This window comes from Euprymna scolopes, chromosome 18 (genome assembly GCF_053919585.1).
Source record: "Euprymna scolopes isolate OS-2025 chromosome 18, ASM5391958v1, whole genome shotgun sequence".
Classification (NCBI taxonomy): domain Eukaryota; kingdom Metazoa; phylum Mollusca; class Cephalopoda; order Sepiida; family Sepiolidae; genus Euprymna; species Euprymna scolopes.
In genome coordinates, this window is record NC_136499.1 from 104,449,946 (window position 1) to 104,682,445 (window position 232,500).

General features: G+C 33.8%; 2 protein-coding genes across 4 annotated transcripts; one reads left to right on the top strand and one right to left on the bottom strand.

The window, feature by feature from the left end:
- Window positions 1–16,526: 16,526 nt before the first annotated feature.
- On the bottom strand, window positions 16,527–218,956 carry LOC145297730 (uncharacterized). Its single transcript, XM_080143947.1, has 25 exons — window positions 218,707–218,956; window positions 199,018–199,076; window positions 188,585–188,620; window positions 183,741–183,800; window positions 182,307–182,367; window positions 177,311–177,391; window positions 176,001–176,110; window positions 170,852–170,889; window positions 91,672–91,754; window positions 82,716–82,755; window positions 81,203–81,283; window positions 73,843–73,994; window positions 64,172–71,142; window positions 58,396–58,750; window positions 48,766–48,817; window positions 45,899–46,029; window positions 44,249–44,386; window positions 43,562–43,653; window positions 40,743–40,774; window positions 39,050–39,175; window positions 31,005–31,081; window positions 27,011–27,131; window positions 21,595–21,777; window positions 20,135–20,224; window positions 16,527–16,900 (listed from the first exon to the last, which is right to left on the bottom strand). Exons 1-25 carry the CDS (start codon window positions 218,818–218,820, stop codon window positions 16,713–16,715), a joined length of 9,471 nt encoding a protein of 3,156 aa, XP_080000073.1. The 5' UTR covers window positions 218,821–218,956; the 3' UTR covers window positions 16,527–16,712.
- Window positions 98,182–144,368, top strand: LOC145297728 (uncharacterized). 3 transcript variants are annotated; one of them, XM_080143944.1, is made up of 2 exons: window positions 98,182–98,337; window positions 142,256–144,368. In XM_080143944.1, the coding sequence occupies exons 1-2, from the start codon at window positions 98,247–98,249 to the stop codon at window positions 142,798–142,800; spliced, it is 636 nt and encodes a 211-aa protein (XP_080000070.1). In that variant the 5' UTR covers window positions 98,182–98,246; the 3' UTR covers window positions 142,801–144,368. The 3 variants fall into 3 exon arrangements, with proteins under 3 accessions (XP_080000070.1, XP_080000071.1, XP_080000072.1); XM_080143945.1 differs by lacking the exon at window positions 98,182–98,337 and adding an exon at window positions 118,713–119,623; XM_080143946.1 differs by lacking the exon at window positions 98,182–98,337 and adding an exon at window positions 118,713–119,186.
- Window positions 218,957–232,500: the final 13,544 nt, after the last annotated feature.

The window sequence follows — 232,500 nt, forward strand, 5'->3', positions numbered from 1 at the left end:
GATTTTTAGCAATAAATAACTCTTTAAATTATACGAAATCGAGTTTCATTTTGGCAAAACCTCCAAAATAAACTCTGTAGTAGAATAAACTTGAAGGAAAAATAATTGCACACACACACAGACGCGCGCACACATAACTCCCACACACACAAACCCATACCCTCCCACACCAACACATATAGTTGCACGCACACTTGCGCACACACACACACGCAAACACACACGCAAACAAAGACACGCACACACTCCCGCGTACACACGCAAACACACACACAAGCAAGGAAACACATAAGTATAAAAAAACAGTCGTATTAAATACACACACACACACACACACACACACAAACACCAAAAACAAACAAAAAAAACACCGTCTAAAAAAAACAAAATTCCCCTAATTTAAAAAATGGGGTCACCCAAAAAGAACTGAAAGTAGCAAATAACCGTTTTGGCAAGTGTCAAAGGCTAAATAATTTACTCTTCTACCTACCTGGATTAAAATTTACCAAAATGATCCAAGATGGTAAAATTAAAGTATATTATAAATATTACAGAATTAATATTTATAAAGTTATCTCAACCAGATGTAAAAGCTCAATAAAACCAAATAGGAGATAGAGCTTATAATATATGTGAATTATGTGAATTTTTCCGTGGATTTCTGCCTTGGGATTATTATGGACCATCTTCTTCCAATTACGGGATTTTTGGATTTTACTTGTGCAAATGGAAATTCAATTAACTTTATTGTTAATTTTAGCATCACTGGATTATTTATCTTCCACCAGACTATCCATTCATGTGTAATCACCTTTTTTTTTTCACTATATTCCCTCTGCTTCATGTTTTTTGTTTTCGAGTAAGATCTTTGATTTACTTATAGTTTCATCAAATACTTTTGCATGCAAAATCCGATCCCGCTTTTTGCTAATTCCTACCCTCTGATAATAAGGAAAGTATTTCTTCGAAACTCCGCGGATTAAGGACTATCCACTTATCTAGTGTTTCCTTTTCAGATTAAATATGTTTTTAACTCATTTCAAAGTGTTTTTTAACATGTTTTATTAAGTGTTTGCTCGTATATATATATATATATATATATATATATATATATATATATATATATATATATATATATGTGTGTGTGTGTGTGTGTGTGTGTGTGTGTGTGTGTGTGTGTGTGTGTTTCCTTTCTGAAAAATAAATGTGCGTTTAACTCTTGCTAAAGTGTTTCTCAACATATTTCATTAAACCTATGTACTTGCAGTTCAGCCCGGCTTTGCTCGGGCCCTATGCACTGTTAATAACTTTATGTTCATATGTATATATATTAAAATGTGTGCATATGTATGATAATCCCTTCCTGTATAAATAATAGGCTTCCTTAACTACAATAGAGAAAAGTTGCTAGAGACCGCAGAAGTCCAACTTTTTTTAACTTATATCCTAATTTTGACACCTTAACATTTATTGTTTTGGGCTCAAATCAAATTAAAATGTCCGACCTTTATCCACGTAACCTACATCTAAAATTTCAAGTATTTAGACCAAAAACTGTCGGGGGAGTTTGGTAGAATCTGCAAAGATCATCTCTTTCAACTTTGACCTCTTGGCAGCCAAATTTTCGCCCAAAATCTGATTAAAAAGTTTGCTGCATGTCTAAATACTCTTTATGTAAAATTTCAAATGTTTAGACCCAAAATTGGCTAGAAACCGCAAAGGTCAAATCTTTTTAACTTTGACCCCTTAGAAGTCAAATTTTCAGAAAAAAAAACGATTAAGAAGCTTGCCCTATGTCTGAATACTTTTTATGTAAAATTTCAAATGTTTAGACCAAAAAATGGCTGACTTATTTGGTAGAGACCGCTGAAATCCAATTTTTTTTTTTAATTTTGACCCCAATTATGGCTCCTTAGCATTTATTGTTTGGGGCCCAAATCAAATTATTAAGTTAGATCCATGTCCGAGTAACCTATATCTAAAATTTCAAGTGTTTAGACCCCAAATTGTCGGAGGAGTTTAGTAGAGTTCTCAAAGGTTAAATCGTTATACTTTGACCCATTAACAGTGAAATTTATGGTCGAACCCCGATAAAAAAGATTTTCTCAAATCTCAATATGCCGTATGTCAAGTTTCGAGTCTATGCTATTACGACCACCGCCAAACCGGAAGTGACATTTTTTTAAAATTAAGGCTGGACAATCGAAAAGAGAGGATGACTTTCAAAAATATCGGCGAAAAAAGCGAGCCCCCCCCCCTTGTAGAAAAGTGTCCAGTTTAAGGTGAAGATATTGATGTTTTTAGCAAATTTTTCGGTATTTGTCGTCTGAAAGGTCGAACTTCAAAACGATACTGATCTTGAGAAAATCCGTTGTCCCAGTCGAAAATGTTGGGCAGACATGCAAACATACATACATACATTTATATATTGGTAACTAAAAAGTTTTCGACCCAAACCGATTAAAAAGCTTGCCCTTTCTCTGAATACCCTTTATGTAAAATTTCAAATGTTTAGACCGGAAATTGTCTGACTAATTTGGTAGAGACCGCAGGGGTCAAAGTTTTTTAATTTATTCTTTTAGGCTTAAATCAAGTTATTAAGTTACATCCATGTCCAAGGAACCTATATCTAAAATTTAAAGTGTTTAGACCCAAAATTGTCGGAGGAGTTTAGTACAAGAAAAAGGCAATTAAAATTCAAAATTGAAACTCCCCCTCCTCTCCTTACCCCCTCCCCTTTTTTCTTTTTTTACCATCCTCTCTCCACCCCCCTCCCTATAACCATATATCTCTACGCACGCCTACCTGAATCTGCCACCCTCCCCCCACACACTAATGTATCTTAACCCTCAAAACTGAAATATTGTCAATACTCGTCTCCCTCCCTCCTTATTATCCCCTACCTCAACCCCACCCTCTTTCTCTCTCTCTCTCTCTCTCTCTCTTTTTTCTTTTTCGTATTTCTTCTAAAACACTTCTTCCTGATACTAACATCCACTTCTGTAAGGTCCTACGAGGCTGTTAGATCGTAAACATGGCCCAACATCTGAAACATATGTAACCAAACAGATAAAACGGTAACAAAAAATAAAACACATATTTGCTCTGCAGTAGTATTAAGCACTCTCTTCAAATTTTTACGAATTACCAGTTTAACTATATACATATATATATATATATGTGTGTATGTGTGTGTGTGAGAGAGAGAAAGAAAAGGGAGAGTTTAGAAAGAAGACGGTTTAGACTTTTCTAAAATCATCTTATCAGTCGAAAAATGAATAGGATCATAAATAATCGTTTTACTTTTCATCGATTTCTTTTTTTAACATAAAAAGATGAAAAACGTAAGAAAAGTGAAGATTTATTAAGAATAAATGGAAGTAGAATTAAATTCGTATCCAACCACCCACACCCATCCTCTCATTTATTCTGGCTTTTCGCTTCGATTATTTAAACCTCGATCGATTTGTCTCCTGAAATGTTCGACTTAATTAAAATCAATGAAACAAATTATAGATGATGATATATGATGTACGTGCCAGTCATGTAACGAAGATGAAATTATAGATGGCTGGCAGTTCAGCCTTGTTTTGCTTGGGCCTATGTACTGTTCATAAGTTTATGTGCATATATATATATATATATATATATATATATATATATATATATATATATATATATATATATATATTAAAAAGTTGGACTCATGTCCAGGTAACCTGCATCTAAAATTTCAAGTGTTTAGACCAAAAATTGACGGAGAAATTTGGTAGAGTCTGCTAAGTTCAGCACTTTAAACTTTGACCTCTTTGCAGCCGAATTTTCGCCCAAAAACTGATTAAAAAGCTTGCTGCATGTCTGAATACGCTTTATGTAAAATTTCAAATGTTTAGACTCAAAATTGGCTTAATAGTTTGCTAGATACTGCGAAGGTCAAATCTTGTGAACTTTAACCCCTTGGCGGCCAAATTTCGGTCAAAACCCGATTAAAAAGCTTGTCTTATGTAAAATTTCAAATGTTTAGACCAAAAGAGTAATTTAGTAGAGAACGCAGAGGTCAAATGTTTTTATTAAGTTTGACCCAAATTTTGACCCCATTAACATTTATTTTTGGGAGCTCAAATCAAATTAAAATGTTTGATCCATGTCCAAGTAACCTACATCTAAAATTTCAAGTGTTTAGACCCAAAAATGTCGGAGGAGTTTGGTAGAGTTTTTAAAGGTCAAATCGTTTAACTTTGACAGCCAAATTTCTGGCTGAAAAACGATTAAAAAGATTTTCCGAAATCTCAATACCTCTTATGTCAAATCTCGAGTCTGTAGACTGAAAATTGACAGAGTAGTTTGTTAATGTACACACACACACACACACATACTCTCTCTCTCTCTCTCTCTCTCTCTCTCTCTCTCTCTCTCTCTCTCTCTCTCTCTCAGTCACACAATTTCACTTTTATAGATATATAGATAATGTATGATGTACGCACTAGTCATGTCAAGAAGATGAAATTATAGATGATAATATAGGCTGATTTAACTCCTTCTGCCACGCCAATAATCACTCGGATAAACTTGTGAATATTGTATTCAGTAAGATTGGTTTATATTCAGAATTGCACTGTTGACGGCAATTAAAAGTAAAGAAAATACAGAAAACTGTATGATATCCGTACCAGTCATGTAACGAAGATGAAATATTTACAAAAAGCACGTAATTTGATCAAGTATTTTTTTTATTCAATCACATTGTACGACTAAGCGAATCATAGTGTTTTCGTCAGCCATGATGAAATAAAGAAGTGATATACAACTCAATTCGAAGTGTCGAAGTCAAAATCAGCTCTCTCCAATAGGCATTCAAGCTTTATATATATATATATATATATATATATATATATATATATAAAAGAGCAGAAATGTACACCCTCTAATCACATATTTTGGTTTGTATACATGATAAATCAACATATATTACATTACTCCCCCTCAAAGGAGAAGTTAATGCATGGGAAAATGGTCCCGTGATTAACAAGCATATTATACTCAAAGGCAGAGATAATACATAAAAGGATAATCCCATGACAACAGAACAGAAACTACACTTTTTTCCAAAAAGAGGGGGTAATGCTTGTGAAAATGGTTTCATGACAGCAGAACAGATACAGAACACTACCCTAAAAAAATGAGAAAATAATGGTGAAAAATATCCTATTAGAACATAGCACATTCGAGGTGCCTTTGATCTTTGATAACTTTCCAGACCTTTAAAAATTCCCAGACTCTTCAAAATTCAGTATATTATTGCTAAACATCTTATGAGATGACTGACCAATTTTCATGATTTCAGATTCAAATGAACAGCTACAGCAGGAATTGGAATACTCCCTACTAAAACCTGATTGTCACAGCTGGTGAATTTCTGAAATAGAATCTGGACGTGAGGACACTTTAGAAGAACGATATGGAATAAAAGGAAAAAATGCCATAGGAAACGTATGGAATGCTTCAGACTGCTTTTGGACCATCTTGCATGAAGCCAGCATCAGTTTTTGAGTGGCATAAGGGATTCAAGGAAGACAGGAAATCTGTGAGAAATGATAAGAGGAGTGGGAGGAGTAAAGAAGTCAGAACACCAGATTTGATTGGCCAAATAAAGAATTTCATGGACAAGGACAGTCGTGTGTCTATAGAGACAATAAAAAAACAGTTTGATGTCAGTGTAGGAACTGTACAAACAATTATTCATGAGGAACTGAAGATGCGGAAGATTTGCGTGAAGTTTGTCCCAAGAATGTTCCATCCCTGTTACAGACTATTTGACCAAGATGGGCATCAAGACAGTTCCTCACCCTCCCTATTGCCCAGACCTTGCTTCCTGTGACTTTTGATTATTCCCTTAACTTAAGGAAAACTTTAGAGGCTGCCATTATGAGACAGTTGAGGAGATAAAAAAGGCTGTAACAAGGAACATTGACATATGGAGGACTTTCATGGGACTTTCCAGAAATTGTTTGAACGGTACAAGTGCATTGCAGCCGGAGGAAATTACTTCAAAGGGGACTAGAGTTTTATGTGTGTGCTATCAATGAAAGTGCCCATATGAAAAAAAAAAAGTCTTAAAACTTATTTAAGGCACCTCATAATTCTGAAATAGTATAGTAAACTGAACAGTAAAAAGTAGTATAGTTTCGGCTTCAGACAAACAGGTATCCCTAATAATAATAGATGTTTTTAACACATAAATCTATCCAATGAGATTATAAAAGTTGAACCAGAATAGTATTTAAGCTGACGTATCAAACTTTGATTCTGACTAGCCAAGTTTGTTTTTGTTGCTGTATCATATTGCAATAGTTTTTTTTTTTTAAATATGTAGCCCTGTCTGGGCAACTACTAATATGGGAACATTTTTTTAATTGTAGTTAAAATTAGAGTCAGGCCGCAGAATAGCTCATATTTTAATTTTAAGAATATAAAAGCAGTTGTCTCCCTTACAACTGCAATATTATTTCTTTTTCTGTATACGTTTTAATAATGTGCAAATAAATAAAACCTGAAATATATATATAAGAGCCAAGTACGTCCAAGGATGGAATACTGTTGCCACATCTTGGTAGGAGCAGCTAGAAAGAACTTATCCTGCTTTGATAAAGTTCAAAATAGACTTCGTAGCCTCGTAGGAGATGTCCTTTTCTCTTCCCTGCAACCTCTTTCTCACAGAAGAGATGTTGCGAGCTTGTCTCTGATGTATCATTATTTTCATAGAAAGTGTTCGACTGAGCTTCAGTCTATGGTCCCCCCTCGCAAAACTTTCACAAGAAACATTCGTCTAGCTGAAAACACTATCACTAATTTCCCCCACTCTTCATCTGTGCCTAAACCTAAACGTAGATTCCATGAACAAAGCTTCTTTCTTAGAACTGCACGCCTGTGGAATTGTCTTCCGTTTTCCTGCTTTCCAATATGGTTGTCTTCAAGTCTAATGTAAACAAGTTATTGATGAGCCGTTCCATATAAGTTAACAAATTTACCGAATTTTCATTACTAATGATTACTATATTTTCCAATTTCTACTGTACACTCTTTAACTCTTATCCTTGAGTGGCCTCTGGCCTAGATAATGTGGTGATGCCTGTGTAAAAAAAAAAAAGTAAAATGGCTTTATTGTATCACGAGCAATGCTGGGTGAGTATAACTAATGTATAAGAGCTTGTCGTAAATTTTTGATAAACCTTAATAATCTATAATTGTGCTTATTATCTTCAACCGTTACAAGAATTTGAACCGTTTGCTTGAGGGTGGGTCCATAGATCATAAAGAAGGTTCAATCATCAGGAGTCACTAAGATATTTGTTAAACGTTTTTTATGGCTCAATTTTTCGGGATATTTATACTAATTGTTAATATTAGTGAAAAAAAAAGGTGTTTTACGAAACAGAGGATCGATACCCATGTGTATTTTTTGTTTTTTAAAAAAACACGATGTAAGGGAGGCAACTCTAAGAAAAAAAAGAGTTGTTGTAATGCAGAGCCAACCCTCTTTTTCTTAATAGGAAAAGAATCATGTTCTCAACACCTGAAAAAGGTCGCAGGTTGCAGCGATCGAAACGTTGCGCTAATAACACCCAAGATGAGAATAATAGTCCGATTAATCAACACAACACAAAAATTCAGAATTGCCTTAATATATATATATATATATTAAAATATATATATGGCGCATAAGCCTGAAGAATCCTAGAGTGGGTGAAATGTGGAATATTCAGTGTAGATTAAGTGCTATATATATTTTATAAATTACTAACTAGCTCTACCTATATATTGAGCACTTTTGACGTAAATAAAGTTTACGCATAAATATGAGTAAATAAATTAGTTATATATATATATATATATATAGTAAGTTATAAAATATATATGGCGATTAAGCTACACTGAATATTCCACGTTTCATCCACTCTAGGACTCTTCAGGCTTATGCACGAATTTTGTGGTTGTCTGTCGTTTTTATATACGCACCTTCTATTGAGATTTTTGTTAGCCCATCAGCTTTCTCGTATCCACCGCGCCCTTCCTATTAGTGTAGCTTAATCGTTATATATATTTTATAACTTACTAACTAGATCTACATACGTATTGAGCACTTTTGAAGTAAATACTTAAAGTTTACGCATAAATTTATACTTTCGTGTATTAATTTTATGTGAGTAAATGAAGTAGTTATATATATATATATATATATATATATATATATGAAATAAAATGGAGGTGGAAGGACCTCAATACTCAACGTTTCGCCCGATTTATGCGGGCTTCTTCAAGAGGGATGGTCAATGACCATCCCTGACCATTCCTCTTGTAGAAGCCCACAAATATCGGGCGGAACGTTGAGTATTCAGGTCCTTCGACCTCCATTTTATTTCATATCGTCGGATTTAATCCAGCTCAACAATCATATATATATATATATATATATATATATATATATATATATATATATATATATATATATATATATATATGATTGTTAATAATCATAATAATAATATATATATATATATATATATATATATATATAATTATTATTATTATTATTATTATTATTATTATTATCATCATCATCATCATCATCTTTGATCCTGGACATCCCTTAGAATGAAAATGGAATATTCCAAGTGGCCAGTATAAATTACAAGAAAAATATTTAATGCCACTAATGATGAAAACTCCACCCACATTTTGATCGGTGAGAAAAACGCCTGTCACATTCTCATTGAATAAAAGCAATCTCGCTAACCAACAAAAAATTAAAAACAATATGGCGGTTTTAGCTTTCAGAGCAAACGTATTTTTTCATAAAAATTATCACCGTCAAATTTACTGATAAAATAGTGGTTTTACAATTTATATAAACTTTATTTTAAGCTTTAAATTTTTATGTTAAATTTAAAGAATAAATTCCTTTATATACCCTCTGAATACAAATGGACTATTCTCGCTCAGTTAATCAAGATTTAACTTGTTAATATTAATTCATATTGTCACATTTTGCGTTTGGTTGTTGGTATTGCTGATACTAATAGGTGAAGCATAAGAAATGACCATAGGCTATAAGCATCTTTTTCCAGTCTTTTAGCACTTTCTGCAAGAGTCTAGCGATTCTGTAGTTTGATATTCATTTATTTGCATATCAATAAATTAGCTGCCCTAAAAGACATTATAAAAAGAGCATAGGCGAGGGATGGGAGATTGGTTAGCAGCAAATAGAAAAAGACAAATGTAAAATGGTGTGCGCATACTGTCAATCATTTTTATTTTTTTCTAATAAGATTACAACTTAATTTCAGCAGAAATGTAAAGTTGATACAACCAATGCGAAAGTCAGATTTTGTGAAAATCCATCGTGAAATGTAGAGATTAAAATAAGATTTATGAACAGATGTGCGTCATTAAGTTATGGAGAGGATTAAGTTGCAATTCGAGCTGAGCTTTTTTCAGAATTGGTGTGGTTGTGTTGTGTGAGCTAGTTTTGTTTAGCCATGTAGTATGAGCTATGAGCTAGTTGTCTTTAGCCATGTAGTATGAGCTAGCTTTGTTTAGCCATGTAGTATGAGGTAGTTTTGTTTAGCCATGTAGTATGAGCTAGCTTTGTTTAGCCATGTAGTATGAGGTAGTTTTGTTTAGCCATGTAGTATGAGCTAGTTTTTTTAGCCATGGAGAATGAGCTAGTTGTGTTTAGCCATGGAGAATGAGCTAGTCGTGTTTAGCCATGTAGTAGGAGCTAGTTGTGTTTAACCATGAAGTGTGAGCTAGTTTTGTTTAACCATGTTGTGTGAGTTAGTTGTCTAGCTGTGTAGTGAGTGCTAGCTGTGTCTAGCCGTGTTCAAAGGGCTAGTTTTGCCTAGAAGCCCTGGAGATCTGAGTACCGATCTGTGCACAGGTTTATGTGAAATGATCTTTAAGGATCATGGGGGCATATAGTTTGATGTTCATTGATTTGCATAGCTATAAAGACATTATAAAAAGACCGTGGGCGAGAGAATGGGGGAGTGGTTGGCAGCAAATAGAACAAGATGAATCCACTTGTCACGCTCCTCAGGCCTCCCATCACAATAGATACAACCCCCAGAATTTGTTATCTCCTTTTTAAATCTTGATACTTTTTGACCTTCTCTTTTTCTTTTTTCAACACGGCAAAATCTGGTCTCCTTGTTTCAATCATGTTATTAAAACAATATTCCATTATCATTTCTGGAACATGCTTGTATCATTTTTCATTGTATTCCAACCCTCTTTTCTTGCATATATCCTACAGACCTTTCTCGCAAAATTGTCATGGCGTCTCTTGTACTCTTTTTGAGCTGACTTCTCACAACTACTGATGAGATGTTGTAATTCTCACCTTTCTACACACACGGTCCTCATATGGGACTTTCAGTCATTTTATCAATGTGATACCACATATCAGGGTTTTTCTCCCAACCTTCAAGTCCAATCTGACAACCATAACAAGGGTATTTTTTTTATCTTATTCACTGTCTATGGAATTGTCCATGCATTTTCTTCTCAATCCATGTCTTTCGTTTTTTGTTCATTTATTGCCTTAAATTCCTTGATTCTTACTAGTTCACTCTCTTACAATTTTTCAAATTTTGCAACGTCCCTTACAAGCTTTTTTGGACAAAACTAAATCTGATTACCTTGCTTCAAGCACATTATCACATTGGATATTCATATCCTACAATAATTTCACATTATCATATTTTTCACTGCATTCCATTCTTTTCTTGCATATATCCCAATGGGCCTATCTTGCAAAATTGTCATGCCGTCTCTTGTATTCCTTTTGAACTAACTTCTCACAACTACTGATGAGACGTTGTAGATTCTCATTTTCTGTCCACACAGTCGACATATGGGACTTTCAGCTGTTTTATCAATGTGATACCTCACCCAATTTGTCCTGAACACATGCTCCTACGTGGTACATATAAGAGCTTCTGTCCCAACCTTCAAGTCACATTTTGGCAAGCATCGCCAGGGTTTTCCCTTATCGGCTGCCTTTGATAGATCTTTACCAAACTGGCTTGCATTTTCTTCTCAACCCATTTCTTTTTCTTTTTTTTTTTTGTTCATTTATTGTCTTAAATTCCTTGCTTCTTACTAGTTCGCTCTCTTGCAATTTTTCAAATTTTGCAACGTCCTTTACAAGCTTTTCCTTACAGTTGGAGATGTAAACTTCCATACTATTTTCTTCTTCTTTTACACATTGTTCTACACCTATTAGTCCTCGTCTTCCCTCTTTTTCTTTTCACATATAATCTATAGCCATTATTCTTTGGTTGAAGAGCTCCATTCATTGTCATCGTTTTCCTTGTCTTCCTGTCCATATCTTTCAGCTCATTTTCTTTCCATTAAATAATACCCGCCCCCATATCAAAATATAGCAACTGCCTATGTGTTTACTGCGGATATTTTGTTTCTCCCATTCAATCTTGACCTAAGGACCAACCGTAGTCTTTTCTTATATTCTTTTCCTATTATTTCCTTCATTTTAGCTTCTTTAATTTTATCTAATTCCACAAATTCCTAAGTAGGTGTATTCTTCTTCGTTAACCTCTTCTATTATTTTCTCATTCAAAAGCTTTATTCCTTTACTTTCAACAATTTTTCCCCTTTTTAATTCGAGCACCATATTCCATACCTATGTTATGGATGAACATTTGAACAGTCCTCACAAGCTGGTCTTTGCATACAACTTTGTCATTCATAAATAATAAATGGCTTACCCGGTACTCCTTCTTTCCTTACTCATAACACACATTTACCTTTCGTAATATGAATGACAAGAGTACCATACTCAACACAAACAACAATGGCGACAAGCTGTCCTCCTGGAAAAATCTCTCTTCATATGAAGATCCTCAAGATCTTCTTCATTTAATATTAATGACATGTTCCATTGTTTCACACTTCTTTCCAAGAAATCTCGCATATTCAATGATATTCCAAATATTTCCATGCATTACTTAGACCAGCTATGTGGAACCAGATCATATACTTTGTGGTCATCTATGTCATGTGGATCTTTTCTTGCAACCTGAAAGTATTGTCCTATAAATAAGCACCAGATCCTTAGTCCCTCTATCTCTTTTACATCCTTACTGTTCCAAATATTGGTGAATCTCATCTGCCAAAATGGCAGTTTACACATCAGTGGAAGGCAGATGATAGTTATGTATCCATGTATGGCAGAGAACTGTTCTTCCACGTGTGCTCTATTCAGGAATTACATCTCCTGTCAACATTCCATCAATTTGGGATGAACTCCTTCCATGCAAGGTGGTAAAGTTTTTTAACCAATACCGCCATACAGTATCTGGTCCGGGAGCTTTCCAATTTGTAATTTTCTTACATTGTTTGTTCGCTTTCTCCTTGTTCACTTTTACGACATCTTAGGTTTAATTTACTTTGTATTTCATTCCTCAAAGCATTTCCATTATATTTATTTTTTACACTCCAGAACTTTGTGCACTCTTTTGACTTTGGTATTTCATTTACCTAATGTGATCGTTTATTAAGTCCTTTATAGAACTTCTTCTGGTCCAGACTAAATAATCTTTTCTCTCTGAACTGAGTAGTTCTCTCTTCTTATTTCTTCATTTCCACACTTTTTGCTAAGATTCTTTGTTTGATTTTTTAATTGTCTTTCTTTTCACTCTATACTTTCCATTCAGTTGTTTGAATTTCTCTGTCTTCCCTGCACCCAATTGTCCTTTCTTTAATTTTTTATGCCATTTTTTATTCTTCTTTTCCACCTGGGTTCATTTCTATTCTGGCGTTTACCACTTTTTAATCAAAATTTTTCTGAAACTCAAACACTTCCTTCCATGATCAAATTATTTGTTTCTTCGATAGTCTTGCATTTGACATATTTCATTGCTTCATTTACATTGTCTACCTGCACCTTTAGAGTTTTTCTGTCTAGTTTGTCAAATATAATTCCATCACCTTTTTTCCTTCTACTATAAACTGTTGTAGTCTTTCAATGATCCCTATCACTGCCTCAGTTTCTTCCAGCACCTCATCATCAGTTTCCCCATTATTACCAATTACCACGTCCTTTGTTTCCTCTCCATTTCCAGCCACTTCATCCACATCTTCCACTTCTAAAGTTTTCTTTTCTTTTTGTTTTTTTAAGACACCAGCTATAATGGGTTGAAATCAGAGTTTTCCTTCTATATTTTCGAGCACCACTTATCCACAGCTACTGGTTTTAAGGCGCCAGATGCCTGATGCACCCCTGCCTGTCACTAACACAGTTCGCCAGGCTTAGACACTAAACCAAATGTGAAAGGCAGGAGGAGGACTAAACTGTCAGAGGCTATAGATTTGAGCATGCCTTGGCAGTATTTTATAGGAGAGTGGGAACTCGTCCCCACTTCCACCTCTGGCAATTCGACCTATTATTATTATTATGATTTACAGCAGCAATAACAAAAGCATCCACAGCAGATACCACACAAAATAGTCATGAGGGGTTAAGGAGGATAGAAGGACCGAGGAGAAAGAACATTATTCATTAGAAAAGTGTAGAACCTTAGGGAGGCTTTTGCCACCTAAATTCAAGTGAAGACGAATGGCCATTGCCAGAGAGAAATCTATGATAAGTGGCTGTTACAATAACAGCCATTTGCAAAGGTTAGGCATGGTTCCAAATAATAGCCCCTTATGTCCAGCTGGCGATATGCCTTGTTAGGGGTGAATGTAAGTAAAAAAAAATAAAAAACACGATCGGTAATCTCTGGTGACGATCTGCATGAGAACTCCTAGTGAGTACAAATAATAATACAACAGAAATACAAGAAAATATTGAGGAGTACTAAATGAACCGGAGGGAACTAAAACTGAAAAAAAGAATCCCCCCCCTTCCCAAAAAAAGTCTGAGAAAAGACCGATGGACATTGCTAGTGAAAAATCAATGGTAACCTGCTGTTGGAATAATGCAAAATCACTTGCAATGGTTATCAAAAAGAAGTACAGAGCACTTTTGGAATAAGTTCTTTCGAACATCTCAGGTAAATTGATTTTTGAGAATCTCTATGACATTTTTTAACTTATAAATTCATTGATCTATTTACTTTACTATTAACACACACACACACATATATATATAACAAAAGATATATATATATAACATATATATATATAACAAAAGATATAACATATATATATATATACATAACAAAAGATATATATATAACATATATATATATATATAACAAAAAGATATATATAACATATATATATATATATATATATATATATAACAAAAAGATATATATAACATATATATATATATATATATATAACAAAAAGATATATATAACATATATATAACAAAAAACACCAAGGGCAAGTTTACTTTTTAATAGTTTAACTGTATTCCAATATTTGTACGGAAAACATAGATAATGGACAATCATTATGATGTATAATATGTGATGGGGCTATAATATATATATAAATAAACTTCCAAAATTGTGAATGTATTGGAGGTTTAGTGTTGAAAGCCATGTTCCGCTCTTTCTGATTGGCTGACATCTGCCATTCTCATATTCCAGAATTAAACTAATTCCTAAATAAACGAACACTTCTAAAAGTTTACAAAAATGGCGTCGTTTTCCTCATGAGACACTAGCACTAAAAAAAATTAAAAAAATAAAAATAAAAATAAATTAAAAAAAAAGAAGAAATACAAAACATATTAACCGCTCCTAAACACCTTATTTACTGGATCAAACGTGTAAAAAAAAAACTTAACATACATAACGTCTTCTGTCTTTGCTTACATGTCTGGAAAACTTAAAAAAAAATGTAAATATAGCAATTTCATTTCATTTCATATATGCATCCAACATTTTGAATTCTACCGACTATATCTATTCCAAAAAGAAACATATCTTTTTAAATTGTAATGGCTATATGTCATGTTTTGCAAAAATAAGTCTTTTTCACTCCATGCCATGAATGTTATACATACTTTGAATGCTAACAACTATTTTTTTTTTTCATTTGGAAATAGAACAAAAACATCTTTTTCACATTACATGCACAACAAATCTATTTTCAAATATTGTACTGGTATTTTATTTCTTCAAATCGCTCATCCCAAGGAAGTCTTGAAATAAAGATGAAACGTTGATGAACATATAATTTTGGTTTGTTTACTTTATATCTATCACGTTGGAATATTATTTTCTATAATTTTCATCAAAATAGATTTCGTAGCCTAGCAGGGGATGCCCTTTTCTCTTCCTTGCAACCTCTTTGTCACAGAAGAGATGAGAGCCTGTCTCTGCTTTATTATTATTTTCATGGCAAGTGCTTGTCTGAGCTCCAATCTATGGTCCCCTCCCTCGCCAAACTTTCACAAGAAACCCTTGTCTAGCTGAAAACACTATCAATAATTTTCCCCACACTTTATCTGTGCTTAAACCTAAATGTAGATTCCATGAACAAAGCTTCTTTCTTAGAACTGCACACCTGTGCAACTGTCTTCTGTTTTCCTGCTTTCCAGCTGACTACAATATGGTTGTCTTCAAGTCCAATGTAAACAAGTTCTTGATGAGCCGTTCCCCTTAAGTAATCCAATTTACCAAAGTTACACTACTAACGATTGCAATATTGCCCCCTTAACTACTGTACACTCTTTAACCCTTATCCTTGAGTGGCCTCTGGGCTTTGATAAGTAGTTATTCCTTTGTAAAAAAAAAAAAAAAAAATGGTTTGAGAATGTAAATGTGTACAAAATACCGACACAGCACTATCCCTCCCTCCAAATAAAAACCTGTCCTGAAAAAAAAAAAAAAAGAAAGGGTTTTCCTTTGCTTTTTTTCTTTTTTGACATTCAATATTCCGGTTGACGATTAGATTTTTTACACCAATCACCTACGCTACAGTTTTAGCATAAATTTCATTGCATGCGGAAACACTTATTTGTGTTTTCACTGATTTTGAAAGGGGATTGTCTACTCTGAAAGCCGCTCTTTAAATGGGTATATTGGGGGTGTCTATTATGATCGCTGTTCCTAAGATGGGGAGGTTGGTGATGTCTATTCCGAAAGCCGTTCTTAACATGGGAAGTTTGGGATGTCTATTTCGAAAGCCATTCTTCTTAACATGACAATACTCAAAGAAGTGCAGTGAAAAATTTGTAATCGTTTTGTGTTACACGTTAAAAAAAGATGACATAAAACTGGAATTTAATTTAATAAAAATTGGTGGAAGATTATAAAAGATGAGGAAGACTTGAACAACAAACAGAAACAACTAGGACTGCTATCACAAGTGCTATAAGTTCATCAGAGCACATTCCATTAAAGTATGTGTAAAACCCCTAAACTTCTTTCTTAGGAATGCAAACAATCCCATCTGCCTTGGGTTCGATTTCGACAAGATCTGAAGATACAATATGGCTATGATTGTAGACCAAGGAATCAGAATTTCAGAAAGAAAACAAACACAGATTTTTTTTTTTTTAGACAAAACAAATTTTCCTGCTTTTTTTACAAATTTATTTAGAATTGACAAATTTCTTTTCTTTTTTTTTTTTCCAAATAAAAAAGTATAAAAAAAATTTTGATAAATAAAATTAGTTTAGCAAAAAAATAGAAACAATTTGTATTTGAAGATAATTAAAGTTTCTGTTAAAGTCAAGTCACTCCTGTTTCTTTGTTTAAATGACTCTTCAGAAGAATCCATTCATTCCTCAATTTTGATGACGCTTCTGATGTCTGCGTTTCCTGGAACCACAATTCCAACATTGGATAGACAGCAATCGGCTCAAATGGATACAACTTCATCAAGACTTGTGCGCAACACAAATGAACGTCAGAAGAAACTGAAATGAAGAATAAAAAATAAATAAGCATTAAAATTTACAAACGTAAAAATAAGGAATGCCGGTCTCAAACATATAGGCAGTGTGCTCTATTTGGCCAGCAGACGATCTCTCTGCAGTCAACAGGAAATGAATTATGCGGCCAATAGTCTAAATTTTTTCTATTATTATACTAAAGCTAAATTTATCAATGTTTATTTTAGGTTTTATTTTGCCAAATATTTAATCAAACAAAACACATGTTAAAATATTTCTTAATTTTGGGATTGAGTTATGCTGGAAAAAAAAAATCAATTTTAATTGTGTCGCTATACTATGGACGCTCAGCCCCCAGTGTTAGGAAGTGATTTAAAAAGAGGAAAAACATGTTGAAAGTATAAAAAAAAAAAAAAAAAAAAAAAACAGCTATGATAATGGTTGCAAATGCTTCACCCTAGACTGTATTTCTGCGGCCAACAAGAAATGAATCAGGAGATCAATACTCTTCTCAAATTTTTATATTATTATACTAGAACTAAGTTCATTAAGTCCAAAGGTACTAACATTTTTTTTTTTACTATTGAGTTGAAACCTTTGGTAATGACTAAAACGTGGGTTAGAGTATGCAAATTGAAAAGAAAAATCATTTATTTTATTTAGAAAGTGAAATATCAACCCTGCTAAAAAAATAAGACACTGAGTGCATGTGATACATACTTTAGAAATGAAGAAACTATACATTCAAGATAAAATTTACACATTATGGTTAGGAATAAAGCAGTACACATGAAGAGTTATATTGCACTTTTGGTAATAAGTTACTGTTTGAACATTCCACAAGAATTTTTAAGAAGATTCCAACAATTCTCAGAAAGAAGTTGATGAATACAGATAAATTTTATCCTTTCTTCAAAGTAATTATGCAGTAAGCAAGTACTATTATTATAGATTTTTAAAATAAATTATTTGGTGTTTTATCTATAAGCTGGTGGAATCTACTGGGTGAAAAAAAAATATATATGGCTTTACATTGCGAGTGAAACAGTCGCATTTGTGAGTGATTTTTCAAAGTGGCAACTAGAAATAATGAAACGCTTATCTTTTGGCGATTGTATTTCTTTCACTGACAATCTTCCAAAGCTCACTTACTGAGTGAAAAATATCTTTTCAACTTTTTTTTTTAATAAAATGAGTGAAGTCAAATTATTTAAATAATAAAAGGTTTAAAAAAAACAATATACATTTTTTTTTTCAAAACAAAGGCTGTTTAAAAAACATCTGAAGAAATTCGAATGTTTATAACTTCCAGTATTAACATAAAATTTGGTGTATATTTAGAATTACACTTATTTAATACAAAAATATCTTTCTGATGTACATACTCGTCATAAAACGAAGATGTCATATTCTAAAAATCATGTAGGTTTGGCTAGTAAACGAAAATATTTAGTTGTCAAAGGTCAACTAAAGATAAATTTGTCCGTAGAGCCCTGTATATATATATATATATATATGCACACACACACACACACACACACACACCACCACCACCACCACCCCCTCCTTCTCCTTTGCGTAAAACTAATAATTTTTTGAACAAATCTTGTATATTTTCTTTAAAGATTTTAAGTGATTTACATTGCTTTCCTTTTTTATATTAATTCTATGATCAGTTTGCGTGTTTCTGCGTATGCGTGTTTCTTGCCTATGCATAACTTACACACTTTTAATAAAATTTTACTTCTAATTTAAATTTTATTGGGTTTTAAATAGAATTTGAATTGAACAAAAAACGACTTTTGCTAAACTAAATCTAAAACTTAAAGTTAGGTTAGCATTAGTTTATGGTTATGTTAGAGCAAAAAAACCAAAAAAAAAACCCAGCTCTAATTCTGTAAAAGTACCTTTTTATTTAGTGGGACCTAATACGTTAATCAAAATTTGTTTCCTTTAGGTTTTATTTTCTCATATTTTAACCACCAAATATTGTTTGCCCCCCCCCATCCCAATCTTATTTAACCCTTAGGCTATGCTGGTTGTTAATTTTTTAACACCTAGTTTTTACTATTACAAACAACTGCAACAATGTCTTCAAGGACTATGGAATTCTTCTTTGCCCTAACTGCATTAATCAATGAATGAAACCCATGCTTGAAGCCTATGTTTAAATATTTGTATTGACAAAAAAAATTCTTTTTCAAAGACCCTAGTCTTGATTTTATGTGATGTGAAAAAATTCACACCTATCATAGGAAATGTGTGTAAAAATACCATTGTCACCCAAGGGTTAATACAATATTAACCACTCTCAATTAAGTCTCTTTCTCTCTTTATTAATAGTCGAATGTAATGAAACTATGAACCAGAAAATTGGAATAATCTGATATTCAGAAAGAAACAATAGAGAATATCACCACAAGTACTAATATTAATTAACCCATAGCTGTAGAAATAAAGAAATAGCAGGCATAAATTTTAGATTTTATTTTTTTATATTTTTAAACTTAACTGACTTTGTAAATTCACTTTTTCTTGATTTAAACATTCTAAACAGAACTTATTAAGTGACTCAACTGATCATATTTATTCTAGTATATATGTGTATATATATATATATATATATATATATATATATATATATATATAACATAACATGCGGTCGAAGCCGAGATTGAATTCTTACATGAGTTTGTAGTGAAATTCAAATCTTCTCCATAGCTGAATATTTGATGCTTCGCCAGAGGTATCAAGGGTATTTTTTTATCATGACACCATCACTAGTTGGGTTGCTTACCACGGCTTAAGAGAGGCCTATCAACCTTCGAGAGAAGGATAGCCCACACCAGTTTCCCAACCTGGTATTATTTTTACCTTGCGGTACATACAGCGCCTCGCCTTCCCAAATGGTCATCCATCTGGTACTGGCCAGGCTCGATGGGTGATCCAACTGTTCTTATTTATTTTAGTATATGTGTGTGTGTGTGTGTGTGTAAACAAGCAACTGTTGTGGCAACGTAAAATCATTTGAAATGTTTGTTGAACAAGATGAAAAGTACTAGAGATCTGGTGAGACTTGTTGTTATTCAGATTCCAGGGAACACCACCGGTTATTGTCAGCTAGCAATTACTGATGACAACCTTTGTGCAAATGCCTAGTGAATATAAAAATAGCACTATTATTAGCAATACTATGAATAATCATGCAAATCCTTCCTGTGATAAAATAGAAATAAAAATGAGACGGTCTACACTTACATTTGTTAGAATTCAGGAATGGTTTGAGTAACGAGTTCACCACAAAAGAAATTATTTTGTGCCTCTTTTTGCTTCGCATACACAAATTACCTGTGAAATAAATAAAAAAAATCAATAGATGTCATAAAATTTGTCCAACAAGATATTTTCTGAATTTTTGAGATAAGGATTGACAATTTGTATTATTTGAACTATTATTCTCATTTTTCAGTGTTATTCTCACAATGTTTCGGCTGACGTAACCTCAGACCTTCTTCAAGTGTATCTTGTTGAACTCAAGAATCTTTCTGTTGAACTCAGGAATCTGCACAGAATTTCAAACTGAACCCTTTATTTAATCCACAGGGGTAGCATACTCTCGTTCTGTCAGCCATGACTGAGTAGAAGTCCTAATTCACAATTGTATTTTGAGTCTCTGAGAATTGGTTTAACTGATAAAGCACTGAGCATTGAGTTCTAAGCAACACTCTCCTGGGGGTCGAAAGTTCAATCCTCAGTATGGACAATATGCAGAGTGCAATTGTGGATTACTTAAGACTTCTACTTGATCATGGCTGTGGATTAAATAAAGGATTCTGTTCGAAATTCTGAAGTTCAACAGAAAGATTCCAGAGTTCAACAAGATACACCTGAATAAGGTAGAAGGTTACATTGGCTGAAACATTGGCTGAAATAACACTCAAAATGAGAACAGTAGTCCAAAGAGTTTTTTTATGTTTCAGAATTTTGGATTATGTGAACTAACATTTTCATCTTGGCTGTTATTTTCACAATGTGGCAACCAATGTAACCTCCAACACGTAGAGCAATTTATAAACAATCAGTGATTGAACCGTCATTCTTTAGATAACTATCTTTATTACAGGAATTTGCTACTAATGCAGAATGAGATTTTATATAAATGCATTTTAGATAAAAACACTATCATGTACTTACGTGTCATGTCAAGGTTAGTAAAAAAAATTTTTAAATATGAAAAATGATAGAGTAGAAAAATAATTATAAGTAAAAATAAAATTCATTGAATTATAGTTTTATTGCATTGGGTAATGTTGAAGAGTTCTTAAAAGTGAAAGAAGGTAACTGTAGTTGATGATTTTGACAAAATAATTGTAATCCATTTCAAAATAGAAAATAGCAGACCAATAATCTGTTGTTTTTTTGTTTTTTTTTGTAAAAAATAGTTCTTGCAGACCTTTTACGCAATTATTTTTTTCATAATCTTTGGAATTTTGACACAATAGGTAAGTAGGTAATACTGTTTTCATCTAAAATGCATTTTTTAAAAATTCTATTATACTGCGCAAGCACGTAAATGTTCTATTTTTTGTGAAATCAGTGCGTATATAAAAAATGAAAAATGAAGATCCTTTGTAATACGATAATGCTGATGGGGAAGATGATGAAGAGGAAAAAGATTAAAAAAAAAGAAAAAGAAGACAAAGAAGCAGACGACTTACCTAACATTTGAAAGACATAATGTAAAAGCCAGTTGAATTCCTGATGTCTGTCTTCAGGAGGTTCAAGTTGTAAACATTTTTTCAGCAAGTTATTTATTCGGCTGCGAATCAAACTCACAGTCCACAGCCATTTTTCCTGAAAGCTCAAAAGCTCGATTCCTTTCACATAGCAAAAAATCTCATCTGGAATTAGTTAAAAAATTAATTAAAAAAATACTTTACATGAAAAAAAAAAATTAGTTATAAAATGAATAAAAAATATTTTACAGTAAAAAAAGACTTTGTATAAATGTAGTCAAGATTGGTACCATATGGTAATACATTTTATGATGATAAATATAGTAAAACTGTATTAAAGGTAAATACAATTTTTTTCTTATTATATAAAGCTTCAACTATTCATCCAATTCATGAAAAGTGGGTACTTTAGGATGAAATTATGATTGGATACACACACATACTAGTAGGCTGCTCGGCATTGCCCGATCGTAAAATATGCTTACGTATGATATTCTGATTAATGCAGATTTTGTATTTATTATTCTATCATACTGGAACCAATATATAGTAATGATTTAAAAAGTTAAATAAAAAAAAAAAGACTTGTGCGTCACCACCAAGAATCGAAACCAAAACATTTACTTTTTCCTTTGATGTTAATGCCTGACCTATGAAGGCATGCTTGCTGCAAGGCTACAAATCAAAACATGAACCAATGGCTATTATGTTATTCATGCATATTTGTAATTCCGTCATTCAACCTTCACCTGGAAAATTCCATTTTTTTAATTTTAACACTTTTGCGCCGATTTTCTCCAGCTAAAACGCAAATGTAAAGTTCCGCATGCATCTGATTACCTTATATATTAAGTTTCATGTCTGTAGACCAAAAACTAACAGAAGAGTTTGGAAGACAAACTTTTTTAAACATATATATATATATATATATATATATACACACACACACACACGCATACATAAATATATATAGAAAGATGTTTGTGTTTACTATAAGATTTTTACGCAAATATTAGTCAAGTATAAATCATGTAGAATATTTGCATGAATATAATTACACGTAATAGTTAACTAAAGATGATTATCCCATAAAAAAACCGAAAAAACTAATAGGGAATTAAAATGAATGTTTAAAATATGCAAATTAGCTAGATCTTTTGCAAATGAATGCAATTCTACGACTCATATATAACAAAATTGTATTTTCTTTTTAAATATATAGAAAAAAGGGTTTTTAATATGAATATCAATGCAGAAAAAAAAAAATTATAAGAGTACTAGCTGTATCTTGCCATGCGTTACTGCAGCTCAAATTGGCGCAATGGAAAAGTTCCAAAATGAGAAAATGCATGTTTCTTATAGGTTTAATTTCCCATTTCATTTGGGTACACAGTTTTTGTTGTTCCATTTTCTTAGCTGATATAGAGATTTTCTGGTTTGGTAACTCTTAAACACGTAACATAAATTGTCCATCTGAAAAAACAGTCAGTGTGTAACTGTAAGCCACACAATTGTAAAGATTAATCCGAAAGCCATTTTTAACATGGGGAGGTTAGGGAGTTTATAATACGCTGGGGCAAGTCGTAAAAATAGACCAGCAACTTTCTTGTTAAAGTATTTTTTTATAGTTTAGAAAAAGTGAAACAAACTTTTGAGAATTTTTTCAGAATCGTTATTTTTCGTCATTTCAAAATAGTCGACCGAAAAAAAAAAACGATGTTGAATAAAAAATGTTTTTTTTAATATGGTAATATTTTTTACTTTTTCATATTTAAAAACACAGTTAGATTAGATACAATCACTGTTGCAAAATATGACAAAAAACGGGCCTATAGTGTTCTAGTTTATTTAAGCCAAACAAAGCAGACGTTTCATTTTTATATATATAGATAGATAAATATATTATAACTAGAAGAATACTCATCCCAAATTAATTCCCAACACAGAAAAGTTTTGTGCCACTTTTATGTTTCCTTATGAATATACTTATGATACTGAGCCTTATGCTTTGTATCCTTATTCCAATTATGATACAAATCCATTAGATTTTGATTCTAGAAAATGTTTAAAATTTCAAGTTAAAAGCTGAAGGAGCCATAAGAAGAAACTGGAATTCAGGGAACCTTGCTTAATTGGTTTTAAATCACTAGATCAAATTCAATACAAATCGGAAATATTTGAAATGGGAGATTGTGCCCATATTATAACCCCACCCCCACCCCAATAACCGAAAATTTGGGCAATATTTATTAACTGATGTCTAATAATTATTGTTAAAATTTTGCAAAAAGCAGAGATATCTTTATTTTCATAAATAGTTTCATTTCTTTGCATGCAAAGTTTAGAAAAATGGAACTTATACAGGACTAGTCTGGGTGCCCAGCGTTGCCCGAGTGTTTTGAGGTGTGTGTGTGTTGAGTAAAAAAAAAAATAAAATAAAAGTGGTAGTAGGCAGGCAGGCTCGAACCTGTACCATAAAGGAGAAAAAGAGTGTGAAAGAAAACAATGTGACATCTTTGCTGTTGCGTCCACCATAAAACCAGAAGTGACTAGTCAATCAAAAAGAGGGGATGACTTTTGAAAATATCAATGAAAAAAAGCAACCCCTCCCTGTAGAAAAGTACCCAGTTGAGGGTGAAGGAATTCATGTTTTTAGCCAATTTTTCTACATTTGTCATCTGAAGGGTCGAACTTAAAAACAATACCAACCTCGTGAAAATCTGTTGCTTCTGTCGAAAGTTTTAGCCAGACATGCAAACATACATTTAAACAGAAGATGAGATTTATTATATTAGAGTACCTTTTCACTTGATGACTTTCTTTGTTTATTTATTTTATTTTTTACAAGGTGGTAACCACTTATCAAGGCCCGGAAGCCACTCATCGATAAGGGTTATTGTAAGTACAGTACGTTAGTGTGGATATTTTAGAGTGTCTACTTAAGGGGGCGGTTCATCAGGAATTTGTTTACGTTGGACTTCAAGACATCCAAATTATTTCCAGCCCTGTGGACTAAATCAATCCTTTATTTAATGGTATTACCTCTACAACACACAAGTGTAAACAAAAAAGTAGTGTGATACAAAATATATTGTTAGAAATAAATTTAATATATTCACAACTAGACAATTCCAAAGAGATCACAGCTACATTGCTAGTAAAAACTTGAACAAAAATTTATCGTAGAGCTTGAAGGAAGAGTTATTCATAAAAATTCATCTTTCTCGTTATCACTGCAGCTCAATCGTCAATGGCATTTGAGATGACACCCACTATTTTAGAGACAAAGGTTCAAATTCTGTAACAGCTTCATTTTTCATTCTAATAAACATGTGTAATGCCATATTTTGTTTTTCCTCTCCTTTTTTTTTTTTTTTTTTTTTTAAGTGTCTATGATCCTGCTGTAGCATCACGCTCATCACACAGCTTTGTAATTTGCATACATATCAGTGGCTAAGGAAATCTTCCTCCAAATAAAACAAGCTGAAAAACAATTAATCTGGCATTCGGGCCAAGATCTCAGTATACACACACACATGCACACATATACATAACTTTTACAAAAACGCTGGGGAATTTATTAAGCAGGTTTAACTCCATGGTGTGAATGCGGTATTGTGGTAAATGGTGCCAGTCAAGAGTAATCTCCAAAGTTTTTAAGAATTTTTAGAAAGATCCTGCACCCATCGCTCTGCCCCAAATTTCTTATAGGGCTTCATACCTATATTTTTTGTTTGTAACTTTTCATTTTTCTTTCAAAATCCAAATTGTAATTTTACAGTCAATAAACTATATAAACAAGATCACAGTGTAGTATCTGTTCTGATGCTACACTTCACATTTTCTGTCCTCCGTTAGTGAAGGGAAAATCCTTTATGAGTGAGACATTTTTTTTAGTTTTGTTTCTATTCAGAGTGCCCCTTTTTGGGGGAGCTGGATTTTCCCCACATTGAAAACCGACCTTGTGTCTAACTGTGCCCTCATTGGGAGGTAAGTAAATAGGAACAATTAACAAATGTTTGTTTCGGCATTTACAAAATGTATGCATTTTCTTCAGTTGAATAGCAGACTTGAAAAATGAGATTTTTTCCCAACCCAATCAGAACACAAATCCCTTAATTTAGAGTTCACTTGTCTTTGAGAGGCACAGAAACCTTTTCAATTTCATCTGTGCCCCACCCCCATCCTTCTCTCACCCTTAGGAAATCTTCTATTCACATGCATTGCCACTGTACATGCTACCAAATATATGGATAACATTTTCAGATCACAGTGTAGTATCTGTTCTGATGCTACACATCACCTTTTCTGTCCTTGATCAGTGAGGAGAAATCCTTCATGACTGAGACAATCTTTATTTTTGTTCCTATCCAGAGTGTCCATAGTTGTGTTTCTCTACAATTTTAAAGAATTCAACCTAGAATCTCATTCATAATGCTCATTATGTCTATCTGTCTATCTCCATATTTTCAAACTCTATCTCTTCCGAAACTAAAAGTCACAAAGTCTCAAATGATTGGAATTTTTACGGACCGTTCTTTTATAGGTCTTTAGCCGGTTAAAATCGTTTTGAATGGGTCTAAAATGGGTGAAATTTGAAAAAAATCGTTATACATTTTGTCTATTCATGTTAGTTTATTTTAAATTTTTAATCGGTTCATATACGTGTCACGTTGGTACGGTGGTAACGTCACCAGTTTGGAAGCTACAGTTTTGCTTGTGGTTTCAATTCCAGCTGATGACACTCAAATACTTTTTTTATTTTTTTATTTTTTACTTTTGAAATCACGAATCTATAATATATACAAAATCTGGAAAAATTAAAATATCTTATTTAAGCGTATTTTATGACGACCACTCCCCCCCCCCCCAATCCCCACTAGTATATATGAAATCTGGACAAATTAAAATATATTTAAGCATAGTTTACGACCGGGCACCCCCCCTCCCCCAAGTAAAACGATAAAATTTGGACAACTTCAAATTGAATATAATTTTTCCATATTAAAGTTCTTTACAGTCTTCATTGTCTTACATTTATTGCACACCTATAAGTTTATCAGCAGAACAATGGAGAGGAAGTTGTTCAACAATAATAACAAAAAGGAAGCTGACATAGAATTGCTAATCAAGGTGTGACTGGAACAAAGGACTCAATTTAGAGCACAATGAGTTTTGCAACGACAATTGGAAATGGTTTATGGACAGTTTTGTGACGTTTGCCGACAGAGTTCAAAACAGTCGAATGCAGGTGTGATTCAGACCAGATCGAGATAGCTTTAGTAGATAGAGATGAGCGGACATCAACTGACGAACATGGCCTCAACAAGGAAATGAAAATAATTTATTTAACAAAATGATTGATATTTTTTTTTAGAAAAAGAAAACGGTTCCCAACCTTTTGTTGCTCCTTCCTCAATGCAGTCATGAAGATGATTGAATAAGGATCTTTGAATGTCGTTGTTCTTGCTGCTGCCAGACGGCTTCCATTTACAATGTTTCACCAAACATTCAAGATACTAGTGAAAAAAAAAATAAATAAATAGATTTTTATCATTATAACATTTCCGTACTACTGAGATCCTCCCCCACCCCAAAGTGTTAGAAACAAAAAAATTAAAAAAAGGGGAAAGAATATAACAAAAAAAGAGGAGATAAGTTTATCAACAAAACATTGGAGAGGAAGTTGTTCACAAAGGAACACAAAAGGGAGCTAACATGGGATTGTTAATCAACATTTTTTTTTTTTTTTTTTTTTCTTGGACTTGAATTTATTTTTTCTACTTAAACCAGTGATAAATTAAAATTATTTTAAAAATTGAAAAATTAATGTACACATTAGCATTCTAACCACATTTGAAGAATATTTTTGTTTTAATTTTAATCGTACATCCTCTAGAAGTTTTTAAGAGATGAGGGAGTTTGTTATTTTTCTTAGAAATCAAGAATTACTTATAAAAAAGTAAATAATTTCACTATGAATCCTTTTTCTCCCGTGCACCTGCGTGCCTACAGATTTGATTGAGGTCATGATCTTACAAGTAATGATTAAAATAACGATAAAAAAAAAACATCATGCTATATCTCTCAGTCATTTTTAATGAAATAGAATTTTATATTTGGATGTTAAAAACAGTAAAAAAAAATAAATAGCAAGTGATTTCAACCATTGGAGGGAGATTTCCCATCATGCATCAGTCGCTTGTTTTTTTTCAGCATTCACTCTTAATTATTTTTGCTGTGTTTGCTATTGTTTTATCAAACTGTTTGCCATTTGTTTGGAGAATGATGCTGATGTTTAAGGAAAGAAGATGCTATGGAAATAAAGCTGGAGATGATTAAGAAATATGAGGACGGCATGCAGTTGAGTGCTATTGCAAAGGAGTATGGATTAAATCCGTCTACAATTAGTACCGTCTTGAAGCAGAAGGAAGCCGTCAAAACAGCAACATATTCTAAGGGCATGAATGCATTTTCAATTAAGAGGATCGATGTCCATGATATGTAGGAGAGACTACTTCTCATCTGTGAGATACTATCATTGAGACGATAATTTCTCAGAAAGCTATTGCTATTTTGAAAATTTATTATGCATTATGTTCTAATATCTACCTCATTTGCAGGTATTAACAGTCATATAAGGTACTATTTGTCTCTTATTTCATTCTGGTTTCACCCTTATTATGAAATTTAAGAAGTGATTTCATATGGATTGGAATGGATTAAATAATTTACATGTAAAACGCCTTTCAAGATGTGAATATTTCAAGATACAAAAGCCAAACCAGAACCAATTGATTTTGTATCTAAAGGTTTCTGTTCAGTGTAGAGACATTATGTTGAACAAAGATGGCAGCAGTAAATCAAATCAGCGAAGAATCAATGCAGTCACAATTTTGAGTGTTTCTTGAATCGTTTTGAGACAGCCACGACGGCGAACTGATTGAATCCAAAATTCGACATTTTTTATAATAACTTTTGAAGTTTCTGATTGGTTCATTATTATAACCATGGTTATAAAAATAATCGTCAAAATCACTGGAGTCATACTCTCATTATGAGTCAAAAACATTTTAACAATTCCAATATATGTCAAGGATGAGAGTTCAAATAGAAACGTTGTTTTAATTTGAATAAAATAAAATATGCATCAAGTGCACTTGTAAAGTTGGAGAAAGAAGTCTGTTTGTAAAGAGCCGCGCGTTGTATCTGGCAGTTGTATTTTGAAATGACATTATTCTCGCGTTGCCTACGCACAGTTCAAACACTTCAAAATACAGCTGCTAGATACAACTATACAGACATTTTTCTCCAACGTTATAACATGGCAAGGAAGAAGAAAAGGAAAAAAAGAAACAAAACAAAACACTGAAGATGGAGTATACCTCTGAAATATATGTGATAAATTTTCAAACAAGTAAAATATTTGTTTTATATTCTTAATATTACGTTGTGATTTGGCTTTCAAGCGCACTTGATACATATTTTATTTTAGTTCCAATATATATATATATATATATATATATATATATATATATTTCTGTAGAAATATATTTTCTTATTATATATCAATCCTTATATAAGAAGCTCAATGTAATTACAGAGTAATATAGAGAATAAATGACAAAAATATATATTCCAAAATTCATGATGTTGGTCATTTTATAATTTATTCCTTTAATTCAGTTGACTTGTATAAGTCAACTGAAAGGAATAAATTATAAGATCGTCAACATCATGAATTTTGGAATATAACTTTTTTGTCATTTATTCTCTCTCACTCTCTCTCTCTCTCTCTCTCTATATATATATATATATATATATGTTCAATACTCAGGAGCTTTTCAGTAGTATATAATATACACTTATCCCAAGTGTTTCATTCCATCAAAAGAAATTGATCAGATTGGCAAATTCTCTTAGTAAAAACAACAAAAAGTTTCAATATTTCACTTGTTATAATTATGTATTGTCATACTATCACATATATACATACAAATGTTTATATATTTACAGAATATTATGCTTTGTTCTTAAAACGGTATTTTTATGTGAAAAAAATTAACGTCTATTTTATTAAGAAAAATGTTAACATGCTTTATTTGTTTGTTTTAACAAAAAAAATATGGTTTTAAGATTGAAGGAGATTATAAAAAATTTAAATGCATATTTTTTTTACATTTATAAAAATAATTTATGAAATTTGAAGAAAGATCAATTTTTATAAAACGAAAAAATCAGAAATGCGACTGAATGCAATGTAATTATGTAAGCAGTAACTAAAAATCTGTAAAAATTCAGTAAAAATCTTTTATTATCAACAGTCTGACTTGGTAGGACTTCAGATATGACGTCATTTTTCAGTGCTAAGGTCTGAATTTATATTTATAATGGCCATAGTTGTACAGAAATGAAAGCAGATTATGGCTCTGAGCAAATTGGGAAAGGACTTGCTCAATCAACTGAAAACACAGCCTCGGCAGATGACTAAGAAGTGGACATTGGCACTTAGAGGGTCAATGGTGTCACACATACACACTCAGAGTGCAACTGATATTTGCATAATGTGTTGGAGATTGTATTTTGTTTTATTTTATTTTTTTATACTTATGAACCTGTGCATGCCATTTTTGGCAGCCACTAATGTGAGAGATGAGGGACAACCAGAAATGAACGCAAAGGAGAAAAAGATCAGAGAAACAATACTGGGGTCAGCAATGTTGTCGAGCGGGGACCATGTGGTCCTATCACATGTAATTGAATAAAATTTATTGATTTCTTTCTATTAAATTTGATAGAGTGAAAAGTTGTCTCCCTTGAACAAGGATTATCTGATAGGACAAAAGAGCTATTGTGATTTATAGAACCAGATTTATAGGGGGACATCTCGAGTGGGAAGTTGCACAGGAAGACGTTTGTTCACATTACATTTAAATTTCTGCGTGTTGGTACAGTCAAGGAAAGAGAGAGCAGGGAGAGAATTGCAAAGGCAAGCAGTTGGAGGAAAGAAGCTATTAGAGTAAAAGATTTTCCAGCATCTAGGGACTTCTCCAGTGAAGAGGAAGGATTTTGCTGCATCAGGTTGGTCAGGGGTATTTACATTATTTACAGTAAGTTTGTTGAAACACATTCCATGGAAGTACTTGATACAACACTGTGATGATGGGATAGGAGTTGGAGCTTGGTAGACAGTAGGTTAGGGATTCTTTTTGGAAGGAGGGAGAGACAAGTGGTCGATACACCATCATAACTAGAAATCTCCTCTGACTCATTCAGATAGAATAAAAAAAAAAAAAGGAGGCATTACTTTTGGACGGCCTTCATATTTTTGTTAGTAACAGTTTGTCATTTCAGAGTTTAAAGACAACAGAACTATAAAATCTATGACTTACTTTCATATTGTGCCGTTTTTCGTTGACAGATTTCAAAACTGCATATTCAATAACACGGAAGAGAGAAATGCGTCCATCTGAAGAAATAGAAACAAAAGAGGTGTATATTTTATTGTAAAAACATTTAGGACTAATACACATTTTTTTTTTTTTAAATTTACTAATAGGTCAGCACCTATCAAGGCTAAGAGCCACTCGAGGATAAGGGTTAATAAGACGGAGAGTGCCAAGTGAACTTTCCATGAATGAAACGCATTTGCAGGGGCTTCGTGTCTTAAACACCTCAATGTGGAGTGGCTTCCCTGCAGGTTACAACATGGTCATCTTTAAATCGAATGCCAACATATACTTGTCATAAGTGATGTTGTATTTTGATTTTTAAGAAAATAAAAATATGGCATGCTCTCGTTAGATCACTGAAGTTAAGCAATGTCGAGCCTGATCAGAACCAGATGGGTGACCATTTGGGAATATCAGGCATTGTATGTAGGAGGACATTGATACCTTTCTGCAAGAGCTGCTAAAATCAGTCATAGTCAGCTAATGAACTTCCTAAGTACCGGCATAGTGTTACCGGAAGTAATGACAAGGCAAATCAGTTCCTTCGCATTTTTTTCTCTCACGCTTATATTTCCCCTGTTCATATACTCTTTTTTATTACGTTTTTACGATATTTTTATATTTTCATTAACATATACTTATTATGCATATAATATATGTATAAATTCAAATAAAAAACTTTTATTTTTTTAAATTTAAAAAAAAAAAAGAAAAAAAAAATTATTTTTATAATTTCATAAACATATTTCTAATAAAAGATTTCAAATAAAATACTTTTTTTTAAATTTTTGTTATTAAAAGTGCAAATAAAGACTGCGTTATTTTATCTTTTTATAATTTTGTTAATTTTTATTGTATATTTTTCAATAATGTCCATTTCTAATATTTCATTTCAATAAATCGTTTCACAATAGAAATACTGAAGAACAATAAAAGTGAAGGAACTGATTTGTCTTGTCACTGCTTCCGGTAGCGTTATGCTGGAAATTAGGAAGTATGTCAGCTGACTATAACCCAAAACCCCAACATTGACATCGTCACTGATGATGATATACATGCAACTGGGGACTGCTTGTGAATTTCGTACTCCCATGAAACTTCCTCTTTCAGAGGAAGCCAGTTCATACCATTGATTGTTCCTCATCTTCTAGCTGATGATCTTTTCATCACATTAACTTTTATCTTCATGTGGTTTTCTTGGTCTTGATAAATTGGTAAATTAAAAAAAAAATAAAATGTAAACAAGAAGCAGATGACAACTGATTTTTTTTTTTTCTAAATTCATTTAATTATAGAAATTTTAACTAAGAAAGTTATTTCTCTGGTATGTTTGGTTAACCAAATTTAATGCTATCCACTTATCTAATTATTAATATAATTCTCAATTCTTTCTACAATCCAAATATATTTGGTACAAATAAACTTTAGTTTATAATTGACTTGTCCACCAATTTTCAATCTTGTCTGTCCAACAGTCTTTGTTTTAGAAACTACTAACACAGGTGATGGATTTTCACAAGATTGGTATCATTTTGAAGCTTGACCCTTCAGACGACAAATATAAAAAAAATTGGCCAAAAACATTAATTCCTTCACCTTCAACTGGGCAGTTTTCTACAAGGAAGGTCGTTATTTTTCGCCGACATTTTTGCAAGTCATTCAAACCTTGCATCGCATAAAAGACGTTATTTCGACTGCCCGTGATGTCACAATTGTGGTAGGCGCATCGATAAGACTGTTTGAGTTTTTTTTTTTTCACCTCTTTTTCCTCTAGCGCGTTTTATTTATTTATTTTTTTTTATTTATTTATTTTTTTTGCTCAACACACAACTACAAACACCTGGGCAATGCTGGGCACCCAGGCTAGTTTGACACTAAAAGTCAATTGAGGGCTCTAAATATCAACCCATTCACTACCCTGTGACTCATTTTTTTTTTATTATTGAGCCCTCTACACAATGAATATCACAAAAAAGAAAAAAAAAGCGTGTTTTCCATATGTAATCCGATGCAATGCTGAAAAATGTCAGATTTTTGTGTCTGGTATAGTTTATGACTTTGAAGTGGACAGACACACAGACATCTGCTTTATATACAATAGATTCCTGCTGTTTTTTTTTTAATGCATAGTGAGGACGGATGTAGGTAAGGGATCAATTCCTTTTCTCCTAAGTTTTACGATTTACATAAATAATTATTTCAATATTAAATGAATAATTTAAACAAATAATTAAATAATAATTTCATTATCAAAGATCTGAACTCTTCTTCATAATCTGTTAATAGTCATTATGTCTCTTCTATGCTCCAAAAATTATAACAGAACTAAGCAATTTCTATCCTTATATCACATATTCTAGTTTGTATGTAAAAAAAATGTCTTTATCTATACATCTCTCTCTCTCTCTCTCTCTCTAGTGTGTATATATATATTTTTAAAAGAGAGAGAGAGAGAGGCACTTTTCAATAAAATAAAAGTAACTTGCCCGTAAAACGATTTTTCTTATAGAGAGCAATCCAAATAATACACATATAATTTAGTAATGTGATTGATAAATTAAAATTAAAAATTAAAAGTCTGTTTCATAAGAAGGAACACAACAAAGTCAATTTGTACAATCGTTTCTTGCGATAGACATTAAGTCATGGACAATAATTTTGACATTGTTTTAAAAAAACTATGTCTCCTCATCAGCAAAGGTATTGGGTGTTTTTTTTTATATATATAAAAGACACCATAAATAAACCTAGCATTGTTTAAGTAAGGCAGATGTATCTGGAAAATATTAAAATACAAAGGAAAATAGTTACTTATTAATGTTGATAAGCAAAGTAATATTGGTTGAGAATAAAAATTAGAATAAAATTATAAATCTGAGTGGTTTAAATATAAGGTTATAATGATATGTTTTTAATAAAAGATAAACAATTATATATATATATATATATATATATATATATATATATATATATATATATACCTTTTAATTGTTCACCTTTTGAAAACCGTAATTATCGTCAAAGCACTCATTTGGATGTTGATTGTAGCTTATAAATGCACAAAATGTTCAATTTTCAAAGCGAACGCCAATGGAACATTTTTAGCGGTTAGAATATGTTAGTAAAGATTTTAAAAACATAAGGGGGGATAATCTTATTTGTCTAATAAAATGATCAAAGGGAGATAATTAGCGTTTATTCTTTTTATATTATATGATATAAGAGGATCTTATTGAACTTATAATATTTTAATAATTTATTTACTTATTTATTGAAATTAATAAATATAGTATAGGTTAAACTTAAATAGATATTTAAATAAGATATACAATAATGGTAAATATATCGGATAAACTAATATTAATAATAATGATGATGATCCAAATTTTGTTAATATGGATATTAAGTTATAAATTAAAATTCCAAGATAGATTATTAATAAGCAACATTTTTAATGACTTATGGTGGTTTATATTTGTTAAATTTAAACCAACGTTTATGATTGCATGCAGATGTAAGCTCATCTCTTGAATTTAGGAGAATGTTTTTATTTTTGATATCGTCGTATTTTAAAATCTTAAGGGTCTCAAACATACAAAATGCACAGAATCTGTCCCTCGGCGTTTTATATATATATATATATATATATATATATATATATATATATATATATATATATATATATATATATATATATATATTTGTTTATTGTTATATAAACATGCTCACATCCCGCTGCTACAAACAGCCACTTGTTTCAATCAAACAACAGATATCATCAGGCAGCGACTTGACTATTCAAATGTTCAATGAATAATGGATTTTTATTTTAGGTAGGAACTCTTTAAAAGTTGGAGTTAAAAAACCTTAAAACACAGAACTTTAATTATAAGATGTAAAGAGGGAGGGGCAATCTAAATAAAATTATAATGGAGAGAGAATGATTAAGAGGAGAAAAAAAGAAATAGAGAAAGAAAATAAATAGAGAAAGAAAATAGAGAAAAAAAATATAATATGGAGAAGAAAAAGAAAAAAATATAAAGGGTTATTATAAAGAAAACAAGGGCTAGAAGAGAAAAGAAAGAATGATGAAATATAGAGAAAGAGGGAAAGAGAGAAAGTAAGAATTAATAGGAAGGGAAGCTTAAAATGTTGAGAGGATATAGAAAAAGAAAAAGATCTGCGTGTCAACCAATTTATGAACAATTATACATTTCAGTAACGAGACAACGTTATTACAACACAAACAGAAAATACAATCTTAGCGTTAGAAGTGTACATGTCAAAAGTGACAGCGAATGTAACCAACCAACATATATATCATCTCACATACGTCCACGTTGAATTCACTAGTCCATTACTTTTGAATTAAAAAAAAAAAAGACGAGTATGTATGTATATATATATATATATATATACTCTTCATTCGTTTTTCCATAAGCTACACATGAGCATGTTTCTGTGAGCTAGCTACTAGTAACTAGAGACCTTTTCAGGTGATATAGATTATACAAAAGCAGAGTTTGCAACCTTTCCTTTCATATAAGCTGTATCAACTGAAGAGGTCTCTAGTTAGTATTGCTTATGTAAAAACAAATAAAGAATATATGCTGCTCTACTTTGGTGTTGGGCACTCTTGCATTAACCTCATTACACTTCATTGGTTACTTAACCTCTGGAAAACAATAACCTCATATATATATATATATGTATAGTAATTTATAAGATATATATGGCGATTAAGCTACACTGAATATTCCGCGTTTCATCCACTCTAAGACTCCTCAGGCTTATGCGCATAAGCCTGAGGAGTCCTAGAGTGGATGAAACGCCGAATATTCAGTGTAGCTTAATCGCCATATATATTTTATAAATTACTAACTAGCTCTACCTACGTTTACGCATAAATCTATACTTTCGTATATTAATTTTATGCGAGTAAATTAAGTAGTTTTATATATATATATATATATATATATATATATATATATAAAAGTGAAAGTATCTGTGTGTCTGTGTACATTTCCCTTCGCAATAACTCAATTTTTAGTCTACAGACTCGAAATTTGATATACAGATTACTGAGATTTGGGAAAATCTATGTGATTGTTTTTTGGCCAGAAATTTGGCAATTAAGGGATCAAAGTTCAACGATTTGACCTTTGAGAACTCTACCAAACTCCTCCGACAATTTTGGGTCTATGCACTTGAAATTTTAGATATAGGTTCCTTGGACATGGATCTAACTTAATAACTTAATTTGAGCCCAAAACAATAAATTTTAAGGGGTCATAATAGGAGTCAAAGTTTTAAAAAATTGACCTCTGCGGTCTTTTCCAAATTACTCAGACAATTTCTGGTCTAAATATTTGAAATTTTACATAAAGTGTATTCAGAGATAGGGCAGGCTTTTTCATCAGTTTGGGTCGAAAATTTTTAGTTACCAATATATAAATGTATGTATAAATGTCTGTTTGTATGTCTGCCTTAAAATTTCAATAGAGGCGACAGATTTTACCAAGATCAGTATCGTTTTAAAGTTCAACCTTTCATACGACAAATATTGAAAAATTGGCTAAAAATATTAATATCTCCCCCTTCAACTAGGCACTTTTCTACAGGGAGGGAGGGGGGTTCACTTTTTTCGCCGATATTTTTTAAAGTTATCCCCTCCTTTAGATTTTCTAGCCTTAATTTTAAAAAATGTCGCTTCCGGTTTGGCGGTGGTCGTAACAGCATTAACGTTAGGTTTTACCCCGTTCTTTTCCTCCTTTGCAATACGGGTTCGAGCCTGCCTTCCTACTACCACTTTTTTTTCTTTTTTTTTTTGCTCAACATACACATCCAAACACCCGGGCAACGCCGGGCGCCCATGCTTGTATATATACATATATACGTACGGCATAATCATGTTGACACACCGGCTCTCGTCAGATCACCGAAGTTAAGCAACATTGAGCCTGGCTAGTACGAGATGGGTGACCATTTGGAACTTCGAGGCGCTGTATGTGCGTTTTGCTTATCTCTGCATCGTTTCCAGTCGTCCTGAACCTCCATTTACTACTGGTATTTAACAATGTCGACTCAGTGTGGTTGCCACAAAAAAAAATTTCACACGCAAGCACCCTTACCATGGGTATTCTTAGTCTGTCAAGACTGAAGGAAGCCTTTTCATATGTATATATATATATATATATATATATATATATATATATATATATGCACATACACACACAGAACTATATTATATATATCATTTTATTTGAACTAGGTTTCAGATTATATCATTTTAATTTTTCTATGGGACTACTTTTTTTCAAATTTTAGCTTGCAAGGAAGCACTACAAATGGCAAGGACTTTATTTATATATTGATTTTCTATGAATGCTTTTGATATTTTTCGGTCACACATTTTATTATTAACTGATTTCAGATTCTGTCATTTGAAATAACTACAATGATCAATTTAACTCCATTTTTCTGTTTGATCTTTTCGATTTTTATTTTGATTGATTGGTTGGTTATTTTGTTTTACGGCATATCAACCCTTTTCGGTTATTTAATGCCGACTCCAGTGATTGGGGAGAGGGGGGTTATTTTGTAGATAGATGTTTGCTATACTTGGTTTGTATAGTTTTATTATATGTTGATGATTTGTATGCTGTGTGTGTTTAGATATTTTCACATTTGTTGTAATAAGTGTTTAGATTTTGTCGTATATTCCGGGGGGGGGGGGGCAGGGGGGGGGTTATAGGAAGTCCATGATTTTCTTTTTGGTTTCAACTTCTTTGAATATTTTTTCTAATTTTCTTTTGTTGAAATATTTTCCTATTATAATTTTTTATATTTTTACAATCCTCAAATAAATGTTTTATAGTCAGTAAGTATCCACATTGGCACTTTGGTTGTTGTTTTTGTTTTAATAAATAATTGTGGTTAGATGTGTATGTCTTATGTGGAGTCAGTTCTTTAAGATTGGGTGTTATTTTGAAGAGTTTGTTTTCTTTATTCAGTTTCCATGATTGTTGCCATTTCTCTTTTAAATGTTTATTTATTGTTGGTTTCATGCCTGTATAAGGAATTTTGAGGTTTTTATCTATGGTCATTTTTAGGGGTGACTTTGCTGCTAGGTCAGCTTTGTCTCCTCCTTTTATACCTATGTGGCTTGGTATCCAGCAAAATATGATTTCTTTTCTTTTTTCTAGATTGTTTATTTTAATCATTATATTTATTATTAGGGGGTTTTCTATTTTTTTCCCTTTTAAAGCTATTAATACAGATAATGAGTCGGAGAAGATGATAAATTTTTGGTTGTGGTCTTCTGTTATGATGTCAAGTGCCATATCTATGGCAGTTACTTCGGCACTAAAGATAGATGCTTTGTTTGGTAGTCTTTTTCTTTCGGTAGTTCGGTAGTCTGCTCCCCATTTTGTGTGAGCCACCACACATAGTAGTTGTAGAGCCTGATTGCATTTTGCCCGGAGCTTTTGAATATGTGGTATAAAAGTTAGTTTCTTGCCAAATGTTATGCCAAGAAATTTATATTCTTCTACAACTGGTATTTCATCATTATATTGCTTCAAATATGGGTTTAGATGTAGCTTGCGTTGTTGGTTTTATTTTGACAAAAAATATATTTTTATATACATTTTCAAATTCATGCTTATCCGTAAAACATTTTTTACTGATCTTTATTCTCTGTTGAAAAAAAGAGTTTATCTTTGAAAATGCATGTATTAAAAAAAAAAGAATTTTCTATTCCTTTTTTTTGATGAATTAATAAATATTGTAATTTACTCAATTTTTATTTTCATCATTCATTTTCTTACATATTAACCTGATGATTCCCTATGGGAATGAAACATGGAAGCTCGTATGTAGCTTACTTGCCATAAACGGATTTTCATAACTTACTACCTATCTTTACTCTGTTGAAGTAAATACTGAAAATCAATACATGAAATAATAATAAAAATTTTTCTTACCATTTCTTTCATAAGACAAAACCAATGGCCAAGTACAAGCAGTGATGACCGCTAATGTGATGTACTGTTCACACGGAAGTTGACAAAGGCTTGTATAGAAAAACACCCGTGCTTCACTGAGTAAACCTGTCCAATACAAAAAATACACACATTTATGCACAGTGAGCGAAGCATAAAAAAAATGACATTTTCAACATTTGCCCCCACACACACACTTTTAGCTCCCAAAAGTCCCCAAGGCCTTATCATATTTAAATTTGAGTTCAGCACCATGCAAAACTGCTAAATTGACATACACAGAAAATTTTGGACAAATATGGTAAAATAGTCCCAAAAATGGAGTGTTTTTATTAGCCTTAAAATTTTTATTAATCGCCAAAAGATAATCGTTTTATTACTTTTAGTCATCACTTTGAAAAAATACAATCACAAATGTGACTGTTTTACTCACAACGTAAAGCCCTGTGATAGTTAAAAATAAAAGAAGTATTTTCTGAATCTCCATCCACCATCATAATATCCAGTTTAACATCTGTTTTATATAATTATTGGACAATTTTTAGAAAATAGACTTCCAAATTAACATATCTCTGATCAGGTTTTTATTTATCTTTTTCAGAAATAATTCATCTTTCAATGTTTTATTCTTAAAAAGCTCTTTCTCTTTCTTTCTATTTCTTTTTGAAATAAGAATGAAATCAATTTGGTTCTCGGTAACTGAAAGCATATGATCATGATCATCACTACATTAAGTGGTTAAGCAACGTTGAGTATAACCAGTACTTAGATGGGTGACCATTCGAGAACACCAGGTGCTATAAGTTTGAAAGTTAAAGTAGCTGTCACTTTTTCAAATTGTCTTGCGAATAGTATAGACTCATCCGTCCTCCCTTTACAATGGCTGAAATGCAAGACTCAATCCTTGATAAACTAACCTATCTAAGAGAAGGAAAAATGTCGAAATAACACCAGTCTTCATGTTTATTTGAGCACCCATCTGTAGTTATACCTGCCGTGCATCTCATATCTTGTCAGTAATGATGAGAAATAAATTCCTAGCATATAAAAAATACATAAAGTTTCTTTTTATGTTTACTCACTCTAATTGCGTTTTCCTTTTCGTTTTTTGAGAATGATGACAATGATGATCATCATTATCGTCGTCGTCATATCCGATTTAATTCTGTTTTATACACTATCTAGTGTAGGATAGCTTTAAAAATAGACTTCTCAAAGTAGCCTATCTCTGACCAGGTCTTAATCCCTCCTTCTCTTAAACTCATCCTTATCAATGTTTCCTTTGGTTCTCCCCTGCCAACTGACCCTGCTATCTCAACTGTTCTACGTCTAGTAAACTAAGAACTTGTGTAAGTGAAAAATAAATTTTTCAAAAATATATATACATTGTTCGTCAATCTGTAATTATTGGTCAGTGAAGGGAAAATTATTCCCAACTAGCATTGAGGTAAAAATGCTCTTTCATACAGATAATTGAATTTGTTTAAAAGGTACTATAAACAAATAAATGACATCAATAAAAGTGTGGTACATTCCAGCACTAGAGGGGATTATCAATTTTTTTTTAATTTATTTTTAATTAAAATTTCAAATTATGTCATTTGAAATAAATATGAAAAGAGAAAAATTTTGAAAAAATAAAAAAAATAAATAAAAAGCAAGAAAAACAGCTCACCTTCCAACCTGCACATTGCGAGAAACATCCGACTGAAATTTTAAAAAGAATTTGCTTTATAATAAATGGAGACATTTGTTGATTCCAATAATAATAATAGTAATGATAATGATAATAATAATGACAACGACAACAACAGTCACAAATAATTGGAAATGGTGGAAAAACACAAAAAGGGAGGATCAATAAAAACTCTACTGGAAGAACACAATCCTATTTCATTTTAAAGTTAAATTCATTAATTTTTGGTAATGTTAATGAGTGTTTTTTTTTTTTTTCTTATTCTTATTTAAATCCAGTAATAATGTTCAATCAGAAAAACATGTTTTCTGTTGTATAATTTGCAAAAAAAAAAAAATTGAATAATTGGCACTTGTTCGACATGCATTTTGTACAAAATTTCTGAAAAGAGGCACCAGAAAATAAGTCGATATTAAAATGGCATAGTAAATTCATGATGGATGGGTGCTCATACTCAATTAAGAGAACTGGCTACTCTTCAAGTTTAAATGACATGGGTGAATGAGTCTGAACTGCCTTCAAATGGAGAGCCCATAAATAAATTTGATAGATTGTCTACAGTTTTTCTCCAAGAATTAATCCCTATTTTAGCCACATAAATTTGTTCAACATACAAGTCATGTTCAATGAAACGTTTGTTGTCAAAAAAAAAAAAAAAAGAGTTAAAAAAGGGTAGGATTTGGAATTCTTAACAATCAGCCTTCTATTTCTTCTCCAACCCTCCTTGCTGCCGTTGTAATTTTCTTTTCATCCTCTTCCCAACTGACACCAACCTCATGTGCACAAGATAATCTGGCACTTTCATAGAACAAAAATATAACATCTTTTTATATTGCCACCTCAAACCACGATAGCGCCTAAATTTGCATTTATCTTCTTATTTTTCGTATCGGACAGGTTTCAGGTTCGAATGCCAGCGCTTCTCTACAGAAGGCACATGCCAACCATTATCGCTTATTCCTGTGGTTCTTGACACCACCATTACACGAGTAGAAAACGTCATGCAACAACTTAAGACAACTGTACACGACACATTGCAAAATACGTTTAGCTTAATGGTTACATGACACTGTGCCCAAGACTTCTAGAACACTAGAAAGTGTTAGTGTATTTTCTTCATTTTCATTTATATACATAATTTTGCAATTATTCTCAATTTAAAAATCAAACATGTTTTTGCATTTTTTTTTTGTTCTGTGCACAAAACTAATTTAAATATATATAAAATAATTGTGATTTTTCCTTTGCCACTAGTTCCAAAACAAATATTTCACACTTTCAGCAGTTACTAGCAGGTTTTATAAAACTATGCATACATTACATCCTCATTTAAAAATTATTACATTTATTCCTAACAAGATGACTTTCTCAAATACATATTCCCACAAAGACAATATCAAACACTTCCAAGCTCTATCCATTAAGTCCTCCCACTTGTCTCATGTCACTACCAGAATTTTATTTAAAAAAAAACATTATTTCTACAGCACCACTTTTTCAATAAACTTAGATACTATAATTGTTGGATTTAATTAAACTATTACCAATTTGCAACAGCAAAGACATCAGACTTTATTTTCACGTTCTTTGCCAACTTCGCGGTATGGGTTCAAGCCTTCCTGCCTACTACAACTTTTTTTTTTTTTTTGCTCAACACACACCTCCAAACACCCAGGCATCCAGGCTAATATAAATACAAAATCTGCATTAATCAAAATACCATATTTAAAAACTGAGATTGGATTTCATTAAACTATTACCATACAAACATTTACTGCATTAAACAGGCAATTGAGATTAATTACATGGATTTCATTCAGCCTACTAGAAAACCATTTGTCTGTAGAAATTTCTAAATATACTAAAACATTACACTAAAACGTTTGCATACATTTATTATTACAGCTCCGATCTACTGTCATGGTAGCAGGGAGAGATGAAAAATAGATGAAGAAGAGAAGGAAGGGCGTAAATCTGTTGGGCATTCCTGTGTCAGAAAGGCAGATCCTCACATATTAGAACCAGTAAACATAGCAAGAAGTTAGAACAACAATGTGTATTTGAGAATTATGGATTGAATTCTAATGGGAGGGAGGTGAAGTCATCCCCCAACTAATACTCCATATAAATGAGCTTCAAAGACAGCTTTGATCCCGGCTAATAACATGCCGTTAAGAGACTGACCCTCGAACCTAGTGTTGAAATCACTAAACTCGAAAACCATCAAGACTTTAACAAAGAGTGTCACGAATATTAAGAGTCTAAGTTAAGACTTGTGAAGAATCGGAGTGTATAATATTTTGACGAATAATTATTGTTATTTTATGAAAAAAGACCAGTTGTCTAAGTATTATTCTTTCTTCTTTTGGCTTGAAATGACCTTTGCTCCCCAGTGATACAGACTTTGGTGACTAGTGTCAGATGATTTGCTTTTTCAATCTTTTCACAATGTAGGAGAAGTAGTGATTCATTAGACAGAGTGACTGCTAGATACTGAATGACCAACCAGCACCAGGAACGGATGAATTGGTAACGTCACTTACTGGACATTGTTGTAGGGGAGAAGGGGTGCATATTTGCTAAAAACGTAAATACCAGTATCTTCAGATTACGTTATTGAAATTGCTAATGCAGGGGGAAAGGAAGTGACTTTATTTTATGAATATCGTAGATTTAACAGAAGTTTTTTTTTTTTTCTGTTGCATTAATTTGCAATATATTTTGTACAATAATTATTTTAAGGACTAAAAATGAAAATACCCAAAGATATATAACAAATAAAAACAAATAATATTTACCAAAGTGACCATTTTCCCAAACTTGTGGAATCCCAGTTCTCTTTTGTTAGAGCCTCTTTCAAGCAATTTCGAAATGTCGTAAAAATATTCACCTTGAAAAGAAAAAAAAAAATGAACATCAACAAACGGTACTGGTGTAGTTCAAAACTTGTACTGAAACTAATGTTTTGCCGACATCTTTTGCCAGCAGATGTAAACCACCGGAAGATTCCAAAATGCTTAGCCAATCAAATTGTCAATCATGAATTGAATATAGTGTAAAAAACTCAACAAATTAAGAAAAGTGATTTAAAAAAAAAAAATCAGTTAAAAATAATGCATAAAACTTTTCACTCTAAACCTACAAAAAAAAACAAAAAAACACCCTAACCTAGTTGGTAAGGTTCAAAATAAAAAAGAATTTATCAAGCAGAAATAAAAATAAAATGATTCCATATTTTCTTTGAAAAATTTATTTTCATTAAAACTAATATACATTTCTTACAAAGACTTGATAAACTGCCTTAGTATTCAGTTAAGTGATAAATGAGAACAAGCACAAAAAATGCAATAAGATTAACTTTTTCCTGGTAATGTGAGAACATTATGATCTAACCCAAAGTCGTGAACTGTTACTTTATAAAGATCAACTTATTGGGAAAGAACGCATCAAAAATCGCAAGCCAAAACATTGTCACTTTCACTTACCATTTCTTTCCGTTTTTTAAAAAGGCAGAGAAGTCGGAGAAGATGTTTTTCCTTGTCAGAGAAATATGGTGTCACAATGTTGGATTTACACTGGGTGATGTACCATGGTAACATGTTCTCTGTCGTTGAGGACAACAGCTTGAAAATATAAGAATTTTGGAAAATTAACAAGACGGTTAAAAAGTAGGTATAAAAGTACTAGACCAAGATTCAATAAATTGGACAGCAGATGACAATATCACCAGGCAATTTTAAGAGTACTCAATATATTTTAATTGTTCAAATGAATGAACACAAGTTGTTTTTTTTTGTTTTTCATCAATATTACCAACACAGGGCTTTATGTTGTGAGTGATTTTTTTTTCCCCCAAGTGGTGTCTAGAAATGATAAAATGCTTATTTTTTGGCGATTGTGTTTTTGTCACCAATTATCTTCCAAAGCTCATTACTGAATGAAAAATGTAATTTCAATCTTTAATTTTTTTTTTTAATATAATGAGTAAAGTCAAATTATTTAAACGATATACTTACGTTACATCATCCAAGATCTAAGTAAGTTGCAATTGTTACATTGACCGAAACATGAAAATGGCACTCAAGATGAGAACAGTAGTCCAAAAAGTCCAAATAATACAAATAATCATTCCTCATCTTTAAAATCAGAAACATTTTATATATATATATATATATATATATATATATATATATATATATATGATTAGTTACAAGATAGACGAATATTGGCTGAAGAGAGCTTGATAAGGATACCTTAAACGGGCCTTATTATCGGGCTTGAAACCGACGGTACCAATGATCTGTCTCAACTAACAACTTTCTGTACACAAAATATATATATATATATATATGACACCCTGCACTAAAGATTCCTGAAAGGATGAAACACTAGTGTCTGTAGGTATTTAATTATTATAGTAAAAAATAATTATATATATATATATATATATATATATATATATATATATATATATATATATATATGTATGTATTTTCAATAAAATGTTATTTTAATGATGCAACATTTGGATCTAAAAACGCATCATCAGCAATTCCTGGGACTAACTCCATAACAAGTAGTACCCACCCACCCCAAAAGAAAGAAAGGTATTTTTTTTACGATGTGAATCAGCATCATTTAACCCCTAAAATAAAAATAAATAACATTTGTCTAATATGTTTAAATGGCATTTAAAAATAATTTAAAAGAAATTTAGAAAAAAATAAAAAATAAAATTTAACATTTTAGAGTGGGAGCTCACTTTCCTATATAAATTTTTAATAATGAATCCTCATCAAAAAAATTCAGAAACATTTTATTTTATTTGAATAAAAGTTTTATTATTTTTATGTAGCAACATTTTTTTTATTTAAATAAAAGTTTATTTTTTTTGATGCAACATTTTTTATTTCAATAAAAGTTTATTTTTATAATGCAACATTTTTTTTATTTCAATAAAAGCTTTTTTTGATGCAACATTTTTTATTTCAATAAAAGTTTATTATTTATTATAATACAACATTTGAATAAAAAAAAATGCTAATGTATATTTTTTGTGTTCACTTTGTTATTGTTCTTGCTAAAATACAGCATTTAAAAAACATTTCTAATAAAAATGAAAAAATGTTGTTTACCTTCACTGCTTGTTTTGCAGCAACTTCGACAATTAACCCGGCTTCTCGATTTGTCTGTAACAGTTTCTGTAACACTTGACTCCCAGATGTGCTCACATATTTCCAATAGTTCTGAAATTCCCGGCCCGCCACTAAAAACATAAAATTGTATTTAATGAATAAAAGAATGTAAAAACAAAATACATAAATATAATAATTATATATAGATACTAGCAAAAGTACCCGTCGTTGACTGGGTTCAAAAACAGCCTACAGAAAATGGACTCTGATTTATGAAAGTACTAGCGAGGGGTACCCGGCGTTGCCCGGGTGTTTTTCGGGGTATGTGAAAAAAACCCGAAAATGTGAAAAAAAACCGAAGCCTTCACGACGCGCAGTTGGAAACTAGTAAAGTGTTAAAAAAAAAACAGGTGCGCGTTTTTGATTGACGTGACGGCGATAGGTATTCAGCAGTTAGCATTTTCAGCAGGACAGTTTTGAATGAGGTGAATAAATCGGTTTGTTTGTTTTTAAAAACCTGCTCCCTGTTTATTAGGAGGAGCGAAATGAAAGCTACAGTCTGATATGATGAAGTTGGCATTGAACAAAAGTTACTTAGCTCTCTTGAGACAACTGGCTTTCGGCCTGTGATTAGAGTCGAGTTTCGCTTTTTTTTATACCGAAAACCGAATGTAACGCGTGCCGATGCGGGAAATGTCGAAAAACTAACGTTTGAAAGTCAATAAAATTAAATAGACAGGCGAGCTCCGTGGGTAACTCTGAGATATTACAATTTATAGATGATATAAAAAGTTTTAAGAAGTTGTGAACCGAGCAAGCGCTTCTCTGAAAGAAGCCTTTTGTGGACATCGAGGAAAAGCGCACATACATACATACATACATACATACATACATACATACATTTTCGCTTTTATATATATATAGATGATAGGTAATGAAAAGGAGGGGTTGTAAAGAGATAGCTTCGAATTTGGGGGTATCAAAACCAAAGCAAAATATGACGAAAGTAAAAATAAAATAGATAAACCCCATAATTTATTATACCATACCTGTTCTCACTGAAACACTTATCACAATATTCTGTGGATCTATATTAAAAAACCTTGTTAAACTTTGTGGCATATTTCCATTCTATGGAGGTCAGGTGCGAACGAACACCATAATTTTATTATACCATATTTCTTCAAACTGAAACATAATTATCAAAGTATACTTACGCAGATAGATATGAAAAGTCTTTATTAAAGTTTGTGCCTATTTCCATTCTATAGAGGCCAGGCGCGAACGCAGACCCCACAATTTTATTATACCATCCCTATTTAAGTTAAAACATACTTACCAAAGTATTCTTATGTGCATCTATATCAAAAACACTTGTAAACGTTTTTTTATTAAATTTAAAATTTTTATTTCCATACTCTTGTGGACCAGGCACGAACGCAGACTCCACAATTTTAATGAACCACCGTGCTGCCAGATCAAACATACCCATTCCTGTGTCTTGATACATCTTCTATCATTATATGTAATCAGTTTTTTTTTAAATAGTCAACCATATAGGAGCCTATTCGTGACCAGACACACACACACAGAAATTCAGCTTTATATTAGAGATATAAAACCATTTTTATGTTATTTAATGCTGAATACAGTAATTTTTTTTTATAGAGGAAAATTGTTGTTTTTGACTTTGCAGAACATGATTGAGTTTTGTAAAAGGAAAAGAAAAAAAGCATTGATTAACATCAATGTTTGGTTCATTTTAGGCCAGCAAAATAGTTGGCATAAACCCAAATAAAGAAAACAGTCAAAAAGAAAAGAAAATATATATATAATAAATGACAAAAAAACTATATTCCAAAATTCATAATATTGACTATCTTATAATTTATTCCTTTAATTCAGTTGACATTTATAATTCTTGACAGTATCTGTTTCATAGAGCAGAATCAATCACTTAATTATCATATCAATGTTTATATCAATAATTAAGTGATTGATTTTGCACTACGAAACAGATAATGTCAACTGAATTAAAAGAATTAATTATAAGATGGTAAACATCATGAATTTTATGAATATAGTTTTTTGTCATTTATTCACTATATTGCTCTGTAATTACATTGAGCTTCTAAAATAAGGATTGGTATATATTATAACAAAATATATTTCTACAGAAATATATATATATATATATATATATATATATATATATATAGAGAGAGAGAGAGAGAGAGAGAGAGAGGGGAGGGAGAATAAATAACAAAAAGTTATATTCCAAAATTCATGATGTTGACCATCTTATAATTTATTCCTTTAATTCAGTTGACTTATACAATTATTGTTAGTATCTGTTTTGTAGCACAAAATCAATCACTTAATTATTATCAATCAGTGAATCTATTATGCCTTTAACTCATCAGAAGAAATAGCAACAATCTATACATATATATATATGGTGAAACTGGTAATTAGTAAAAAACTGAACAGAGTGCTCAATACTATTGCGGAGCAAATATGCGTTTTATTTTTTTTATTACCGTTTTATCTGTTTGGTTACATATGCTTCGGATGTTGGACCATGTTTACGATCCAACAGCCTCGTCAGACCTTACAGAAATGGTTGTTCTTTCTTACACTAACAACCATTTCTGTAAGGTCTGACGAGGCTGTTGGATCGTAAACATGGTCCAACATCCGAAACATATGTAACCAAACAGATAAAACGGTAATAAAAAAATAAAACATATATATATATGTATATCAAAACTCATACATAAATTAAAAGTTTAATGCAATTCAATTTCAGAGGTTAATTAATTAAAAAAGATTCTAGTTGTTATTTAAAACTTGTTCATTCTTCTTACCTTTCATTAGTGACGCCCGAGCACGACTCAGAATAGCATCGTTTTTCAGGCACTAGAAAAAAAGAAAGTGAAATAAAGACATTAAAATAAGATAATAAATAATAAAAAATAGTGGAAAGAAATTAAACATAAGATATATCCTAAGTTCGGAGAAATTATATAGAAGTAAGGTATGTCCTAAGTTATAAGAAATTAGATAGGAATAAGATATGCCCTAAGTTGGGAAAAATTAGATAGGAATAATATACGATAACTATAGTACCTGGTCTCGTCTAAGGGAGATAACTTGCATTTTTTAAATTTAAACTGAGTTATTCCCCTTGCTAATTTGGGCAAGTTGGGAGAAATTAGAAATAAAACTGTTACAACATCTGGGAGAAGGTGGGATGGATGCTTAGAGTAAAAAATCAACTTCACAAACTTCTCTAACAACTCTTTTCTCACAGAAGAAACATTGCTAGTTTTATGATTGTAAAAAAGTATAAAATCTTTAATATTTTTCAATGTCTTTTAAAATGATACTTTATAAGGAGAGTAGATAATGCACTGTGAATGTGTTATCGGCAACTCCAGTAACTCTCGCTTCTCCTTATTTGTCCCTCAGTCCTCATTTCCAATGAGTGATTCTTCTGACAAAGGGTGAAGAAAAAGCTGATTTTCAAGTCGGCAGTACTTCATGAACAGTAGCCTGGGATGTCGAAAATTTTCTGTTTCTATGTCTATCCTCATGACCATGTCACTAGTAAGCGTGCCGGAGGTAAACGTTTCATCTGGGCTGACGTTACCCACCTGATAGTCAGGGACCCGAACCTTGGATTAACCACTAAAGAGGCTGTCCTATGAGCAGGTGCAAAGTAGTGGGGCTACTGTATTGCCATTTGGTAAATGGATTCTGGACCATGCAGTAGTTTCTGGTGGGGCCTTTCTATGCCATACTAGTGGGTGATTGTTACGGCTTTACCTTATCATGGGCTACAAAAAAAAAAATTTGTCTTTTTCTCTCTTACTTTCCCTCTCTGTCCTGCTCTAACCAAGTCTGTCGACCTGTTCCACAAATCCCAAAACCTCAAGATGAAATATCTCCAGAAAAAAAAAAACACAAATAAACCTAGAACCCCATCCTCCAACAGAGACCCCTACTACCATGTCTCCTTCTCCAACATCAGGGGTCTACGTTCCAAGCTTCCAGAGGTTGAAACCCAATTACAGGAGACGAAACCAGACATATTCTTCCTAAGCAAAACTGGCACAGGGCCGACCACTTCCCTAGATGAGTTCATAATTAAAGGATACTCTAACTTAACATCTGAATCTGACCCTAAGATCACCATGGGCATGGAATATGTGCCTACATTAAAGATGGCTTTCCATGTGGTAGGGATATCTCCAGAGAAGACTCTAATTTACCTTATACGTGCTTCTGGGTTGCACTTGCTTACACCACCGCATTCATATTTGCCCTTTATCACCCCCACAACAGCAGGGTTACTATCTTTAAGAGTATATCTGAGAAAATTGACCACATCCTGTTTGCTCATCCTTCGGTTAACATTCACATTTGCGGTGACTTCAATGTCCATAATGTGGAATGGCTGACCCACTCAAATAAGACAGATTATGAGGGGAGGTTCTGTCATGATTTTGCCATTGCCTATAACCTCACTCAGATTGTTCACAAACCCACCCGTGTGCCGGATACTACCCGTCAGTATGCAAGCCTTTTAGACCTTTTTCTCACTACTTCCCCTGAACTATGTTCATGTTCCGTTCTATCTCCTCTGGGATCCTCCGATCACTCAGTTGTATCAGTTAAGATAAAAATGAAATGTAATAAGTCTTCAGACGTACCCCTCCACTGTACTGTATATCAATATGGCTGACTGGGATACCTTCCGTGCATTTATATCTGATCTACCTCTGCATTCCATGTTTAAAAAGGAAGTGTCCTCTATAGTATCAAACCTTAATTGTAGGCATAGACCGATTCATACCATCCAAAATATTCCAACAAAAACCTAACAGCCAGCCATGGTTCTTCCCAGAAGTGCTGCTACCATCATGCACAGAAATCACTTTTTCCATAGCTACCAACATAATAGATGCACTGAGACTAAAGCAACGACTGTAAAAGAGTAATAAAAAATGCAAGAGAGCTATATGCTCATCCAAAGTAGCTGAGCAGCGGCTTGGTTTTCACCAGTTTTGGCAAATAACGAACAGGATCCTGAACAGAAGCGTGCATTCTATCCTAGCCATCATTAATGGACCTGACGTCATCTCGTCAGCAACAGACAAGGCCAAACTATTTGCAAAGAACTTTGCAGCTAATTCTACCCTATGCGATGAAGACCATTAACTCCCCGTATTTCCTCCTATAACAGACAACATACAAATATCTGTGCATGAGGTCGCCAAGCTAATCAAGAACCTTGATTCCAGTAAAGCAACTGGCCCTGATGGCATACCAATTATAGTGTTGAAACAACTTCAACCAGAACTTGCCCCCATACTTACAAAACTGTTTAGGCATTGCCTTAAGGAGAAGTGCTTCCCAACACCCTGGAAAACCTCATCAGTATGCCCTGTATTTAAGAACTCAGGTGATAAGTCATCTCTGTCTCAGTACAGACCAATAAGTCTCCTGTGTGTCATGAGTAAGCTGCTGGAATCCATATTAAATAGAGAAGTAGTCAACCACCTCAGCAAAAATAACTTTCTTAGTGACATGCAATATGGTTTCCCTTCTGCTAGATCTACCGCAGATGTGCTAACGGTTATATCTCATAGGATTAGTGAATCTCTTGACAAAGGCTTCCTTTCTAGGGCAATTGCTCTTGACATATCAAAGGCCTTTGATAAGGTATTGCATAAAGGCCTACTTCACAAGATTTCCAGCTACGGTATAACTGGAAATGTTTTCTCTATTATTAAATCATTTGTCTCTGATAGGCTCATAAGAGTAGTGGTTGATGGGCAGAAATCGGAGGCGCAGAGTATTAATGCTGGAGTCCCTCAGGGGTCCATCCTGGACCCAACTCTCTTCCTGATCTACATCAATGATCTCCCAAAAAACATACTTAAATCATTCATTGACGTCTATGCTGATGACACGACCATCTATGGCAACACATCAAAGGCCGTAAATGACAAAGTTCTCTCTAAATCTCTCTCCTCTGATCTTGAGCGCATGGTACAATGGGGGAAGAGTGACTGGTAACTTTTAATGCATCTAAAACCAAGCTTCTATCTTTACATCATCAATGCTCTGATCCCCATCTGGCATCAATTGAAATGGATGGCTCTTGTCTTGGGGAGGCTCCATGTTTTGACAAGCTTTTGGCTTTGACTTTAACTCCTGATCTGAAATGAAACACGTACATCAAGTCTGTTGCCAAGGTTGCTTGAAAAATGATGGGATTCTTCTACCGCTCCAGAAGATATCTCACTACGGATGCAATTCTCTATCTATATAAAAGCCAAGTACGTCCAAGGATGGAGTACTTCTGCCACATCTGGGCAAGAGCTGCTAAAAACAGCATATCCTGCCTTGACAGAGTACAAAATAGACTTTGTGGCTTAGTGGGGGATGTCCTTTTCTCTTCCCTACAACCTCTCTCCCACAGAAGAGACGTTGCGAGCCTGTCTTTGTTTTATCGTTACTTCCATGGCAAGTGCTCGTCTGAGCTCCAATCTCTGGTTCCTCCTTGCCAATCTTTCACAATAAACACCAGTCTAGCTAAAACCACTGTCAATAATTTTCTTCACTCTTTATCTGTCCTAAATCAAAATGTAGATTCCATAAACAAAGCTTCTTTCTTAGAAGTGCATGCTTGTGGAACTCTCTTCCGTTTGGATGTTTCTCACCTGACTACAACTTGGATGTCTTCAAGTCCAGCATAAACAAGTTTATGATGAACCGCCCCCTTAAGTAAGACACTTTATCAAATACTAACGATTACTACGATACTATCCCATTGATTACTGTACACGCATAAATCCTTATCCCCGAGTGGCTTCCGGGCCTTGATAAGTGGTGACCACCATGTAAAAAAAAAAAAAAAAAAAAAAGTGCTCGACTGAGCTTCAATCTCTGGTTCTCTTCTGTAAAACGTTCACATCCAAAAATTGCAACACCACAAACAAAATTTTTTTTTTGTGTGCCTTACATCAAACAGACTTTCCATGAACAGAGTTTCTTTCCAAGCAGTTTGCAGTTATAGAACATTTCCTGCTGACTAACACAAGTGTAATAGCAACAAATATTTGTTGAGTCATTCTCTTAAATCAAATTCTGTTCTTTGCACCTATTGTCTGCAATCTCCATAGCTCTTATCCTTGAGTGGCCTTTGTGCCTTGGTAAGTGGCGATTCATGAGTACAAAATTTAAAAGAAACTCCATCAGTTGTTCAAAATCTCAGAACTCTGATTCCTGTATACACTTTGCAGACATCAATTATTAAACCGAAATCTTCTTTTCATCTCTTTGTCATATTTCCTCTTCGTTTTTATTATTTCCTCTTTTACCACCTTCCCTAGGAAGTTCCCTAAATTTAATAAATTATGTAGTCTCGCTCAGACAACTACTAATATGAAAATATTTATAATTTATTATCTTTAAAAAAAAAAATTAAAATCAGCAAGGGGAATAACTCAATTCAACTTGAAAAATATAAGAGTTATCTCCCTTAGACAAGACCGGGTATGTATAGCTAAATGCCATGGCATTAATGATTAAAATAAAACAAACAAAATAAAGCTGAAAGAAACAATAAAATGGCGTAGAAAGATTGAGAAGCAAAGAGTAGTATCTGTTCTGATACGACACTTAGTTCAATGAATGAGAAATCCTTGTAGACTTGAGGCACTTTCGGTTATCAGTGGTGTGGAAGAAAACATGAACTGGAACAAATATACATTGAGGACATTGCCAAGGTTGCTGCCAAGAAGGTGGGCTCTCTCTACCATATCAGAAAAATACTCATACTTGACATAATTCTATATCTTAAAGCATCATTCCCTGAATTCCTTCCCTGTTTCCTGCTTCCCTAACTGTACTAAAATGCAGAAGTTTAAATGTAATGTGCTGAGCAGACATGTTGCTGCTTTACCTAGACATGATCCTTAATTCACAGTAAGTCTTAGTGGTAATGTGTTTTTTGGGGGATGGGTGTGTATATATATATATATATATATATATATATCCAATTATATAAATGCAACTTTGTGTTTGTGTGTATGTATGTGTGAGTTTGTTCCTTATAACTCCGAAACGACTGACTAGATTTTCTTTAAAATTTACAGAACTTTAGTGTATAAGTCTGGGGGTGATCTTAGTTAACTTTTATTTCAGAATACCCCCGATTACCAATAATCGAAACCATTATTTTAATTTATCTTTCATTGGTAAAGCTATTTTTTCGATGTTGTCGCTTAGCAACAAGGATAGACCAACAGGCCGTGAAAATTCTACTGTGAGTAAGTTGATAGCTTGTTTTTTTTTTGGAGGGGGGTCATGATGCGGTCTGTAGGTTCAAACTCTGCACATAAATTTCTTAATTTGTTTTTTTTTTTTTCATAAACTGCAAAGAGTTTCATAAGACTTGAAAATTGACATGCTTTTTTTAGTTGTTTTTTTTTTTTTTTTTTGGCATGATGTGGTCTGTAGGTTCCAACCCCACACGTAAATTTCTTAATTTTTTTTTTTGTTTACTTGAAAGAAGTTTATATAAAATAATTTTATAAAAGAAACAGTAGGTTCTCTAGAGTGCAATGTAGAATAACATATTTTGGACAAAGTTACTGCATGGAGGCATGTGAAGCTTCCTCCCAAGCAATTTCATGGTTCTTGAAGACAATAAAAATATAGGAGTGTGAAATATTCATTGACCATCATTCAATGCTAGGCAACATCGGGTTTCCCTGCTAGTATATATATATATATATATATATATATATATATATATATATATATATATATATTCAAAATTTACCTGTTTAAAAAATCAGACAAGTATTGTTTTCTTTATTTGTTAATATTTATTTATTAAAATTTAATTCAAATTTTCGAACTACAAAAGGGTCTTCTTTAGGAAAGTCCAGATATATTTTTTTTCTTTCTTGTACGTGCCATGCTGATAAACATGCCTGATACGTCTTCAAATGTTGATGAAGATTGATAAATAAATGTTTGTTAAAAAAAAAAATCTAGCACTTGTCTGTTGAATTTTGAATTCCAATATCAACAGTGCTTTTTAAACAATGAATTTTTGTAAAACATATATATTACAAAATCCATACAATGCCTCTGTTCAGTCTTGAAAGACAAAGGATACCCCCTGCAGGGACAGCTGCACGTGTAATTGTGAGACAAGGGTTGTGCAATCCACAACTACACCTCTCCTGAATCGGCACTGTTTGAGACCAGTGTCAAGAAGTCCAGGACGACTGGAAACAATGTTGAGATAAACAGAGAGCACATACAGCACCTGGAAGTTCCAAATGGTCACCCATTTAGTATTGACCAGATTCAACGTTGCTTAACTTTGGTGAGCTAGCAGGAACCAGTGTGTCAATGTGATTATGCCATATATCCATATAAAAATCCATATATATATATATATATATATATATATATATATATATATATATATATATATACTAGCAGAAGTATCCGTCATTGACTGGGTTCAAAAACAGCCTACAGAAAATGGACTGTGATTGATGAAAGTATGATAGGTTATGAAAACGAGGCGGTTGTAAAGAGATAGGTTTTGATACTCAAAAATTTTACCCTAAGCAAAATATGATGAAAGTAAAGATAATTTTTGCGAAAATATATTGTTTTACATCAACTTTGTTTCCATTCATAGTCAAGAGTGACCAACAAAATGATGTTTCCTTACAAAGAGAAAATGTTATATATATAATGATATAAATATACAAGAAATAAATGTTACCATAGTCAATAAAAGTTACTTTTATGGTAGAAAAGTTCATTGGTTTGTATTTTGAAGTAGTTTGTAAAAAAAAAATTATTTTTTTTTTAATTCACGAACCGGTTTTAAAAAAATCAAAATGGCAGCGACTTTGAAATGGAGAGCCCCATTTTCGATTTGAAGGAGGGGCACCTGAGCATTCTGTGTTAACAATTTAAGAGAGTTCCGTCAACGTAAAGAATATTTATAAACATATTTTAATGTTTTCCGTTATTCTGTGCTTAAACAGATAGATGAATAAAAAGGTTATGTAAATGTTTTTAAAAAGACACATAATCCCGTGAGCAGGATATTTTCCTTCTTTTGACACGATAACAAGTAACGTTCTTATTTTTTCTTGTTTATCTATTTATCTACTTTCAAAAGAGTGCCACGTGCAAGTGGAGAAGGAAAAAAACAGAGTTATGCAAAATTTGTGTCGAGAACTGTCTAAAGTTCCGCCTTTTTTGGGGGGCTTTCACTTTAATAAGAACGTGAATTTATTCGACACAATATGATTCAAATCAAAAAAATAAATAAAAGCTAACGTGAATTAAGATTAAAATTAAGGTGTTATTGTGGCCCCTCACCCCTTTTAAAAAACCTTGTTAAACTTTGTGACATATTTACATTCTATGGAGGTCAAGCACAAACGAACACCCCGTAATTTTATTATACCATATTTATTCAACCTGAATCATAATTATCAAAGTATACTTACGCAAATAGATACGAAAAGTCTTTGTTAAAGTTTGTGCCATATTTCCATGGAGAATAGGTGCGAATGCAGACCCCACAATTTTATTATACCATCCCTATTTAAGTTAAAACATACTTATCAAAGTATTCTTATGTACATCTATATCAAAAACACATGTAAACGTTTTTTTTTTTCATTTTTTATTTCCATACTTTGTGGACCAGGCGCGAACGCAGACCCCACAATTTTTATGAACCACCATTCTGCCAGCTCAAACATACCCATTCCTGATCCTCGATACATCTTCTATCATTATATGTAATCAGTTTTTTAAAATAGTCAATCATATCGGAGCCTATTCATGACCAGACACAGACTCACACGCGTTCAGCTTTATATTATATATATATATATATATATATATATATATATATATATATATATTACACACACATACATATATATATATATATCTATAATATAAAGCTGAATGTCTGTGTGTGCATGTCTGGTCACGAATAGGCTCCTATATGGTTGACTATTTAAAAAAACTGATTACATATAATGATAGAAGATGTATCGAGACACAGGAATGGGTATGTTTGATCTGTTAGAACGGTAGTTCATTAAAATTGTGGGGTCTGCATTCGCGCCTGGTCTACAAAGTATGGCAACAAAAAATTTAAAAATCAAAAAAAAAAACGTTTACAAGTGTTTTTGATATAGATGTACATAAGAATATTTTGATAAGTATGTTTCAACTTAAATAGGGATGGTTTAATAAAATTATGGGGCCTGCGTTTGCACCTGGCCTCCATAGAATGGAAATAGGCACAAACTTTAATAAAGACTTTTCATATCTATCTGCGTAAGTATACTTTGGTAATTCTGTTTCAGTTTGAAGAAATATGGTATAATAAAATTATGGGGTGTTCGTTCGCACCTGACCTCCCTAGAATGGAAATGTGTCACAAAGTTTAACAAGGTTTTTTTTAATATAGATCCACAGAATATTGTGATAAGTGTTTCAGTGAGAACAGGTATGGTATAATAAATTATGGGGTTTATCTATTTTATTTTTACTTTCATCATATTTTGCTTTGGTTTTGATACCCCCAAATTCGAAGCTATCTCTTTACAACCCTTCCTTTTCATAACCTATCATGCTTTCATAAATCAGAGTCCATTTTCTGTAGGTTGTTTTTGAACCCAGTCAACGACGGGTACTTTTGCTAGTATACGGGTACTTTTGCTAGTATATATATATATATATATATATATATATATATATATATATATATATATATATATATATATATACCCAGTGTCAACATCGGCAACCAAGATTCTTGATCACCATTTGACACTGATATTTATTATTCAAAAAAGAACAGTCACAAAGGAACTAAAGGAAAAAATCGTTGTTTTAAAGTGACGGATTCCTTGTGCACGCATGAGAGGAGAGAAAGTGAGATAACTAGCTGGTCTCGTTATACCTAGATATATTGTTCCTCTACTCTCCATTGGACATGGTGCTTTTTTATAAAGTGCTACCAGGAAAAAAGAAGAAGACACCCCTCTCCCAGAAAATCATGTGATTTCCCTGACTTCTTTTTTACTGGGGTCACCTCTGACCCCTAGGTGTCATAACGTCTTTTACTTTTGTAACAGCAATCCGTTAAATAAATTTAGATTTATTATTCAAAAAAGAACAGTCACAAAGAACAAATACCCTTCATTGGACACGGTGCTTTTGTATGAAGTGTTACCAGGAAAGATTACTAGCAATTTTTTTTTTATATATAATCCAGAGTGACCTTTTGTGGGAGGTTGGATTTTTTTCTCCTTACATTAAAAACTGACCTTGTGTCAAGCTCTGCCTTCGTGGAGAGGCAAGTAAATAGTAACCTGAATAGGCACATCTTGAATATGCAAAAAAGATAAACAAAAACTTACCTGCTTTTTGTCATCTCTATCAGCGGAATCCTCCGTCACATCCAATTTCCGTTTCCGGACCGATTTCACTCTCTTCTTGCCGTCATCAGAATTGTCAATGCTTGACATTTTCTCCGGTTTTAATGGATCCGAAATTTCCTTTGCTGGTCCACCTAATTCTTCTCCAACCGCGTTTGAATTTGCCTCCCAAGGACGATCTACCATTTTAGGTTTGGAAGACGACGAAGATAGTTGAGCGGCTGTCAAAATCTTTGGAAGCTCTTTCTGTTCTGTTTTGTTGGTTTCTGTTGTTGAATCCAACCTAGGATTCTTTGCATGGGGGGTGGCGGTTGGGGGAAGTATACGCCGTAATGATCTGAAATTTGAAGATAGGTACCATCAAGATATTCACAAAAAAAAGAAGAAAAACAGGAAAGAAAAAAAAAAAGGAAAGAGGAAAAAAGGGATGTTTGTATTGAAAAAACCCTAGAAAATATTGTGAAATCTAAATATTAAAACCAAAAGTGTGAACTGGTTCGTTTGGTTCCACAGTGCTGTTTCATTCCAATTTTGTCCGATAAGAAATGAGGTTTTCATCGACCTCAACATGAAGACATGTAGAAGCTGCAAAAAAGTGGGCTCCCTCTACTGTGCTAGAAAATTATTCACACCAGAGAGCATATCTGGGCTGGTGCATCTACCCTTTCTTTCTTGCTTTTAGACAAGATCCAAAAAGTCTCAAATCTAATAAGTCTGACCAAGCTGCAACCTCTGTCGCATCACTGCAGTGTTGCAACCTTGTGCTTGTTTCACAAGTGCTTTAATGGAATGTGCTCTGATGAATTCATAGCACTTGTACCTCCTCAATGTAAAAAATCCTGACTAACCCGACAAGCAGCAAAACCCCACCCCCTCACTGTTGAGGTCCCCAGATGACAGAAAGCCTTCTACTCTTATAGGTTCTTTCCTCAGATTGCTAGACTCTGGAATTTCCGCCTTGTTTCCTGCTTCCCTGACTGTACTAACCCACATAATTTTCGATATAATGTGAACAGACATGCCGTTGCTCCAATTATTTTAAAGCAATTTTATGGCGACAGCGTATCAAGGATTCCTTTTGTTTTGTCTATATCATGGTATATCAACCTCCTTTCTCTTATTTTACCTTTTTTAATTTTGTTTAACCCCCAAATAAGGAATACTGCCATTGAGACATAGGGGGTTACTGTGATGTAGGCCAGATTTATAGGATGCATCAAAAGTGAGGAGTTGAATCTGTGGTATTTTTTTCTTTTTTTTTTAATTATTTTTGTTTCCCCCTGACAAGACATATTGTCTACTGAGGCATAAAGAGCTACTTTTATAGGGGCCAGATTTGTAGAATAGAATTTGTTAAAACTGAATTTTACCTAGTACTTTAGGTAAGTATCTTATTACTTGGATGTAGTAAGAATTCATATAAAAAAAAAAATAGATTTAAAGCTTCAAAAATGCATACTAAGGGTTCATAGACATTTTCAAGGCTTTTCAAAGCCATCTCCAGACAAAATTCATGTTTTCACAACAAAATTTGTTATGTAAACAATGAAAAAAAAAAAAAAATTTACAACAGGAAAAATCATTTTCATATAAAACAATATGTCTGTTGACAATCATGGTTACATTCCCTGACCCACTTAAATTTGGCCAACCAAGTTATTTCCCCTTGTAGATTTGTCTACCCTGTGTTCGTTTTACTTTTAAGTTTTGAATTGTTATTGTACTATGGAAAACATAAGATAGTTTCATGAAAAAGGGATGTAACCCTTGTATTCTCAATAATACAATGTAATTTCAGAACAATGTATTTCGATTATATTTTCACTATTTAAAAATATATTTTAATGGTATTTTTATTAATGCTTAAAAAATAGTTTAATAGTATTTATTTACGTTTTATTTTTTAATATTTTGACGCAAATTTTTATTGGACATAAAGAATAAGAATTTCAAGGTCTTTTCAAGGTAATCTATTATATAAATCTCACCTGTCTGTTCAAATGTATGTATGTAGGTATGCATATATGTAGGTTTGTATGTCTAGCTAAAACTTTCGACAGTGGCAACGGATTTTCACAAATTTGGTATCATTTTGAAGTCCGACATCTTAGACAAAAAATTTGCCATAAACATTAATTCCTTCACCCATAACCGGTCAATTTTCTACAAGGAGGGGTCGATATTTTGCAAACCATTTTTGCAAGCCGTCGTTCAATTGGATTGACTTTGCCTACTTTTAATGTTCCAAACTTCTGGTCGCGTCATGGAGTAGCGGTAAGACGTCAGATTTTCTTTCACTTTCTTTTCCACCTTCGCATTACGGGTTCAAGCCTGCCTGCCTACTACCACTTTTTATTTTGTTTTGCTCAACGCACACATCCAAACACCCGGGCAACGCCAGGCAACCAGGCTATTAATAGGAATAAGGCTTTTTTTTAAGGTAAAGGTAAAAATTTAAGGACTTGTGCAAACCCTGATACTAGAATTGTATGGGCCAACATTAAGAATACAATTACAAATTACTTATGACTTCTATCCAGTTATAGCTGACAGAACAAGAACATGCTACCTCAATGGATTAAAAAAAGGGTTCTGTTCGAAATTCTGGAAAGATTCCCAAGTTTTACAAGATACAGCTGAATATGGTCAGAGGTTAAATCAGCCAAAATATTGTGAAGATAACTTTCAAGGTGAGAACAATAATCCAAATAACACAAATTATCAACCATGATCTCAAACAGAAACATAAAATCGAATTTTGCTACTCAATAGCCAATTTTCATTTCTACTAGTCGTTCCATGTTATTGACAATGCAATAACATACTCTGCTACAATTCATTTTAAAAAGTTACTTAGCACAGATGGTGGACACATTTTTAAATAACCGTGTTAAAATAAGGTCTGATACAAAAGATAACTTATATTTGTAATTGAAGAATATTAATAGGAGTTGTCTGCCTTACAACTAAATTTTAATTTCTTTTTCTGTATAAGTTAAAAAAATATGCAAACAAAAATTAAAAAGATATAATGCATTCTGTGTGTGTGTGTGTGTGTGTGTGTGTGTGTGTGTGTGTGTGTGTGTGTGTATATATATATATATATAATATAAAGCTGTACGTCTGCGTGTGTGTGTGTGTGTCTGGGCACGAATAGACTCCTATATGGTTGACTATTTTAAAAAACTGATTACATATAATGATAGAAGATGTATCGAGACACAGGAATGGGTATGTTTGATCTGGCAGAAAGGTGGTTCATTAAAATTTTGGGGTCTGCATTCGCGCCTGGTCTACAAAGTATGGAAATAAAAAATTTAAAAATTAAAAAAAAACATTTACAAGTGTTTTTGATATAGATGTACATAAGAATACTTTGATAAGTATGTTCTAACTTAAATGGGGATGGTATAATAAAATTGTGGGGTCTGCGTTCGCGCATGACCTCCATGGAATGGAAATAGGGACACACTTTAATAAAGACTTTTCATATCTATCTGCGTAAGTATACTTTGATAATTATGTTTCAGTTTGAAGAAATATGGTATAATAAAATTATGGGGTGTTCGTTCGCACCTGACCTCCATAGATTGGAAATATGTCACAAAGTTTAACAAGGTTTTTTAATATAGATCCACAGAATATTGGGATAAGTGTTTCAGTGTGAACAGGTATGGTATAATAAATTATGGGGTTTATCTATTTTATTTTTACTTTCATCATATTTTGCTTTGGTTTTGATACCCCCAAATTCGAAGCTATCTCTTTACAACCCTTCCTTTTCATAACCTATCATCTATATATATATAAAATTGAAAATGTGTGTATGTTTGTGTGCCTGCTAAAAACTTTCAACAGACACGACGAAAATTCACAAACTCGGTATTATATTGAAGCCCCATCCTTCGCTTGAAAAATAGGCCAAAAACGTTCATTTTTTCACCCCGAAATCGACAATTTTCGACAGGGGGGGGGGGGTCAACAAAAACGGTCTTCTCGTGACGACAAGCGGTTCTACACATGCGCCAGATGACATCATGACCTGATTTACTTTAAATAGTTGAAAAACTGAACAAATTTCATATACGTTGCGTTAGCTCAGTTGATTAGCACGTTGGTTCATTATCTAAACGTTTTGGGTTCGAATCGTGGTGTGAGATGTCTTTTTTTTTTTCGATTTTTTAAATTTAAATATTGAACCAGTGTTATTTAAGCCATTTTTCACGTAACGTTCGCTATTCTGTTTTTTTTTTTTACTTCGCTTATCCACCCCTGACCATACACCCAAAAACACTCGGATATCCACCGATTTTTTTCAATTTTAATATCGAAACAGGCTTATTTAAGCCATTTTACACGTGTCCGTTTTTCTGTTTTCATCGTTCGTTTGCCTTACGTTAGTTTTTTTTGTGTTTTTTTCCCGCTTAAGTTTTAACGTTGTTTTCTTTTTTTACTTCACTTATAACAAACAAACCTGGTCATTGACGTCGTCATCATCGTAACGCTCGACGACTTCCGGGCGTGCACCTGTCAATTTGGTTCTTACTTAAATAAATTCAAACATCTTTCACTAACTCATTCTTGCTGGCCGATTTTATTTTCAAACGTTGCCTCAAGTCTTCGGGTTCGACCCCCCCCCCCCGGTTCTTTTTTATTTAACACCACACACACCTACAAACACCCGGTACACCCGCTAGTCTATATATATATATATAAAAGCGAAAATGTGTGTATGTATGTTTGTTTGTATGTATGTATGTGTGTTTGTACGTCTCGCAAAAACTTTCAACACGGGTCACGGATTTTCGCCAGATCAGTATCATTTTAAAGTTACAACCTTCGTGCGACAAATATCGAAAAATTGGCCAAAAACGTTAATTCCTTCACCCTGAAATCAGCAGTTTTCTACTGGGGGGGGGGCCAGCAAAAACCGTCCTCTCATGACGTCTGCTTCTACGCATGCGTCATACACCATCGGTACATGATTTACTTTAAATATTTGAAAAAGCGACACAATTTCGTTGATGTCATCTTAGCTCAGTTGCTTAGAGCACGGCCTCATTATCTAAAGGTTTTGGGTTCGAATCGTGGTGTGAGATGTCTTCTTTTTTTTTTTCGATTTTTAAATTTTAATATTGAAACAGGGTTATTTAAGCCAGTGTTTTTTTTTTTTGGTTTTTATTTTTCAGATTTTTTAACAAAGTTTTAACATTCGTCTTTCTGTTTTCTTTTTCGCGTTTTCTTTTTTTGTTTTTCCCATTTTTACATTTAACATCGTTTAGTTTTTTTTTGTGTTTTTTTTACGATTTTTAAAAATTTACTTCACTTATTCTTATGTTTTGATTAACACCCCCTGCCCGAGCACACACACTTCTAAACATCTGGGCAACACCGTGTACCCCCCGCGCTAGTCTATATATATATATAAAAGCAAAAATGTGTGTATGTTCGTTTTTTTGTGTATGTACCTTATCAAAGTTCCATACAAAATTTCAGTTACATCAGCTCAGTAGTTTCTGGGAAAACTTCTGGAGTAAATATGGTATTTCTGATGATTAATCCCTATTAATCCCTAACCGTGCATTGAACGGGTACGATGATACTTTATTCATTGCACTTTAAGGTTCATACAAATTTCAGGCAAATCGGCCCAGTATTTTCCAAGAAAAAGTGAGACAGACAGACAAAGAGAAATACAATATAGATATTTATGTGCGCATACAGGAAAATATGAAGCAAAATGCTGCGTAACACTCACCTGGTCTTTCGTAGAAGTCTTTGCTGTGAATTGAGGCACGTTTTATCAGCAGAAGATTGTGAAGAATCCACTTTTGAGGTAGAGTTTGGTTCAGCAGCATCTGATTTTGGCAGTGGCATGTGTGAAGAACAATCTGGATCCAAAACACAGTGACAGACTTTTTTGCTTTGACATTTTGTAGAATTTGTATCAGCAGCAACACTCTTCGGAAATGGTTTTGGCACAACGTTGGAAGCGATGTCCAACCCTTCCTCAGACGCTAAGTCTTTCAGCAAACATTTTCTGCTTCTCTTTTCTCGTAGCTTATGAGGGGTTATGATGGGAGAGAGTTGGGAGACTGTGCTTAAAAACGGCAGAAAGTCTTTGAGATAATCACAGTTGGAATTTGTCGGGGTTGATACGTTTTTCTGCATGATTGTCTGTTCTTTAGGCAGAGGTGATAGAGGGTCACAGGGGGGCAGGGCTGATTTCACCGGACTTGTGGGGAGAGGCGAAATGGGACGAGTGACTAGGATAAACTCTTTGATGCATTGAAGAATTTCGTTGGGGTTATTTTCCTCCAATCTTTCCCTCGCAAAAATGCTTTCGGAAAAGGAATGATTTTTTGGCTGTAGGGGTTCAGTGTTTTCGGAAAAATCTATGACAGATGGGGGTAAAGAATTTTCGGGAAGTGGATCAGAGTTCTTTGAGGCCTCGTCAGCAGGAAAGCTATCCTTTTTTTCCTCCCTTATGGACGGAGAGAGAGTGTCATGGTCAGAAGTGTCTGGTAATTCAGCAGGTAAGTAAGTCTTGCCGTTGGCCGCAACAAACTTAATAAAAGAGTGCTTTACAGATTTTATCACAGAATCTTTAGTTTTTGCCTTCCCTAAACTATCATTATTCACTGTGTGTTCCCTGCCTAATTTGGATTGCCTTTTAGGTGGAGCAATGGCCATCCTAAAGACAGGCGTTCTCTTTTTACGGGGATTCGTACAATCAAGCTCATCAAAAAGAAATTGTTTTTTCATTATGTTCACCGTCGACAAATCTTTCTCGTCTTCAATTTTATTTACATTTAATGGCACCGGAATTTCATCATTACATTCACCACCAGAATCCGTATTATTCATTCTGCAGAGAGAACTATTTGAAAGACTTGATGTTGGATTCTTTTCCTCTGAAACTTTAAACGTTTCTTTAGATTCAAGATTCGGTTGATTCACATCATCATCATCATCTCCGAATAACTCATTAATATTTACATTATTTACATGATTTGAGTTTGACACCGGCGCCAACTCAGGTGGCTCCAAGTCAGAGAATTCTTCAAATGAAAATCCATCTCCAGAAGTATTCAAAGAATCAAGGTCATCTTCAGAAGGGTTTCCAGATGTAATCCGACTTAAAGCTGGTGCTTCTTCGACCTTGCTATTACCGTTTTCTTCTCTTGTAACCAAAACACCAAAGTGATCACTTTTTTCTGCCACAGGCATACAAGAAATATTTTCACTTTTAATATCTAAACACTCAAGATCTTCACCATCTTCAAGCAGACCACAAGAATCCTCAATATTTCCAACAATCTCTTTAATATTATTTTTAGGACAGTCAGAATTCGAGATTATTTCAACTTTTGTCAAAGACGACTCTAATTCCTTATTTTTCTCTTTCGTGACAGTTTGTGATAATTCAGAATTACCGTTTTCAGGCAAAACAATTGAATGTTTAGATTCCTTACCATTTTCTTCGGCATTTTCTTTTACACTTTCTGATATTAAGGGACTCTCTAAACATCGATTTTCACTGTCAACATGTAAGCTGCTTTCCGATAATCGAACATCCATTCCAAATTCTTTAACATTATTTACAGAATTTATTTTTAGGAGAGCAGGCTTTTCTAAATTTTCAGATAATTTATTTTGTTTGTCACCATTTTCTAGATTATTGCTTAAAATTCCCATACTCTTACATTTAGCACCGATTTCTCCAATATTTGTACTTGAACTTTTGGATATTTCAACATTTTGTAAAACCTTATTAAAATTATGGATAGTTTGGGTATTTTCTTTCGTGGAATCATTACCGATTCTTTTTGGAATGTTTTCAGTATCATTAACCAAACCTTTGTTATCTTTGTTATTTTCAAACGAGCTTTGAGAATTGCTAAGATTCTTATCATTCTTTATATTCTGTGAATCTTGTACGTCTGCTGACTTGCCTTGTAAGAAATACAAATTTTCATAGGCCTGTTTAGGGACAGTGTCCGCCTTGCTAAGTTTCATCGGATCCATTGTGTTAGCAATTGATCTGTCAGATATGTTCATCATTTCATTTTCTTTGTCACTCGAAAGCGAACTATTTATGGTCTCATGACCGCTATGGTTTAGAAGAATGTCCGTAGCAGAAAACATCTTGTCCCAGTCGCGAGATCCATTTTCATTACACGTAGACTGGAAAGATGACAACTGCATGGGATCAACTTTATTTATATCTGTTTCTGTAAGGACTTTCGTCTTTTTAGCAAGAGAATTATTCTCTACAGATAAGGTCACTTTATCCTGCTTTTTCGGAGTTTTTGGCCCATCAACTGATTTGTCTGCAGCCACACAGTTTAAGATTTGCGATTGAGAAGGAACAATAGAAGTCTGTAAACTGTCGTCGAGAAAGTGTGAACAAGAATCAGAGTTCTGAGAAACTGGTTCCAAGATTTGGAGCGGCGTTTTCTCAACAGGAGCAACAACTGATGAATTTTCTGTCATTGTAGAAAATTTATTAAGTTCTTCTCTATTTTCAGTTTTAAGATGTTCATTTATTACTAATTGGTTCATTTCTTTGATAGCAGCTTCCGGTTCAGGCATTTTCTTGACAGCGACAGCATCCAGTTCGAATGGTTTTCCAACTGCAACAACTTCCTGTTCGAGTGGTTTCTCAACAATAACAGCCTCAGGTTCAAGCAAATTGTCTACAATGACAGCTTCTTGCTCAAGCGGTTTCTTGACGACTAATCCAGATTCAAGCTCAAGTGGCTTCTTGACAACAACAGATTTCAGTCCGATCGATTTCTCAGGAGAAACTGGTTGAATCAGTTTCTCAACAACAGATTTGGGTTCATTCCTTATATCAACAAGGAGAGATTTCGGTTTAATTAATTTCTTTACAATAATAGATTCTCGTTTGAATGTTTTGTCATCGATGGGTTCTGCCTGGGGAATTTTGTCATCGACGTGTTCTGCCTGGGGCGTTGTGTCATTGACGAGTTCTGCCTGGGGCGTTGTGTCATCGACGGGTACTGCCTGGGGCGTTTTGTCATCAACGTGTTCTGCCTGGGGCGTTGTGTCATTGACGTGTTCTACCTGGGGCGTTGTATCATTGACAGGCTCTGCCTGGGGCGTTTTGTCATCAACGTTTTCTGCCTGGGGCGTTTTGTCATCGACGGGTGCTGCTTGGGGCGTTTTGTCATCGACAGGTGCTGCTTGGGGCGTTTTGTCATCGACGGGTACTGCTTGAGGCGTTTTGTCATCAACGTATTCTGCCTGGGGCATTGTGTCATTGATGGGTACTGCCTGGGGCATTGTGTCATCAACGTGTTCTGTCTGGGGCGTTTTGTCATCGACGGGTACAGCCTGGGGCATTTTGTCATCGATGGGTTCTACCTGGGGCGTTGTGTCATCGACGTGTTCTACCTGGGGCGTTGTATCATTGACGGGTTCTGCCTGGGGCGTTTTGTCATCGACGTGTTCTGCCTGGGGCGTTGTGTCATTGACGGGTACTGCCTGGGGCGTTTTGTCATCAACGTGTTCTGCCTGGGGCGTTGTGTCATTGACGTGTTCTACCTGGGGCGTTGTATCATTGACGGGCTCTGCCTGGGGTGTTTTGTAATCAACGTTTTCTGCCTGGGGCGTTTTGTCATCGACGGGTGCTGCTTGGGGCGTTTTGTCATCGACGGGTACTGCTTGGGGCGTTTTGTCATCAACGTGTTCTGCCTGGGGCGTTGTGTCATTGACGGGTACTGCCTGGGGCATTGTGTCATCAACGTGTTCTGCCTGGGGCGTTTTGTCATCGATGGGTACTGCCTGGGGCGTTGTGTCATCGACGTGTTCTTCCTGGGGCGTTGTGTCATCGACGTGTTCTACCTGGGGCGTTGTGTCATCGACGTGTTCTACATGGGGCGTTGTATCATTGACGGGCTCTGCCTGGGGCGTTTTGTCATCGACGGGTACTGCTTGGGGCGTTTTGTCATCGACGGGTACTGCTTGGGGCGTTTTGTCATCGACTGGTACTGCTTGGGGCGTTTTGTCATCGACTGGTACTGCTTGGGGCGTTTTGTCATCGACGTGTTCTGCCTGGGGCGTTTTGTCATCGATGGGTACTGCCTGGAGCATTGTGTCATCGACGGGTACTGCCTGGGGCATTTTGCCATCAACTGGTCCTGGTTCAGACGTTTTGTCGTCGACGGGTCCTGGTTTGGGGATTTTGTCGTCGACGGGTTCTGGTTCCAGCGTTTTGTCATCGACGGGTTCTGGTTCGGGCATTTTGTCGTCAATGGGTCCTGCTTGAGGCGTTTTGTCGTTGATGGGTCCTGTTTGGGGCATTTTGTCGTCGACAAGTCCTGCCTGGGACGTTTTGTCATCGATGGTACCTGCCTGGGACGTTTTGACGTCGACTGATTCTGCCTGGAGCATTTTGTCGTTGATGGGTTCTGGTTTGAGCGTTTTGTCATCGACAGGTTCTGCCTGGGGCGTTGTGTCATTGACGGATTTTGCCTGGGGCATTTTGTCATCAACGGGTACTGCCTGGTGCATTTTGCCATCGACGGGTACTGGTTGAGGCGTTTTGTCGTCGACGGGTCCCAATCCGGGTGTTTTGTCGTTGACGGGTACTGGTTCGGGCATTTTGTCATCGACAGGTGCTGGTTCCAGCATTTTGTAATCGACGGGTTCTAGTTCAGGTATTTTGTCATCGACGGGTTCTAGTTCAGGTATTTTGTCATCGACGGGTTCTAGTTCAGGTATTTTGTAATCGACGGGTTCTAGTTCAGATATTTTGTCATCGACGGGTCCTGCCTGAGGTGTTTTGTCGTTGATGGGTCCTGCTTGGGGCATTTTGACGTCGACGGATTCTGCCTGGAGTGTTTTGTCATCGACAGATTCTGTCTGGAGCATTTTGTTGTCGAGGGGTTCTGTTTTGTCGTCGGCGGATTCTGGTTCACGCGTTTTGTCATCGATGGGTTCTGGTTCTGGCGTTTTGTCATCAACAGGTTCTGCCTGAGGCGTTTTGTCATTGACAGGTCTTGCCTGGGGCGTTTTGTCGTCAACCAGTCCTGCCTGGGACGTTTTGTCCTCGACGGTTTCTGTTTCAGGAATTTTGTCATAGACGGGTCCAGCCTGGGACGTTTTGTCATAGACGGGTCCAGCCTGGGGCGTTTTGTCATCGATGGTTCCTACCTGGGGCATTTTGTCATCAACGAGTCCTGCCTGGGGCGTTTTGTCATCAACGGGTTCTGCCTGGGGCGTTTTGTCATCAACAGGTTCTGCCTGGGGCGTTTCGTCATCGACGGGTGCTGCCTGGGGCGTTTCGTCATCGACGGGTGCTGCCTGGGGCATTTCAACATCGACGGGTGCTTCCTGGGGCGTTTTGTCATCGACGGGTCCTTCCTGAGGTGTTTTGTCGTTGATGGGTTCTGCTTGGGGCATTTTGACGTCGACGGATTCTGCCTGGAGTGTTTTGTCATCGACAGATTCTGCCTGGAGCATTTTGTTGTCGACGGGTTCTGTTTTGTCGTCGACGGATTCTGGTTCACGCATTTTGTCATCGACGGGTGCTGCCTGGGGTGTTTTGTCATCGACGGGTGCTGCCTGGGGCGTTTCATCATCGACGGGTGCTGCCTGGGGCGTTTCGTCATCGACGGGTGCTGCCTGGGGCGTTTCGTCATCGACGGGTGCTGCCTGAGGCGTTTCGTCATCGACGGGTGCTGCCTGAGGCGTTTCGTCATCGACGGGTGCTGCCTGGGGCGTTTCGTCATCGACGGGTGCTGCCTGGGGCGTTCTGTCATCGACGAGTGCTGCCTGGGAATTCATATCATCGTCATCATCACTAGATGAAGAGAGATATTCACTACCAAATAGATTCATCATGTCTAACTGTGTCCGTTTCATATTGTTATGTAGATTTAAATCTTTTCCCACTGAAGTAGTGTCAGGTGTGTGTGTTGGATTCAAAGAATCTGCCATTTTTACACTGGATTTGAACAGATCGAAACTATGATCCGTGTTGTGGTTTTGTTTGTCCAAAACAACTGTCCTGACCGGATCGCCAACAGAATCTACTTTGATCGATTGTTCTTTGTATTTTTCGGAAGTCAAGCTTGATGTTTCGCCAAAATTTAGTTGCGAGTTGCAAAGTTTTCCCGATTCTGGTTGGAGATTTTGATCTAAATTTTTCAGAGTACAATCTATGGAAGGATCAGGTTTTCGATAAGCCGGTTCTTTAGTCATTGTGATGCAGGATGAATGTGTTGATTGTGATGACGTCTTCAATTCTTCATCGTCAGAATCCGAATCTGATGATAAATTACTAAGAAATTTTTCACTATTGCTCAATGTCTTCTTTGGTAAAACTGGCGCCAATGGTGTTGACTTCTGTGGAGGCTCAAAGTTCTCTTCATCTGTATCAGATAAGTTACCGAGAGAAACTAATTCAATCTTGTCAGATGACGAATGACCAACTGCGACTGATTTCAGCATGTTCGAAGCCGATTGTTTTAATGGTGCTTCATCAGCATTTGACTTTGAGACGGCATTTGTTGAAGAAGAAGCTGGTGAAACGGTTGGCAAGTCAGATTTGTTCTGGGAGTTAACAGACTCTGCTTTTGTCTGATTCTCCTCTGCATTTTCTTCTGGCAACTCTGAAGTCCCTAGGAATTCTAATTCTAGAAGTTTTGCCAAATCGTTGTCAGATTTTTCAGAACCATCCATTGAAGAATCCTGTTCACTCTATAAAAAAAATAAAAACAATTCTTACATATTTTTATGGATTTTTCATCATATTTAGAAAACAAACATTGAATTATAGACTAACTCATGCCCAAAAATGTCACATGAAATTGTTAAAAAAAAAAAAAAATCACAATCCAGATAAATTAAAAAATTCAGCACACAAAGTTACGACGTCAAAAGTGGACTCGGTTTAGCTAAATACAGAACGGAAGTCACTTAGCATGAAACAAAATATGAGACCATGTAGAAGCACTTCTTGTTTTATCATGAAAAATAATAAACTTTTATTTTTTACATTTCTATAAATATTTTTTTAATTTTTAAAATATATTCATATGGAAATATTTTATTTCAAAAAGTAATTTAAACTACATGGTTTACATTTCTTTAAATTTTTTTTAATATTAAAAATATATTCACACAGAAATAATTCTAAAAATTTATTTTTTTAACATTTCTGTAAATAAAGTTTTCTTTAATATATATTTTTAAATTTTAACATGAACAAAGCTTCTTTCCCAGAACTGACCACCTGTGGAACACCATTCTGCTAGCCTGCTTCCTGACTGAATACAACATGATAGCCTTCAAATTCAACATAAACAAGTTCTTGTTGAGCCATCTTCATGAATAATGAAATTCTACCCAAATTACACCATTAATGATCACTACAGCCCCACCTTAAATTCATTAACCCTTATCCACGGGTGGCCTTGGGGTCTTGATAAGTGGTGATTCCCTTGTTAAAAAAGAAAAAAAAATAAAATATAAAAAAAAAAATATCACCGCCAATTTCAATTGAACTGAAGGAGGAATGCTTTCTCAATCAGAATCCCTGGATTTTGGAATAGATTTATAAGAAAGATAATACATGCATCAACAACACAATAATTGAAGGTGAATTTCGACAGATGCTGGACAACTGCATCCTTGAGGCAATTGAAGCACGATTGTTTAATTTCTTGCCAAATAAACTGAATTGAATTGAAATAAACTTCAGTCTAAATTGTTTAAATTTCGGTCAAGAATGTCATTCAATGAAAAACATACTGGTGTTTTCCAGATCAGGTTGTGTGAAGATAATGGCTTCCTGACTTAAAATGCACCAAACATTGATGTTATTGGGGTTTTTTTCCTCCTTTTCAAAATTCAATCATATTCTGCAAAGTCAGAAACAAAAAATTCCCTCTACACTACATTTAATTCGTTGATTTATTTTTTTATGTATATAGTTATCCAAAAGGGAAGTTATGTTATGTTTACAAAAAGTTGATATTTCACTTCTATGGTTTATCAAGTTTGAATTCAGAAATAGACAAGCAGTATTTATCAGAAAACTGTTACCCATTATATTTTAGGTTGATGTTTCCATCCTTTTTTTGGGGGGAAGGGGGAATAATTTTTTATGCCAAAAAGCAAATTGTTTCTTATAAGTAATTAAAAGAAAGCATTCTAGTTATAAAAATGATAAACTAATAGGAGTATCATTGACAAATTATTTCCTAAAGTTATTTGAAAAATTTAAAAACACCAAATGATGTGGACCCAAGGTTGGGGTCCGGAAGGAAAACATTTCTTTATTAGAAATAAAAAAATAAAACTTCTTTTTAGTAATTTTTTTTTTTTGTTTGAAAATATTTTTTTTTAATAATTTATTTACTATACCAGTGAAAGTCTCAGGAAAAAATAATAATTTAAAAATTATTTTATTCATTTAATAAAAAAAAATTATTTAATATCATTTGGTTTTCTAAATTTTTAAAATAACTTGATAAAATAATAATTTTTTTTCAATAAACATGAACAAACACCTATTCAAAATATTTTACAACAAACATCAACAAGATTAAACATATACTTTGCCTCTTTCTCCATGAGGGGTCTATCTCTTGTGGTCAATACCACCAGCAGAATAAAGACAAAAAAAATTATATAATTGTTGTGAGACCGAAACTTATGTACATCATGGAGTCTTCTTAGTACTAATATTACGATGTAAGATAACATTCTCAGAGAGCAATATCGTGATACCACAGAATCAGCAGGAGTACTAATAGTATGCAGTGTGTATGACTACCCATAATGGACACCACCAGATAGTTTTAACTCTTGAGTGTGTCGCCGTTAATATCTTATATGCTTTTATGTAGAGTGATGTGCTTCTCGGTTAATTAACTGTGTCTAACTGTGTTGAATATATACTCGAGAGTCAAAACAATGATAAGAATATGCTGTTGTCATAGCCCCTATTTATTACGTTTGCCAGATATTTGCCGTGATGGTGAACATTGCATATTGTTAAGCTTTTTATCATGCAACGTATAAAGTGAGATTACATTTCTGTATGTACGACATAATCACGCTAACGCACACAGGTTCCTGTTAGATTACTGAAGTTAAGCAACGTTGAGCTTGATCAGTACTAAAATGGGTGATCATTTGGGAATTCCAGGTGGTTTATATGCCCTCCGCTTGTCTCGGCATTGCTTCTTGTCATCTAGCACTTCTACTTGCTACTGGATTAAGGCAGCACCGATTCAGGAGAGGTGCAGCTGGTAATTGCGCAAACTTTGCCTCATAATTATAAAGTCTACCAAAATTAAACTCAAGGTCCATTTTCTCATCGACTAATCAAAGGAGACGATACTACCCCCCTCCTTTTCCATCAAATAACAGTGAAAGAGGGATAGTGCTTACCTCCTTGTCCGCTGGCAATGGCGATAACATTTGAGGAAAAGCACGGAATTCTTCAAAGATGGTGTTGATATCAATCGTCAGCGACAGTTTTGCAGCTTTCTTTTCTTTTACTCGCTCATCATCATCTTCATCATCATCGGACATGATACCAACTGTAAAGAAAGAAGTTTTTTTTTTTGTTTTTTTTAAATCAGAATAACAGGGGGTTTTTTTTTTCATGTAATGAGTTGATCAATTATTTAATCCAAGTTAGTTATGCATTTTTTTTTCATGTAATGAGTTGATCAATTATTTAATCCAAGTTAGTTATGCATTTTTTTTTCATGTAATGAGTTGATCAATTATTTAATCCAAGTTAGTTATGCATTTTTTTTTTCATGTAATGAGTTGATCAATTATTTAATCCAAGTTAGTTATGCATTTTTTTTTTCATGTAATGAGTTGATCAATTATTTAATCCAAGTTAGTTATGCATTTTTTTTTCATGTAATGAGTTGATCAATTATTTAATCCAAGTTAGTTATGCATTTTTTTTTTCATGTAATGAGTTGATCAATTATTTAATCCAAGTTAGTTATGCATTTTTTTTTCATGTAATGAGTTGATCAATTATTTAATCCAAGTTAGTTATGCATTTTTTTTTTCATGTAATGAGTTGATCAATTATTTAATCCAAGTTAGTTATGCATTTTTTTTTTCATGTAATGAGTTGATCAATTATTTAATCCAAGTTAGTTATGCATTTTTTTTTTCATGTAATGAGTTGATCAATTATTTAATCCAAGTTAGTTATGCATTTTTTTTTCATGTAATGAGTTGATCAATTATTTAATCCAAGTTAGTTATGCATTTTTTTTTTCATGTAATGAGTTGATCAATTATTTAATCCAAGTTAGTTATGCATTTCTTTTTTCATGTAATGAGTTGATCAATTATTTAATCCAAGTTAGTTATGCATTTTTTTTTCATGTAATGAGTTGATCAATTATTTAATCCAAGTTAGTTATGCATTATTTTTCCATGTAATGAGTTGATCAATTATTTAATCCAAGTTAGTTATGCATTTTTTTTTCATGTAATGAGTTGATCAATTATTTAATCCAAGTTAGTTATGCATTTTTTTTTCATGTAATGAGTTGATCAATTATTTAATCCAAGTTAGTTATGCATTTTTTTTTCATGTAATGAGTTTATCAATTATTTAATCCAAGTTAGTTATGCATTTTTTTTATCATGTAATGAGTTTATCAATTATTTAATCCAAGTTAGTTATGCATTTTTTTTTCATGTAATGAGTTTATCAATTATTTAATCCAAGTTAGTTATGCATTTTGTTTTCATGTAATGAGTTGATCAATTATTTAATCCAAGTTAGTTATGCATTTTTTTTTTCATGTAATGAGTTGATCAATTATTTAATCCAAGTTAGTTATGCATTTTTTTTTCATGTAATGAGTTGATCAATTATTTAATCCAAGTTAGTTATGCATTTTTTTTTCATGTAATGAGTTTATCAATTATTTAATCCAAGTTAGTTATGCATTTTTTTTTCATGTAATGAGTTGATCAATTATTTAATCCAAGTTAGTTATGCATTTTTTTTTTCATGTAATGAGTTGATCAATTATTTAATCCAAGTTAGTTATGCATTTTTTTTTTCACGTAATGAGTTGATCAATTATTTAATCCAAGTTAGTTATGCATTTTTTTTTTTCATGTAATGAGTTGATCAATTATTTAATCCAAGTTAGTTATGCATTTCTTTTTTTTCATGTAATGAGTTGATCAATTATTTAATCCAAGTGTGTTATGCATTTTTTTTTATGTAATGAGTTGATCAATTATTTAATCCAAGTTAGTTATGCATTTTTTTTTTCATGTAATGAGTTGATCAATTATTTAATCCAAGTTAGTAATGCATTTTTTTTTTTCATGTAATGAGTTGATCAATTATTTAATCCAAGTTAGTTATGCATTTTTTTTTTTCACGTAATGAGTTGATCAATTATTTAATCCAAGTTAGTTATGCATTTTTTTTTTCATGTAATGAGTTGATCAATTATTTAATCCAAGTTAGTTATGCATTTTTTTTTTATGTAATGAGTTGATCAATTATTTAATCCAAGTTAGTTATGCATTTTTTTTTTCACGTAATGAGTTGATCAATTATTTAATCCAAGTTAGTTATGCATTTTTTTTTTTCATGTAATGAGTTGATCAATTATTTAATCCAAGTTAGTTATGCATTTTTTTTTTCATGTAATAAGTTGATCAATTATTTAATCCAAGTTAGTTATGCATTTTTTTTTTTTCATGTAATGAGTTGATCAATTATTTAATCCAAGTTAGTTATGCATTTTTTTTTTATGTAATGAGTTGATCAATTATTTAATCCAAGTTAGTTATGCATTTTTTTTTTCATGTAATGAGTTGATCAATTATTTAATCCAAGTGTGTTATGCATTTTTTTTTTATGTAATGAGTTTATCAATTATTTAATCCAAGTTAGTTATGCATTTTTTTTTTCACGTAATGAGTTGATCAATTATTTAATCCAAGTTAGTTATGCATTTTTTTTTTCATGTAATGAGTTGATCAATTATTTAATCCAAGTTAGTTATGCATTTTTTTTTTCATGTAATAAGTTGATCAATTATTTAATCCAAGTTAGTTATGCATTTTTTTTTTCATGTAATGAGTTGATCAATTATTTAATCCAAGTTAGTTATGCATTTTTTTTTTTTATGTAATGAGTTGATCAATTATTTAATCCAAGTTAGTTATGCATTTTTTTTTTTCATGTAATGAGTTGATCAATTATTTAATCCAAGTTAGTTATGCATTTTTTTTTTCATGTAATGAGTTTATCAATTATTTAATCCAAGTTAGTTATGCATTTTTTTTTCATGTAATGAGTTGATCAATTATTTAATCCAAGTTAGTTATGCATTTTTTTTTTTCATGTAATGAGTTGATCAATTATTTAATCCAAGTTAGTTATGCATTTTTTTTTTTTCATGTAATGAGTTGATCAATTATTTAATCCAAGTTAGTTATGCATTTTTTTTTTTTTTTTATTCAGGTTACTACTCTCATCTTGGGTCTACTTTCAGTCCACATTGATCCATGGCACAACGGATAAAGGTACTGACTAACAATCAGTCCTAAGTAACAATCTTCTGGAAGTTGGAAGGTTCAATCCTTACTACAGGTGATTAATAATCATAAATAACATAATTACTTGTTCTATCTAGTTATGGTTGATGGAAAAGAAGAATTTACCTAACAAATTAAATAGGTAGTTATGTTAAAAAATCTGTATAGGTTCCAGGGTTTAATTGAAAGATTCCCAAGTTTGCAAGAAAATAAAAAAAGAAAGAATCTGTCCTGTATGTTAAATAAAGGGCTCACTGCGGTATCCCGTATAAGTTCCTAAGTTGGATATTTTTTAGTTGCAAGCCATTTTACTTTCAGAAACAAAGAAAAAAAGAAATATTCTTCCAAACAAAATGGCAGTATCAATCCAGAGAAGCTAATTGTAAAAGCTTGCAGGCAAAGAATAGTATTTCCAGTAGGAGGCTTCATGTTTTGACAAACGTCTGGGCTTGACCTTTACTCCTGATCTCAGATGGAACATGTACATCAAATTTGTTGCCAGGGCTGCTGGGAAAATGGTAGGATCATTCTACCGTTCCAGTAGATATCTCACTGCTGATGCAATTCTTTACATGTATAAGAGCCAAGTGCGTCCAAGGATGGAGTACTGTTGCCACATCTGGGCAGTAGCTGCTAGAAGCAGCTTATCCTGCCTTGACAGAGTTCAAAATAGACTTTGTAGCTTAGTGGGGGATGCTCTTTTATCTTCCTTGGAACCTCTTCCTCTTTCCCACAGAAGAGACGTCACAAGAGCCTATCTCTGCTTTATCGTTATTTTCATGGCAAACGCTTGTCTGAGCTCTAATGAAAAACATTCTTCTAGCTGAAACCACTATTAATAATTTCCCCCACACTTTATCTGTACCTAAATCTAAATGTAGATTCCATGAACAAAGCTTCTTTCTTAGAACTGCACACCTGTGGAACTCTGTTCCGTTTTCCTGCTTTCCAACTGACTACAATATGGTTGTCTTCAAGTGGACTTGAAGACAACCATATTGTAGTCAGTTTCCAAATTCTTGATGAGCCATCCCCTTAAGTAATCCAATTTACCAAATTTCCATTACTAACGATGACTGACATGTTCCCCTTGACCACTGTACACTCATTAACCCTTATCCTCGAGTGGCCTCTGGGCATTGATACGTGGTGACTCCTTTGTAAAAAAAAAAAAAGGTAGTCAATCAGAAGAAGTCCTGAGACAAAGAGCAAAGTTCTTTCTCGCATGAAGATGAGAATTTGTCAGAATTTTAAAACATCCAGTATGTTTTATGGATTGATTCCAGTTTCTGATTGGTCAGTAGCAAAGCCTAGTTTCATCTGATTGGTTAGTTCTTATTACCTCTGCCTATAAATAGAACCTTCCATTTTTTTGTAATCATACCCTCACAGGATATACCCCATTAGTGTTCCATGCTGATGGGATGTCTCTAGCGGCTTCGGCTGCATGGAGACAGGGTAGTACAAGTCAAGGATTCGTCACTTGACACTCAGCCCGACAGGTGAGGGGCCGGGAACCGGCCCAGCACCTGTTGGACTGAGGTACACCGGCTGGGTAATACCTAGGAGGTCCACCCTCCCAGGCCTTGCCACCGGGCTTTCCGGTGGGGCAAGTTTATTGCTTGCTGCCTGAGGCGCCCCGACTGGGGAATGCCGACGGGGTTACTCAGGCAATTTTTAAAATTGCAGGAGTGCCCCTCCTTTAGGGGAGCCTGCAGGTATCCCACTTTCCAGGCCTTGTGCCAAATATTGCCGACGTGGGCGGCAATTAAATATATACCCTCACAGGATACGAAAAATATTGCAACAGATATAAAGATCCTCGATTTCAAAAAGAAGCGCCTGAAAAAGGTCAGAGGTTATGTTAGCCATAACGTGAAACTAGCAACCAAGATGAGAATTTTCGTATTATTTGGATTCAACGGATTACTGTTCTCATCTTGAGTGTCATTTTCACAATGTTTTGGTCGATATAACCTCCGAACTTCTTCAGGTTTATCTTGTCGAACTTGGGAATGTTTCTGCTAAACTTAGAAATTTAGATGGAATTTCGAAGAAGGTCGGATGTTACATCGACTGAAACGTGAAAATCAAACTCAAGATGAGAACAGTAGTCTGATGAATCTAAATAATATTTCAAAAATTCAGAAACATCATAAGATGAGAATAGTAATCCAAACACCGTAGAACCCCGGGGTAAGGTATTTTGTAACTGTTCTGTACTTTCACCTAACAAATTAATAAACAAATGTATCATAAAAATTGAATTTAACTTGAAAATACTACAGTAGAACCCCGAGATACAATGTTTTTCCAGATCCTGGTTACAGTATTTTCCCCGCCTTACAGTGTTATTTATAATGTTATTTGATTATATACATGTGTATTATATACTGTACTGTATTTTGTTACTAATTTTTAATGCCTTATACTGGGGTTCTACTGTAGTACAAATTACGGCTTTTCAAGATATGTTGAAAACATTTAGAAGAAGATGTGGTGGCGTTGCTAAAGATAACAAAGTTAATAGCAACGTTTGAAGGGAACTTTTCAGATCCTTGACTTGCTTACAGATAAGAATGACCAGATGTAAGAGAAAAAAGAAAAGGGTCCCAGTTTAAGAGAAAATTTTCCAAGTTTGCAAGGATATACATGAAGAAGGCCTGAGATTACATCAGCCAAAATATTGTGAAAATAACAACCAAGACGAATATAGTAATCTGAATTATTATTATTATTATTATTATTATTATTATTATTATCAGTTAAGTATTTTATTTATTGCGGAGCAGGATTTTTTTTTTTTTTTTTTCGTTTTCCCAAGATGTTGTGGGGAAAACCAGCTCCCCATAAAAGGGGATTGCCCAAATTGATTAGCAATTGTCTAATATAATGAGAAACTCCACATTGATCAAAGCAGTTAAGATTAAGCCTCCCTTTCTTTGCTCGTAAAATTAAATTTGCATACATGATTATTAAAGTGAGCTGGACATCTGCACGGCCACTGTTTTTATAGATTTAACTACTTTGTCAGAATTTAATTCATTTAGCATTAAGCAGTTAATAGTAAATTGAAAAATGCAATTTATTTGCTTTCCACTCAGGTATGTACCAGACTGTGTGTGTGTGTTTGTGTATATATATATATATATATATATATGTATATATATATATATATATAGAGAGAGAGAGAGAGAGAGAGAGAGAGACAAGTGAGTTGGTTTCAGCTGGTAAAAATAGCTGCTAAGGGGTCAAAGTCGAGAAATTAGAACTTGGCAGGTATAAGTCAACTAAACATGTATCTTATTTGAATGCACAAATATACATTTATAAGTTCAACTACATTGATTTTTCAAGTTTTCGACACAGCATATGGACTTAGCTCAGATAATAGCAACTAATACTAGAGTGCTATATGTTTTGGTTTTGATTCTAGCTGATGGTATCCAAATCATATATATATTTTTTTTATAACTTTTGGAATCACTATTACATATTGGGTACAATATAATAATAGAGAACTGACTCTATAATAATATAAAATCTGCATGAAATATATTTAAGAATATTTTACGACTGGGCAATGCCAGGTGGTATCCTAGTGTGTGTGTGTGTGTGTGTGTGTGTGTGTGTGTGTGTGTGTGTGTGTGTGTGTGTGTGTGTGCCCGTGCGTGCATGCAGTAAAGAATAGGTCGAAGCACAGAATGCCATGCTATAGATGTGGCGAGGATGTGCACAGATTAGGTGACAACAGAATATAAATGCAGCATCGATCTTGCGGGTGCTGAGTCTGGTTTTAATTAATACAACAACCTACGATAAGCAGTTCACATCATTTTGGATGAGTCATTAAGTAAAAACTGTAAACAAGAACGCGACTATTGGCTCCGATCAAAGTACAGCATCTTGTCTTTCAGCATCTTGTCTCTAAAATGGGGATGAGAGAATTGGTGAAGATAAGGGACATTTTTCTTTTATTTTTAATTATCCTGATTGCCAAAATCACATTCTATCTAATTCCATGTGTGCATATGTGTACCTGGGGTGGAAGGCAACAACTGAAAAATAAAATAAGCCATGATACTAACTGGGATGAATACAACAATTATATAGATACCAAATATTTACCCCATGATTATTTTTAAAAAATAAATAAAATGAAACTAAGGTGGGGGGGGGGGGTTAACAAGAATTTGGTTTTTACCTTCTGGAACATCTTCGGCACTGGTTAACTGCATATTCTTTTTTCTGTTCATGGCCATCAGTTCTTTCTTTGGCAATAAACCTAAATTCATAAAAAAATAAACAAACTTTCTATATAACACAAAATAGCATTTTTTTAACCAAAACATTCAACTTGGTCTTATTTAATTCATACGTTTTGATCATTTTTACCTTCATCAGATACATAAAAGTGTAAAATACAATAAGTCCCAGAGTGAAATCACATGTGCCACATCTCAACAACTGCCAATCCCAACAGCGTATACCGTGACTCACTTTATCATTCATCTTCTATTCTTTTTATTTTCATTCAGACCGTGTTGTCATTTTTCACATTGGTGATTGCCAAAGGTGCGAGCACTGGCTCACAAATATAAAAAAAATAGAACACAAACTCACAAAAGTTAACAAACTCTGACACATTGACGATTGCAGATCAGTTGTACTGTGTGTGTGTATATGGTGTGATAGCATCATGATAAACAACCCTCGAAAGACTAACATCCACACCTTAGTTCTGTCAAAGCCATCAATGTCAGTCAGTTGATGAATTCATCTTCTCATGCTCTGAGACATAACCTATTGCCAACTGTTCCAAACCAAAAACTGTCCTAAAACCAACTCTTACTCCTAAATTTATCGACTGAAAAATCAGAAATCCCGTTTCCAATCTTTTGTTTAAAAGTGACCAATAAGTGGAAAATGACTTACTGTCTTATTTCCAACCATCTTTGTGTTCCCATTGTTTTTTTAGTTTTGTTTTTTTTTTTTTACTTCCGACACGTTTTTCCTCTTTTTTATGAATCACTTCCTAACACTCTGGAGAGGTGGGAGAGGGGGGTCCAGAGTATCACAACCGGTCTAAATAATAAAACACCAAAATTCAACTTTATTCATCAACATAGACTTCTTTTACGGCTGTACACCGATTCAAATGTTTCTTGAACAAACCGTCTTTCTATTTTTTTAGAATGATTTAGCATTGGCCTCAAAATTTCCAATATCCTTTTTTCATTGAAGCCAAATCTTTTTTCCTGAAGCAATATTTTGAGGCCTGCAAACCGCCAGCAGTCACTGGTTGGGAGGATAGATCTGAAGAACAGAGTGTGCATATAAGCAATTCGAAGTGCAATCCATGTCATGTAGTTCTGTCGACGTCATAATCAACTTATGACACAGTTCATTGCCTTGATGAAGAAGTACTTTGTTTTTTCTTCATTTGTGGCCGTTTTTTGGTAATTTCTACCTTCAAATACACTCATAATTCTATATAATATTTGCTATTGATAGTTCTTTTTCTCTCAACACAATTGATAAACAAAACACAGAAATAAAAAAAAAAAAACTAGTCTTTTAATGTTCGTATCTTTGGTTGCTTTCTAAATTTACAAATAATTTTTTAATGTCTTTTGCACTTATAAATAAATAAAAGTCGGAAGATGTAAATGTTTTTCAATTTGTAAATAATTTTTTTTTTAAAGTGTAGAACTTACCGTTGTCTAACAAAATCTTGACAAATTTATCATTCTTTTCCTGCAAAAAAAAGAGAAAATTATCAATTTACAGCAAAGTCAATTATTAATTAGTTAATGGATCAACTGACTACAACTATAGGGATTCACACAATGGGGTTGTTTGGGACAATTGAAAACCTAAGAAACCCCTGCTCACACCCCTGAACACCTATATAAGTATTTTTAATTGAATTTTTAACTCTCTAATATTGCTAAGCGCTGAGTGGTGAGGGTTGACTGTGGAAAGGCCATATGTGCAGCAATAGGAGACAGTTCTGAAAACCCAGAAGTTGCTGTACAAGAATTTCTATGCTTTCACCAATCCCAAATTCACGTGATTACAACTCCTTGGACTATTATGTGTGGAGTACAATTGAGAAAAACACCAACCATCCAGAGAATTATGGAAGCTGCATGAACTAGAAGCTCCGGTGATTTATTTTAAAAGTTACATTGTGAATTTTGTGAATATGTTAATTATTGGCCAAGATATGACATTTTTCCCCCCTTTTCTTTCCAAAAACTGTCAAATTTGTTTCAAACGCCAAGCTATGAGATGGCATATCAACCTAACGTTGCTTAAAAAAAAATTTAAGGAAAACTCAAGTAGATTCTCTGTGATTTTCCAAAATCACTAAAACAGATAAAAAAATAAATAAATAAATAAATAAATAACAAATAAATGTTATTAAAAGCAAGCTAATTTACTCTTTTACCAATCTGGATAAGTCTGGGTGCTTTAACTGATTTTAAAGTGTTTTTTTTTACTTAAAAATGTAATGTATTATAAAGCGTATTGAGTTAGAACAAAAAACAAAATGATGGTCTTTATACTAACTTCATTTTAAAATAAAAAACACTTTAAAATAAGTTAAAACACAAAAAATTCTACCAAGTAGGTAGAAGAGTAACTTATCTTGCTTTTGATAATATTTACTTGTCGAATGTTTGTTTCACACCTTTCTTGCTTTGTTAGTTATTCTGAAAAAAAAAAAAAAAAAAAAAATCACTGGATTTTCTTTTATATGTTCATCAGTGTTTCGTCTTTATTTCAAAACTTCCTCGGGATGAGTGATTTGAAGAAATAAAATACCAGTACAATATTTGAAAATATATTTGTTGTGCTTGTAATGTGAAATGGATAATTTTGTTCTATTTCAAAAAAGAAAAAAAAAATGGCTGTTAGCATTCAAAATGTGTATAGCGTGCATGGCATGGAGTGAGTGAGACTTATTTTTTGAAAAACATATAGCCATTAGAATTTAAAAAGATATGTTTCTTTTTGGAATAGATATAGTCGTTAGAATTCAAAATGTTGGATGCGTATATGAAATGAGTGTTTCTTTGTTTTTATTAATTGATTTTTTTTTTATTTTACTATCTATATTATTTTCTGTGGTATAACTTAGTTAATCTGTATCTAAATGAAGGTTCTGTTCTTTTAATATTAGGTTGGTGCAAAAATAATGCTATATATATATATATATATATATATATATATAGTTGAACATCAAAAACAATATTATTTTTGCACCAACCTAATCTAATGTTTCTAAATTTTTGAGATGAGGATTGGTCATTCGTATTATTTGGATTCATCGGACTATTGTTTTCATCTTGAGTGTGATTTTCACAACATTTTGGTCAATATAACCTCTGACCTTCGTCAGATGCATCTTGTCGAACTCGGGAGTGTTTCTGTTGAACTCAGACCCGTCGCACATGGAAAAATCAATTGTAAAAAGTGATATTCTCCTGAAGGTTGAAGGTTCAAGCATCACAGTGGGTGACTGAAAAATAAAATTGTGAATTACTTAGGACCTCTACCCAGTCATGGCTGACAGAAAAAGAGCACGCTACCCCCGTGAAGTCAATAAAGGGTTCCGATCGAAATACCGTCCGAATTCGCGAGTGTGACAGAAACATTCCCAAGTCTGACAAGACACACCTGAAGAAGGTCAGAGATTACATGGACTGAAACATTGTGAAAATAATATTCAGGATGAATGAATCCAAATAATACGAATAACCTAATATAAGTTTACTGATTAAAGGAAATAAATTATAGAAACCATTACGCTATTTTGATTGTGTTTGAGTTTGCAATAAGTGCTTATTCAAGAAATCTCCGCTGAGATTTATTTAAAATGAATTTACTGAGTACCTCATATATAAATAAAATTACAAACATAAATATTATCTTAAAATTGAAACCTATCAAGGTAATAAAAAGCTCAATATGCAGGGTGGAACGATAAAAATGTCACCCTAGAAAAGATGACATGATTCCATTTCCATTTGATGAAAACCGGTTCTCTTTCTTTTTGTTGCAGACCATCTACTAGTTATCCAGTTGTGTAAAAATCCCAAGAGTGATAGGAGTCTTCTATCATGTCTGAAAGTGACACAATGTTCAACTCCAAGTTATGACAACAGAACCATTGCTAGCACCCTTAAAATGTATCGCTGGATTTCCACGAATAATAGGGACGTGCCCAAGGTGATGAAAACAAAGTTTCTGGCCACAGTTATGGTCTTTGGTGTTGTTTCAAGTGAGGGTCATATCATGCCAAATCACATCTTCAAAATCGGCTTAAAAGGCAACACCAAAGTGTACCTGGATGTGCTGAAGAGTATGATGATCTCCTGGTGCAATAAGTTGACCGCTAGCAGACCCTGGGTGTAGCAGCAGGACTCTGCGCCAGCCCATAAGTCCAAAGAGACCAGGCTTGACTTCAGGCTTTTTGCTATTACTTTGCATACTTCTTTTACTAGCCCCCCTTCTCCCCCAATCTGAACCCGCTGGACTACTTTGTTTGGTTATATATCAAGAACAACACCAACATAACCTCCCACAACATACAAAGCCAGCCTGATCACCACCATCTGCCAAGTATTCGCCAAGCTCCTGCCATTGCTTGTGGAAAAGGCATGCTCTCAGTTCCAAACCCATATTGAGGCGATGATTGAGGCTGAAGGCGGCTACATCAAATAGATGTCAGTTCTACTACATAATCAAGTTATCTGAATTGATTTGTTTCAACAAAAGTTTTAAAATAAATCTGTACTGGTGTTTTATTTAGAGCGACACTTTCATTGTTCTATTATTTATCTATTGTATTAGTTAGAGCAATTAAAGAAATAGAAAAAAAAGACAGATGTAAAATAAAATTGAATAAATGACAATATTTATTGATGCATCAAAATTCAGACAAGGAATTCTTCATTATAGTTCCTTGTTTGAATTTTTGAAGTTGTGAGTGACAAAGGTGAGTTTTGTATTCAGCACTGGTGTATAACGTACACGTTCTGGATAATGACATATTGTGAATTTGACCTTTGGATAATGACCATGACTTCAAAAAGTTTTGTCCATTTTGTTTAATTATTAATGAGCTGTACTTATCCGGTGTTGCCCGGGATCTTTTAACATTTTAACATCTTTGTCTATCTTTTTATTTTAACTATTGCATTTTAGTTGCTTTTTCCACTGCTTTTTTTTCTTTTTTTTTTTTTTAAATTTTAAACATGATTTTGAAAATTAAATCTAATTATTTCGATATCATTTCATCATTAAATTAATTGAATAAAATTGTTATAAAACTACATCTGATGTTTTTCATGCTAATGTTGTTTTAAATCTATAAAATTATTTGGTATACATCAGTACCAAAACATCTAATTTTTTTATACATACGACTTTTTTGTCAACAATTTTAAAGCCAGATAAGACATTTTATGCAATGACTTAAATACTTCCAAATTTCTTTCAAATTCTTCTTTTTTTTTTTTTTGTAAACTTAAAAATTAAAATGACTAACTTGTTTAAGAAACCAACAAGCATCGTGATAGACTTAATTTTGTAATTAAATAATTTTCTTTTCTAAATAGGAATTTTTAATTTCATTCTATTTTAAACTAGCAGGGTTACCCAGCATTGTCCAGAACCATAAAAGAAAAAAGAAAATAAAAGCTGTTTAAAAATGTGTGCACCATCTTTATATTAAAACGTATCTTTTTAGCTTTCTGAATCCTTCTGTCTACCCCTCCCCCAGTTTTCCCACGTCCCTCTTCTATACCCCCTATTTTTACCCCTCCTTTATATAATAGATAACATTAGAAATCGCTGAAAAGTCAACCCCCACCCTGACAAAACCTGGTTCTGTTGACACCCAAAGATTAAGTTTCTGTTATTTTTAAATATTATAAATACAGAGCAATGCCAATCAAGAAAATATAAACGTTGTGGATCCTTGGTAAGCAGTTTTGGACTTTTAACTGGACATACGAACATACACACAAACAATATGGTCCCTTAAAGAAATCAACATTCTGGAAACAATCCTTGGAAGACTAAGTTGGTATGAAATACAAATAACAGCCATAAAAGGGAACACAGTCTATTTTTAAAATAGAAATAAATTCAAAATCATAATGAAATCAAGTGCTAGCCTCAGAGTGGAGTCCGTTGGTCTCTTAAAACTAACCAAAGTAAAATGATTTTTTTTTAAAAAAAATAACGGGCCTTTATATAATAGAGTACAGCATAATCCCATTCATACACCAGTTCTCATTGGATCACCAAAGTTAAGCAACATTGAGCCTGGTTAGCACCAGATGGGTGACCAATCTGGAAATTCCAGGCATGTAGGAGGACGTCGACATCTCCTTGCAAGAGTTGCAAAAGTCTAACGTCGTCATCTCCCCTGACAGAGATATATATGTGACTGGGGATCATTTGTGAATTTCATACTCCCACGAAACTTCCTTCTTTGGGGGAAGCTGGTTAAACCCGCGTAAGGGTAGTGCCATTTCCATTCCATATAATGGAGTATTGCATTTTTTTTTTTTTTTTTTTTTTCAAAATCACACCAACAGATTAGTGTCTCTCAACACAAATATTTTAAAAGCCATATTTTAGTTAAAACATCCAGACCAAAAGTTTATTTTTATTATATATATATATATATATATATATATATATATATATATATATATATATCGCATAAGCCTGAAGAATCCTAGAGTGGATGAAACACAGAATATTCAGTGTAGCTTAATCGCCATATATATTTTATAACTTACTATATATATATATATATATATATATATATACTAGCAAAAGTACCCGTCGTTGACTGGGTTCAAAAACAGCCTACAGAAAATGGACTCCGCTTTATGAAAGTATGATAGGTTATGAAAAGGAAGGGTTGTAAAGAGACAGCTTCGAATTTGGGGGTATCAAAACCAAAGTAAAATATGATGAAAGTAAAAATAAAATAGATAAACCCCATAATTTACTATACCATACCTGCTCACACTGAAACACTTATCACAATATTCTGTGGATCTATATTAAAAAACCTTGTTAAACTTTGTGACATATTTCCATTCCATGGAGGTCAGGCGTGAACGAACACCCAATAATTTTATTATACCATATTTCTTCAAACTAAAACATAATTATCAAAGTATACATATGCAGATAGATATGAAAAGTCTTTATTAAAGTTTGTGCCTATTTCCATTCTATGGAGGCCAGGCGCGAACACAGACCCCACAATTTTATTATACATCCCTATTTAAGTAAAAACATACTTATCAAAGTATTATTATGTACATCTATATTAAAAACACTTGTAAACGTTTTTTTTTTAATTTTTTAATTTTTTATTTCCATACTTTGTAGACCAGACGTGAACACAGACTCTACAATTTTAATGAACCACCGTTCTGCAGTATCAAACATACCCATTCCTGTGTCTCGATACATCTTCTATCATTATATGCAATCAGTTTTTTAAAATAGTCAACCATATAGGAGCCTATTCGTGACCAGACACACACACACACACAGACATCCAGCTTTATATTATAGATATAAAGTTTTCATGTAGACACATCGCAAAGCATAAACAATGATATCAAATTAAGCTCAATTGACCACTATAATATGAACATGCAAAGTTTGTTGGAAATTTTTTTTTAATTTACAGTCTGGTATACCAAATTTCACACTTGATAACTAAAATTACGGATTTCAAACAAGTGAAAAACCTTTACAAATATAACACCATTTTGTGAGAAATGAAAATAGATCATAATGGAAGTAATAATTCTTAGATTAAACCAGCCTAAATATTAAGCAACCCAAATCCAGACATTTATTAAAATAGCCAACAAAACAAACAAAAAGTGAAAAATATAAATATAAAACAAATAAATGTTACCAAAGGCAAGCTAAGTTACTTTTCAGCCTACTCGGATAAGTTTCTTGTGTTTTTAACTTATTGTTAAAGTGTTTGTTTTTTGTTTTTTTACTTAAAGCAAATGTAATGTAAAATCTGTCAAGTTTGAAAAAACATTTGCACTGTCCTTACAGCTAGTTTGAAGACTTGATAATTGCTCAAAAATTGAAAATTAAACCAAATATGATAGAGCGTTATATTTTTGCATGATTATTGACATTTCTACTGGTATTTTGATCTTAGTCAAAAGGCCAAAAAATGGGTCATGTTTTTTGTTTTGTTTTTTTTAAAGTTATGAGTTTTATAAAGATGACATTAAAAGCTTATTTGATTGATGAAAAGAAAAACAGAAAAGAACGGAGGCTACCATAACAACAAAATAAATCTACAACGTTTTTTTGTTTTTGTTTTTTTAAATTGTATTATGGAGTTTTAAAAAGCGGACAGCACTTTTATAACAAAACTAATGAACTGGAAAAGAGGAGAGGCTTTTAGAAAATAGAAATGAAAAGAAAGTTAAAAGCTTAGTACTTCCACTGAACAGATTATAAAAAGTGTCATTTCAAAAAAAAAAAAAAAAAAATGGCAGGTAAAATCCAGTGAGTCTGTCTCTCTGTTTCTCTCAATTTATTACACACACACACACACACACACACACACACACACACACACAGAGGATCAGCTAGATTCCAAGGACCCCACAAATTAAGCAGACCAAAAGGCACACCTTCTGGTTAACACCAGTTAACTTTTGATACACATGGCATCTGTAAACCAACAGATGAGAAAAAACAAATTGTTTGGTTTTTCAAAGGGAAAGATTTATTTCAAGTGGGGAATTTATTAAATATTTATTTTTAAATGTAAAGTGCAAGTTTTTTTTATATTTCCAAAACTTTTTATTAAACAAACAGAAATCGCATCCATATTGAATTTAAATTTTAAAATTAGTTTATTCTCTACAATATTCGTTTTATATTTAATTTTTTTTTTAATTTTTTATAAAACAAAACATTAAAAATATTAACCATTAAACAAACAGAAATCGCATCCATATCGATCCAAATTCTCATTTTAAAATTAGTTTATTCTCTACAATATTCGTTTTATATTTAAATTATTTTTTTTAATTTTTTATAAACCAAAAACACATTAAAAATATTAACCAATTGAAAACATGGGTGACACCTATATTTTAAAAATAATCTTAATGGCTCTGAAAACGCTGAAAAAGAGAGATTGTAAAATTACAAATTACGTGAGTACATCCACCAGGCAAAGAGTAATCTCTCCTGGTAAAAATTGAAGCTTTCCTGCATCCAATCAGAAAATATAAAAGCATCCGACAGCATCAACAAATTTCTTTTCATTCAGTGAGCTAAATAGATCTGCTAGAAATTGCGATAAGAATTTTTTTTTTAAAGAGGATAGAATCTGTTTATATTAGGTGTGACGCTTACACGGTTTATGAAGATGACATCAAAAACTCACTTGATAGTTGGAAGAAATCAAAGACAAGAATGAATACTATATTCACCATCAAGTGGTGTCCTGCCTGGTACAGACATTGACAGCTATGACTCTCCATCTGTTTCTCTCCCTCGGGGCATTCATGAATTCATTGTTGCTCATCATTTTTGATGTTACCCAGATGTTCAGACTGTCAACGTATGTTTCTCACTGTTGTCCTCTTCTTCCACCCATGATCTTTTCTATCAAACTAATTTGTTTTATTCTCTTTTTTTTCTGTAGACATTTGTCTTTTTCGCAATGTTCTTATTAGAGACTTTTCTGTGTTTGCCATCTCTAATAACTCTTGGTTTGTTTTCTTTTCTGTCCAGGATATCTTCAAAATTCTCCTCAGGAACAAAGTTTCAGTTTCCTTTAGTCTCTTCCTCGTGCTGTTGGTGATTGTCCAGCACTCACAACCGTATAAAAGAACAGACCATACATACGTTTGGAGTATTCTGAATTTGGTGTCTACTATAATGCTGCAAACTATATTAATGATAAAATAAAGACAGATTTTTAATGTGTTATTGAGGCTTAAAAAACGGGCAGCTAATCCGACTGGCACAGAGGAGAATTTTTTATAAAGTATGTAGAAAGTAATAGAAAATGAAAAGTCTAGTACTTCCACTGAACAGATTATAAAAGTTTTGTTTTTTTTACTGCATAAAAGCATATACTTTGTGTAAGAAAGGCTTTCATAATGTTAGCAGAAACTAGTGTTGAGACAATTAATCAGAAATAAAATTAGAAAAATAAGACAAATTTGAACCTCATTTTCAATTGTTGTACTAATGATAAAGATTTACTGTTTTTAAACTATCCATTATAGAACATAATCACAATGACACACCAGTTCCTGTCAGATCACCAAAGTTAAGCAATGTTGAGCCTGGTCAGTACTAAACTTGATGACCATTTGGAAATTATAGGTGCTGTGTGTGCTCTCCGCTTATCTCGGCATTGTTTTCAGTTAGTCTTGGGCCTCTCCTTGCCACTGGATTCAAGCAGTGCCGATTCAGGAGAGCTGTGGTTGGAGTAAGTGCAACCCTTGCCTCACAATTACATGCACAGTTATCCTTACAGAGGTGTCCATTGTCTCTTCAAATTGCCAGTTCCTTATAGTAGTTTATCTATCTGAATGGTTTTTACAAGAAGAACAAAGAAAGTGTAAATACCTTCAATTGAGAAACTTCCTTTTCCAAGGATTTACTAAGTTTCTTCATCTGAGCTAAGCATGACTTGCATTCATCCATTTCTTCTGTTAAAGACAAAAAAAAAGAAACAAACATTGAAAAGAATTTTATTTTTTAATACAATAAAAATCAATTTGAAAAAAGGTAAAAAAAAAAATTGCAATCAATTAGTTTTATAAAGGAAATTTCTGATTGGTCAATAAATAAAGCATTTTCTGATTGGTTAATAAATACAATGTGACAAACCATCTATAAATATAAAAGCGAAAATGTATGTATGTTTGTATGTGTGTTCGCTTTTTCTGTATGTCTACAAAAGGCTTTTTTCAGAGAAGTGGTCGGTCGGTTCACAACTTTTTAAAACTTTTTATATCACATATAAATCGTAGTATCTCAGAGTTAACAACGAAGCTCGCCTGTCTATTTAATTTGCTCGATTTTGGGAAGATAAATATTCAACATTTGTCGATCGCCGCATGTGGGTTAGTCTTTTTCCTATAACATCTTGGGAAAATAAAAATAAAAAAAGCGTTCCCGCAGTAAATGAAATACTATCCCACAGTTAAACTTGACCTTATTAACTCATTAAAACGGGCACCTGCCAAATCCAAGTAATTAAATAAATTCAAACGTGTTTCCATTAGCATCTCGCGGTGGAGCAATGGTTAACATACATTTTTTTTTTCACACTTTGATTTACAACTTTGCCTCAACGGTTCAGGTTCGATCCTCATACTTACCTACCAAAACATTTTTTTTAACCCCCCCCCCCGGAGTTTTCACACACACCTCCAAACACCCGGGCAACGCCGGGTACCCCTCGCTAGTGATAATATAAAGTATCCATGCTCCATCAAAAGTTTTGGTTTGAAAAGAAACTCAGAAATAAATATTTGACATTGTAACTGTCATTCAGAAAAAAAAGAAAAAATTAAAATTAAACAGGGTTGCCAGACTAATTTGAACCTAAAATCAAGGATTTTCCTGCGTATATTTTTTAATGCATTCCCGGATTAAAAAACTTCCACAACTTTCCAATATTTTAATGAATAAGAATGCACTATCAATAAATATGACACATAAATAAACTTGAGCTCAACAAAAATAAATGTAAATGCCAAATTCATCAATAAAATAGTAGAAGCTCTTGCAAAGGTCTGCATGTGTTACCTCATCAGAAAAGAGGCACAAAAAGTATCAAACATTAAGTTATTACAGAAAACAACTACAGATCATTGGACCACCATTAAGAAATTATAAATTTATTCAGATGGGAAATGAGAATGGGCATGTAATAATAAATTGTCATATAAAGGAAAACATATTTTTACAATTAAATTGTTTAAAGTCCAGGATTTTCCAGGATAGTTTAAAGTTTTTCTTCTCAATTGCAGGGTTTTCTAGGACTTTTCAGGATTAATGTGATTTTTGAAGTGACTGGCATCCGTGCAAAGCTGCCATTAAGTAGATGCAGATCAAGTCATTTCCATGATAACAAACGATTGTTGGAGAAAGTTTCAGAAAGGAAGGATCAAGTATATAATAGTGAAGAGATTGACCTACAGTAATGTGATCGACCTGAAGTGAATATTGACTTGAATCTCAGATTGCAAGCTAGCGATAAGACTGAGGTGCACACCCGCAATTTGGGTTTTTTTTCGTAAGTGCATGTCGTGATTTGATTGGCTGGGGAAACTTCCACCCCGACCACTCACACTCATATTAATACTAGTGCCGCACAAAATTAGTCAGCTTTTCCAGCGACAGTTTGTGCGCGGAACTCGAAGTAACCACACCGCTTCCTGAGACGTGACCTCCCCCCCTCCAACCCGTCTGACACTGTGAAGAAAAGAGAAATTTGAGACTTTTAAAAACTTATTAAGAACTGAACCATATATTTGTAAAAAGATCTGTAATATATTTGTGAAGTAGAATAGAATTCAAGTGTCTGTTGTCCTTCTTGCCTGCGTGAGTTTTGTTATTCATTTTCAGCATACCAGATTTCAGGTAACAGCCTCCAGAAGTATGAAGACAATACAAGCCAACTTTTCGACGATCGAGGGGTCCTTACATAACTTCATAAGAGGGGGTGTTACACTACTGTCATAAGAGCTATATATATATATATATATATATATATATATATATATATATATATATATATATATATATATATATATAATATGATAAAATTAAGTGTTAAATGAATGTAATATGCTGATTTTTTTTGCTCATTACTGAAAAATGTCATTATAGCAAAAGAATTCCGAGTAGGATAAAATTTTATTTGAAAGAAATTCAATAGAAATAATTTTTTTTTTTGGTTGGTAAGAACATGGGCCAACGTTCCACAAAGGAAACTGAATAATCAGAATAAAATATTTAATTTGTAAATTATATGCTAGCAATGACAATATATACTAAATAGAAAGCCTCTAATATAAAGATGTCATAAACTAATTTTTTTTATCATTATCTTTCTCCATAACACTTATACATATAAAAACAATTTTGAATATGGACTCATCAACAAAATTTGAACAGATTAAAAAAAAAAAAATCTGTCCAACCGCAAAATTGATTTTTCATCTGAATTTTAAACCTTCAGAAAAGCCAATTACAAGATTCCGAGACTATTTTGCTTATTGGCAAACAATCAATGAAGACTAAAAGTAGATGAGAGTTGGCAAGAAACACTTTATGCTTTTAGAATTTATTTTGGCACACAACATCTCCCTCATTCAATAAAGTGCCGTGACCTTGTCCAGGCAACAGGTCCATTACCCACCGCCATCTACAAGTATTAAGGAATTCAAGCAACGATCAAGACTCGCTTGTCTGTTATTATTAACAAGAAAAGTCTGATGGTTTCGCTTCGAGAATAAATATTCTTTCGTTGATCTTGAGCATATTTGGCACAGATGCTGTGCTCAAGAATAACGGTCTAAAGCTAAATAAAGGGTTTGACTGGAAATTTTCACAAGGGATCTTTTTTATTTTTATTTTATTTTCTTACAAGTGAGTCACTGCTTACCAAACTTTGTAGGCCACGCAAAATAAGGGCTACTTAGTTTAACAGGCAGACGGTAGAAAGTAATGACAGTGTTAACTAACCAGAAATCGACCATTTAAGAAGATGACTAAATAAAAAAATTTGTTTACATTGGACTTAAATACGGCGATGCTATAGTCAGCTGGGAAGCAACCGCATGGTGCCATATTCTGCAAACAGGAAGTTCTTGGAAAGAAACTTTGATCATGGAAGTTCCACTTAGTTCTAGATACCCAGAGAGAGAAAAGGAATTTATTGATAGCAGTTGTAGCTAGATAAGTTCTTGTTGTGAATGTTTTACATGGAAACCAGAGATTGAAGCTCAGTCGAGTAACTGTCATAAAAATAACAACAGAATAGAGAAAGACTAGGAATTACTAAGTAAAAGACAATAGATAAGTACACTTAACGCGCTTATCAGTTCCTCTCCCCTCGTGGCCGAGATGGTTAGGTGACTGGCTTTTTTCCCTTTTGTTTCCACCTTTGCGTCAAGGCTTCGGGGTTCAATCCTACCTTCCTACTAAAACTTTTTTTTTCTTTTACCCGGCCAACGTTTTTTTTTTTAACACACACACCTCCAAATACCTGGGCAAGGCCGGGTACCCCCCGCTAGTTTAAATATATTACAGTATATCTTATATGTGGCCTCTTGGTCTTACCAAATTCCAGGACAAGAATTCATCTAGTCTGGTGGAGTATCCAGCTTTGTGCTGTTTCTTGAGGTAACATCACTTTGAGAAGGTGCACCATCCCTCATAAAAGCCAGCATAGGTCGGCCATACCGAGGAGATTTTATTTATGTTGCAAATACTGTGGGAGTGGAGTGAGGTGGGGGTGGGGCATTTAACCATTTTATTTAATAATTTCAAAAGAAAATGACAGTTCATTCATCAGAATCCATTATACAAAGAAAAGTAGTCTATGTGTGTGTCCAGCTAGCGAAGAGTGGGATGGGCTGATGAGAAACAGTGGGTTGGGGAGAGGGGGGGCCTAAGAAGAGAGAAAGCTAGTGATGGCTAAGTAAGAGTAGAAGTTTTAATAGAAATATGTTACACTTTATGCCCGGGCAATTCCAGCTAACCCTGATAGTTATTATATAAAAGGTAAATGTCTGTTTGTATGACAAGCTAAAAAAAACTTTACAAAAATACACAGCAAATACCCATAAAGATGATATTTTCTCAACATTCAGGAGAGACTAACACTATATCCGTGCAACTTATGCCCCTGATAGTAGCCCGCTACATCAAAGTGGCACTGTGCTTTGTTTGGGGTGATAATGTAATAGTATTTAATGTTAACCAACGTTTTTAACTGTTAGGCTATGGACACATAAACAACAAAGATGCGAATAGTAGTCTGACTAATAATAACTTTAATTATTATTTATGTATTTTTTCTAGAATAAAATGTGGGAAAAATGTATTGTGACTGACAATGATGGAAATTTATTGTTTTAATGATAATTTTGTTTTGGGCAAGAAGGTAACAGCAGTTGTCATTGTTACAGAAGCCAGACAAAAAAAATTTTTTAATTGAGAGAAGATGTGTGTGTGTGTGTGTGTGTGTGTGTGTGTGTGTGTGTGTGTGTGTGTGTGTGTGTGAGAGAGAGAGAGAGAGAGAGAGAGAGAGAGAGTAAACATAAGTATTACAGAAGATCAGGACAGCATCAGTACCTTCGGCTTCAAATCCAAACAAAAAGCACCTTTAATTAGTTTCCAATGCCGGACTCTCATCAGCCGCTGTCTATGTTTGTTCTCTTAGAAATTTATTAAAAAAAAAAAAAAAAAAAAAAAAAAAAAACAGGAAAAAAAAACAGTCATAAACAACGTCTAGAGTCTGGCATTGGAAACTAATCATAGGTCCCCCGTTTCTCTGGCTTTGAAACCGACAGTATCAATGCTGTCCTGATCTTATGTAATACATATATAAATAAATGTTACACTCTTTGTTTTGATTTTTTTTTCTTTCTGAATAATTGAAACTTCGTTGAGGTTCTTTCCTACCAACCTTATGAAACGCAAAAAAATTCTGTGTAGCTGAATTGCCGTAACTATATTTTCATAACCTACTACTTAATTCTATGTATGTATTAAGCCCTGTTAAAGTAAATACTGAAAATTGATACATAAAATATTATATCTCCTTATAAAATTTAATGTGGATACAAGACATAATAATAAAGACTAGCGGGACCTGTGGAAATTCCACACGGGGCACATTCATATGTAATATATTGATGTTGGCATTCTGTAGATGTTCAGCGTAAATGGAGACACTCTGATATTATTGTAGCAAAAGTATTTATCCAAGCTAGCAGGGACGTCCAGCGTAGCCAGGTCATAAAATATGCTTAATCATCATTTGCTTTTTTTATACTGAAAAGCATAACAAAGACGCAGCGATCGAAAAATATCTCGAAAATAGCGTGTAAAAGTCAGGCAAATTAAAGATAGCCGCGAACCCCGTTCTTAAGTCGTAGATATTATGATTTAGACGTGATATAAAAAGTTTTAAGGAGCGAGCCAACCGAGAAACCCGGCAAAAAAAGCCTTTGGTGGACATACACAAAAATGCACACACACACACACACACACACGCACATTTTCGCTTTTATATATATAGATGAAGGCTAACTTTTGATTTTTGTGAAATTTTAGCAGTAAGTATAAACCATCAATTAATAAATATTCTTCAAATTCCAATTCCTTTGGAGCATTTTATAGAGTGGCATAAGTCCCACCTCCCATTTAAAAATTCAAATATTTCAAACTTACATTCAATTTTACTCATAGTCATCAGATCCCAATTAAAATTCCCTAAATTTTAATTTCCTTTTAAGACCCGTTAAGCTTAAGCCTTCAATTTGAAACATTTTCACAAATCAAAATCATGTAATTGATTTTGATAAAGATTGGAATAAGGATTCCAGATATAAGGTATTATAATATCTTGATTTTACTCTTTGTAAGGGGGGGAATAAAAGCGGTGCAAAACTGTTTTGTTCGGGGGGGGGGGCTATTTTTACTCGTCCTGGGACGAGTATTGTTCTAGTATTTCTATAAAAATCAAACAAAAAGAAAAATAATATACGAATTGCGTTTAGCAGTGAGTTGGTACAATAAATTACCTAAGAACATCGGATGTAAAAAGCTTGTCAGTGTGAAAGGCAGTAAAAATACAAATCTGCCACAACACGGACAAGGTGGATGGGGGGGGTCTTTTTTAATTATAAAAAAAAATAGAAAAACAAAGGAAAAGGAAAAAGAAAAGGAAAAGGGAAATAAAAGGAAAAAGGAAAAGAAATGAGAAGAAAGGAAAAAGAAAAAGGGGAAAGAAAAACGAAAAAGAAAGGAAAAAGAAAGGAAAAATAAAAAAGGGAAAGAAAAAAGGAAAAGAAAAAAGGAAAAGAAAGAAAAGAAAATAAAAAGAAATAAAAACAAACAAAAAAGAAATAAAAGAAAACCAAGAACAAATAAGATAAAAGAAACAAGTCCCATAATTGATGCGAAGAAGATATCAAATCTTCCTCAACCACTTTGAACAAAAAGTTTGTACAATCAGGTGTAACGGAAGAATTTGGGTGGAAACACAAGGTGAGTGCCCTGCTATTTACAGGGGAGGGTTTTCTAAAAGTGCATGCACCTAACCCAAATTTATTTTAGTGTCATGGAGTGGATTAGGATTATGGTGTGATAGGAGAGGAGTTCCAGCTTATTTATTTATTTATTTACTTTGTGGAATCAAAACTTGCTGCTTTCTCAGGGAGTTGGGGGAGGGAGGACAAATGAAATGGAAAGTTCTGGTTCCAGTTATTTACCGTTTTACTTTTTTTCTTTTTTTTTAGAAGGAAGGAAGGAAAGAAAGGCAGAGTATTATTTTATAAGATTAATGTTAGGAGAAAATCAAAGAAAATGCATTAAAAAAAAATAATGAAGTAGATAAAATAGCATTCCAAACACATTAATGGATTAATTATTTCTTTTTTTTATTGACATTTGAAATTATTCTGAACTTCGTCAGTTTTTTTTTTTTTTTTTTTTTTTTTTCTTATGAGGGTAAGATTTTTAAAAATAATTAAGTTGCAGCAGCCACAAATAAAATAAAAATCTACTTTCTCTTGCAAATCAATGCAATTCGGTCACACACTGACCAATCAGCTGGCAGACCACATTGATTTCATCTGTCCCTTAAAGAACTTTTTTCTAGCCCCTCTAAGAATCATGGTCAGTCAGCAGAGAGAACTCAGCAAGCATCAACGACAGACCTCACTCTCTCTTCTCTCTCCTGTCCACTGGACACTCCAACGATTTCTGCTGGAGGCCTGACCTGCAACATCTACATTTCCTTTTTCTCAAACAGACACAATGAAACTTTCTGCCGTTTTTGCTGTTTATACCGTACTATGTGTTTGATTACTAATTAAGCTATAGGGGTGCGAACGTTGCATCTCTAAAGAGTGTCAGGGCTAGTATTTAAAAAAAAAAAATACTGGGAGGAATTCCGGAGGGGGGGTGCAGATTCCGGGTTTTTTAAAACTTTGAGAATTTTATTTTTTTTAATCCTAGATGCCATGAAGCGGTGCCAGGAGGCAGGGTATATATATATATATATATATATATATATATATATATATATATATGTATTAAGTAATGTGATTTATAATTTAAAAAAACTTTTTTAAATTTAAAAATCAAATTTTAATTAAATTAATTGATTTTGTTGTTGTTCCTTCTTATGAAACTGATTTTTAATTTAATTAAAATTTGATTTTTAAATTTAAAAAATTTTTTTTTTAATTTTTAAATTATAAATCACATTACTTAATATTGAATTAGCTCTAGGACATTTAACTATCGAGCTTATTATATATCTAAATTACAACGAGCACTTTCTATTTCCTGTATTTAAATTAAACTAGTAATTTCACTGTTACATTAAAATACATTTAGCTCTTTAGACTATTGTTCTAATCTCCTTTAAATTATATATATATATATATATATATATATATATATATATATATATATATATATATATGTCTTTGTTAAGTAGAATACCTACACTTCTTGACCTAGTCTGACTGGCATCATCATCATTTCTTTCCAGCAGTCACCTCCTCCTGCCTTATTAGGAGCGGAGGATTAAGGGAGGAAAGACTTTTGGTTGTGCTGATCCTAACTCCATCAAGGAAAAACGTTTTTGGTGTTAAATATTATGTTCTGTATTTTTCTCCTTTAAGAAAACAAACGTTTCAATTTATTTCCTAGTTAATTTAAAGACAACAAGGCCTTATCACCTAGGAAACTATTACTCTAAAGATTTACACAGGATTCGTTTGGTTTGGGAGATATTTTTCTGCAAGAAACAGAAATTAACTTTTCCGGCCTGTAAGACAAGAAGATATCAGGGCATGTGTCCTCTACAAAAGGAACTAAGGAAGAAGACCGTTTGAAAGATTATTCTACCGAAATTCCCTTCTCATCAGGACATTAACAGCACAAAACTAAATACTCCACCAGACAAGATAAATTCATGTCCTGGAATCCAGTAAGACGAAAAGAAAAAATATACTATAACATATTTAAATGGACAATTGGGGAGAGGAAAGTTGTGTTCTCAACTTTAATTGAATATTCGAATATCTATGCATCTCATATAGAGATCAAGTGTTAATCCCAGGATTGGTTGGTCGTTTTTGTTTTACGGCATATCAACCTTTATCAGGTTATTTAATGCCGAATCCAAAGATTCGGAAGAAAATTTTTTTTAAATAGAATATATTTGTTGTTTTCAAGTCGGTTTCTATTTAACCCATAGTTGGGACCCTAACAGGTACTACCACTCCGGGTCAGAGTGGACCTGGGAGCAATGGCAATTAAAGGATGGCTCCACACTCCCCAAAGCCCGCAAGCTGGGGCCTCACCACCGGATATAGTTTAAGGTCATATCCAGGACCGTTAATCCCAGGAATTGGGGTCCTTTTATCTCTGAGAACTTCGACTGAATTAAAATGAAACAAATACGCACGCACAAACATTTTTTATCATTAACATTGCATTACATTTTCTTAAAGCAGTTGTCAGCTTATTTTAGGAAAAAAAAATCTTTATCTTGGTATTTCCTCCCTCCACCCTCCTGTCCTGACCTGCAGGAGGACAGAAGACACACGTGATTTAGATATCGCAACAGTGACAGCAAGTATCTCCATTTTTATATCGGCCGATTAGATTACAAATATCCCAAAAGATGAGGACTCAAATTCATGGTTGCGTACAGGAAGATTATGTAATGTGCAGCATAATGGTTAGCAAAGTGGTTTGACAAGTGAGGAGGTTGGATTCTATTTTAGTGCTCTTCTAAAGCAGCCTTATGTCAGACTAAGCTAAACTTTGATAATAACGTGAAGCGAATAGTGAAGTTATTGTTGAAGTATGTGTCGGCATTTAATTTGTTGATAAAAAGTCAAACACAAAGAATAAAAGCAAAACGCATCCCAAATGATCTCGTGTTTCTAACTCTGTAAAATCGCAGCCTCGCAGCTGCCAAAAAGGTCGGATGATAGTTTTTGTAGAAAAGGCCATGAAGGTACTTTGTTTTCTGCAAACATAATTCCATGAAATTAAGTCAATTAGGATTTTAAGAATCATCCAATTCCAAGTCAACAACTTGCGACATCAACAAAAAACAAGATGGCAGCGTCGAAAGCATCATTACAATAAGAAAATCATGACACCAGTTTTCACTCTCTCATCCCATTCGGTATTTAGAGGTGTAGTCAAATAATAGACAAAATGTCAATGGAAAATACTTTCGTGTCTATTATCTCAAAGTAAAATGAGATTTACGCTTATGTTTGTGTGTGGGGCTATTAATATTATTAGAATACCCGTCCCAGGACAAGTAAAATTGAATCCCTAAGCAGAACAGTTTTGCCCCACTTTTATGTCCCATTGAAGAAGATTAAAATCAAGTTATAATAATGCTAAACCTTATATCTAGAATCCTTATTCTAATTTTGATCAAAATCCATTCACAGGATTTTAATTCTAGTAAATTGTCTTTTTTTTTTTTGTCAATCTTTCAGGGTTCGTAAAGATTTTCAATGTCCATTTTCAAGGCCTTTTCAAGACTTTAAAGATAGTCAAGGCCTTCTCCAGACAAAAACTTTTCAAAATAAAATTTGGAGTTTGTTTTACAATCCATTATGATTTTTAAAAAAAAATGGTAAAAAAAAAAAAAAACAAACAAAAACTCAAATATCAATAAATAAATGTTACCATAGCCAATAACAGTTACTATGCAACTTTTTTGCATCATTTTTCCATGTTTTTTTTTTAAGTAGTTTTAAATGTTTTTATTTCATTTCAAATATTAACTCTCTTTCATCATCATCATGACAAGCTCCTTGTCCGGACCAATGTGACTCTTCCTCTTCAGAGTTTCCTGTCTTCCATCAGTTGCCTCAGATCTTCAGGTTCACAGTTGGCAGCGTGTGCTATTTGTTGGATGTACATGGATCTAGGTCGTCCTCTGCTTGCGCGTCCGTGTCGTGGAGTTCATAGTGATACATTACTCACCAATTCATGCTTGCTCCTCAGACAATAACCGGCAAATCGTAGGCGTCTTTCTCTGATGGTATTAGATATGGCAGGTAGATTGCCATAAAGTTGCTGCTTCGTGGGATTATTTTGCCAAGATATATTTAATATTGCTCTTAGCATACGGGTGTATGTGCCATATAGTTTTCTTTCCAATCTTTTGGTGAGTGTCCAGGTTGTAGCACCGTAAACAAGGACAGACTCTACCACTGCCCTGAAGAACTGCCTTTTCAGTTTGTCAGCCAGTCTCAAAGTCCATACTGAATGTAGCCCATCCAATGCGGTCCATGCTTTTGAGATGTGAATTTCGATATCTCTCTATGTTGCTGCCCAGATACGTAAACTCAGCGACTTCTTTCAGTGTTGATCCAACCAAAGCCCTGATCTCTCCCTTCACATTGAAAATCATAAACTTTGTCTTATCCGCATTTATGTGGAGACCAATGTCATTTGCAGACTTTTCTAGCTTACGTAACAGTGTTTGCGCATCAGCAGTGTTGTTCGTGAACAAAGCAATATCGTTTTTACAGCTTTTAAATTCCAACAAAGATGGCTATCATCTTGTCCATTTTTTTGTCCAGCCAACCTAATTTTGAATTATCACAATTTTTTTTTTTTTTGGGGGGGGGGGGCACTGAAAAGTTCCGTTTGTGCAAAGAAGGTATAAATTTCAGAATAATGTATATCGATTTTATTTTCAATATTTAAAAAATGTTTTAATCATATTTATATTAATACTTAAAAAATAAATTAATAGTACTTGTTTCAATTTTATTTTTCATATTTCGACACAAATTTTTATTGAACATAAAGAGGACAATTTTCAAGGCCCTTTCAAGAAATTTTAAAGATATTTTCTATATTTTCAAGGATTTTTCAAGGAAATAATAGAAACACGGCCTTTTCAAGGCAAAAGTTAAAATTCAAGGACTTTCCAAGTCTGTATGAATCCTGTTCTTTTATTGGGGGTGGGGGTAAATGCATTGAAGCCAATTTTTATCTTGCATCTGTCAAAAATCAAGCTGCGTCCACAGCAGCAGACAATTATATTATTAATAAGTTGACAAAAGAAAAGACAACTCAGACCCAAATGAAATGGAATTGATAATACAGTGCAATTTACACAAGTCCAATTGATTTTTGCTGATTGCTGCTGCTAATGATGATGCTGATTCATCACTTTGAAGATAAACAGAAACCATCCATCTGTGTGCAGTTCGGTTAGAAATCAAAATAAAAAAACATTGATTGCAGAACAACAAACAGATGCTTAAATTGCATCTTGATTAAATTTTTCCAGATTGTCGATAATGTCATTGGTTACTGCAGCAGGATTCATAATCTATATATAAAGTTGAGTTGCTTTTTCTCTTTCTCGCTCTGATATTGATATCAAAAGCTTACTTTTTCTATTTAAAACTTTGTTAAACAAACATCTTAATATACTCAGTCATGGATATGCGAGCAACTTAATGATGGTTAACTAATTTGCATAGTTCTTTGAAAAACAAGCGTTCATTAATTGTCTTTTTATGCTTTCTTATTGCAGGGTTAGATGATAAAATTGTCACTCTAGAAAAAAACAACATAATTCTATTTCCATGTAATGAAAAGCTTTCTTTTTGTTTTTGTTTTAGACCATCTACTAGTTGGCCAGTTGTGTACAAATCCCAAGAGTGATAGGAGTCTTCTATCATGTCTGAAAGTGACACAATGTTCAACAAGCGAGATCGGAGATGCGCCACTGTATAACTCATGCTCTCTACTGATCCAAGTTATGACGACAGAACCTTTGTCAGCACCCTCAAAATGTATCAATGGATTACTAAGAAAAAAAAACGCTTATGGTTTTTGGTGTAGTTTCAAGTGAGGACCACATCATGCCATCTCACATTTTTGAAGTCAGCTTCAAAGTCAACACCAAAGTGTACTTGGATGTGCTGAAGATTGTGGTGATCCCCTGGTGCAATCAGGTGACCGCTGACAGATCCTGGGTGTGGCAGCAGGACTCGGACCCCTGGCCCACAAGTCTAAAGAGACCCAGGCTTTGCTTGAGAAAGAGTGCTACAGCTTTGTACCCTTCACTCACTGCCCCCCCCCTTCTCTGACTTGAACTCATTGGACTACTTCGTTTGGTCATACGTCAAGAACATCACCAACATGACCTCCAACAACACCAAAACCAGCTTGATCGCAGTCATCTGTTGAGTATTTGCTGAGTTCCTGCCATTGCTTGTGGAAAAGGCGTGCTCCCAGTTACAAACCCATATCAAGGCGGTGATTGAGGCTAAAAGCGGCTACATTGAATAAATGTCAGCTCTACTACATAATCAAGTTACCTGAATTGATTTTTTTTATAAAAGTTTTAAAATAAAACTGTAGGGTTGTTTTCTTTCGGTCGACAAATTTATCGTTCCACCTTGTAGATAATTGATTTCATTTAACAATTACTTCTAATTCTTTTTATGTAAGGCTTCCACATTGTTCATAATTGCATAGAATTTAGGACGAGAATGTTCTAGCACATAGACATGATTGATTATATATATATATATATATATATATATATATATATATATAATGTAAAGGAGATTAGAACAATAGTCTAAAGAGCTGAGTGTATTTTAATGTAACAGTGAAATTACTAGTTTAATTAAAATACAGGAAATGCTCATTGTAATTTAGATATATAATAAGCTCGATAGTTAAATGTCCTAGAGCTAATTCAATATTAAGTAATGTGATTGATAATTTAAAATTTAAAAATCAAATTATAATTAAATTAAAAATCCGTTTCATAAGAAGGAACAACAACAAAATCAATTATCTGTACGATCGTTTCGGAAAACAATGCTTTTTATTGTGGTATACATCAAGTTATGTACAATAATTACATATAGTTTTTTAATAAGCAAGGTCTTCACATCAGCAAATTTTGAAGGGTTTTTATTGAATTTATATATATAAGTAACCTTGTCTATGTGTGTGCGAAACGTCTCTACTGGTGTTGGGACGATTCCTAAATTTTTTACGATTCCTGGAAAATGTTGATTAATGATTCTGATACCAAGTACGATTCCGATTCCCATGGAATTGTTGTTTTGAAATATACCATTATATAATCAAAAGTTTTTGTGTAGTGAAAAAATTTGGTACAGCGAAAAAGTAGAAATACAATTAAGGGAATTTTGAAAATGATTTGATTTTTTTTGTAAAATTTCTTTCATTGACGATAAAAGTCAAAACAAATATTTTAACCATGAATTAAACATTCACTATGAAATAAACAATCAATTTCAGGAGTTATTTTATATATTAAAAAATATAAAGAAAAAGGGCAGACGTACACGAATGCTATCCCTGTAGCGAAATACACATTGGCTCTGATGTTGTACGTTGTTTTACAGAGGGAGAAATTATTATTTTTACAAGGAAAGAATTTTTGCAGATGTGATCTAGTTTTTTTTTAATTTATTTTGGCTTGAAATTTGCACATGATTTTTGTTATTATGATTAATCTGGTTTTTTTTTTGTTGTTGTTTTTTTTGGGGGGGGGGGTATTTTTTTTTTTTTTTGACGGAGTATATATAATTATTAACAGGAAAATTGGTGAAAGTCAAAATGGAATCCGCGCTATTTTTAAATATTATTTTCAAGTTTAATTATGTTCACGGGACTGTAAACCATTCACAAAATTTTTGGATCCGCTTTTTTTTTTTTCTTTTTTACATGGGGGTCACCACTTATCAAGGCCCAGAGGCCACTCAGGGATAAGGGTTATTGCGTGTACAGTAATCAATGAGATAGTATTGTAGTAATCATTAGTATTGGAGATTTGATAGAGTGTCTTACTTAAGGGGGCGGTTTGTCAGGAATTTGTTTATGTTGGATTTGAAGACATCCAAGTTGTATTCAGGTGGGAAACAGGCGAATGGAAGAGAGTTCTACAATCGTGCACTTCTGAGAAAGAAGCTTTGCTCATGGAATCTACATTTGGATTTAGGCACAGATAAAGAGTGGGGAAAATTATTGACAGTAGTTTCAGCTAGACGGGTGTTTCTTCTGAAAGATTGGTGAGGGGGGACGAGAGATTGGAGCTCAGACGAGCACTTGCCATGGAAATAACGATAAAACACAGACAGGCTCACAACGTCTCTTCTGCGAGAGAGAGGCTGCAGGGAAGAGAAAAGGGCATCCCCACTAAACCACGAAGTCTATTTTGTACTCTGTCAAGGCAGGATAGGCTGTTTTTAGCAGCTCCTGCCCAGATGTGGCAGCAGTACTCTATCCTTGGACGTACTTGGCTTTTATACAGATAGAGAATTGCATCAGTAGTGAGATATCTTCTGGAGCGGTAGAAGGATCCCACCATTTTCCCAGCGTCCCTGGCAACAGATTTGATATACGTGTTTCATTTCAGATCAGGAGTAAAGGTCAAACTCAGAAGCTTGTCAAAACATGGAGCCTCCCCAAGACGAGAGCCATCCATTTCAATTGATGCCAGATGGGGATCAGAGCGTTGATGATGTAAAGATAGAAGCTTGGTTTTGGATGCATTAAAAGTGACCAGCCACCTCTTCCCCCATTGTACCACGCGCTCAAGATCAGAGGAGAGAGAATCAGGAAGAACTTTGTCATTTACGACCTTTGATGTGTTAGCATAGATGTCAACGAATGATCTAAGTATGTGTTTTGGGAGATCATTGATGTAGATCAGGAAGAGAGTGTGGTCCAGGATGGACCCCTGGGGGACTCCAGCATTAATACTGTGGGCCTCTGATTTCTGCCCATCGACCACTACTTTTATGAATCTATCAGAGAGAAATGATTTAACGATTGAGAAAACATTTCCAGTAATACCGTAGCTGGAAATCTTGTGAAGTAGGCCCTTATGCCATACCTTATTGAAGGCCTTCGATATGTCAAGAGCAATTGCCCTAGAGAGGAAGCTGTTGTCAAGAGATTCACTAATCCTATGAGATATAACAGTTAACACATCTGCTGTAGATCTTGCACAGCGGAAACCATATTACATGTCACTAAGAAGGTTATTTCTGTTGAGGTGGTTGACTACTTCTTTATTTAATATGGATTCCAACAACTTACTTATGACACACAGGAGACTTATTGGTCTGTACTGAGAGGGAGAGGACTTTTCACCTGAATTCTTAAAAACAGGGCATACTGATGAGGTTTTCCAGGGTGTTGGAAAGCACTTCTCCTTAAGGCAATGCTTAAACAGTTTTGTAAGTATGGAGGCAAGTTCTGGTTGGAGCTTTTTCAGCACTATAACTGGAATGCCGTCAGGGCCAGTTGCTTTACTGGAATCAAGGTTCTTGATTAGCTTGGTGACCTCATGCACATATATTTGTATGTTGCATAGCGTGTTGTCTGTTATAGGAGGAAATACAGGGAGTTGATGGCCATTGTTGCATAGGGTAGAATTAGCTGCAAAGTTCTTGGCAAATAGTCTGGCCTTGTCTGATGCTTACTGGTGTTTGCACCAACAATATTGAAGCCTACTGGTCTCGTATTAAAAGAAGACTGAAATACATATCAGGATCAGTAGGAGAAATGAAATGGTCTCATGTCGATGAGGCCATGTATAGAGGCTTATAACATGAAAAGTGAAAAAATATTAGATAATTTTGAAACATTTTTAGCACATGTTCATGAAAAATATGGTAATTAAAAAACAATTCCGATAAGTTTTGAGAAAAAAAACATGTTTTGAACAATTGAAATTTTTATTTTTTATTTTTGAATAAAATTATTAAAACAAAAACAGTAGTTCTCGTCGAGTAGTTTTTATTTTATTCAAGCTTGCACTTATTGAGCCATGCTGAAATAATTACATTATTTAGAAAGCCATTCTTAACATGGGGATGAGAGGGTGTTGTGTACCTATTCTTTACTTTCACCTAACAATTTAATAAGAACAGGTATCGTAAAACTTTAATTAAACTTGAAAGTACTATTTAAAAATAGCGTGGATCAATAAGTGCACTAGCACCAAATAACATTTCACTGTTTCGATCTACGACATTCCATGAGAGGTACCTACACGCTAAAGCTTTTTGTTTATCACCACAAGTGCTAATTTTGACTTTCACAAATTTTTCTTTAAAAAACAATTAGAAACTCTTCAAACATTGGGCGAGGTACTTAAGCCATTAAACAAAATAATGATAACATAACTGCATAAGCACCAAATTTTTTTTTGTTGATTTGTTTTACTTTCATTTAGTTTGTTTGTTAAATCCGGCAAAAAAAAATGTAAATAAATAAAAATAACAAAAGAATACAAAAACAATATTAAGAAAAGGGTATCATAAAACTTTAATTAAACTTGAAAATAATATTTAAAAATAGCCCGAATTCATTTTGACTTTCACCAATTTTCCTGTTAATAATTGCATAAACTCCGGCAAAAAAAAAAAAAAAGATAAAATCATAACAAAAATCGGTGAAGCTTAGATAAGTAGGTCCGGCAAACGAGCCTTGTTCTGACATTCGGAAAATTTAGATTAACAACCGGTGAAGCTACCGAAAAGTAACCTTTTTGAATGAAAATGGATATAAACAATATTTTTTAAATTAATTTCTTAATTTTACTTAAAAACAAAATGTAAACATATATAAACAATTTTTTTTAGAAAATAATTTCTTACTTTTAAATAAAAATTGATTATAAAGAATTTTTTTAAAAATAATTATTGGAAAATATTGCAAAGTGTTTACATAGCTGGTTCGTTGGGATAATAGGGGCGCCTGAAACCTCTCTTCTAAAACGAAAAAAGCTTCAGTGTTTTTACGATTTTAAAGTGCTTTTTTTTTATTTTTTAAGTTTGAAACACAAGTAGTGGCTTGTTAACTTAGAACAAGTGCGCATGGCAGAAATTCTTCATGATTAAAATGTATTGTAATGCTTTTATGCTGGTCGAAAAACGTTTTTCAGCTGCCATATTACTTCCTATTTACTTGCCTCCCCACGAGGGCAGAGTTAGACACAAGGTCGGTTTTTAATGTAGAGAAGCATTTATTACTAAAAAACAAAATGGTGAAATATAAAAGCAAGTTAAGCTAAAAGTAAAAAAAAAAAAAAAAAAAAAATTTTTAATTCAAAGAATTAAAGTAAGAAAAAAATTCAAAGAAATTTCAAAACTGATTAAGATAAATAAAGATTACCTTTAAAGTAGTTAATAAAATTCTTGTACATCATATTAAATATGTTATGAAAAGTTCTATGACGTTTTTATCATAAATTTTTGACAGCATTAATCTTACTTCAAACAAACAGTTCAACTTAAAAATATGAAAGAATTGTAAATCAACGGTATTTTTTAACGATGCGATTCGGATACCCCCCCCCCAAAAAAAAATACACGATTCTTATGATTAACGATTCCGACTCGGATTAATCGTCCCACCACTAGTCTCTACCAAACTCCTCTCTGAATATTTAGTCTTGAAACTTGATATATAAGATAGTTGGACCAGGGAAACACTTTTAATTTGGTTTTCAGCCTGTAAAATAGCTATTAAAAGGTCAAAACTGGAGTAAAAACAGTTGACCTTTGCAGGAGTGAATCAACAACTTCTGAGCATGCATACATATACATTTTCAGCTTGTAGTCGCTCAATTTTTAACCTTATTTTGTCCATCTGGCATTAGCTCAAACAACTATGAATGCTGTTATGGTTTCAATTCCAGCTGATGGCTCTCAAGTCATTTAAAAAATTTTAGAATCATTACTATATATATTGATTACAATATAATCAATAGAGAATTTGTTGAATTAAAATAGTATATTTAAACATATTTTACGACCAGGCGACACCGGTTGACCCACTGGTCAAAACTATAATAATAATAATCATGTTTCTGTCGGTTATAATAAAAGTAGTATTGACTTTTTTTTTTTTTTTAAATAAAATCTCCAGAGACAAGGTATAATAAAGCTAACAAGAACGAAAGATAACTATCGCAAAGACAGGAGATGCTTATTGGCCTTAGTCTTTTCAAGATTATGGCTACAGGAAAACAATGAACAGGAAAAGAGTTCCACAAGCCTAAAGTTCTTGGAAAAAAAGCTACTGGAATAGGAAGCTGTATTATAATGAGGTATCAAAACAGCAAATTGATGAAGACCACTAGAGCAACGGGTCAAATGAGCTGAAACAAAGGAAGCAGAGAATAGACCAGATAATTCTGAACAACACATGCCATAATTTTATTCATAGAAAAGACTGTGACTATTAATATCACATCTGTTTAAGAGAGAGGTGCAGAAAGGAAGAACAGGAGGGGGCAATCAAATTACAGATATATTTTTGAATCTCATCAAGAACCCTCAAATGGGACAGAAATACACCAGCCCAAATATGACAATAGAATTGCATACAAGATCTGATTTGGTTATAACATATCATGCTTTTTGGATTGATAATTATAACAATGGTTGTGTTGCTGCTAGGTTATTTGTTTGTTTGTTTGTTTGTTTGTTTGACCAGCAAGTCGGATTTCAGCATATCATGTACATCGTGCCTCAGGATCTTCTGGTCTGCATGAAGTCCTACTTATTGGTTGCAACTATTTGTTAATCTGCAAAAATGCAGGTTTTTAACACGGGCATCAAGAACAGCAAGGTTCAGCAGTTGCATACGAAGTTGGGGAAGGTTTGACCTGAGACACACAAGGGAATGCTGCAAAAATAATGTTGTCATTCTCACTTTATTGATTTGCCATTCCGTACCTGACATGTCTTTGCTTGCCACACACAAAGAGGCAGATGTAACATAGCATGGATAGCTGTATGCAAATGCATGCGAAATGACGCCACTGGTAGGAAAAAATAAAGACTTTAAAAAGTATGATCACGTTGGAGGCAGGGAGAACGTTCGAGATCACGTTAGAGGCGGAGAGAACGTTCGAGGTCACGTTAGAGGCGGAGAGAACGTTCGAGGTCACGTTAGAGGCGGAGAGAACGTTCGAGGTCACGTTAGAGGCGGAGAGAACGTTCGAGGTCACGTTAGAGGCGGAGAGAACGTTCGAGGTCACGTTAGAGGCGGAGAGAACGTTCGAGGTCACGTTAGAGGCGGAGAGAACGTTCGAGGTCACGTTAGAGGCGGAGAGAACGTTCGAGGTCACGTTAGAGGCGGAGAGAACGTTCGAGGTCACGTTAGAGGCGGAGAGAACGTTCGAGGTCACGTTAGAGGCGGAGAGAACGTTCGAGGTCACGTTAGAGGCGGAGAGAACGTTCGAGGTCACGTTAGAGGCGAAGAGAACGTTCGAGGTCACGTTAGAGGCGGAGAGAACGTTCGAGGTCACGTTCGAGGCGGAGAGAACGTTCGAGGTCACGTTCGAGGTCACGTTCGAGGTCACGTTAGAGGCGGAGAGAACGTTCGAGATCACGCTAGAGGTGGAGAGAACATTAGAGATCACGCTAGAGGCGAGGAGAACATTCGAGATCACGTTAGAGGTATGGAGAACGTTCAAGATCACATGGGTGACATCACGGTCGTAACAATAAGGAAATAAATGTTGTTGCAAAGAAAAAACGAATTGAAGTTCTTTTCAATTCTTGGTCTCTTTTGCAACGTAAACCGAGATTACGACATATTGGTTCCCAGACAACATTACACAGAGTTGACCAGATGATGACAAATTCTGATCATGATTCCTCCTGAATTTTCACCAAAAATTTTTTAGCTAGATAGCTCAGCAAACTAGCACGGTAATGGAGCATTGGACTTTTAAGAGAATGCTGTTGCTGCTGCTGCTGTTTTTGGCATCTGATAACATTTTTTTTATTCTTTCTTTCCTTTTCTGTGTTTTCCTTCTTTTTCTTCTCTCTCCTCCTTTCTTTCACCTTCTTTTTTACTCTATGATGAGTCCGGGTTGCATGGTTGTGATACAAATTAGAGGTCAGTCTTTCTCTTCCTTCAATCCCAGATTTGAATGGAGACTCCTGGGTTTGACATCAGCCCCTCCGAAGGAGTTTTTCCTAATGGGTGCAGCTGCATTCAGAAACATTACATTTATAACAGACTGTGTCGACCACCCAATGAATCTTTTAGGGCTGATATTTCGGGTTCAAATGATATCCACTGTTTATTTTTTTGTTTGTCTTTCTGGGTTTTTTTTAACGTGGAGGTCACCACTTATTAAGGCACATAAGCCATTCGAGGATAAAGGTTATTTTGTGTACAGGAATCAGTGGGATAGTGTTGCAGTATTCATTAGTATTGGAGATTTGATAAAGTGTTATTACCGGGGGGGGGGGTTCATCAGGAATTTGTTTACGTTGGACTTGAAGACATCCATATTGAAGTCAGGAGGGAAACAAGCAAGCGGTAGAGAGTTCCACAGGCATGCAGTTCTAAGAAAGAAGCCTTGTTCATGGAATCTACGTTTTGATTTAGGCACAGATAAAGAGTATCGAAAATTATTGACAGTGTTTTCAGCTGGATGGGTGTTTATCTTGAAAGATTGGCGAGGGGGAACCAGAGATTGGAGCTCAGACGAGCACCTCGTTAGTCAGTTTAACATCTCTTGCTCTTTCCGGGACAAATACTTTTCTTGGGAATGATTGATTCTTTCTCCCCACACACCATATTGCTGTTTTTGCCAAGCTATAGTGACAGAAAGTGGAGATTATTACTCATGTCTTCCGTTCTGTCATGGGAGACAATGGATACTCCTTGGAAGGGTGGTTGCGCATGAAATTATGAAGCAAGTGTTGTTCAATCCCCAACCACACCTCATGAATAGGTACTGCTTGATTCCATGCACATGGGAGAATTCTGGACATCTCAAAAAAATGCCAAGATAATCAAAGAGCACATACAGCACCTGGTATTCCCAAATGGTCACCCATTTACTACAGACCAGGTTTAACGTTGCTTAACTTTGGTAATCTGATGGAAATCGGTGTGTCAACGTGATTATGTCATATTATTATTATTATAATTATTATAACATTATTATCTTATTATTATATTATTATTGGTAGTATTAATATTTAACGGTGATAGTAGTAGTATGTATATTATATGTATGTCAGTCTGTTCAACTTTTTCTCCAAAACTACTGGGACGATCTGGATGAAATTCTGTATGGACCTTTGTTATGATAAGGTACAGCAAATTAAGTGTTATGGTATTAGTCCAATGCATAGGGATTATTATTTCATGCAAAATAATTGAGCACAAATTTAACCGTATTCAACAACCAATTTGACATAAAGCACCCGCTCTAAATCAACGGGCAATAACTTTTGCCCGGTTATTAATGAGCTAAGAAGTCTAGTTACAAATAATTTCAGTAGCAGTAGTGTTAGTAGTATTAAAGAAGGTGTTAGCAGTATAAGTGATGCTGGTGGTAGTCATTGCTAGCAAAACAGATGCAGGAGGGATGATGATGATGATGATGATGATGATGATGATGATGCCGCCGCCGCCGCCGCCGCCAGTAAGTGTAACTTTATAGTTGTTATCGATTACAGTGCGTCAGGATGGAAGGTCAGTTGAGTGGGGGTCTGAGGGGGCTGGTGTATTATTGTTGTAGCACAAGTTAAACATGACAGTGGACCCTTTTGGCTTTGTCTGCACAGTTTCGTCTGGTTTTATTTATTTATTAATTTAATTAAGGAGTAGTTCTCACTTTCGTTTTCCAAGAAGGTGAAAAAAAGAAAGAGAGACATGTTCAGCAAGAGGAGATTTAAACTATTCAGCATGATACAAAAAAAAACATTATGCACATGAGTATGTGTGTGTGTATATATACATATATGAATGTGTGTGTATTATCTCTCTATATATATATGTGTGTGTGCATGTGTTATAAGTGTGTATTATATATATGGATGTGTGTGTGTGTGTGTGTGTATTATATATAGAGATGTGTGTGTGCTTTTTACAAAGGCATCATCACTTATCAAGGCCAAGAGGTCATTCAAGGATAAGGGTTAAAGCGTGTACAGTAGACAATTGGACAATAAAGTAATCCTTAGTAATGGAAATTCGGTAAATGTGTTACCTTATATGGAACGGCTCATCAAAAACTATGTGTGTATCATATATATGGGTGTGCATGTGTGTTTGTGTGTATTATATATGTGCATGTGAGTATTGTGTGTATGTGTGTGTGTGTGTATATATATATATATATATATATATATATATATATATATATATATATATACACACGTGCACACACACACACACACACACACAGTCAGCTAGCCACCCGAAGTGCTAACAGTGCAGTGGAGACGATGGGCTTGCTTGGCCTTGGCATACGCTCAAGTCCTGCCAAAATCAGAAAGTCATTTTTGCAAATACTCTCACGTTAAAATGTGTTATAAGTTAATATAAAAGCAAAAGTAATGATAAAAAAGGGTGAAACAGAAATATTAAGATGTTTAACAATGAAAATGCCATTTCAGAATTACACATGACAGACCAGAGAAAATGCTAATTTAAACTAAAGTGTGACAGACCAATGAAAATCCTGTTTGAATCTCAAATCATTATCGAGCCATCTCAGTGCTTTAATGTGAGTTAAGCTATATCATCTTGTAACAAATCTTCTGTACATATATGTAGTAAGGGTTGAGGACATGCATTGCATGTATAGATCTGACATGCGAATGATATGATGAATGTGTAATGCGAGTCTTAAAGGCAGGTTGAGAGCAGGTTAAAATTAAACCTGATGACCTTAGCAGAAGATTAAATCTGGATAATATAGGGAGCCCTGTGCAAAACAGGAGACTCGGATGGTTTGGCCACGTTGAATGAAGGGTTCAAGCTTCTTAGGTTCGTAGATGTGGAATAGTTATGGTAGCAGGTTCAGTTTGCAGGTGAAGGCTAAGAAAATATAAGAGGAAGTGATGGATGGATGGAATTGTAAGAAAGAGGGATCAATAAAGACCAGGTCAGAAATAGCCTAGTTTGAAATGGCAACTTGTAAAATGGACATTAAATCGAATATTATGATGATGACGGTGAAACCAATGATGGCGGCCTAATTTTTAAACCATTTCTCACACTATGGATAACATCGAAACACCGTATTTAAAGTTAACTTAACTTTAAACAATAGACGTACCAGCTTTTTAATGCAATATCAATTGCAAGGTTAACTAATTTGCATATTGATTTTGAAAAGAGACATTTATTAAATTTCACACGAAGGTACTTTATGTGGATTGCAATGTTCTTAGATAGGTTTCGTATCGGAATGTCTTTGGTATTGATAATCGAAAAAATACCATAAGAGAAGGAACAGATGATTTTGACCAAAGTTAACACCTTATACAACATAACATCACAAGTGCATTTGAGAGGTTTTATTACCACACAAGCAGTAAGGTCCGGCATAGAAAATCAACAGTAGGCTCTTTGATATGACAGGAGCACTCAAAATGAATGTTTCTGCTTAAGCACAATGGCACCATGAGACTTGATTTTTTTTTTTTTTTTTTTTTCATTTTAAACTTAAATTCAAACCATTATCACCGCACAGGCAGTAAGGCCAGCATATAAAATCAACAGTAGGTTCTTAGATATGACAGAGGGGCGTTCGAAATGAATTTCTGTTTAAAGCACAATGGAAGCATGATACTTGACTTTTGAATTTTAAACTTTAATTCAATCCATTATGTATAAAAAAATAATTTTATAAAATCAACAGTAGGTTCTCTACAGTTCAATGTAAACTACAATGTATTGTGGCCTAAGTCAGTGCAGGGAGGCATGTGAAGCTTCCTTCCGGTGCACCGTGATAGCTCTCCAACTAAAGCAGACAATCAATCAATTTTATTGAAAAATGGGCGATTTCATCGATTTCAATAACCATAAAAATATGAATGAATGATAAACATTCGTTCATCATCATTTAATCCCGAGCAACGTCGGGTCACCCTGCCAGTGTTTATCCATATGAATGAATAAGATTTGGTGTTTTATTTACAACAAACTTATGAATGAAATGTTCATTATTTTAAATTAATGTTTCAAATATTGCAAAGTGATAGCAAGCTAACAATTACATAAAGAACCATCAGAATCAGAAAATTGCTAAAAGTGCAATCAGATTTAGTGATGAGATAATTCCAATATTATTTTTCCGAATCCAATACAATTCCCGATTCCAATTCTTTTAAAATCACTGAACATTTAGTAATAGAGGATTTTTTTTTTTTTGGGGGGGGGGCATTACTTTAAAAATTCATGTAAAAATGTGCACATATTTTCACAGACGTAAAAACAAACTTGTGGAAGCTGATCTATAGATTTTAGTTTTACTTATAATTTAAAATCACAAAATAATTAAGGAGGATGTTGTAGTTATCTTGAAGCATTATGCATAGTGTAAAAAGGTGTTGTGTTTGAATACAGTTTTATGTGGTAATACCACGGATAAAAAAAGCCAATGAACTAAAAGAATGACACCATTGAAGGAATTTCAATAAGTTTCAATTATAATATCTTTATTTACAGACATATTGTGTCGCACAAGATGGTAGGTGTTGCAAATTTTCCAAATTTTTAAGATAAATCTCTTTGCTAAGGAAGAAAAAAAATTAAAAAAAAAGAAAAAGTGCGTACAACTATTCGGACAGGGCTTCCATATTTACATCGGTGGCCGGAAAATTAAATATTAAATTATTTTCATTTTAGCATTAGTGCCAGCAATGGAAAATTAAGTCTTAAAATAAATAAATAAAAAATAAAGGAATCGTTTATGGTATCAGAAATTAAACACAAACTTTTCTAATTCTGATATCGATATGCCAAAATCTTCCAATTTTTCCGATTCTTGATCAACTGACAGGCACCCACCAAAATCAGTGGTTTTGTGGTTAGACTCAACACGTTACATTAACGCAACAAACTGGTTTGCCTCCTAAATGTTGTTTGTCCATCGTTGCTGATGAAGACCACGAACATCATTGATGATGCTGTGACATGTATGTGAAATTTTTTTGAGGCAAGAATTGCACACTTTCTAACCAAACCTCTCCTAAGTTGGCATTGTTTTATTCCAGTGGCAAGAAGAAATTCAGGACGACTGAAAACAGTCGAGATAAGCAGAAAGCACATACAGCGCTTGCTATTCCCATATGGTCACCCATCTGATACTGGCCAGGCCCATTATTGCTTAACTTCAGTGATCTAACGAGAACTGGTGTGTCAACATGGTTATCCCCTATATATATATATATATATATATATATATATATATATATATATATATATATATATATATAACCCTGGACAATATCAGATGGGTTACCATTTAGGAATAGCAGACATTGTATGTATTCTCCGCTTATCTCGACATTGTTTCCAGTCATCCTGAATTTCTTCTTGCCACTGTAATAAAACAGTGCCAACCCAAGAGAGGTGTGGTTAGAGATTGCGCAACTCTTGTCACAAAAAAGTTCTTTGTTGTGGTCTTCATCAATAACGATAAACGAACAGTTAAACGTGTATACGTTTTGCAAAAGATGCGTATTGCGTAATATTCACAAGACTAAAAAAATAAAAATAAAAAGCCTTTTTTTCTCATAATAAAAACTCTTGAATTTGCTATTTTTTTTTTTTTTTTTTTTTTTTTTTTGATTATTCAGTTTGTATCTTGAATGTAACGTTTCGACAACTGCCAAACTCGCGAATCTATACAGAACTTTGTGACTGAAGCCTTTATTTAATCAACAGGAGCAGATGGTCATCGTTCCATCAGCCAGGGCCGAGCAGATTTTTAAAGCAATTTTTATTCTATAATTAATTGGTATCGCCTGTAGTGATGAGAATTAATACTTCAGCCTCCAGAAGAGTGCCATTTAGAACCCATTATTACTTAACACCTTTATCCGTTGCATCACGTGTCAACAGAAAAAAAAAAAAAAAGAAATTTAGTAATAAAAATCACAGAACTGACATAATCGGTTTTCTGAATGCGAACATGTGCGCGCAAGGTGTGCAGACACGTGTAAATCCTGAATGTTTTCTTCACTGTTAATGATAACTGCAAGCTCACCAAATACTTGTAAGTATTGCAGTTAGGGTTAGTTATTAATAGTTAATGTTTGCTGTAGTAATTATAGAACCAAGAGAAGACGCTCGGATGAGTGTAGGTGGAGGGGGGGGGTAAAAATAATTCTTTCGATTATTATGAATGAAAGCCGAAGTTTTGTTGTAAGTAAAGAAGTAATTTTTTTTTTTTTTTTAGATTTGATTTTAATGACATAAATCTCATAAGAGTGAGCGTAAGTGAGAACGAGAGGGGGGGAGAAAGAGAGAGAGAGAGAGGGGGGGCTAAAAGAAACGCGGCCAAGTTAACGGGAACACGGGGACGAGACAGAGAGAGCACAAGCAAGCTTAGAAGGCGCACAAGCTGGATATAGGGAGTACAGGGAAGAAATTTTTAGAAGGCGCACAAGCGAGAGAAAGAGAGCACTCAGACGAGAGAACGTTCGGAGAGAGCACAAGAGAGAACGCACGAGCGCAGGAAAAAAAGACAGAGAGAGAGAGAGCGGGGCGGGGAGGGTCTAACAACAACAACAAACATAATCTTGGTAGGATTGAGGGGGAGGCAGGCAAATCGATAGTATTGTTTCTTCCCATCAAGACAGAGAGAGAGAGAGAGAGAGAGAGAGAGAGAGAGAGAGATGTACAGACAAACACATACATCTACCCATACCTCTCTTCCTCGATACAATTACCTCTCTATCCCCCCCTCGCCCACCTCTCTCTCTCCAGAGTTTCAAGTCAATAGTCCAATAATCGCAGTGATAGCTAAATCGCTTCTTTAACGATGCTGCCGGGGAAAGGTAATTTCTTTTTTATTTGATACTAAGCAAAAAAATTAACAACAAAAAAAGGGAATAATACTAAAAACATAGTTTAAGAAAAAAAAAAGAGAGAGAGAGAGAGAGATGTAAAAAAAAGATGGCAAGTGTTTGTTGCTATAGTTACGGTGTCAATTTTTGACCTTTGAGAAAGAAAGACAAAAGGAGAAGAAAAGCACATGTAATTTTATTTAACCACACACACACACACACACACACACACACACACACACACAAAAAAAAAAAAAAAAAAAAACATAACGATGAGGTCGAATTTTCGAACGGATAAATAAAAAGGCGAAGAAGCAAAAAAAATGATTATTTACGTCGAAGTTTAAAAGGAACGACAATTGTCAAATAATAAAAAATAATAATGATGATGCGAGAACATCTTGTCTCGAAGAAGGGAATTTCTGAAGGTAAAAAAAATACATTTATTTATTTATTATCTTATTTGGTTGTGAGATAAAAAATGATAATTTAAATTAGTCGTACTGAGGCTTTCATCCGTGTATATATATATATATATATATATATATATATATATATATATATATATATATATATACACACACACACACAAAGTATAAAAATTTCTATTTATACAAGCATTATTGGCTACATAGCTGCATACATGTTTCAGCTGTGATTTCTTTTGAAATCTAGCTTCCTCAATCGGAGTGGAAACGCGGCTTTTGAAAAAAAACTAATCGCAAATGTATGCACATATGTAGCCAATAATGTTTGTATAAATAAAGAAAATTATGATATAATAAAGCTCCATTTGTTATTGAGCACTATTTTATAAACACCGTTTCATTGGATTAACATCTAGGAAATTACAGCGTTTCCGCCGCTGTAACCACCAACTTTCGAACATGGGCGTCTTCTAGTGGAATTCTGCAGGAAGAGGGAAGGATAGATTATTCTCTGGTTTCATGTCATTCTTAGTTATTTTCGCCTCTAGTAAGCATTGAACCTTCAACATTAAGACGACGATCACTTAGAACAACTGCGCTCTTAACCGTTAATCTATATGTCCACGTGTACGAGTCTCGTCTGAATTTTCGAAGCCTTAAACCTTATTTTGTCAAGATTCGTAGTGTTACTACTAGTAGAGAACTAGAGACGAACGGCCACTGTCAGTGAGAAATCCATGGTAAACGGCTGTTGCGAGAGCGCAAAGTGTTTTGCAATAGCAACAAGTATCGGAACTGGACATTTTAGAATACTTGTCATTCAGATTCCAGGAATACTATTTGTTGTTTATAGCGAGCGGCCACTGGTAATGCTTTGTATTATAACGCCTAGTGAGTAAACGATAATTAATAAAATAGGTAGGTTTTAAGGAAAATCCTTGAGTGCAGAAACCAATACGCAATAAACTATAAATGTGTTGCAACAGAAAATAAAAATACCGAAGGAACAAAACTGTAAAAAAATCTTAAAAACTACCCTACCCTCCACACACCCATAAAAAAGGGGAGGAATCAGACTCGACTGATATTACATAAAATAGTTGTGAAGGATCGAGAAGAATGGAAAGACCGGGTAGGGAGAGCACTAACTAGACCTCCACTGGAAGAATGTATAGAGTAATGAGACCTCGAGAGGGATCGAGGGGGGGCTTATTGCCACTCAAATCCTGAAGAAGACCAATGGTCGTTGCCTAGCGATAAATCGATGGTAAGCGGCTGTTGCGATAATGCAAAGTCATTTGAAATGGTTATTGAAAGAGGTGAAGAGTACTGGAAATCTGGGAAGACTTGTCACTCAGACTCCAGGGAACACCGTCAGTTATTATCAGCAAGCAACAATCACTGATGAAGACGTATGAAAGAACTCCCAGTGGGTAACAATAACAACAGTCCATTATAGTAAACATCTCGATAACAATGTCCACATGGACTTGTGGCATAACGGTAAACAGTTTTGATTAAGTGACAGTCACTTCCGAAAGTTGAGGGTTCAATCACATCTATGAATTAAATTTATGAATTTAACACTTCTACCCGGAATGTGAACAATCTACCTCCGGTTGGGTTGAATAACGGGTTTAGTTCGAAGTGTGTCGTATAGGTTTCTAATTTCGAAAAGATGCACTTTTCGAAAGTCGGAACTTAATCAACCGAAACGGCGTAAACAATAGTCTAGTTAATACAAATGATATATGCTTTTAGGACAGTGAACCAAGTTTTTTTGTTTGTTTTGTTTTGTTTTTTTTGCGGAAGATTATATATATATATGCTAGCATGGGTGCCCAGCGACCCAGCGTTGCACGGGTGTTTGGAGGTGTATGCCGAGCAAAAAAAAAAAAAAGTCAATTTTTTAAACTTTGACCCCTATTATGACCCCTTAAAATTTATTGTTTCGGGTTCAAATCAAGTTATTCAGTTAGATCCATATCCAAGGAACCTATATCTAAAATTTCAAATGTTTAGACCCAAAATTGTCGGAGGAGTTTGGTAGAGTTCTCAAAGCTCAAATCGTTGAACTTTGACCCCCTTAACAGCCAAATTTCTGGCCGAAAACCGATCACAGATTTTCCTGAATCTCAGTACCCTGTATATCAAATTTCGAGTCTGTAGACTAAAAATTGACAGTTATTGCGTAGGGGTAGACACACAGACACTTTCACTTTTATAGATATGTAGATATATCAGTTTAGTTCAACAAAATTACCATTTGTTGCGATTAAAAGACCGGACTCGATGAAGACCGGAGGCCTCAGTCGCCTGATGAAATCTTTTTAGATTGAAACAGGAAATTTATTACCGTGACAAATAGTCATTTTGTTTACCTAAATTGATTAAAATAATATCTTGCTCTAAATTTTTGTTGAGCATTAGCAACAACCTCGTTAAATTCAATGGTTTTTACTTTTGGATATTTTTAATCGGGGATAGATAGATAGATAGATAGATAGATAGATAGATAGATAAGATATGGTCTACTTTTTACGCGATCACTTGTGGCTTTACGATCTTACCAGTCGGACTTAGGGTTAGTGGAATTTACTTTTTTAGCCACCAGCTCTAAAAAATTGGAATGGCCCGTAAGTGGAGGGTAATTTCACGTTAAATTTATGTCCGAAACTGATTCTCCATTCTACATTCTAAAATAACCGTTTTTTTGTTTGTTTTTTTTTTTTTTTTTCCTTAGTTGCAAGTATTTACAGATGTTCACACGTAATCGCTTAAAGGAAGTAAAATCTTGCAAGGGGGGGGGGTAACTGAAGGTGTTAATCTACAAATTTGCATTTTATTTGATCTTTTATTTTTTTTTTTTATTAATGTTTCGTTTTTTGCTGTTTATTTATGCTTTCAAATATATGAAGACTGTTTTATTTAATTTTTGAATACATCGGCTAAAAACAAAAGCTCCAAAAAAGAAAGAAAAACAAACATGTGGAACAGTTCCAATTTGAGATATTTACTAATCATTCATACATCTCCCCCTACCCCCACACGAAATCAATTATTCTACCAGCTGCATATACCTGGTGTTTCCCGGGTGGCAGGTTTAGTCATGCTAAAATATTTTTTTTTCATTCGACATTTTAACGTTACATTATTTTATTTCGGATTTAAATAAATAACTAACAGAACAGGCCATCCTTGCTCGGTTGTAAAATACACTTACATGTAATATTATAATTTATGCAGATTTCATATATATATATATATATATATAATCATAGCGCCAATTCTCTATCGATTATTATATTGTACCCAATATATAGTAACGATTTCAAAAGTTATATATATATATATATATATATATATATATATATATATATATATATATATATATGACTTGAGTGCCATCAGCTAGAATATAAACCAAAATTTATAAACAATTCTTGGCAAAAGTATTTATTACAAGATTCAAACAAACAAGGACGTCAGAGAGAGAGAGAGAGAGAGAGAGAGAGAGAGAGAGAGAGAGACGGCACAATCACGTTAACACATCGGTTCTTGCCAGATCACCGAATTTAAGCAACGATGAGTCAGGCCAGTACCAAATGGGTGACCATTTGGGAAGGCGAGACGCTGTATGTACCGTGAGGTAAAATACCAGGTTAGGAAACTGGCGCGGTCTATCCTTCTCTCAAGGGTAGATGGGAGTCTTTTAAGCCGTGGTAGGCACCCCGTCTAGTGATGGCATCACAATAAAAAATACCCTTGATGGCCCTAGCAAGGCGTCAAGTATTCAGCTACGAACAAGATTTGAATTACACTACAAACTCGTATAGTGAGTTCAATCTCGGCTGCGGTCGCATTAATACTTTGATATTGGAGCTACTATTGCTCATCATTCATGTCGATTAGTATTTTTTCGTATTAGTTTATTCGGATTACAGTTCTGATGTTGAGTGTTATTTCCGCAACATTTCGTCCAATGTAAACTCTAACCGTCTTCGGGTTTATCATGTCAAACTCCGGAATCTTGCTGTCAAACTCGTGTACAATACGGAATACGGCATTAAAAATTAGTAACAAAATACAGTACGAATCAAATAACATTGTAAAATAACACCGTAAGGCGAGGCAAATACCGTAATCAGGGTTCATTACCGTAACCAGGGTCCAGAAAAACATTGTATTCCACATCGTAACCTGAAAAAAAAACGTATCCTCGGGCCACCGTATTCCGGGGTTCTACTGTACCTGCACTGTATTTCGAACGGAACCCTTTATTTAATCCACGGGAGTAGCATGGTCTCTTTCTATCAAACATTACCGGGTAAAATTCTGAAATAATTCGCAACTGTATTCGTAGTATCACCCGTACTGAGGATTGAACCTTCAATCTCTAGAATAATTTCATTTAGGACTGAATTTTACATAGTACTTTATTGTTACGCCATGGATTCTTGCGGACTGTATTTTTCGACTTTGATTTGTTTTATCCTTAAAACTGGTCTGTAACATAACACGTGTTACAATCGTAACACGTGTTATGTTTCCTGCCAATACTAAGCCAGTGCATGAAGTTCTTGGAAATGCAGATTACAGTAAGTTTGAGGACAACAATTCGCCAAAATAGAAGACATCAACAAAAGCGTGAACCAAAGATAATTCCACAAACAACCGTTTCATCGTGCAATCTTGCTGGTTCCTGCTCTTTACATCTGGTGTAAAAAATACAAAGTACGCCCCCCCCCACTCCAAAAATAAATTAATAAAAACGTGACAACATAACCCGTATAAAATTTAGAAAATAAAATACAGGAAACTTAAAAGATATTAGAACAGTTACATTATGGCACTGATATTTTTACTGAAACCCTCACCAATTTTTTTTTTTTTTTTTAATTGAGATGGTAGAAAATATTTTTATATTTCTGGAGAAACTCTACCTTTCTCAAAAAAAAAAAAAAAAAAAAAAAAAAAATCCACCATTTCAAATTCTATGAACAGTAAATACAAACTGAAAGATTTACAGGAAAATAAATTTTTGGAGAAAAATATTACATACTAGACTTTAGTCCATTAAAAACGAGAAAAAGTTATAGCCTGTTGCTTTAGAATGGGCACCTTATGCCAAATTGATGGTTAAATATGCTTCAATTTGTGCCCAGTTTTTTATTAAATACTAATCCCTATTAATCCCTAACTGCGTATTGAATGGATACCATAATATTCAGTTTGCTATACCTTTTCGTAACAAAGGTCCATACAAAATTTTAGCCAGATCGGTCCAATAGTCTTCAAGAAGTGAAATGAACAGACAGACTAAGAGGAATACACAAGGGCTATTCCAGAAGTAACATCTACTTAGTTTTAACTCAAGTTGAAGAGCTACAAAAACGGAAGCAGTACCATTAAAACGAGCGACCTTTTATGCTTCAGAATTTACTTTTCTACATAGTAACTACTAAACTCAATGAACTTTTGCCAGGAATTCACTGACGCATCTCAGCTTCCGACACAAGTCCATAATAGGGGTTGCTTTCTTAGAGTCTCACACTGTCAACATCTGCAACTAAGAGATGAAACGTTCACGTGATGAATGCATAAGTTCAGTCTTCATAACAGTGCAACTTGCAATCCCTATGAATCCCCATGATCCATTCTGGCGGAAAACAGAAGGCATTACTTGTGGAACGCCCCTTGTAATATAGATATTTTCTTCAACTATATATTTTTGTTCATCTTCCCTTTCATAATGCAGAAAGAGCTACATAGAATTTATTTACTAAAAGTACAAATTTTTTTTTTTAAACAAATTAGACAAAAGGCCAATAATTCATTCGGGATTGGCAAGTCTTGATAGTCATGCTCGTCCGTTGCTACTTTTATGTCACTACAATACCACATTTACCTCCAATGTTTCCAACGACCTTATTGGCAAAAAGGTGCTTACAATTTAGTGGAAAATGATGGGAGTGGGGCAATAAAGCACCCAAACGGGGGGGGGGGGGGCAAATAAAGATAACTAAATAAATAAAATAAATTAAGCAGCAGATTAGTAAAGCCATCCTAAACCCTTTCTAAGAATAGACCTCTTATTGTTTTCTGGTTTGTTTGGAATTGGAAACAAGCAGATCGATCTCTAAGTGGGAGTAAGGTTTAAGTAAATAAGTGGTCAACTGTAGTCCCAATGTTCCTTTTTCATTAGCAAAGGAGGAAGGTGTTACTCCTTTGCTAGGATGACTCTGTTTATCCTTGATTCTTACTTTATAATGACGAGGAGGCATCAAGTATTATTCTTTTTAGTCTTTTGTATGACATAGCCAGGGATTGAACTCCAGTCTTCCAGTCTATTAGTAACCACGCTAACCATATCAAACCAGCCTGGATGCCCGGCCTTGTCCAGGTGTTTGGAGGTGTATGTTGAGCAAAAAAACAAAAAGTGGTAGTAGGCAGGCAGGCTCGAACCCATACCGCGAAGGAGGAAAATAACGTGAAAAAAACAAAAAAAACATGGCGTCTTTGCCGTTGCGTCAAATGCCAAACCGGAAGTCGCGAAGGTTTAAATTAAGGCTAATCAATTGAAAAGAGGGGATGACTTTCGAAAATATCGGCGAAAAAAGTGACCCCTCCTTGTAGAAAAGTGCCCAGTTAAAGGTGAAGGAATTAATGTTTTTAGCCAATTTTTTTTATATTTGTCATCCGAAGGGTCAAGCTTCAAAACAATACCAATCTCATGAAAATCCGTCGCCCCTGTCAAGAGTTTTAGGCAAACATACATACATTTAAACAGACAGGTGAGATGTATATTATGGCGTACCCGGCGTTGCCCGGGTGTTTGGAGGTGTAAAAGAAAAAAAAAAGTTTTGGTAGGCAGGTAGGTAGGCTCAAATCCGAACCCTTGAGGTTAATAGACTGATGACTTACCCGTCATGCTACGATGGCAGAAAAGTGAGAAAGTGCGGAATAAAATCATTAAAAAGTGATGTGACAGGTGCGTGCTTAATGAGGTCAAACATCATACCACAGGGAATGAAACGCACTTAACGTTTATAAACACAAAAGTGGCAAGTGCATGCCGAATTTAATTCCACGCTTAATTTTATCTGCAGGGTAGTTCTTTTTGGTGTGTTTTTTACCCAACTTTGTATGGTTTTGTTTCCCCAACGTGTTGGGGATAACCAGCTCCCCCTTTATTAGAGGAGTGTCCAAACGAAAGCAATTGTCTGATATGACGGTGAAAACCGACATTGACCAAACGTTTATTGCTTTCCGGACGTTCCCTGTAAGTGCTACTTAGCTTCAGATCAATTTCGCTTTTATATGAAAAAGCTTAACCAACACGTGAGAAGCCGAAATAACAATAATTTTGTAAAAGTCGACATAAATAAATCTAGCTGCGACGCGCGTTCACGATTCGTACATATTGTGCTCTACATGGTATATAAGAAGTTCTAAGCCACAGTAACCCCCCCGCTCCTGAGAAAAAAGGCGAAAAAAGCCTTTCTTGGACATACAAAAACTCTTGTGCACATTTTGCCTTTTATATATATAGACTAGCAGGGGTATCCAGCGTTGCCCGGGTGTTTGGAGGTGTAAAAGAAAAAAAAAGCTTTGGCAGGTAGGTAGGCTCGAACCCGAACCCTTGAGGTTAATAGGCTGAGGACTCACCGCATCACTACGATGGCAGAGAAGTGAGATTGTTTGAAATAAAATCATTAAAAAGGCATGTGACAAGTGCCTGTTTAATGGGGTCAAACATCATGCCACAGTGAATGAAACGTTCATAACCGCACTTAATTTTAACTGCGGCATAGTTCTTTCAGTTTTTTTTTTTTTTTACCCAACTTTGTCTGGTTTTGTTTCCCCATGGGGGGGGGGTCCAAATGAAAGCAATTGTCCGATATGACGGTGAAAAACCGACATTGACCAAACGTCCACATCGAGAAATGTGCCTTAGTTTCACATCAGTTTCACTTTTATACAAAAAAGCCGCATCAACACAAGAGGGGCCAAAATAGCAAGAATTGTGTAAAACTCAATGTAAATAAATCTAGCCATGATGTAAATAAATCTAGCCATGATGTAAATAAATCTAGCCATGATGTAAATAAATCTAGCCATGATGCGCGTTCGCAATTCATACATATTATGATCTACAGGGTATATATAAGGAGTTCTAAGCAATAGTGACCCCCCCCCCCGAATAAAAGCCTTTGTTGGACATACAAAAACTCTCACGCACGTTTTGCCTTTTATATATATACTAGCAAAGGGTACCTGGCGTTGCCCGGGTGTTTGGAGGTGTGTGTGAAAACTCCGGGGGGGGGGGAGATAAAAAAAATGTTTTTGTAGGTAAGTATGAGGATCGAACCCGAACCGTTGAGGCAAAGTTGGAAATTAAAGTATGAAAAAAAAAAATGTGCAACGTTAACCATTGCCCCACCACGAGATGCTAATGGAAACACGTTTGAATTTATTTCATTACTTGGATTTGGCAGGTGCACATTTTAATGACTTAATGAGGTCAAGTTTGACTGCGGGATAGCATTTCATTTAGTGCGGGAATGCTTTTCCCCCACCCCCACCCACCCAAGACGTTGGGGGTAGGGGGAAACATTATAGGAAAAGGCCTAACCTACATGCGGCGAGCGAAAACTGTTGAATATTTATCTTCCCAAAGTCGAGCAAATTAAGTAGACAGGCGAGCTCCGTTGTTAACTGTGAGATATTACGATTTACATGTGATATAAAAAGTTTTAAAAAGTTGTGAACCGACTGACCGCTTCTCTGAAAAAAGCCTTTCTTGGACACGCACAAAAAGCGAACAGACATTTTCGCTTTTATATATATATAGATATAGATGGGCTGAGTAAAGTTTAAGTGTGAGAAGAAAGAAACAGTAAGATTCTCCTAGTCTTTTTTTTAGAATAAACCTAGTTTTTTTTCAGTTTGCTTAGAGCTTAAAAACAAGCAAATCAATCTCTAAGCAGGAGTGGGGCTTAGGGTTAGGGTTAGGGTTAGGGTTTAGGGTTAGGGTTAGGGTTAGGGTTGGGCTTAAGTGAAAGGAAGAAAAATCTGTGACAATTGTACCGAAATACAATACTTGTTGTAAGCAATGCATTACATATTAGTGAGGGGGGGGCACTCATGCCTGGTCTTAAAATACACTTAACTATATTTTTATTCATGCAGTTTTTTTTTTTGTTTTTTTTACAAAGGCATCACCACATTATCAAGGCCCAGAGGCCACTCAAGGATAAGGGTTAAAGAGTGTACAGTAGAAATTGGTCAATATAGTAATCATTAGTAATGAAAATTTGGTAAATTTAATAACTTATACGGAACGGCTCATCAAGAACTTATTTACTTTAGACTTGAACACAACCATATTGTAGTCAGCAGGAAAACGGAAGACAATTCCACAGGCGTGCAGTTCTAAGAAAGAAGCTTTGTTCATGGAATCTACGTTTAGGTTTAGGCACAGATAAAGAGTGGGGGAAATTATTGATAGTGTTTACAGCTAGACGAGTGTTTCTTGTGAAAGTTTGGCGAGGGGGGACCATAGATTGAAGCTCAGTTGAACACTTTCCATGAAAATAACGATACATCAGAGACAAACTCGCAACATCTCTTCTGTGAGATAGAGGTTGCAAGGAGGAGAAAAGGACATCTCCTACGAGGCTACGAAGTCTATTTTGAACTCTATCAAGGCAGGACAAGTCCTTTCTAGCAGCTCCTGCCCAGATGTGGCAACAGTATTCCATAAAATTTATTATTACATAACCAATTCTATATTGAATATTATATTGTACCTAATATAATAGTACTGATTTCAAAAGATTAAAAAATAAAATGAGTGCAATTAGCTAAAATCGAAACCAAAAAATTTAACACTCCAGCCACATTCCTTATTGTTTGAGCTATTGACAGATGAGAAAGATTTAAAATTAAACTACATCAAGCTATGAATGAATTTGCGCATGCACAAAAGTAATAGAAATATGTTGGCAAGTTGAAATGAATATTTTGCATTTCTGTACACATTATTCATTCATCCAAACAAAGATTTTACTTGTTATAAATCATCCTTGGTGTTTGATTACTATTTCCTGTTAATTTCAGTATTATGGTACCATTAGTTTAAGAGTTTGTCGGTTAAATATATTTACACAGAGACGCACACACACATATACATACATGTTTTATATATATATATATATATATATATATATATATGACTACTTCATTTAATCACATAAATTAATATACGAAAGTATAATTTTATGCGTAAACTAAGTATTTACTTCAACAGTGCTCAATACATAGGTAGAACTAGGTAGTAAGTTAGAAAAATATATATGGCAATTAAGCTACACAGAATATTCCGCGTTTCATCCACACTAGAAAAATATATATGGCAATTAAGCTACACAGAATATTCCGCGTTTCATCCACACTAGAAAAATATATATGGCAATTAAGCTACACAGAATATTCTGCGTTTCTCTAACTTTATATATATATATATATATATATATATAATATTGGGCGTAGTTATGAAAGAATTTGTGGGCTAATACCTCAACTTCTACATCCCTACGAATGTATTTTCTCTTTTTTTTTTTTTTTTTTTTTTTTTTATTTTACTTCAGTAAGTTTTAAGGGATCAAGAGGCTCCCTCCTGGAGCTAACACTTGATTCTGTTATGATTTAAATTTATATCCGAGGGCTCTTTTAAGAATAGATACTGTTCCCTTTATGGCTGCTATTTGTATTTCATTACAGCTTGGTCTTCCAGGGATTGCTTCTACGTATTTATGAATATTCTTTTTTATTAAGCCAGTTGCTTCTATCACAACCGGTATAATGTTTATTTCTTTCAAAAACCATGTCGTTTTTAGATCATTTTTTAGGTCCTAATATTTTGTTATCTTTTCCCATTCAGCTCCATTAAGGCGAAAATCATTTGAGACTGTGACATCGATAATGAGCGCAGTTCTTTCAGGCTTGTTCCATATTACAATATCTGGTTTGATGGCCTTGTCTTTTATGTATCTGCCTGCCTGTATGTCTTTGTCATAGAACATGGTCACTTTTCCGTTTGATTCTTGTCAAACTGAACATGATCCATTAAGCCAATTACATGAGCCCTCAAGAGAAAACAAGATCATTCTGTGCAGACAATGCAGGTTGCCAACAACAAAAAAATGAGCATCAAGTTGAAATTCTAATGTTTAATGGCTTCATGCCAATTAGATTAGTGACTCCTTTCATAAATGTCGATTCAAAATGTTGTCAGGACCAGTGCCAGGCAGTCCATACGTTCTACTACTACGGACTGTAGCACTACACCTCTTTTATTTCTTTTTAGCAACATTTCATATGAGTCTAGTTTACTTATTCCTTGACGTAAACTACATATGATGATATAAACCTAATCAGGTTAGAAGAAGCGAACGTATGCTAAGTGTTATGAGATTTTAAGATTATGATCACTAAAGTACATAGAGAGAGCCCAAGTCGGAAGTGGTAGAAATAAGTGAAGCAGAGGTTTCGTGTTCCTACTTCACAGCCCTTGTATAAACACAATGAATTAAAAAAAGAAAGAAAAAAATCCACTGAATAATTTCTTATCTATTATGTAAGGAACAGTTGTTTCGCTCTCAGGTGTTTCATTTGACTTCAAAGTTCTCAGAAATCAACAGGGTCTTTTTTCTGAGGCTAACCCTTGATTTCTATAGTTGGTTGTTTTTGTTTTACGGCATATCAACCCTTTTCAGGTTATTTAATGCCGAATCCAATGATTTTTAAGAAAAAGTTTTTAATAGAATATTTTTTTTTTTTTTCAAGTCAGTTTCTATTTAACCCATAGTTCAGACCCTAACAGGTACTACCACTTCGGGTCAAAGTGAACCTGGGAGCAATGGCAATTAAGAGGTGGCTCCACACTCTCCAAAGCCCACAAGCTGAGGTCTCACCATCGGATATAGTTTAAGGTCATATCCAGGACGTTTGATCTCTATAAGAGACACATAAATATTCAAAGAAAGTTCTCATTTATATCTCAAACATTGAGTTAGTAAAGAAGTTGAATACATAATTTTTATCTGGACAATTGACCATTTAAATATGTTATAGTACATCTTTCTTATGGTCTTTTGGTCTTACTGGATTCCAGGACAAGAATTCTTCTTGTCTGGTGGAGTATCCAGCTTTGTACTGTCACTTGAGATAACATCAATTGAAGAACGTACACCATTCATCATAAAAGCCAGTGAGGGTTATAGCAAGAAGGTCTTATTCGGGCTACGGATACTATGTGATTTTTAATATTTAGTCTGTTTACTTTAAGGGAAAGTGTCCTCATGCCAGGTTGTCCTGACAAATTCCTATACAGATACAGGCAGAATAAAGTAGAATGGTTACAGTTAGATGATAGATAACTATAACCAGGATTATTTTAAAATAAATAATTAAGTTGTTTTTTTTTAAATAAATCTTCACACCCGTATTTTCCTCGTCAAAAAATACTCCCTTTTAATTTCACGTCCAAATGTAAAATAATTCTTTATCTTTTTGGGGGGAAAAAAAAATACAGGCACTTTTGGAACTGTTCTATGAATCCCTCAGCAATTTCTTTGCAAATTAAAACAGAAAATGACTATCCTTGTAATAGTTGTCAATTGCCTAACCGAATCCATTGTATTTTATTCTGCGTTATCAGCAGGTCACACAACATCAGTGGGACAGCGTTCTATTTATTTAGGCCACGCTCGAGTAGGTTAATATGCATGATTGCTGGAGACCTTCAGTGTGCAGTTGAAATCGTCCCGTTTACCCTCTGTCACAGTAGATTTGGGCCCACCCATTTGGAGGAACGAGGTAAAGCAATGCAGGCTTTGCTTATAAACTCGATGTAATTTTAGAACTTGAGAGCAGCAAAATGGCGCAAAGGAAAGTGAAACACAATTAAAATAATAACACTGTCTTTTATGCGAAGGACAATGGCTCCTTTTTCATAAGTGAACAGAAAATGGGGGTTCGATTAACAAATGTGAAAGGGCAACAATACGAGGTGGAAAGATAGGTATGACATTACACGCACGTTTGGATAGAAAAATAATCAACAGTTGTTTACAGCTATGAGATAAACAAGACACAAAAGAAATTAGAAAAATGTTGCATTATCTTTCACCAAGCTAATCGCAAAGAGAATTTGCCGATCAAATCCACTATCTGTCAGCATTTATATGAGCCCGCAACAACGCATAATGACTGGCAGTTTCTTGTAAAATCTCTCAAAATTGTGAGAAATTACCAGTCATCATACATTGTAAATTTAGTCCAAACTTAGACATATATACGACATTGAGTGAAACATTGTGAAAATAGTAGTCCGAATAAACCAAATAATACAAACTTATAAATACAAGCAACAAAATCACACTCCTTCACTGTTAAATGCCAGAAAGCTTGTCTACTCTTAAAAGTTTTTTTCCCTTGAACAGTTAGACTTTGGAATTCCCTTCCTGCTAACTGCTTCCCTGACTGTACTGATATGCAGAAGTTTAAATGTAATGCAAACCAACATCTTGTTAATCTTTCTGGTCCCAAATAGTAGTTCCTTACATAAAAGTGGTGATATGCCGTGTCAGGGGTGAACGTGATTAAAAAAAAAAAAAAAAAAAAAAAGAAAAAAAAAAAGAACTCTGAAATACCACAGTTCTATCCTTTATCTGTTTTATATTAGTGCCATGCATTCTATGGACATCCAGCAGGAATGCAGACCTCACAATATTATTGTAACAACACCTTTGTTCAAACTGAAACATACTTATCTAAGTATGCTGATTAATGTAGTTTCAGAATATATATATATATATATATATTATATATATATATATGCTTATACGTCTGACACCACTGCAGATCCTACATTATTATTTCACCATTTTTTAATTAGAACAGATACTACGCTAGATACTAGATGTTTGTGGCCTATTTCCATTCTGTCTGGTACCATCACAGACTCCATTTTTAAATAGAACAGATACTACACTTGGACTGTAGCTTGCGACAGAAGTGTATTTTTGATTTTAACTTGAGTTTCATGTTCGACACAACAGCAACATCAGATAAAATTTAAGAAATTACCTTTTTTGTACTGCATCTCCAGCAATCAGGCCATTCTATCTTTTAGAAATGGGGTGAAAGGTAATAAAGTATGTACAGATATGAAATTGTGTTAGCATATTATTATTATTATTATTATTATTATTATTATTATTATACTAGCAGGACCTGTGGAAAAATATATTTAATCAAAAATGTTTTAATAAAGCTGACACTTTTCTGGATAGCGCTAAAAAAAAGATTTTGGACAGAAAAACCAATAACACGCAGCGAATATGAGTTCATTAACATTTCTATGAAAATAAGTGTCAGTCGTATTTTAAACAAAACTGATCCAAATTTGATAAACCAATAAGTACTAATAAATACTCAGAAAGTAATATTGTGCTACATAGTTCAATACAAATAATAAAACCACATTGTAAGAGACAATCTTTAATTTATTCTTTCAGTCCAACACCTCTTGACAGATAATGTTCATTTTTTCCCCCGTTTCTTTCAAACATTTCTTTTTTGGGGTTCGTATTACTAAACACATAGATTCGAAAAAGTTGTCAAAAAACAAATATATAACAAATAAATGTTATCAAAGGCAAGATAACTTACTTTTCTACCTAACTGGATAATTTTTTTAGTATTTTTATTTAATGTAAAATGTTTACTCAGCTCAAAAAACACAGTGTTTCCCAATGTATTTGAAAAATACAAATGGCGGTGGACACGTTAAGTTTAGGAAAAGAAGTTAAAACTAAAACACTATACAAAATACTGTTAAAAACGCACCGAACATATGTCAGCCCATGTCACAGTAACATATATTGAGTGAGTTCCTAACAGTATTTTGTATAGTTTTTTTTTAGTTTTAACTCATTTTCCCAAACTTAATGTGTTCAACAACACAGAGTGCACCATCATTTGTATTTTTCAAATAAATCAGTAAACACTGTTTTTCGAGCTGAGTAAACATTTTACATTAAATAAAAACACTAAAAAATTATCCAGTTTGGTAGAAAAGTAAGTTATCTTGCCTTTGATTTTGGATAACTTTTTCGAATCTATGTGTATAGTAATACAACTCCCCCCCTTTTTTTTAAAAGACATTTTGCTGACTGCTTTCTTCAGTGAAGAACTGCTGCTACAAGTTCCTTTCTCGCACTATCACAACAATGATCATATATTATGATATTCAAAAACAAAGCTACAAGGAAGGTCACTCTCATATTCTTGTCCAGGGTTTCCAGATTGATCTTTTTAAAGCCAAATTTTGCGGATTTTTTTTTTTTTTTTTTTAAATCAGTTTGGCCTTTCAAAAATCGTATTTGACCTTTTCCAAAGCATAACATACAGACTAACTAAGGAAGGGACAAGCAGAATATTATAGAGATATATTTGCATCTATTAAGAAGTTCTGCATAAAAGACTTTTATCAAAATGGCTTAGTACAGCATTAAATGATCATTAAAGTGGTCTTGCACCATAAAGCAAAAAAAATGATCATTAAAGTGGTCTTGCACCATAAAGCAAAACAGCCTCCTCTACACCCCAAACAATTCAGCTAGCAAATATGTAACAAGAAACTGATTCAAAAGAGGCGGAGGGGAGTATTATATGTCTAATGTGAGTGTTAAAGAGAAGCTTAGTTCTGATAAGCTCAGAGAAAGATTAAATCTGAACAATATATGGTGATATGTGCAGAACAGGAGACTTTAATGTCATGGTCACATTTAAAGAATGGATGCAAGTTCTTAGGTCAGCAGATGTAGAACAGTTGAAATAGTAGGTCTGGTTCACACAGGAAGGTCGAGGAAAACATGGAAGGAAGCAATAAAAATGAATGTGAAAGAAAGCGCAATAAAGAACTGGCCAGCAATAGATTTCTTAGAAAGTAAATTTCTTAAAGCCATTCAACACATGTCAACATGTAAAGTAGTCATTACAATGATGGTGGTGATGATGATGATGATGATCTAGTCTATTTATTTTTGTTGATTTCTTTCATATCATCTCCATGTGTACAAGAGGGGGATATTCTGATATTATGTTAAAAAATATAGTTACAAAGCCCTTCAAAAAATTTAAATTGAGCCCATGTTAGAGATTTAAGCGAAAGCGGTCAACTTTAGTGCAAAATGCAACATTGTTATTTCCGATTGTTGAATACTCTTTGATTGTTTACTATGCATGCCGCTGATTTGGTATTTATATATAATTAATTTTCTTCAAGTCTTGTGTTAATTGCCGATGTCCTTGAGGTAGAATACTAGCCTATGAAATCAAGAGTAACTTTGTAACTGGGTTCAAATCTCCTGACCAGCAGTAATTAACATTTTCTACACTAATGATCATGTATGCATGAAACCCTGGTTTCTGTAGACATAAAAATAATTGTTAATATTTATTATAAAAAATATTATAGTTATAAAGTTACTTTAAGAAACAAGTTGAGCTCTCTAGAAAAGTGATTAACTTTAGCTCAATTCTTGTGTTGTTAGTGGCTTTGAAGCAGAATGTTGACTTTGAATCTCCAGCAGTAATTATCACTTCCTACACTGATGATTGTATAAGCATGAAACACTGCAGGTATAACAATGATTGTTAATATTTCTTTTTTTTTTAAATATTATAGTTGTAATCTCTTCAGAGACAAGAATTTATCTAGTATGGCGGAGTATCCAGCTAATTGCTGTTACTTGAGGTAACATCACTCGGAGAAGGTGCATCATTCCTTGTAAAGACCAGTGTGGGTTAGCCATAGCAAGGAGATCCAATTTGGCCAGCAAATACTATATGATTTTTAATATTTAGTCAAAGTTTACTTGTATGGAAAAGTATCCTTATGCTAGCTTGTTCTGACAAAACCCAATTCAGAGAGACCTTAGACACTCGAGGATAGTGTTTAGTAGGTATTCAAGCTTTCTCTCTCTCTTTCTATATATATATATATATATATATATATATATATATATATATATTTATTTAAAAAAATATAGTTATAAAGTTACTTTAAGAAACAAGTTGAGCTCTCTAGAAAAAGCGGTTAACTTTAGCTCAATTCTTGTGTTAATTGTTAGTGGCTTTGAAACAATGTTGACTTTGAATCTCCAGCAGTAATTATCACTTTCTACACTGATGATATATTCAAGCACGTCTGATTGAACACGACAGAGTTCTTCTTTTTTCCGATTTTGTTGGATATCTTTTTAATTCGCCGAGCAATCTTTTTCATTTCGGCTGGCATGTTGTATAGTATGACATCTAGTAGTTGTTGTTCAGCCATATTCTTCTCAAGCGTTTTTTATCGGTACATACGATCGACATTAGAAATATCTTAACTAACAATACTAAAATTAGATACCTTAACAATTGCACATGAAGACTAAAATTACTAGAAGCCATACTAATTAAAAAACTAAAGCCCCTTATTAATCGGATCTCATCCTGCAACCACCTTTATAACCAATAAAAAAAAAAAAATTTTTAAATAGAATTAACTATAAATACACCAAACCTCAATAAAGAAAAAGAAAATGCCAACAACAATCACTCCTGACGACGATCGGATGTGCGATAGAAAGAGCTTGAGAAGAATATGGCTAAACAACAACTAATGGGCACCATAATATACAACATGCCAGCCAAAATAAACAAGATCGCTCGGCAAATTGAAAAGATATCCAGAAAAATCAGAAAAAAGAATAACTCTGTCGTGTTCAATCAGACGTGCTTGAATAATGACTTGCTGCCAAAATATACAGGGTGACCCCCCAAAAAAACGGGACCCAACTCTAATTAGGCCTCGTTTCTTAGTGTTTTATCCAAATGAAATGAAACTTTGGTCATAACTAGTTTATTATATTCAAAACACAAGGATCTTTGGCCTTTTTTTTCTCCGTTCTACAGCATATGTTCTAGATGGCCTCCACTTAGCTTTTGTTTTTTTTTGGGGGGTCACCCTGTAGTAAAAAAATAATTATATATATATATATATATATAAGAGCAAATAGTTAATAAAACATGTTAAAAAAAAAACTTTGAAAAAGAGTTAAAAACATATTTAATCTGAAAAGGAAACACTTAATGAGTGGATAGTCCTTAATCTGCGGAGTTTCGAAGAAATACTTTCCTTCTCATCAGAGGGTAGGAATTAGCAAAATGCGGGATCGGATTTTGCATACAATATATATAGATATATATATATATATATTATTTCCACAGCCCACAAGAGCCGTGTGTGTGTGTGTGTGTGTGTGTGTGTGTGTGTGTTGCTAATATCGTAAGTAAAAACAAATCTAAACTCATAACAATATGTTTGACTCTCAGGGCATAAATAAAAAAAAAACTTTGGAAATGATATTTACTGTCTGATTTCTTTCCCACACCTTTGAACTGTTTCAGATAATTTGCTATTTTCTAATCTGCTCGTATTACAGATAAAAAAAAAATAAATCACCAGACATCTAATCAAGCATTCTTGACCTTGGTTCAAAGGGACACTAATGATCCACAACTAAGTTACGCAACGAAACGTAAACATCGGGTAGAGTTCGAATAATCAAATTTAAATACTGAGGCTGCATGAGCCACGTTTTTTGTTTTTTACTTTTTTTTTTTTACTCCAAATAAGGCATATTGCCCCCTGGACGTAAGGGCTACTCTTTGGAATCGTGTCTACCAAGGGACTGATGGGAGTGCAGCAAGATGTCTGTTTACATTTAAACTTCTGTAGGTCAGTACAGTTGTAACAGAGATGCTGATGCTGAGTTAGCAGTAGCAGCAGCCATATGCAAATGACCAAGCCAACTATGCAATGTAACATCACAGTACAGATTAAAAGGACAAACATATTCATAGAAGCAGATATTCGAGACATGTTCGAGACACGTGGGTAGCATCACAGAGAGATGAAAAGTTACACTCAGATGGAAAAAGAGAAATGAACTGCTTAAATAGCTTAGAAAAAAATGTGTTGTAGGAAATACCTGATATAAAGGCTTTGTTAAAGAAAATAAAAAGTTTCCTTGCAATGGAGTCTACAACGGGTGGGTTCGTTAAAATGTAACAACACTTAAAAAGAGAAATAAAAAAAAGAGGGTGTACAACATTACACAGTTAGAGAAGCAGGAAACAGGTAGAGAATTCCAAAGTCTAGCAGTCTGAGGCATGAAACTATTAGAGTACAAGGCTTTCTGACATCTAGGGCCATCAAGAGTGAAGGGGTGGGATTTTGTTGCTTGTCGGTTTAGTCTGGAGTATGTACATCGAGGGGGTACGAATTCATCAGAGCACATTTCATTTAAAGTATTTGTAAATGCATGCATTGCAGCAATGGGACAGAAGTTTAAGCTTGGCCTATAGTGAGGGGCCAATTAGATTTAAAATTCTTTTTTTGGATCCTGTCGAAGAAGGAGAGACTAGTGGCAGATGCACCATGGAAACAATGCCAATACATTATATATATATATATATATATATAATATAATATAAAGCTTTATATTATATATATATATATATATATATATATATATATATATATATATATATATAATATAAAGCTCTGTGTGTGTGTGTGTGGTTTCTCTCTTTTTTTTTTCATTATTCTTAAACTTTTTTCTTCTAAGGGGTGGGACATCCAACCAGATGTCTGACATTTACCCCTATTTTAGTGAGTCCAACCAAGAGATCTTTTCAGGATTCTAGCCATCCCTTTCAGTGCAATCGTTTGTATTTCACTTGCACTTGGTTCACCGGGTATGCTTGCTATGTACTTTTTAAAGTTCTTTTATGAATAGGCTCCTATATGGCTGACTATTTTAAAAAACTGATAACATATAATGATAGAAGATGTATCGAGACACAGGAATGGGTATGTTTGATCTGGCAGAACGGTGGTTCATCAAAAATGAGGGTCTGCGTTTGCGCCTGGTCCACATTAAATAAAAAATTTGAAAATTAAAAAAAAAAAACGTTTACAAGTTTTTTTTATATAGATGTACATAAGAATACTTTGATAAGTATGTTTTAACTTAAATAGGGATGGTATAATGAAATTGTGGGGTCTGCGTTCGCGCATGGCCTCCATAGAATGGAAATAGGCACAAACTTTAATAAAGACTTTTCATATTTATCTGCGTAAGTATACTTTCATAATTGTTTCAGTTTGAAGAAATATGGTATAATAAAATTATGGTGTGTTCGTTCGCACCTGAACTCCATAGAATGGAAATATGGCACAAAGTTTAACAAGGTTTTTTAATATAGATCCACAGAATATTGTGATAAGTGTTTCAGTGAGAACAAGTATGGTATAATAAATTATGGGGTTTATCTATTTTATTTTTACTTTCATCATATTTTGCTTTGGTTTTGATACCCCCAAATTCGAAGCTATCTCTTTACAACCCTTCCTTTTCATAACCTATCATCTATATATATAACAGCGAAAATGTATGTATGTATGCAAGTATGTATGTACGCTTTTCCTCGGTCCACAAAAGGCTTCTTTCAGAGAAGCGCTTGCTCGGTTCACAACTTCTTAAAACTTTTTATATCATCTATCAATTGTAATATCTCAGAGTTATCCACGGAGCTCGCCTGTCTATTTAATTTTATTGACTTTCAAACCTTAATTATTCGACATTTCCCGCATCAGCACGCGTTGCATTCAGTTTTCGGTATAAAAAAAAGCGAATGACAAGATCAAAGTGTAGTATCTGTTCCGACAGATACTGCAAGCTATGACTAGCTAGGACTAGCAAAGACCAGATGTGGGGGCAACCCCACATGCCTGACCTTTAACCAGCTCCCATTTCCCACCTCTCGGGAGCTGGTCCCCTTTTTCCCTTCCCCCTCCCTTCACTCCTCACATTAAAAATTGGCCTTGTGCTTAATTTGCTCGGTGGGGGAGCAAATAAATACCATAAATACCATCTGTTCCGACAGATGCTGCAAGCTATGACTAGCTACGACTAGCAAAGACCAGATGTGGGGGCAACCCCACATGCTTGACCTTTAACCAGCTCCCATTTCCCTCCTCTCGGGAGCTGGTCCCCCTTTTCCCTTCCCCCTCCCTTGACTCCTCACAATAAAAATCGGCCTTGTGCCTAATTTGCTTGGTGGGGGAGCAAATAAATACCCACAGGCCGAAAGCCCCCCCCCCCGCTTTGGTGGCACGGGGGACAAGATCAAAGTGTAGTATCTGTTCCGGCAGATGCTGCAAGCTATGACTAGCAAAGACCAGATGTGGGGGCAACCCCACATGCTTGACCTTTAACCAGCTCCCATTTCCCTCCTCTCGGGAGCTGGTCCCCTTTTTCCCTTCCCCCCTCCCTTAACTCCTCACAATAAAAATTGGCCTTGTGCCTAATTTGCTCGGTGGGGGAGCAAATAAATACCCACAGGCCGAAAGCCAGTTGTCTCAAGAGAGCTAAGTAACGTTTGTTCAATGTCGACTTCGTCATATCAGACTGTAGCTTTTCATTTCGCTCCTCCTAATAAACAGGGAGCGGGTTTTTAAAAACAAACAAACCGATTTATTCACCCCATTCAAAACTGTCCCACACAAAATGCTTACTGCTGAATACCTATCGCCGTCACGTCAATCAAAAACGCGCACCTGTTTTTTTTAACACTTTACTATTTTCCAACTGCGCCTCGTGAAGGCTTCGTTTTTTTTTTTTCACATTTTCGGGGTTTTTTCACATACCCCGAAAAACACCCGGGCAACGCCGGGTACCCCTTGCTAGTACTTTCATAAATCAAAGTCCATTTTCTGTATGCTGTTTTTGAACCCAGTCAACGACGGGTACTTTTGCCAGTATATTATATTATATATATATATATATATATATATATATATATATATACACATATAGGGTGATATTATAAAAAAAAATATTTCCTATTTGTTGTATTATTAAAAAATATTTTTTTCCATTTTTTTGTAAAAAATATTTTTCTATTTTTTATTTATAAAAAATATTTCTTTCTACTACTTTGTTTGTAAAAAGCTATTTTCTCTATTTTTATTTGTAAAGGTTTATTTATTTCTATTTATTGTAAAAAAATATTTTTTCCTTCTATTTTTTTTTGTATTTGTAAAATATTTCTGTTTTTTGTAAAAATATATTTCTTATTTTGATTCCTTGTAAAAAATAAATATTTCTTATTTTAAAAAAAAAATTTTTTCTATTTTTTGCAAAAACAATTTTCTTTCTATATTTTTTTTGTATTTGTATAATATTTCTTTCTGTTTATTGTAAAAAAAATATTTCTTATATTTAACTTTTGTAAAAAAAAAAAAAATATTTCTTATTTTTTATTTTTTGTAAAAAAATATTTCTCATTTTATTCTTTGTAAAAAAATATTTCTTATTCTTTGTAAAAAAACATTTCTTATTCTTTGTTTAACAAAATATTTTTATTTTTATTCTTTGTAAAAAAAAATATTTCTTTCAATTTTTTTATGTGTAAAAGTGATTTCTTTCTTTCTATTTTTTAAAGGAATAATTATTTCGGCAAAACTTTCCAAGATGATGCAAGCATTATTATCAGCCCTGATCATTGCAGTCACCACAGAAATCGTCTCAGGCAAAGCTGTTAGCGATCACACACTTCAAATCAACCCTCCTCATCAGAAACATATCGCAGTTGGTAAGGACATTGAATTTTCATGCGTACCGTCCAATGGAAAGGTAAACATAACCTGGTTTCATCCCAACGGAACACAAGTACTAACAGTCCGAGAGAGCCGCATCAAACAAGCAAGCAATGGTGTCTTACAAATCAAACAAGCCCTGATGAACGACTCTGGTGTTTACACGTGTTTCAGTGAAAATTTACAGCAAAATGCAACCGTCCGGCTTGTCATCTATGTAATACCGACGTATTACATGGAGAGCATGATTATAGTTGGCATCAATTGCTTTCTCGTCGGACTTTTCTTCCTATGTTACCTCTATACAATGATCTACCGACGATGGTCCAACAAAGAGAAAGATGAGAAAGAAAACATTAAAAGCCAGAAACGATGCGGAGAAAAATGTTGAGCATCAATTCTCAAAAAATAATTTAATAAATAAATAAAGAAATAATAAATAAATAAATAATAATAATAATGACTTTAAAAAATCAAAAATTCAAATAAAGGAGACTTAAAAAAAAGAAAGCAGAGCCATCTTTTTTTTTTATACAAAATTTCATATAAATTAAACAAAGACAAAGATGAGAAAGAAAACATTAAAAGCTAGAAACGATGTGGAGAAAAATGTTGAGCATCAATTCTCAAAAAATAATTTAATAAATAAATAATAAATAAATAAATAATAATAATAATAATGACTTTAAAAAATCAAAAAATCAAATAAAGGAGACTTAAAAAAAAGAAAGCAGAGCCATCTTTTTTTTTTTTTTACACAAAATTTCATATAAACTTAAAAAGCGATTTTGTCTGTCCGTCCGTCCGTCAGTCACAATTTCTTTAAACAAAATAAATATATCACACAATTTGTCTCATTTCAAAAGATCTTAACTTTTAGAAATAGAGGATATTGCATTCATAGTAAATAAATTTCTAACAAACAAAGCAGATGCCATGACCAAGAGGCAAAACCTGAGGATCTTCATCATAGGTTCTACAAGCTGGCCTTTTTTTGACTTTCTCATAAACAAAGCTTAAGACATAACCTTACAATAATTATAATTTTGACGTGACGTCATAGATTTAGGTCATATCTTAAAACATGAATTCAATCATAAATGATAAAAATAAATTATTGGATAAATATTATCAATAGCATTGGAAAGTATTTTAATAATTCAAACTAATTTATTTTGCTTTAACTACATATTAGTTATTCTATTTACCTTCTTTTTTGGAAGTTAAGCATAAGGTCAAGTGTTTGGTCTGATAAAAATGTTTTTGTGGAACAGACTGGATTTGAACTTGTCACACCTAGGTTTTCAGTCCAGGCCGTTAACCACTTAGCCACCATCGCCTCCCGTACTGTTGCTAGTTATTGCACAATTATATAATCCTGAAAGTCTAGCAAAACTATATACTATATTTGAAAAAGTGGAGCAAATTTTGTTTTATTTACAAAATTTATATTATAAATCACATGTTACACTAACTTTGAAAAGCAGAAGCATTTTTTTTTTTTTGCACAATTTCATATTGCAAACCATTCTTAAATTTTGGCAAACATAAATAATCTTTCATAAGGAAAAAAAAAACATGTGAAATTTTTTTTTTTTTTTTTTCAAAATGAAAAAAAATTTTTGATAATATTTTTTCATAAAATTTTATAAGCAATTTTGATACTTCATGAATTCTACTGAACACGAGCAACGAAAAAAAGTTTCAGCATTTTCAAACTCACATCCAAAATAGAAACATACGCACACACACACACACACACACACATGATGACTGGCATTTAATGCTAGCTTCACTCTTGTAAACTTTACAACAAATATGGCATACAAATGATCCCTAATAATCTAAAAATGTACCCGGTTCTTGTACAGTGTTATAGATCTTTCCACTCGGCTGCTGGAGAAAATGGTACCAGTCTTTTCTTTGAGGAATAAATGTGTTATAACCAGTTATCTTTAATATTTTTGATCACATGCTTTTGAATGATATTTTTTTTTAAATTTAAAAAAAAAAAAAAAAATTTTTTTTTTTTAAATTTTAAAAAGTGATGAATTTTACAAACATATGTACTACCTGTACTTGTTTCAGCATTCACCCTAAAGCAGTTGGGCCGACTCCATCCAGAGAATTTGCCGCATGCCGAACGAATACTGACCAGATGCAACAATTCACTGCAGCAGCAGATATATATATATATAGATATTTTCTTTTTATCAAGCCATGGTCATAAAACATCAATAGACAGAGGGTATTTAGCTAATTAGGGAATGCATAAAACTCAGGAATATCATGATAGTTAGAGAAATAATCTCCTGAGTAACATGCAATATAGTTTCCATTCTGCCAGATCTACAGCAGATGTGCTAATGGTTATATCTCATAGGATTAGTGAATCTCTCAACAAAGGCTTCCTCTATAGGGCAATTACTTTTGACATATCAAAGACCTTTGATAGGGTATGGCATAAAGGCCTACTTTACAAGATTTCCAGCTATGGTATACCTGGAAATGTCTTCTCAATTATAGAATCATTTCTCTCTGATAGGCTCATGAGAGTAGTGGTTGATGGGCAGAAATCAGATGCTCACAGTATTAATGCTGGAGTCCCTCAGGGGTCCATCCTGAGCCCAACTCTCTTCCTGATCTACATCAATGATCTCCCAAAACACATCCTTAGATCATTCATTGACATCTACGCTGATGACACTACCATCTATGGCAACACATCAAAGGCCATAAATGACCAAGTTCTCTCTGCTCGGATCTTGAGCACGTGGTACAATGGAGAAAGAGGTGGCTGGTTACTTTTAATTCATCTACAACCAAGCTCCTATTTTTACATCATCAACACTCTGATCCCCATCTAACATCAATTGAAATGGAGAGCTCTTGTCTTGGAGAAACTTCATGTTTTGACAAGCTTCTGGGCTTGACTTTTACTCCTGGTCTAAAATGGAACATATACATCAAATCTGTTGACAAGGTTGCTGGAAGAATGGTGGGATCTTTCTACCGCTCCAGTAGATATCTCATTGTTGATGTAATTCTCTATCTATATAAAAGCCAAGTACATTCAAGGATGGAGTATTGTTGCCACATTTGGGCAGGATAAGCTGCTAGAAGCAGCTTATCCTGCTTGACATAGTACAAAATAGACTTCGTAATCTAGTGGGGGATACCCTTTTCTCTTCCCTGCAACCTCTTTCCCACAGAAGGGACATCGTGAGCCTGTCTTTGTTTTATCATTACTTCCACAGCAAGTGTTCGTCTGAGCTCCAATCTCTGGTCACCCCTCACCAATCTTTCTCGAAAAATACCTGTCTAGCTGAAACCACTGTCAATAACTTTCTACACTCTTTAACTGTGCCTAAATCCAAACGTAGATTCCAATGCTTCTTTCTTAGAACTGCACGCGTGTGGAACTCTCTTCTGTTTCCCTGTTTCCCAGCTGCCTACAACTTAGTTGTCTTCAAGTCCAACATAAACAAATTCTTGATGAACCGCCCCCTTAAGTAATCTAATCTACTAAATTACCATTAATAACGACTACTACGATATTATACCATTGATTTCTGTACACTCAATAAGCATTCTCCTCGAGTGGCCTCAGGGCCCTGATAAGTAGTGACTCTTATGTAAAAAAAAAAAAAAAAGAATACAGAACTACAAAAATGTGACAGTGATACATGTTCATTCACACAATTCTGAGGCAGCACGTTCAGGACTGCAGAACACACTGCAAAAGTAAATCAATAGTACATCTCTGAGCAAACATTGGTTTGATTATGCAGAGGGTCTAATGTGAATGTATATCATCACAGGTTTGGCCCGTTCAGGATGATACTTAAGCATTGCGGTGGGGTAAGAACCATAATAATCCATAGGCAACAGAAGCAACTGTTACATTCCAGTGAGTAACCATTAGATCTAATCCAAGCAGATCATATACTCCAGAGAAAACATGGCCGCGACAGGAAATATGTAGTACATATCTAATGGCACAATGTTGTAGCCATTCAAGAAAAACAGAGAACACTAGGGATGAATCATTGTTTTGTAAAGCCTAGTTAGCAATTGCCATTTATCAGAAATTTGGTAGCTCAGGATATGCAATATTTAAAACTTCCAAGAGGTACAAGAATTAACTAGTCACAGTTTGAACAACAAGCTTCACAGAGGCAAGGGCCTATGTTTCAACTGAACTCTGCATCATCTTTTTCAAACCCTGAGGAGGGGCTGGTTCAATGACCTTGTGGATGAAATCATCTGGGTGACGATGAAGAACATCACCAAACCAGCAAAACATCTTGAGAGAGTTGACTGCAAAGAGGATATGTAACAGCGAGAACAAACAATGGCATTTGAGATGAACTGCTGCCAACCAACATGAAGGATACGATACAAACAGCAGTGATCAGGCACCTCAAGCTTCCATAGGTTGCTTGCTCTCATCGGCCAGGTTACACAGCCTTACAATAGAATGGCACAGATGAAAGCTTGATAGATGCAGATTTCAGTAACAAGTGACCAGGATGTCTACTATTTGAAATGGACAAAATTCTGTAAAATTTCAAGTGGTGGTTTCTCCTCTTGGTTAAATATTCTTCCCATTGCAGGCCAGCATGCATTTATGTACCCAATAAAATAGAATATATGTATTTCATCCAAATTTGGAACAATCCGTAAAGGATCCGTTACAACATTATAAACACTAAATTAATAAAAGAATGACATCATTCATTAAAAAAGAACACAGACAATCCTCTAGCAATTAAGATGATTATTATGATATCTATATATCTATATAATAAAGTTGTATTCTTATCTGTTTGTTCACAATTTAATTAATATATACAAAAGGTACTTCAGGTACACTGCTTCACAATTTTCATACTGAAAATGGATTAATATACACTTCTACTCCAGCATGATATATATATATATATATATATATATATATATATATATATATATATATATATATATATTGTATTTTGTGTACAGAAAGTTGTTAGATGAGACAAGTCATTGGTACCGTTGGTTTCAAGCCCAATAATTACGACCGTTTAAGATATCCATATCAAGCTCTCTTCAGCCAATACTCCTCTATTTTATAACCGGAAGTGGAAAATATATATACCTTACAAGTTCACGTTTAACTCTCGTTTTGTTACCCACCCCCGTTTATTTATCGGATGATGATAATTTCATTAACTTTAAAATTTGAATCATTTTAATTTTAAAAACAAAATATAAATACACTCTTCTATTTTGAATTTTCCTTTTAATTGAGCACTCTGTTGGATTTCTTTTTCCAAAAAAAAAACTAATTATATATATATATATATATACTATTTATCTCTATATAAATAAAATGAACTCATTTTTTCCCCGTCTAATTTTGACATTAATAGGATTAAAAATCAAGATATTTCATGCAAATATAATATGCCCAAACGGCAGAACAATATCTGAGGTGTGTTATAGGCTTATTATTTCTCAAATTCCTCGATAATCTTAGATTTCTATACTTTTTCTGCTGAGAAGTCACGGCCAAAATCGGTTAAGATCAATGAAAGTGGTAAAATATTTTCTCTCTAATAAATTCCTCCTCCCCCTGCCACCACTTAACACCGTTTGGGGATCGTTCACAAGGAACAGTTGAGAAGAGAACACCGGTTTGGCTTCGTAGTTCTTTCATGTGAAGTTATTTAAAATCACTAAACTAAGCTGCATTGCTCTGTGGCGTAGTGGTTAGCGTGCTGGACAATTCACATTATATTTTCACGTTCGCGCCGACCTACCGTAGTCGTTTTTTTTTCTTTTTTTTTTTTTCATAAACAACTGGAATGGACTTTTCTTGGTGGCCGAACTGTTAACGTTGCAGATGTTTTTTTTTTGTTTTTTTTTTTTCACACTTTATTTTCCTACTTTTACTCATGACTCCGGGTTTGATCCTTCCTACTTACCTACCATAACATTTTTTAAAACTGCCCCCCCCCCGTCCCGGAAACAAACACTCGGGCAACGCCGGGTACCACCGCTAGTTCAAAATAAATCTGCATTCAACATGTAATCTCATTTGCATATTACATTAAAGGAAATCTATTTTAATAGGTTATTAATTGTTGTAATAGAATTATTTTAATTGTTATATTTAGAAACAGTATTTTAAGTTGATTTATTTAATTCATTTTTAATTTAATTTATACTTAACTTATTTTCAATTATTAATAGTTAACAACAGTTGCATTTAAAACCGGAAGTAAACTTATTTAAGTTATAAGAGTTATTTCCTCTTTAGGCTATGAGAATTACTTTGTGTTTGATTTCCATAGACCAAGATGGAAGTGTTTTATGTTTCCTTAAATTAAACATGAGGTCACTTTTCGTAATAAGTTAAGATATTCAGTGTATCTTAAATAGTATGTGACTTAAGCCTTTGCCTACCAATATGTTTCGACCTGGCAATGCTGGGTTATATAGAGCCAGTGTGTGTGTGTGTGTGTATATATATATATATATATATATATATATATATATATATATATATATATATATATATAGCTTAGTGCATTAGAAGAAAAGAGTGAGCTCATCTAGAACCCCCCCCCCAAGATCATATATAATTTTATTTGATCTATTTCGTTCCTAATGAATCCCACGCTAGACGCCACATCCCCACTATGTTACTTAGCATCTTCTCTACTCTTCTGATGAGAAGCATTAGGCTTCGAAATGACTTGGCATAAACAGTCCCTTCTATCCCCCAATTAATTGTTTGTATTCCCTTATTGAATAAATGAACCAATCTATATCCACCAATATATAGTTTTTGTGACTTCATTTCCCATTCCTATTGTTCTCCTATATACATTATATATATATATATATATATATATATATATATATATATATATATATATATATATATATTATATATAAGAGAGAGAGAGAGATTAGAAATTTGAAAAAACTAATGATAAATCATTTTTGATTTTCGTGAATTTCAAATAACATCTCAAATAATATCACATAAGTACCTATATTTTATAATGTAAACTGTTTAAACAAACAAATGGAGCACTTTAAAAGTAGCAGTCAAATGTTTATATAAACAGACATTTGAAAATATCGTTTGTGGACACCGATCTCATGAGCCAGGGAGAAGGACTGAGTAGATGGTTGTAGGTTCGATCCCTGGTTTGGGATGGGTGCTAGTCTAGCCACACTGAAGAACAGTGATACAGTGAAATAGTCTGTGGAAAATAATAATAATAATAATAATAATAATAATAATAATATATATATATATATATTGTTACTTTTCCATGTATCTACATAAAATTATATGAATCAATTTTCAATAAATACTAAATTGATTTGTATAATTTTATGTAGATACATGAAATAATACTTAGCTCCTCAAACAGTTGAGGTGAGTAAATATAGAAAGTTATTGTGTAGCTTAATTGCCATAATAATTTCTAAAGTTGTTACATACAGAATAATTTTATAAGATCTAATACTTTTGTGTATCGCTTTTTAGTATTTACTTCAACAGTGCTACATACATGAGTAGAGGCAGGTAATAAGTTATGAAAATATATTTATGACAATTAAGATATATAGAATTTCCTATGTTTTACCCCTGTGGGGAGTCGTCAGGTTTAAATGCATGGAATTCAATATTACCAGGTGTTTTTATATATACACTTGGTTTTTAGTTTAGCTAGTTAACTAATCAGATGCATTGCTATTACTGCTCACAGGTTAATGTTTCCATTAGCCAATGGCTGGGTTATGGTTATATATGTATGTGTATGATAATTTTCTGTAATTTTTTGGTGTCTACTGATATCTTTGACCGGTAAGTATATTCATAAAATTTTTACTGCTATTTCATTGTGAACTACCATATTTCGCTTCAGTCTCAATAAAAATAAACGCCAATTTTTTTTTTTTTTTTTTTACTCATGTAGCATATCCCACCTCCCTCAGATTGAAACAGAAAACATTTCCACCACAAAAAAATTAAATACATTTAATACTAGCATGCCGCCCAGCATTACCAGGTCGTAAAATGCACCTAAATGATATTTTAATTCATGCAGATTTTATATATTTATTACTATAGAGCCATTATTTTATCGATCATTGTATTGTACCCAATATATAGTAGTGATTTTTTTTTAAATTAAAAAACAAAAAACATGACTTAAGTGCCATCAGTTAGAATTGAAACCAAAACATATAGCTATCCAGCATTATTTGTTACCATCTGATCAAAATCCATATTCATATCAAAACTTTAAAAATTAACACACGTATAGTTAAATGTATAAATGTATATTTGTGCATACATAGAAACAAGATACATGTTTAGTCAACTTATGCTTGCCAAGTTCCAATTTCTAAATTTTGACCCATGTAGCAGCCATTTTTTCAACTAAAAACAAAGTCAAATTTATCCCACATGTCCAAATTCCTTATATATCAAGTTTCAAATCTGCAGACTAAAAAATGGATAGAGTAGTTTGGTAAAGACTGTTCCACACACAGACACGTTCACTTATATATATATATATATATATATATATATATACACACATTAGACGTATCCAGCACTCCCTGGTATTAAACGTAACATTAAATTAAATTCCTTAATAACAAATAAAAAGAAAAACAGAAAAAAACTGGGACATGTGCATGTGAGTATCATGTTTTTTAAAACAGTTCACTTCTTGTAAGTAAAAAATAAAAATATCTACTCAAGCTAAGATCAAAACTAAAACTAAAAAAAAACCGTGAATCAAGTACGATAACCACTAGGCAAGCTTGACACATTCTTTAAAATGTATTTGCAAACCTATTTATTCTTAACATAATGTGAATGATTCGTGCAAGCGCAGTCATGAAACAGTTGACAAACAGATAAAAATCCAATAACCCCCAAGTACCAATTTTTTAAATTTGACCTTTTAGCAACCCCTTTTTCTGGATGAAAACCGATTAAGAAGTTTTCCACATGTCTGAATACCCTATATACCAAATTTCAAGTCCGTAGATCAAAAATTTGTTGAGTATATAGGTTGAGAAGTGTCTTCATTCACACATTTAGGGTGGCCCACTTGAAAGTATCCTGATCTCTCTGATCTTTCTCTTATCGACCAACTGACACCACAAGACAAAATGCAATTCTCTTTCAAACAAGATAGCGCTACATGCCACACATCTCACAGATCACTGACACAAATTCATGCCATGTTTACGAAAGAGAGAACATTAGGCAAAGGGTTATGGCCACCATGTTCCTCAAACTTATCAGTATGTGATTTTTATCGTTGGGGGACTTTAAAGCAAAAAGTTTATGCAAATAATCCTCATAATCTAGACCAACTAAAGGACAGCATTACCAACGCTATCATGAGACTCACTAGAGAAGAACTACAAGCAGTATCTGCAAACGTTGTTAAACGTGCCCAGAAATGCATAGATGTCAACAGCACTTCCAGCATCTTTTATAACACAACAGGTAATTTAAACAATCAAAGAATGTTCCTCCTCTCTACTACATGTTTCTGAGCTATTTTTATGTGGGTCACCATATATATATATATATATATATATATATATATATATATATATATATATGATTTTGCATACACAGTATATTAATGCTCAATTATGAAATGTGATAATTTTGTAGCTTACTCCTTAAGTCAACCATTTTTGGCTTAAAACCCATTGGTATATGAAAATTTACTGAATTACACGAACTCAGTATATTACATATAAGTATATATATATATATATATATATATATATATATATATATATATATATATATATACACTCGGGGTTTTTTTATTCAAAAGTAATGGACTAATGAATTCAACGAGGTTGTTAGATAGTGCTCAATAAAAAGAGCTGATAATACTTGTTTATTGTTATATAAACATGCTCACATCCCGCTGCTACAAACAGCCACTTGTTTCAATCAAACAACAGATATCATCAGGCAGCGACTTGACTATTCAAATGTTCAATGAATAATCATTGAACATTTGAATAGTCAAGTCTCTGCCTGATGATATCTGTTGTTTGATTGAAACAAGTGGCTGTTTGTAGCAGCGGGATGTGAGCATGTTTATATAACAATAAACAAGTATATATATATATATATATATATATATATTGTTTATAGAAATTTAGCTTCTTTTTTTTTTTTGACCTTCGTTTTCATAAAATGGGTTTCTTATTTCCTCGTTAACACAATTAGTCAGAGAGGAAAAAAACATGATCGTAATTCCATGAAGTAAAAATAAAACCAGTGGATTTTTCTTGTAGAAGACAATAGAGACAGTTTGAGACTTTGACCTGGAAACATCACAAGTCTGGTAGAAGGGGGAACAATTAACAATCTCAGTACATGTTCACAAACTGTAGAGCTTTCATTCATTTTGTTTCAGAGAATGAACAGTTTCTTTCTTTATTTTTTATTTTTTTGTGGGAGGGGGGGAGAGGTGATCATGTGCTGAACGGCTTGAAGAAATTGACTTTAAAACTAATCTATCTCTGACCGGGTCTTTATTGATCCCTCTTTCTCTCAAGTCCATTTCTATCACTTCCTCCCAAGTTTTGCTTGGCATTTCTCCATGAACTGAACCTAACCTGTTCTACATCTTCTAACCTAAGAACTTTCATCCATTCTTTCAATGTGACCATACCATCAAAGTCTACTCATCTGCACACATCTCCCTATAGTTTTACAAACTAACCTAAATCTGCCAAGTCTTTATCCCTCAAGTCCATCTTTATCACTTCCTCGCATGTTTTCCTTACCACCCCCCTCCCATGAACCAAACCTGCTACCACAACGGTTATACATCTACTAACCCAACAACTTTTATTCGTTCTTTCAGCGTAACCATACCATCAAAGTCTTCCTATACTGTCCAAAATAAACCTTTCTCTGCGATCATCAGATTTAAACTAATCTTTAAGACTCACATTACACATTCATCGTTTCATTCTTATATCATTTCTTTCCATGCAACGCTTGTCCTCAACCCTAGCTGGTCAGGTGTCACTTCACTGCATACACATGGCTGATAGACTCTTTCTTTGGTTGAGCGTGACAAAACTCTGTTGGTTCCTTGAACTTAGTCCAACTACTCCTTACTCTTGCAAAAGTCTAAAATGTCTTTTTTTTTAAAAATGACAGGCAAAACTTTGGAGGTTATCTTGCAAATCAAATTTAGCTTACGAAACATGTCATTTTATATAGGAAATCATCAGATGACACTGGAAATTTCATAATAATTTGTTTGTAAATGTCAAATAGGATGTCTATCTAAAATAGAAATCTCACCTGTCTGTTTAAATGTATGTATGTTTGTATGTCTGCCTAAAACTTTTGACAGAGGCGACGGATTGTCACGAGATCAGTATCATTTTGAAGCTCGCCCTTTCAGACGACAAATATCGAAAAATTGGCTAAAAACATTAATTACTTCACCTTCAACTGGGCACTTTTCTACAAGGAGGGGGTCGTTTTTTGCACCGATATTTTCGAAAGTCATCCCCTCTTTTCGATTGTCTAACTTTAATCTAAACTTATGTCACTTCCAGTTTGACGATGGTTACAACAGCAAACACGTCACATGTTTTTTCACATTCTTTTCATACTTTGCGGTGCAGGATCCAGCCTGCCTGCTACCACTTTTTTTTTCTTTTGCTGAACACACATCTCCAAACAATTCCGGGAACCCCGGATAGTATATCTATGAAAGTGAAATTGTCTGTGTGTCTGTGTGTACATTTCCCTTCCAAAGTACTCTGTCAATTTTCAGTCTACAGACTCAAGATTTGATATAAGGAGTATTGAGATTTTTAATCGGTTTTCGGACAGAAATTTTACTGTCAAGGGGTCAAAGTTCAATGTTTTGACCTTTGAAAACTCTACCAAACTCCTCCGTCAATTTTGGCTCTAAACACTTGAAATTTTAAATGTAGGTTACTTGGACATGGGTCAAACATTTTAATTTGATTTGAGACCAAAACAATGAATGTTAAGGGGTAAAATTGGGGTCAAAGTTTTAAAAAATTTGACTTCTGTGGTCTCTACCAAATTACTCAGCCAATTTCCGGTCTAAACATTTAAAATTTTACATAAAGTGTATTCACACATAGGGCCCAAGCAAAGCTGGGCTGAACTGCTAGTAGAAAATTTAAAAATTCAACAACTTTTGGATCATTTGGGTTTCAAGCACCCTAAAATTAGCACAAACCAAAAGGACACATTTTGCACTAACACCGGATTTTTTAATGCTTGAAGAACAATATGCATTTTTATAACTTTTTAGTGACAGATTTTTAATGAAGAAAAAAGTTTCACTGTTAAAAAAAAAGTGGTTTTATTTACAAAATTTTATCTTTGAAAAGTATTTTTTTTAATTAAGAGTGTGCACCTAATAAGCAACACTGTTGACCAAGGTAAGAGTCTATTTAGACACATGCACGCAGTGCGATGGACAGACTTCAATAAATTTCTAAATATAAAATGAATTTGACTTGAGCAACAATGATTAAGCATTAAATTCTATGTACTTGACTGGAAAAACTGTTACATGAACAGAATCGAGGTAAGACGGTTTATTAACGTAAGTTTTTTGTTTTGCTATTTCTCAAAAACTCATAAATTTTACTTGTGTTGTTCAAAAATATTTTATTTCTCAAAAACTCTTAAATTTTACTTGTGTTGTTCAAAAATATTTTATTCTCAAAAATTCATAAATTTTACTCGTTGTTCAAAAATATTTTGGCATTACGTCATAGTGGTCATATAGTTTTAGATCAGTGACCTAAATTGTTGAAGGTTTTGTTAGTACACATTAAATTCTCAGCTATGTTGAATATAATGCAAACATGCATTTTTATGCTTTTCTATATTAGACTGTACCCGAATTCCACAAAAAAAATAAAATAAAAATAACTATCGTGGATACCTATAATCAAAGTTTATAATAAGACATCAATGTTTTTATAGTACTTTAAGTATTTTAATCTGGGTTGAATAATCAAACTTTTTAACTTTCCAGAATAACAGACATTTTATGTTTCAAACTATAAATACAGTGTAATTCAGGGAAACATCAAATAACAAAAAAAAAAAACATAATTTGAATTTAATCTGGACTTTGTTTAAAATAAAAAAAATTGTTTCCTATCTGATTACAGGGATCTATTCAAACATAAACATACGTCTGCTTTGTCCTCAGTTAAACACAATTCTAGAAAATGTCTAACCCTTTCTTCCTTTCTGCACCCCTTTTCTTTCCTTTTTTTTTTTTTTTTTTTACAAAGGAGTCACCACTCATCAAGGCCGCTCGAGGATAAAGGTTAATGGTTATACATTAGTCAATGGGATTATAGCGTAGTAATCATAAGTAGTGGAAACTTTGTAAATTGGATTACTTAGGGGAACGGTTCATCAAGAACTTGTTTACGTTGGACTTGAAGACAATCAAATTGTTGTCAGCTGGAAAGTAGGTAAACGATAGAGAGTTCCACAGGTGAGCAGTTCTAAGAAAGAAGCTTTGTTCATGGAATCTACGTTTAGGTTTAGGCGCAGATAAAGAGTGTTGGAAATTATTGATAGTGGTTTTGGCTAGACAAGTATTTTTTTGTGAAAGTTTGGTGAGTTCTTCATTTTCCTTTAACTTGCAGATGTGATGTTGCTAGTCTCAGTCTTTTCTATCAACACAATTATATGTGTTCTTCAGAATTGTCTAAACTATTTCTGGGTTCTTTTGTTCCAGCTCGTTTGACTCATCAGTCTAGTGGTCTTCATCAATTCACTGCTTTAATACCCTATTGTAATACAACTTCATATTCCAGTAATTTCTTCCCATGAACTGCAAGTTTGTGGAACTCTTTTCCTGACAACTGTTTTTCTTGTACCTATAAGCTTGGTCTTTCCAAGACCAAGGCCAAGAGGCATTACTTGTCTTTGCAATAATTTTCCTTCATTCCTGTTAACTCGTTACATCAAGTGGCTTCACACCTTGTCTGTAAAAGTTTTTGAACTAAACTGGCTTCACTTTTACCCGAACTCGCTTCGTTTTTTTTTAACCAATAATTTTAGAAGATCCTCTTCACATGTTTTCAAGGTTTCCCCACAAGAAAAACTCAGAGTAAGTATAGATGGCAACTTCTGTGGTTGTAGGTGGCAACTTCTGTGGTTCTAGTCTTGCTGTCTTTGAGGCGACCATATCTAAATGTTTTTGGTACCATAAAACGTTGAGGGTCTTACAGCAAATACTGATTGGCCAGCTTTAGATATATCCTGAGCTAAAGCACCCTCTTTCCCAAACACTGGACACAGAACTCTGACCTCTTTCAAAGGGGCAGGGTGTTGGTTTTTCCATGACCAAATATCATTGAAGTCAACCACGCATGCATAAATAAAATGTTTACATTCTTCTCCAAAATCATAGCAATGTTTAACATTTACATTCTTCTCCAAAATGGATAGCAATATTTAACAAGAGAGACTAGTGTTTTTTATACAAGGTGGAATGATAAAATTGTCGCCTTAGAAAAGAAAACATGATTCCATTTCCGTTTGATAAAAACCGTTTTTGTTTTTTTTTTGTTTTTTGTTGCAGACTATTTATTAGTTGGTCAATTGTGTACAAATTCCAAGAGCGATAGGAGCCTTCTATCATATCGGAAAGTGACACAATATAACAGCAGGACTCGGCACCAGCCCACGAGTTCAAAGAGACCCAGACTTGGCATTAGAAGGAGTGCTACGACTTTGTACCCTTCTCTCATTTGAATCACCCTCCTCCCCTGATCTGAACACACTAGACTACTTCATTTGGTCATATATCGAGAACATCACCAACATGACCTCCCACAACACCAAAACCAGCCTGATCGCCACCATCTACCGAGCTCCCACTGATGCTTGAGGAAAAGGCATGCTTCCAGTTGAATAGATGTCAGCTCCACCACATAATCAAGTTATCTGAATTGATTTTTTTCAATAAATATTCTTAAATAAAGCTGTAGTATGGTTTCCTTCAGGGTGATAAATTTATCGTTCCACCTTGTATAAATAAAAACAGTAAATGTGCGTGTCTGTGTGAAACTATTTAATCCATAAACTTCAAAACTACTGGTCATGTAACACTAAAATCGTAATCTCACACACCAAGGATGGTTTATAACGAGTAAATTCATTCATAACTTTAAATGATTTAATTCCAAATCTTTCTTATTTATCTGTTGATAGATCAAACGGTAGGGACCACAGCTGGAGTCCTAGAGGTTTTAGTTTCTATTCTAACTAATGATACCAAAATCATTTTTTTTTTTTTACTTTTGAAATCAATACTATATATCAGAAATAATAACATATTCAACAGAGAATTGGCTCCGTAATAATAAATATGAAATCAACACAAATTAAATTATATTTAAACATATACAGTGTAACCCGGATATAAGAGACCTGAAGATAAGAAAAACGGATATAAGAGAGATGTTCTCTGGTCTTAAATTAGAGCCCGTGTTAATGTACAGTGTAACCCGGATATAAGAGACCTGAAGATAAGAAAAACGGATATAAGAGAGATTTTCTCTGGTCTTAAATTAGAGCCCGTGTTAATGTACAGTGTAACCCTGATATAAGAGACCTGAAGATAAGAAAAACGGATATAAGAGAGATTTTCTCTGGTCTTAAATTAGAGCCCGTGTTAATGTACAGTGTAACCCTGATATAAGAGACCTGAAGATAAGAAAAACGGATATAAGAGAGATTTTCTCTGGTCTTAAATTAGAGCCCGTGTTAATGTACAGTGTAACCCGGATATAAGAGACCTGAAGATAAGAAAAACGGATATAAGAGAGATGTTCTCTGGTCTTAAATTAGAGCCCGTGTTAATGTACAGTGTAACCCGGATATAAGAGACCTGAAGATAAGAAAAACGGATATAAGAGAGATTTTCTCTGGTCCCAAATTAGAGCCTGTGTTAATGTACAGTGTAACCCGGATATAGAACCTGGATATGACTGTAACCCGGATATAAGGAATATCCGGGTTGCGCTGTATTTTACAACCGGGAAACACCGGGCAGTCCCCACTAGACTCAACTAATTAGTTAACTATCTTATTAAAAATACATAGATGGACACAGTGAATGGGGAGGTATTTTATTCTTGCCGATTATCAAATTAATCATTAAACTAAGGGTGACACAAGCCAATAACACCGAGCATCCAATTTAAAAGTCAAACTTGCAGTATTTTGCCACATTTTAATTAAGAGTCAATCCATTTTTAACGTGTCATTATTTAATCTTTGCGTTTAGCAATGAAATTACCATTTCAAACTTGGATCTGATCTACAGGCATCGTACAGGGTGACATCGACCCACCCCAACGAAAAGATAAAATTGTCAATACCACTTAACATATTTATCTCTTGATAATACCTTGATTTGAGTTGTGATGACCCAGTTTAGTTCAGTGCAAGTGTCTAGGGATCGTTTCAATAAACATCATCTTTGAGATGACCCCACCGATAAAAATTGGTTAGGATCTGGTTAATGTGAAGCCCATTCAGAATCACATCTCTTATTGATGAGATGAAGCTTAAATTGCTCCTTCTTGTCAATCACTGCACGGCAATAAAACAAAGACTTTGAAACATTTGTTTGAAAAACTCATTCCAAGGGTGAAGGGGGATTATCCAAGTGCTCGTGTAAGCTTCAGGGGTTGCAAACAAATGCCCTTTGCGACCCCACCCCCACACTGGGGTCAAGAAACTATGTAAGATAGCAGAAACAGAACAGTTGGTAATAAGGGTTGTGTTATCTGCTCCGCAGAGAAGTCGTACACATGACTCAGTAGAGTAAGATGTTTATAAGAGATAGCAACTAGTAACTAGTAACAAAGGTTGTGCTATCTGGTCCTGAAGGACTCTTAGTAACAATGCGGTAGAGGCAGGAGACAAGACAGAGCTACAAGTAACAAGGGGTAGTGTTAACCGATCGCCATTAAACTGCTAAGTAACATTGACTGGTCTAGGTAGCCTTTTATAACAAACTAGCCTGGCTACCCGGCATTGCCCAGGTGTTTGGAGGTGTGTGTTGAGCCAAAAAAAAAAAAAAAAAAAAAAAGTAGTAGTAGACAGGCAGGCTCGAACCCTAACCGCGAAGGAGGAAAAGAACGTGAAAAAAAAAACGTGATGTCTTTACCGTTGCATCCATCACCAAACCGGAAGTGGTGAAGGTTTAAATTAAGGCTAGTCAAATCAAAAAGAAGGAATGACTTTCGAAAATATCGGCAAAAAAAGCAACCTCCCCTGTAGAAAAGTGGCCAGTTGAGGGTGAAGGAATCAATGTTTTTGGCCAAGTATTCGATATTTGTCGTCCGAAAGGTCGAGCTTCAAAATGATACCGATCTCGTGAAAAATCGGTCACCTATGTTGAAAGTTTTAGGCATACATACATACATTTAAACAGACAGGTGAGATTTATATTATAGACTAGCCTAGGTGGCCGGTGTTGCCTGGGTGCTTTAAGGTGTGTTGAGTAAAAAAAAAAAAAAGTTGTAGCAGGCAAGCAGGCTTGAACCCGTGACACAAAGGTGGAAAAAACAGTGGAGGTGTGTGTAAGGGTGTTGGTTGAGCAAGAAAAAAAAAAGAAAAAAAATTTAAACAGACAGGTAAGATTTATATTATAGATGGAATGTGCCTCCCACCACTCCTCCTAGTCCTAGTATTCATTGTCTTTTTTGCACTCCGGTTGGATTATTCTCCCTTTTGCTGACGCTACCAACATAAGTAATCCTCCTCTCAGTTCTTCCCATTTTTTTCTTCTTTTTCTCACACATTCGAAAGTGAAAATTAATGGATCAATTGTAACGTTTGAAGTTTCCAAAAGTTCTTTTCATGGCTGGAAAAACATTAAAATCTCATCGCCATCTCCAGTCAGAGATGGGTAAAAAGTTTTTAATGTTTATTTTTGGAAAGAAAGAAATCAAACCTGAGAAAGATTAATATTTTCTTAACTAATTCGTTAACTTATATAATTTATAACCGGCTAAGAAAAAAAAAAAAAATTGTTTTTTGTTAAATTTATCGACAATTTAAAAAAAAAACAAAAAAATTATCATACACTTTTTTAAAACGTTGTGATAGTTTGAAAATATTGTTCTAAAAATAACCCAAAAATATTTCCACACATGTATAAGAAAATAAGGTTTGGAAAAAAAAAATTTTTTTAAATTAAAAATGCACATTTGTGCAAAGGCATTTTAATTTCAGCCTATTTATCAGTATCTTTTGAACAAAAAAAACCTTGGCAAGCTATCAAGGAACACCAGGGTTCTACGGAACACTGGTTGAAAAACCCTGATCTATCATTTCAATTTATTAGAAATAAAAAAAATAATTAATCACAAAAAAAAAAAAAGTTACAGGGATATGTTTAAGCAAAAAAACTAACATTCTAATATCTTCACTGACTTGAGGTGATTTTTTAAAAATGAGATTAAGAGTAACTAGATATAATTTCTTTTAACTATAACTTACATACAATGTATTACAATATATTACAATGTAACAATGTATTACAATATTACAATGTAACAATATGTAACAATGTATTAGGAACGTTTGCATTGGACCGAGTTGTTAATATTGTGATACTATAAATGCCTCCTGCTCCCCCATCAAGTGTTAGAAAGCAAAAGAAAAAAAAATACAGAGGAAAAAAATCAAAGAAAAGAAATAGAAAATAGGTTTATCAGCAGGCAATGGATCGGAAGTTGTTCACTGGAGTAGACAAAAGAAACTTAACATGAAATTGTTGGTCAGGGTGTAGCAATGGCTGTAACAAACGGACCGAACAATGGACCATTTTTTTTTTATTGCATTTTCAACCCAAACAGTGCCACTTTGATGTAGGGGCTACTATCAAGGACATAATTGCAGGGATACTATGTAGGGAGTTGAGCAGCAAGATGTCTTTTCACATTACACTTACACTTCTGCATGTTTGTACAGTTGGGGAAGCAGGAATCCGGAAGGGAATTCCAAAGTCTAGCAGTTCTGAGGAAGAAACTATTAGAGTAGAAGGCTTTCTTACACCTAAGGATCTTTACTTTGTCGGGGTGCAATTTTGCTGCTTCCCTAATGGGGATCAGTTTATAGAGGCTAGTGGTTGCAATGTTTTTACAGTAATGTCTGGTTGTGAGCATTTTTGCAGTGATCAACAACAGAATTCAGAGAGTATAGTGGGACACTTAATGATGGTTGAGAAAAGTTGAATACAGATTGTGGCTTGGACCAGATTGAGAGGACTTGAATAGACCAAGATGGATTGATCAACTGACTGACGCACCCGGCCTCAACAGTAAATGTGCATGTGAGACTTAATATTTAGATGGTCAGATTTGTTACACACAACGAATGTTCACAGAAAGTGTTGGGGTCTGCGTTTTCTTTTATTCTTATACTTGTGAACCCTAACCCACTCCCCTTGATGGCCGCCAGTGTGAGAGATTATGATACAGCCATAGGAAGATGAGACAATGGAGAACAAATCCATGGCTCACAACCTGTCGAGCAGGGAACATGTTGTCTCACAATATAACCGAACTACTATACCCATGTAAGGTATTTATTAAGAAAAAAAGAAAGACAAATAGTAAAACTGGCTGTAGATATGGCTACAAAAAAAAAATAGTTTCAGTGAGAAACAGAATCATGATAGCCATACAAAACCATGTGACCAAGACAAAATAAATAAAAGCACAAATAAACAAAACATAGATTGCATCAAAAATGGATGCAAGATACTAGCAGAAATGAATACAAAACCAACATGATTACATGAGAAAGAAAAAAACACTGGAAGCAGACTAAAATTTCAATTTGAATGTGTAAACAAATGGTACTCAGATAAACCGGAGGTAATTATGAAAAAAAAAAAGCACAGATCTTCCAGGATATGGAACTAAAAATGGACAAACTTATTCAAGCAAGGAAACCAGACAGAATAATGATTAACAAGAAGGGGGAAAAAACATTTGTCATCAGAGCAGGTCACATTGCATAATTTTTAGTATTTATTTAATTTAAATCAAAAGTGCATATCTTATGGAATGATTATTATTTAAAGTTTTTTTTAACCTGTATTAAAATTAAATATTAATTCTGATAAATTTTATTGTGCAGATTTTTGTCTTTTCTTCATAATAAAATATGGTTGTCCCCCTAGATAGGGATTTCTAAAACTTTACCACAACTGAGGAATTAATGTAATTTCGTTAGATTTGCTTGTTGCATTGCTATGCACTTTTTCTGATTGAGAACATCCTGGGTTTTTTTTTAATTAGTCCATGGAAGAAAAATCGGGGATTGATATGCAAATATTGGTTGTTCCTTTTATGAAGAAAACGGATATGTAAACTGGACCAAAATTTTCTTTAGAAAAGAAATAATAATTGGTAAAATAATTGGTAAGATAAATAAAATTTTGGCTTCTTGTCCAGAATTGCCCCTTATTACAAAACAAGCATAAAAGAAAAATTTACATATCCATGACAAAACAATCATATTCCAAAAATCACGTAAATAGCAGTTTTATTTTTATAAAGAAAATGATTTTTAAGCGAATAATGGGAATTTGTAGCCATTACAACATAAATTTTAAAAGTTTTTAATTATTGGAAAGTTATCTCATTTATTTTTTTAAGATTTAAAAAAATATTTTTTAAATAGCAAGTGACAGTCACTCCTCTGGTACTCATAAAATTTGATTTTCTTATTTAAAAATAAAACTACCCAATCAATTTATGTAATTTTTGGAACATGACATTTTCCATTTGTCACAGGTACATACATCATACAGATTTTTCTTTATTTTTGCTTGTTTAATATGGGGAAATTCTGTACAACAATCAGATATTGGACTTTGTAATCTAGCAAAACAAAATTATTTATATATGTTCTATTGTTATATCTTAGTAATCATCGCGCTTCAACTTTAAAAAAGGTGGAACTATACAAAAAAATAGAAAATATATATGAAAACATATTTTAACACACACACACGCACACACACACACACATGTGATTAATCAAAATTATATTACAATTAGTTAATATTAAAAAAATATTAAAATCTGAAGGGTTTGTATGCAAAGCAGCAGTTCGATCTATTACCAGCAATGTTCCTAAAGTAATGCCTCCTATTTTTTTATTCAATCTGAATGGATGAGAGAGGATTACAAATTGCTTTGTTATAATGACTGAACTTATGCATTAATAAGCTGAATGTTTCATCTCTCTGTTGCAGATATTGACAGTGTGAGACTAAGAAAGCAACCTCTGTGATGGACATGCATCAGAAGCAGAAATGTGTTATTGAATTCCTGGCAAAAGTGCATTGGAATGATAGGGATTATGCAGATAAATAAATTCTGGAGCACAAAAGGGCGTTTGTTTTAATGGTATCTCTCCTGTCTTTGTAGCTCTTCAACTTTTTGAATTAAACAAAAAAAAATAGGAGGCTTTATTTTTGGAACTACCCTTATATTATCAAAGGCAACTTTTGAACTGGAACAAAAACAAAAAGTTTTGATTTTTCCATGAAAACAGGAACAACAAACAACATGAAATTAAAAATGTTAAAATGAACAAAATTTATAAATAACTTAAAAAATTTGCAACTGAATCTACCAGAGGAGTTAGGGTTAGAATTTAAAATAAAACAGTTCTTTATATCTAATTAAATCGCTAATGTTTATATAAGATGCCAGCAATTGTGTAGTATAGTTAACAAGAAAAAAATGAGATGAAAAACAAACAAAAAATGCAAATAACTTATATCAAAAAACCCAAGAACATTTACTTTCACATGTGGATGCTGACTGTAAGATTTATTATTTACGACTTTTTTATCATCATTTTTAATGTATTATTCGAGTTATATTCCAACATGTCGACTGATTTATGTTGTTTAGTTCTCTCCCACTGAAAGAACTTAGATACCAAGGTCGGAAAGTAGGATTGAGAAGTCAGTACCCCCAAGGAGATGCACTCTGACCTGCAAAAAGTGCCTGGGAAGCTCCATTGGCATTCTTTAATGAGGACGCCTCAGACGATAAGCAATAAACTAACATCTTAAAGAGAGAAGGCAAAGCCTGGGAAGGTGGACTTCCTAAAACTGCACAGAACTAAACTCCCACCGCAAAATCAACAAGAACGGATCATTGCAGGAATGGTCTAATCTCTGTAGATTTTGGGGGCCCGAGGATAAAAATAAGCTTTAGCCTTAATCGATAAAAATAAAAAGCTTATCCACACCATATTGGCACACATCTCAGATTTCATTAAATTTTCTTCTTTTAACTATTATTTTAAGCCTGAAATCAATAAGCAGCTTCCAAGCAAACTGGCCACTGCCTGGGAATATGACTCTAACGATAGATAAAAAAAGTCATCCACTTGAAAAGGCTAACTGCTGCAAAGATATTGACATGAAAAACAACTTACTGGTTTTATATCTAGACAGACACTATGGTGTTAGTGCATAAGTCAACCCCCTCCTCCAAGAATAAAAACAAAAATAAAGAAAAATATTTCTGATTAATTATTTGGAATAATCTCCCTTGTCCTTCAAATTATTTGTAAGATGGCATCAAGAGATTGCCAATCGTTGTTTAGCCATAAAATTGGATTTTTTTTTTTTTTTTTTTTTTTTTTTTAAATAAAACTAATTCATGTGATTTTTGGTGGAGGATATTATTTTCCTGCCATGGGTAAGATTTTTCTACTTTTTTTTTCTAGTTGGTGAGGGTAGTTACAGACTTGCACAGACATTATTTTCAGAAAACTTTGTAAGAGTCCTAACAGCAGACTTAACCCCATATCTATAGAACTGTTACTTTCTCAAGTGAACAAAAATGCAGACATATTTCTGATTTTTTGTGTAATTCCTCTTTCCTTCATATTTGGATTGTTTAGATTGCTATTCTCATCTTGAGTGTTATTTTCACCATATTTCAGTCAATGTACGGCTGACCATATCTGTAGGGAAAAAGGAAACCATCTACCATTATGGGATGAAGTAAAAATTATAGACAGAGAAGAACAGTGGGGACTAAGACAACTCAAGGAAGCAACACATATGTTGGGCAACAATCAATTACTAAGTAGACCTAGTATAGAATTTAACATAATAGATAATATATACAGTAGTAAGTAAATAAACAATAGTAATGTGTCTAACATGTCATGAACTCGTATCAGTGATCTATAAGACATGTGGCATGTAGCGCCATCTTGTTGGAAAAAGAATTGCATTTTGTCTTGTGGTGTCAGTTGGTTGTTAAGAGAAAGATTACAGAGGTTGGGCTACTTTTAAGTGGGCCACAATATATATATATTGTGGCCCACTTAAAAGTAGCCCGACCTCTCTAATCTTTCTCTTAACAACCGACACCACAAGACAAAATCCAATTCTTTTTCCAACAAGATGGCGCTACATGCCACATGTCTTACAGATCACTGACATGAGTTCATGACATGTTTGCAGAAGAGAAAACACTAAGCAAAGGGTTATGGCCACCATGTTCCTCAGACCTGTTATCTTATCTTTGGGGAACTTTAAAACAAAAAGTTTATGCAAATAATCCTCACAATCTAGACTAAAGGAGAACATTACCAACGCTATCAGGAGAATCACCAGAGAAGTTCTAAAGGTAATATCTGCAAACGTTGTTAAACGTGCCCAGAAATGCATAGATGTCAATAGGGAGAATTTCCAGCATCCTTTATAACACAACACGTAATTTAAACAATAAAAGAATGTACCTCCTCTCTACTACATTTTTCTGGGCTACTTTTAAGTGGGCCATCCTGTATATATGTAATAATAATTGGTAATAAATAAGGATGTTTACAGCTGGAAATAAAATAGGTTTACAGTTCCCAAAACTCGTACTAGAACTGTCCACAATCACCCGCAGTGCAGTGTTTAGAGTACTTGGGAAAAATCAATTGGAAAAGTGATATTCTCTTGAAAGTTGGAGATTCAATTCTCAGTGTGGGTGACTGAAAAATACAATTGCAAATTACTTCAGAACTCTATCGAATCATGGCTGACAGAACAAGAGCATGCTACCCTCGTGAAGTAAATAAAGGATTCCATTCGAAATTCCATCCAGATTATCTGAGTTCAACAAGATACACCTGAGGACGGTCAGAGATTACATTGACAAAAACATTGTGAAAACAACACTCAAGATGAGAACAGTAGTCCGAAGAACCCAAATAATACAAATAACCAATCCTCATCTCAAAAATTCAGAAATGTAATTGTTTTTTGCTTGCATTTAGGTTGGATTATTTTTCCTTGATTAAATAGCAATTATTTGCATTACACCTAACCGCAACCGACTAAACATGCAGCCAGTGCATGTTTACATTTCATTCTCTCCTCATCTCACTACTCTTTCTTTCTACCGAAAAGGTAACTCGGTTTTGCTCAATATTTCTGCTCCATTTATTTTTCTTTTCATTTCCACTCATATACAACAGCTGTCTGACCTTATAGATCGCACATTATCAGCTAATTATGAACAAATTTTAGCTTTTATTTATTTTATTTTGTTTTTGTTCTACAAAATCATTCCAACAATGCCCTTAAACTAATGATCAACTAACAAGGTCAAAACAATATCAATTGCTAGAAAGGAAAGTTTTAATGAAACAAACTGTTTTCAATAGAACTTGTAGGGGACTAGGATATATAAATACCCCAATCCCGTTAAAAAAGAATAATGAAACGAATGGGAATTGAAGGAAACAAAGACTCAATTAATGGATAAGATAAACGTTGTTTATTTGCTGTTGAAAGAAATGAACGTTTTAGTTATAACATGTCCGCGCGTACGTAACCAATGTTCGTTGCAGGACTGGTGTTGTAGCAAGAAAAGGAAATGTGTTTTCATCTCAAGTTCGGGTCACTATTGTTTGTTCGCGCGTGGGAAGAGAAATAAATGTTGTAGGAAAATTGAGAATGGTAGTCCAGCCTGTAGACAAAAGAAGAGGATATAAGAGTTGTCATCAGTTAGTAGTCAGCTACGCGAAGGTATTCTTAGTGACCAGTAGTAGATGGAGAGAGAAAGAGGGAGAATGTATACATACAGTCATTAGCTCGTGCCCCATACATAGTAGGAAGTGGGCGTGAGGTACGCGTGCGCGCGCCGAAACGGCGGCGGCTTGTTAGCCCAACCTCTCTCGTTGAGAGTTGGTCCTAAAAGGGGTTAGAAACAGCTTGTCTCCATGTTTTATACTCGCTTCTGGAGTGTCTTTTGCGCATGTGTATTTCCTTAAAAAATGGAAGTGATGTCGTCCATGTGTGTGTTCGTGTTCGCGCGTGTGAGTACATGTGTATACGCAAGCGCGTATGTATATACACACGAACGTGAGTGTATGTACGCGAACGTGAATATGTGTACATGTGTGAACGTGGGAGCGTATGTTTGTGTGCGCATATGTATATGACAGCTTGAAATGTGAATGTGTTTTTGTGTGAGACTTGAAAAAGGCTCATACAAACTTGCATCTCTCTGCCTGTTCTACAAGTATTTTAATTGTGAATACTCTGACAAACTACAATACCCCTCGACGTAAATACCTCCAATAAACTCGACAAGCAGCTGAATCCCACCCCTACACAGTAGAGATCCCTAGATGTAAGAAAGCCTTCTACTCCAACAGTTTTTTCCCCAGAACTGCTAGACTTTAGAACTCCCTTCTGGGATTTTGCTTTCCCAACTGTACTGACATGCAGAAGTTCAAGCGTAATATGAACAGACAAGCAAGAGCTGCTCATCTCCCTTTATAATATACCTGAACTTATGTTCCCGATAGTAGACCCCTACTTCAAAGTGGAACTGTGTCTTGTTTGGGGTGAAAATCGAAAAAAAAAAATTATAAAATCCTGCTTGATATGTTTATGCGAACTTAACTCTCCATTTTAACTTTATTCTAAAATTTTGCCCCAGGAAGTGGTTTTTGGTGTTGCATGGCACTAACGATTGGTCCAGACAAAATATCAGTATCACATCAATCTGTGTTTATGTACAAACTAGCTTGAGTGCCACGCATTGCTCGTGTGTTAGGAGGTGTGTGTTGAGCCAAAAAAAAAAAAAAAGGTAGTAGTAGGCAGGCAGGCTCAAACCCATACCGCGAAGGAGAAAAAGAATGTGAAAAAAAAAAAAAAACGTGATGTATTTGCTGTTGCACCCATCGCCAAACCGGAAGTGATGTAGGTTTAAATTAAGGCTAGTCAATCAAAAAGAGAGGATGACTTTTAAAAATATCGACGAAAAAAGCGATCCCCTCCTTGTAGAAAAGAGTCCAGTTGAGGGTGAAGGAATAAATGTTTTTAACCAATTTTTCGATATTTGTCGTCCGAAAGGTCAAGCTTCAAAACGATACTAATCTCGTGAAAATCCGTCACGTCTGTCGAAAGTTTTAGGCATATATACATACATACATTTAAACAGACAGGTGAGATTTATATTATAGATAGAAGAATACCAGTCCCAGGATGGGTAAAATTTCACAAACAACAGTTTTGCACCACTTTTATATCTTATTAAAATCCAAATACAGTAGAACCCCGGGATATGGCATTAATCCGATCTAGGGTTGGGATCGTAAGATGAAATCACCGTATGGCGGGGCCTAACTAAATTTTATACAGTACATATTGAAAAATAGTAACAAAATACAGTACAGTATATAATACACTTGTATATAATCAAATAACATTATATATAACACCATAAGTTAGGACAAATATTGTAACCAGGGGCCGGAAAAACATCACAACCTGAAAAAAATGTATCTTAGGGCCACCACATCCCAGGGTTTTACTGTATAATGGTACTAAACCATAAATGTCTAAAATTTAAAGCTCAAGGTTATGGGGATCTTAAGAATAAATTGAAATTCAGGGAATCCTGCTAAATTGTTATCCAATGATTAAGGATCAAATTATATGCAAATCTGAAATATTTGCATTTTCAAATGGGAAGTTGTACTCATGCTCCTTAAACAAAACTTAACAGTTCAAAAGGAACTGAAATTTGGAGAATATTTATTAATCGATGTCTAATACTTTTGGTTAGAATTTCACAAAAAAAAAAAAAAAAAAAAAAAAAAAAATGAAAAATTAAATTTTCACAAAGGGTTTCCACTAGTTTTTTTATTGCAGTTTGTATATCTTCTTAATATGATTTGTATATTTGTATATATTTTGTTATGTGTTCCAAACATTATTTAACATTTTCAATCAATTTTTTTGTCGTTTTAATATTTAATCAAACCAAAACTTTTTGTTTTATCTAGTAATGTCATACATATAGTTGGATGAAATACCACTCCGTCAGTCACAAGTCCTCTAACCACTACTGAAATCGCCAGGTCCAAATATTTCATAGAAAACAAACGTTCACTTTACCGTTTGCTTACAACACAATTGTTCTCTTATATTCAATTCCAATTAAATACTAACATTATTCCTCTCATGAATGGGAGTTAACAGGTCTTAAGAGAGAATGTATTTAAATAAAACCACTTTTATTAATTTTCTTTTTGTTTGTTTTTTTTTTTTTAAGATACATTAAAACTCAAATTTAAGATATTTATAGAGAAACTAGCAAGGAGACCCAATGTTGCTTGGGATTGAATACGGATCAACAGAAGTTCCACACCATACTTTTATTATCAAAATTAGAGAAATTGCCCATTTTTCAATCAAATCGATTGATGGCCTGCTCTTGTTAGGGACCCACTTCACATGCCTTCCATCAATAACTTAGTCCATAATACAGTGTAGTTTACATTGCACTGTAGAAAACCTACTGTTGATTTTATAAAATTATTTTTATATATAACAGCTTGAAGTATCATGTTTTCATTGTGTTCTAAACATCTAAACAGAAACATTCATTTCCAATGGAGTCCTGTTTTATCAAAGAACCTACTGTTGATTTTATATGCCGGGCCCTTCTGCTTGTGTAGTGATAAAACTTCTCAAATGCACTTGTTGCATAAAAGTGTAAACTTGGATCAAAATTGGTCTTCCTTCTTTAATAAATTTCTTTTGATTATCGATACTTATCAGATATATTCTGATACAAAACCTATGTAAGAACACACCCAGATATATCAAGTACCTATGTGTGAAATATAAAAAAAAAAAAAAATTGGCCCACCTGTTTTAGAGTCTATAGGAAACAAAATCACACACACACACAAAATTCCTTTTATATGATAGTAGAAATATTTTTTCAGCCTATTACTTCTGATGTTGAAAAATCTAAAAACGAAAAGGTGTACTTACTTTTGGTTCTTTCCAGTTGTTGTATCTTTCTCTTTTGACTAAAAAGAAAAAAAAAAAAAAACGTTAATTATTAATGCACCCTAAAAATATTAATCAAAGGGCAATAATTCCTCAATCTTACTAAGTTACTTCCCTTGCATTTTCTTTACGTTAAAACTAAAAATGTAAATATAACAATTAAGATATAAATAGTAGTTTGAACAAAATTAAATATTCTTTTCTCAAGTTATTATCTCATTAACTAGCAAATAATTCACTGATTAAATTTTTTTTTTTTTTTAAATAAAACACGAAAAAAAAAAATTCATAAAGAGATAAATGTAAATTACAAATGTATGGCCACATACCTTTAAAAAAATTTTTTTTTTTTTTTACATTACATCTTCGGTAATCGAGATATCCTATTTATTAAAAAAGGTGAATAGAAGGTGATAACATATTATGAACATTAAATTAGCATATCTATATGCTAATTAAATTAGCATATGTATATGTTAATTAAATTAGCATATCTATATGTTAATAATTTAATGCTCATAGTATGTTATCACATTTGATCCTCCTTTTTAATAGATAGGATCACCAGATTGAATAATTTATTATCTGAAAATCGTGACACACATACATACATTAAAGGTACTACGGTATTAATATATAGATAAAAGATATAAGTATTTTAAATTATTATACATATCGGCTCTGTATAAAGTAGCCATTTTGTTTAGTCACTTGTTTACATCAGGTACGATGGTCAAGTTACTAAACAAGATGGCTACTTTGTTCAGAACTGATATTTACCCTAATGTGAAATGTTTATATGCTCTATTGAAGATTTAATTTTAATGCAAATAGGTTACAAATGAATAAGTAAAACAACATAAATTATTTGGGCTAATTTTCCAACTGTATTTTCTTGGAATGGTAATGTGTACAGAAAATTATCTTCAATTAAAAACTATTTTTAAAATAATTTTCTTTTCAAGGTATACAATATTGTTTTCATGACAATTTTACGTGAACGGTTTGGTGCGTTTCTGTAATAGACGTTGGGAGTATTTTTAGTGTTTCATAAAAAAAAATAGAAAAACAATTAGAAATTCCTTTTTTTATGAATTTTAATTGAATTTCAAGATTTAGAAGAATTAAATAAAGAATACAAAAAAAGGATTGGGAAAGAGAGAAATGAATGCGGAAGGCAAGGAAATGCGCATTCTTTTGGGGGGGGGGAGTATTTATTGCTGAGTTCAGTATTTTGAATTTTTTTTTTTTTTGTCATGGGTTAGATATTTTAACTGATTCAGTAAATCAAGTCAGCTTTTTTGGATCATTAGATTTTTTTTTTTAAATTCATTTTTGTTTTATGGTAAAGTTGTATCGAGTTAAAATTATATTCTTTTGTATAAATTTATTTTTTTTCAGAAATGTTAGTATTTTGTTAGAATTGATTTTTTTTAAATAGTTTTTTCATATTGTTGACATTGTAATAATTTTGCCGAATATGCCCGAGATTGGAGGGAGAGAGAAGTACGTATAGAGGGAGCATAAAAAGAGAGAAGTTAAGGAGTAAATATGCCGGAGTGGTGAGGGAGATGAACAAGGAAGAAATAATGTATAAAAGAGTAAGGAAACAAAAGCAGATGAAAGAGAGAAGAGAAGGGTAAGTGAATCAAAAAGGGTTTGAAGAAAAGAAGCAGAAAAATTAGATAAGAGATGGTACAAAATGAAGAGCGCAGTTAAGGGGAAATAAATTCGTGAGAGTCTGAGGAAGGATAAGTAGATAAAATAAGGGGAGTGGAAGTGAATGAATGGGGAGGGAGATGTGAGGGAGGGCATAGCTGTAAATAAGAAGGTGGAAAGAAGTAAATAAGGATGAGGAGAAAGATGAATGAAGAAAGAGAGGACGTAAGTAGAGAGAAAGAAGAAGAAGTGATGAAGAAGGAGGAAAAGTGGTGAGAAGTGGAAGAGAGAGAGGGATAAAAGAAGAGAAAAGCAGCATTTCAAAATTCATAATGATCAGTTAATTAGTTTAGGAGTAAATCATGTACATAGATAAATCTAACTATATATATATATATATATATATATATACACATATATATATATATCTGTAGAAATATATTTTCTTATAATATATAACAATCCTTATTTAAGAAGCTCAATGTAATTACAGAGCAATATAGAGAATAAATGACAAAAAACTATATTCCAAAGTTAATGATGTTGACCATCTTATAATTTATTCCTTTCAGTTAACTTTTACAGATACTGTCAAGAATTGTAAAAGTCAACTGAATTAAAGGAATAAATTATAAGATGGTCAACATCATGAATTTTGGAACATAGTTTTTTGTTATTATATATATATATATATATATATAGTCATGCACATACAGTACTGTTTCTTTGTATTACAACTCATCAGTATGGCTAGACTAGCACCTTTCCCCAGCCGTGAATCGAACCTACAACAGTTACGTTATCAATTTCGACATACGAGTTCCGCCACAATTATTAAGTTGCTTGGAAATCTACACAGATGATTTGTTTATAGTGGTGAAGGATTTGTGTGGAAACAACAAATTTTTGTCAGTGTAATTGCTAACAAAGACTGGGGGATGCATTTCTTCCAGTGAAATAAACACGCCGCCAGATACCAACCTGGAAATTCTTACATCTCGGCATGATATATATACAGTGCCTTCCCAAATAGTCACCCATCTGGTACTGGCCAGGCTCATCATTGCTTAACTTCAGTGATCTGGCAAGAACCAGTGCGTCAATGTAATTATGCCATATATATATATATATATATATATATATATATATATATATATTATACAAGCTTTTTTTCGTAAAATGAACTTCTTAATATACTCAGTCATCGATATGCAAACTACTAAATAAAGTTCAACTAATTTGCATATTCCTTTGAAAAACAAAATTAATTATTCATTTTTTATGGTTTCTTATTAAATAATTGGTTTCATTTAACTATTATGCTCAGTTCTATTTATGCATAGTTTCTACATTGTGCATTATTGCATAGCATTTGAGGTGACAAATGTATTTATATATATCTATACATATATATAAAAGTGACATTGTCTGTGTATGTGTGGAAAATCTCTAACAAACTCCTCTATGAGTTTGAAACTTTATATAGAGGGTATTTGGAACTGTGGAATAATTTTGATTTTGTTTTTAGCCTATAAAAACAGCACTAAAGGGTCAAATTGAAAAAAAAAAAAAAAACAGTTAACCTTGGCAGGGTAAGTCGAATAAAGTTGTTACTCCTGCTGCAAAATTAAACATTTATAGCTCAAAGTCGCTTAATTTTTAACCTTTGATATCCATCTGTCAGTAGCTCAGACAGTAACAATGCTGCAGTGATAACTAATAACTACGGCTGGAGCGTTAAACGTTTTGGTTTTGATTCTAACGGACAGTAACCAAGTCATAAGTTTTTTTATAACTTTTGAAATCATTACTATATATTCTATAATAATCAATAGAGAAATGGCTCTATAATAATAAATTCAAAACCTGCATGAATTAAAATTTAATATTTATTCATATTTTACGACTGGGGAATGCCGAGCAGCCTGCTAGTATATACATACATATGTATACATGTATGTAAACAGATGTATGCATTTTTTTTTTTTTTCATTTTCTGTCTTTGAAGATTGTAACACTGGGTATGGGGCAGCCAAACAAGCTGCCAACATTGCCCTGCTTTTTATTGAAACCAACCGAGAGCTCTTTTTAGTATCCTCGCTGTTCCTTTAGGTGCAATTGTCTGAATCTCTTTTGCACTTGGTTCACTAGGAATATTAGTTAGGTAGGATTTCAGATTCTTCTTCATAAGCCCCGTGGCACCTATGATAACTGGTATGATTGATATCTCCCTAAGATTCCACTTTCTTTTCATATCATACATGAGACCTTGATATTTGGTCTGTTTCTCCCTTTCAGCTCTGTTCAGACCTCCATCATTAGGGACACTCACTTCAACCAAGGTTGCCACTCTTTGGATGCATGCATGTGTATGGATGTATATACTAGCAGGCCATTTGGTCGTAAAATATGTATAAATATTATATTTTAATTCATACAGATTTCATATTTATTATTATGGTCAGTTCTCTATTAATTATTATAAAATATATAGTCATGATTTCAAAAGTTTTATATATATATATATATATATATAATTTGGGGTTGCTATTTTCCAAAGGTGGGTAACCAGTGAAATATGACGAGGTTCATACAAGAGTGCTCAATACAGAAGTAGAGCAGGTTACATTCGTTTTCACATAAGCCGTAATTTGTTGCTACACAGTCATGAGCCTGTTTCGGTCTACTAGTATTTACTAACTAGAGACCTCATCAGGCAACAACCCTTGTTTTCGAAAACGGAATTCTAAATCTATATATAAAGGCGTTACTTTACAATTTGTTATTGTTCTGAGGGAGAGAACTCTCTTTTACTAAGAGATTCATTCATTTTTTCATCTCATAATTTAAGACGGTCAAACCATATATATATATATATATATATATATATACATACACACACTTTCAAATTGTCTTTACATAAGCAGTAATTTGTTGCTACACAGTCATGAGCATGTTTCGGTCTACTAGTATTTAGTAACTAGAGACATCATCAGGCATTCAAAAGTGGAATTCTTAAGAATTACGCTTTCGTAAATAAGCGTTTGTTGCCTGAAGAGGTCTCTAGATACTAATTACCAGAAGACCGAAACATGCTCATGACTGTGTAGCAACAAATTACTGCTTATGTAAAAACAAATTGAAAGTGTAACGTGCTCTACTTCTATATTAAGCACTCTTGTATCAACTTCATTATATTTAAAAAAATATCAACCTCAAATTATAAATATATATATATATATATATATATATATATATATATATTTAACTTTGTATGTGTGTGTGTTAAACAAGCTACACTGAAAAGCCCGGGTTTCATTTCTAAATGAAAATCATCACGCTTAAAAATGTATGGATTTAACATTCTAAGATTCTTTTTCTAGTCAAGCAGCATCTGCTTCAAGGTTCAACCAATTAGAGTCCTTGATTTTATCACCCACATTTCTTAAGATTAAAAACAAACACTACTCACTTCGCTTCCAGGGATTGAATAACTTTTGTTTGCTGTCGATTTTCATCTCGTAATTGTTCTAGCTGACTCAGAGAGAATGCGGATGAATCTTTGAAAATTTTCTGTTCACTCTGAAATTTAAAAAAAAAAAAAAAAAATATTCATTTTTTAATTGGTTGTAAAAAAAAAAAAAAAAAAAAAAAAGGGAACGAGCAAAGACTGTCATTGAACTGCAAGGATGTCCTGTGTACTCACTCTGTACTAGTAGGATCCAGTACATAAAAAAATGAGAGTGAATGGTGATGTCGACATACACTAGCATTAAGAGTAAACAATGAAAAATTCTTTTTGTGTTTTTGTAATCTTCACTTGCAAACAAACCTGTGGAAGTGCAAGTAAGTTTTTTTTTGTTTGTTTTTTTTGTTCTGGTATGTTTTTTTTTTGTTTTTTTTTTGTTCTGGTATGTTGGCGTTATGACACAAAAATAAAAAAAGCATTCTCATGCATTACTATTTAAAGAACTTTATACATTCTTCACAGAGATATTCTTTGATTATATTTCCGTTTTATGAAACAAAGAAAATCTAAAATCTAGTTTTAAAAAATTCATTTTGTTTATTTAAATTCTAATATACTAGCAGGGAGCACCCAGTGTTCCCCGGTTGTAAAAGTTTTAATTTATAAAGTCAATTAAAAAGAAAAAAACGGGACTTGAGTTCTATCAGTCAAAAGCGAAACTGGAAACAAAAAAAAAAAATGGCAGGTGCTCGGCGTGAACTTACATAACTCAAGTTAAGCGAACACGTTATTTATGGGACTATGAGGGCACAGATGTTTTCATGTCGCAAATTTAGCTTTTTAAAATGAAAGAATGTATGACAGTATATAGAAAACTACTACAAATAATACTTCGTTATTTTCATGGCAAGTACTCATCTGAACTCCAAGCAATGGTCCCCCCTTGCTAAACATTCACGAGAAACACTTGTCTGGCTGGAAACACTATCAATAATTTCCCCCACCCCTTATCTGTGCCTAAACCTAACCGTAGATTCCATAAACAAAGCATCTTTCTTAGAACTGCACACCTGTGGAACTCTCTTCCATTTGCTTGCTGTCCGGCTGACTACAATATGGTCATCTTCAAATCCAATGTAAACAAGTTCTTAATAAGCCATTCCCCTTAAGTAATCTAATATTATCAAATTTACACTTCTAACGATTACTCTGATATTGTCCTTTTGATCACTGTACACTCTTTAACCCTTATCCTCAAGTGGCCACTGGGCCTTGATAAGTGATGAGTCCCTTGTAAAAAAAGAAAAACTTACTGCTGTGAATTGTAACTGATCTTCAAGTTCTTTTATTGTTAAATCTTTTACAGCCAATCTTTGTTCAAAGTCTTTTTTGGCCTGAAAAATAAACAAATGAAAATTTAGCAGAGTAGAGAAAATAAATGCTTTTTTTTTTTTTTTTTTTGCAATTTTTTTTATTTGCAATGTTCTAGGAGACAATAAGATTAAAAAAAAAAAAAAATCAACACCAAAAATCACGAATTACAAAAGAAAAAAAATAAATTAAATTTTATCTTAAAAATAAACATTAAATAATTTCACACAAAACTGAAAAGGATGCATGGGGTTATGGTGAACTAATTCTAACAAGGCAACTCTTCTCTCATCAAAATACCACATTTGTACTATACGTCCTTCTTCAATCACTATAAGAAATCATCCAATGGCCAATCTACTTAAAACACATATTTTTCACAATATGCAATTAGGGGATAGGTTTAGTTTGGTTGTTTTCTTTTACGGCATATCAAACCTTTTCAGGTTATTAATGCTAAATCCAATTATTTTGGAAATAGTATTCATGTTGCATCCAGTTATTTTGTAGAAGGTTTTTTTCTTCAAGCTCTTTGTGTCTTCAATTGCTAGTGTTTGGTTTGATTGTTTTGTAGTGGATTTTATCGGTTTTTTTCTCTGCCGTGCAGAACATGAATGAGAGAGGGAAAAGGATTACAGTATTAATGTTTGATACATTTTAAGTTAAGAAATCAGTCAGGAAGTCAGGGAGATAGAAAGAGAAAGGGAAAATGGGAAGAAGGAATAAGGAGGAAAAGGTGGGTTGTTGTTTTTGTTTTTGCAGCATCAATGTTAGGGGCATTTCGTCTCAGGAAGCCCATATCTTCAGACAGCCTGATCTGGTAGCACCAGATAGAGAGAGAGACAGACAGACAGACAGACAGAACATAATTAAGTTTTGCAAAAGAAAGTAGAAAAACAAAAAGCATCAATGTTAGTTGCATTTCGTCTCAGGAAGCCAATATCTTCAGACGGTCTGAATTAGTAGCACCAAAATTAGGGGATAGGAACATGAACATTTTATATAAAAGATAACATCAAATCTATTATAATAAAGTCCTATTCCTGTCTGTTTGTTTGTTTACAATTTAATATGTAAAAAAGGTACACGGTATCACAAATTTTTATACTGAAAACAGACTTCTATACACCTTGATTCTATATAATTTCTACATATACTATTTATTCAAAGGAAAACTAAATTCAGTCAGTAACCTCATTTACATATTACATTAAAGAAAACCTATTTTAATAATTAGCTTCATGTTATTGTTTGTTGTAATAGAATTGTTTTGTTCTATTTAGAAATATTATTTAAAGTTCATTTATTTAATTTATATTTATTTTCAATTATTAATAGCTGACAACAGTTGCATCTAAAACCGGAAGTAAGCTTACTTGTTTAAGTTATGAGAGTTATCTACCCTTTTAACTATGAGAGTAATCTACCCTTTTAACTATGAGAGTTATCTCCCCTTTAAGCTATGAGAGTTACTTTGTGTTTGATTTTCATAAACCAAGATGTGTTTTACGTTTCTCTAAATCCAACATGTGATCACTTTTCGTAAAAAGTTAGCATATTCGGTGTATCTTATATAGTATGTGACTAATCTCTACATCTGGCAAAAATTGAGTTTTGTTACGAGAAGAAACCAGAGAGTTTGATTCGGAACAAGGGAAATAAATATTTTCTGAAAACTTTGAAAATCATGGGCCAATTGAGCAAAACTCAAATTTTGCTAATCATATTCGAAAACTGTTTTCATAAATAATTAATTCTCTATCTCATCATTTTTCGTTATTTTTGGATATGTTCATTACTGTGACATGGCCATTAAGTAGATACTATTGGATTTAGTTAAAACTCAATATTTCAATTTTCGAATACCATTATTATAAATAAAAAGTACCAAAGTTTCCGTCAAGCAAGGGAGGTAAGTCATACTTTCATTTAAGCAAATAAAAATGAGTGACATAATGCGATTCATATCCGGTTTGTTCAACAGAAATTCTTTCATCAAATCCACACTTGACCTTGTGTCTAACCTTCTGGAGAAGTGTTAAATAAAAATAATGCGATAAAACTGCAATTATGATAAAATTAACATTTACTCGTAATCAATTTTTTTCAATCATTTTTTTTTTTATTTTCGCAGAAGATACTTATTTCAACATAAAAATAAATATTCAAAATTGATGTAAATATGTTAAAGTACTCTTACTTTGAATGCAATTTTTAATTGTGACTAATACTATAGAAGCATCATAGATTCTATTCAACCGATAGATATAACTCTTCTAGGTCATATCCATCCAGGTCAGAATGAACCCGAGAGTGTGGTTTCCTTCAGTCTTGACAGACTACAACTTGGATGTCTTCAAGTCAAACATAAATAAATTCCTGACAAACTACCCCCTTAAGTAAGACACTCTATCAAATCTCCAATACTAATGATTACTACAATACTATCTCATTAATTACTGTACACGCAATAACCCTTATCCCTGAGTGGCCTCTGGGCCTTGATAAGTGGTGATCTCCATGTAAAGAAAAAAAAAAAAGACTATGGATATCAACTGTAAGGGTGCCTGCACGTGAAATTTGTGTGGCAAGAGTTGCGCGGTCTCCAACCACACCTCTCCTGAGTCAACAGTGTTGTATACCAGTGGAAAGTGGAGGGACAAGACGACTGGAAACAATGCCGAGATAAGCGGAGAGTACATACAGCGCCTAGAATTCCCAAATGGTCACCCATCTGGTACTAGCCAGGCTCAACGTTGCTTAACTTCAGTGATCTAGCGAGAACCGGTGTGTCAACATGATTATGCCAAGGGTAATAGCACCACATATGATCCTCTAAATCCCCAAATTAGAGCCTTATCACTAGATGTAGTTTAAGGTCATGGGGAGTTTAGATAATTCATAAGACCAGAAAGTACATAGAATTTATAAACATTTTAAAAAGGTAGAAATGGTTGGGAAAGTTCAATTTTGGGTTGGGTGAGGTAGCTTTAGAGGTTCTTGTTTACATTAGTAATCTTTTAAACCAACACATTTCAGGTGAAAACATTATGTATCTACATGTTATGGTGAAATTAGAATAAATTACAAAAAAAAACAAGTGATCCAGTAGAAGACGTGTTAGATGTAATTTTAACAAAAAAAAGTCAGCCACAATTACAGTTGATTTTAAAATGGCTAACCCTTAATTTGTTGATTTAAGAATTATCCCCATTGTTTGTCATACTGAATTGATTGTACAACACTCCCATGATAAAACTCAATAATTCAATAAATTCTATTTTTACTTGTAATTATTTTTCGACTGGATCATTTATTTTTGTTTCTGTTCTTTTGTGACCATACCCACGTTACAGAAGTGCTTTAGGAAAAAAATCCTGATACTAGTGGTTGGAGATGTTTTACTTTTTTTAACGGTGGATTTCAAGGAAAGCAAGGGAGATAAGTCAGTTTCTCATAACTAATAAGATTTTAAGAACTCTCCAACTTTAATTCTTTAAAATCTCTGACAAAACTCAATAATTCGATAAATTCTATTTTTATTTAAATAAAGGGAGATAAGTCAGTTTGTCATACTGAACTAATAGCACAACTCTTCCACATTAAAATATATGATAAAACCTGATATATCAATAAATTCTATTTTTTTTTTAATTTTTTTTTTTTTATTCAGTCTTCATCCCAAACAAGGCAAGTGTCATTTTGAAGTAGGGGGCAACTATCGGGGACAATTTGCGGGGGCATTATGAAGGGAGATGAGTAGAAAGATGTTTGTTCACATTACACTTGAACTTCTGCATATCAGTACAGTTGGGAAAGCAGTATCTCTGAAGGGAGTTCCAAAGACTTGCAGTTCTGGGGAAGAAACTATTGGAGTAAAAGGCTTTCTTACACCTAGGGATCTCTACTGTAAAGGGGTGGGACTCATTGCTTGTCGGGGGTAATCACGTCAAGGAGGTACAAGTGCTTGCAGTTCGTCAGAGCAGCCACCATTAAAATATTTGTAGAACAGGCAGAGGAATGCAACATTTCGTCGATGGGACAGAGGCTGTAGCTTAGATGACAGTTCAGGACCTATCAGTTTGGCGACTCTATTGAACCCAGTCCAGGAGTGAGAGACAAGCAGCAGATGCACCGGTCCATATGTGACAGCAATACTCCATACATGGAGTGCGAATGGTGGCCTTATAGAGGTACAGGATACTTTCAGGCTTAAGTAATTTTCTGGAATGGTAGAGAGAGCACACCTTCTTTGCAGCATCCTTGGCAATGCTCTCAATGTATATATTCCAGTTTATGTTCCCTGTAAACGTTAGGCCGAGGAGTTTAAAGGAAGTACTTTCAGGCAGTGTATTCTTAGCCATTGCTATTGGTGGTAGAAAAGGTTTCTTGTAGTTATTGAAGGAAACAAGCTTAGTCTTGGCAGCATTGAATGTGACCATCCATTTTTGTCCCCATTCCACTATAGATTGGAGGTCATCCTCTAGTGATTCTGCCATTTCCTTAGATATGTGTTCATTTGTTTCCCCCTCATGCCTGTTATAGAGGGTGGTGTCATCGGCAAATATACCCATCTCCGAAACAATTTTATCAGGGAGGTCATTTATGAATATCAGGAATTTTTACTTGTAACCATTTTTCTACTTGATCATTTTTCGTCATTTTTTAAATTTATACTAATTTTGACATGACACACAAGTATGTAATAATGTATTCACCTGAAATGTGTTGATCTAAAAGATCACCAATGTAAACAAGCACTGCTTTAGGTGAACACCTAGTTGGTTGGATGGCCAGGGTAGTTTAGCATTGCAATCAAAACAGTGAAACAACTGAATATCCAAATATCAATACAAAAAAAAATAAATAAAAATCAATAAATTTTTTTTTCTAACATTTATTGACTATTTTTCCTTGAAAAATTATTATTTAACTTACATCTTTTAATAAGTCAGTGTTGAGAAGGCCAGTCAGTTTGGACTGCAAAGTTTGAGAACATCTGAAAGAATAAAGAGAAAAGTCACAATAAGAAGCGTTATAAAAAGAAAGTCTTGCATGTGCTTAATCAGACAATGTATATCAAATGATCAAATTTAATGGGCCTATTAATTCTATTATTTAATTTAATTCTAGTATTTAAATTTAATTGACCCATTAATTCTAGCATTGAAGTTAAATAGCCAATTGATTCTACTAAATTTAATAGGCCCACTAATTCTAATATATTGGGGTTTTTTTATGCTAAAATAAATTGTTTGGGACTATTTTTATGCAAAAATAAATTTTGGGGGGCTATTTTTATGTGAAAATAAATTGTTTGGGACTATTTTTATGCAAAAATAAATTTTTGGGGACTATTTTTATGTGAAAATAAATTGTTTGGGACTATTTTTTGCAAAAATAAATTGTTTGGGATGATTAATACAATTTCTAACATAACTTTTTTATCGTTTATGTTTGAATTTACATAAATATCTCACACCAAATCAAAAATTATTTTGTTAAATAAACGTTTTAAGCTTTATTTATAAGAAAGTCTAAGTAGGTCAGTTGTTAGAGTCACAAACTTAAGATGCAAAAGTTTTGGTTTCGATTTGCAGTCATGGCATCAGCTTTATTTGTTTGGCATTTATTATTTACTATGAATGCAATATTCTCAATTTCTAACAATAATTAAAATTTTGGAGGTTTTAAAATGAGACAAATTCCACAATATATTTATTAGATTGGCTTGCTTTGCAGTATGGATAATTATGTATGCAAATTTAATTTTATGAACAAAAACAAGGAAGCTTAATCTTAAAAATAAATGATAAGACCAAAATAGAAAGAAAAGAATATTTATGTATGGAAATTAACTTTTTATGAACAAGGATTAGCCTCATCTTATTGTTGAGGAGTCTCGTCTTATTGTTGAGGAGTCTCGTCTTGTTGTTCAGGAGTCTCGTCTTGTTGTTCAGGAGTCTCGTCTTGTTGTTCAGGAGTCTCGTCTTGTTGTTCAGGAGTCTCGTCTTATTGTTCAGGAGTCTCGTCTTGTTGTTCAGGAGTCTCGTCTTGTTGTTTAGTTTTGTTTTCTTTTCCTCATTTACAACCGAGATGGAGAAACCAATTTAAATATCGTAAATATAAAATTCGCAATTGTATTTTGTGTATTACCCGCACTGAGGATTGAACCTCCAACCTCCAGACAAGTGTAACTTACAACTGAATTTTACCAAGTACTTTATCCACTATGCCACAGGTCCGTGTGACCAACATTCAAATAATCATCTTATAATTTTGAGGGAATGTAGACAATTATGTTTCTGTTAACATAAAACGGTTTAAAAAAAAAAAAAATTTTTTTTTTAATTTTTCAAAAATTTAACTTACTTTTCAGATTTTTTCAACTTTTCTGTCACAAACGCCAATTGTTGCTGGGTTTGTCCGAGCTGTAAGTGAAGTTAAGGAATACAAAGACAGGTTGGAACAAGCGTCACATATGTGTCGAGTCAAGTTGAAGAAATATAAAGTTATATATAGTCAGCCTAACTTCCAGCATGTCTACTACCGGAAGCAGTAACAAGGCACATCAGTTCCTTCCCTTTTATTGTTCTTCAGTATTTCTACTGTGAAGCGATTTATTGAAATAAAATATAAGAAAAGGACATTATTGAAAAATATACAATAAAAATTAACTAAATTATAAAAAGATAAAAAATAACACAATTAGTCTTTATTTGCACTTTTAATAACAAAACTTTAAAAAATAAGTTTTTATTTTATTTTAAATTTTGTTTATGAAATTATAATTTCATAAACATATATTTCTTAAAATTATTGAAATCAAAATAAGATTTCAAACATCATAAAAAAACGTATCCAATAAATAATATTCCCAAAATAGTTGGCTTTGATTTTCTGCTGCAACAAGAATTCTTGCAGATGGCCATCAAAAAAGATTGTGTTATTTTTATCTGTTATAATTTTAATGGTATACTTTTCTTTCGATAAATCGCTACATAATAGAAATACTAAAGAACAGTAAATATGAAGGAACTGATTTGCTACATAATAGAAATGTTTATGAAAGTATAAAAATAAAATTATTGAAATCAAAATAACAAAATTTCAAACATCATAAAAAAACGTATCCAATAAATAATATTCCCAAAATAGTTGGCTTTGATTCTTTGCTGCAACAGGAATTCTTGCAGACGACTATCGAAAAAGATAGTGTTATTTTTATTTGTTACAATTTTGTTAATTTTTATTATATACTAGCGAAGGGTACTCGGCGTTGCCCGGGTGTTTGGAGGTGTGTGTGTGGGGGGGGGTAAAAAATATGAAAAAAAAAAAAAAAGTGCAACGTTAACCATTGCTCCACCGCGACATGCTTACGGAAACACGTTTGAATTTATTTAATTAGTTGGATTTAGCAGGTGCTCGTTTTAATGAGTTAATGAGGTCAAGTTTGACTGCGGGATTTCATTTACTGCTGAACGCTTTTTTTTTCCCACTCCCAAGATGTTATAGGAAAAAGACTAACCCACATGCAGCGAGCGACAAATATTGAATATTTATCTTCCCGAAATCAAGCAAATTAAATAGACAGGCGAGCTTCGTTTGTTAACTGTGAGATATAACGACATATACGATTTTATATTATATAAAAGTTTTAAAAAGTTGTGAAGCGAGCGACCGCTTCTCTGAAAGAAGCCTTTTGTAGACACACAGAAAAAGCAAACACACATACATACATACATTTTCGCTTTTATATTTATAGACTTTTCAATGATGTCCTTTTTTTATATTTCAATAAATCGTTTCACAATAGAAATACTGAAAAAACAATAAAAGTTAAGGAACTAATTTGTCTTGTCACTGCTTTTGGTAAGTGCTACGCCAGAAGTTAGGATGCACATTAGCTGATTATAACTGACAATTATTGACAGAATTTTATTTAAAATGACTTTGCAGTACGATTTTGTTGTTAGAAGACTTTTCACTCCCGAAGCATAATATCTAAATGAGCAATTTTTAGGTTAAAAATCGCTAAAATTGACACTTTTGTGCTTATCAAAAAAAATTGATGCCTTGGATTTTTATAAAACTTTCTGAAAAGTTGTAACTAACTGATTTCTATATAATTTTGTTTGTCTATACATCGCAATAAATCTTGGGTGTGTCCCAGGGCTCTTTTAGGGCTAATAAAAACACTCCATTTTTGGGACTAATTTACCATATTTGTCCAAAATTTTATGTGCATGACTATTTAGCAGTTTTGTATGGTGCTGAACACAAATTTAAATATGTTAAGGCCTTGGGGATTTAGGGGGACTAAATGGAGGGGAGGGGGGGCAAATGATGGACTTAGTCATTTCTTTTTTGGCATGGTGCAGAACTCAAATTTACATATGTTATGGCCTAAAATTGCACTGGTTGTTCATTTTCACCAGGATCTGACATTCCCTGGGAACTTTTGGAGCTAAATGGGGGGGGGGGGGGGGGAAATTGCTGAACTTAGTCATTTTTTTAATGCCTTATTCACTGTGCACTCATGGGGGACCATGCACGCTTCACTTTTTTTATTTTGTTTTAGTCAACTCTCCCAACATCGAAAGTATAGAATCGGAATCAGTAAGTTATATGATAAAAAACCGATGACGCAGAATTTGTTTGTGTTGACCCTTTTTACTCTTAGAACAGCTTTTTTTTCTCAAAATTAAAATTTGTTGGTAACTTTACAGATTAACACCCTTAGCTAAATCATCCCCACCCCTTCAAAAGAGATAAAAAAAATTAAAAAAACGAGATTATACTTATTTTAGGCGATTATGTTTAAACCCATTGAAAAAAATTAACAGAAAGAAGGGAAATGTGATTTATAATTTAAAGTGAGGGTTCATTTTCATATATAAATTTAATGTAAAATGATCCCCTATTTCTGAGATATTCAAACTCATTAGCGTAGTTAACTAAATTTTTACAACTAATCGTAAGTCCAAGTGGCAAGGTTGTAAAAGCATTCTCCTGTTACCTCAACTATTCTACATCTATTACTCCAAAGCTTTCATCCATTCTTTCAATGTGACCAAACCAATAGAGTCTCCTGTTCTGCAACAAACTCCTTATGCTACCTTCACCTTTCTGAAAGGAATTTAAAGAATTGCATTTTATTCTTCTCCACAGTATGCGGCAACAATTTCCAAGAAAATCTGACAAACCAGAATCAGATTTGTAGGAAGAAAGCTAAGAAACGATAAAGTGGCCAACTTCACTTTATATATTAGAAGACAAGCTGTACATACTCTGCATTGTCTAGTCAGCATTTACTTGTAATTTGGTTTGTGCTTCTTTTCTTTAATGATGCGTTTTTTGGGGTTTTTTTTTTTTGTTTTTTCAAAAATGTGTTTTGTGCCAAAGATGAGTAACTCTGCATAGTCTAATACAGAGTTACACCCCTTTTTTTATGATGTGATCTGTATGAAAATAATTCTGATTCAGACAAAGTATTTTATGAAAGGAATTAAATTTTATTCTGCTTAACAAAATGACGCAATGACCCACCAAAAGAACTGACAAACCAGAATCAAATATCGATTTTGTAGGAAGAAAGCTATCGACAACAAAGAAACCATAAAGAGACTGGCTTTGCTTTATATATTAGAAGATCAATAGTATAAAGAAAATGTTTGTCAGAATTTCCATCCGGCAATAAATTACCAAAACTTGACTAGTGAAGGTCGACAATATGTGCTGCATGATACAATGATTATGTAATGTAAGTGGGTTAATAACTGTAGAACAGTTGATGGAGCAGGGTCAGTTGGCAGGAGAAGATCAAGGGAGGAAGTGATTAGGAGAAATGGATAAATGAAGACCTGGTCAGAGATAGGTTAGTCTCGAAGACAATTTCTGATACTTCTGCAGTTTACATAATATGCTATTTTTTAGATAGGATTTTTCAAGTTGAATTCAATTTTTATGGTATCTATTGCTTATTAAATTATGTAAAAATACAGAATAGCTAATAAAGCCCTCCTTCCACGTGTTAAGAATGGGTTTCTCAATAATAATGTTATTATTTCAGAAATAGTCCACAAACCGTAAAAGTGCCCAATTTCTAAAAGCCTCAAAACACATGGACGCATGTAAAATAGACGTTAAACTCAATATGATAACGATGTTTTACATGTGAAAAAGCGATGAAGAGAAAAACAAAAACAAACAAAAATCATAGGTGCAAATCAATGACAACCCCATCCAAAAAATTATTTTTTAAATAAAATTATTTATGGTGTATATAGACGTGATGGAAAAAATATGTTGTACACCAAAAATTGCATAAATTGGTCAGGTAGTTAAAAAAAAAAATTAAATAAATAAATAAATAAATAGAGAAAATCAAACTATGTAGTTAAACAATGACTAACGATCTCTCAATGTTATTTTATAGGACAAGGGAAATAACTTTAAATAATTCAAACCTTTGTGAAATTTTAGAAAGCTATTCAGCTTTTTTGTTATTGTAACAAAATTCAAAAAATGAAATATTAAATTTCAAGTGAAACCAATGGTATCTACTGAATGGTTATGTCACAGTAATGAACATATCCAAAAATTACGAAAAACAATAAGATAAAAAATTAATTATTAATCAAAACAGTTTTTGAAGACAATTAACAGAAAATTAAGTTTTGCTAAATTGGCCAAAGATTTTTAGTTTTCAGGAAATAATTACCCCCCTTTTGTTACAATTAGAACTCTCCGTTTTTTGGGTTTTTTTTTTTTTTTATTCAAAATTCAATTTTCTGCTAATTGTCTTCAAAAACTATTTCATTAATAATCAATTTTCTACCTTACCGTTTTCATAATTTTTGGATATGTTCATTACTGTGACACCACAAGTCAGTACATACCGTTGGTTTCACTTGAAATTCAATATTTCAATTTTCAAATTTTGCTTCAATAACAAAGAATATCCTGCCATTCTTAGTATTGGACTATGGATTCCTATTAATCATTTAAAAATGATTTTCTTTATAAAAATAAAACTATTTGATCAATTTACGTGATTTTTTGTGTACGATATTTTCTTTTCATCATAAGTACATACATAATACAGATTATTTTTTATTTTTATTTTTTCATAATTATGGACAAGCACCAAAAATGTGCAGAGACATCAGCAATACAAAATTGTACAAATAGAAATTTTCCGAAATCAAAGGATATCATTCTTCTTCAGCTGATATTGTTTGATGATCTTGCTGGAAAAAAGAAAAAAAAAATTCAGAATTTGTCAACAACAGAATATTTCACATTTTTTCTCAAAGATCAAATCATTGTAGGCAGATGGTGATGGGGGTCTAAATATTTTTTTTTTTAACTTTTATTGGTAATTGTTTCAAAAACAACACTAAAACCAAGACTTGGTTCATACAGATTTTCAAGGACTTTTCAAAGCTTTTTAAGGCAGACAAAATTCAAGTTTTCACAACAAAATTTGGCATAAAAAATTAAAAAAAAAAAGAAACCTTATATTTATTCACGATCAATCAAAATCAGAAATTGAAAAAAAAAAATAGAATTTTGTAGGATATCAGAATCAGTACGAGAAAGATGCGAGCCCGACTTCAGATTCCAAAATCGATTTTAAAATTTTTTAATTTTTTTTATTTGGTTTAAAAGTTAATGGTACTAATAAATATTCATTGGTTTTAAACAACCAGTGAAACTAAGATTTATAGATCACTAGCAATCGGTGCCCGGCGTTGCCCAGGTGTTTTGAAGTGTTTGCTTAGGAAAAAAAAAAGGTCAATTTTTTAAAACTTTTACCCCTATTATGACCTCGTAACATTTATTGTTTAGGGATCAAGTAAAGTTAATAAGTTAGATCCATGTCCAAGGAATCTATATATATAAAATATCACGTGTTCAGACCTTAAATTGTAGGAGAAGTTTGGTAGAGTTCTCAAAGGTCTAATTGTTGAATATTGACCACTTAATCGCCAAATTTCTGTCGAAAACCTATCACATCGATGTTCCCAAATCTCAGTACCCTGTATATCAAATTTCGAATCTGTAGGCTTAAAATTGACAGAGTTTTAACGTAGGGAAATGCACACAGACGCACCGACACACACAGACACTATCACTTATACATATATATAAACATAAACATCATATATATAAAGATAATAGTACGCCATATATATAACAAAAGACCATTATTTACTGAAGTGAAAGGAAAACCCGGGGGAACTTTACCCAAAAATAAATCTATATTTTTTTGTGTGTATTGATAGTCTGGTACTTATACAGTTTAGTGACGACATTAAAAAATGGAAATATTGAAAAAATTTTATTGTACGTAACTGTTATAGACTGAAGTTCTCCGAAAAAAATTTCACTTCATTTGATCAAGTAGTTTTTTTTTTTTTTTACAGCGAAAAACAATGATTTATCACGGCTACGTCAACGTGGCCATTTTGGAAATGTTATTGCAGGCCCAGGAATTCCCCAAGGGCAGGTAACTGCCGTACATAGCAGAATACCTGCATTTTAGGCCAATCTAGCCCTTTTTCCCCCCCCACCAGAATGAGGATTTTTTTTTTTTTTTTTTGCGAAGACAGATGCCATTTTTGGGGTGTTTTTTTTTTTTTAATTTGTAACAGAAGTAAATAAACGAAGTTTCGAAGTTATCCATGCGTGTCCAACTGAGCATGTTTCGAAAATAATCTCGTATAAAAATTCCTCAATTCTTTGTATTCTTCAATTTCTTTGCATATTCAATAGTATTCTTATTTATAAAAAAAAAATACGCAAAAAAATTGCAGATTAAAAAAAAAAAAAAAAAACGTAAAAAAATTTCAGATGTGTTGTGCGCATCTCAATATGGCGAGAAAAAAAAAGGCTAGATTGCGAAATTTGGCCTAAAATGGAGGTATTCTGCTAGGTACATTTCCAAAATGGCCACGTTGACGTCGTCGTGATAAATAATTGTTTTTCGCTGTAAGAATTTTTTTTCGGAGAACTTCAGTCTATAACAGTTACGGACAATAAAAATTTTTTTCAATATTTCCATTTTTTAATGTCGTCACTAAACTGTATAAGTATCGATAGTCTTATCAACACCCCTTTTTTCTATTTATTTATAAAGAAAATACAACTTTATACAAATTCCCTATTAGTTTTTTTTTTCGGTTCTCTTATACGATGATCATCTTTATTTAACTATTACGTGTAATTATATTCATACAGATATTCTATATGATTTATATTTGCGTAATATTTGCGTAGAAATGAAGAAAATCAAATTTACTGTGTATTTATCGTGTTGCCATAACAACGTGACGTAGCCAAGGACGGTAGTGGACGTGAGTGTGTGTGCGTGTGTGCGCGTGTTTTCGTGCTGTATTGTTTGTAGTAGTAGTAGTACTAATAATCTGTCCAGCGTTTGCTTTCTTGTGTTAATGGCGGACGTTGAGTCAGAGGTTGGATTGTGATGTCTGTAACTTTCGTATTTTTCTAATTTGTAAATGGCAAGTTAGAAAAAAATTAAACCCTTCCAAGATGGACAATAAATAAGACCAAAATATTTTATGGTAAAGTTAAGAGCGTAAGAACTATACTTTTTTAGGAGATGTGATTATTGGATTAACCAATCAGAAATCGTCTGTGGCACACACATCTCTGTTTTTATAGATATACTAGCAATCGGTGCCCGGCGTTGCCCAGGTGTTTTGAAGTGTATGCTGAGGAAAAAAAAGGTCAATTTTTTTAAACTTTGACCCCTATTATGACCTCTTAACATTTATTGTTTAGGGATCAAGTAAAGTTAATAAGTTAGATCCATGTCCAAGGAATCTATATATAAAATATCACGTGTTCAGACCTTAAATTGTAGGAGGAGTTTGGTAGAGTTCTCAAAGGTCTAGTTGTTGAATATTGACCACTTAATCGCCAAATTTCTGTCGAAAACCTATCACATCGATTTCCCAAATCTCAGTACCCTGTATATCAAATTTCGAATCTGTAGGCTTAAAATTGACAGAGTTTTAGCGTAGGGAAATGCACACAGACACACACAGACACTATCACTTATACATATATATAAACATGAACATCATATATATAAGGATAATAGTACGCCATATATATAACAAAATACCATTATTTACTGAAGTGAAAGGAAACCCCAGGGGAACTTTACCCAAAAATAAATCTATATTTTTTTACAGTTTAGTGACGACATTAAAAAATGGAAATATTGAAAAAAAATTTTATTGTACGTAACTGTTATAGACTGAAGTTCTCCGAAAAAAAATTCACTTCATTTGATCAAATAGTTTTTTTTTACAGCGAAAAACAATGATTTATCACGGCTACGTCAACGTGGCCATTTTGGAAATGTTATTGCAGGCCCAGGAATTCCCCAAGGGCAGGTAACTGCCGCACATAGCAGAATACCTCCATTTTAGGCCAATCTAGCCCTTCCCCCCCCCCCACCAGAATGAGATTTTTTTTTTTTTTTTTGCGAAGACAGATGCCATGTTTGGAGTGTTTTTTGTTTTTTTTAATTTGTAACAGAAGTAAATAAACGAAGTTTCGAAGTTATCCATGCGTGTCCAACTGGGCATGTTTCGAAAATAATCTCGTATAAAAATTCTTCAATTCTTTGCATTCTTCAATTTCTTTGCATATTCAATAGTATTCTTATTTAAAAAAAAAAAATACGCAAAAAAATTCCAGATTTAAAAAAAAAAAAAACGTAAAAAAATTGCAGATGTGTTGTGCGCATCTCAATATGGCGAGAAAAAAAAGGCTAGATTGCGAAATTTGGCATAAAATGGAGGTATTCTGCTAGGTACATTTCCAAAATGGCCACGTTGACGTCGTCGTGATAAATAATTGTTTTTCGCTGTAAGAACAAACTACTTGATCAAATGAAGTGAAATTTTTTCTCGGAGAACTTCAGTCTATAACAGTTACGTACAATAAAATGTTTGTTTCAATATTTCCATTTTTTAATGTCGTCACTAAACTGTATAAGTATCGATAGTCTTATCAACACCCCTTTTTTCTATTTATTTATAAAGAAAATACAACTTTATACAAATTCCCTATTAGTTTTTTTTTTCGGTTCTCTTATACGATGATCATCTTTATTTAACTATTACGTGTAATTATATTCATACAGATATTCTATATGATTTACATTTGCGTAATATTTGCGTAGAAATGAAGAAAATCAAATTTACTGTGTATTTATCGTGTTGCCATAACAACGTGACGTAGCCAAGGACGGTAGTGGACGTGAGTGTGTGTGCGTGTGTGCGCGTGTTTTCGTGCTGTATTGTTTGTAGTAGTAGTAGTACTAATAATCTGTCCAGCGTTTGCTTTCTGAATGGCGGACGTTGAGTCGGAGGTTCGATTTTTAGATTGTAAGTTAGTTTCGTATTTTTCTAATTTGTAAATGGCAAGTTAGGAAAAAATTAAACCCTTCCAAGATGGACAATAAATAAGACCAAAATATTTTATGGTAAAGTTAAGAGCGTAAGAACTATACTTTTTTAGGAGATGTGATTATTGGATTAACCAATCAGAAATCGTCTGTGGCACACACATCTCTGTTTTTATAGATATATATAGATAGTAATGAATTTCAGGAAAAAGAATGGTACTGGAAAAAATAGCACAAGTGGATAAATAAATAAAAATGGCACAAGTGGATAAATAAATAAAAAAAATGGCACAAGTGCATAAATAAATAAAAAATGGCACAAGTGAAAAATAGATGAAAATCTCACAATGAGTTTATTAAAATGCTGGATAAACAGAAAGCATTAGGAAGTTTATAAAATTAAAAAGAAAATTTTTACTATTATATAAAAGTCATTTTGTGTGTGTGTGTGGCTGAGCCTATCTTTTGCAGATTTCACACAAAGCTAATTTATATGTTTGGCAGTGTTCTTAGATAGGTTTTGTACAGAAATTTATCCAATAAGTATCGAAAATTGAAAAAATTTCAATATTAAAAAGAACTTTCTCTTACAGATAAAAAAAAAAGAAGAATTTTTACAGGGGAATATTTTACATTACACTGTAAAAATTCTTTTTTTTTTATCTGTAAGAGAAAGGTTTTTTTAAGATTGAAATTTTTCAATTTTCGATACTTATTGGATGTTTAAGATTATCAAGCCCAAATATCAGCTGACGTGATATTGTAAACAAACACAGACAGAATTTGATGAACAACATTATCATTATTTTTTTTATGTTTTTTTGCAAATTAGTTCACGGGGCAAATTATTCTTTGTATTATATGATAATCCATAGAGGGTTGATCCTAGATATGCAATCTGCATAAATTGAAATATCATGTTTACGTGTATTGTTCGACCGAGCAACGCCGGACAGTCAGCTAGTTACATTTAAATGTGAATGAAAACTCTTCACTAACCCCCACCCCCCATGAAATTTTACATTTTTTTTTTAGATGATTAGCCCATTTTAGAATCAGAATCAGTAATTGTATTGGAATCGAAAAAATATTGAAATAGATGAGGTTTTGAAATGACAGCACACTAGGTGAAATTCACTCCGGCCTAAAAAATATGCCTGAGAGCTCAGTCGGCATTCCCTGATAGAGGCGACGAGCAATAAACTTTTTCTCAAAAAGAGAAGGTAAAGCCTGGGAGGATGGATTTGCTAGAACGGAATAGAATCATATGCCAGCCCAACAGCAACAAAGCTGCCGTCAGACTGATTGCCAAAGATGTATCCTTAACTGGTACAAACAACATCTATAATAAAAAAAAAGACAACATACATATTTTTCTTCTTCTCTCCAACCTCCCTCTCACATGTGATGTTGTTAATTTCAGTCTTTTTTGTAAATACTACAGATGGAATGATGAAATTATCACTCTAGAAAAGACGACATGATTCCATTTCCGTTTGATTAAAACCGGTTTTCTCTTTTTGTTGCAGACCATCTACTTGTTGGCTAGTTGTGTACAAATTCTGGGAGCGATAGGAGCCTTCTATCATGTCTCAAAGTGACATAATGTTTAACGAGCGAGATCGGAGATGCGCCACTGTACAACTTATGCTCTCTACTGATCCAAGTTATGGTAACAGGATCATTGCCAGCACCCTCAAAATGCATTGCTGGATTGTCACATGCCCAAGGTGCCGAAAACAAAGTTTCCGACCACGGTTATGGTCCTTGATATGGTTTCAAGTGAGGGCCACATCATGCCACCTCACATCTTCATAGTCAGCTAGAAAGTCAACATCAAAAGATACTTGAATGTGCTAATGAGTGTGGTGATCCCCTGGTGCAATCAGGTGGCCAGTGGCAGACCCTGAGTGTAGTAGCAGGACTCAGCGCCGGCCCACAAGTCCAAAGAGACCCAGACTTGGCTTCAGCAGGAGTGCTATGACTTTGCAACCTTCTCTCACTGGCACTCTTCCTCCCCCGACTTGAACCCACTGGGCTACTTTGTTTGGTCATACGCCGAAAACATCACCAACATGACCTCTCACACCACCAAAACCAGCCTGATCACCACCATCCACATATTCACCGAGCTCCCACCGTCACTCGTGGAAAAAGCATGCTTCCAGTTCCGGACCCGTATCAAGGCGATGATTGAGGCTGAAGGTGGCTACATTGAATGGATGTCAGCTCTACTACATAGTCAAGTTACCTGAATTGATTTTTTTCAATAAAAGTTTTAAAATAAAGCTGTAGTGTTTTTTTCTTTAGGGCGACAACTTTATTATTTCAGCTTGTATAATGCTTCAGAATCGTCTGATCTAGTCTCTGCTTCTGTTGTTCCAGCTCATTTGAATTGTTTGTCTAGTGGTCTTCAGCAATTCATTGTTTTGATATTTTATTTTAAAACAGCTTCTTATTCCAATAGCTTATTTTTAAGAACTGCAGACTTGTAGACTTTCTGCTGACTGTTTTCCCCTCATACTTATGGCCCTGGTATTTTTTTAAGGTTAACGTCAATAAGCATCCTCTATCGTTGTGATAATCACCTTTTGTTCTTGTTAGTTCTTTACATCAAGTGGCTTCATGCCTTGTCTGGAGCGATTTCCATTAATCTTTTTTTTCTTAATAAAAAATACAAAACACCATTTCCAAACTTATTAGGTTACCCATAACCAAGTCCAACATAAACAAATTCTTGATGAACCGACCCCTTAAGTAATCCAATTTACCAAATTTCTATTACTCTTGATTACAACAATATCCAATTGACTACTGTACACTCTATAACCCTTATCCTCGAGAGGCCTATGTCGTGACTCCTATGTAAAAAAAAAAACAAAGAAAACAAATGGGTTACATTTCATTAATCTATCAAACTCCAGAAATATTTGGATTTTTTCAACTATTTGAGGTCAAGCTGCTTCAAACAAAAAAAAAGCCAAATTCACACCAGAGGAAAAAGCAATTTTAAAAGAAAATAAATGCATATGGGCATGATGAAAAAATCCGAAAATTGGGATAGAAGTTGCAATTACTTTTTTTTCATTGGAACTCATGAAAATTGATTAAGTGCTTTTTCTTCGGATGAGTTAAGGATGAGATAAATTCATTGATTGATATAATAATTAAATGAATGATTTTGCCCGATGGAACAGGTGTTGTCAAGAATTGTGCATGTGAACATACTTTAAGGAATAAATGGTAAGATGGTCAATATCTTGAAATTTGGAACATAGAATTTTGTTATTTATTTGTTGTGTGTTCTGTAATTACATTGAGTTTCATAAATTAAAGGATTGATATAAATAAAAGGTGAAATATGATTGAAGAAACATATTTTCACGCACACACATATATATATATATATATATATTACATATGGTAAACATGGTCTGAAGTTCGATCACTAGAAACAGTCGAGCTATGCTGACAAGAGATAGTTACCGCAATATCGTCCGCGTAGTCCAAATCACCGATTTGGACTACGCGGACGATATTGCGGTTCTCGGGGAGAGCTACAAAGACATACAGATGGTGCTGAACCGAATCCAGGAGAAGGCAGCTGCCATCGGCATGAGAATCAATGCCAGCAAGACGAAGATTCTATCGGCTGGCATCCCCCAAGCAGAAAGATCCTCCGTCACTCTCAACGGGGAAACCCTCGAGGAGACGGATAGCTTCAAATACCTGGGCTGCACGTTCATTGGTACCGGTCAAGGCATGAATGAGATTGAAACGCGCATTAATGCCGCACGAGCTGCCTTTTGTCGACTCCAAAGGCGATTATGGTCACGGCCTGAAATACGTCTGAGGACAAAAATACGAATCTACCAGGCCCTCGTCCGCTCAATACTTTTGTATGGATGTGAGACCTGGCCCATACGGAAAGCGGATCTGCAACACGTAGAAGTTTTCGACCACTACAATCTCCGCCACATTCTCCATGTCCGTCCCTTGGATTTCGTCGCCAACAAAGAAGTCCGGCGTCGCTGCAATCTCCAGGCAATTACTGACCTACTGCGGGCCCGACGCCTTCGATGGTTCGGCCATGCCTCTCACCGTGATGCAGGGGTCTTTATCCACGAGGCTATCTCCCCACGTCCTCTACCCGGCTGGAAAAAACGTGTCGGTGGCCAGCTAAGAACGTGGCTCGGGACTATCAAAGCCGACGCTGAACTTATTTCAGGCCCACTCATCTATGGCCTGTCTCGTTGGAGACGTGACTGGCTGTTGCTCACTCGGGATCTTGCCTCTGATCGCCGGGCTTGGGCCGCAGCGATACGAGATGTGCATCTTCATGAAGCTGACTCAACTCCTCCAGGGTGAATGTCGTTTCAAGTCAAGTCAAGTAGTTACCTCAAAACACGCGTGTACGAAGATTACTGTTTTGAAAATAATAAATAAATAAAAATGTTATATACGTCGAAACAAATTATGGGCGACTTTCTAAGGAAATAAAAAAAAATAGCTTTGAGGTGAAGCTACTATTAACCGTATTTATCTTTGAAAAAAAAAAAAATATATATATATATATATATATATATATATGAATAATAAAATTATCTAACAATCAACTGGTATGGAAACCTGTGATTATAAGTTTTACAAAATATTATTCACAGTAATATTCTATAAGTACTATCCCATCTAAATAAAAATTGCTCAATATACAAGATAGAGCAAATAAATCGTGTATTACTCAAAATACAGTTTGGATCACTTTACCACACTGCTATCAAAGACATTCACTTTGGATTTTACCGTGCAATTTGAATGTGAATTTTTATATCCTTTTCATTAACTTCCCTTACTCTATAACATTTAAATACTTAAACAACTTTTCATTGTGATTTTCCATGTCTCACTGACTTTAGCAAATACAGTGTAAACCAGTATAACTATTTGCTAATATTTTCTCCACTGAAGAGATGGTAGACATCGAAATCCTATAGGATAAGGAGTTATAATATTTCAAATGTATTCGTTGTCTTACATAGAATAATAAAAATCTTTGGATTTGAAATTTAACCATTTCACGCCATAAATTTTTTAATTTATTGAATGACTAAAATTTTACATATATATATATATATATATATATATATATATATATATTAGTACTATGACGATTAATCGGAATAAAAAAAATTGGAACTTTTGGAGGTATCAAAAAATTTGTATCTATTTCCTGATGCCAAAACGATTCCTTTAATTGCTTTTTTATTTGATTTTGTTTAAAATAAAATCTTCCCCTACTGGTAGTAATAATAAAAAAATAATAATTACTGATTTTAAACTACCAGTAAAACTAAAATCTATAGATCACCCCTTCCTACAAGTGTGCTTTTATGTTTGAGGAAATACATACATATTTAACATGTTTTTACAGTATTCAATAAAAATAACTTTATAGTTAAATATTTATACATTTATAAAGAATCGGAATCAGTAATTGTATCGGAATTGGGAAAAATATTGGAATCATCCCATTACTGATATATATAAAATCTAATTTGATGCATCCACATAAAAAATTTTTATAAATAATTTCTCTATAAGAATTCTCCATAAGTTTTCGTACCCAAGTTATATGGATATATTATTTTTATTTTTGAAATCACAATTTTATAATATTTAATAATCAATAGAAAATTGACTTTATAATAATATATACGAAATCTGCATAAATTAAAATATCATATTTAAGCATATTTTATGATCAGGCTACATTATAAGTGTTTAGTTTTTGTTTTTAAATCCACAAAATAGTGTTTCATGGTAAACAACTGATGATTCCTGAAAAATTAGGATTATTCTGAGTTCGAGAAAGCAGGTTTGTTCAGTGATTGTAGGAGATTAAATGACTTATTGACAAAATAATTTTCCAATTTTTTTTTATATAGTCTTCGAGGTTAAAAAAGCTTCCAAGACTATATAATATGTATATACTAGCAGGGGTACCCAACATTGGTTGTTTGGAGGTGTGTGTGTGTAAGGGGGGGGGGGTAAAGTAAAGATTAAGCAAAGTAATAACCCTGTTTAAATATAAAAATAAAAACAAGAAAACAATGTTAAACTTCTTTAAAATATCGGTAAAACAGCAGAAAAACAAAAAGTTCATTTTATATATATATAGGGATGAGAGAGAGATTTACTTACTCTGTTGCAATAATCCTTGATTTCACTCTTTTCAAAGCAGACTCTCTGCTCTTGATGGTCTGAAAATGAAAATAAACAAATTCATGAAAAAAAAATTTTTTTTTTTAAATTCCATCTTCACTCCAAACAAGACACCGTGCCACTTAGATGTAGGGGGCTACTATCAGGGCCATAAATTGCAGGGATACTATGTAGGGAGTTGAGCAGCAAGATGTCTGTTCACATTACACTTGAACTTCTGCATGTCAGTACAGTTGGGAAAACAGGAACCCCGAACGTGTTCCAAAGTCTAGCAGTTTTGAGGAAGAAACTATTAGAGTAGAAGGCTTTCTTACATCTAGGGATCTCTACTGTGTAGGGGTGGGACTTTGCTGCTTGTCAGGTTTGTCGGGGATATTCACATCAAGGGGTACAAGTGCTTGTAGTTCGTCAGAGCACTCACCATTAAAGTACTTGTAGAGCAGGCAGAGGGATGCAACATTTCATCGATGGGACAGAGGCTGAAGCCTAGATGACAGTTCAGAACCTATCAGGTTGGCGACTCTCTTTTGAACTCTGTCCAGGAGCGAGAGACTCTTATAGGATGTATCAGCCCAAATGTGACAACAGTACTCCATACATGGACGAACAGTGGATACTTTCAGGTGTAACTTTCTAGCATGGTAGAGAGAGCCCACCTTCCTTGCAGCAGCCCTAGCAATGCTCTCATGGTATCTGTTCCAATTCATGTTCTCTGTGAACGTTAGGCCGAGGAGTTTGAAAGAAGTACTTTCAGGTAATGTATAGCCATAGCTATTAGTGGTTGAAAAGGTTTCTTGTAATTATAGTAGCAATATCACACAATTTTTTTTTATTTAGATCGAATAAACTCAAATCAAGTATTATTGAAAAGAGCATAAAAACAAATAAATAATATCTTTAGTTTTTTAAAATCGACCCATTAGAACTGGAGTTATAACCATTCAAAGTATCAAAGAATGTGTGGTTCACTGGACATTTTACCTTAAGTCAGTCCTATTCAAATGCATATAAGCTTGTGATTGAAAATGGTAGGAAATTTGCACAATTTACAGACTAACCCTCCTTTGAAAAGCTGCATCTTCAGATCTTTTTAAGATATTATGATGAAATTTTGAACATATCATAATACCATGACGGTTCAGTTGGCATTATTTATAACCATCTCATTTGGTAACTTGCATACTAATTAGCATATTCCAGTTTCATTTTAACATCTCTAAGTAGAAACATCATAAAAATAGCTAAGAAAAATGATAAGTAAGGCTTTATCATCATAGGAAGTATTATTCTGATGGACATTATCATTTGCCATTATAACATCATGAAAAATCTAAGATGGCCACCAGGAAATCCAAAATGGCCACCATGACACGATTCAAAGAAATTATTAACAAAATATGGCTTGTAGCACATCAAATTAAAGGAAATTTTGTACAGATTACAATTATGTTTCATTTTAACAACTTCAAGTTACCGTGAGAATTATCGGGCGAGTTTCTACTACTATTTTATAGAAATTTTTTGTATTTTTAAGTCATTGTTGAGACTTCAAGAAACATCGCGGACATTTTTTCTTGTTCTCATGTAACGTTCGACTCTACTTGTTTTTTTGAACAGAATAAACATTTACAAAACCAAAAATTTATCGAGGTAGGTAGAAGAGTAACTTGCCTTTGGTAACATTTATTTGTTATATATTTGTTTTTGAACACCTTTTTTATACATCTGTGGATTATAAAACAAACCTAATAAAAGTTATTCTTTTACTTAACTGGATAACTGGTTTGTGTGTTTTAACTCATTTAAAAGCATGGTCATTGTTGGTCATTCTTTTTCAAAAAATTTATTTTTAAAAAGATATTCTTTTCCTTTCCATAATTAAAAACTTATGTTTTCTAAATAATAACAAAAATAAAATGAATACTTTATGTTCGTAAGTTAGTTGACGAACACTTTGTTTACAGATTTTTTGTGCGTCATGACGAACAAAAATTCTCATATTTATATGCGGTTGTCACTATTTCTACCAATTCGTGCATAATAAGTTTTTAATCCAATTCTTTTCAAATTTTAGGACAAAAGAAATTAATATATCCGCTCTTAAATAGCATGTGAACACAGTTTCTATCTTTACTTATCTTTATATTACAAAGCGTTAACTTTGAGATGTTTTATTTGCAACCTAAAAACCAAGAACAAAAAAAAGTGTTCATTGTTGGTTATTCTTTTTCAAAAAAAATATTCTTTTCCTTTCCATAATTAAAAACTTATGTTTTCTAAATAATAACAAAAATAAAATGAATACTTTATGTTCATACGTTAGTTGACGAACGTTTTGTTTAGACTTTTTTGTGCGTCACGATACACAAAAATTCTCATGCTTATATGCAGTTGTCACTACTTCTATCGAGTCGTGCATAAAATGTTTTTATTCAATTCTTTTCAAATTTTAGTACAAAAGAAATTAATATATCCGCTCTTAAATAGCGTTTGAACACAGTTTCTATATTTAATTAGCTTTGTACTACAAAACATCAACTTCGAGATATTCTAACTTTTGACTGGAAAGATATGCATGTTGTGTTCAAATTCCGTAGCAAAGACAATTTTTTCCCCCTGATTAGCTAAAACAACTAGAAACTCGTCGATGGGTACAACTTGCGATTCATGAACACACCCCAACCGCTTATTTGAAAAAAGTAATCTACCGCCAGCAGGCATGCTATGCTGGCATGTTTCATCATTAATAGTCGGATTTAAATAGTGATTTTTTTTTTCGAATACACAAATCATAACAAAAATATTAAAATACCATTTTTAAGTAAATTTTATTGTGAATCCAGTTATATAAGTTTTATTTTGATGGGGGTAGGAGAAATGTACTTATTACTGATTTAAAGATTATGAGTGTCAAACTAAGTAGCAGTGTGTGCCCTGTCCAGCGCTGAACATTATGTTGTCTGGTATTGCTAGTTATAGAAACAAAACAAGCTTAGTATTAGCAGCATTGAATGTAACCATCCATTTTGGTCTCCATTCCACCACAGATTGGAGATCTTCCTCTAGTGCTTCTGCCATTTCCTTAGATATGTGTTCATTTGTTTTCCCCTAGTTATAGAATGTGGTGTCATCAGCAAATATACCCATATCAGAGACAATTTTATCAGGGAGGTCATTTATGAATATCAGGAATAATAAAAGTCCAAGAATAGACTCCTGAGGTACATTCACATTTATATCATATTGTTTAGATGTATGAACGTCAAGGACAACCTGGATTCTTCTCTTATTTAAGAAGGATTTAATTACGTTAAGAATTCATCCAGTGATACTGTATGATCTGATTTTCCTAAGACCATCGTGCTATACCCTGTCAAAAGCCTTAGATATATCTAGGATTACTGCTCTACCCTCCCCTGTCTTGTCCAATGTACGGTATATACATTCAGAGATTACAGTTAGGATATCTACTGTAGAACGGACTTGCCTAAATCCATATTGTTGGTCAGTCAGAAGTTTAGTAACTGTAAAGTGATGGATTTGGTTAATTATGGACTCAAATATTTTGGCAAAAAGTGGGAGGAGGTTAATATGGCAATAATTTAATGGGTCAGTTCTTTCGCCAGAATTCTTGAAAACTTGTACCACAGAAGCAGTTTTCCAACAGTCAGGAAAGCAAGATTCGTTAAGGTATTTGTTGTAAAGCTTGGAGAGGACTAACCTCAGCGGAGCATTTTTTAATAGTACAGCCAGGATGAGATTGGGTTCACATGCTTTTGAGGTGTCTAGGTTTTTTATGATATCATGCATCTGGGAAGGGGTGATTTTCAGATCAACTAGTGTAGCGTCTGTCCGCAAAGGGAAATCAGGAAGGTAGTGGTTTTCTGGGTCCAATGTGAAGTTTGAAGCAAACTGACTGGCAAGCATATTAGCCTTCTCGGTTGCCATGCAAACAACCTCATGATTGTTGGATAGTGGGGGAATTGTTGATTGCCCATTATTTACTACACTGTTGTAGATTTTCCAGAAATCACGAGTTCCTAATTTCTGTGCTTCAATGTGTTTTCTTGTGGTTTCAATATATTCTCTCTTAGCTGTCACTATTTCTTTCTTGAAATTACTTCTAGCTTCTATAAACTTTTGTCTGTTTGTTGGACTTATGTCGGCTAAATCTGCGGTATGCATGTTGCCTTTGCACAATAGCAGCTGCACAAGTAGAAGTAAAGTATTTGGGAAGAGTGAGGTTTTCTATAGAATTTCTGCTTGGGAACATGCACTTCAATTGCCGTTTTGAACCATTCAGTGGTCTCATTTGCACACTGTTTGGCAAGAAGAGAAAAGATATTTCCCCATGGGAAATCTCTGATGAGATCCCCGATGGCTTCCCAGTCAGCCTTCTTATAATATCTTGCCATTTTGAGCAATGGTTCTTCAGTTTTGGGTTGAGAATTTAGGGTGATTTCTACCATTATTAAAGCACGATCAGCATTCCAGACTGGGTTGTGGGCATTCATTACACAATCACCGGGAACTGTACACAGAAATAGATCTAGAAGTGAGGCAGGTTGATCTTGATGATCTGGAAAACGTGTTGGAAATGTAACCGTCTCAGATAGGGAATGGGATATAGAGAAGCCATGTGTTATGCTACCAGCTGCATCTGTGTAAGTAGAGAATCCAAGCCAATTACTGTGTGGGACATTGAAGTCACCAAATACATGTACTTATGCGCTAGTATCAAGGGAGAGTGTTGCATCTATACTGTCAGAGACTTTCTGAGGTATGACAACATTAATATTGTGAGCTTCAGATTTCTGCCCATTAATGACCACTTGGATAAAGCTTTCAGAGAGAAAGGATTCGATAGTTGTTAATAGATTAATCTATTAAGTAGACCTTTGTACCAGATTCTATCAAATGCCTTATATGTCAAAAGCTATTGCTCTAGAAACGGAACCATCATCAACAGATTTATTATGTGGTTTCGTTTTACAAGATATCAAGCCCTTTTAGATCATTTAATGTCGAATTTGGTAAAAGTTTTTTTATGTTTTGAATTCTTTATATCTTCAAATATTAATTAAAGATGTTTGGTTTGATTGCTTTGTAGAGAAAAATAGTTGTTCTGGTTTGAACTTTGTAGAACATGATTGCGTTTTGCAAAGGGAAGGGAAAAAATCATAACATCAATTTTTGGTGCATTTTACGTTAGTAAGCTGGTAGCTTGAGATACTCTGATCTGGTAGCACTAGATAGTTGGAGGGAATGGTAGACAGAAGGTGGTAGTTGGAGGGAGAGGTCGACACAGGGTGGTACTTGGAGGGTTGGTTGTTTTTGTTTTACGGCATATCAACCTTTTTCAGGTGATTTAATGCCGAATCCAGTCATTTTGAAGAAATTTTTTTTAAATAGAATATATATTTTTTTCAAGTCGGTTTCTATTTAACACATAGTTGGGACCCTAACAGGTACTACCTCTCCGGGTCAGAGTGGACCTGGGAGCAATGGCAATTAAAGAGTGGCTCCACACTCCCTAAAGCCCGCAAGCTGGGGCCTCACCATCGGATATAGTTTAAGGTCATATCCAGTACACAGTGTGGTAGTTGGAGGGTGAGGTCTACACAGGGTGGTCGTTGGAGGGAGAGGTAGACACAGGGTGGTAGATGGAAGGAGAGGTAAACAGAAGAGGTAGACAGAGGGAGAGTTAAACAGTGGAGATAGTTAGAGGGAGAGGTAGACAGAGGAGGTAGTTAGTGGAAGAGGTTGACAAAGAAGGTAGAGGGAAAATCAAAGTGGACACTAGGTTTGTTTTAAACCAAAAAAACATCTTAAAATATGTTAAAATACAAATAATAACAAAATTCTGGAGTCGCCAACCAAAATCCATCTTTGACTCAAAAAAATAGCACAAAAAAAAAGAATGAAACAACAAAGAGCAATAAAAAAGGAATAAATAATAACTAAACCCTGAAAGTAAATTTAATTTTATTAATATCTATATATTAATACCGCAGTACCTTTAACATACGTACATAAGTGGGTCATGGTTTCCAGATCATAAATTATTCGAGCAAGAGATCCTATTTCTTAAAAAGGAGGATAAAAGGTGATAACATATCACAAACATTAAATTAGTTTATAGATATTCTAATTTAATTAACATATAGATATGCTAATTTAATTAACATATAGATATGCTAATTTAATTAACATATAGATATGCTAATTTAATTAACATATAGATATGCTAATTTAAGTAACATAAAGATATGCTAATTTAATTAACATAAAGATATGCTAATTTAATTAACATAAAGATATGCTAATTTAATTAACATATAGATGTACTAATTTAATTAACATATAGATGTGCTAATTTAATTAACATATAGATATGCTAATTTAAGTAACATAAAGATATGCTAATTTAAGTAACATAAAGATATGCTAATTTAATTAACATAAAGATATGCTAATTTAATTAACATATAGATATACTAATTTAATTAACATATAGATGTGCTAATTTAATTAACATATAGATATACTAATTTAATTAACATATAGATATACTAATTTAATTAACATATAGATATACTAATTTAATTAACATATAGATATACTAATTTAATTAACATATAGATATACTAATTTAATTAACATATAGATATACTAATTTAATTAACATATAGATATACTAATTTAATTAACATATAGATATACTAATTTAATTAACATATAGATGTGCTAATTTAATTAACATATAGATATACTAATTTAATTAACATATAGATATACTAATTTAATTAACATATAGATATACTAATTTAAGTAACATATAGATATGCTAATTTAAGTAACATAAAGATATGCTAATTTAATTAACATAAAGATATGCTAATTTAATTCAGTCCTGGACGACAACCTTCCTAGAGCTGGTGACTCAAACAAATCACCGGTTGGCAAACCTAAACTGCTTAAGGAGGAGATAGACTCTGTCTATCGCTCGGCTTTCATACTCCTTCTTTGCCTATTGGCCAGGCGTAGAGGTACTATCACAGGGACTCGCTTGAATCACCCAGTGGTTGACCTTGTTTCCTGACTAGGGTAATGAACGCCGCTTTTCCCCACTCCTGCCACATCCCATTCCCCTTAACTGGACACAGTGGGGTGCTTCAGTGCCATATATGTCAGTGCAGTTGGACTGGGCTGGCTTTGCCTAATGGATTGAGGGTACCGGATTGACAGTTCCTGGCTGCTGTTTCCGACTGATAGTACAGGAGCCCTAACTCTTTGGTAGCGCTTAGAGCGGCTGCTCCATCAACAGTTGTAAAATATCGGGATGTTTGTAGTGCCATGTCGCGCATGGAAAGGGACCCTGCACTCATCCCCGGTGGGCTTTCCTGAGGCCACAATCCTGTGGGTGAGGACAGCTGATGGTCTACTTGTATTGCATGTCTGGTATTCTGCACAACTACTTGTCCAGCACCCCCTCACTCATCCACCCTAACTGAAACTTTTAAATAAAATAAAATGAAATGACAGCTCAAGCAAAAGTTACGTTTAAACCAGGACCAAACTCAAAGAAAACCAACCTGCCTCCTCCCTTGAGGCTTGCATTTACTAATATCCGCGGGCTTAGAACTAACTTAGATGATGTTGAGTCATTTCTCCTTGTAAACACCCCGGATATCTTAGCATTAAGTGAAACTAACCTTCACTCCTCCATACCCTCTAACCACTTTAACATGCCTGGTTATCTCCCACTCTACCGTAAGGACTCGGACAGACATATGCATGGACTTGGAGTCTATATTCGAAACACCCTCCCCCTAACTAGAGAAATAAAACTAGAATCAGAGGGCCAGGCCTTTATGTGCTTCAGACTAAATATGCAACACAATATTAGCTACTTATATTTTCTCTACCGCTCTCCCTCAAACCAAGACTGTACCCTAATAAACAAAGTCTCAGACAGCATAGATATAGCACTCTCCCTCGATACTAGCGCACAAATACATGTATTTGGTGACTTCAATGTCCACCACAGTAACTGGCTAGGATTCTCAAATCACACAGACGTAGCTGGTAGCGCCACATATAGCTTCTCTATATCTCATTCCCTATCTCAGATGGTTACATTTCCGACACGTTTCCCAGACCAGCACGATCAACATGCCTCACTTCTAGATCTCTTTCTGACAACAGTTCCCAATGACTGTACAACAAATGCCCATAGCCCACTCGGGAATGCTGATCACGCTGTGATAATGGTAGAAATCAGCCTAAATTCTCGCCCTAAAACTGAAGACCCACTACTCAAAACAACGAGGTATTACAAAAAGGCTGATTGGGAAGCCATCAGGGAGCTCATCAGAGATGCCCCATGGCAAAATATCTTTACTCTTCCAGCGGAACAGTGTGCAAATGAGACAACTGAATGGTTCAAAACTGCTATTGAAGCACATGTTCCCGCACGGAAATACTATAGCAAGCCCCACTCCCCCCAATGGTTTACTTCTGCTTGTGCAGCTGCCATTTGTCAAAGGCAGCATGCGTTCCGCAGATTCAACCGACATAAGTCCAGCTCAAATAAACAGAAGTTTATAGAAGCTAGAAATAATTGTAAGAGAGTGATAGACACAGCTAAGTCAGATTACTCTGAAACCACCAGAAAGCGCATCGAAGCACAGAAATTAGGAACCCGGGATTTTTGGAAAATCTACAACAGCGTAGTTAATAATGGACAGTCAATTATTCCCCCACTAACAAACAATCATGAGGTTGCTTGCACGGCAACTGACAAGGCTAATCTGCTTGCCAGTCGGTTTGCCTCAAACTCCACACTGAACTCGGTACACCACTCACTCCCTGATTTTCCTCTGCGAACAGACGCCACACTTGACGACTTGAAAATCACCCCTTCTCAGGTACATGCTATTATAAAAAACCTAGACACCTCTAAAGCATGTGGACCAGATCTCATCCCGGCTGTGCTATTAAAAAAATGCTCTGCCGAGGTTGCTCCAGTTCTGTCCAAACTTTACAATAAATGCCTTAACGAATCTTGTTTTCCCGACTGCTGGAAAACCGCCTCTGTGGTACCAGTCTTCAAGAATTCTGGTGAAAGAACTGACCCACTAAATTATCGCCCCATTAGCCTCCTCCCGCTTTTCGCCAAAATATTTGAGTCCTTAGTTAATAAAGCCCTAGTCCAGCACCTAACAGCTGCTAAACTCTTGACTGACAAACAATATGGATTCAGGCAAGCCCGTTCAACAGCAGATATCTTAACTGTAGTTTCTGAACGTATATACCGTTCATTGGATAAAACAGGGGAGGGTAGAGCGGTGGCCCTTGATATATCTAAGGCTTTTGACAGGGTATGGCACGATGGTCTTCTAAGGAAAATTAGATCATATGGAATCACTGGAAGAATTCATAACGTAATTAAATCCTTCTTAAGTAATAGAAAAATCAAAGTTGTCCTCGACGGACGTACATCCAAACAATATGACATAAATGCGGGAGTGCCTCAGGGGTCTATCCTTGGACCTCTATTGTTCCTGATATTCATAAACGACCTCCCTGATAATATTGTTTCGGAGATGGGTATATTTGCTGATGACACCACTCTCTATAACAGATATGAGGGGAAAACAAATGAACACATATCCAAGAAAATGGCAGAAACACTAGAGGATGACCTCCAATCCGTAGTGGAATGGGGACAAAAATGGTTGGTCTCATTCAATGCTGCTAAGACTAAGCTTGTTTCCTTCAATAACTACAAGAAACCTTCTCTACCACCAATAGCAATGGCCAAGAACACATTGCCTGAAAGTACTTCTTTTAAACTCCTCGGCCTAACGTTTACAGGGAATATGAACTGGAATAGATACATTGAGAGCATTGCCAAGGCTGCTGCAAGGAAGGTTGGCTCCCTCTACCGTGCTAGAAAACTACTTACGCCTGCCAGTATCCTATACCTCTATAAGGCAACCATTCGCCCATGTATGGAGTACTGTTGTCACATCTGGGCTGGTGCATCTGCTGCTTGTCTCTCGCTCCTGGACAGGGTTCAAAAAAGAGTCGCAAACCTGATAGGTCCTGAACTGTCATCTGGGCTTCAACCTCTGTCCCATCGACGAGATGTTGCATCCCTCTGCCTGTTCTACAAATACTTTAATGGTGAATGCTCTGACGAACTGCAAACACTTGTACCTCCCCGACGTAACTACCCCCGACAAACCCGACAAGCTACTAAGTCTCATCCCTTTACAGTGGAGATCCCTAGGTGCAAGAAAGCCTTTTACTCCAATAGTTTCTTCCCCAGAACTGCGGGTCTTTGGAACTCCCTTCCGGGATTCTGCTTTCCCAACTGCAATGATATGCAGAAGTTCAAGTGTAATGTTAACAAACATCTTTCTACTCTTCTCCCTTCATAATGACCCCGCTAATTAATTCCCTAATAGTAGCCCCCTGCTTCAAAGTGGCACTGTGCCTTGTTTGGGGTGAAAATTGAATAAAAAAAAAAAATAAATAAATAAAAAAAAAAAAAAAATTAACATATAGATATACTAATTTAATTAACATATAGATGTACTAATTTAATTAACATATAGATGTGCTAATTTAATTAACATATAGATATACTAATTTAATTAACATATAGATATACTAATTTAATTAACATATAGATATACTAATTTAATTAACATATAGATATACTAATTTAATTAACATATAGATATACTAATTTAATTAATATATAGATATACTAATTTAATTAACATATAGATATACTAATTTAATTAACATATAGATATACTAATTTAATTAACATATAGATGTGCTAATTTAATTAACATATAGATATACTAATTTAATTAACATATAGATATACTAATTTAATTAACATATAGATGTACTAATTTAATTAACATATAGATGTGCTAATTTAATTAACATATAGATGTGCTAATTTAATTAACATATAGATGTGCTAATTTAATTAACATATAGATATACTAATTTAATTAACATATAGATGTGCTAATTTAATTAACATATAGATATACCAATTTAATTAACATATAGATATACCAATTTAATTAACATATAGATATACCAATTTAATTAACATATAGATATACTAATTTAATTAACATATAGATATACTAATTTAATGCTCATAGTATATTATCACCTTCTATCCTTCTGTTTAATAAATAGGATCTCCTGATCACTGAAGACGAAATGTACAAAAAAACTATAATTAAAAAAAATGATGTCATTTTTGGCCGTATGTGAAACTAAAATATCCCTTCTTAGTCTTCTGGCTAGGATCCAAGTGTAGTATCTGTTCTGTCTATAAGATGGTATAATGATATTGTGGGGTTTCTGTTCACACTGGGCATCCATACAATGGAAATATATTACAGACTCCTATAAGGATATTGGAGATAAACCATAATAACCAGATATATTCTGACACTACGTTAACCGGATTACATAGATAAATAATTTTACAGTTTTATTAAAAGGGTTACAATAATATCGCGGCATCTCCATTCACACTGAACGCCCACAGAATGCCCAGCAGCAATATATTACATATGAAAGAAGCTGCTGTGGAATTTCCACAGGTCCTGCTAGATGAAATAAATGCCGGTGCTTCTCAAAGCATGGTTAACGAAGTTAACCCAAGTAACAATTTAAAAACTATGAAACATAAAATACAAAAAAAAAAAAAAAAAAAAAAAAAAAGGGAGTCTCTGTATAAGAAACAATTCTTTAAATGAATCATCGCCTTGGACGGTACAAATAAAATAGAGAAAAATGGAAACTAGTTTCACTTTTCTATCTCAAAAAATGTTAAAACAATATCGGTCTTCTACTATATAATCTCACCTGTTTTATATAAATCATCTGTATTATATAAATCTCATCTGTTTAAATGTTTATATGTATGTATGTTTGTATGTCTTCCTAAAACTTTTGACAGAGGCGATGGATTTTTTTGATCGGTATCATTTTGAAGCGCAACCTTTTGGGTGACTAATATAAAAAAATTGGTTAAAAACTGAGCCATTTTTGGAAGGAGGGTCACTTTTTGCGCAGCGATTTTCACAAGTCAGCACTCATATCAAACTGAAACTATGTTTAAGCATATTATTTTGCAGTGTCATGCTGTTTATAAGTCATCATGGTTTGATGGGCAAAAGCATTTGTCGGTAACTTTTTTCTCTTCCCTTTTTTTGCATTTTAGATTCGAGCCTGCATACCATGGTTAATATTTTTTTTTTTTTTTTTGCAGTTGTACAGACACTCACTGCTATTTTGATTGAAAGAAAAGCTGTTTTGATTCATTTATTTCTTTTTACTGCACATAAAAAATGATTTTCAAGGACTTTGAAAAGCATTTTCCATATTTTCAAGGTAATATGATAGAAATAAGGCCTTTTCAAGACAAAAATCAAAATTAAAGAAATTTTCAAGCTTTTGCAAACCCTGAAGTATATTAAACGATTTTTACTTGGAATGCAATTTCTATCCGTGTCTCACACTGTTTAAGTGCCAAACTCCCAACCTGTGCTGCCAGTGATCCACCTCAATTTCCCCATAAAAATGTGTACATTTCAGAATTTCCTTGAAAAAGAAGGATACTTTTTTTAAATCAACAGTTTTGGGAATCTTTAATGATTGTCTATCTTCTGATACGTTGTCATAACAGTGTTCATCCTAGTCGGATTGAGTCCGACTCTTAGCTGGTCTGCACCACATCTCAAATCAGATGACCTTGAGCAAGATGGCACAAAATGGTTAAGCAATCATTATTCTACTGTAGAAGGTTGACCGCTTGTAAATCTGAAAGCTCAGCCAAGTCTGCCCTGATAATTGCTGTTGGCCACCTCCTCAGCTGCTACTGTTACGGTTGTGTCACACAAAAAATCATTTAAACCAACAAATCAAATTTTGCTTCTGACCAGATAATTTTCATTTCAGTTAGTGAGTACTAGGTGAAGTCACTAACACAAAGTCCTGGTCACTAGTAAAGGTTTTCAATAGTGGTCACTAACCTAAAGACCCAGACACTAATTCAGAGTCTGAGTTGTCAGTTACTAACACAGTCCTTGTTATTATCCAATTCCAAAGTCCCGGGTGGTGGTGGTCACTACCCCAGTGTCCCGAGTGGTGGTCACTACCCCAGTGTCCCGAGTGGTAGTCACTACCCCAGTGTCCTTGGGTGGTGGTTACTAACACAGAATTCTAGCTAGCGGCAAATAATTTAGAGTCACAGATATTGTTCACTAACCAGAGATCCCCGTGGCGGTCACTTGTGGGAACATGATAAGAATTGGCAGCCAACCGGATGTTAACGTATCCACCATGAGAGACAAAATAAAAAATCGTCGTTTGCACATGGCTCCACGCATCGCTTCCGCTTGGGAAGAAAAAAATAAGATAACCACAAAATAATTATCAACCAATGGCAGAGCTCCGCGCCTAAAATAAACACCTCAAATATCACAGTCGCTGGAAGCCAGTTTGCCACTATAAAAACGAGGTATTTGAGGGAACAGAGAGGAGGGAACAGGAGATTTTTGCCCAGCTGCGTCAGCAAACGCACGGACATTCTCCCACCCGACCTAAAGAGATGAAGAAGAAAAAGAAATAAGGCACCAGTGAACTGAAACCGACTACGCTCTCATGTTATGGGCCAAACGCCTTCAATTCGAAACGATGCCTAATTCACACAAACCAAAGAAGGGAGAGGAGGAGAAAGACGACGAAGACGCCGGGCTGCTAGAGCTGATGAAAGAATACCCTCACTTTCCAGTTACAAGCCAGGAGACGCATCACCGACAGCAGGATGATCGGACTACCCTAACCCTCTCCATCTCAAAAAGATAAGTTACATTTTACAAACATTCATTCCTTGTCAATTTATACATACCTACAAACATTTTACGAACATTCATTCCTTGTCAATTCATACATACCTACAAACATTTTACGAACATTCATTCCTTGTCAATTCATACATACCTACAAACAGTTTACGAACATTCATTCCTTGTCAATTCATACATACCTACAAACATTTTACGAACATTCATTCCTTGTCAATTCATACATACCTACAAACAGTTTACGAACATTCATTCCTTGTCAATTCATACATACCTACAAACATTTTACGAACATTCATTCCTTGTCAATTCATACATACCTACAAACATTTTATGAACATTCATTCCTAGTCAATTCAGACATACCTACAAACATTTTACGACCTTCATTCCTTGTCAATTCATACATACCTACAAACATTTTACGAATCTTCATTCCTAGTCAATTCATACATACCTACAAACATTTTACGAACATTCATTCCTAGTCAATTCATACATACCTACAAACATTTTACGAACATTCATTCCTAGTCAATTCATACATACCTACAAACATTTTACGAATCTTCATTCCTAGTCAATTCATACATACCTACAAACATTTTACAAACATTCATTCCTTGTCAATTCATACATACCTACAAACATTTTACGAATCTTCATTCCTAGTCAATTCATACATACCTACAAATATTTTACGAACATTCATTCCTAGTCAATTCATACATACCTACAAACATTTTATGAACATTCATTCCTAGTCAATTCATACATACCTACAAACATTTTACGAACATTCATTCCTAGTCAATTCATAGCTACCTACAAACATTTTATGAACATTCATTCCTAGTCAATTCAGACATACCTACAAACATTTTATGAACATTCATTCCTAGTCAATTCATACATACCTACAAACATTTTACGAACATTCATTCCTAGTCAATTCATACATACCTACAAACATTTTACGAACATTCATTCCTAGTCAATTCATACATACCTACAAACATTTTACGAACATTCATTCCTTGTCAATTCATACATACCTACAAACATTTTACGAATCTTCATTCCTAGTCAATTCATACATACCTACAAACATTTTACAAACATTCATTCCTTGTCAATTCATACATACCTACAAACATTTTACGAACATTCATTCCTAGTCAATTCATACATACCTACAAACATTTTATGAACATTCATTCCTAGTCAATTCATACATACCTACAAACATTTTATGAACATTCATTCCTAGTCAATTCATACATACCTACAAACATTTTACGAACATTCATTCCTAGTCAATTCATACATACCTACAAACATTTTACGAATCTTCATTCCTAGTCAATTCATACATACCTACAAACATTTTACGAATCTTCATTCCTAGTCAATTCATACATACCTACAAACATTTTACGAACATTCATTCCTAGTCAATTCATACATACCTACAAACATTTTACGAATCTTCATTCCTAGTCAATTCATACATACCTACAAACATTTTACGAATCTTCATTCCTAGTCAATTCATACATACCTACAAACATTTTATGAACATTCATTCCTAGTCAATTCATACATACCTACAAACATTTTACGAATCTTCATTCCTAGTCAATTCATACATACCTACAAACATTTTATGAACATTCATTCCTAGTCAATTCATACATACCTACAAACATTTTACGAATCTTCATTCCTAGTCAATTCATACATACCTACAAACATTTTACGAACATTCATTCCTAGTCAATTCATACATACCTACAAACATTTTACGAACATTCATTCCTAGTCAATTCATACATACCTACAAACATTTTACGAATCTTCATTCCTAGTCAATTCATACATACCTACAAACATTTTACGAATCTTCATTCCTAGTCAATTCATACATACCTACAAACATTTTATGAACATTCATTCCTAGTCAATTCATACATACCTACAAACATTTTATGAACATTCATTCCTTGTCAATTCATACATACCTACAAACATTTTACGAACATTCATTCCTTGTCAATTGCTACATACCTACAAACATTTTATGAACATTCATTCCTAGTCAATTCATACATACCTACAAACATTTTACGAACATTCATTCCTAGTCAATTCATACATACCTACAAACATTTTACGAATCTTCATTCCTTGTCAATTCATACATACCTACAAACATTTTACGAACATTCATTCCTAGTCAATTCATACATACCTACAAACATTTTACGAACATTCATTCCTAGTCAATTCATACATACCTACAAACATTTTATGAACATTCATTCCTAGTCAATTCAGACATACCTACAAACATTTTATGAACATTCATTCCTAGTCAATTCAGACATACCTACAAACATTTTATGAACATTCATTCCTAGTCAATTCATACATACCTACAAACATTTTACGAACATTCATTCCTTGTCAATTCATACATACCTACAAACATTTTACGAATCTTCATTCCTAGTCAATTCATACATACCTACAAACATTTTACAAACATTCATTCCTTGTCAATTCATACATACCTACAAACATTTTACGAACATTCATTCCTAGTCAATTCATACATACCTACAAACATTTTATGAACATTCATTCCTAGTCAATTCATACATACCTACAAACATTTTACGAACATTCATTCCTTGTCAATTGCTACATACCTACAAACATTTTATGAACATTCATTCCTAGTCAATTCATACATACCTACAAACATTTTACGAACATTCATTCCTAGTCAATTCATACATACCTACAAACATTTTACGAATCTTCATTCCTTGTCAATTCATACATACCTACAAACATTTTACGAACATTCATTCCTAGTCAATTCATACATACCTACAAACATTTTATGAACATTCATTCCTAGTCAATTCATACATACCTACAAACATTTTATGAACATTCATTCCTAGTCAATTCATACATACCTACAAACATTTTACGAACATTCATTCCTTGTCAATTGCTACATACCTACAAACATTTTACGAACATTCATTCCTAGTCAATTCATACATACCTACAAACATTTTACGAACATTCATTCCTAGTCAATTCATACATACCTACAAACATTTTACGAATCTTCATTCCTTGTCAATTCATACATACCTACAAACATTTTACGAACATTCATTCCTAGTCAATTCATACATACCTACAAACATTTTATGAACATTCATTCCTAGTCAATTCATACATACCTACAAACATTTTATGAACATTCATTCCTAGTCAATTCATACATACCTACAAACATTTTATGAACATTCATTCCTAGTCAATTCATACATACCTACAAACATTTTACGAACATTCATTCCTAGTCAATTCATACATACCTACAAACATTTTACGAATCTTCATTCCTAGTCAATTCATACATACCTACAAACATTTTACGAACATTCATTCCTAGTCAATTCATACATACCTACAAACATTTTATGAACATTCATCTCCTTTGTTTAATCACATTCTATCCTACGAACACTTTGCCTCTCCTAATACAAATTCTTGGTAGTAAATAAAATCGGTTCTCAACCTTCAATATTCGTCTGTGTTTATATGGAGTCAAAATCTACACACTTCCAACGTTATTCATTCCAGGTATTCTTGGTTGTGCCCTCTATGGCATCCTTTCCTCCCCCTAATCCTCCTCATAAATAACTAGGCCATACACTAAGCCAAAGACCCAGTTACTAACCTAGAATCTCAGGAGATGGTCATTAACTCAGTTTTAGGTGAAGGTCACTTAATCAGTATTCTGGGTGGTGGTAATTAAACCAGTGTCCCAAACAGTCATTACCTCAGAGTCCTGGGTGTCGGTCTGTCCTGTTACTAAGCCAAGAGTCCCGGGTGGTGGTCACTACTCCAGTGACCAGGAAAACAGTCCCTAAACCAGTGTCGTTAGGTGGTAGTTATTACTCCACTCTAGTCTCTTGGGTGCCGGTCACTACCACAATGTCCTGAATGGTGGTCACTACAACAATGTCCCAAGTTGCGGTCACTACTCCAGTGTCCCGGGTGACGGTTACTACTCCAGTGTCCCGGGTGGCAGTTACTACTCCAGTGTCCCGGGTGGCGGTTACTACCCCAGTGTCCCACTGTCCCGGGTGGCGGTTACTACCCCAGTCCCAGTGTGGTCAATAATCACTAAAAAATAAATATGCGGTTTTATAACACGACAATGGACAAAATTGTAACTCACCTGAATTAAATTACTTATAATTTTAAAAGGATGTTGTCCAATTAATAATGTAATTACGAAACATTCAAAATTCTATCTTTCATTCCCTGAAACTACAGTTCAAAAAAACACGTGCAACGAAGTTCTTTAAGTTTCATGAAGAAAAGCGATAATAAAAATAAACTTTCTCTTTTTGTCACTTACATGAATAAAAACTCACATTTTTTCGAAGTGTATGTAAAATTTCATTCATTCTTTTTTTTTTTAATTCATTTATAAATTCTATGAAATGTTATTAATTTTGTTTTGAAAGTTGGGGGGGCGGCAAACCTATTTGACTGTGTACGTTTTCAGCGTCCCAAATAACATTCATTCATGCATTAAGATTATTCGAAGTTTTAAAATTCAAAATATTTAATCAAATTTTATATCGATTCATTAGCTTTTTAAGAAATTTACGGGGGTTTTTTGTTGTTGTTTTTTTTTTTTTTTTTTTTTTTTTTTTTATCAAATTTAACATTTAAATCTATCGTTCTTCCTTCCCGGTTTCTATTTATTTGCCTCGCCAATGAGGGCAAGGTTTAACACTTAAATCAAATCTTTATGGATATTTCTACCTTCTATATTGAATACAATTTTAACAAATAGAATACTGGTGGTATTATAAAATTAAAACAATTTTGTTTGAGGGCATTAAAATGCACAAGTGCAAAATCTTTTATAGAGAGAATTTAGGACGCTGAAAATGTACACAAACCGGGACAAAACATGCGTCTACTTGTCTAGTAAATATTCTTATCAATAATTTTTTTTTTTTTGCGGTGTATGTGTGGGGGGGGGGGGGTAGCTGCAATTAAGTTTTTTGTGCTACTACAGAATTTGAACCGCACCGAACTGACCTTTGCTGAAGTAAATTTAAAACAGGTCAGGGTTAACAAAAATAACAGTTTCGTTAAAATTCAGTAGTTATATCTAAAAAAAAAAACAAAAAAAAACGTTATTTAAAAAGCCATTCTTAACATGGGGAGGGTGTTTTGTACCTATTCTATACTTCAACCTTGCAATTGAATAAAAAAAAACATATCATAACACTTTAATTAAACTTGGAAATACGATTTAAAAAATAGCGCGGATCACTCTCTGCACTAACACCAAAAAATAATATATATATATATATATATATATATATATATAATGATACTTATGCACTTATTGTACCGTGCTGAAATTATAACGCTATTATTCAGAAAGCCATTCTTAACATAAGGAGGGAGGGTGTTTTGTAACTAATCTGTACTTTCACCTAACAATTTAATTTTAAAAAATATATATATTGTAAAACTAAAATAGCGCGGTACAATAAGTGCATTAGCACCTAAAAATCCTATTTTGTTTAATTAAAAAAAGAAAAAAAAGAGTAAATCGCTCAGTTAGATTGGCTTTTTGCCGGTCATAACAAAATAAATTAATTTAAAATAAGATTTTCTTGAATATTTTTTTTACCTTTGTGAGCTTTTCGCAATTTTCACAAAACTGAGTTTTTGTTGTGGATGTTGCGTTCTCAAGCCATGATTCCAAGTCATCGGCGAGTGAATTATTGTTGAATAAGTTTTCCATTCCTGGTTAGTTTTATCAAAATAATCGCCGCCCAAGAAGTCACTCGCATTTATCCATGTGCTTTTTCTGTTCATGTTGTACCAAGACGATAGATATATTCATCTTCTAAAAGCCGGTTTTTATCTATTATACGGTGTCCTTTCGAATTAATTAATAAATCGAAACGAGACGTCAATTAAGTTGTGAAATTTGAAGCGAGAAAAGCATTATAAACATATTAGTAGGGAGTATTTCCTCGTGTTTTCTACAAATAACGAAACGCATTTCCTACGTTTACACCACGCGTTTCGCCACGGACCGGAAGTAGATTATTTGCTATTCTGGGCCCAAGAAAATTATTAAATTTAAAAATAAAAATTTCTAAGATCTAATTATCTAATATGGACGAATTCATTTATTACAGTTTTTATTATTTGTATTAAAGTTTTTATCATTTTCTACTTTTTTTTTTTAACAGTGAAAATACACGAAACATTTCGCATTAATCTTTCACCGGCGAATACCAATTTATTACATGGTTGTATAACATCATTTACATATGCACCTTATTTGCATATACACATTATAATATAGTTCAAAAATAAATTATAAAATAAATGTTTCACATAAAGTTTCCAAATTATCCTATCATTTTATACATATAAAATCTTTTATTAATGAATTTATATACAATATTGGGATTTATAAGCAGAATTTTAAAGAAATATACTTATTAAGTTCTGTTTGTACCTACTTCCGGCTGTTACGTAGATTATTGAACCAGTTCCCTGTCACCGTGTCCAAGTTAAACAACGCTTAACCTGGTCAGTACTTAGATGGGTGATCATTAATGACAATAAATAGGAAAACAATAAACATGGGAACAAATGTAGAATACAACAAACATTAAAAGGTTTTTTTAAAGTAAAAAAAAAGATGCTTGAGCCGACAGATCGATTTTTTTTTAAACATATCCTTTTAAGCAAAAACAATAATTAATACTTAAATGCTATGTCGAAAATAGTAATATATCTAAAAATTACGAAAATTCTTCGAATACAAAGTTATCTATAGTTAAAAGTAATTTTTACGGAAAACTGGGTAAAATTGCATTTTTCTTAGACATTATAAAGTAGACTGAAGCGGGGACATAACTCGGAACGAATATTTTAGATTACTTGTTTATGGCATGTAATATTTGTTGTCTATAAGGTTAGACTTTTTTTTTATTACTAAATACACAATACCAGTTGTTCTATTCGATGAATTTTCATAATTGTTGAACATATTACTATTTTCGACATGACAATTAAGTACGTAATATTGTTTTTGCTTAAAATGATATATATAGCGATATAGATTATTTTAATCATTAAAATTCCTGCCCATTGTATTTTTTTTTTTTTTTTTGCTGTTTTATTAGGTTTTTTGTTTGTTTTTTTACATAGAAGTCATCCCTTATCAAGGCCTAGAGGCCACTCGAGGATAAGGGTTAAAGAGTGTACAGAAGTCAATGGGACACTATCATAGTAATCGTTAGTAGTGGAAATTTCGTTGATTGTATTACTTAAGGGTGTTGCGGACCAGGATATAATAATACGCTAACTCGCCACAAGAAAATAACGAAACGAATGGGATTGAAGGAAACAAAAACTCAATTGATGGATAAGATAAACGTGTCGTTTATTTACTGTTGAAAGAATGGATGTTTTAAGTATATAACATGTATTCATGTCCATGCGGGTGTAACCATCGTTCGTTGCGGGACTGGTGTTGTAGGAAGAAAAGGAAATGTGTGTACATCTCATGTTCGGGTCACTATTGTTTGTTCGCGCGTGGGAAGAGAAGTGAGTGATGTAGTGGAAATTGGAATGATAGTCCAGCATGTAGACAAAGACAAAGATAGAGGGTTGACATCAGTTAAGCTGCGCGCCATGTTAGAAGTCAGCTACGCGGTGGTGTTCTCAGGGACCAGTAGTAAATAGAGAGAGAAAGAGTGAGAATGTGTACATACGGTCTGTTAGCTTTTTTTCCCACATAGTAGTAAATGGCGTGAGGTACACGCGGTCGGTCCGTAGACCGACCAGCTCGAAAGCTGGGCCGAAAAAAAAGGAGGATCCGCTTATTGCTCTTTCTTTTATACTCGTTTCCGGAGTGTCTTCTGCGCATGTGTGGATTTCCATTGAAAGGAAGTGACGTCGTCCTTGTGTGCGTACGTGTGCGCGTGTGTGAGTACATGTGTGTACGTTAGCGTGTGTGTATGTATACGTGAATCTGAGTGTATGTACGCGAACGTGAATATATGTACGTGTGTGGACGTGGGCGCGTATGTTTGTGTGCACGTATGTATGCGACAAGTAATATAACTTGAAATGTGAATGTGTGTTTGTGTGAGACTTGAAAAGGCTCGTGCAATACTCCCCTTCTTAGAAAAAAAATACATGCGTGTATATATATATATATATATATATATAATCAGTGACGACTCTAGCCTATTATTGCTTGTCATGCCGCCCCCCCCCCTGCCCTTTGTCAACTTTAGTTCCCAATCCGTGGTGCGTGGACCCAAATAAGTAATCATAGTTGCTATTGCGTGATTCTCCATTGCATAGCACAGATTGACTAACGTACCTTGCATGGTGTTTGTTTTTGTTTTTTTGTGAACAATCAAGATACTAAATAATTTGTGGTCTTGTTGATACAGTAGATAAGATATTTTTTCCCTTTCAAAAGTATAGAAGAAAAGAGATATTCATTACTATGAGTAGAAAAATGTGTTTATTAGAATAAAGAAATTGATGACAATGACAACTAACCAGGTTAGCAATTAAGTCCACAAATCGCCAGGTCATTTGTCTCATGGAATTATAAAATAATTAAATGATTGATTTTTCATTAGCACTTCACAATCCCTTTTTTTTTCATTAAGGAATGGTTTATTCGTGAATTTTGAATCATAGAAATCTACAAAAAATACGGGTTTTATGTCATTTTATATTAATAGTAAGAAAAACCCTCAAACCTCGGAACCTTCGTAGAAGTCTGTAGTAGTACGTAAATAATTTTTTTCATAAAGATTCTGTATGTAACTTTTTTTTTTTTTTGCTGCATCATTTTACAGCTAGTGTTCGTCTATAAATGCCTTTGAATAGGAGTGTCTGCAGGTCAAGCGCGTTTTTGGGAAGGTCATCTCATTTGAGCATAAACTCCAGGCGTCTTGGTTTGGCCGCAAATTTTTCTATTACCTTATTGTGCAATTCATTTCTTTGCTCTAAGTCTTTAAGCATTTCCTTCTCAATTGAAATTCGGGCTAAAGACGAAAGTCGATCCTCAGCCATAGTGCATCTTAAAAATGATCGTATTCTGTCCAAGGTTGAGAAACTTCTTTCATTTAAAACTGAAGTAGCAGGAATGGTAAGGAAAAGTTGTATCAGTCTCACAGTTTCAGACATTGCAGACAAAAAACCGAGTTCATGAAGCATCTCCAAAATAGCTTTACTTGAGGTACATTTTTTAAAATCATTGTCAGAATACAAATACCTGAGCTCACTTGTCAAGGATTTTAGGTCAAAAATACCAGGGTATTTTTCTGCAACGCATCTATATGTTGCTTAGGGAATGTACAGGAAAAAACTTTAAACTTCTTCACATCGAGCAATTCAAAATATGAAAAGTCTCCTATGTTGGCGAATCGATCCTTTAGTGACGAAATGATGTTTTGAATTATTTCAAAATATATACTTTTGTAGTTTATTCGATTTCCCCTAGTTCTTTTTGTTGGTGGAGCGTGTGATTCGTCAGATATCTCCATGTCTGTCATCGTTTGTTGGATCATATTTTCATAATGTTTATTGTCACAATTGTTTGATATTGATTGAATGAAATCATGTATTTTATCTTGAGCATATTTCACGTCGAGTTTTCTGCACTGTAAAATGTCAAATAGTTTCTCTGCTTGAGAAAAAATGACATAAAAACAGTTAATAAAAAGCATGAAAGTGAAATCATTCAATTTTGACAATAAATTGTCGGTTTTACTTAGTGTTGCTTCATCCCATATTTCGCCATGATCAAGAATATTTTCGAGTACGTTCATTATTTTTTGACGATCGTCTTTTATAGCGGATACAGTTCTTGATTTATAAAACCATCTGGTAGCACACAAAGATGGGATGCTGATTTCAAATTTTCGGAACACACTCTTCCGTTTCATACCAGATGATGTGAATTTACTAAAGCTGTGTAAATGTGAAAAAAATATTTTAACGCCATCAACATTTTCCGTACTTTTATTCAAAACTAAATTAAGTTTATGGGCATAACAATGGATGAAATCGGCGTATTTAAATCCCCTCTCTCTCAATTTAATTTGCACTCCGTTCCGTTCACCTGCCATCACGGCTGCTCCATCATAAGTTTGGCAAACCAATTTTGATTTTGCATCATCGAAGGAATTTAAAGACTTCTCGATTACATCAGCTAATCTTGTGGCACTTTTGTCATCGCTCACATCATGAAATCCAAGGAATCGTTCAATAATTTTGCATCCATTCACATACCTAACAATGATCGAAAGCTGTGCATGCATTGCACAGTCAGTTGTTTCATCAGCCTGCACTGAAATAAATGGGACACTTTGAATTTCAGCGTAAATAACATCAGCAATCACGTTATCAATTGCAGATATAATTTCATTCTGTATTGTTCTGGAAACACCTGAAAATTGCCTAGAGCCTTCTTTTGCGGAAAGTTTTGATGCAAACACACGGTCAATTTTAGAGAAACACTGCAATAATTCTCGATAATTACCTTTGTTAAGACTATCTTCCCCTTCATCGTGTCCACGCAATGGTAGTTCTTGTTTGCAAAGATATAATATTGCGTTTATCAGGTGTTTCAGATATTGTCTATTTTCTTCGACCAATTTATTGTGCCTTTCTCTTTCAAGTTTGGCCGAATCACTAATAGCAGTAACTATGTCATACATGCCAAATGTTTTTAAACACTTATAATTGTTCAAATAAGTCATTGATTTCGAATGAATTTTGCAGTCAGCCAAAATATGCCTATAATCAGTATAGCCAGTATCAGTCCATGATTGTCCTGATTTAGGCCTGAAAAGCAAGCAAGGCCAACAATAGAGTTTTTCCTCAGATTTACTCGCACATAACCAGTCAATGTCATTAAACCATTTGGATTGGAAGGAACGAGTTCTAATCTTATTCACCAATAAAGGAGTTGGGCGCCCAACTTTGATAATTTCTCGCTTCTCGGCTACATTTCTCTGGCCAAACAATCTATTTTTCAGGTCTAACACAATATCCATTTCCATTATATCTAATTTTAAATTCAGATCATTAACAGTAAATGCAGCAAAACTTTTTTTTTTTTTAATGTTTTAGAGAATAATCTGCTTACCCGTGAAACACAGGAAAATTAGCCCAAGTGACATTATACACAAAATACAGGGAACTTCCAAAAAGTAAATTCCATCTGATGAATCTTGAAACATATGATATCTTGACCAGTTGAAGTTATCCGATTAAATTTTCCCATAGAATAAAAGGTAATATTGATGAATAAAGTTGGGTTTAAATAGCTGTGAAATGATGGATGCAGCAAGAAAAGTTACATACAGGGTTTTTATGAAAAAAAATTACAAAGTATTTACGTATCACTACGGAATTCTACGAAGGTTTATTGGATTGACGGGTTTCTTAGTATTAATATAAAATGACTTAAAATCCGTATTTTTCGTAGATTTCTATGATTCAAAATTCACAAAAAAAAAAATTCCTCAAAAAAACGTATTCACTCTTATTCAAAACCTGTTCTTTATTAATTAATGAAAGAATAACTTCATCACTGATATTTATTTACAATCTGATATACACGCGTGGTTATGTTTACACAGAACTATTCGTGCTACTACATATTGCAACAGTAGTAGTAATCGTTTTTCATGTGTTTATGCGTATGTATGTGTCTAGAGATCTCTCTCCCCCCTCTCTCTCTCGGTCCCTCATCCTCTTCCTAAAACAGACATCAGCAGGCTCGATCGTGCTAAATATTTTAGGCACTAGAAGTGGGCTTCACTTTGCGGGTGATTACAGAAAAATCTGGATTTCTCTAACATTATGATTATTACGAGTAAAGGTTTGGCTTAGCACGAATTACGGACGTTCAACGTCATAGCCGCTGTTATGGAGTTTTCAATGAATCTGGCGGTGGCCGGACAAAGACAACCCATTCAAAACAGCATCCTTGTATTATTCCCAGATATATTTATGAATTTTTTGCTACTTAGTTATCGAAACTTGAATAGATATGTAATTTAATTGAGATCAGACTAAGTATGTTTGCTTGAAATTAATGGATGATTTTTTAATTCATTTTGAATAACATTAACCGAATTATTGGTCGTGCCGGGCACGAGTGGCACTAGTCCCATCTCCACCCCTGATATATATATATTTTTTTTGTAAGCAATGTTTTCGGCAATTGATTTTTCGTCCTGTTTTTTTTTGTTTTTTTTGCTGCTGTTGTGGTTGTTTGAAAAAAACGTCCAAAACGGAATGTCAAAAACGGAGTGTGTTCGTAAAAAAAAGTATTTACTTACGCGTGGAAAAGGCATTTACTCATTTTTTAGGGTGACATTTGTTTGTTTGGTTTTTGTTGTGTGCTGACATGTGCAACGAGTTGCTTGGACAGAGAAGGGAATTGTTCGTTTGGAAGGAAGATTTTTTGGTTTCGTGGTGACATCGTGTGTGTGCCCAGTTGATGGTATCTTCGCAAGTGAGCCTGCAGTAATGTGTGCATCGTTTGGACTGGCACTAGTTGCACATTCATTCGTGTTGAACGAAGTTTGGTTGCCGGCTGTCAATGAAACTTCCAAGTTGTGAGTTTATCAGCGTGCGTGGTGCATCTCAACTCGTATTGTTGATTCAACTTCTTCCTATGTGTTGATGGGGATGTCCTCTTATTGTTTCTTTGTTGTCTGCTGTGTGGGAGGGAATGTGTATAGGCCTATGTGATTTTGCTTCTCGCGTTTGTTGCAGGATAATATCAGGAAACCATGAAAAATGTTTGTCGAGCTCGAATTTTTTTTTTTTAAATTCGCTATGAAGTCGACAGCTCGGTGTTCATTTTCTGCCGAGTCTGACGAGGGGTTCCGTCATTGTTGTTTGTAGTAGTTATTTCTGTCGGTAGTATTTCACTTGTTTTTCTTTGTTGAAAAGTTTTTTTTTTCTTTATCAAATAAAACGCGCGTCTCGCTCAAAACAATTAATTTTAAAAAAAGGGTAGAGTCGCCATGCTTGTTCGTTTTGTGCCAGTCGGGCACCAGTCGGGCGCCAGTCGGGCACAAGTTTGTTGTGGACTTGTGGCATAGGAGGCAATGCTTGTTTGTCACGCCTTCGGTTGTCACCATTTTGTGGTGGTGGTGAAAAATAGGGAAAATGAATTGTCTCGAGGAAGAAACGAACGACGTGTTAAATTTAATTAAACGAACAGGAATTTCTTTCGTGAAAGAAACAAATGAAAGAAAAGGGTACCACACGTGTTTAGTTTGGCGTGCGTCTCTTGCTGTTAACTGGTGAGAAAGAGTCTATGGTTTGCTGTGCACCTTTCGTTGTTAGCTGGTGAGAAAGAGTCTATAGTTTGCTGTGCGTCTCTCGTTGCCAGCTGGTTTATTATTGTAGAGAGAGAGAGAGTCTGTGTGTTCAACCTCATCCATTTCATTTTAAAATAAAGGGGTCACCATCATTGTAGAGAGAATGGATGTTTTAAGTATATAACATGTGTTCATGTTCAAGCGGGTGTAACCATCGTTCGTTGCGGGACTGGTGTTGTAGAAAGAAAAGGAAATGTGTGTTTATCTCACGTTCGGGTCACTATCGTTTGTTCGCGCGTGGGAAAAGAAGTGAGTGATATAGTGGAAATTGGAATGATAGTCCAGCGTGTAGACAAAGAAGAGGATAGAGAGTTGACATCACTTAAACTGCGCGCCGTGTTAGAAGTCAGCTATGCGGTGGTGTTCTCAGGGACCAGTAGTAGATAGAGAGAGAAAGAGTGAGAATGTGTACGTACAGTCTGTTAGCTTTTTGTCCCACATAGTAGTAAATGGCATGAGGTACGCGCGATCGGTCCGTAGACTGACCAGCTCAAAAGCTGGGCCGAAAAAAAAAGGAGGAGCCGCTTGTTGCTCTTTCTTTTATACTCGTTTCCGAAGTGTCTTTTGCGCATGTGTGGATTTCCATTGAAAGGAAGTGACGTCGTCCTTGTGTGCGTACGTGTGCACGTGTGTGAGTACATGTGTGTATGTTAGCGTGTGTGTATATACACGTGAATGTGAGTGTATGTACGCGAACGTGAATACATGTACGTGTGTGGACGTGGGCGCGTATGTTTGTGTGCGCGTATGTATGCGACAAGTAATATAGCTTGAAACGTGAATGTGTGTTTTTGTGTGAGACTTGAAAAGGCTTGCGCAAGGGGAACAGATCATCAAGAACTTGTTTATGTTGGACTTGAAGATATTGATATTGTAGTCAGCTGGAAAGCAGAAAAACGGAAGATAGTTCCACAGGTGTGCAGTTTGTGGGAACATGATGAGAATTAGCAGCGAACCGGATGTTAACGCATCCACCATGAGAGATAAAATGAAAAATCGTTGTTTGCACATGGCTCCACGTTTCGCTTCTGCTTGGGAAGAAAAAAATAAGATAACCACAAAATAATTATCGACCAATGGCAGAGTTCCACGCCTAAAATAAACACCTCAAATATCACAGTCACTGGGAGCCAGTTTGCCACTATAAAACGAGGGATTTGAGGGAACCAAAAAGAGAGAAGAGGAGATTCGCCCTGCTGCGTCAGTGAACGCACTGACAGATTCTCCCACCCGACCTAAAGAGATGAAGAGAAGAGAACTCGCCCCGCTGCGTCAGTGAACGTATGGACGGATTCTGTCACCAAACCTGAAGAGACATAATGAAGAAGAAAAAGAAATAAGGCACCAGTGAACTGAAGCCGATTACGCTCTCATGTTATGCGCCAAACGCCTTCAATTCTAAACACTGCCTAATTCATATAAACCAAAGAAGAGAAGAGGAAAAAGAAGACGAAGACACAAGGCTGCTAGCTGCTGATGAAAAAGTCACCCGCTTTCCAGTTAGAAGCCAGGACATGCATCATCGACAGCAGAATGATCGGCCCACCCCTACCAGATCCATCATTCAAAAGATAAGTTACGTTTACGAACATTCATTCCTTGTTAAATCGTACATACCTGCAAACATTCTATGAACATTTCACCGTAATACAAACTGTCAAATATCTCCATCGGACAATCCATTCTTTGTTAAATCACATTCCATTCTACAAACACTTTGCCTCTTCTAATACAAGTTGTTAGTAGTAAATAAAATCGGTTCTCAATCTTCAATATTCGTCTGTCTTTAATTATATGGAGTCAGAATCTACACACTTCCGACGTTGTTCATTTCATGTATGCTTTGTTGTGACCTTTATGGCATCCTGGCCCACCCCTAACCCTTTTTATAAAATCCGAGGCCATAAGTCCAAAGAAAGAAGACTTTGTTCATGGAATCTACGTCTAGGTTTAGGCACAGATAAAGAGTAGGGGAAATTATTGTTAGTATTTTCAGCTAGACGAGTGTTTCTCGTGAATGTTTGGCGAGGAGGGGGGTGTAGATTGGAGCTCAGACGAGCACTTGCCATGAAAATAACCATAAAGCAGAGACAGGCTCGCAACATCTCTTCTATGAGAAAGAGGTTGCAGGGGAGTGAAAAGGGCATCCCCTACTAGGCTACTGTCAAGGCAAGATAAGTTCTTTCTTGCAGCTCCTGCTCAGATGAGGAAACAGTACTCCATCCTTGAACGTATCTGGCTCTTATATAGGTAGAGAACTGCATTAGTTGTGAGATATCTACTGGATTGATAGGAGGATAACAACATTTTTATTTGTTCTTTTACTTTCTTTTTTTTTTTTTTTTTTCGATATGAGCATGTCTTAATTTAAGGAATGTTAGACACAGCCTTTGAACATTTAAACAATCTCAGTTTCTTTTCTTTTTTTTTACTTCATTTCTTTTTTTTTTCAAGGAATTTAACGTTATGTTTAATACCTACGGTATTTCTGTTTATAATAAATAAGAATTCTCCATTCATTAAAATATAATATTTATGCGTATTTTATGACCGAAAAATGCTGGGCGGCTTGCTAGTAAATAAATAAAAATTAAAATATAAACAATTAAATAAATAAATAAATTCAAAGAAATAACTATACTTTAGACAATTGCTATTGGCCAGGATCAAAGTGTCGTATCTGTTCTTCAGATGCGGCACTTCCATTTCTCGTTCTCTTTCAGTGAAGGAGAAATCCTTCATGACTGAGACAATTTTTATTTTTGTACCTTTTCTCCACATTAAAAAAACGACCCTAGTGTCTAACTCTGTCCCATGGAGAGGCATTGTAAATGGGTACTATATCATGCGGTATTCTTTTTTGCCGAGAATCACATCGTGCATTGTTCAGTTATTTCTATGAGGCGTTCACTGGTTGTAATTCTCTAGTGAACTACTACTATGATGCTGCTAACCACCATAATTCTTTTTAAGCTTTTAATTCCAAGCTGGCTTAAAAGTTGATATAAAGGACCTATAAGGAAACCCTTCATCCCAACCTTAACAGCTTGAAGGGTTACAACATAACCTTCACGGGTCAGCTCTCTTTGTAGATCTTCATATTTCTATGTCTTGTATTGTTTTTCTTCTCTGACAAGGCTTTTATAAGGTACTGTTAATTCAATCACAATGAGTCTTTTCCTTGTTCTTGATGACAGAACAATATCTGTCCGTTGCTCCTTTTCTCTTATCATTTTGGGATAATTACTTTGCCAGCCAGGAAGATCTATGATGACTATACAATCGTCATCAATTCCAAGAATATTTTGGCTAGATACTAGTAAGTTATACACTTTGATCCGATTCACATTTTTCTTCCCTCGGCAAAAACACTTGTGCTTATTTTAATTATTATTTTTTTTTTGAAGATTGTAATGTTGGGTATGAGGCAGCCAAACCAGTTGCCAACATTCCCCTGCTTTTTATTGAAACCAACCGAGAGTTCTTTTTAGTATCTTTGCTGTTCCCTTAAGTACAATTTCAGGCTTCATATGATTACTTACTGCTGTGGTCAGTTTCTCCAGAACCCTGTTGTGCCGCCACGTATATCAGCCATTAGCAAGGGCCACTCTGCATGAACTAAGAATATGTTCCATAGTCTGTTGTTTTTCTTTGCATAAAGGACAGGTTGAATCGTTCCTCTTCTTCGATTTGGTGAGGGTAGTCATTGATGAAAGCGCGTCCAAAGTTGCATATATTATGAAACTCAATCTCAGTGGCACCATGTACCGAATGGATCTTTGCATAACTTCTTCACAATTTGTCCATTTTTCCCTGCTGTGACTGTTAAACACCTTTTACAAGTCTCTTGCTTTCCTCTTTGCTCCTTATTTCCTGAATGACCGGATCTGGGTGATCTTTGGCTGAAACCGTAGACCATCTTTAAATGCTGGTCATTCCCAGCCCAGATTTTACTGTAATGATTTCAGTGCAATGATTTCTTTGAGAACTAGGTTTTCTTTCGCCTCATTTATAACATCTCAGACTTTCCACATAGCTTTTTATCGTTTCTATGTGTGTGCCAGCTGACCGGTTTCGACCCTCGCTTCTCAAAGCTGTATCGAGGGAATTTTTTAAATAAAGAATGAAAAAGCGATTAAAATTGCGTTTTATTCGATTTACGGGGGGGGGGGGAAGTGGGAAAACGATTAAAATAAAACAGCGTTATGGTCGAATACCCTAGAGATAAATCACGTTCAAACCCAGGAGGCATTCCCTTTGCTTGCAAAGAGAAGGTTTTCTAAGTCGGACGTGAATAGTCTCCAAGATCTTAAGGTGATATAATGAATGTGTGTGTGTGTGTGTGTGTGTGTGTGTGTGTGTGTGTGTGTGTGTGTGTGTGCGTGTGTGTGTTATTTATGTAGATCTGGTTAAATACTACGTTCTTTTAAGTCGAGATAATATGACTTTGAATGTTCTTGCTTTAGCCATCTCTCAACCGTTTTCGATTGTTTTGGTCGTCAAAAACATAAATAAGAAAGTAAAAAAAAAAAAAGAAACAAAAAACACGTCCTGATGCTTTTCCCTTATTTATCTCTGTTAATGTCCTTTTGTTCTAATCAATGTTTTCATCATTCATTTCTAATCAGTCTTCATCTTTTTGAGGGAGACTATCATTTACTTCAGACGGATTAGCAAAAAGATCTCAAAAATATTCTGTTCATCGTTCCATAAACACTAGTGTCTGTAGGTATTTAATAATTATTATAGTACATAATTATGTCAGCCCCTTTAAGAAACTCGTTCCTTATTGTTGAGCACTTTTCAGCTGAAATAAAGTCGGTCACTTCAGCTCGCATGTGCAGATCGATATAATGATTAGATCACTCTGACAAACGTTAAAATCGTTTTAAAATAAATGTTTAAGTTTTAATGATATTTCTTGTGGTCAACGGTGGCCGAATGGATTTGGTCCTTGCTAATGAAGTAAAAGATGGCTTTGTTGCCGGATTCGAATCTATTGACCGGTGTTAATCGTGACACCCTGCACTGATAATTCCCGAAACGATGAAACACTAGTGTCTGTAGGTCTTTAATAATTATTATAGTAAATAATTATACATATATGTATATATATATATATATATGTATATGCATATATATATATATATATATATATATATATATATATATATATATATATATATATATTGCAATTAGGAAGGGAAGACTTTTATGATTCATGATTAAAAGTAAATTTGTATATATATAAATATATATATATATATTTACAAGTAAAATAAACTCAGCCAGATGTAAATTTTTACTTGTAAATATTAATTAGATATATTTTACTTGTAAATATTAACTCTTTAATATTTATAATGTATTTTAAGTTTACCATTTTGATTACCTTGGTAAACTTATTGTAATTTTTTTTTTATATATATATATATATTCCTTTCATCTTCTCTCCAAAAAAGTGAAAAAAGGGGGGAACAGGAGAGGAAAGAAAGAGAAATGGGGAGCTAGCTGACCGGTTTCGATCCTCGCTTCTCAAAGCTGTATCGAGGGAATTTTTAAAACAAAGAATGAAAAAGCGATTAAAATTGCGTTCTATTCAATTTACGGGGGGGGAAAAAAAAGTGGGAAAATGATTAAAATAAAACAGCGTTATTGTCGAATACCCTAGAGATTAATCACGTTTAAACCCAGGAGGCATTCCCTTTGCTTGCAAAGAGAAGGTTTTCTAAGTCGGACGTGAATAGTCTCCAAGATCTTAAGGTGATATAATGAATGAGCACGACTAAGAATAGAAAAAGAGTCCGTGCAAAGTTCGTTGCACAAGGCGGGTTTTTAAGTAAATGATCAGTAATTGAGGACCCGTATGTGTTAGTAACAATGTCAGTTGTCTGGTAGGTTCCATTCCTAATTTTACTGGGTACATGTTGTTGGATTCTTCCATCTAATCTTAATGTCGTTCGACCCAAGTAGTTGGCACCACAACCACATTCAAAATTGTAAATAACGTTACTATTATGGTGGTGGTG

What these genes read in the sequence shown, in the direction of transcription:
- LOC145297730 (XM_080143947.1), bottom strand. Translation starts at nt 218,820, where the DNA reads ATGGAAAACTTATTCAACAATAATTCACTCGCCGATGACTTGGAATCA. An exon ending in TATCAGCTGAAGAAGAATGA is followed by an intron (nt 183,801 to 188,584) that starts TATCCTTTGATT and finishes ACTTCACTTACA; the next exon opens with GCTCGGACAAACCCAGCAAC. An exon ending in ATTCCTGAATTCTAACAAAT is followed by an intron (nt 16,901 to 20,134) that starts GTAAGTGTAGAC and finishes TCTTCATTTCAG; the next exon opens with TTTCTTCTGACGTTCATTTG.
- LOC145297728 (XM_080143944.1), top strand. Translation starts at nt 98,247, where the DNA reads ATGCGAAGAAGATATCAAATCTTCCTCAACCACTTTGAACAAAAAGTT. An exon ending in AATTTGGGTGGAAACACAAG is followed by an intron (nt 98,338 to 142,255) that starts GTGAGTGCCCTG and finishes TATTTTTTAAAG; the next exon opens with GAATAATTATTTCGGCAAAA.